We start from the raw sequence: 288,358 nt of genomic DNA, 5'->3' as shown, positions 1-288,358 counted from the left end.
CACAGTGGTTGAAAAACGTTGGTCTAGGCTGTCGCTCAGATTACAGCATGCTTGGCAAGAAAACTTGCAAGAAATAACTTGCAAGAAAAAAATGTGGGTCGTGCCCCATGAGTAGAAACCAAGAGATGTGATTGGGAAGTTGGCTAGGGCTTTAGTTTGCCTATATGCCTGCAAGCAAAAAGATTGAGTTATGATGACCCAAGAGGGGTGATCCTGGTGAAGGGACCATGATGGTAAATGTCAAATTAGTTTCACCTAGGTATTACCTCCTAGATAATACCCTACCAGGGTTATGGAATATTGTTCAATATCCAATGAGGGTGAATCACAATTAAGTTGTACAGGTAGCTGGATCAGGTTGGAACGACGCCATGGGGGTAGTAGTAATGTATTAAGTCTGATTATTAACCCTGTTTATACTGACCCCTTGTATAGTCTACATAAATATATATGTATCCTAATTATGTGGTCTCTCATTCGTGACTGTGAATAAATACTAAACCTGCAATGGGAGTTAAACTAACAGGACATTTTTCTGCCTAACACCAACAGCAGAACCACATTCTAATTTTTTTTCTTTATTAGGGGCAGATTACCCAAACACGCACTCATTCCATTGTCCAATGACATTGGGGTAAAACAAAGGGGAAGCACTAGGTTTGAGATCTGCATGCAACCTTGGTAATAACCTTTTGTTTTCTTCTCTGAACACTGAGCACTGTGGGCCCGATTCAGACCCTCTCGCTAGATGCGTACGCTCATTCTCAGTGTATGCAGATTCGGCTAAGTGACGGCAAGGCAGGCGAACGCACGGCAAGGCATAAGCACGCCCACTATGTCTTGGCGTGCGATCACTTTGTGTATGCAGACGCCCACCAGCCTGTCTTAAGATGCCCACTTGCGCACGTCATCTCCAGGAAGTGTATGTAACCATCAGTACATCGGGTACCATCGGGTGCATACGTAGCGCTTGAGGTTGACTATACCCTGCCGCAAGCACTGCGAGCACTTGGGTGTAAAAACCAGCCAGGTGATGTGTAATATGATGAAGCCTGTTAATTATGCACACCTCTGAATCGGCGTTGAGATGCTCAGGCACACCTGCGTTCGCACCTCCACTCCCCTGTTTCTAGTGGCCTGCCCCTGTTACCACCCACAAACGGCTTCTCCTGTCACTCACCCTGCTGGGCTGTCTATGCTCAGTGAGCAACCACTTCCCGATCTTTCGCAGTGGTTCGCGCATGCGCACTGCGATGCATGCGCACAATGCGAACCATCGGCAGCTACGAATGAACGCTTCTTAGCATCCGGGTCTGAAAATTAGGGATGTGCAGGCTCGGATAGGTTCGAGTTTGCACGTGGAGTTCGGATTTTTCCCTCCAAAAAAACGGAACTCAGAACGAGGCAAAACGTCATCTTACATGGACGAACATCATCATTCCTGGACAAAAGACCAGGAATGATGATGTTCGTCCATGTAAGATGACGTTTTGCCTCGTTCTGAGTTCCGTTTTTTTGGAGGGAAAAATCCGAACTCCACGTGCAAACTCGAACCTATCCGAGCCTGCACATCCCTAGTCTGAATCAGGTCCTGTGTATCTTAACTTTGGCAACAAAACAATGTACCCTGAGGTAAATTTTGACTACGAACTTTTAGCAGAGACAGCAGAGCTCTAAGCATCTTAATTGTGCAGCTTGGAAGTGGTCTATATTAAGCCCCAAAGAGAGTGGAACGATACCAAATTTAAAGACAATGGACCTGATTCAGAGCCACTTGCTAGATGCGATCGCTCGCCCCCAGCGTATGCAAATTCGGCTAAGTGATGCCATGGCATGTGGTCGCTCGGAAAGGCATAACAACGCAACTTTGTATTTGCGAGCGATCACTTTGTGTATGCAGACGGCTATTAGCGTATGTAGAGACACCCACTAGCGCACGTCATCTCCAGGAAGTGTATTAAAACATTGGTACATTGAGGACCATCGGAAGGGCTCGCAGAGCTTGTGGTTGCCTTACCTTACCGCAAGCACTGCGAGGATTTCAGTGTACAAAAAAAAGCTGGTGACATGCACAATGACGCTGTCTGTTAATTATTCGCACCTTAGAAACGGCGTTGCAACACACAGGCACACCTGTGTTCGTACCTCCACTCCCCCATTATTAGTGTCCTGCCCCTGTTACCACCCACAAACGGCCTCTCCTGTCTCTCATTACACTGGCCTGTCTTTCCTTAGTGAGCGAGCGAATTCCGATCGCTCTGAGTAGTTCACGCAGAACGAAGCGTACGCATGTGCGGTCGCTTAACATCGGCCGCTTGTGACTGGGTCTGAATGAGCTCCAATGTATGCTCTACAAAATGATGTCCCCTTGAACTAGGATTCCTTACATCTATGCAACAGCAATTGTATTTTTCAATTATTGTGTACACTGAAATATTTTAACTTTACTTGTATGTGATACTCCCCAAGGGGATACGGTTGATTTACTGCCACCCGAAATGCCAACCGTTGGAAGGCCGACCCGGGACTAAAGATAGGTGTAGAAATGCTGCTGCCTATCTTTAGCCCCACACCAAAATCTGCACGCCTGACATCCCAAATGAGGTGAGCCAGGTACAATTAGGTTGTAGCCACTGGTAGAGAGGGTTAGGTTTAGGCACACCGAGGGGGGCTTAGGGTTAGGCACCCCCTGGGGAGGTTTAGAGTTAGGCTTAGGGAAGGGGGGGTTAGGCACCCCTGGGGGGGAGGTTAGGGTTAGGGTTAGGCTAGGGGAAGGGGGGTTAGGGTTAGGCACCCCTGGGGTGGAGTTTAGGGTTAAGCACCCCCGGGTGGAGGTTAGGGTTAGGCACCCCCCAGGGAGGGTTAGGTTTAGGGTGTGGGGAGGGGGGGTTATGGTCAGGCACCACCAAGGGAGGCTTAGGGTTAGTGCGGGGGAGAGGGGTGGGTTAGGGTACTTACGTGCCCCTGTCAGGACGTCCTCCTGTTGGGCTTCCGGCGTCGGTATGAGAACCGGCGGCTATTCAGCCATCGGTGTTTAATACCGATTTCCTCCCCAAGTGCTTTTGAACATTTGGTTATCTGGACATCTGCTGCAACAGACAATGCATAGTGCGGTTAAAACCATTAAATGCCCTTATAGCTATTTGTGGTGTTGACCATAATAATATAACCACCAAACATACTGTGCCAAGAGGCTTAATATATTAATGTGTCTCCAAATAAACAAATAGTCTGGCAGCCGATGCTATAGCAAACTTAGCAATGTTAATTTTGGAACATATCGGTTTTTAGGTATTATGTATAATACTGTTTAGACATTGATATTGAAGATAAACATCCTGTTTTCAGTAGTGTGTAAATACACATTACAGGCCAACCCTACATTATCATCCTATGTATAGGATCAATTGTATTACCGAATCCAATTTGTAGTATTATTATATCTACCCTTTAGAAATAAATACATAATTCAAGAAAGGGATTCTAAGAGATTCAAATAAAACACACACATGTGCATGGACACTTCACATACATATAGAGATGTGACATTCCTTAAGTGGTTTCTTCTGTCCCAATGTGAATGATACTGTCTTATTTGATCACTCTCTCATATGTTCACATATAAGAAAAAAATACATTTTCATAGTGTAATACAGTCTTACACAAATCGTATTTTTGATGGGAATAAAATTGGACTCCTACCAATAAATGAGTCCATCCAAATTGGTAGACAGTAATGCAGTATATGGAGAGGGTTTCACCCTACCAGCTTCTTGACTAGAAAGGAACTACGTTGCCCCCAATGAATAACGGGGAAGGTGATATCCAATAGTGTAATAGTGTTCATTTATTAAAAAAATTCAAAACAACATGATATCCAATACATAAAATAGAAGAAGAAAACAAAGATAGACTTCTACCAGATAGTATAAACCAGGCATCCCCAGGTACAGCTCCTTTTCATCCAGGTATTAGAAGTCCACTTAATGTTCAAACCACCTCCTCGCCAAAGCATTCCGATCTATCAGGGTGTCTTTCTCAAGGCCTTTAAAAGTAGGCCGTTAAAACAACATACTGGGCATTATGTTAGGGGGTGGACTTTAATATAACTTCTAACAGATTTGAATTTAAAATAACAATTTAATCTCAAAGTATTGGTTAAGTCCATCTGGTTTCAGTGTTTTTAAGTTGTAAATCCACAATATATTGGTTTTTCCAATCATTTCTCCACAACTCTGTAGCACCAATTCGCCCTAACATGTTGTACAGGGCTGTAACTAGGGTGTGAGAGCAGTGCAGCTGCACTTGTTTCTGGCTACCAGGGTGTCTGTAATAGCACCCTGCAGCCTGGATCATTACTGCAGTGCTATCGGGAGATGCTCCAGACATGTACACTGCAGCTTGTACAGCTGCCTGGAGCGTCTTTAGGGTGCTCCGGGCAGTGCTGTGCTTCCCGTCACTGGCAGCTCCGCCCACTCAGTGGGATGTCATCTGACCAAGTGGTATGGCTGGCTAGTTACCACACTGCTGTTGTATACCTATAAAACTTTTAATATAGTCTGGTTAATCGCTGTGTTTAGATTTAAAGTGTTCTGGAATAGAATGAGCTAATGTGCTATTTTTTATATTATTGCAAATTATTGTTTTTAAAGCACTTCTGGTACCTCCAATGTAGTATAATCAGCATTTACATTCAATCAGGTACACAACATTGGTTATGTGGCAGGTTATAAATTATTTGATTTGGTGCTTGTCACGGCCAGCCGGCCGATTCTCCAGATACCTCAATCTGAGAATCGCCACCAGTGATTTATGGTTACCTCAGCACGTGCGGTTACTCTAACATGGTTCTGCCACCACCAATGAAGTTAACAGGAGTCGTTAGGTTCTCCCCTTAAATCTCAATATGCACATTCACTTACATATAGGTATGTAGCTTTGACCTTACAGGCTCGTGAATTCAACAAGAACACGGAGAATACACTGGATTAAGAATGTTTAATCCGAAAAATATGTCCAAGGTTATTGATTACAGAAAAAGGTAGTACAAATATGGACAATACAGATATATCACAAATAGGTTTCAGAAAATAAAAGGAATTAAAATGAAAAAGAACCCAGAGTCTTTACATCTAGACTCCGTCGTGAAGGAGACACAGGAGCATTGGATTCCGGCCAGTTGTCTGGACTCTCCTTGGGCACAAGAACACTTATCACTGAGGGAGATGCATAGTTATACTCTCACAGCTTCACTAGCCCCCACCTTTGGGTTTTTCACTCTTTCATTGCTGTACACTGGGCATTAAGAAATCGGCCACACCCTTCCATATTGTCTATAGGAAGTGGGGGTCTTGAAACAGTGTGAAGGGGTCTTTAGAAACCAATAAGCAGGTAACATACCCTACATCTCTGTCATCTCCCTCCTAAAGGATTTTATATCCCATGACCTGGCTTGACTAGGTCTGACCATCTGCATAAAGGATGTATCTCTCCCCAAACTTTATGGCCTGTAGAGATAAGAGATGGTTATCTAGATGCCTGGTTCCAGGAAGACAAATCTCCTCCAAGCTTTGTATTCCTACAGGTTAAATACAGGACACTGCCTAGAATCCATGTTGATACACACATTTATATATATATATTTACATGACATCATTCCTGGCGATTATTCTCGGGAATAAACACCACACCTCCCCCTGAAGATGGGCACAGGAGAGACAGTGATCCACCTATCACATTCTCTCCTGTGACCCCCACTACCATGTCTTCTCATGGCAGCGCAGCAGCTTCTAAATCCACCAAGGGGTCAGATTTCTGATCATTTTCATTTAGGTGACACATGGCTATTACACAAGCTTCCATGTTATGCCAAGCTATGAGCAAATTACTGTGGTGCACAGTCTGCCTCTTCCACCCATCCCCTTGTGCCAACATATTATTGATATCTTGGAGATGTGGTACTAGTAGCTGGGGACTTTCCCAGGCAGCCTGTAGCTTGGTCAGCAGCATAGGGCTCAGCACCAGGCCCTTTTGGCCTAACTCAAATGTACCCTCCCTCACGCTGCAGTCATACCAGAGCTTCTGTTTCTCCTGAGCAGCATTCAGATCGTTCTGCGCCATTCCCCTTAGGGACTGCAACTCCTCCCTGAACGTCACCATGTATGACACCATTGACATTTCAGGGGGAATCAATTTACCTTCCCACTCTTTCCTAACCAAATCTAAGTGGTTGCACACCCTGCACCTGCATAGGAGTCCAGAGGGTTCCTGCGGCACATCGCAGTATGGAAAGAGGAGATGCGGCAGGAACCTCTCCTGGTCTCTTCCCTGGGATTTCACAAATGTCCTAAGTCTTTGGTTTAGGGTGCTGGAGTGGGATTCAGACCGGTGGGAGTACTCGGCAATACCTAACATAGACACAACCTTCTCATCAACCTTAGGGGTAGACCATGCAGTCATAGCCTCCACCATGTCTGGTTGTGGGTGAAGGATATCTTCTTCTACCCTGTGCCTTGAGTACTGCACCTCACTCATGCCTTCTGGGCAGTCCTGGGCCTCCAGCTCATCTGACCTGGTCTGAATCACTGCTGGTTCAGGTAGGGAGTACTTCCCTTTATCACTCTGCCCTGGCTCCATCTCCTTACACAGTATCTGGGAGTGATCAATGTCAATCTCTAGCTCCCTGGGACCTACAACAGGAGAAGGAACTTTTGCAAACTCCATGTCAGTCATTGGAGACAACGTACAATCAGACATCACATTTTTAAACAGCTGGTTACCAGCCTGCATTTCTAATTCAAGGGGTAGGATGCTTAACTGTGTCAGCTGTGACTCTGACACACCCTCCTCCCTCACAGGATCATCTAATGCATTGCTATCCAGCATTCCAGTCAGGTCCTTATCCAACAGCCCAGTGGGGGGTGTATGGCTTAGGACTGGGTCAGTGGTGTGTGACAGGATCACAGGCTCAGCAGCAGGAAGTTTGAGGCTAAGGTTCTCTCTGTCATAGTTAATTGGGGCTAGAATCCTTTCCTCCCCCTCATGACCTGTCTTAGCACAGAGATACATCACATACTGGGAACTATATACTTTGGCCCTGATACCTGGACCATCAGTTGCCATACAAACATGGGTGGACTCTAACACATTACTGACCCTACCCGATTCCATCTTGAAAACTTCCTGTCTTCCTAGATCTGCTGGAATGAGGGTCTCTGTGTGAGGGTGGGGAGACTTTGGACACGCAATGTTACTGTCCTCTGTGACTGCTAGCAGACCACTGCTCATTCCTTCAGGGATTACTGCCCAGCTCCTCTGTGTTGCTTCCTCCTTGGTACTTACAATTATGGCAGGAGTCACATCAGACACACGTTTACACATTTCGTTACCATCAATCCCTGGTACTTGTAATTTTTCCAGATAATTTGCACCAGGGACTGGAGTAATTTCACCAGTACCATATACAGTGGGACACTCGGCTATGCCAATAACTGCACCTTGTTGCACAACCCTGACATTTCTCTCTGAAGATATTTCATTTTCCACAAAAATTATATCTGGTTTCCCTTCCTGGTATTCCTGGCTGATTCTAACATGTTTCCCTTCCTGACCTGCTCGGCTAACTCGTGCTCTTACAGATTCCAGGCTAGGGTCAGTGTCCTGTGCAGCTTTGATAACATCCCTCTGGACTACCTGGTCATTGTAAGGAGTTAGGGCAGCAGCTGCCCCGCCCTTTCCCAATTCAGTGTCTGAGACTGACCTGTGTACAGGGAGGGAGGGGGGATGAGGGGGATTAACCTCTTTTGAGCTGGTTTCCACACCTGCAAGGGTTAACTCACAGCCCCTCTGCGCTGCTGTGGGCCGGGTCATTACTGTAAATGAAGGGGTTACATTAGACTCATTGTTGCATACGGTATTCACTCCAACCCCTGATGATGGTACATTTGCAATATCATCTGTTAACAGTACATTACACAGTTTTTCATTAGGGTACACCGTCAGACCCAGTTCTGACTGACCGGACTCCGGCCTGTGGAACTGCAAAGGGCTATCTGCTAGAAAAGAACTTTGGCCCTGATTCAGAGCCGGACGCTCTGACCAGAGCGCTCGCTCTGAATCAGGGCCCACCTCCATTAATATGGAGAGTCCTCCTGGATGCTCGTATAGCTGTGGGTCACCACCCACAGCATATACAAGCGTGCAGGATGATGGTCGCGATGGTCTTGACCATCGCGACTATCGAAACTGCGAGCAAAAGCCTGTGGTTGAGTTTTTCAACCACAAGGCCAGGAGTGATTTTGACTCTATCAGAGCCAAAATCACTCCCACTGACATCACTAGTGATGTCAGTGGGGCCGGCTTCAGACGGTAGGCGTTCCCTTGGGAGCGCCTCCATCTGGCAGGCACGCCCCCGACATGCCCACCAAAGGGGGCGTGCTGTCAGTCAACATCGACAGCACGCCCCCTTTGATGAGACACTCCGAGCGAAGGAAAGTCTTTCGCTCGTCAGGTCTCGCGCATGCGCACGACAGAGCTCCCTCCGTTGTGCGCATGTGCAGTGCGGACCATGGACCCACTTGCGAGTGGACGGCCGCTTGCGAGTGGGTCTGAATGAGGGCCTTTGTACATCACTGATACAATCACATTCATTTGTACTCATGCTGGGTCGGTCAGTAGGGGTCACCTGGGGAAAAACTGGGTTAGATTGTACCTTTGCATCATTTACAACATAATTCTCAGTTACATATTTAGTTTGCATTTTCCCCAAATCACACCCCAACAGTACTGTAGCAGGTAAATTGTCCAGCACCCCAACATCCCGGATACCTCTCCCAGCTCCCCAGTCAAGATACACACGAGCCATAGGCACCTCTGGGTGCACCCCACCCACTCCCCGCACTGTAATAGTCTTCCCTGGAATAATATCCTCGGGATCCACTAAGGCTGGGTGGATGAGAGTCAGGTCTGAGCCAGAGTCTAATAGCCCAAGTGCAACTTGGTGTCCTACCTGGACTGCTTGTAGATTGTCCCGGGTGTGTCCTTGGGGCCCTTCCACACACAGGATGGCTGGCACAGGTTTCCCTGCTGGGCCACTCACAGGAGAGGGTGTTGATCTTTTCTTCTTGAGGCAATCAACACTGATGTGCCCAGCTCATTGCACGTAAAACACCTGCGGCCAGTTGCCAAAACAGGTTTTCCCCCCGCCCCCCCAAAAGGTGCAGCAACAGCTGGTTTTGCAGGGTACCGCGGGGGTGATCCTCCAGGTCATCTCTCTCTCCATGCCGCTTGTCCTGGCATCCCCCAGCTCTTCTTCACCACAGAAGCCCGAATGCTGGTGTACTTGTCTGCCAGGCTGGCAGCCTCCTGAGATGTTTTGGGATCCCGATCCAGGACCCACTCTTTGACCTCCGCTGGACAGTGCGAGGAACTGTTCCTGGAGAATAAGGTCCTTTAGTTGGTCAAAGTCCGTCACCTGCAATCCATCAACCCACTGATGCAACAGGGTTGACAATTGCACTAACAGTCCCGCATAGGTATCAGAGGGACTGCGCTTTGAGTCTCTGAACTTTTGTCGATAAGCCTCAGGGGTGATGTTGAAATGCTGTAACAAGGCTTTTTTAATCGCAGCATAATCACCATCCAGTTCCTGGGGAAGATCTGCAAACACCTCCAAAGCTTTTCCTCTTAGCCCAGGGGTTAAATAACTTGCCCATTCACTGGGGTCCAGTGCAAACTGTCGGCAAGCCTTTTCAAACCCCCTCAGGAACGTATCGAGGTCGCCATCCTTCTCCAATATAGGAAATTGATCGTGCCGGGGCTTTTTCCTACCCGGTTCACAGGTGGCATTCTGTCCGTGAAGTCTGGCCATCTCCAGCTGGAACACACGCTCAGCCTGGCGCTCCGCAGCCTCAGCCTCTCGGACTGCCTTCCGCTCGGCAGCTTCTGCTTCCCTGTCCGCAGACATTTGGAACTGCTGCATCAGCTGCAGAGTTGTGGCAGAGGCCCTGTCCTTCATATGCCTGGCAGCAGTTTGAAGGAAACTCTCTAGTGCAGACTCACTTGACCCAGCAGAGGTGTCCGACCCCCGCTGGGCATCTGCTGTAAGGTCCAGTACAGACTGTGCCTCTGCAGCAGGGTTGTCCAATGTCTGGCCACCTTCAGCAGCAAGTTTCTGATCCACCACTTGGAGTAGTTGGGCCAGTTGATCCGTGTTCTGGCCCTTCCAGGCAATGTTTCTCTCCATACACATGGCCACAAGGTCATCCCTTTTCTGTTGCAGATACTCTGTGGTCATTCTGGACCTCAAACTAATTGCCAAATAAAATAGAAAAGAAAAACAAGGGGGGAAAGGAACAGAAACTATTTGCTATGTATGTCCGTTTAAACTATAAACCTTGAGCGTAATTCTCCGGTGAATTTATGATGTAGTTTCTCTCAAGAATCACACACCATTAATTCACTTACGTTCTTGTGATAAAAACAAAAATTATCATCATCCCACCGCTTGCCACCAATTTGTCACGACCAGCCGGCCGATTCTCCAGATACCTCAATCTGAGAATCGCCACCAGTGACTTATGGTTACCTCAGCACGTGCGGTTACTCTAACATGGTTCTGCCACCACCAACAAAGTTAATGGGAGTCGTTAGGTTCTCCCCTTAAATATCAATATGCACATTCACTTACATATAGGTACGTAGCTTTGACCTCACAGGCTCGTGAATTCGACAAGAACACGGAGAATACACTGGATTACGAATGTTTAATCCGAAAAATATTTCCAAAGTTATTGATTACAGAAAAAGGTAGTACAAATATGGACAATACAGATATATCACAAATAGGTTTCAGAAAATAAAAGGAATTAAAATGAAAAAGAACCCAGAGTCTTTACATCTAGACTCCGTCGTGAAGGAGACACAGGAGCAGTGGATTCCGGCCAGTCGTCAGGACTCTCCTTGGGCACAAGAACCCTTATCACTGAGGGAGATGCATAGTTATACTCTCACAGCTTCACTAGCCCCCACCTTTGGGTTTTTCACTCTTTCATTGCTGTACACTGGGCATTAAGAAATTGGCCACACCCTTCCATATTGTCTATAGGAAGTGGGGGTCTTGAAACAGTGTGAAGGGGTCTTTAGAACCCAATAAGCAGGTAACATACCCTACATCTCTGTCATCTCCCTCCTAAAGGATTTTATATCCCATGACCTGGCTTGACTAGGTCTGACCATCTGCATTAAGGATGTATCTCTCCCCAAACTTTATGGCCTGTAGAGATAAGAGATGGTTATCTAGATGCCTGGTTCCAGGAAGACAAATCTCCTCCAAGCTTTGTATTCCTACAGGTTAAATACAGGACACTGCCTAGAATCCATGTTGATACACACATTTATATATATATATATATATATATTTACATGACATCATTCCTGGCGATTATTCTCGGGAATAACGCCACAGTGCTGTTTACCATGCACCTAAAAATTGTTAAACTTATCTGTATTGCTCCTAATTATTTTGCAGGCTATACTGTACATGTTCCGCGGCTGTGGGAACCTGTTATTTTTATTGGATTTTGTTGTCAATATACAACACACTTTTAATAATTTTATTCTGCAAGATAGGGGCCTTGTAATTCAGTATATGAAAGATGGAGAGAGCCATCCGGATGATGAAGCTTTAATAACTAACATCACCACTGCCAGAGTTTTTCTCAATAACACAATGACTGTTCGCAATATACTCCAACAGAAGAACCAGCAGCGGTTGTTCTAGAAGGCAATCTATACTATAATAGAAATAATATTATGACACAATCAGATTAAAAGCTTAGTGAATAACTGCATTTATCTCCCAGTTACCTAACTACCTAATGTTAGATAACTACCCAGTTACCTAACATAAATCAGGCCCTATGCACACTACTGACAAATGCCAAACATTTTTCCAACTCAACTCCATCAAAATGCACCACAGCAGCTCTGGACACAGCCAGTTTACGTTGATTGCTAAGGTATGGTTGTGCCATACCCAGGTACTCATCCATAACGTGTGAGGAACAAGAGTTGTAATGTTCACTACCCTCAAACTTGCAACTGAATGAAGTTAATGAATAATTACAATGTTGATTCACTGCCTGAGAATATGAGGGCTGTTCTTATCACCCTCTGCCAAAAACCCTGAACTAAAATAGCTGCTAAGCAAACTTTCCTATTTACCATAGAAAGCCCAAGAAAATTTTACACCAAAATGTGGCATGATAATACACCAACATACATCTCCATACTATATATGTATATATTATATATACATATTACCAACACACATTGACTTTGTTTACCATATTATATGATAAAATATACAAAAGAAAACCTTATCTTTCAACATATCATACCACATTTTTTTTAAATATAATTTTTTATATATATTTTTGAAAAATAAAATGTTGCACAAGACTACAATTAAGATCATATAAAACTCATTGATATGTGTTTTTAAAAAAAACACATTTGTCTTTTAGAACAAAATATATTCAATAAGGATAATAGAATTGCAAAATAAAAATGAAAAATGTAAATAAAAGAAGTAATAAAATTGGAGAAAAAAAATGGTGGTGAATGCTATGAAACATAAAGCTACGCGTTTCCTGGTATACTGATCACTTAATTTTTTTGTTGCAATACCATTTTTCTTTAGTTACAATCCTTATCGAACATTATTTATTCTGAAATTTATTATAAAGCAATATATGCTTAATAATATATCTTATTGTTCAAAAGAATACTTTTGTTCTCATATATGAGATTATTTTTTAGACCAATTAAGCTACTGCTATATTTAGCTAAATAGCAATACACAGATCCACCCATCTGAGGTAAAACCTCAGAGAAGGCTTCGACTACACTCACTCAAGGATTAAAATCATGTCCAATGTAATATATTTATTTTTTTATGTTTTTATTTAAGCATCACATCACATGCATCTAATACATCATTGCATATTTGAATAATAATAATAATAGAAAAAAATAATACCATATCTACAATTGCTCATAGTATTTTACATGTTGCAGACATATATTGGGTAAACAATCCATGACAATACATGGTCTAAACAGGAGTCAGTAGATCCCTTTTACCAGAGATTAAAGGGGCTGGGAGTCAAAAGGAGCCACAGCACCTCTAGCAGTATGGTTATAAAGTACTATTGTGGATCTCCAAGCAGCATTCTAGTCTTGAACCATTCTGTACTTTTGAGGGAATCTCTCATTCATATTTGAAAGTCTACTGGAAGGGTGGTGACATAGCTTTCCCATGAATCAAATTTTTTTTAATCCACTTTTTCTTTATCTAAAGTCGTTTCCAACAAGTCCATCTCAAATATATTAAAGTTTCCCTTTAAAAACAGTCAGTGAAGGTGGATGGGGAAGGATCCAAGATTGTAAAATGATTTTATGGACTGCTGCATTAATGACCAATAGTAATTTTCTACAGCCCTTGGTGACCCTCTGGTTGTCAGGAATAAATCCAAAAATCACTCATTCTGCTGTGAAAGGCATATCATTTACTAGATGCTACATCAAATAGCGTCTAATTTGTAGCCAAAAGCTATGTAACAATGGACATGTCCAAAAGCAATGAAGCAGGTCTGCTGTCGGTGTACAGTATGACAGCGGTAACATTCACTAGAGACTGACATACCAGCCAAATATTGTCTATGGGATGACTAATAAGCTCTGTAGAATATGTTTAAGAACATTTCTTGGCATTGTGCGGAACAACACAAACTTAATTGGCTTTTAAGTAAAAGTTCACATGTGAGTTCTGGGTAGTTGGGCATCCATTGCCTCATACCTGACTGAGTGTTAGAGTGATCCATAGTTGAATGTAAAATTGTATAATGTATAGAAATAGATTTCCTGATAGCCAGTGGAGACCTCAACAGCTGATCCAGAGTACTTGACCAATCTGTTTCCGAGAATACTGATATCACAGAACAAGCATAGTGTTGAATTTGAAATTGTGCTAGCGGGTATCGCTGAAGTATTGGGAATTTTTGCTTGGCTTTTGCAAATGTCATTGGTTTCTTAGATGTATAATCCAACACACAACAAATATCTCTAATTCCATCCTGAAAAAATGCAGTGGAGGAAAAGGTAGCTTCCCCATTCTGGAACTCACTGTTATCTAAAAATGGCAAGAAGGATGATTTATTAGCATTCAGGTTACTAGAGTGTCTAAAGACATGCCACACATGTAAACAGACCATAGTAAATGGTTGTCCAATGTTAATTCATCTTAAACAAAAGCTGAGTACAATGTATGAAATACATGAAGAGAACTGGCACAATTTAAAAAATGTAGTGCACATTGGTTTCCCTCTTCCAACCCTTTCCTGAGTTATGATTACACTTACCAACATCTTCTATAAGGACTCCCACTGCTCAACATTGCAGGAAGGAATCACCAATGGACAATGGTGTAATCATGGTGCAATATTGTCCAAAGCATGTATCCAACATCCAAATGATGAGTAACTCCAAGACTTACCCAAAAATAATTGACACAATACAATACCGGGCCAGATGGGATATTGTCTTAAACTGGCTGTGTCCAGAGCTGCTGTCTCTACTGTGGTTGGTAGAGCTGATGTATTTGTGTGCATTCACATTCTGGGCATGCATGTAAAATATGCCAAACTAACTTGCATAGTTTGTCATCAGCCCCAATGTCATATACACTGTGCCTATGAAATGTCAAGGATGCCTTTTGGAGTGACCTTCATTTGAAGTTAATTGTGTTTTATGCCAGGTCAGTGCCAAATGTGCCCCTTATCAAACTCCATCCACGATGTAACCTATCCAAACCTAGTGGTAGTAAATATGCTAATTTTTTAATGGTTACATGATCTTAACATTGATTTAAGTGGGTGAATTTTGTATACAATTTAGTGAAACTTAGTGTACTGAATCAAGTCTTTGAATTAAAATGAACCAGAACAGCTAATAGTGTAAATGTAAGTTAAACAATCTCTTGAATTGTACTTTGCAGTAACAAAGATTTTCATTTAAATACTTCAAGCTTATAGTAGAGACAAATACAGTTAACCTCACTGTAATTACTTTAATATATGTCTTCCCTACGTTTAATCTCTGTGCCAGAAAGATAATATGTGCTTTTTATTATAATTGTACAAATGTAATAACATGAACTGAACAAATAAGCATTGACTTTAAAATCATTGCTTCTGTTAGACAGGAACACATCAATATATTGTACATTCTCTACTGTAGAGGGTCAGTATACATTTTGGATAAAAATATATATTATTTTCATGGTTCACCTGCAAAAGTATGGTGATAGAGCAGGGATTAGTATTCTTTTGTGGCTTAGTGGTGACAATTTCCCTTTGTTTATCAATGAGCCAGAGCACTGAGGGTATCCATGTGTATAGAATGTGCTTGAAGTAGATGGCTGGGGCTGGCACAGTAGTCACTCTAATTTCTCTATGGGAACATTTAGGGAAACATACAGCTGTTTGCTAACTTTGCAAAACCAAACTCTGTTTCCTGAGTGAGACAATTATATTCCAATCCAGCAAACAGTTTTAAATGTACAGTTTACAGCACAATATGTTTCTTATTGGTAGTTAAAAATTCCAATATGGTTATAATGAACTCCATGTGTAAATGATCTCATTAGGGGTATATGCAGGACACATCTGAATAATATTTTTAGAGCATCTTTAATATGGAGATTATGCAATAACATTTGTTTAAATTAAACTTTGAAACACTAAAGTGTCTTGGGGAAGCTTTACATTCAATGAATTTGCATCAAGACTACATATGTTTTTTTTTTATATATGTAGGAAATTTAGGATGTGCCGTTTTCATAACATTAAAATAATTGCACTTCTACGGAAAATAGATAATTAGATGTGAATTCATTATCGATTTTGGTAACCAGACTTTATTATTATAGCTACAATATTGGGAAAATTTACAAACATACTTATAAAACAAGGCTGGGTGTGAACAAACAGACCAAGGGGGGAATTTATAAAGCAACAATTTGTGCAAGTTTCCGGTTTTTGGCATGATTTTGTGCAATTTTAAAATTCCCAGATTTAGTGAAGGAAAACTATTAAAAAATCACAAAGCCACAACCTGACACAAATTACCATCTCGATTTAATAGAAAGAAATACTAAATGCCAGATACAGTGACCTGCGGTTACACAAACTACAGGTTAGCCCACCTGGAGAAAAGGCCAAAAAAGAGGTGGTTTTCACTTTTCATATATAGACGAGATTGCAGAAATTTCTGCTATCTTGCCTGTCATCTTGTAAAGTACTAAAATGTAAAGAAAAACCTCCTACTCTTCCTGAATGTGCTGTGCTACTTAGCATTGGTTTTGGAACTCTAAGGGATAGCTTCAAATGATACCTGGCCTATACTATACAGGTTGAGTCTCCCATATCCAAAATGCTTGGGACCAGGGGTATTTTGGATATCGGAATATTCCGTATTTTGGAATAATTGCATATTATAATGAAATGTCTTGGAAATGGCACCCAGATATACACACAGAATGCATTTATGTGTTATATACACCTTATACACACAGCCTGCAGGTCATTTTAGACAATATTTTTTATAATTTTGTGCATCAAAAAAAGTTTATGTACATACATGAAATTCATTTATGTTTCATATACACCTTATGCACACAGCCTGAAGGTTATTTTATACAATCTTTTTAATAATTTGTGCCTTAGACAAAGTTTATGTACATTAAACCATCAAAAATCAAAGGTTTCATTATCTCAGTCATGCTGAAAATATTCCGTATTTCGGAATATTTGGATATGGGATACTCAACCTGTACTATATTATACTATGTAGTTGGTACTCATAAGTACATAATTAGTAGTAGTACAATATCCCATCTGGACACGGTATTGTAGTACCCTGGCTTGTGGATAACAGCTAATATGTGCTGCCTTAATAAATAAAACTAAATATAAGAATTACCCTCTACACCATGGAAAATATGGGGAAATCTTTAACATTAAAATGGTTCAAAGAGTAATATTATAAATTAAAAGGGTTCATACATTTATTTTTAATTAATAAGGAAGCAATATTATTATTTTTCATTTATAATGGAGGCACATATAATTTTTATAAAAAAAAGGGGCACCATTACAATTGTAATTAGTAAAGGGTACAGATAAAGATATTAATTAGAAAAGGAGCATACAGTTGATATTTTAATTAATTAAGGGGGAACAAATATTTTATAGATATTGGGGGCGTACCAGTCCCTTACAAATAATTTAATTAAATAAGGGGTCATAGATAACAGTTGTACGTATTAAGAGGACCTATACCATATATTATTTTTATGTATTATGAATTGTATTTATTAAGTTGTCACAGATTAGTTGCTAAAAGGTGTGGTAGCTTATATATTTTTTTTAACCTGGTATCCACTGGTCAGGAATATTGGAAATGGGTCAATGAAACTTATACCACTTTCACACTGCCATCAAATAACCATCATATGAACGCACAGCAACCCGGGTTACTAAACAGTGTGAAAGGGCCCAGTTGCAATAACCCGGGTCCAGTGCCCCGGCATTTCAACTCAGGTAGCGAGCAGAGTTCAACATGAGTTCAACCTGGCTCATGGTGCGGTGTGAACAGGTAACCCAGGTTTAGGCGACCCAGATCTCATTCACTACATAGGGAGAGCCGGCACTTGGAGATGAGATGATCTCCAAGTGCTGGCTAAGCAGCAATGGCAGTGACGTCATTGACCCGGCATTAGTGATGGCCTGGGCCGCCAGTCTGAAAGGGGTCTCATGCAGGTCGCACCCATGATCGACGCGTGCACAAATCCCATGTGCAACCTGCCATTAGCAATGTGAAAGGGGTATTAGAATTGGCCAAGGGATACCTAGAATTTCAGCAGTTTGCCTTGAACTGCAAGCGATTTAGGGATTTGTAAGCACTGCATAGTATCTGCCATTTACATTTTAATCCTGCAACCGCTGGATAATACATTCAACAGTTTGGAGATCAAAGTAACCAGCAATGTACAGTGATAATTGGTGATAAGAAATTGACTGGAAAAACACATCTCTTGAAAAATTCCCCACAAATACGGCATAGTTATAATGTTAGTTGCGGAATCGGTATGTCATACCACCGGCAGCAGGAGATCCCGACAGAGGTAATTATACCAGAAATTAAACACTTGGCCAAGGGGCATCTCCAACAAATAGCCTCAAAAGTGGTGAGAGGCCTAATAACAAGGGTAGATTTGATCTTAGAATGGAGGTGCCTGAGTTGTAGGAAACAGAAGAAAACCTTAGTGGGAATGCTGATTGTTCCTGAATCTGAGAAAACTGGGAGAACTTAGTGTCACTGGTGATATCATTGAGGTAAAAGATGTTTCTCTCTTTCCACAAATTGAATTGTGACCTGGTCATACCTGGGGGAATTCAGAATTGTGGAATAGTGGAATGAGAGGAGATGGTCTTTGGGCAAGCTTAAACTTTCTGTTAAGAAGGTCCCACAAGGAAAGCGAATGGGAGACTATCAGGTGGGAAACGATATTCTGGGGACAGCGAATCCTCGGAAGCCACAGGAGGGAAGAGAGAGTCGACAGACCCAGCTCATCAGCCTCAATATCCACCCAAACCTGCCCTGCATCAGGGTTACACCTTTGTACACATTGAGCACATATGAATACCACTTAAAGTCGGGGATGCTCAAGCCTCCACCCCGAGAGGGACACTGCAATAGCTTCAGTTTAACCTAAGGGTGTTTATTGGCCCAGATAAAATGAGAAGTTTGAAATTATACACATTTGAAAAAATAGGGGGGAAATATATCGGGATGTTTGAAAGAGATATAGGAGCCAAGGGAGTATGTTCATCTTCACAGAATTTATTCATCCTATCCAGGAGATAGGATGACTAGACCACGAGTGAAGGTCTGTTTTGATTTGGTTCCAGGTAGGTTTCCATTAGTATCATGTAGACCACAAGTATGGGGTCCTCTTGCAATATTGGAAATCAATGTAATGACAAGGGATCACAAAGACCCCTTTCATTATATTAAAATTGTTATAATATGGAAATAAAATACACTAATACATCAACTTTTTTTTATACCATTGTTCACTTTGTTAATAAAATATATATTTATTTGTAATTCATAGAAAATTGTAATTCATAGATTCTTCAACAACTGTAATTAGTGGGATGTTCATCTGTAATAGTAATCAATGGGAAATTTGAATCATATGTGAATTTTCTTAATTTGTTATCCACTGGCAATTTTTATAGTTGTAATCCAAGGGAAAGAAAAATAAAAAGACATAAGAGATGTTGCCAACTCTTAGCTAGAAGTCCCACTGATGAAAAACTAGGCAGGGAATGTCATTAGCAGTTAAGACAGTCCCATGCTAGTCACAATGTCATTGACTGATAGTAAGGGGCAGGGGTGTATCAACCCCTTGGCCAGGATGGCACTCACTAGGGGCAACAGATAAATAGAGGTGCTGCCCGGCAGAGCCACCCATGGCCAGGGAGTAAAATCACATAGTAGTGGCAGTACTTGGTGTGTGCCCTCCTTGGCAGTGCCTATCCCGGAGACTCGCACAGCAAGCAGGAGCCACTGTTACTGGTGCTGGTGTCCAGCACTGCACTGCCCTACAGTTAAAAAACTCAAAACAAACTGCAGCTCCCAGCAGCTCTTGCTGCCAGGAGCTCATGGTAGCAAAGCCTGTCGGGTGCTGTAGTTTATTTTGAGTTTGATCACTGTAGTGCATTGCGGTGCCAGACACCAGCACCAGTAACAGTGCATGTTCTGCAGCATTAACGCATCATCATATTGCATAGCCAAGCCCAGAGTGCAGGCAAGAAGCATTGGAGGCAGAGAACATATCTGTAAGGTAATGTGCACTGGAGAGGGGAGACAGAAACAGGTTGTTTTAGTAAAATTGGAGTAGGGAGAGAGAGTGAGTTGCCTGTGAGGGACTCAATTAAATAATTGCTCTCCCCTGCCTTGCAGTCACAACTCAATGCCGGTAGTGGTGGTGGACTGATGCTACCGGCCATGAGCATGGGGAGGGAGAACAGCAAGTACTGAAGGTGGCGACATCCCAGGTGGGAGCTGGAGCGCACACACAGTGTAAGGGGCACTACTGTGTGGCATAATGTTAATAAGGGTTTCTAGTGTGTGAAGTAATGTGTATAAGGGATACTTTTGTGTGGTGTAACGTGAATAAGGGACACAACTATGCAGTGTAATGTCAGTAAGGGGCACTACTGTATGGCATAATTTGAATTGAGGGTACGACTGAGTGGCCACTCCCTTCCCCAAAATACCACGACCCTAATTTTGGCAAGCACGCCTTCCTTATTTCAAATATTGGGGGCGTGTCAGTCCTTTACTTTGCCTGGGGCACTCGGACCCCTAGATACGCCCCTGGTAAGGGGAGTTCCAGTGCTTCTTGCATTGATCACACATCAGTAGAGGCTAGTTGAAGTTGTTAAATTATTGCTGACACTCATTTGTGCAGACAAGTATACGCTATGCAGCTTAGTCAGTAATGGGTTGATAATTAATTGATAGCAAAGCAAAAAAAACAAGTAACCTGAGAAGAAAGTCATAATGTTAGCATTGTGAATGACGACAGATGATTTATACTGATTTTAGAGTTAAGTTTAGGGCTAGGCTGCTGTTATGGTTAGTTTTAGAATTAGTTAATTAGCCTATAGAAAACTGCATTGTCAACATTCTGTCAATGTGCGCACTTTCTCAGTGTTGACATTTGACATGTAAAAATTCTGTCCATGTTGACATTCTGAATGATAACATTCAGAACATGTCGACATTCTGGTACTTTGGAATAGGGAAGATCCTTTTTTGAGGCACATTCTAGAAAGAGTCAATACCACTTCTTAAGTTCTTATATATTGCTTCAAATGTATTTATACATTTATTGCATTTGGTTCAAACACCCTACAGGTGGCAGGAAAAGCAATGTCTTGCATAAAGCATAAGGAAGAAGAATAGCATAAACTGGTTACATATTTTGTAGGTATGCTGCACGATTCTTAAGACTTGTTTATGCCAATTTTTCTCAAGTAGTGGCATTGCGTTCTCCTAGGGGTAAATTTACTAAGAATCGTGTTGGTCCAAGATTGCAATCTCGGGAATAAATTGCCATTTTTCCAAACAGAGGAATTTACTATGAAACAAACGGGGTATTTTTGGTATCTTTGATCATGACCGAATTTGAAGTTAAAATGCACCTGAATATACAACTAGAAATCAACACACTATCGTCTGAACAGGGCAGTGCTTTCCACAGACTGGATACAACACAGGAATTTACCAAAAATCATGGTGATAATAAAACTAAACACGATGTTAAATAGAACTTACAAATAGACCCCCTCCTGAGCAGCGTGTCTAGCAGAAACATGCACAGATCAGTGTGATCCATGTATGTTTCTGCCTTTTATTGTTAAATAAATTGTAAAATTTTTTTTTTTAAAATTACGTACCTCCCCCAAAGTATAATAAGCGCCGGGCTCCTGAGCCAGCCCTGGTTCTAAAAATATGGGGGGAAAAACACGTATGGTTCCCCTGTATTTAGGAACCAGCACTGGGCTCCCAGAGCCAGTCCTGGTTTTAATAATAGGGGGAAAATATTGCATGGGGTTCCCCTACTGGGTAATGGCACTGCGATTACGGACACACAAAGGAATCCATCGCAGAGTGAATGACAGATTGTCGGCATTTGGGGTGGTGACGAGGTGTGGTCTGAAAAATGAAAGCGCGTCTGTCCGTTTGAACGCCATTACATGGGCATGCATAAATTAGCCACTGCAAGTGCATGCGCAGCTCTGCATGTCAGAAGAGCTCCCAAGGCTACAGCAGGTCAGACCAGCCACAAGGGCAAGATGGCTGCCGATGTGCATCGATGTTACCAATATTTACATCGGTATGCATCATCACACACAGGTAGGAAGGTAGCAGGGGGGGCATCCTTATGCTCGGGCAATCTTTGCACACATTAGCATGTTTTTGCAGCTGCGTTGCAAACGAAATTGCAGTTGCGATCGCATTAGCGTCCATCTCTGAATCAGGCCCTAAGTCACAAGCCAAAATATATTGGCTTGTGACTTAGACACAGAGAGAATGGAATACAGGGGAAGCAATCGGGAAGCCGACTGCCTAAATACCAGCAGCCGGCTTCCCGACTGTCTTATCCCGGCATGGGTGAAATGCCGGGCATCTAGATGTAGACGCCCGCATTTCCCCCGACGCCGGGAGACCGGCGCCCGGCATCACGATCGTAGTGATGCTGGGTGCTGCGAGCGGACAGCTGCGGGGGGGAGGGTTAGGTTTAGGGCCCCTGGGGGGGACTTAGGGTTAGGCACCCCCCTGGAAGGGTTAGGGTTAGACTAGGGGGAGGGAGGGTTAGGGTTAGGCACTTAGAGGGGGGATTAGGGTTAGGCCCTTGGGGGGGAAGTTAGGGTTAGGCACTTGGGGGGGAAGTTAGGGTTTGGCACCCCTAAGGAGGGTTAGGGTTAGGGGGGTTAGGTTAGGTTAGTCTATACTTACCTATCCACGATCGGGATTTCCAGCGCTGTCGGGCTTCCGCTGCTTCGCACTCTGCTCCTGTCGGGCTGCGGTATATCATACCCATTCTGAATACAGCTGCTCTGATCTTACAGCTTCCCTTCACATCACTTTAAGGGCACTACTTGAGAAAAATTGGCATAAACAAGTCTAAAGAAGTGGGCATCATACAGTACCTGTGAAAAGCGTAACCAGTGTATTTTCTTCCATATGAACTATGCAAGGTGTTTTTCCTTGTCATCTGTTGGGTGTTTAAACCAACAGCAATGAACTTTTGAATACATTTGTAGCTATTTAAAATATGATATATGGTTTGATCTTCAAGAAAACCAAACATGCTCGAACTTTGGGGTTCAGAGTAAAATCGAGCCCCAACTTGCATCATATTTGGAGTACCGAGTAGAATTGAGTACTGGCTCGGGTCTGTTGTAAGTTCGGAACTCAGATTTATAAATGGAATCTCGGATTTGGATTGCATTTAAACAAGTCCAAACTACATGATTTTAGCTGTTTTTATTCATTTGAAAGAAATCCAAAACCAAACCGAATCCAAACCAAAATACTCGAGGGTGGTTTTGCCAAAACCCAAACCATAACATTTGAGGGTGTTTTTTCCAAAATCAAAACTGTGCACATCTCTAATTTAAAATAAGTAGTATTGACTCTTTCTATTGGTAGAACCTGCGCCAAAAAGGACTTTCCCTATTCCAAAGTCGCCACAAGAGGTTATGGAACCCTTTCCTTCCTTTGAAAAGGCCACTACCATTAGATTCATCTAACTCCTTCAGTGAGCGGGCACGGATCTTTTTCTTTGACAACCTGGTACTGACATTTTGAATGTTGATATTTTGTACCACACCTGTGTGCAATTTAACATACAGTTTGCCAGACTTACTTTTACTTTTTTTTTATAAACAGACTTATATGGACTTCTTTGGCTAAAAGAAGATTTCTAATTTTTTTTTTTATATGGGAATTTGGGGAAAATATACTAACAGAAAAATACCAAAATGACTAACATGTCAATATAATTTGATAACACAACGATTAAATAGGCCAAAAACTAGAATACCTCTAATATCCTTCTTGTGAAGCCAGAACCTCACAACAACCTATACATACAAGTATATTAGCTGTGCAAGATAACATAAATATAACAAGAGAATGTAAGAACTCTTGTAACCATGGTAAGAAATGACATCTCCATTTCTGTATAATAGCCATGCAGGGAAATGTATCTATAGAGTCTGTCCCCACCTGTGTTCTTTAAAACCTATTCATTTTCAGTCATCCTCTGGAGGCTGGTAGCTGCATGGAAAGAAACACTCACTCCCAATATGCTTTCTGTAACTTATTTATCATTTCAAGATAATTGGCTCATATGTTGTTGACATTTTGCAATATTTTGGGAATTGACCTGTGATTCTGAAGAGTGTAATAAAATGTGATTTAAATGAGTCTATTTTTAACTCTGCTTAGAAATGAGGTTGCTGAATTTGATGTTATAGGCAGATTTTCTTCCTGCAGTCTAAGCAGTGCTGTGATCTCCTTGTATGCAAGAGGTTTATTAACATGTTATGTTTTTTTTTTACATATTGATTCCTTGGAAGGTTAAAGAACAAGAGGAGTAATTTAATAGATGCTGATTAGAGGAAAAGGACATGATCCTAATTCAAAATGCTAAACTCCTTTTCAGTCAACAGAAGTCGGTTTATGGTAAATTTTAGTTTACAGTTACAGTGTACTGTACAGTAGCAGAAATATTTACCTCAGAGATGTACTGTACAGAATTAAATAATTTACTGTATGGAGTATATGGGTTGTATTGAACAGTATATTTCAGTTTAAGGATTTGGATGGAATTAACTTGACAGAGCCTGCTCCTCTTCTTATATATTTTTCCCTTTTCAGTTACCAACTGTAGTTGAAGCTGTTGTAGCTCTTTAGTTGTTTATATTTTAGTTATATCATAGTTGTTATAGTTACATCATGTTTTCTGTTTCCGTTACATAGCTGTTTTTGTATTTACAGGCTAGATGTATGCATTTTTCAGTCAGAGTTAAGTTGAGACATGGGGTCTAATGGACCCACGTAATTCACCACAACCTGGTGCCCACAGGTCACAACCCTCTATCTGCGCCATTAAGGTGACTTGCTGGGGAGTACGTTAGTGAGGTACTATGTGAGGTACAGAACCCTATTTTGGAGAATGGGCACAAGCACTGGTTTGGTAACAGGAAACGGGTAAATTTCTTGGTCACAGTCAAGGACACAGTCACAGAGTCAGGAGCAAGCAGGAACTGATATACTGTTATTCAGGCACAATTATAACAGTTGATAGAGCTAGGATAACAACCTTATAATCTGGTACAGGTTTGTGCAAAGAGCTGCTATTTATAGTCAGTCACCATGTGGAGCACCTGCTCCTAAGTGGAAGCTCCAGCAGACACCGAGTTTGGGTACAAAAAAGACAGAAGACCAGGGGCTAGAAGACACCTGTGGCCAAGGAGAAGACCTGGTACTCAGCGACAGGTGACGAAGGAAAATAAACGATACCTGCATGCAGGGCTGCCATCAGAATTGTGGGGCCCGGTACTGACAAAATAGGCAGCCCCCCCCGGGGGATGGGGCAGAGCTACACCGGGATGGGTGGGGAGTGTGGGGGGTGGGACATCAATTGGTAAATAAACCAGTTTATACATTCTCAAAGTTTTAGTTGTGGTTGTTAATATAACATGTTAGTCTATCATATAATATATGAAACTGCCTGCATGGAACGGTGGTCACTGTATAATACAAAGAATAGTTTGTTAGGAATTAAAAAAAAAAATTGCTGAGGTGTCATGAAGAATTGAAATCTGAGCTTTTAAGTCAAGAGTGCTCTTCTCTGCAGATGAGAATTTATTGAAGGGAAAAAACACAAGGGTGTAAGTTCCCAGAAAGGTTTCCTTTGGTATAACACTCTCCTACCCCAAAACTTCTAAAAAGCCTGAGAGCGGTTCTCCTTGTTGAGAATGGATGCTGAGAAATGGTCTTTTTCATTTCAGTTCTTTGGGTCTGCATGTTTGCGGATGAGAGCCATGATTGAAGCTACTACAGAAGAATATTTCTTAATAAATTGGTAGTAATAGTTCAAGAAGCCTATGAAGCATTGTGTGGTGTTTAGACCTGTCAGTTGTGGCCACATTTTCATACAATAACTTTCACTTTTTCAGGATCTATTTGCAGATAAGTACCGGTAAGCATATACCCCAGGAAGTGAAACCAGGTTTGCTCAAACATATATTTTTCAAGCTTACAATAGAGGTGACTTTCTCAGAGCTAAGTGAGGACTTGTTTGATATAATTTCAATGAGTTGAAATAGACTGAAAAAAGAATAGAATATCATCCAGATAGATTACCACAAATTGGAAAATATTATACTTTGTAGTGTTTCTCAAACCAAAAGACATCACTAAGTACTTATAGTGGCCATCAAGGGAGTTAAAAGTATTCACCCTCTCATCTGTTTTATTTGCATATGAAGTTATATTTTCCTCAGCAGTCCAGTTTAGTAAAAATGTTGGCCTCTTAATCTGAATGACAAGCTCAGATATTAAAGAGTGTGGATATTTGTTCTTGATGGATGTTGTTGAAGCCCCTATAATATTACAGAGATGGATTACCCCATCTTTTCTCTCAACAAATTAATAGATGGCCCTAGTAAAGGAGATTGATGGTCTAATGAAAGTTTTTTTTTTATATACTTCATCATAGCTCAAGCTTCAGGTAAATATAAGGAATAAACTCAACCCCTTTTTTAATTTTTCATGGAATCAGGTCTCTGGAAAATCCCATTTTCAGTTAGGTGATAGTTTTTCAGCTTGGCATTTGCAGAAACATCGAACTAAGCAACATATTGTGAAGGTATACCTTTCATTAGTTTAGAAGCGTAGGTCAGGAGTTTTTACCTTCTTAAAGCAGCTGACATGGCAAGTAGAGCAGTAAGCCTGAATTTCACCTATCTGCCAGTTTAGAGTAGGTTCATACAACTGCGACCAAGTTAATCTTAGTTTATGGCTGGGTACACTTGTAAAGATTTTCTGTCCAACCATCCAACTAGTTGATTGGTTGGAATGAAAATCTGGTAACGTATGGGAGTAACTGATGATCAGCAATTTGCTCCTAAATGCCAGAAAACAGATGATAATGGTCGTACAGACAAGTTTGTTAAATGTTTGATCTAAACAATTTGTTCAAACAACAGTTTTTGTCCATTTTCCGGTGTTTGGGAGCAAATTGCTGATTGTCATCTGCTTTCATACCTTACCAGATTTTCATTCCAACCAATCAACTAGTTGGATGGTTGGACAGAAAATATTTACGTGTGTATGCACCTTAAGAGAGATAATTGTTTTGGAAACTTGTGGATGGCAAAAACTTTGGAATGGCTTCTACTTGCAAGGTTGTAAGCCTGGCTTTCAACTGGATAGAGTCTTTGGTTATCTTCTTCCTATCAATTCATATGAGGAAAATGATCATAAGTAGACATTTTTATCTATGTTGTATTCAGGGACCATCAAAGCACTGTAGATAATACAATTCCCTTAGCTTTAAAAACTAGGCAGGTTTTTAGCTTGATGGCTCCTTTGGGGTGGTAAGGCTATTAAAGTGATACAACATTGGAAGGATTAAGAGGAAGGAAAGTGACAAAGAAAACCTGGTATATTCATCCCTATACTAACTAGGTTCTGAAGTTTCTCGGCTTGACAGGACAATTTGCTACTGTGTGGCCAGGAAAACCTCAAAAACAGGCAAAAGTGGTTCCTAAACCAATTATTTAATTTCTGTAACATTAATTTGGAGAAAACAAGTAGTTGAGCTCCTCTAGTGGAATGTAGGCCTTAAAAAGTAAGGCATCAATCTGAAAGTAGACCTACATGTTTCTTGCTTTTCCTGTACCCATTTGTCATAACAGTTATCCACCTTAATGCAAAGTACCATAAGATCATCCAGCATAGCAGGCAAATCTCTCAAGACATTCTCTTATCAGCAGATGTTGTCAAAATGCTATCAAGGCTTCAATGTTTCAATCTAAATCAGAAGTCAGGGCCTGAAACTGTACTGCATAATGGCCTATGGACATGGTGTCCTGGCATAGCTGCAAAAAGCTGGCAGCCACTGACCAGCTTCATCAAATGTCTTATGAAAGGCCTTCATGTAAGCTGAGCAGTTATGCAGAAATCCTTATCTGGCTCCCACAATTGAGTTACTCACACTAAGTTTTGTCCAAGTAGGAGATAAATAATAAACACCACTGACATTTTTTGGATCAATATTTCCTGAAAAAGAAACTCAAAGTTTACAGAACAATAATAAGGAAGTTATCTGCTGTGGTTCCCCTGCTTCCGATCACAATAGCAGATTTCTTTGGGTGCTGCTATATTGTGAGATTTGAGCTTGTTCCCATTAGCTTACACCATTTTAAGATGGCATTAGCCATTGTAGTCTACTGTCTACATATTGCATAATTTACCTCTGAACCCTCTGGATCCCTCCCCGGTAATAGCCACTCACACATGCACTGTCTGATGGTCGTGCATGCACTGTAGGCCGCCCGAGGTTCCGCAGAACAAAGTAAAGAGTCTGCTGAGTGGCCAGGGCCTGTTACAAGTGTCCTACTTGTACCCCCTGTTGCCGGGCCTGGGACTGGTAGGCAGTAAAGGGGTGATTCAGGGCTGCTCATAATTCAGTTTTAGAGACAGATCTTGCAATTTTTAGCATTCTGTATCCTTAAAGGCTGAGCATACACAACTAGGAGCAACTACGGCAGATTCTGAGTCACCCCTGCATTTGAATTTGTCACTATTGGTAACCTGGTGGTCTAATGAATGCAAATTTAGAACACACTTTGAGCTCTGCGCTCTCCCCGCTATGCGCTCGCAAGCGGGTCGATGGTGGCCCAGTGCGCATGCTCCGTCGTGCGCATGCGCAAGACCTGGATAGCGACGGGCAAACCGTCGCTCCATGTCTCGTACCAAAGGGGGTGTGCTGTCGATGTAGAGTGACAGCACGCCCCCTTTGGTGGGTGGGCCGGGGGCGTGGCTGCCCAGATGGAGGCGTTCCCATGGGAACGCCTACCGTCTGGGGCCGGCCCCACTGACATCACAAGTGATGTCAGTGGGAGTGCTTTCGACTCTGTTAGAGCCGAAAGCACTCTAGGGTTTGCGGCAACGAGACCCTACTACAAGGGTCTCGTCGCAAGCCCGATCGTCGCGATGGTCTTGACTGGCCGGTCATCCTCCTGGCCGCTCGCTATAGCTGTAGGTGGTCACCACTGCTATGCGAGCGGCCAGGAGGCCGCTCTACAAAAACAGAAGGCCGGCCCTGATTCTGAGCGAGCGCTCTGTCAGAGCGTCCGGCTCTGAATCAGGCCCTCAGTCCAGAGCCTGGGGAGACAGAAGAGGCAAGAGACGTCTGTTGCTAAGGAAGGAACCAGTAATCCGATAAACGATCAGGAAGGTAAGGTCTAGACCCCTCTGTGACACTGTTGCTCTTGTAATAGTTGCTCTAGAAATACATACAAAAGCTGTTGTTCTTGTAGTTACATAGCCGTTGATCATGCAGTTATCTAGTTGTTGCTTTTTGTTAATAAAGATGAACAATCTGTATTTTAGAGGGAAAACTTTTAACAAAATTCTCTCATCAATTATGAATTAATTACATGTCTGTTTTACTGTATGATGCATTCCTATTTTTGCAATGTTGCAGACTGTAAGAATACACAAGTGTGAGTTGTATATCATCTGATTTATAGGGCAGTATGATTTGTCAAGAAAAGATTGCATTTCTCTCTCTGCACTAGCAATTTATTCATGTGTAAATAATCCCAAGAAATTATTAATGATGAAAAAAAAAATAACAAATTCTGATATTGGAATATAACTAAAGCATGCAGACTGCTGGTATAAATCTTCCATGCTTCTGCACCTGTGATTTGTAGGGCTTTGCTGGTCTGGGGACAATTTCTTATGTCAGTTTGCTTTTTGATTTCAGGAACATGTCACATTTGCATGCTTGATATGTAATTAATCACAGTCTGATTACAAAAATTATCTATCATTTAAAAAATAAATTAGCATTAAATGACATGCTTTAAAGTTAATGCTAACTTTGATATTCAATGCATATTTTTTTAAACAGAGAGCTTCATGGAACTGTGTAATTTATCTCACCAATTAAGTCAAATTATATTATAATTAGTATATATCAGTTGTTTCAGAATGTTCTGACTTCATAAATAAAAATAAAGTATATACATGATTCATTTTTCATTGACAGAATATTTATAAGGAGTGTGCATTTTTATAGGGACAGACATAGGTTAGGCTGCAGGAGGTACAGGCTAGAGAGAAGAGTGAAAATACTTGTTTTTTCTTTTATTATTATTTTAGTTCATTTTTTTCTTTGGATGATCTATCTGTCCTATGTTACCGTTTTCCCAAAAAAGGAACTTTTTAACTGATAACCTTTAAATGAAGAAGCTTTTCCCCAAGAATATTCACTTCTAATGCACATCAAATGACAAAATCAGTAACAATATTGCATCAGATGCCCAAATGAAAGTATGTTGTTGGTTTCCATCCCCAAACTTAGCTAGTGACATTGGGCCTAATTCAGACCCGATTCAGACCCGATTCGAAAGTCACAGCTGCTACTGTTAAGCGTTCACCTCTTTAACCACCCCCATATTGAGTCCAGGTTTGGATACTACCGTTTGCTTTTAAAAAAAAGTCTTACCTTACATCTAAAATGTCTTACTTTACATCTAGTGACATTATCACTAACATCTTGCCCCTGTCAGCAACTTGCGTTCTATTACATTTGGGCCATTTTTCTATATTTTTTCTTTATACCAAAGATGAGTTTGTAGCCAATGATTTTCCTGATTCTATACCTTTGTGTATCCAAGATTGCAATTAGCAGTAGTTTTATTTCAAAAGGTCTACACCGATAGTCTTACTTCCCGCTTTCCAGGGGCTTGTACTTCAAACTGCTCAGGACCTATGCAAGTGGGTTGCTACAGTTGTGTCTGAGGAATAGGGTTCTAGCAGAACCTTTAGCTTACTGTACATTATGCCTCTATTTTGAGATCAAAACTTACTTTATCGGTGTTTAATGAAGCCAAAAATTTGTACCCCCGCCCCTAGCTGACCATGCAAGGGAAGATTATTAATTACTCTTCAATTCTTTATTTTGTCCCACAATTGACAGTTTGCTCCTGACTTGCAGGGTTGAATGTGATCTAATCTAGCATAACAGTATTCCCATTGTTTTGGTGTAAACACTAATAGGGGAATTCAATATGGAGCGAAAACTCAGTTTTTGCGTTAATATCGCACCTATGACGTCATTATCGCAGGTTTTAGTTTTACACTATATTCAATTTCAAAGACTTTTCGCAGGTTCGAAAATAACTTTTCGCCATTGAATAGGTGGCGAAAAAAAGTGCAGAATTGGGGTTTAGGGGTGCAGGCTTAAAAAAAATAGCCTGCACCCCTGGGAAGGACATTTTAAAAAGAACTGTGTCAAAAAAAATAAAAAAAAAAATAGGGACACCCCAAAAAAATAATTTAAAAATTGGGGTGAAAAAAAAAAGGGAAAAAAGTGTTTAAAATAGGGAAATAGGTTCAGGGCTATTCTGCAAGTATGCGGCAGGTGTATTCTAGAATAGGCTATTAGCGGCAGGTGCATAGTTGCAGAATTTTTAAAAACTTATTTTAGGGACATAAAAATATGCTAGTACCCATTTTCATGTACCCCAAATTTGATGGGACCACTTAAAAAAATGAAAAAAATAACCTAGGTGCTCTTCTGCAACACTTCTTCAATGTCGGGAAAAAAACACCTGCTGCGGCTATTTAAATCCCCGACTTTCATTTGCAGGCTAAAACGGGGGTACCCATAGTGATCCCCCATGTTTTTACAACTTTAGGGGGGTCCTACAATTTTTTCCAGGGAAATTTCATAGTTTATCGCAAATCCCACTTCGCCAGGTCCCGTTTTCGTAGATTTTATATTGAATACAGGGATAAAGCGGGCGCGCGCCCAATACTTTATCCCTGAAAAATCTCCGATGTGGAGCAAAAAGTCCAGCACGGACTTTTCGCTCCCATATTGAATACCCCTTTAAGTTTTCAGTGCCATTGATGGGAGTTTTTATTTTTGCTGGGTGTAGATGGATTCAGACTGATCATGCTAGGTTAGATTATATGATGGGACTACCCACTGTCCAATATGGAAATATGAGGCATGTCAGAATATAAAATGCACTGCATATTTTTCTTGTTGAGAGAAAAGACAGTTCTTGAATACTCCTTGGTTGGATCAATGCAGTCAATACTGTCATAAAACAACATACTCTGCATAAGAGTGACAGAAGGCATTTAATATGCTTGGTGGGTTTTTAAACACATGAGGCTCTGGACAGAATTAATAGTTTTAGTTTCTAGGTTTTTGCATATTTGCTTTTTCATGGGTCATATATTTAGGGGTGGAGTGTAGGAAAGTTTTAGGGCATGTCTATACCCTGTGGAGCTTTCTAGTTTCTCTTGCCTGTTGGACATCCCGTCCTCCCTCCCTACTGTAGTTATTGTCAGGTTTTTGGTTTGAATAGTAGCAGTGACTTTTTTGCTTTTTTTTTGCTCCTCCCAACACATGGGTTAGGCTTTGTTGGGGTCAGCAGCACACGGTCCAGGTCCAGGATTTGTGTTATTGGTAGAGGAATTGGATACCTTGAGTGGAATATGATGGGACAGCAGAAGGCCCCCATCTAGACCTCAGTGTTGAGTTCGCAGATGGTCAGTAGGGCTGTTCTTTCTTCACCACCATACATTCCCATTAAGCTGACCCATTCTCCCTGCCAATATTTTCCTCTTAGCCATTACTTAAATTAGTATACAACATGGCCAAAAGTTTTGAGAATGACACAAGTATTGGTTTTCACAAAGTTTGCTGCTTCCGTGTTTTTAGACCTTTTTGTCAAATGTTCCTATGGCATATTGAAGTAAAATTACAAGCATTTCATAAGTGTCAAAGGCTTTTATTGACAATTACATTAATTTTATGCAAAGAGTCTATATTTGCAGTATTGACTCTTCTTTTTCAAGACCTCTGCAATTCGCCCTGGCATGCTGTCAATCAACTTCTGGGCCACATACTGACTGATGGCCGCCCATTCTTGCCTAATCAATGCTTGGAGTTTGTCAGAATATGTGGGTTTTTGTTTGTCCACCCACCTCTTGAGGATTGACCACAAGTTCTCAATGGAATTAAGGTCTGGGGAGTTTCCTGGCCATGGTCCCAAAATTTTGATGTTTTGTTCCCCGAGCCACTTAGTTATCACTTTTGCCTTATGGCAAGGTGATCCATCATGCTGGAAAAGGCGTTGTTCATCACCAAACTGTTTTTGGATGGTTGGGAGAAGTTGCTCTTGGAGGATGTTTTGGTACCATTCTTTTTTCATGGCTCTGTTCTTAGGCAAAATTGTGAGTGAGCCCACTCTCTTGGCTGAGAAGCAACCCCACACATGAATGGTCTCAGGATGCTTTACTGTTGGCATGACACAGGACTGATGGTAGCGCTCACCTTTCCTTCCCTGAACAAGAGTTTTTCCAGATGCCCCAAACAATCTGAAAGGGGATTCATCAGAGAAAATAACTTTACACCCAGTCCTCAGCAGTCCAATCAGTGGTGTCACAAGGGGGGTGCCCCCCGCACCTGGTGTCACCCTCTAAGGGAGTGACACCAAAAGCAGCACACTCCCTCGCTGTCACACACAGCTGCCTGTACACTCCCCCTCTATCACACACAGCTGCCCACAGGGCCTCCAAAAGGGGGGTGGAGCACCCCAGTAGCCACTGCAACGTCCAGGGCAGCGGATCTGCCTGCTGTCCACCCACTCCCCCACCCACTTCCGCTGCCATCGCCCATCCCGGCCGCAGTAAGTAAAGGTTTTCTTTTATTTTTAAATAAAGCATGCGACGCATGATGTCATGGCGTCACACTGCGCCACCACCGCTGCTGGAAAGATTGAGACTGAGGAGCCCGCTGCCTGCCCACTACTTCGCCCGCCGCCACTGACGGCAGGCTGGAAGAGCGGAGCCCTCCAGAAGAAGGTAAGTGAAGTGAGACTGAGGGCTGGCTGGAGACAGAAGTGCGGGCTGGCAGTCTGAGGACTGAAGCAGGGCCTGGCTGGCTGGAGACCGAAGTGTGGGTGGCGGGCTGGCTGGCTGGGGACTGAAGTGTGGGCTGGCTGGCTGACTGGGGACAGAAGTGGGGGGCTGGCTGTCTTGGCACACAAGGGAAGGCTGGTTGGGGACAGAAGTGGGGGTGGCTGGCTGTCTGGGGACACAGAAGTGGGGGTGCTGGCACTCTAGGGACACAGAAGTGGGGGTAGGCTGTCTGGGGACACAAGGGGGGACTGGCAGTCTGGGGACACAGAAGTGGGGGAGGTTGGCTGTCTGGGGACACAGAAATGGGGGCAGGCTGTCTGGGGACAGAAGTGGGGGCTGGCTGTCTGGGGTCACAGAAGTGGGGGTGACTGCAGTCTGGGGACACAAGTGGTGGCTGGCTCAGGGGACACAGAAGGGGGCTAGCTGTCTGGGGACACAGAAGGGGGGCTGGCAGGCTGGGGACACAGAAGGGGGGCAGGCTGTCTGGGGACACAGAAGGGTGAGCAGGCTGTCTGGGGACACAGAAGGAGGGCTGGTTGGCTGGGGATACATGCTATTTTTTGTGGGGGAGCAATGTTTATCTCTGTGGGGAGCAATGTTTTTTTTATCTCTGTGGGGGAGCAATGTTATTTTTTCTATTGGGGGGGCATAGAAGTGGGGGCTGGCTGTCTGGGGACACAGAAGTGGGGGTGGCTGGCAGTTTGGGGACATGAGGGGGCTGGCTGGGGACATAAGGGGGGCTGGCTGCCTGGGGAGACAAGGGGGACTGGCTGGCTGGGGACCGAAGTGGGGGCTGGCTGTCTGGGGACACAGAAGGGGGGATGGCAGTGGACACATAAGGGGGGCAGGCTGTCGGGGGACACAGAAGGGGGGCCTGGCTGGCTGGGGATACAGAAGGGGGAGCAGGCTGGCTGGGGACACAGAAAGGGGGGCTGGTTGGCTGGGGATGCATGCTATTTTCTGTGTGGAGCAAATGTTTACCTCTGTGGTTTGCAATGTTCTTTAACTCTGTGGGGAGCAATGTTCTTTATCTCTGTGGGGAGCAATGTTTTTTTATCTCTGTGTGGGAGCAATGTTATTTTTTCTGTTGGGGATGTGTTTTTTTTCCCTGTGAGGACATGTAAAAGGAAAGGAGCTTTGTTGCCGGCAGGAACAGACGCCAGTGAACAGTGGGATTCCTGCGACTTCTCTCTGTGTTTCAGGGTCCGTGTGTTGTGTTACTGGGCCTTCTCTGTAGCCAGTTAGTGGTGCAGTTTCTGGGCTGCTGTGTCCAAAAAAAGTGGGGCAGTTTCTGGGCACTGCTAAAAAATCTATTTGTTTCCAAAAAGCAATTGGGCAGCTCTTAAAAATGCTGACCTGTCATGTTCCTATGAGTGGGTGGTTCTCACATGCTAGACACAACGCCAAAAAGGTGCAGTAATTCTCCCAACATGCTAGGGCCACTCCCTCTCCAGCAGAGCCGTAACTAGACTTTGTAGTGCCCTGTGCAAGAAAGAGCATTGGCACGCCCTCATTTTTCAAAGGGACATAATGCACCCAAAAAGGGCCACGGCTTCATGGGGAAGGGCCAGGGAAGAGATAGGGGAGGCCAGGAGATGCTGGGGATGAAATAAGAGGAAGCTACAAGCAAGAATGATAATAAACAGAAATTTGACAGGCCCAAACAGCGCCCCCTGACCTGTGGTGCCCTGTGCGATGGCACCGGCCACACTACCTTAGCTACGGCCCTGCTCTCCAGGGGATCCCTGGAAGGTTGCTGTACCAGGGCCCAAGATTTATCTTAGCAGCCCTGCATGCCCGCACACCCCACACACACTCGCTGCCGCCACCACAATCCTCCCCACACCCACCAGTCCACTCTCCACTATCACCCCCGTGAGTGAGAAGGTGTGGGCGGCATCAGCATTTTGGTCCAGTCCGTCAGACTGTCTTCCTCTCTTCTCTACTCAGAATGCAGGGTGTGATGTCATCACACCTGCTGGGTGCACTCGGCATTCTGGGAGTACTGTACTGGTAAAGGGGGAGAGAGCATAGAGCTGTGCATTTTGGTCCTGATTTTTAATTTTTTTTGGGGAAGTGGGGAAGAGGGGGGGTGTCACCATGAGTTACAGCACCCGGGTGACACCAAACCTAGTGACGCCTCTGAGTCCAATCCCTGTACCTTTTGAAGGAAATCAGTCTGTCCCTGATGTTTTTCCTGGAGAGAAGTGGCTTCTTTGCTGACGTTCTTGACACCAGGCCATCCTTCAAAAGTCTTCATCCTGTGTCATGCCAACAGTAAAGCATCCCCTTAGAGGGTGACACCAGGTGCGGGGGGCACCCCCCTTGTGACACCACTGATTGGACTGCTGAGGACTGGGTGTAAAGTTATTTTCTCTGATGAATCCCATTTCAGATTGTTTGGGGCATCTGGAAAAACTCTTGTTCAGGGAAGGAAAGGTGAGCGCTACCATCAGTCCTGTGTCATGCCAACAGTAAAACATCCTGAGACCATTCATGTGTGGGGTTGCTTCTCAGCCAAGGGAATCGGCTCACTCACAATCTTTCCTAAGCCATGAATAAAGAATGATGAACAATTGCTTTTCTAGGATGATGGAGCACCTTGCTATAAGACAAAAGTGATAACTAAGTGGCTCAGGGAACAAAACATTGAAATTTTGGGTCCATAGCCAGGAAACTCCCCAGACCTTAATCCCACTGAGTACTTGTGGTCAATCCTTAAGAGGCCGGTGGACAAACAAAAACCCACAAATTCTGACAAACTCCAAGCATTGATTAGGCAATAATGGGCGGCCATCAGTCAGTATGTGCCCAGAAGTTGATTGACCACATGCCAGGGCGAATATCAGAGGTCTTGAAAAAAAAAGGGTCAACACTGCAAATATTGACTCTTTGCATAAACTTAATGTAATTGTCAATAAAAGCCTTTGACACTTATGAAATGCTTGTAATTTTACTCCAGTATTCCATAGTAACATCTGACAAAAGGTCTAAAAACACTGAAGCAGCAAATTTTGAGAAAACCAATACTTGTGTCATTCTCAAAACTTTTGGCCATGGCTGTATATTATTTGTTAACTGTCTGGGAAGTGTGGGTTGACATCAGCCGACATGGAGTTTATATTTGTGCCTACCAGGGCCATGTGTGGAAGCCTTCTCTGTAGCTTCAGTGTGCTTCACGCTGACTCTGAGGTCCCTTCTTCTATAGGGACTGATGTGTGGCATTTCCCTGATTTTATCCCCATAGTCATGTGATTGCAGCTATCAGTGGAGGTGGGCACTGTTATGGCTGCAGATGTGTATTGAGCTCACTACCTAGCTTCAGTATACTGAGACTTCCTATCTGTTGTATCCTGTGTATGACCCAGCTTGTTGGAGACTTCTCTTAGCATAACCCCAGTGACCTATACGTGATATTCTGGCTCCATGAGCTCCACCTTATTCTATACTTTTCTGCCTGATCCCTGTGGCTTATCTGAGAGCTCCCACTGTGCTGACTCTAGCTGTGTTCTAATTTTTCTATGATTTAACCCTGTGGCTTATACAAGATCTCAAGTGTACCAGACCCTGGCTTGCTGATCTTCTTTGTGATTGCTACCTCTTATCTAGCACACCAGTAAACATAGCAGGGGACTGCAACCTGCATACTGGGTGAAGTACAATCTTCTCTTTCTCTAGTTGAGTTAATAGTGGCATGTTAGCACTGAGGGCCTGATTCAGACCTGCTCGCGAGCGCTGAGCGTTCGCAAGCGGGTCGATGGTGCCCTAGTGCACATGCACACGACGGAGGCTGCTCCGTCGTGCGCATGCGCGAGACCCAGCTAGCAACGGGGAAGCCGTCACTCCAGGTCTCGCACCAAAGGGGGCGTGTTGTCGATGTTGATTGACAGCACGCCCCCTTTGGTGGGCGTGCCAGGGGCGTGGCTGCCAGACGGAGGCGTTCCCATGGGAATGCCTACCGTCTGGGTCCGGCCCCACTGATAACACTAGTGATGTCAGTGGGAGTGATTTTGGCTCTGATAGAGCCAAAATCACTCCAGGGCTTGCGGTCTCCGAGACCCTACCGCAGGGTCTCGTCGCAAGCCCGATGGTCTCGATGGTCTTGACAATCGCGACCATATTTTTGCCCGCTCGCATATGCTGTGGGTGGTCACCCACAGCTATGCGAGCGGCCAGGAGGCCGCTCCAAGTTTAGGTAGGAGGGCCCTGATTCAGAGCGAGCGCTCTGGTCAGAGCGTCCGGCTCTGAATCAGGCCCTGAATCCATTAATAGTAACAGTTTTGTGACTAATACAAAGGCATTATATAACAATATTTACTGTTTTAGATTTATTTATTATTTCATGATTTCAGAATTTTGATATTCACAGCTGGATCTTTCTAGTATCTATAATTTAATTTACATGTGGAAGGGGACACACGGAAAACTGATTTTAATGCTAAAATTGCCACTGGAAGTAGCTGGCAATGCCCTGTCATTCTTCCAAAATGTCATTAATGTGATCTTTTTGGGATTTACTACATCAGGACATCATCATTTACTCAGATGACATCTTAATTTATTTAAATGGTCTTTTTATATTACCAGTATTTAATAATAATACTACTATACATGTTTTGACAATGACCTCTATGTTAAATACTGTAGCTTGTGAATAGCAGAGATCCTATTAAAGTCTTGGCCTCTGGTTGGACTGGACTTTACAATAGGATGCTCATAGTCTATTATCTTTCATTATCTGATTACAGTGAGTAATGCTCAATTTGAAATGTTTATTAATGAAGATAAAATGTTTTAAAAATTATTTAACATGCATCATAAATTGCAAGTTAAATATTTTGTGTGTTGACTAAGCCAAGCCATAAGTTCCTATAATGCAAATAAACTTAATTTGGATATGTATAATTGCGGTCTAAATGTATTATAAATATATACACATATACTGTGTATGTGTGCGCATATATATATATATATATATATATATATATATATATATATATACTAGGGGTGTGCACCGGCCACGTTTTGTGTTTTGGTTTGGATCTGGATCTTTCTTCGTGTTTTGGATCTGGATTGGTTTTGCCAAAACCACCCTTCCGTGTTTTGGGTTCTGGGTTTTGTGTTTTGGATCTGTATTTTTTTGAAAAAAAGCATAAAAACAGCTAAACTCACAGAATTTGTAGGTTTTTCTGATCCTATGCTATTATTAACCTCAATAACCTTAATTTCCACTCATTTCCAGTCTATTCTGAACACCTCACACCTCACAATAGTGTTTTTATGTCCAAAAGGTTGCACCGAGGTAGCTGGATGACTATGCTAAGCGACACGAGTGGGCGGCACAAACACGTGACCCATCTAGGTGTGATACTGCAGTGGCAGACAGGATGGCAGTTTGAAAAACTAGGCCCCAAACTGTACATAATGCAAAGAAAAAAAGAGGTGCAAGATGGAATTGTCCTTTGGCCCTCCCACCCACCCTTATGTTGTATAAACAGGACATGCACACTTTAACAAACCAATCATTTCAGCGCCAGGGTCTGCCACACAACTGTGGATGAAATGATTGGTTCGTTTGGGCCCCCACAAAACAAGCTGGCAATTAATGTGTCCCTGCACAAACTGGCTCTACGGAGGCAAGATGTCATCCTCATCCTCCTCATCCACCGATTCCTCACCCTCTTCAGTGTGTACATCCTCATCCTCACAAAGTATTAACTCGTCCCCACTTGAATCCACCACCACAGGTCCCTCTGTACGTTCTGGAGGCTGGTCTCCCTGGAAGAGCTGATAATTCATTTTGATGAACATCATCTTCTCCACATTCTGTGGAAGCAACCTCCTACGCCTTTTGCTGACAAGGTTTTGGCTGCACTAAACACTCTTTCGGAGTACACACTGGAGGGGGGGCAACTCAGGTAAAATAGAGCCAGTTTGTACAGGGGCCTCCAAATTGCCTCTTTTTCTTGCCAGTACAGGTACGGACTGTCTGACATGCCTACTTGGATGCTGTCACCGATGTAATCCTCCACCATTCTGTCAATGGTGACAGTATCATATGCAGTGACAGTAGACATGTCAGAAATTGTTGCCAGGTCCTTCAGTCCGGACCAGATGTCCAAACTTGGTCCTGCCTGCCCTGCATCACCGCCAGCGGGTTGCTTAGGATACCTAAGTTTTTTCCTGGCAGCCCCAGTTGCGGGAGAAAATGAAGAAGGAGCTGTTGACGTGTCACGTTCCGCTTCAGCTGACAGTGTGTTCACCAGCAGGTCTTTGCACCTCTGCAGGCTTGTGTCGGCCAGAAAGAGAGACACCACATAGGCTTTAAACCTAGGATCGAGCACGGTGGCCAAAATGTAGTGGTCTGATTTCAACAGATTGACCACCCTGGATCCTGGCAAAGCGAATGAAGGGCTTCATCCACAAGTCCCACATGCCGAGCGGAATCGCTCCGTCTTAGCTCCTCCTTCACTTTCTCCAGCTGCTTCTGCAAAAGCCTGATGAGGGGAATGACCTGACTCAAGCTGGCAGTGTCTGAACTGACTTCACGTGTGGCAAGTTCGAAGGGCTGGAGAACCTTGCACAACACGGAAATCATTCTCCACTGCGCTTGAGTCAGGTGCATACCCCCTCCTTTGCCTATGTCATAGGTGGATGTATAGGCTTGAATGGCCTTTTGCTGCTCCTCCATCCTCTGAAGCATATAGAGGGTTGAGTTCCACCGCGTCACAACCTCTTGCTTCAGGTGATGGCGGGGCAGGTTCAAGAGTGTTTGCTGGTGCTCCAGTCTTCGGCACGCAGTCGCTGAATGGTGAAAGTGGCCTGAAATTTTTCGGGCCACCCAAAGCGTCTCCTGCATGCCCCTGTCGCTTTTCAGAAAATTCTGCACCACCAAGTTTATTGTGTGAGCAAAACATGGGACGTGCTGGAATTTGCCCAGATGTAATGCCCGCACAATATTGGTGGCGTTGTCAGATATCACAAATCCCCAGGAGAGTCTAAGTGGGGTAAGCCACTGGGCGATGATTTCCCTCAGTTTCTCTAAGAGGTTGTCGGCGGTGTGCCTCTTACTGAAACCGGTGATACACAGACTAGCCTGCCTTGGAACGAGCTGGCGTTTCTGAGATGCTGCGACTGGTGACGCTGCTGCTGTTGCTGCGTAAGGTGATACATCTACCCAGTGGGCTGTCACAGTCATATAGTCCTTAGTCTGCCCTGTTCCACTTGTCCACATGTCCGTGGTTAAGTGGACATTGGGTACAACGGCATTTTTCAGGACACTGAGGACACTTTTTCTGATGTTTCTGTACAGTCTCGGTATCGCCTGCCTAGTGAAGTGGAATCTAGACGGGATTTGGAACCGGGGACACACTACCTCCAGCAATTGTCTAAATCCCACTGCACTAATGGCGGATACCGGATGCACGTCTAACACCAACATAGCAGTCAAGGCCTCAGTTATACGTTTTGCTTCAGGATGACTGCTGTCGTACTTCATCCTCCTCGCTAAGGACTGTTGGAGGGTCAATTGTTTAGTAAAAGTAGTGGTGTTCCTACTTCCTCTCTGGGATGATGAACGACTCCCAGCAGCAGCAACAGCAGTAGCGGCAGCAGGAGGCGTAGCAATGCAGGATCCTCCGGAGGAATCCCGGATAGGAGAGTTAGTCATGCCAGTGACATGGCCTGCAGGACTACTTCCGATCCTGACTAAGGAGGAAATTGACGAGGAGGGAGTTGACGGTGTGGTTTGCAGGCGCTTGGATACAACAGGACAACGGGATTTAGGTGTCTCTGGACTGCTTACGGTCTTAGCCAAAGTTTCTGAACTTGACAGTAACTTATTATGAACGCGCTGCAGGTGCCGTATAAGGGAGGATGTTCCTAGGTGGTTAACGTCCCTACCCCTACTTATTCCACCTTTACATAAGGTACATATGGCAAGACAGTTGTTGTCCGGATTTGGATAGAAATATTGCCAGACCAAAGAGGTGGAATGTTTGGTCTTCTGCCCAGGCATGACCGTGGGGGGCTTTTTCATCCCACGGACAACAACTGTCTCCCCCGGAGCCTTATTTAAACAAACCACATCACCATCAGAATCCTCCTCGCCAACTTCCTCCTCAGCGAGAGCTACACCAGTATCCTCATCCTGTTGTACTTCAACAGTGACATCTTCAATTTGCATATCAGCAAGTGGACTGTGGGTACTCCTTTCAGCACTTGCAGGGGGCGTGCAAATGGTGGAAAGAGCCACCTCTTCCCGTCCAGTGCTGGGAAGGTCAGGCATCGCAACCACCACCACACTTGGACTCTCCTTGGGGATTTGTGATATCTTCTTAGAAAGCACAGTTCTTCGCTGTGCTTTTGCCAGCTTAACTCTTTTGATTTTTTTAGTGGGAGGAGGGCTTCCATCGTCATGTGAAGCTGAACCACTAGTCATGAACATACTAGGGATCGACCTTAGCCGTTCCTTGCCACTCCGTGTCGTAAATGGCATATTGGCAAGTTTACGTTTCTCTTCAGATGATTTAAATGTTTTTTTCAAGGTCATTTTCCTGAACTTTGTCATTTGGGATTGTATGTGCCCTCTATTATGACACTGGCCATCGGCCTTGGCAGACGACGTTGATGGCATGTTATCGTCTATGTCATGACTAGTGGCAGCAGCTTCAGCACTAGGAGGAAGTGGTTCTTGATCTTTCTCTATTTTATTTTTATCGGAGAAAGTTTGGTCCTCCATTTATGTTATATCGATTTGATATATACGTGCGGCTAAACACAGAAAATATTTTTTTATTTTTGCTGGAGAGTAGTGTACTTTGTGGGTTACACCAGCCTTTAAGAAAAGAGCCAGCCGACTCTTTACTTATGGGACACAGGCGCACGCTTGGCGCTGCTCCTTTGTTAATGCACGTGCGGCTACTGCGCACACAATTCACAAACAAAGAAAATATATATTTTTTTGGTTTGGACTGGAGTGTACTTTGGGGGTTACAGCACCCTTTAACGGTCAAGCCAGCCGGCCCTTTACTTATGACACAGGCGCATGCTTGGCACTACTTTGTTGATGCACGTGCGGCTACTGCACACACAATTCACAAACACAGAAAATATATATTTTTTTGGTTTGGACTGGAGTGTACTTTGGGGGTTACAGCACCCTTTAACGGTCAAGCCAGCCGGCCCTTTACTTATGACACAGGCGTACGCTTGGCACTACTTTGTTGATGCACGTGCGGCTACTGCGCACACAATTCACAAACACAGAAAATATATATTTTTTTGGTTTGGACTGGAGTGTACTTTGGGGGTTACAGCACCCTTTAACGGTCAAGCCAGCCGGCCCTTTACTTATGACACAGGCGCACGCTTGGCACTACTTTGTTGATGCACGTGCGGCTACTGCGCACACAATTCACAAACACAGAAAATAATTTTTTTTTTTTGGTTTGGACTGGAGTGTACTTTGGGGGTTACAGCACCCTTTAACAGTCAAGCCAGCCGGCCCTTTACTTATGACACAGGCGCACGCTTGGCACTACTTTGTTGATGCACGTGCGGCTACTGCGCACACAATTCACAAACACAGAAAATAATTTTTTTTTTGGTTTGGACTGGAGTGTACTTTGGGGGTTACAGCACCCTTTAACGGTCAAGCCAGCCGGCCCTTTACTTATGACACAGGTGCACGCTTGGCACTACTTTGTTGATGCACGTACGGCTACTGCGCACACAATTCACAAACACAGAAAATAATTTTTTTTTTGGTTTGGACTGGAGTGTACTTTGGGGGTTACAGCACCCTTTAACGGTCAAGCCAGCCGGCCCTTTACTTATGACACAGGCGCACGCTTGGCACTACTTTGTTGATGCACGTGCGGCTACGGCGCACACAATTCACAAACACAGAAAATATATATTTTTTTGGTTTGGACTGGAGTGTACTTTAGGGGTTACAGCACCCTTTATCGGTCAAGCCAGCCGGCCCTTTACTTATGACACAGGCGCACGCTTGGCACTACTTTGTTGATGCACGTGCGGCTACTGCGCACACAATTCACAAACACAGAAAATAATTTTTTTTTTGGTTTGGACTGGAGTGTACTTTGGGGGTTACAGCACCCTTTAACGGTCAAGCCAGCCGGCCCTTTACTTATGACACAGGCGCACGCTTGGCACTACTTTGTTGATGCACGTGCGGCTACTGCGCACACAATTCACAAACACAGAAAATATTTTTTTTTTTGGTTTGGACTGGAGTGTACTTTGGGGGTTACAGCACCCTTTAACGGTCAAGCCAGCCGGCCCTTTACTTATGACACAGGCGCACGCTTGGCACTACTTTGTTGATGCACGTGCGGCTACTGCGCACACAATTCACAAACACAGAAAATAATTTTTTTTTTGGTTTGGACTGGAGTGTACTTTGGGGGGTTACAGCACCCTTTAACGGTCAAGCCAGCCGGCCCTTTACTTATGACACAGGCGCACGCTTGGCACTACTTTGTTGATGCACGTGCGGCTACTGCGCACACAATTCACAAACACAGAAAATAATTTTTTTTTGGTTTGGACTGGAGTGTACTTTGGGGGTTACAGCACCCTTTAACGGTCAAGCCAGCCGGCCCTTTACTTATGACACAGGCGCACGCTTGGCACTACTTTGTTGATGCACGTGCGGCTACTGCGCACACAATTCACAAACACACAAAAAATATTATTTTTTTAGCACTTGGGGAGAGCACCCCTGATGGACAGAGCACCCCCTGGACAACACTACAGCACCCCTTTAGGACTGGGACACTGCACAGGACTTTGGAGTGGACACAGCCCCTATGGTGAACTGACTGCACAACACAGTCCAGCCAGCCCCTATGGACTTTGAAGTAGTGGACACAGCCCCTATTAACAACAGCAGCACAGCACAACACAGCCAGCCCCTATGGACTTTGAAGTAGTGGACAACAGCAGCACAGCGCAGCGCAGCACAGCACAGCTCAACACTACTCTGCACTACACTACACTACACAGCCCAGCCAGCCCTAACTCCCACCCTCCCTCTTCACTGTCCACAGCCGACCGAGAAAATGGCGCCGACGCGGGTACCTTTAATAGGTTCCAAAACCTGCGAGACTCGGAAGGCGGGATGATGACGTTTTGCCTCGATTTCAGATCCGAGTCAGGCGGGAAAAGTCGAGCCTGACTCGGTTCTGCCTCGGATCGGGGGGGCTCGGGGGGATTCGGATTTCAGAAATCCGAACCCGCTCACCCCTAATATATACACACACACACACACACACTAGAGGCTTGTGAGAATGAATAGTAATATTCTGTACACAGTACGTGTACAGTAAATGTAACAGTGTTTAATATGTAAAGCTGCATACACACACAACGACTTTGTTACCAACGATTTTAGGAACGATTTTAGGAACGATTTTCTGTCAGATTATCTGTCAGATTTTGTAAAGTGTAATGAACGATTTTTTTGAACTACAAACGATTTTTGCATATTCCCTTAATGAAAATCGTTCAGTTGACAAGTCTGACTGAACTACTAACTACAAATGTGAACGCGCATGAACGATAATCATTCATCATTTGGCTCAGAAAGTGAATGATTTTTCAAACGATTATCGTTAAACGATATTGTTTAACGATAATCGTTCAAAAAATCGTGTGTGTATGCAGCTTTAGAAATTGTTATAATAACATTTTCATGAGGTTATCTACACTGCTTTCATTTCGGAAGCTGCTAATGAACATGGGTAACAACTTTCTTCAAGCTGGCAGGTTACCAAGAATGCTCATGTGATACACCTCAGTTGCAATGTATATCTTTTTTTGTTCTGGGAGCTGCAAACCTGCAGGAGCCTTCTTAATTCAATTTTCTGGGATGCAAAAATGTGACAGAAAGAAGACAGATTGGGTTACAGCAGGCAGAGGAGAAGCTCCCTGATCCTGAAGTGGTAGTTACCAGAAATGGCAGGTAAAAAATCATAGGGGCAACAGAGCCATTAGAAGGAGCGGCGTCATTGTGTATAGAGCGAAGGTGTCACAATCTGAGAGAAATCCTAAGTGAGAAGAAGTGGACAGACAAGTTGCAGGGAAGTGATGAGCTACAGAAGTTTGGAGAGCCACTATTTTTTTCTGCTGAGGCTGGATGCAGAGGGGAAGCTGTCCCTGTGACAAGCTGCTTGGTGAGAAAGTTCAAGATATTATATTACACTAGGGGTGTGCACCGGCCACTTTTCGTGTTTTGTGTTTTGGTTTTGGATCTGGATCTTTCTTCGTGTTTTGGATCTGGATTGGTTTTGCCAAAACCACCCTTGCGTGTTTTGGGTTCTGGGTTTTGTGTTTTGGATCTGTATTTTTTTGAAAAAAAGCATAAAAACAGCTAAAATCACAGAATTTGTAGGTTTTTCTGCTCCTATGCTATTATTAACCTCAATAACCTTAATTTCCACTCATTTCCAGTCTATTCTGAATACCTCACACCTCACAATAGTGTTTTTATGTCCAAAAGGTTGCACCGAGGTAGCTGGATGACTATGCTAAGCGACACAAGTGGGCGGCACAAACACGTGACCCATCTAGGCGTGAAACTGCAGTGGCAGACAGGATGGCATTGAAAAACTAGGCCCCAAACTGTACATAATGCAAAGAAAAAAAAGAGGTGCAAGATGGAATTGTCCTTGGGCCCTCCCACCCACCCTTATGTTGTATAAACAGGACATGCACACTTTAACAAACCAATCATTTCAGCGCCAGGGTCTGCCACACAACTGTGGCTGAAATGATTGGTTCGTTTGGGCCCCCACAAAACAAGCTGGCAATTTATCTGTCCCTGCACAAACTGGCTCTACGGAGGCAAGATGTCATCCTCATCCTCCTCATCCACCGATTCCTCACCCTCTTCAGTGTGTACATCCTCATCCTCACAGAGTATTAATTCGTCCCTGCTGGAACCACAGGTCCCTCTGTACGTTCTGGAGGCTGGTCTCCCTGGAAGAGTTGATAATTCATTTTATGAACATCATCTTCTCCACATTTTGTGGAAGCAACCTCCTACGCCTTTCGCTGACAAGGTTCCCGGCTGCACTAAACACTCTTTCGGAGTACACACTGGAGGGGGGGCAACTCAGGTAAAATAGAGCCAGTTTGTACAGGGACCTCCAAATTGCTTCTTTTTCCTGCCAGTACAGGTACGGACTGTCTGACATGCCTACTTGGATGCTGTCACCGATGTAATCCTTTAACAGACAGACGCACGCTTGTTGCTGCTGCTTTGAGGATTCAAGTGCGGCTACAGCCCACACAATTCACAAAGACAGAAAAAAAAAAGAATATTTTTATTGTTTGTGGAGCACACTTTGAGGGTTACACCACCCTTTAACAGACAGACGCACGCTTGTCGCTGCTGCTTTGAGGATGCAAGTGCGGCTACAGCCCACACAATTCACAAAGACAGAAAAAAGAAGAATATTTTAATTGTTTGTGTAGAACACTTTGAGGTGTCACCACCCTTTAACAGACAGACGCACGCTTGTCGCTGCTGCTTTAAGGATGCAGGTGCGGCTACAGCCCACACATTTCACAAAGACCCAAAAAAAAAGAACAATATTTTAATTGTTTGTGTAGAACACTTTGAGGTGTCACCACCGTTTAACAGACAGACGCACGCTTGTCGCTGCTGCTTTAAGGATGCAGGTGCGGCTACAGCCCACACAATTCACATAGACAGAAAAAAAAAGAACAATATTTTAATTGTTTGTGTAGCACACTTTGAGGGTGTCACCACCCTTTAACAGACAGACGCACGCTTGTCGCTGCTGCTTTGAGGATGCAAGTGTGGCTACATCGCACACAAGTCACAAACACATTAAAAAAATAGTTTTTTATTTTTTGGAACACTTTGAGAGTTACACCACCCTTTAACAGACAGACGCACGCTTGTTGCTGCTGCTTTAAGGATGCAGGTGCGGCTACAGCCCACACAATTCACAAAGACCGAAAAAAAAAGAACAATATTTTAATTGTTTGTGTAGAACACTTTGAGGGTGTCACCACCCTTTAACAGACAGACGCACGCTTGTCGCTGCTGCTTTAAGGATGCAGGTGCGGCTACACCCCACACAATTCACATAGACAGAAAAAAGAAGAATATTTTTATTGTTTGTGTAGCACACTTTGAGGGTGTCACCACCCTTTAACAGACAGACGCACGCTTGTCGCTGCTGCTTTAAGGATGCAGGTGCGGCTACATCGCACACAAGTCACAAACACATTAAAAAAATAGTTTTTTATTTTTTGGAGCACTTTGAGAGTTACACCACCCTTTAACAGACAGACGCACGCTTGTCGCTGCTGCTTTAAGGATGCAGGTGCGGCTACAGCCCACACATTTCACAAAGACCGAAAAAAAAAGAACAATATTTTAATTGTTTGTGTAGAACACTTTGAGGGTGTCACCACCCTTTAACAGACAGATGCACGCTTGTCGCTGCAGCTTTAAGGATGCAGGTGCGGCTACAGCCCACACATTTCACAAAGACCGAAAAAAAAAGAACAATATTTTAATTGTTTGTGTAGAACACTTTGAGGGTGTCACCACCCTTTAACAGACAGACGCACGCTTGTCGCTGCTGCTTTAAGGATGCAGGTGCGGCTACAGCCCACACATTTCACAAAGACCAAAAAAAAAAGAACAATATTTTAATTGTTTGTGTAGCACACTTTGAGGGTGTCACCACCCTTTAACAGACAGACGCATGCTTGTCGCTGCTGCTTTAAGGATGCAGGTGCGGCTACAGCCCACACATTTCACAAAGACCAAAAAAAAAAGAACAATATTTTAATTGTTTGTGTAGCACACTTTGAGGGTGTCACCACCCTTTAACAGACAGACGCACGCTTGTCGCTGCTGCTTTAAGGATGCAGGTGCGGCTACAGCCCACACAATTCACAAAGACAGAAAAAAAAAGAACAATATTTTAATTGTTTGTGTAGCACACTTTGAGGGTGTCACCACCCTTTAACAGACAGACGCACGCTTGTCGCTGCAGCTTTAAGGATGCAGGTGCGGCTACAGCCCACACATTTCACAAAGACCAAAAAAAAAGAACAATATTTTAATTGTTTGTGTAGCACACTTTGAGGGTGTCACCACCCTTTAACAGACAGACGCACGCTTGTCGCTGCTGCTTTGAGGATGCAGGTGGAATCTAGACGGGATTTGGAACCGAGGACACACTACCTCCATCAATTGTCTAAATCCCACTGCACTAATGTCGGATACCGGACGCACGTCTAACACCAACATAGCAGTCAAGGCCTCAGTTATACGTTTTGCTTCAGGATGACTGCTGTCGTACTTCATCCTCATCGCTAGGGACTGTTGGAGGGTCAATTGTTTAGTAAAAGTAGTGATGTTCCTACTTCCTCTCTGGGATGATGAACAACTCCCAGCAGCAGCAACAGCACTAGGAGGAAGTGGTTCTTGATCTTTCCCTATTTTATTTTTATCGGAGAAAGTTTGGTCCTCCATTTTTGTTATATTGATATATATACGTGCGGCTAAAGCGCACACAAACACAGAAAATATTATTTTATTTTTGCTGGAGAGTAGTGCACTTTGTGGGTTACACCACCCTTTAAGAAATGAGCCAGCCGGCTCTTTACTTATGGGACACAGGCGCACGCTTGGCGCTGCTCCTTTGTTGATGCACGTGCAGCCACAGTGCACACAATTCACAAACACAGAAAATTATTTTTTTTTTGGTTTGGACTGGAGTGTACTTTCGGGGGTTACAGCACCCTTAACGGTCAAGCCAGCCGGCCCTTTACTTATGACACAGGCGCACGCTTGGCACTACTTTGTTGATGCACGTGCGGCTACTGCGCACACAATTCACAAACACAGAAAATAATTTTTTTTTTGGTTTGGACTGGAGTGTACTTTCGGGGGTTACAGCACCCTTAACGGTCAAGCCAGCCGGCCCTTTACTTATGACACAGGCGCACGCTTGGCACTACTTTGTTGATGCACGTGCGGCTACTGCGCACACAATTCACAAACACAGAAAATAATTTTTTTTTTGGTTTGGACTGGAGTGTACTTTCGGGGGTTACAGCACCCTTAACGGTCAAGCCAGCCGGCCCTTTACTTATGACACAGGCGCACGCTTGGCACTACTTTGTTGATGCACGTGCGGCTACTGCGCACACAATTCACAAACACAGAAAATAATTTTTTTTTTGGTTTGGACTGGAGTGTACTTTCGGGGGTTACAGCACCCTTAACGGTCAAGCCAGCCGGCCCTTTACTTATGACACAGGCGCACGCTTGGCACTACTTTGTTGATGCACGTGCGGCTACTGCGCACACAATTCACAAACACAGAAAATAATTTTTTTTTGGTTTGGACTGGAGTGTACTTTCGGGGGTTACAGCACCCTTAACGGTCAAGCCAGCCGGCCCTTTACTTATGACACAGGCGCACGCTTGGCACTACTTTGTTGATGCACGTGCGGCTACTGCGCACACAATTCACAAACACAGAAAATAATTTTTTTTTTGGTTTGGACTGGAGTGTACTTTCGGGGGTTACAGCACCCTTAACGGTCAAGCCAGCCGGCCCTTTACTTATGACACAGGCGCACGCTTGGCACTACTTTGTTGATGCACGTGCGGCTACTGCGCACACAATTCACAAACACAGAAAATAATTTTTTTTTGGGTTTGGACTGGAGTGTACTTTCGGGGGTTACAGCACCCTTAACGGTCAAGCCAGCCGGCCCTTTACTTATGACACAGGCACACGCTTGGCACTACTTTGTTGATGCACGTGCGGCTACTGCGCACACAATTCACAAACACAGAAAATAATTTTTTTTTTGATTTGGACTGGAGTGTACTTTCGGGGGTTACAGCACCCTTAACGGTCAAGCCAGCCGGCCCTTTACTTATGACACAGGCGCACGCTTGGCACTACTTTGTTGATGCACGTGCGGCTACTGCGCACACAATTCACAAACACAGAAAATAATTTTTTTTTTGGTTTGGACTGGAGTGTACTTTCGGGGGTTACAGCACCCTTAACGGTCAAGCCAGCCGGCCCTTTACTTATGACACAGGCGCACGCTTGGCACTACTTTGTTGATGCACGTGCGGCTACTGCGCACACAATTCACAAACACAGAAAATAATTTTTTTTTTGGTTTGGACTGGAGTGTACTTTCGGGGGTTACAGCACCCTTAACGGTCAAGCCAGCCGGCCCTTTACTTATGACACAGGCGCACGCTTGGCACTACTTTGTTGATGCACGTGCGGCTACTGCGCACACAATTCACAAACACAGAAAATAATTTTTTTTTTGGTTTGGACTGGAGTGTACTTTCGGGGGTTACAGCACCCTTAACGGTCAAGCCAGCCGGCCCTTTACTTATGACACAGGCGCACGCTTGGCACTACTTTGTTGATGCACGTGCGGCTACTGCGCACACAATTCACAAACACAGAAAATATATTATTTTTTTAGCACTTGGGGGGAGCACCCCTGATGGACAGAGCACCCCCTGGACAACACTGCAGCACTCCTTTAGGACTGGGACACTGCACAGGACTTTGGAGTGGACACAGCCCCTATGGAGAACTGACTGCACAACACAGTCCAGCCAGCCCCTATGGACTTTGAAGTAGTGGACACAGCCCCTATTAACAACAGCAGCACAGCACAACACAGCCAGCCCCTATGGACTTTGAAGTAGTGGACAACAGCAGCACTACACTACACAGCCCTAACTCCCACCCTCCCTCTTCACTGTCCACAGCCGAGTGAGAAAATGGCGCCGACGTGGGTACCTTATATAGGATCCAAAACCCGCGAGACTCGGAAGGCGGGATGATGACGTTTTGCCTCGATTTCAGATCCGAGTCAGGCGGGAAAAGTCGAGCCTGATTCGGATCGGACTCGGATCGGGGGGGCTCGGGGGGGTTCGGATTTCAGAAATCCGAACCCGCTCACCCCTATATTACACGTGTCCAAACTCTACATAACCACCAACATTTCAGAGACACTAAATCTAATCCTAGCCAAGGATTACACTACTAAGTGACATATTACTCAAGTGACGCTGATACCTGTGATTGCAGCCATACCGTGGGAACCCTATACCAAAAGGGAGTTAATACTGAATCCACCTTGCACATTAAGTTTAGACAGAGCTGCAACTGTTCTTGGTACAGTGCAGGACTTTAAGCTTTATTCTTAAACTGGGTACACAACTACACGGGCAACGGGCCGCCGATATGTTGTAACCAGCCGCATCCTGCTGCATAGAGATATCAGTCGCATTGTCAGATTAAGATGCATGTAGGGCCGACTTGACGATGCGACCTACGACCAAATGGGAGTGTGCATGGCCCGATATAGTGAGTACACATTAAGCGACTTTGACGATATATCGACCCGATTAGTTGGATCAGGCAAAATATTGTCTAATGTGTGTACCCACCTTTATTATGCCCTCCAACGTTTACAGTGACCAACTAGGTCGCATCGAGCACTCTTAATCTTTGTATTGGAGAGGCTATTTCTTGCATAATTGCTAAATGTACTATTTTTGTGTAGGAATTAATTGTAATTTAATTGATACAGTGTAGGATATAACCTTAATTATTTATATAGTGAAATGATTAGGCCTTATACCAGATTACAGAATAAACCATGTTATCTCTCTCTCCATAGAAAGTAACCTGTCACACATTTGCACAGGGACTATTTCTTCCCCAAGTCCTAAAATGAACACTGCTAGCTACACAATCTGTACAAAAAGAAATAGTGTCTGTAAATGGTGCACTAAATAACTTTTATTGAAAAAATAGTTAAAATGTTGAAAGTAAATAACAAGTATCTTTAAAAATAAGCAGCAAAATATTTGTAATAAAAATAATAGACAGAGGGCCTGATTCAGTGATGTTTGCTAACTCGATGGCTAGTGTACATCTCCGAAGCCGCAGCATGATTGAGATGTTGTGGCATTTGGGGAGTGGAGCGGGGGTGTGGCTGGCCCCATTTTCCAGGAGGGACGAGGCCAGAGTTCCTGACCTAGCAAGTGATCAGGACCCGGTCAGGCTGCGGTAAGCTTCAGCTTCCGCAGCCTGGCCAAAGGAGCAACCATCGCAACCGATGATTGCAATAATTGCAATAATGATCCCAAGCCACGACCTCAGTCACAGTGCTGGGACTGCAGATGCAGCTAGGAGGTGTCTGTTTCCTACAGACACCTCCTGCTGCATTAGCATTTTAGAGGGACGGAATCGCACAGCCGCTTGCGTGCGTCTCTGCATTCTGTCCATCTCTGAATCAGGCCCAATGTATGTTACATGATGAAGAGATAATAATTCTTTTCTGATGTTATTATATCCTAGCTATGTATGTAAAGTCAGACAGGGCCCTGCTGGAATGCTTTGTTCCAAGACAAATGATTGATTATAGATTTCTGGTTTGTTCAAGATATTTTTTTCATAAACAGATATTAATACCACATTAAGCTGATCATGGGACATTTGCTTAAATTAGGTAGTATTGAAACTCCAGAAGGATTTTTTGCTAAATGTCCTCATGTGAATATTTCATTTTTTAAATTGGGGGTCCATAATTTACAAAACACTGGGGATAATCCATCCCACTCTATAGTGTGTTTCAAAAAAGACTCCATACATAAAGATATATTATTTGTGGCACACTCCTTTCAGCTTTGTATATATAAAACATTTTCAGGAAAAAATAATAGTTCTTTCTCTTGGATATCCTGTGTATTACCATCCATGTGGGCATAGAGGGGGAATATATTTTTGTGGTTAGCGCAGCGAGCCACCGTGCCCGAAGAGTGGCGAGCGGACACTTTGGCCCCCTGTTCTGATCCTTGCCCCTCCCCCTTTGGTCGCTGGTCACGTGGGTGTGACGTCAGAGGTCCTTTGCAGCTCCCACTTCTAGGCCTAACCGCTCTGTAATTCTTGCTGTGAAATAGTGGTGTAACTGAGAGTTGTTATAATATAATTCCCTGTCAATATCTGAATTAAAGTTCAGAAAAACTTGTACCTCTAAATGAACAATTTGCCCACTATTCAGAAGCTATGTGGGGTTCAAATTCTCATAACATTTTTAAATCCACTGTTCTAATAATAGATATGTCCTTTTCTTATCAGTTATTATTGTCAATATATTTTTCACAGTGTATTGTGTAGTCAAGTAGATCACACTTCTGCTCTGTCCCATTTGAGGTAGATTAGTTGATCCCCTACAGTATAGCCTGCTTTAAAGTTTAAATGCACTGTTTCATTGGGGATCTAGTCAAGGTTAACAGTAACAATGTCAGCATTCCTACTGTTGACACCACAATGTCAAAAGTAATGATATCAACATTGTTAAAATGTTGACAGGCAACTGGTCGATATTCTCAGGCTGCAGGCGTAAGAGTTAGGGTTAGGCTGCAAGAGGGAGTTTAGGGTTAGGCTGCGGGGGGTGGTTAGGGTTAGGCTGCGGGGTGGAGGTTAGGCTTAGGCTCCGAGGGGGGAGTTAGGGTTAGGCCGTGGGGGGAAGAGGTTAGGGTTAGGCTGTGGGGGGAGTTAGGACTAAGCTGCGGCGGTGGGGAGGTTTTAGGGTTAGGCTGTGGGGGGAGTTAGGATTAGGCAGCGGGGTGGGGAGGTTAGGGTTAGGCTGCAGGGGGGTTAGGGTTAGGCTGCAATGGAAGGTTAGGGTTAGGCTGCAGGGGGGACGTTAGGGTTAGACCCCGGGGGGAGTTAGGATTAGGCCGTGGAGGGGAGGTTAGGGTTAGGCGTTGAGGGGGGGAAGTTAGGGTTAGGCCGTGGGGGGAAGAGGTTAGGGTTAGGCTGTGGGGGGAGTTAGGATTAGGCTGCAGGGGGGGAGGTTAGGGTAGGGCTGCGGGGAGAGTAAAGGTTAGGCTGCAATGGAAGGTTAGGGTTAGGCTGCGGGGGGAGGTTAGGATAAGACTGTGGAGGGAGTTAGGATGAGGCTGTGGGGTGGGGAGGTTAGGGTTAGGCTGTGGGGGGGTTAGGCTGCAATGGAAGGTTAGGGTTAGGCTGCAGGGGGGAGGTAGATTAGGGTTAGGCCCCGGGGGGAGTTAGGGTTAGGCCGTGGGGGGAGGTTCGGGTTAGGCTGCGATGGGAGGTTAGGCTGCGATTGGAAGTAATGGTAAGGCTGCGATGGGAGATTAGGGTTATGCTGCGATGGGAGGTTAGGGTTAGGCTGCGATGGAAGGGTAGGGTTAGGCTGTGGGGGGGGCAGAGGTTAGGGATAGGCTGCGGGGAGGGTTTAGGGTTAGGCACTAGAGTAATTATTATGGTTAGGGACAGCAGAGAAATATTTATAGAAATGCCGGAGGATCGAGCCCTGACCCAAAAGTGATGGTCACATGATTGTCTGGACCTGGGAGACGCCGCTGGAAGGGGATGCAGTCAGGAAGTCGACAGTCGCAATGCCGACCGCTGGCGTCCAGACTGTCTTATCCCGACAGGGGACTAATGACAGGCGTCAAAATCCAGATGCCTGTCATTATCCCTACCCTGGGAGCCCCATGCCCGGCATACCAAACGAAGGTAAGCCGGGAGAGCCATGGGGGGAGGGTTAGGTTTTAGGGCTCCCGGGAGGACTCAGGGTTAGGCACCCCCCTGGGAGGTTAGGATTAGGCTAGGGGAAGGGGGGATTATGGTTAGGCACCCCCGGGGGAAGGTTAGGGTTAGGCACCCCCCTGGGAGATTTTGGTTTATGCTTGGTGGAAGGGGGGGTTAGGTTTAGGCACTTACTTGGGGTATTAGGGTTAGGCACTAGGGGGGAGGTTAGGTTTAGGCACCCCTAAGGGAGGGTTAGGGTTAGGGGGGGAGAAGGTTAGGGATAGGTTAAATTCTTACCTTGTCAGGATCTCCTCCGTCGGGCATCCACTGCAGGTATTTGAACCGCCGGGCATAGGTCCGGCGGTCATTCATACCGATTCCACTGGAAGCAGCAGTCATAGTATAGTCTAATAACACTACTGAACAGCCATTTTTATTTGACATTATACATATCAATTCCTGTGTAATTTTGTCCTTAGAGTCCAAATATACCATCAGACATAAAGGTTTTGCGATATTTTGAAAAATATAAATGAGAAAATTAAGTATTTAATTACAATAAGTGCTAAGCAAGACTCCCTACTGCCTGTGCTATGGGGTATACATTATGCCCAGACTCCTCATAATCTATGTTATCTGAATCCATTTCCTCATCTTCCTCCATGTGCAGAACCCTCCTCTTAGTGGTGGATGCCATGTTGCTTGCTGGCTCCTGTCCCAACCAGTGATGCATGTGATGCTATAAAAGGCTATTTTGACTGTATGCCACTGTGATTCCTGGCTAGGGAAGCAGATACAGGTGTGAATCAGAGGTATTAATGCTGCCAAAACATGGCTGAGGTACCAGGTAAAAGTGGATTGTGATATCCGTAGCACTCTACCACTGACAGATTGAAAATTGCCAGTGCAATACACTGAGAAGCTTATGCAGACATGAGACATAGTATGAGCATGCTGTCTCAGGGTCTACGTCTAGTTTGACTTGGTTATACAGTTGGAATATTTTGTTACAATTGAACATTTGTATGACCTCGCCATCAGGCAATGCATTAGGGTTCAAATGCCCCGTAAAAAAATGTGGCCTGCGCAGCCTTGGTGCTACCTGTATAACCTGCTCAGCCTGTTCAATATCTTGCCTCTGGGTCCTTTCAACCTGGTGGTAGAGGCTCAGATACCCCAGCCATGTGCTCTGGAGAGCTGTAGAAGTAAACTCTAACATTTTCTAACAGAAAGAAATTAATACAGCTGATTTGGCCCCTTTTATAGGCATCATAATTATGTGCACACTCAATTTAAGTTAAAACACATGCAAACACACTGCTGATGATGTGGTCTATTTGAAACTTCTATTTTGTCCGAGTTTGTCTAAATCCCGAATGTGTCTGCAAACCCAATTCTTGGTAAATTTCTTTGATGTATTGATTTTTATGGAAAGTACTCACGAGTTTGGCCGATGGTGTATTTGATCATATTTGTGTGAAAGCCTGTGTTTGGAGGTCCGATTGGATACAGCACTCCCGTGTTTGCCTTTAGTGAATTTCCATGTTTGAAAACATGGCCAAACACGTCCGAGAATGCAAACTCGACCAAACACAATTCTTAGTAAATTTACCCCCAAATACCTTAATTTGGTGCATTTTGTCAGTTTTCTTGTGTCTAGAGAGAGTGTTGAAGTACCTTTTTTGGTGTGTTTTTTTGAAGTCTTAGATTATACTAGGCACTATTTAGCAAATATTCCCTTCAATTTCTTTTTTTTAAATTACAATTTTACAACACTGCTTACAGCACACTACCCAATATTGAAAATTACAGAGCCCAAAACATTTCCTTATGATCATGCTCCAAAAACTCCTACATTATTTCTAGTGTTCCATTATATACAACATTTACCTGTTTTTATTATTTATTTGCTATATTCTATGTGTACATTTTTCAAATGCAACATAATAAATTAATGGAGAATCTGTAAACTCAATGGTTCCTTGTGTTCAGTAACTTAATAGTTTTTAAATATGAAGTTCCAGGATTATTTTGTATTTTTTACACCCCTGGGAAATGTTATATGAGAAGAGGCCAAAGAATGTGTGTTATATGACATAAGATGCCTGGGGCTAATTAATCAAGAGAGGAATGAACAATGCCAGGATCCCTTGTTTTCCTGCTTCTGTGTGACTGAGCCTTCTGCCAAATAATAAATGATGCTGCTTTAATGAGAATAGTACATTCTCTGTAAGTTATAAGTGCTGCTTCTTGTGTGTGATTGAATCATTTCAATGTAATATTTTATATGGTGCATCACTCAGTATCTGGGCTGGGTAATATAGTAGACAATACATTGTGGACATATAAAATATATCACATGCTTCTTTTCATAAAGAATGCTTAAGGTCAAAATAATTTCAGGTTTCAAGAAATGTTCTGACATTAAATATTTATTACTATCTGAAATTATGAAGAACTATCAAAACTACCAGAGACACCCAGTATCATGTTTGATATGCCACCTGTGTTACCTATGTTTTAGAATATATTAAACTACAAAATGCAAAATGTAGAATTTACAATAACCAATGCAATTAACATTATTGGGGCAGATTCATTTAGTCGCAGAGTGTAAATTTGTGCTTATTACAGTATGATAAATTGGGCCTGGAATCCACAGATTGGAGCGTGTAAAGCAGAATGATGGAAATAATGCACAGGAGTATAAACAGAGATTTGACGCTGCTAGTCACACAAATAGGCAGAATATTACATCACTGTTGACGCTGTAATCAGACATCAGCAAATACCTGTAACAGGATGCCTTTTGCACCATTTAGGTGTATTTTATACAGGAACCATATGAAAATGAAATGTAATGTTATTAAAACACGTCAATGCTCTCTTTCTGCTCTGAGTTATTGATGTTGGGTACATTTCTTAGACAGTAAAAACGTAGTCACCAAAATGTCGACAGGTACAATATTTAGACAATCAAAATGTTGACATGGACTATAATTAGACATTCAAAATGTAGACTGTCAAAAAGTCGACAGGTACACAATTTAGACATTGACATAATTTAGACATTTAATATATAGACAGGTTGAAATGTTAACGTTTCGATAGTTAAAATGTTAATACAGTTAAAATGTCTACAGTTAAAATATAGACAAATCAAAAGGTCGACAATTAAAATGTTGACACAGTTGAAATCTCAATATTCAAAATGTAAACATCAGTAAACAGTGAGCCTGTCATGTCAGACTGATTGCGATTAATACTAATATAATACTAATTGCAACAAAACTTAGTCTGATTGTAATTAGCATATGCCAGCATGTGTAGTTACAGTAATTACATTAATTGCTGGAGCTGTAATTGCCAAAGACGCTAATCCCCATGATGGCATTAGGGCATGCTAAAACTGGTTCAGGGCATGCTAAAACTGGTTTAGGGCATGCTGGCATGTACAGTTCCACAGCAGCATATATTAATTGCCACGTCCATAATCGCGACTGCAAATGCCCTTCTTTGTAGCACTCAATAAAAGACAAGAATACCAGTGCTAATCCTCTGCTTAAGGCCGACCTCATAAGCGACGGGTGCCGGCATCGGCAAGTGTGTACTCATTTGCCGATACAGGCAGCGATGAAGCATGGCCCTCGCTAACAATGTTACATCCACGTCTGATAGGCGATGTCGCTGACAATGCACTGGAGCTCTTAGTCAGCGACATAGCGGGTACACACTAGACGATGTACCCGTTATGTCATTTGATTATGCCGGAATCGGATGACATATCGTCTAGTGTGTACCCGGATGTAGCTGTGTTAATTAATGCATATATACCTATTTTTATTATGACTAAAGATTACTGTATGCGCAGTGACCTATATTTTAAATGTCAACATTTTGACTGTTTTGATTGGGTCAAAATGTTGACATGCTTATATTGTTTATGAAGGATAAACCACTGAACGTGCAGTTAACTATATTATTACTGACACCTCTTAGCTGCAATTCTAACGGATGTCGACCTTGTCCATGTCGATCTTTTGACCCTGTCGACCATTTGTACCTGTCGACCTTCTTACATATCGACTTTTAGTGTGTCGACCTTTTGTACCTGTCGACCTTTTGTACCTGTCGACCTATTGACTGTCTAACAACTGGGGTAGATCTAGACATTGTCTAACTAATTTTTGTCTATCTCTTATACCACACCCTTTATAAATGGAGTGCCGATCTACGGAATATGTGTGTGTGTGTGTATATATATATATATATATATATATATATATATAGTATCAGCCTGTTGTTTTAAATAAAGTTGTATGGTTGCAGAAAGATGAAAGTCGTGTTAATTTATTTTATTGAGGTACAATAAGAAACTGACCATAGCATTTTACATTTAATACAAAGCACATGCTACTTTTCGCTTATTACATTTTGGTTGTGAGAAAAAAAATTATCGAGTCCAAAATAATAAAACAACCTTATAGTGATTTTCATTATTAAAAAACTATTTTTACCATTATTAACAAACGTGTCTAAGCAAGATGAATGGCATTTACAGACATATATTAAATGAATACCATGTTAGAATGGGTGTGGTATAAGAGATAGACAAAAATTACAAATTAACACGACTTTCATCTTCCTGCAACCTTACAACTTTATTTAAAACAACAGGCTGATACTATATATATATATATATATATATATATATATATATACACACACACACATATTCCGTAGATCGGCACTCCATTTATAAAGTCCAGTAACCGGGGTGTTCTGATCCAATCGGCCCAAGCATAAGCAGAGACCGAATAAACAAATTCGTAAGAAGCAGGCAGCACTCCACGGATTTCAATAATAAGACTGAGAGGAATTCAGTAACTGCAGTTACTGAATTTCTCTCAGTCTCATTATTGAAATCCGTGGAGTGCTGCCTGCTTCTTATGAAGTTATAGATATATATATATATATCTATATCAGGGCCGGCTCCAGGGGTTGGAGCACCCTGTGCCGGCCCTTAATAATGCGTGCAATGAAATTTTGGGAGCATGGCCTAATTACCATTGGCCATGCCCCCTATGTGACGTTATATGGAGGCGTGCCCGCATGGCACGCCTCCAAATAACGTCAGGCTAGGGGGTAAAGCCCAGCACTCAGTCACTGGCTGGGCTTCCCCCAGCACTCTCCAGTCAGTGCGTGCGGCATCCAGTCACGCTCCAGGAGTCCGGCACCACTGCACAACTGTGGCTGTGGGGGTCCCCAACCTCCCGATTTGACCACTCGCGGGCCACTTCGGCCTGCGGGTGGAACAGCAGGACAGTACTGTCCCGCTGAAATTGGGATGCTGGGGAGGGGTGCGCCCTCTATGGGTGGCGCCCCTGTGCGACAGCACTGGTCGAACACCCCTAGAGCCGGCCCTGATATATATATATATATATATAGAGAGAGAGAGAGAGCGAGAGAGAGAGAGATTTATTTGATTGTCTAAATTTTGACTGTCAGCATTTATTTTTGCTCTTGTCGACCCTTTGACCATGACGACCTTTTGACCATGTCAACCGTTTGTCCATGTCGACCTTTTGGTTGTCAACCTTTTGACCCTGTGAAAATTATGACAATCAACAGTTTGGTGTCTAAGTTTTGCCTGTCTATGTTTTGACTGTCTAAGATTTGACTACATCTGAAGTTATTGAACTCTTTTACTTCCTGGACACCTGTGACAAATTTCAGCCACGGAAGGGACACCATTTTTTGTGAAACATCATTGTTCTTGTGGGGCACAAATAATGCTTTATTTTAGTGCCATTATTGTGTAATCTCCCCTCAGTGTGCACTGTGGTTCAAGATGTCTATGTAGTGATACACCTCCTGTTGCCCCAGAGTAGCTCTCCAGGGTGTGCACAATAGCTGAGAAGGGGTCCTCTGCAGGCTTTACAACAATATATTATGAATACAGGGATTCACTGTGATGCAGCAACAGTTCCTGATGAAATGATTTGGGCACCAGACCATCTCTTTCAGAACAATAAGAATATTGTTACAGTAATCTTCTCTCCTCCAGCACAAATATTTGGCACATACTTACCTACATTTTTATTATCCCCCCCTGGGATAGTCCCAAGGCAACCCTATCCGTTACATGGGGGAGAGGGTGCTGAATTATTGTCATCTAGGCCCTGCTCCTGCTGTTCAAAACCACAATTCATAGTATGCAAATAATGTCACCCAACCTCCGAGCTGCCCACCTCAAACGGGAAGTGGACAACTCCATGAAAATGGCCAACTCTGTCGGAAGGCCGAGAGAGCCCTCCCAAATTTAGACTATCCCGGATTTTCCAGGAAATTGACACATCTGTCTTTCTCAGTGCCAGATTATGGTCCACATGGGCCTGGAGCTGAAATTTATGAAGGGCCTATTGTGTGCCACCGCAGGGGAGATTGATAAGCACTGTGGTGATGTGACTAGTGATGTGGGGGCATGTTTCCTCCCCTTATAAGGGCATGTTTTTTAACTTATGTGGCACGTTTCCACCCCCCTTGTTATTATAACATACATGTGCATCTTTTCAGTGCCAGCGTAAGGTCCACATGGGCCTGGAGCTGAAACTTATGAAGGGCCTATTGTGTGCCACCGCAAGGGAGTTTGATAAGCGCTGTGGTGATGTGACTAGTGATGTGGGGGCATGCCTAGTGTGTGGGTGTGGTCTACACAGAATGTATCTCCATGGAAGCGATTGCAGATTGTTTTTTTTGTTGCGCTTATTGTGGCAACTTTTGTTACTGCAATTGTGGGTTGTAGTTGTGCAATTGTGGTGATTATAAGATGATGTGACTGTTGGTTGTCACTTTGGTTGTAGAGATTGCGGGTTGTTATTGTGGCAATTGTTGCGGCGATTGTGGTTGGTTGTTGCGGCGATTGTGGATTGTTTTTCTTGCGGCGAATGTAGCAACTTTTGATGCGGTGATTGTGGGTTGTTGTAGTTGTGGCAATTGTGGTGATTATAAACTGTTGGGATTAATGGTTATTACAGTGGTTGCGTCAACTATTGTTGTGGAGATTATAGGTTGTTGCTTTTGTTGTTGTAGAGATTGTAGGTTATTATTGTGGCAACTGTTGTGGCAACTGTTGTGGCGATTGTGGTTGGTTGTTGCTGCTATTGTGGATTGTTTTTGTAGTTGTGGCGAATGTAGAAACTGTTGATGCAGCGATTGTGGGTTGTAATTGTGGCAATTGTTGGTTGTTTTTGTAGAAGCGATTGATTTTTTTTGTTGCTGTGATTGAGGGTGGTTGCAGCGATTGCGGATTGTTTTTGTTGTTGTGGCGAAATGTAGCAACTGTTGATTTGGCTTATGTGGGTTGTTGTAATTGCTGCGATTGTGGGTTGTTTTTGTTGTAGCAATTATTTTTTTGTTGCTGTGATTGTGGGTGGTTGCGGCGATTGTGAATTGTTTTTGTTGTTGCGCCGATTGTGGAAACTTTTGTTGCGGCAATTGTGGGTTGTAGTTGTGGTGATTGTGGTGATTATAAGCTGTTGCGATTGTTGGTTGTTGCAGGGGTTGCATCAACTGTTGTTGTGGAGATTATAGGCTGCTGCTTTTGTTGTAGAGATTGCGTGTTGTTATTGTGGCGATTGTTTCAATTGTTGCGGCAATTGTGGATTGTTTTTCTTGCAGCGATTGTAGCAACTGTTGATGTGGCGATTGTGGGTTGTAGTCACAATTGACTTTTTGCTGTTGCTGTGAGTGTGGGTGGTTGCTACAGCTGTTGTGTTTTGCTTTTGTTGCAGCGAATGTAGCAACTGTTGAAGTGGCGATTGTGGGTTATTTTTGTTGTAGCAAGTTTTCTAATTTTGTTGTGATTGTGTGTGGTAGCTACGGCGATTGTGGATTGTTTTTGTTGTTGCGGCGATAGTGGCACCTTTTTTTTATTGTTGTGGATATTGTGGGTTGTTGTGGCAACTGTTTTGGTGAATGTTGCAAGGATTATTGGTGGTCGATACAGAATGTGGCAACTGTTATTGTAGCGATTGTGGCAAATATACACACACGTGTGTGTGTGTGTGTATATATATATATATATATACTACATTGAGCACGCAGTGTTAATTTTGAAAATTTAGACTAAAAGTAATCGTCGAGTACATTTTTTTGAGGACTAAATTGTGAAGATAATAAAAATACAAACTTTTTTTTTTTATAATCCTTTATTTGAAATGGTCAATCAAAATACAAATTAGGACAGAAAAAAAGGGGCCACAAAAGCCCAACACAGACCAAATTTTTAAAACAATAATAAACATAAAGAAAAAACTAATCAAAATATTTGATAGGAAAAAAAAGGAGCAAACAAGGGCAGGAGGCGGGGAAGTAAAGGGGGAGAACACGACACATCTGCATAAGAGTCAGTACATAACAAGCATCTAAAAATTATAAAATACAGCACCCTAGGGGGTAAAACAAAAAAGCTGGAGGGAAAACATCAGACGTTGCCCATTTTAATAACGAAAATTACGACAAAATCTGTGCTCAGGTTTAAATATGCGACTGAGACTAAAACTTTAATTTAAAATCCTTGTCAAAATTACCCCTGTGTGCGCGTTGACATTCATCTAATGAAATGTCGACATGATGAGAATATTGACAAAACATTCCTGGTTGTCTAGCAGTGACTTATCTAGTGGGCAGGTCCGGCGGCTCCAGCGGTGTTTCCAGCTTCAGGAGTGACCTCATGCTGACACGTTCTGCCAGTAAGTATCCCTAATCCTCTCCCTAGTGCCTAATAGTAACTTCCTCTCTCGTTGCCTATCCCTAACCTCCCGTTGCCGCACCCTAGTGGTCCATGTATCTTTCTGTATCTAGCTATCCATACACATACATACATACATTACATATCATATTATACTTACCTCTCCTCCTGTGGCAAGATGTTTGTTTCCTTTCCTTAGACTGTGAGGTTCGGCTAGTCCTGCTGCTCCTGTGGGAGACTGATGTCTTATGGCCAGAGACATCCCCTTTTATAGGCAAGGGATGGCATTCATCTATGACCCTTACTAATGTCATCATCCAATTGTGATGTCATAAGTGTGGCTGGTGGGCAAGGTTCCCCTTTATATGTGCAAGGTTCCCCCTTACATGGGCAAGGTTTCCCCCTTATATGGGCATGTTTCCTCCCCTTATAAGGGCATTTTTTTTTAACTTATGTGGCATATTTTTCCCCCCTTGTTATTATAACATACATGTGCATCTTTTCAGTGCCAGCATAAGGTCCACCTGGGCCTGGAGCTGAAACTTATGAAGGGCCTATTGTGTGCCACCGCAGGGGAGTTTGATAAGCGCTGTGGTGATGTGACTATGGATTTTGAAGGAGTGAACAGGACACACGGCATTATATACTTAAAATCACGCTAATATCTATTTGAAGGAATACTACACTATGGGCCTGATTCAGAGCCGCTCGTAAGCGGCCGCTCGTTCGCTCCGAGCGATGTTCGCACATCTGCGCATGCGTATGGGTTTTAGTACGCATGCGCGAACCAGTTAGTGTGGCCGAAAATCGTGTGCTCGCAAAATAGCGAATGCCTGCTAATTTGAGTGACAGGATGAGGCGTTTGTGGGTGGTAACAGGGGAAGGTGCTTGAAAACGGGGAGTGGAGATCCGAACGCAGGCGTGCCAAAAGGTCAAAACGGGCATTTTAAGGGTGTGCATAATTAACAAAGCAGCGTCATCGACCACATCAGTTGGGTGTCTTTTAGCCAGAACTGCTCGCATGATTGCGGTAGGAAAATGCAACTACATTAATAGCGAGCAGTTCATTCGCCTTTCGATGTACTCGATTAATCTAATAAATAGCGGAGACGACGTATGATGCGAGCGGCCAGGGGGCGTTTTTTACAAAAAAACGTCCGCATGTTTTGTTCGCTCGTTCAGACATAGAGGCGTCAACAGACCGCAAAGAGCGAACGGTCAATTTAAATAGCCAGCCCCTTTTTCTGGACGAGCAAGCGCAAATAGCATCCGGCTCTGAATCAGGCCCTATATTTGTGTTTTCATCTGGCTCTGGTCGAGCCCTTCCCATTAAGGTTTTCTGGCTATTTGGAACTCCTGGTCCACCCCACCACGTGGATTCCCTGTAAAGCACTACAGATAAGCCTAAAAGTTTTTTTTTTTGGTATGCACATTTTATATCTTGAGCACGTGCACTTCACTTAAAAATTACTACACCATCAGGCGCATGTTTTTTCCAACCCTCATTTCCAGATTACGTTACTCCTGATTGCTACTCGGGAACGTGGGAAGACTGCTGCCACCTTCACCAAAAGGATTAAAGTGTTACGTTGATAGCACCAAATGGATTTTAAACATTCACCAATAATTATTTTGCACTAAAACACAATGGACCTCATTCAGAGGTGGTCATTAGTTGCAAGCGGTCGTGCCGAATCTGGGCGGCCACTTGCATCCTGAACGGCCGCCTCCTTGTCGATCGTTAAACTGTGGGTTACCACTCACAGCTTAACGACCGACCAGGTTGATGGTCGCGATGGTGATCACCATCGCGACCATCGGGGCTTACGACCAGACCCTAAGGTTGGGTCTGGGCACTTGTAAGCCCCAGGGAGCTTTCTGCTCTGATGGAGCAGGAAGCTCCCCACTGACATCACTGATGATGACAGTGCGGCCGCCCACAAAATGGTAGGCGTTCGTAAAGGAACGCCTCTGTTTTGGAAACCACCCCCCTGGCCCGCCTACCAAATGGGGGCAGCTGTCGATCAACATTGACAGCCGCCCTTTTGGTAGCGAGCTCCGGAGTGACAGCGTTTCTCTGTCGCTACGGGGCTTGCGCATGCGCAGTGCGGCCACTGCGGGTGCGCACGCCAAACCATCAAGTCGATTACGAGCGCATCGGCGCTTGCGACCGACTCTGAATAAGGTCCAATATACTTTGAGACTTTAACCAGTGCACCGTTCTATAATCTCTTATATATATATATATATATATTGTGACACAGTTAGGTTAGGGGGTCCCTCTCCTGGGTAGAGGACTCCTTCCTTTCACACACAGCAGCTGGGAAACAGTACGCCAGACTGGATGCAAGTACAAGCTGGTCGGCGCCAGTCTTTATTGTGCAATGTCAGAAATAACACAAAGAAAACATAAACGTAAATCCTAGCCCTGTCGGGGCACTAACTTCACAGGTAGTTCCCTCACTACCAGAACCTGGCAGGGCCTAATGCCCTCACCAGCAACAAAAGCACAGCACAACACTTACAGTTAGGTTTTCAAGTGTCTCTGAGCAAACTCCCTGTCTGCTCTCCCAGGTGAGACAATCAGCCCTCAACACACTAGGCTTATATTGGCCACCCTCAGGTGGGAACCCAATCAAGCCTGTTACCAGGCTAAGAGAACCAAAACCTGGAGTGGCTGTGGGTGGAGCCCATCCTCTCCTCTCACCCACAACCCCCAGGTCCCAAACCGGCTTTTCAAAAAGCCGAGACTCAAGCCTGCTACACTGCAGACTTTCTCCTGGGGATTTTAAACACATAGGACAGGAATCTGGGATAAATGTCCCTGCCACAGACCACTTTACCAGTGATCCTATCACATATCCCCCCCCTTTGTTTGGACCTATGGGGCGGAACAACTGAAGCCCCCAAACAATGAACGCGTGACAACGCGTCTGCTTTAAATAACAGGCCCCCTGGCCTGTGTTCCACCGAAAATTTTAAAGTTTGTAATGCCCACTTTATGGCCAACGCCTCCTTCTCCACTGTGGCACCGGGTAGGCATCGAATTTTGAAACACTGTTCAACTTTCAGAAGTCATTGCAGAAACGCACACTCCCATCGGGCTTTGGAATCAACACAATGGGACTTGACCATTCACTATGTGATACTTCAATAACCCCTAACTCTAGCATATTTTTTATTTCTTTCGACACTGATGCTCTTGGTGCTTCTGGTAACCTATAGGGCTTTAGATTAACTTTAACCCCTGGGTCAGTGATGATGTCATGTTTAACGACCGAGGTTTTCCCAGGTACGTCAGAGAACAGCACCCTTTTTCTAACCAGAAACTCCTTGACCTCTCGTTGTTGAATTGCCGACAGGGTTTTTGCCACTGTCACTTCGGGAACTAAGGGCCCTGGACTTACTGGAGGGGCTCGGACGGCCGACAGTACCGTTCTATCTTTCCAGGGCTTTAACAGATTTATATGGTATATCTGTTCCGGCTTTCTTTTCCCCGGCTGGTAAACTTTGTAATTGACCTGTCCCACTCTTTCTAAGATTTCAAAGGGCCCTTGCCATTTAGCCAAAAGTTTATTTTCCACAGTGGGAACCAACACTAACACTCTGTCCCCAGGAGCAAAGCTGCGTAACCGAGCATTGCGGTTGTATACCCTCTGCTGTGCCTGTTGAGCCTGTTTCAGGTGCTCTCTCACTATCGGCACCTCTATAATAGGCAATGGAACTAGTGGTCCCTTAAAACGTGGTCTGGGAGCATGATACTGACACTTAGGGCAGGATGCGCAAAAGTCAGATACCTCTTTATGAAGCCCGGGCCAGAAAAACCTCTGCATTATTCGCTCAGTGGTTTTCTCTACCCCTAGATGACCTGCCGTTATACGACCATGGGCCAGATCAAACACTGTTCTTCTGTAGGCTTTGGGAACTATTAGTTGTTCCACAACATCTTCCCCCTTCTTAGTCACCTGATATAACCAATCCTGACACATTGCCATGTGGGGATAGGACAAAGGACTATCAGGGTCTATGGGTTTACCATCAACTACTTTTACATTCTCCCAGGCTTTTACCAAAGTAGGGTCATTCAACTGCTCCACGGCAAAGACCTCTCTTCTGACCTCTAAATCAGGCAGATGATCCACTGGACCAACAACACTTCCCACCTCAATGGGAGGCACATCAGTTGGCGGGCCACCGTCACGCTCCGCATTCTCTAGTTCGCCAACCATAGTAGGAAAAGGGAATAACTCTGACTCAGAAGAAACTCCCTCCTCCACTATATCGACAACCTTCTCAAGCGGACCGGGGTTGTTCACTTCTGGAACAAAATGGCTTTCCCACAATTTCCAGAAGTGAGCAAAGTCTCTCCCCAATATTGCATCGTACATCAGACCAGGCACCAAACCCACAGAAACTATAGCAGAGCCACATGGTGTCTCGATGTTCACCTCGGCAGTAACATAATATTGATTATCCCCATGTATGCAGGTCACATCAACAGTTTTCCCCTTAGGCCTCATGGGGTTCACCAGCTCAGCTTTTATAAGTGTCACCAAGCTACCAGAGTCTAACAGTGCCTCTACTCGGTTGCCATCTACAGTGAGTACACACATGTGCTTATCAGTCTCAGCCTGCCGGTCTGCCGTACAGGCTGTCTGTGCAAAGAAAGACCCCCTGCGGTAGACATGAGCAGTATCACATTGCATAGGTTCAGTTGTAAGTGAACAATTAGCGGAAATATGGCCGAAGTCACCACACCGGAAACACTGAATCATATTAATGTCTAGTCGTTTACGGGGCAAGAACCTTCCTGGCCTGGCAGGCCTGTCTCCAGGTTCTGCACCCTCAGTCTTAGGTACATCCCACTGCCCAGCACCCTTCTCCCCTGGAACAGTCTTACCAGTGTCTGTGGGAGTTCGCCGGTGCGCCATCGGGGCTTGGTGGGGCATACTACTCAGCTCCTCAGCCGCCACATACCTCTCCACTAGCTCGACCAACTGGTCTGTGGTCTTAGGGTCTGCATGGCTCACCCACTTGCGCAGAGTCGCGGGTAATGATCGCAGGTACCGGTCCATCACGACCCTTTCCACGATCTGTGGTCCCATCAGCGTCTCGGGCTGTAGCCATTTTGAGGACAGATGGACGAGGTCATGCATCTGTGAACGTGGAGGCTTGTCCATATGGAGCTCCCAGCGGTGGACCCGTTGGGCACGAACAAAGGTGGTGACTCCCAAGCGAGTTAGGATCTCCTGTTTTAGTTTTTTATAGTCCTTGGGATCAGCCAGGCATAAGTCGAAATATGCTTTTTGTGGCTCCCCAGACAAAAAAGGTGCCACCAGACTTGCCCACTGCTCCTGGGGCCAACTCTCCCTTTCGGCCATTCTTTCAAATGCGGCGAGATAGGCCTCCACATCATTGCCCGAAGTCATCTTTTGGAGGAAGTGACTGGCTCGTACGGAGTGAGTGGTGGTGGGAGGACCAGTATTAACATCTCTGGGCCGGGCGACCAGGTGCTGTACCACCTCTCTTATGGCCTGGCTATTTTCCGCTAAGGCCTGGCGGGTTTCCTCAATGGCGACCTGTTGAAGTCTCTTAGTCTCCTGCTGAGCTCTGGTAGATTCCTGCTGAGCTCTGGTAGATTCCTGCTGAAGTTGGTTCGTCTCCTGCTGAGCTGCTGTAGCTTGTAGCAAGGCCTTAATAATGTCCTCCATTTTGTCCTGGGGTGTAGGTTGGAAGCTGAACCTTGCCTCTCTGAGCATTGGCTGACGCCTCCTCTATGGGACTCCAAGGACACAGTGTTATTTCCACACTCACAAATTGGGTGTCTGTCAAACGGAAAGTTTTCCTCTCGCTGCAACTTCAGTGTGTGTGGGTGCCCGCATTCTCCACCATATTGTGACACAGTTAGGTTAGGGGGTCCCTCTCCTGGGTAGAGGACTCCTTCCTTTCACACACAGCAGCTGGGAAACAGTACGCCAGACTGGATGCAAGTACAAGCTGGTCGGCGCCAGTCTTTATTGTGCAATGTCAGAAATAACACAAAGAAAACATAAACGTAAATCCTAGCCCTGTCGGGGCACTAACTTCACAGGTAGTTCCCTCACTACCAGAACCTGGCAGGGCCTAATGCCCTCACCAGCAACCAAAGCACAGCACAACATTTACAGTTAGGTTTTCAAGTGTCTCTGAGCAACTCCCTGTCTGCTCTCCCAGGTGAGACAATCAGCCCTCAACACACTAGGCCAGAGGTTCCCAACCACGGTCCTCAAGGCACACTAACAGTCCAGGTTTTAAGGATAGCCCCACTTAAACACAGGTGTCTTAATTAGTACCTCAGTTATTTTGATTTAACCATCTGTGCTCAAGCATGGAAATCACTAAAACCAGGACTGTTAGTGTGCCTTGAGGACCGTGGTTGGGAAACACTGCACTAGGCTTATATTGGCCACCCTCAGGTGGGAACCCAATCAAGCCTGTTACCAGGCTAAGAGAACCAAAACCTGGAGTGGCTGTGGGTGGAGCCCTCCCTCTCCTCTCACCCACAACCCCCTGGTCCCAAACCGGCTTTTCAAAAAGCCGAGACTCAAGCCTGCTACACTGCAGACTTTCTCCTGGGGATTTTAAACACATAGGACAGGAATCTGGGATAAATGTCCCTGCCACAGACCACTTTACCAGTGATCCTATCACAATATATATATATATATATATATATTAGAGAGCTTCACAGGGACTTCCATATAATATAGAGTGCAATACACTGCCATATAATACAGAGGGCATGCCATATAATACATCGCAGTGAGTGCCATACAATACAGAGAGCATCGCAGTGAGTGCCGTATAATACAGAGAGCATCGCAGTGAGTGCCGTATAATGCAGAGAGCATTGCAGTGAGGGCCATATAATACAGAGAGCATCTCAGTGACCGCCGTATAAACAGAGAGCATCGCAGTGAGTGCCGCATAATACAGAGAGCATCTCAGTGACCACCGTATAAACAGAGAGCATCGCAGTGAGTGCCCTATAATACAGAGAGCATCGCAGTGTGTGCTGTATAATACAGAGAGCATTGCAATGAGGGCCATATAATACAGAGAGCATCTCAGTGACCACCATATAAACAGAGAGCATCTCAGTGACCGCCGTATAAACAGAGAGCATCGCAGTGTGTGCCTTATAATGCAGAGAGCATCGCAGTGTGTGCCTTATAATACAGAGAGCATCGCAGTGTGTGCCGTAAAATACAGAGAGCATCGCAATGTGTGTCGTATAATAGAGAGCACATCGCAGTGTGTGCCGTATAATACAGAGAGCATCGCAGTGAGGGCCATATAATACAGAGAGCATCTCAGTGACCACCATATAAACAGAGAGCATCGCAGTGTGTGCTGTACAATACAGAGAGCATTGCAGTGTGTGCCGTATAATACAGAGATCATTGCAGTGAGGGCCATATAATACAGAGAGCATCTCAGTGACCGCCGTATAAACAGAGAGCATCGCAGTGAGTGCCGCATAATACAGAGAGCATCTCAGTGACCACCGTATAAACAGAGAGCATCGCAGTGAGTGCCCTATAATACAGAGAGCATCGCAGTGTGTGCTGTATAATACAGAGAGCATTGCAATGAGGGCCATATAATACAGAGAGCATCTCAGTGACCACCATATAAACAGAAAGCATCTCAGTGACCGCCGTATAAACAGAGAGCATCGCAGTGTGTGCCTTATAATACAGAGAGCATCGCAGTGTGTGCCTTATAATACAGAGAGCATCGCAGTGTGTGCCGTAAAATACAGTGAGCATCGCAATGTGTGTCGTATAATAGAGAGCACATCGCAGTGTGTGCCGTATAATACAGAGAGCATCGCAGTGAGGGCCATATAATACAGAGAGCATCTCAGTGACCACCGTATAAACAGAGAGCATCGCAGTGTGTGCTGTACAATACAGAGAGCATTGCAGTGTGTGCCGTATAATACAGAGAGCATTGCAGTGAGGGCCACATAATACAGAGAGCATCTCAGTGCTCAGATTCTAACTCCCCTAAATCCTGGCCAGGATCCAACTGGACCACTTCACGTCCAGATGCACAATCAGACAGACACACAAACAAACAGATCAATGTATTCGCCAACAAGCAAACATATATATATATATATATATATATATATATTTCAGAGGGAATGTCAACGCCAGTTAAATGATGTCAGTACATATGAGTTGTTATCTGCAGATCCCACAAAAAATTACAAATTAAGCTACTATCTGTATTAAAAATGGGTTTGCAAGAGAATGCCATTAGTCAAGAGCTTTATCAAGCATTACAGGTTGAGTACCCCATTGTCCCTTTATACTATACGGTTCCCAAAATCCATAAAAGTATTGTGGATCCACCTGGCAGGCCAATAATCTCCGCCAGGGGATCATTATATCAACCCATAGCAATATATTTGGATTCATTATTAAATCCATGTATTCAACAATTGCATTCTTACTTGAAAGACTCCACTGATCTGTTACTTAAATTGCAGAATCTAGAATGTGTACCTGAGGGTTTAATATTATGTAGTGCTGATGTCACTAGCTTGTATACCATCATACCTCATGAGGAGGGTATACAAGCAGTGAGGATGTTGCTAAGTGACAATCCTCATTATACTGGACCACCAGTTGAATTTTTTATTACTCTTTTAAGATTAGTTTTGACTAGAAACTATTTCTATCATGATGGCAGATATTATATCCAGAAAGCCGGCTGTGCCATGGGGTCGGTGGTGGCTTCGGCATACGCCAATGCCTACATGTATAGTATAGAACAACAGTTACTGTACTCAGGGGGAATTTTGAAACCAAATGTTGTTTTATATTTGAGGTTTATAGACGATCTACTAATCTTATGGAAAGGATTAGAGGAGGAACTTATTTTCCTACTGGAGTCTTAAAGTCAATCTAGCAGTGTAGTCAACTTAACCTACACCACCAGTAGAGATGTTATTCAATTTTTAGATGTTTGCATTAAGTATCAGGGACAGCAGCTCACCACCTCCCTGTATAACAAGAAGACAGATGGTAATACTCTTTTACGTCATGAGAGCTTCCACCCTTTACCTTTACGGAGAGGGTTGCCGTATTCACAATTCCTGAGGGTGAGAAGAATCACCTCAGATGAAAATGTAGTAGAACAGGCATTGAATGAAATGTTGGAAAAATTTGTGAGTAGAAGTTATGAACGCAAACATCTTTTAAAATTGAAACACAAAGTATTGAGTATGCCTCGGGCAAATACTTTAATGCCCAAGGAAGAGAGGGCTACCGCATCGCCCATACAGAGAATACCATGGGTCAATAGGTACGGCCCGAATAGCCAAAGAGTCATTCAAATGGCTAAACATTGATGGCTGATAGTTAACAGTGACCCTGACTTATCTTTCCAAGATTTCAGATTACTTCCAAGTTATACTAGGAATCCCAATATCAGGGACAAGGTGGTAAAGCTTGATATTACTGGTTTCAAAGAAACTCAGAGTACACATTTTTTGAGTCAGAAAGTAGGATGTTATCGTTGTTTGGGTTGTGTCACTTGCCGATCTTTATTGATTGGTGACAGCTTTAGCCATCCTCATACGGGTAGACGCTATAGGATTAATCACTCTTTTACCTGTACAACCATGCATGTGGTGTACATGCTGAGTTGTCCCTGTGGTTTGGCCTATGTGGGCAAAACCCAGAGACATTTCAAAGAAAGAAAGGCGCTACAGCGTTGCGCCATAAGACAAGCTTTGGAGACCGGCCACAGCGAACAACCTGTGGCAAGACATTGTATTATAGCTAGACACAATGTAGCTAGCATACAATCGATTATCATTGATCATGTACCCTTTAATAAAAGTGGAGGTAATAGGGATAAGATTCTATTATAAAAAGAAAGTAGGTGGATATTCACCTTAAATACCTTGAGCCCAAAGGGGTTAAATGAAACCCTACCATTACAATGTTTCTTGTAAAACATAGTTTTTTGTAACATATCGACTTTTTTGTAAAACATCGATTTTCTGATATTAGCAATGGGTATAACCATCATTATGCATGTGCATCGGGTGTAGTAATTAATTAGTTAATATTGTTTAATATTCTGTACATCCACTAATTTAGAGTTTCAAGTTAACACTGTGGACATCTTCATGTTTTTTAATTACTTATGTCTGTTTTTATCTTTGCTTTCACAGGCGCTGGGGTTGCCTAGCAACTGATCCTAGTGTTCTCTGATGCTTTTCCTGGTTGTCCCTGCCTGATGACGTCATCGCGCCAAGTACACTGTATGGACAGCATGCAGCACGGTGCGGAGGATGGCGGGGACAGACAGGTGAGCATAGTTTGTGTTAATTGTATGTGTGTCAGTATGTATTTAAAGCAATTGTTGTGAACACTGGGCCTGAATCAGACCCGCTCGCGAGCGCAAGCGGGTCGATGGTGGCCCAGTGCGCATGAGCAAACCGTCGCTCCGGGTCTCATACCAAAGGGGGCGTGCTGTCGATGTTGAGTGAACGCCTATCGTCTGGGGCCAGCCCCACTGACATCACAAGTGATGTCAGTGGGAGAGCTTTCGGCTCTGTTAGAGCCGAAATCTCTCTGGGGCTTGCGGCAACGAGACCCTACCACAAGGGTCTCGTCACAAGTCTGATAGTCGCGATGGTCTTGACCATCGTGACCATCTTCCTGGCCGCTCTCTATAGCTGTGGGTGGTCACCCACAGCTATACGAGAGGCCAGGAGGCCGCTCTAAAAAACAAGAAGGCCGGCCCTGATTCAGAGCGAGCGCTTTGTCAGAGCATCCGGCTCTGAATCAGGGCCACTGTTTCATGTATGTATCCTTGATAAAGGGGTGCCGTCCCCGAAACGCCGGATTAAACTACCATTTTTAAGTGCATATTACCAGACTGCTGAGTGCCGCTTCATTGATCTACTTATCCGACGTTTCAGTCAATACAGACTTTTATCAAGAACACACATTAGATGATCAAACAACTTACCTATATAACAGGGGGTTACGGGTGATAAGTGCTACCTCCGTGTGCTGACCGCTGGGCGCATGATGTATGATGTCATCAGCCCGCATCCCTGGTTTGTATAGGCAGAACGGAGAAGAAACCTATATGTATACCATAAGATTGTGGTACATACATTTTTTCTAGTTTCAGAGGTCTGTTTTGTGTTTGTGTGTTTCTCAATGTGAGTCTTGTTTCTATAATATTTATTCTTTCATATAGTGGCTTAATACACATTATCTTGTATTCCTATTGCTGTCACACATATTGCAGATTGGCTGTTGTGCAAACAAGGTATGACATCTAGAGGGAAACCTAGCATCAGTACTCCAACAGATGGCAGTGGGTTTTAAACCTACAACTTCCTATAGGTGATATATTGAGCTTCAGCAACTCAGAAGCAGAGGGGTTATATTTTAAGGACACCTTCCTAGACACAGCAGGTTTAGATTCCATAGATGATCTTTACCAATCACTGCTAAAACTTAAGAAGAAGGAAGTAGATTACTACTTACATGGTGTCACCTTAACTGACTACCGTAAAGAACGCAAAATACCAAGAGGCTTTAGGATTAAAAATATCCCGACAATTGGCCGGAACAATGTAGAGTTTTGTAGACGATGGGTGGCAGTATGAAATAAATGTTCGTTAGATCTAATACTGTTAGTAATTGAAGAATCCAGCAGGGAACTAGGTAGTATTCGTGAAAGAATTGGCACTTTTGAGTCCACACACAAAACAGATCTAACCAGCGATTCTACACAGAATTGGCTGGAGAAGCTTAGCACACAAGTGTTAGAATACAAAAAAGAATTGATTAAATTCAAAAAAGAGAAATTGAACAGAGTCAACTTAGACTACCAGGAACAGAGAGTCTACACATGGGCTATGGGTAGAACTCCTATCACCAGATTCTCTAGATACAGACAAGGACCGTCCAGACGGCAACCAGATAGTGAGCTCTCCAGCGGGGCCTAGTCATCCCAAAGTGACCAGGAAACCATCACTAGTAATGTAACATTTCTATTTCTAGTCAAATACGAGTCCAGCTCAGGTTTTCCCGCTAGACGGATCCAAAAATGAGGGAAAAAGTAATCAATCCCAAGTTGGATTCTTGCGGGTTTGGGATTGTATATAAGTCCCTCCCTGTGGTGATCGGCGCCATTTTCTTGCTGAGTCCTGGGCTGTGCTGTGCTCCATCCAAGGGGCTGTGTTGTCCATCCAGGGGTGTGCAGGGGCACAGAGAGCCGCGCTGGGTGAAGGGGACATGGCCTAGTTGTGCTGGAGTAGTCATGCCTCCTTAAGATTCCATTTTAAAAATATAATAATTTTTGCACTGGGGAGAGGGGCGCAGTGAGCCCCTCAGCCCAGCTCAAGCCAGTGGGGCACGATCAGTGTGATCACTCCCCCCCACAGGCAGAGGAAACTGCTGCGGCGGCTGCCCAGCAGCAGTCTCTCACTGCAGCCCAGCACACAGCCAGCGTGTGCTGGGATTCTGTGAAGTAAGAGGGAGGGGTGGGGGTGGTAAAGCCACGGGCCCCTTCAGCAAGCCCGGGTAAATAGTACCTCCTCCCTCTTGGAGCCTCTGGTGGTGTGCTGTGTTCCATCCAGGGGGCTGTGTTGTCCAATCCATGGGTGCGCATAGGTGTTTTGTGCTCTGTCCAGGGGACTGTATTGCCAATCCAGGGGTGTGCAGGGGTGTGCTCTTCTCTGTCCAGTGGGCTGTGTTGCCCATCCAGGGGTGTGCTGTGCTCCATCCAGGGGGCTGTGTTGTCCATCAAGGGGTGTGCAGAGCTGTCCATCAAGGGGTGTTCTGTCCAGGGGTGTGCTGTCTATCCAGTGTGCTGTCCATCCTGTGCTGTCCATCCAGAGGTTGTAAAAAAATGTCAATAAAAGTAAAAAATTATTAAAAAAACAAGTTAAAAAAGTGAAAAAGTAGATAATATTTTGTGCTGTCCCCCCAGTGTATCCATATAAGTGACTGTGACGCTGCTGGCCGCACCCCAGTGTATGCTTCCATACTCCAGTGTATCCGTATAAGCACTGAGACGCTGCAGGCCATACCCCAGTGTATTTATATAAACACTGAGACGCTGCAGGCCGTACCCCAGTGTAATATTCATACAAGTACCGTGATGCTACAGTCCTAACTGCAGTGTAAAATTCATACACATATTGTGACGCTGTAGGTCATACCCCAGTGTAATATTCAATTTAATACAAGTATTGTGATACTGTAGCTCATAGCACAGTGCAGCAGCGGCTCCTGCCCATTTACCTAAGGTGGGCTGCCGTTGCTGTTGGCCTGGGTCACGGTGCCTGCTCAATGACTCTGGCATTGAGCATGTGCATGTGCGGCGGTGACGCATAACACCAGCTGTAGGGCTGTCTGAAAGCCGCTCTCTGCTGATCAGATCCAAAACACAAAGGAGATGCAGATCCAAAACCAAAACAAAAACCAGCAATTATGGCCCGGCGCACGTCTCTAGTTTAAAGTGTTAGGATATTATAATATTACTAGCAGAATTATACCGGAGTTAAACAGGTTGAAACAGAAGGCAACCACTCTATTAACTCTGCTCCTAATGGTCTACTCTCATCCAAATAATGTAAACTCTCTAACTCATCTGCTCAAACATTTGCTGTCTACAAAACCTGGACAATCCTAACAGACCTCCCTGCCTGGTCATTGGAATGGGATGTAGTTAGGATACCGCCAATATCCCGACATGGGGCTAAAGAAAGGCGTCGAAATACTGATGCCTATTATTAGCCCCACTACTAAATCCTGACACCCGGCTTACCGAATGAAGGTAACCCAGGTGTCTTAGCGTGTAGCTACGTGGGGGGGGCTTAGCGTTAGTGACCCCACGGGTAGACTTGGGGTTAGGCACCCCCCCTGGGAGGGTTGGGGTTAGGGTAGGGAAAGGGGGGGTTAGGGTTAAGCATCACTAGGGAGGGGTAGGAAATCCCCCCCGCACGAGGATTACGTTTAGGGTGTGGGAGGGGGGGTTAGGTTTAGGCACTAATGGGGGAAGTTTAGAGTTAGGCACTAAGGGGGGAGGTTATGGTTAGGAACCCCTAAGGGAGGGTTAGGGGGGGAAAGGGGAAGGTTAGACTACTTACCTGATGCTGTCGATGCTGATGATTCTGACCCGTCGGCCTGCCATTGTAGGTACTTGATCCAGCGGCTAAACAGCCATTGGCATTACATACCGATTCCATTGGAATGACTTATCACCTTGCTTTTTGTTGTTACTGATTACTTTTTTGCTTTTTAACATCTCTGACTGTAACCACATAATTTTGCCTATATACCTATACAATTCTCATCTGTATTGCCATCTGTTTTACATAACCCTCACATATATGCATGTTTAGCTCTGATTATTTTAGTATTGTATTCATAAACATCTCCTGATTAATCCCCTTATCAATACACTTTTGTAATTGTACATAGAATCTTACTTGCACTGTTTTATCCCTGCATTCTTCCCTATTTACCTTCACTGTCTCTGGGCCTGATTCAGCTTGGATCGCAGTTGCTATTACACACGCAACGAGCTGATTGTTGCATTCTGCAGATGCGTACCCATCGCAGTGCGCGTGTGCGAGCCGACCACTACGATGGAGACTGCAATCACAGTGACTACACAGACCCATCGCAGAGTGATTGACAGGAAGTGCCATTTTTGGGTGGTGATGGGGTGTGGTTGGCCGAAAGCAGGCGTGCCATTGCGTTTACACGCTGTTTCAGGGGTGTGAATAAATTAGCCACTGCGAAGCCATACGCAGTATGTCTCATAGCGTGCATGGCTGTTAGCAATTTCTGAGTAAGTCAGGGCTTCTGCAAGTGTGTGTATGGATCCAATGGTATTCAATTGTACCAATGGTTTAGCTATTCTGCTAAACATTACGGATGTGCGTATGGTAAAGTGGGCGTCCTTATGTGGTGCTGAGTGTGCATTGCGATCGCAGAGGTTTGGCTTGCTATCGTAGTTGAACTGCGTGTGTTTGTAATATTGCGATCCATAGTGAATCATGCCCTCTATACACTGTACACACTACTACTCTCCCAACAGCTTACCCTTGCATAGCAACATTGACTGTGCTCAACTTGTATTACCTTATGCAGTATTTGCTTCTTTTGGGGGGAGATGTACTAAGCTCTGGAATGTGACAACTTGGAGAGTGATAAACTACCAGCCACTCAGCTCCTAACTGTCATGTTACAGGCTGTGTTTTAAAAATGACAGGAGCTGGTTGTTGATAATTTATCACTCTCCAATTTATCAGTTTCCAGAGCTTTGTAAATATGTCCCTTTAACTTATCACTTTCTCCACTATTATTTAAGACAACAATGTGTCTTTGCTTCTGCCCAATATCCATCCTCACCACCTGGCCTTATTTACCTACCCAGTTGCGGCCCACCTCCACACACCTGTAACCCTGCCAATCTCATCCATATCTCCCCACTTCCATCTCTCCCTTTTTCCTGTGCCCTTTGGAATTCCAGAGTCATTCATAACAAACTAGCCGCTATACATGACCTCTTCATCTCTGACTATCTTAACCTTCTTGCTATCACTGAAGCCTGGCTTTATTCCACTGACACTGCATCCCCTGCTGCTTTCTCCTATGGGGTCTCTCCTTCACCCACTCCTACAGATCTGATGACTGCTCCAGTGGTGGAGTGGGCATTCTCCTATACACCAGCTGTACCTTTTGTGTTATCCCCGCTGAGCCCTCCCTTTCTTTCTCTTCCTTTGGAGCCCACTTTATCTGTCTATTCTACTCCATCCATCTCCATGTCGCCGTCATCTACCATCCCCCTGGCCCCACTTCCCAATTCCTTGACCACTTTGCTGCCTGGCTTCCACACTACCTCTCCTCTAACCTCCCCTCCCTGATCCTAGGCGACTTCAACATCTCCAATGACATCCCCACTAAGACTGCTTCCACAAAACTTCTTGCCATCTCCTCAACTTTTGGCCTTTCTCAATGGACCTCCTCCCCCACCCATGGCCTTGGCCTCTCCATTGACCTTGTCTTCTCCCATTTCTGCACTATCTGTGACCTCTCCAACTCTCCCTTCCCACTCTCTGACCACCATCTCCTCTCCTTCAATCTCTCCTCTTATCCTGCACCCCTCCTCATGGCCAAATCTACTGTCAGCAGATGCAATCTAAATGCTCGTGACCCTGCTAGTCTCTTCACTTGATACTCTCTTCCCCCCTCTATCCACTCTTGCTTGTCTGAACCAGACAATCTCCTTCTACAACCTCACCCTCACCTCTGCACTTGACTCTGGTGCCCCCACCCCTCCTGTCCCACTTCGCTGCTCCAAGCCCCAACCCTGGCACACCAAATTTACCCAGTTCCTTCAAAAATGTTCATGCACTGCTGAACGCCACTGAAGGAACTCTCACTCCTTAGTTGACTTCCTTCACTTCAAGTTCATCCTGTCTTCCTACTGCTCTTCCCTCTCTCTTGCCAAGCAATCTTTCTTCAAGTCTCTCATCTCTTGTCAGACCTGCAACTCAGTGCATCTTTGCCACATTCAATACATTCCTTCGCGCAACCCCTTCCCTCACTGCCACTGACTTTGCCTCCTTTTTCACCTCCAAAGTCAAGCCCATCCATCACAAAATCTCCTCCTCCAAATCACTCTTCTGCCACCCCTACCACCTCACCCTCCTCTCCTACAGCCACCTTCTCTTGTGCTCCTTCTGCCCCACCACTGGAAACAAAGTCCATTCCCTTATTTTTTCCTCTCCCTCCTCTACCTGCCCATTGAATCCTAACCCCTCTCACCTGCTTCATTCCCTCTCCCCTGCTGCCTGCTCCCACAATGCTCAACTTTTCGATCTATCCCTTTCCACTGTCATCTTCCCCTCATCCTTCAAACTTGCTCTTGTCTCACCCATTCCAAAAAACAACAACCTTGACCCATCCTCACTCTCTAATTACCACCCCATTTATCTTCTTCCTTTTACCCTAAAATACTTGAGTGGCTTGTCTGCAACCATCTCACCTGCTACCTCTCTGACACCTCTACCCTTAATACTCTCCAATATGGCTTCTGCCCTTTCCACTCCACTAAAACTGCCCTGGCCAAAGTCACCAACAATCTTCTCTTTCCCAAATCCAGGAGCTTCTCCCTCCTTATCCTCCTAGACCTCTTTGTGGCCATTCACACTGTGGATCACCCTCTCCTACTGCGCACCCAGACCATGGGCTGCTCTGACACTGTCCTTTCTTTCTGTGGGCATCCCCCAGGGTTCTGTCCTTGGCCCTCTACTCTTTCCTCTGAACACCTCCTGACTGGGTGAACTCATCCATTCCTTTGGCCTCTAATATCACCTCTATGCTGATGACACTCAACTCTACATCTTCTCTCCTCATCTCTCACTTTTCTGTCTCTCTCAGGTGTATAGTTGCCTCTCTGCCATTTCCTCCTGGATGTCAAAGAACTTTCTCAAACTCAACATGGCCAAAACTGAATTCATTGTCTTCCCTCCATCTAGAGTCTCCTCCTCTCTTGACCTCTCTATCATTGTCAATGACACCACTGTCTCCTCTGTTCCCTAACTCCACTACCTGGGAGTCATTCTTGACTCTTCCCTCTCCTTCACCCCCAACATTCAATCTATTGCCCTATCCTGTTGTTTTCAGTTCTGCAATATTGCTCGAATCAGACCCTTTCTCTCCCAGGCTGCAACCAAAACCATTGTCCACTCACTGATCATCTCTCTCCTTGACTACTGCAATCTTCTCCTCACTGGACTCCCCTGCTCCCATCTTGCTCCTCTCCAATCTGTTTAATGCTGCAGCTAGACTTATCTTCCTCTCCTGCCACTCCACATCTGCCTCCCCTCTCTGCAAAGTCCTTCACTGGCTCCCCTTCCCCTACAGAATCCTTTTTAAACTCCTAACTACCACATACAAGGCCCTCTCCAACTTGTCAGCTCCCTACATCTCAACCTCATCTCCATAAACACTGCCTCCTGCCCTCTACAATCGGCCAATGACTGCGACCTTTCCTCTCCTCTGGTTGCACATCTCACTCCAGAATTCAAGATTTCTTCCAATCTGCCCCCACCATTAGAACTATCTCCCTCATCCGTCAGACTATCCCCCAGCCTGCATTGCTTCAAGTGGGTGTTGAAAACCCACCTGTTTATAAACTGTCCACCACTTAAACAATGTGACCTCTTAACTCCCCTTACACTGGCTCATTCCTTATGGGGCCTTCCTCTCTCCTCATCGCTTATTTTTCTTGCACACCTGCTACACATACTCCTTGGGCTCTTTGCCTCTGGACCCTAATTATCTCTTTTTGTTTTTTTCAAAGGAACTAGACCTGTCATTTGCACCCACACTGACAGCTACAGGTTTCAGCTAACACTGTACTTTTCAATTGCACACATTGCATCAGTGGCTTGTCGAGATTTGTAGTGCTATTTGTACTGTACTATTATTACCCTGTATTTACTTATTGTTTTGCCCTCTGTATGGCACTGTGGAACACTTGTGGCGAACTCTAAATAAAGAAGTAGATGTATGAAGCAGTGAAAAGAGTGGAGAAGTGTGCCAGTGGAAAAGTTGCCCAAGGCAACCAATCAGTTTGAGGTTGAATTTATCAAGTACAGTCTAAAAAACAATAATGTAGGACCTGATTGGTTGTCATGGGTAACTTCTCCACTGGCACACTTCTCCACTCTATTCACTGCTTTTATACATCTACCCCCCAATGTAGTAATAATAATAATAATAATAATAATAATAGTAATAATCCATCACACACTGACTGTAATGCAGCACACATTCTTGGACACAGATTCCATGTAAAATAACCAGGGAGGTGCGGTGAGGTCAATGGATGGGCAGGCACTGGCCAGTATCAGAGCCATATTTAAACACACATACCGTATATGAACCTTCCCCACTTGCACAGATATTCCCCCTCACAGAGATCCCCCCACACACATTCCCCATAGCACAGATCCCCCTAACACATATCTCCCACTAGCACAGAAGATCCTCCCTAGCACAAAAGATTCCCCCCCCCCACACACACACACAGATCTCCCCCTACCAGCAGACTCTCAACACCTTTTTCTCCTTTGTGTCCAGTGGCGGGCTGGGCCGGGGGGCAGGGTGCCATGTGCCCCCCGGGCCGCAGCGTCATGCGGGCCGCGGGCAGTCTGTGTCACTGTGACACAGACTGCACCACGTGTGTAGCGCTGACCGGACGGAGTTCGGTCAGCGCTACACAAGTGACAAACACACAGCCGCCGGATCCGGCAGCTGTGTGTTTGTTGTAAGCAGCAGCCAATGAGAGTCTGTCAGACTCTCATTAGCTGCTGCTGCACCCACTGCAGGAGCCGCTCCATCTTCCGGCTCCCGCAGTGGGCAATGGGAGAGGCGTCATGATGTCATATGACATCTCTCCCATGATGCCCATGAAGGACATACGGAGGAGCGGATGGCGGCGGCGGGAGCGGGGATTCAGGTAAGTGTTTTTTTTTATTTTTTACTACGTGTGTCTACTGGGGGGAGGCTGGCACTACAAGGGGGAGACCACTACTGGGGGCACCACAAGGGGGGAACCACTACTGGAGGCACTGCAAGGGGGGGTACTACTACTAATGGGGGCAATACAAGGTGGGGACTACTACTACTGGGGGCACTACAAGGGACGGGACTACTGGTGGCACTACAAAGGGGGAACCACTACTGGACTGGGGCCACTACAAGAGGGAGGGGCTACTACTGGGGGCACTACAAGAGGGAGACCACTACTGGGGGTACTACAAGGGGGAGATCACTACTGGGGGCACTACAAGGGGGGCCACTACTGGGGATTATAACTGGAGGCACTTCAAGGGGGGGACTACAGCTGGGGGGACTACTACTGGGGGCACTACAAGGGGGGGACTAATATTACAAGGGGGGACTACTACTACTAGGGGCACTACAAGGGGAGGGGACAACTACTAGGGGCACTGCATAGGGGGGAGGGGACTACTACTAGGGGCACTACATAGGGGGGAGGGGACTACCACTGGGGCACTGCATCGAGGGACCACTGTTGGGGGCTCTATAAAAAGGGCAATACTGGGGGTACTGCATAGGGGGGAAACTACAACTGGGGCCACTATTTAAGGGGCACTGCATAAGGGTTACCGCTATTGGGGGCACTGCATGGGGTGTGGACTGCTACTGGGGGCACTATATAAGGAGCACTGCATAGGGGGTACCACTAATGGGGGCACTATATAAGGGGCTTACTACTGGGGGCACAAGGGGCACTGCACAGGGGGGACCAATACTGGGGGCACTGTATAAGCGGCACTGCATAGGGGGATCACTACTGGGGGCACTACTGGAGGCCTGTATAAGGGGATCCTCTCCTGGGGCACTGCATATGGGCACCATGACGGGGCTGTTCCTAATCTTTATTTTTACTTTACATTAATCCCATATCGAGCCGCCTCCTCCCTGGAACACTTGAGGGTGGGGAGGCGCCGTAGCACGCATGTTCTTCGGGCACCCTGGCTACACGCTACCCCTCTGCCAGGGCCGCCTGCATGCATTTGCCCCCAGGCTAAAAGTTGCCAGATAGCCCCTGTTTGTGTCTGTCTTCTCTGTCTGCATATTTCAATTTCCTTCCCTCCTCAGTGCTGCTGTTGAGCTCCGATGCCTGAGTACTTCCTGGACTGTTCACCTAATCGTCAGACGTGTCCATCAGAGCTCAAGGCGTTCCCCCTCACAGTGAGGCATGCCTCCATTAGCTCTTTTCTCTGTGGTTTATTGGCTGCTTCATTTCTCAGCCTCCAGCTCCAGGCAATGTCTGCGGTATCAGAGGTTAGGCTGAGCTCTTACTGCCTCATATCTAGTCTCTCCCTGTATTTCCTGGGAGTGCTGCAATTTTGGTGAGTTTTGCCTATAAAAACGATCAGATTTATACAAAGAAGATATTTATAAGTTATAAATATCTTCTATGTATTATTCTAATCATTTTTATAGTCAAAACTCTGCAGTCCCCTGCCTACCCTGACTGCAGCCCCTGAAAGTAACATACACCTCCTGAAATGAAGCAGACACACCCTGTAATGTAAAGACATAATGGCGCACATATCTACAGTAAATTGGATTTGCTATGTTTTGATGGCAGTTACATTGTGGACAGAGCAATGTCAATTGAATAATGCTGATGCAGTAGTATTCTATTTAAAGTATTTGGACCATGTCGGTAGTATAGCTTTTAACATGATGGTAACGCATTATGTTTTAAACTATAATGCTAACATGGTTAAAATGCTCAAATTAGCATTATTACCATGTTGCCATTATCCTTAGGCATTACACTGTCCACATTGCACCTATCGACATTCTAACTGTTGACAAATCAGTAAATTAGCACACTTCCTTGGGCACAAATCACCTGTAATTCATCAGACGACTTTGGGCACACAGTCACTCATATAGTCACTAGCAAGGGTGGCAGACATTTTCTTGTAGCACATGTCTTATTCTTCTCCACAGTGTTTTCTCTATAGTGGGCAGAGGGTGATGGTGCTAACATTGTGTTGGCCCACCTGGCGCAGCCTCATGGTGATTGGTAGACTAATCAGTCAGAAAGTATATAGTAACTTAGAGCATGCACATTCATATATATGTCATAGTGTGATTTGATATGTCATATTTGTATACAACATGCCTCTGATGTATTGCTAATTTTAGCACAAAAGCATATTCTTAAATAAACCTTTGCAGCAATGCTTCTACTTATTGAGACATATGCAGAGGTAATGTTAATGGACCAAGACTTGTTAAAATTATTCAGCACTTGATTACATTAACATTTACAGGCTCTTTTTGTCACATCTGAACCGATGAAACATAATTACAGGAATGGTCTAATTAGGTTTCAGATAATATATGCTTTTTTATATCTATAATATTAAAATTGTTTGTTAAAACTGTCAAAATCATTGCATAAAATGAATAATATGCAGACATTAAATGTGTTGTTACTGGAAATATGAAAGCATATATTAGTTGAGTTTATTCTTTGTGGTATTTGGTGTGCAGAGTACTGTAATTGTAGGGAGACAGTTATTAGAACGGTGGACTGAATTCCGCCGCTCTAAATACTGGTGCCTAAAGCCCGACATGGGACTTAAGATAGGCATCGAAATACCGGCGCCTATCTTAATCCCAACGCTGCAAGACAGACAGATGCCGGACCAACTGAGGTTAGTCCGGCACGTCTTAACGGTTAGCGGCGGGGGTAGGGTTAGGTTTAGGCATCCCTGGGGGAACTTAGGGTAAGGCACCCACCGGGGAGGGTTAGGCTAGGGGAAGGGGAGGCTAAGGTTAGGCGCCACTGGGGGGGAGGTTAGGGTTAGGCACCCCCCTGGGAGGGTTAAGTTTAGGGTACTGGAAGGGGGTTTAGGCTTAGGCACCCCGGGGGGATTTAGGGTTAGGCACCACCCAGGGAGTTTTAGGGTATAGGCACCATCAAGGGAGGGTATGGGTTAGGGGGGGAAGGGGGGGGTTAGAATACTTACCAGCCCCAGTCGGAATATCCTCCTGTCGGACTTGTGCAGTCGGGATTTGAACCGGGGGCTAAACAGCCTGTGTAACAGACATAACATACATCACACACATGAAATACAATATCTGATGGCCTGTACTGTAGGTTGTGTCAGGATTTCTCTAGTTTCCAGTGTTCGCAAAGGACATATACTAAATTGGACATAATTTGTTATGGCATATACATTCAACAAACATGATCCATACAGTTGCAAAGAAAATAAAAACAGTATATGAAAAACTGGAATTCAAATCTTTGTAAATGTGACAATAACTTTTTTCATCTTTATTTTAATTGGACACATAAACAATATAGCAAGATAGAAAACAAACTATTATACTAAGTTATTGTTAAGATGCAAATTGGTTGTGGGTTATTTAGTTAGCACTAGCTGGGATATCTGGCATTGCCCGAGTTAAAGAATGGGCATTGAAGTACATCTGCAGCCTTAATTTTTTACATTGTAGACCAACATTGGAGGCCATGGCATACAAAAATGTGCTTGGAGGAAATTAATAACTGTCAGTGCAAGTGTAGTGTGACAGTTGACTCACTGCTTTTCTGTTAGAAGTCTGTCTGCCCCCACTGGTACATATCAGCCTGTGCCTTCAGATTAGTGCAGTTTTATGCCGGGTACACACTAGACGATATGTCGTCTGATCTGGTGGTGCGGACGACATATCGGGCACATCGGCCAGTGTGTACCTGCTCTGTCGCTGACAATGTGCACTCCTGCACATAGTCAGCGACATCGCTCATCAGCGGCATGCTACCAAATGCAGCATGATCCCTGCTGCCGCTCCTGGCATCAGCAAGGATCCCGCCACATGCGACATTGGCGCTGGGTACACATTGCTAAGTGTGTACCCAGCATTAGGCACCTGAAGATATCCTGGGCGAACTAGCTTAAACCTAAAATTTTTAATCAAAGACTCCACAGCCTACTTAGTGGGCACCATGTAGACCTCCATGGCTCTAGCGTACTTCAAACATAGCCAAAATCCTAATCCAAACTACACCACAGCTACACCACAATGCCAAATTTAGTGGACAAAGCTACAAAACTCTGGCTGTGCATAAAGGACAAATACACTTTCTCGCTTATTATATAGATTATATTACATTTTGATCCATTACATAATTAAACCATACTTGATATATTACTTTAGATTTTAAGTTTATCTTATACTTGTGTGGTTTTTATGTTTCATTTGTACTTGTATATTTGCTACTCAACATGATTGCTTATTATGTTGAATATATGTTATTTACATTCTGACCAATGGCTTATCTATAATAGGGGCAGGGCCCACTCCACACACCCTGCACCCATTGCATTTACTTATCTGGCCATCAGCTGCTCTATTATTCTGATGATTTGTTTGCAAATATGGCACTGAAAATATTGTTGCAGATATTGTATCTTCTGAACATGCGTCGGCATCATTTCCTCAGATGGAGTGAACCCATGGAAAGTTGCACACAGCCCCCTTCATGTCTTAAAATTTTCCCGATGCTGACTATGCGGCTTAGCAGAATTTGTGGCAACTTATACTGTAAATGAACAATGAAGAAAACTGAAATGCTTATTTTACCCTCACTAAATAATATTCACTGGACTTTAAATAATAAGATTATTTTTAAATATTGTAATTATGGAAAATGCAAAATATTATAAGAGAAAAACAAATTAAACAATGTAAATTGCATAGGCTCTTTGTGACCTAATTTATGAAGTGTACTGGACGTACATCAGAAATTGTCTTGCTTTTGCACACTTGCATCTAGGGGGTCCACTCTGCACACTTTAATGTACAATCTGCGAGAACACTCTGCAAAGAAAGCTGGGTACGCACTAAACGATTGTGTACCCAGCGATGTTGCCCACGATCATAGCGCCGACAGGCCGACATATATCGGGCAGTCCGTACACATTGGGCGATCCGGGTGCCTGATCGTCCGATATGTCGCCCCCCCCGCATAGCACTACATGGGATCGTCAGCAGCATCGCCTGATCTTACTGCATGTTCAAAAGATCAGGCGACGAGGCTGATGACCACACAGTAGCAGGCACTATACGATGTAGTGCATACACACTACACATTTTTAATGATGTGTCAAATTGGTCAAATCATTAAAGATATTGTATAGTGTGTAGGGGCCTTAATTAATAGATTTGCAATGAAGTTGCAATTAAGTTGAAATTCACAAGTAGCACTGCTGCTTTGAGGTGTAAACATCAAATTCTAATTTTTCCTACTGCCAGTGAGTGGATATTTGGATTACATGTGTAACTTTTGTACTGTATTACACAGTAGGCAAAGTGTGCCTTGACTACTGTGGTTAGCAAGACACACCTTTTGCTCCTCCCAAATCCTTGCATTATTTAATTGTAAATTGCCACAAAGTGTACACGGCCCAGAATAGGTTAACACAGATACATCTCACAAAAACAATATAAGAGCATAAAAAACAATTTACAATGTCTGACCATAGCATAAGTACCATGGCCATCCCTGGGCATAGACGACATAGGCACTTGCCTAGGGCTATCTAACTTCAGAGGGGGTACACAACGGTGACCTGCAGGTGTGCAGCTAGGGGGTAAGTGAGGTGGGGTGCCTGTTGGGGGAGCCACAGATGAAAAGAAGGATGATGATCAGTCATCACCATTTAAATATGCGGCACTGTTCAGGTTCTGAGTGCAGAGAGGAGGGAGGTGGACCAGAGGATGAAATGGTGGAGCCAGAAGAAGGACACAGGTGGGCTGGGAGGAGAAGGGAGGTGAGTCGGCAAGATGAGGTAGATATGCCGGAGGAGGATGTGGAGGTGGAGCAGGATACAGCTAGGCCAGGAAGAGGAGGAAGGTGGGCCAGAGGAAGGAGAGGATGATTTGGGAGGAGGATAGAGGTATGCCTATGGACAAGCAAACTATCAGAGTTACTGAAGGGGAAAGGAGCAGTGGTGACCCCAGTGGTGGGGCTACAGTGCTACAGCGCAGTCCAAATAGGTAAGCCATGGAATGTGCTGCAGCCCCACCTCTGGAGCCACCACTGGAGAGGAACACCGGTGACATGGAAAAGGCAAGATTGAAAGGGAACCTGCCTGTGAGAGCTTACATGCTAAGGTGAAAGGTGGACAGTATCAAGTTATGAGGAGGGCTTGTAAGCTTTCATAAAAAGATTAAGTTTTCAGGGTATATTTAAAGCTTAAGAGACTGATAGAGTCTGACTATGCAAGCAAGTGAGTTTCAAAGGATTGGAACACCTTAAATGAAATGTTCAAAGTGATCATGAGAGGAAATGCAAACTTCTGCCCCTCTGCAAACCATCAAGGCCGTAGAGAGCCTTCCCTGGCCCCATTACTTTTGGGAGATATGGTTTAATTGTGGGAGGTATGGATATGCTCTCTTTGAAAAAATTAAAAAGAAACACTTTTTGCAGCAAAGCGGCACTTCTTGCTGGGAAAGCGGGCGCTGTTAGCTCCTCAGCCCGGCACAAATTCAGGGGGGCCATGATCAGTATGATTGCTCCCTCCTACAGGCAAAGGAGAGGAGACTGCTGCTGCTTAACGGCAGCAGTCTCCCTGTTCTCCCACTGTATTCCAGCACACAGATAAGAGGGAAGGGAGCAGCGTCACACCTGGGACCCTCCTACAAACCTGGGCAATTAATAACCGCTCACCCCTCTCTTGGCGCCCTTGCCAACCATTGCCATCTTGCTCCACAAGGGAGCTGTAGAAGGAGTCTATGTGCACATGTGCAAACTGTAGGTCACAGAGCCACCAAAGAGGATTTTATTCAGAGATATAATTACCATAGAAATAAATGGGAGCTCTCTGATTGGTCATAATGTGGCTTCTCCCACTCTTTGAAATATCAAAGGCTGGACTGCGCTGTTGGTGTATATATGTATCTTTAATTTACTGGTAGTGCTTGACTGAAATTAAAATATTGACCAAGGTTCCTCTCAATAAAAATTAAATGTTTAATAAAAAAACATGTATCAATTAACAACACATTAGTTACTTCACACACATGAATGTATCACAATAAAAATGCAAATAGCAAATATAGCTTATTATTACTGCCGCTTGTGATCTTACAATTCCTTAGATAATTGTGTCCAAAGGAGCCTTTATATGATAGTAAAAAAGGCAACAATCTTAAAAGTTCAGGAGATACAATCTCTATTCTGATCGCTAGCACAGTAAATAGTGGATGCTTAGGTGCTTTTACCCATTTGTAAATTATACGTATCCGAAGGTACAATCCTTGTTGTGGTAACTTAAATGGCTTTGTTTATACTATGCTTTGTTTACTGCATCTGAGTCTCAAACCAGCTGGTAAGACAGTGCAGTGCACTGGCCCGGCGACAGGGGGGGTACTATGGGTACTCCCATCTCGGGCCCCAAGGAACAGAGGGGACCCGAGGGGCCACGGCAAACCACTCGACAGACCCTGCACTGCAGAAAGGCACCAGGCTGTAGAGGCGGCTGCTGGGTCCATTGATGCTGGTGCCGACTGCCGCTTCCGCTGCACCTGTCACACTATGACAGGCAGCGGCAGTCTGCTACAGAAAGAAGTGCGGCTGAGCCTAGGAGAGGCTCTTTAGAGTCTTTACAAAGTCCCACTCCCTGCTGTTCCCCTCCTTCCCCTCCTTCCTCCCCTCACTGCTCCTCTGCTGCGCTGTACCAGTGCCTAGAAGGGCCTGGCCCTTGATGTCAGGCACTGGTCAAGAACATATTGGCGGGACTCCGGACATCGGCGAGACTCGCACTGCAGAGTGTCCATGCCGTGCTGTGTGTCCGTGCTGGGGGGCAGCCAGACAGCGGGACTCCATGGTGCAGCCAGCACCTGGTGGCTCTAGTGAGTGCACCCAGTACTAAGAAAGGGGGTTAGTCTGCCTTGTAAGGGGGGAGGGCAGTGGGTACTAAGTGTGCCTGGTAATGAAAAGATAGGGGGTGCTATGTGTACCCAGATGGGGAGAGGGGTTAAGTGTACCCAGGGGCTAAGTTTGCCTGGGATGGGTGCTAAGTGTGCCCAGTGAAAGGTGGAACATTAAGTGTGCCCAGTAAGGGAAGGGAGGGTTGTACCAAATGAGCCCAAGATGGGCGAGTTCTGTCCTGCACTGTCCCTTCTGTCCTGTTCCTGTCACCTCTGTGAAGAGGCTGCGGAGACGCGATGACGCGATCTCGCGGCCACACCCCCGGCCCGCACTGGCCACGCCCCGCAACAACATTACTATGCGGCCACGCCCCCCCACTGTAAGCTGACATTCAGCCCCCTCCCAGAAGGAGGGAGCTCAATGTCAGCAGGTATGTTCTATCCTTTCCCTATCACCTCTGTCCTGTCCCCTCTCTCCTGGTTCTTTCCCTGTCACTTCTATCATTTCCCTGTCACCTCTGTCCTGTCCCTGTCACTTCTATCCTTTCCCTGTCACCTCTGTCCTGGCCCTGTCACTTCTATCCTTTCCCTATCACCTCTGTCCTGTCCCCTCTCTCCTGGTTCTTTCCCTGTCACTTCTATCGTTTCCCTGTCACCTCTGTCCTGTCCCTGTCACTTCTATCCTTTCCCTGTCACCTCTGTCCTGGCCCTGTCACTTCTATAGTTTCCCTGTCACCTCTGTCCTGTCCCTGTCACTTCTATCCTTTCCCTGTCACCGCTGTCCTAGCCCTGTCCCTGTCACTTCTATCCTTTCCTTGTCATCTCTGTCATGTCCCTGTCACTTCTATCCTTTCCTTGTCATCTCTGTCCTGTCCCTGTCACTTCTATCCTTTCCCTGTCACCGCTGTCCTAGCCCTGTCCCTGTCACTTCTATCCTTTCCTTGTCATCTCTGTCATGTCCCTGTCACTTCTATCCTTTCCCTGTCACCTCTGTCCTGGCCCTGTCACTTCTATCCTTTCCCTGTCACCTCTGTCCTGGCTCTGTCCATGTCACTTCTATCCTTTCCTTGTCATCTCTGTCATGTCCCTGTAACTTCTATCCTTTCCTTGTCATCTCTGTCATGTCCCTGTCACTTCTATCCTTTCCCTGTCACCTCTGTCCTGGCCCTGTCACTTCTATCCTTTCCCTGTCACCTCTGTCCTGGCCCTGTCACTTCTATCCTTTCCCTGTCACTCTGTCCTGGCCCTGTCACTTCTATCCTTTCCCTGTCACTCTGTCCTGGCCCTGTCACTTTTATCCTTTCCCTGTCACCACTGTCCTGGCCCTGTCACTTCTATCCTTTCCCTGTCACTCTGTCCTGGCCCTGTCACTTCTATCCTTTCCCTGTCACCTCTGTCCTGTCCCTGTCACTTCTATAATTTTCCTGTCTCCTCTGTCCTGGCTCTGTCCATGTCACTTCTATCGTTTCCCTGTCACCTCTGTCCTGTCCATGTCACTTCTATCCTTTCCCTGTCACCTCTGTCCTGGCTCTGTCCATGTCACTTCTATCCTTTCCCTGTCACCTCTGTCCTGGCTCTGTCCCTTCTAACCTTTCCCTGTCACCTCTGTCCTGGCCCTGTCACTTCTATCCTTTCCCTGTCACCTCTGTCCTGGCCCTGTCACTTCTATCCTTTCCCTGTCACCTCTGTCATGTCCCTGTCACTTCTATCATTTCCCTGTCACCTCTGTCCTGTCCCTGTCACTTCTATCCTTTTCCTGTCACCTCTGTCCTGGCTCTGTCCATGTCACTTCTATCCTTTCCCTGTCACCGCTGTCCTGTCCATGTCACTTCTATCCTTTCCCTGTCACTTCTGTCCTGGCCCTGTCACTTCTATCCTTTCCCTGTCACCTCTGTCCTGTACCTGTCACTTCTATCCTTTACCTGTCACCTCTGTCCTGGCTCTGTCCCTGTCCCTTCTATCTTTTCCCTGTCACCTCTGTCCTGGCTCTGTCACTTCTATCCTTTCCCTGTCACCTCTGTCATGTCCCTGTCACTTCTATCCTTTCCCTGTCACCTCTGTCCTGGCTCTGTCCCTGTCACTTCTATCCTTTCCATGTCACCTCTGTCCTGGCCCTGTCACTTCTATCCTTTCTAGGGATGAGCGGGTATGGATTTCTGAAATCCGAACCCCCCCCCCGAGTCCCCCAATCTGAGTCGTATCCGAGTCAGACTCGACTTTTCCCGCCTGACTCGGATCTGAAATCGAGGCAAAACATCATCATCCCGCCTTCCGGATCTTGCGGGTTTTCGATTCTATAAAAGGTCCCCATGTCGGCGCCATTTCTCACTCCGGCTGTGGACAGTGAAGAGGGAGGATGGGCGCTATGGCTGGCTGGGCTGTGTTGTGCTGCTGTTGTCCGTAGGGGCTGTGACCACTCAGTCCATAGGGGCTGACTGGGCTGTGTTGTGCTGCTGTTGTCCATAGGGGCTGGCTGGGCTGTGTTGTGCTGCTGTCATAGGGGCTGGCTGGGCTGTGTTGTGCAGTCAGTTGCAGTCATAGGGGCTATGTCCACTCCAAAGTCTATAGGGGCTGGCTGGACTGTGTTGTGCAGTGTCCCATAAAGGCTGTAGTCCTAGAGGGGTGCTGTAGTTTTGTCCAGGGGGTGATCTGTGCATCAGGGGTGCTCCCCCTAAGTACACTCTCTGTGTTTGTGAATTGTGTGCGCAGTAGCCGCACGCGCATCAACAAAGTAACGCCAACCATGCGCCTGTGTCATAAGTAAAGGGCCAGCTGGCTTGACCGTTAAAGGGTGCTGTAACCCCCAAAATGCACTCCAAAAAAAATTAAAAAAAATATTTTTTTGTGTTTGTGAATTGTGTGCTCAGTAGCCGCACGCGCATCAACAAAGTAGCATCAAGCGTTCGCCTGTGTCATAAGTAAAGGGCCGGCTGCCTTGACCGTTAAAGGGTGCTGTAACCCCCAAAGTGCACTTCAAACAAAATAAAAAATAATTTTCTGTGTTTGTGAATTGTGTGCACTGTGACCGCACGTGCATCAACAAAGGAACAGCGCCAACCGTGCGCCTGTGTCCCATAAGTAAAGGGCCGGCTGGCTTGTCCATTAAAGGGTGCTGTAACCCCCAAAGTGCACTCCAAAAAAATATAAAAATATATTTTTTTGTGTTTGTGAATTGTGTGCGCAGTAGCCGCATGTGCATCAACAAAGTAGCGTCAAGCGTTCGCCTGTGTCATAAGTAAAGGGCCGGCTGCCTTTACCATTAAAGGGTGCTGTAACCCCCAAAGTGCACTCCAAACAAAATAAAAAATTATATTCTGTGTTTGTGAATTTTGTGCACTGTGGCTGCACATGCATCAACAAAGGAGCAGCACCAAGCGTGCGCCTGTGTCCCATAAGTCTGTTAATGGGTGGTGTAACCCCAAAAGTGCACTCCACAAAAAATAAACAATTATTTTTTTTCTGTGTTTGTGTGCGAAATGTATGCGCAGTAGCCGCACTTGCATCAACACAGCAGCAGCGCCAAGCGTGCGCCTGTGTCATAAGTCAAGGGCCGGTTTGGACACCTGGTCCGGACTGAAGGACGTGCCAACAATTTCAATTTCTGACATGTCTACTGTCACTGCATATGATACTGTCACCACTGACAGAATGGTGGAGGAATTATTTTCTGTGTTTGTGAATTGTGTGCACTGTGGCTGCACGTGTATCAACAAAGGAGCAGCACCAAGTGTGCACCTGTGTCATAAGTAAAAGGCCAGATGGCTTGTCTATTAAAGGGTGCTGTAACACCCAAAGTGCGCTCCACAAAAAATAAAAAATTCTTCTTTTTTTTTCTGTCTTTGTGAATTGTGTGGGCTGTAGCCGCACCTGCATCCTCAAAGCAGCAGCGACAAGCGTGCGTCTGTCTGTAAAGGGTGGTGTAACCCTCAAAGTGCGCTCGACAAAAAAAAAAAAATTCTTCTTTTTTTTCTGTCTTTGTGAATTGTGTATGCTGTAGCCGCACCTGCATCCTCAAAGCAGCAGCGACAAACGTGCATCTGTATGTTAAGGGGTGGTGTAACCCCCAGAGTGCACTCCAACCAAAATAAAATAATCTTCTTTTTTTCTGTGTTTGTGTGTGAAATGTATGCGCAGTAGCCGCACCTGCATCCTCAAAGCTGCAGCGACAAGCGTGCGTCTGTCTGTTAAAGGGTGGTGTAACCCTCAAAGTGCACTCCGCAAAAAATAAAAAATTCTTCTTTTTTTTCTGTCTTTGTGAATTGTGTGGGCTGTAGCTGCACCTGCATCCTCAAAGCAGCAGTGACAAGCGTGCATCTGTCTGTTAAAGGGTGGTGTAACCCTCAAAGTGCGCTCCACAAAAAATAAAAAATTATTATTTTTTCTGTCTTTGTAAATTGTGTGGGCTGTAGCCGCACCTGCATCCTCAAAGCAGCAGCGACAAGCATGCATCTGTCTGGTAAAGGGTGGTGTAACCCCCAAAGTGCACTCCAACCAAAATAAAATAATCTTCTTTTTTTCTGTGTTTGTGGGTGAAATGTATGCGCAGTAGCCACACCTGCATCCTCAAAGCAGCAGCGACAAGCGTGCATCTGTCTGTTAAAGGGTGGTGTAACCCTCAAAGTGCGCTAAACAAAAAATAAAATTTTCTTCTTTTTTTTCTGTCTTTGTGAATTGTGTGGGCTGTAGCCGCACCTGCATCCTCAAAGCAGCAGCGACAAGCGTGCGTCTGTCAGTTAAAGGGTGGTGTAACCCCTAAAGTGCGATCCAACCAAAATAAAATAATCTTTTTTTCTGTGTTTGTGTGTGAAATGTATGAGCAGTAGCCGCACCTGCATCCTCAAAGCAGTAGCGACAAGCGTGCGTCTGTCTGTTAAAGGGTGGTGTAACCCTCAAAGTGCGCTCCACAAAAAATAAAAAAATCCTTTTTTTTCTATATTTGTGAATTGTGTGGGCTGTAGCCGCACCTGCATCCTCAAAGCAGCAGCGACAAGCGTGCATCTGTCTATTAAAGGGTGGTGTAACCCCCTGTCACCTCTGTCCTGGTTGTGTCCCTGTCACCTCTGTCCTTTCTCTGTCACCTTTGTCCTGTTCCTGTCACTTTTATCCTTTCTCTGTCACCTCTGACCTGTTCCTGTCACTTTTATCCTTTCCCTGTCACCTTTGTCCTGTCCCTGTCCCTTCTATCCTTTCCCTGTCACCTCTGTCCTAGTCCTTTCCCTGTCCCTTCTGTACTTTCCCTGTCACCACTGTCCTGGCCCTGTCCCTTCTATCCTTTCCCTGTCACCTCTGTCCTGGTCCTTTCCCTGTCACCTCTTTCCTGGCCCTGTCCCTGTCACTTCTATCCTTTCTCTGTCACCGCTGTCCTGTCCCTGTCACTTCTATCCTTTCCCTGTCACCTGTCCTGTCCCTGTCACTTCTATCCTTTCCCTGTCACCTCTGTCCTGTCCCTGTCACTTCTATCCTGTCCATGTCACCTCTGTCCTGGCCTTGTCCCTGTCACTTCAAACCTTTTCCTGTCACCTCTGTCCTGAAATTTATGTGAGTCTTCTTATAAATACACCTTGCAGTGTGGGGCTTCAGGATTTTTAGCCCCAGGAGGATGGTGCTTTGGGTAGGGGGGCCACCAGCAACTTCATGTACTGGGCCCCAAGATTACTGTTGCTGGCCCTGGCAGTGTGCTGCTGGTTTGCTGTGTTAGCTCCGGCAATCCTGGGAAACCATGACGTTGATGTCTGAAGCGGCTACTCCTATGCCAGGTGCTTCCCTCCATACTTGCTTGTCTCGGCACTGATGGTAATAACCTAGGAAGACAGTCTTGGGTAGTCACAAGTGGTTTAACCCTTTTGACGCAGTTCGCTCTGTACTAGAAGCTTTTTCAAGGTGTGGACATGCCCTCTTAGAAAAAATAAAAATAAGAAACACTTTTTGCAGTGAAGCGGCATTTCTCACTGTGAAGGGGGGCGCTGTGAGACCCTCAGCCTGGCACAAATTCAGGGGGGCTACGATCAGTGTGATTCCTCCCCCCTACAGGCAAAGGAGAGGAGACTGCTGCTCAACGGTCAGCAGTCTCCCTGGTCTCCCACTGCAGTCCAGCACACAGGTAAGAGGGAGGGTGGCGGCATCAGACACAGGACCCTCCAACATGCCTTGGCAATTAATACCCACTCCCCCTCTTGTTGCCCTTGCCAACCATTGCCATCTTGCTCCACAAACCTATGTGCTGTAGGAGGAATCTATGTGCACATGTGCAAACTGAAGGTCACAGAGCCACCAAAGAGGATTTTGTTCAGAACTATCATTGACATAGACATAAGTGGGAGCTCTCTGATTGGTCATAATGTGGCTGCTCCCATTCTTTGTCCAATCAGAGTGCTCCTTTTCACTCATATGGCGGTGTCTATAAAAGGTCTATTATTAGCGTTTACAATGGTGTGTATATTGTGTTTATTGTACAGTAATATATTTTACAATTGTTTTGATGGCCCCTCTTAGAGATAACCACCATGTGTTGACTGGCTGGTAGGCACTATGATGGGGATCTTACAGTACATCAAGTACCTCTCCTGCTATAGTGCCACCAGCCCAGGCTGGGTAAGTCTAGTGCTGATTAGTGGAAAAGTGAGGGGGACCAAACGCTTTTTGTCTCCCCAATTTCAATTTAGTTAGACAGTCACCATTTTGGCAAAAACAAAAATGTTCATTTTAAATTCAGTCAGTAATGTATAATTTAAAAAATGCGCCTATGCTAATTAATCAAATGTTACTTGGTGCTTGTGTAAAGCAGTTACTGGGAGGCTTTATTAGTATATCAGATTATATTGTGTATTTTTAAAGTGAAATTAATATTTCTAAATGTTAGAGGTACTAGGATTCACTCACTAACATTGCATTTAGGTATACAAATTCCACTAAATTATGCAGTCATCCTGTAACTTGCACTAGATCAATAAAAACTAAAAGTTGACTGGTTGCTTTTGTTAAGTACAAATGTTGTACCTAATGCAAGCTTTGCTTCTTTGTATATGTTGACATCAGGAAACATTTAAAGACCATGGAAAGCATTTGCTCTGTCTTTTATTAATGTCATATGCAAAAAGTAAGCAGGTAAGCAAGTAAATGTGCTGTTGCATATATTTCTGCTTACATTGCTGTAATTGATCAAAGTAAGGCTCTGAGATGACTGCTGAACAACTCACAGAAATATGGCAATGTGTACATAATAACTTAAAAATTATTTTCTATATTGCGATGTTCAAGGAAAAATACTTTGTACACTTTGAGCTCGATTTATTATGCAACGCTTTTCAAAGCTGCTGCATCTTCAGCAGTTTCTTTTGTTGGATTTAAAAGGGCAATTATATAATTAATACAAATCCATTCATGTTTTGTATTGAATATAATTACCCCTTTAAATCCAGCATCTGAAACCTCTAAAGACATGGCAGCTTTGCAAAGCATAGTAAATCTTGCATAGTAAATCTTGACTTTCTACTGCAACAATTCAATACTGTTTAATTGTATATCAAGCCAACATGTTGCTTTTCTGTAAATTAGTAAATTACTTTTAACACAAAGACAAAATAGTTTTCAATATTGCACTCACTGAAGCCTTATTGATGTATTACGTTTCTGTGGTTTCTTGTATGTTTTTTACTACATAAAAGCAGCTGCTGCTACACTGAATATTTCCTACTAAAATTCTTACACATAATTCTTTTTGGGAGATGGGGGGATGGTGGCAATGTTTTGTGGGAATTTTTAGGATTCATTTGTGAGATTAGTGGAAGGTTTTGAAGATGATTAGTCCAGTTTAATTACATTGGTAGATTGTAGATTGTAAGCTTTCATCAACAGAAAACTCCTTCTTCTGGCACATTTCCACTTGGTGCCTGATCCATGCTTCTAAATGTCAGCGCTTATATTAAATGTCACTGCATAATTAATTACACAGTGTATAAGCCACCCAATAGAATTTCTATTTTTTGTTTAATTCATTCCTTATATGTAATCTGAGTAGTCATTTTCTACATTTTTTAGAGAATAGGCACATCAGTGATCTAAATTGATATAGAGCATCCATATTGAAGCACTTTTTACAAATAACTAATTCATTCATTCATTCATTAAACTGTCTTTGTGTTTAGGCCAGTGATTTTCAACCTTTTTTAACTCGCGGCACACTACACAAGATTTTAAAATTGCCAAGCACACTATCCGGCGATGCGGTATGCGCGGACTATGAAAAATCACACTACATTAGTTCCCACAGGAACAAAACACACTACATTGGCCCCCACAAGAATAAAAAACACACTACATTGGCCCCCACAAGAATAAAACAATCCCATTGGCTGGCCTAACAGAAAAAAAAACCACATTGCTCCCCACAAAAAAAAACAACCATACCACATTGCGCCCCACAGAATTGCTTCCCACAGAAAAAGAAACCTATGGCTGGCCCCACAGAAACAAAAAACAAACAAAACACATTGTTCCCCACTAAATAGGCAAATATATGGCTGGATAACATATGGCTGGTTCTCACTAAAAAAAATTACATGACTGGTTCCCACGAAAAAATAAACTATGGCTGGTACCCACGAAGAAGAAAAAAATGTCTGGTCCCCACAAAACCCACATTTCTTCCCCCCTTGTCACTCACACTGCAGCAGGATCGCGTGCGGGCGGGCTTCCAGGCAGGCTGCAGAGCCTGCCTGGACATAGCGCGGGCTGGCTGATTGGCGCAGGGCGTTGGCTGGCAGAGCGGGCTGGAGGGCAGTTGACAACGTGGCGTGCGTGACCTGTGATGTCACGCCGCCGCATCTTTGCAGGTCACTACCCGGTCGCGCCTGAGTCTCCCAGAGGAGCTCAGCGGCCCGGGATGCTGAAGTACAGTAAAATGTGCCCGGTGGCTCTGACAGCCCCGCGGCACACTTCACAACCGGCCACGGCACACTAATGTGCCGCGGCACACCGGTTGAAAACCGCTGGTTTAGGCTGTTTCATTTCAAGTACAGTATATGTATGTTTTGCAGTCATGTCTCTGTATTTATCAATCCATATCCCCTAAAAGATAATGATTGCCACAAAAACTCTGATTGGTGATAACAGGCACTTGCCCATTAATAGATACCATCAACTGTGATAGGAGTACCTATAGAAAAATCTAAGGCCTATCCCATCTCCAACATGCATGTGTAGTGGGAGCTGGGCCCCCTCCTATGGCTCTCACTGCTAGAGTGACAGGACAGAGCCTAGCAGGAGATGAGAACAACCCGCTGGGAGGTAAGTAGGCAGCCATGGGAGGGAGGGTGCGGGATGGAGCCAAGAAGGGGGAGAGCATGATAGAGCAGGCCAGGGTGGTGGAGCAGACTGAGGAGGTCATAGAGGGACAGAGTGGGGTTGGAGCAGTGAGTAGGTGGGGGCTGGCTGGGTAATAGATGAGGCTATATGGAGCCAGGGCAGAGGACTGGGCAGACTGTTGTGACCATTACTAGTTAAAATATATGTTTGTAAATATGATTGGAATTTACTTCTGTTAGTCACATATGTGGTCATCTTCCGGACTTACTAACAGGCCTCACGCCAAAATAAATGTGGCCTATATGTTTGGCCATCAAATGGTTGGTTGTAAACCAATTTGGCCAACAGTGTACGTAGGTAAATTGAGAAGTGCTCTTGCTTCATGTGTGGCCAGTCTTCCGCTTGTATTCTTTGTTGCTAATTATATCAGTAATCATATCTCTTTCAATAGCTGACAGGTTCTTTATTATAAAACTCAGAATAATAGTCATTGCAAGGTTTAAAGTATCCTTGCCCATGTAGAAAAGAGCATTTCTTCGGCAGTGGATTTTCAAGTGCACCATTGACCTCGAACGCACTTGGGTAACTGCATTTGCCTCCATAAACAAGCTTATTGCATTAAGTTGAGGCACCAATAGATGACTTTGTAGGTCACAGACAGTACTGTTCAAGGAAAGTAGACACATTTCTTTATGTAAATGTTCTTATGCAAGTCAATGTATGACAGTCTACGATTGATTATATCTGGTGATAGTGTGGTGTACAGCATGTCAGGTGCACATTGTCAAATTTAGAGCATCATAATTCAGAATGTATTATGACATCTCCAGTTGTAAATAATGACTGTATATACGCAGTATTACATTGTCAAAAACCAATATAGCCACAATGTACATTACACCACATGCATCTTTCCTATTTATTAGTTTATAAAACAAACGATAAAAGCTCCTGCAGTGCTGAACATGAAAGACATTATATCTATTACATATTTTAACATTTACAATACATGTAGACAATGGAATGTCAGACTTAAAACAAAATATTTCTCTGTTGTATTACTGTTTACTTTTGTGCTAATAACAATCATATTATCTGAACAATCTAAAATTTGCGTAATAATAGAGGAAATTGGGTGAAAACCTGACATATATGTAAACACATCAATGTGAAAAAGCACATACACTCTATTTAGAATATGCGCTGTTGCTGTTTCACAAACAGCTGCGTCATGTCGGCTTATTTTTTAATTACATAAAAACACAAAAGTCAAATTAAAATTACTTATTTGTCACAAGAAATAACATTAATCACATTTCTTTAACTGATGTATAAAAACACAAATCTGAAAGAGTATTTTGTTTTTCCCATAACTGTACACCATACATTTATTGCTTTACATTAGCTATATGATTTAAAATAACATTACATTTAATATTTAGATGCTACTAAATGGTAGGCATTTATTGGTAACATAGAGATATACCTTTTATGATACTGTAGGTGTTGCTAATTATCAGCAAATCCGTATAGTTACATTATGTTCCACTAAGTTACACAAACAACAGAACTATGAGGGACACATATACGGGGAAATTATGTAAATCATATATTAAAAACAATTATCATTCAATCCCTCAGAAATTCCATTGCTTGCTGTTTTCTTTGATAAATCTAATGCACTGTTTCTGCACCTGCAGCTGTGACACTTTGACAAATGACCACTTATTTATTACCTTTGTTAATTCTCCAGATATCTAATTACTTTTTTTAAGCCAAAACAATGCTGCAAGCTTTAATCATGCAAGAAAAATATGTTTATACCTCTTAATCAAAATAACAATTTGGGGCCAGCCTCCGATATTTTGCCTTCATACTTCTATTATTATGAAAGAACAGTCTCAAAATGTAAGATAAGTTTGTTTAAAAATGTGGGTGAATTTACACAAAATAAAATGTAATTTTAAAGTAATTTTTTAAGATATCACAGGAGAAAAAATACAATATTTGAAAATATATAAATTCATAAAGTGGGTCAAGTGACATACATCTGAAATAAGCATGAATTGATGAAGCATGAATGTGACAGTTTTTTTTATTGCAAATTCCCAAATCAGCACATTTATCCAATCAGTATTATGTAATATGATCATAAGTCTCACATTGAAATTAATTGTATTTTTTTAACCCCTTCACTGCTGAAGGCTTTATTTTACCACTTTGCTGAGGCCAATTTTCAACATTTGCACTCATTACATTCCTAAATCAGGATCACTGTATTTGTAAGCAGTACCCTCACAAATCATTTCTTGTAGTTTTTCAGATTTAGTTTTTTGCTTATGCTAACATGTCTAAAGAAAAATGGGTAAAAAATTTGGGGTTTTTTATTGAAATTTCATGAAAGTGAACAAAAGGCATGTGTTTTTTTTATAATATCACATTTATATACTTTATGGTTCTTGCTTCGGTATTTAATATTCAAAAATTGCAATCAACAGGATTCTATGAGTAGGTTTTTTACCAAAAAATCCTGCACTTGAAATGATAATGTATTTTTTTACTTCAAATTATTGTCTTCTCCAGTTAAACACAATTAATGTGTAGAAAGCCTACCTTTTTTAAACTTGGAAAACCTGTATATTGCATTTAATGAGGGGACCCTTTTTTATTTGACTCAAAATAGAGGAGAACTGGGCATTAGATCCCCTCCATGTGTGGATTTTTTTGTTGGTTTGTATGATGTTTAAGTAATTGTCTGGTGATCACCATACAATAACTAATAAGAAGTTACACCATTTGAAAATGAAGACTCCCCTTTCTCAAACAACGGTTCCCCCTGGTGTGTGTAAACCAGTATGGAGGAGTAGGACACAATATGCTCTCCAACATTATGGAAAACGACATTATTTCATAGCATTGGATAATATTGTCCAGTGATCACTGGTGATCACTACACAAATAACTGCTAAGAGGCTACATCATTAAATAGGGGACTCCTCTCATTGATATGTGGGTGTGTGCATTTGCAGGTATGAGAGGCCACATGTCCTTTGGCCGATATACAGAAAACGTGTTTTCTATAGTGCAAGGTAATATTGTCTGGGGATCACCAGACTATAACTACAAAGGAGCCACATAATTTCAAAGAGTACTCCTCTCTTTTAAATGTGGGTGCTATCATAGTTTCAGGGGCCAATATATGCGTGATAGGGCACATATTGCTCTTTTGTCCATATACACAGAAAAGGTGTTCTGTAGCACATGGTAACATTGTCTGTTGATCAGAGGTGATCACCAGCCAATAAGTACTAAGGTGGCCCATCATTTGAGACCATGGGCCTATCTACCATGGGCGGGGCACCGAGAGGGGGGAGTGGGTACTAATTACCCGGGCCTGGGCTTGCTGGAGGGTGCTGGCGGGTGCCCGGGACTGGTGCCACCCCTCTTCCCTCTTAACTCACAGCAGCCCAGCACATGCTGCTGTGTGCTGGGCTGCACTGGGAGACTGCTCGTGGCTGCTCGCGGCTGCAGTTACAGCGGTCTCCTATGCCAGTGGGGGGAGCGATCACACTGATCGTGCCCCCACTCTCTAGCTGAGGGGCTCCCCTGTCCCTGGACTCCATCATTTTTCTGAAGTGTAGAGGATTAATATTGTATGATTATTAGACTTTAACTTTAAATGGGGCACACAGCTTAAAAAAGTGGACTCTTCTCTTTCAAATGAGGGGGTCCATTTTTGTAGGTGCCTAGGCCTTGGTGACATAGGAGTCCCATCTTCCCTACTTTTATTCACTTTTAACTGACATTGGCACGCCTGCGAGTCGATCACAGTGACTGCAAAACCACTCCCTGGCTTTCTGCAAGTTCCCACAAGTCACCCAGACTGATTAAGGAGGGTCATTTTATTTTGTTTGCCCAGAACACTCTTCAAAGTGGATTATAAATTTGACTTATCCTCTGCAGCAAATTAGTTAAAGAAATAAAGACTTAATTGATAAGTAGTAGATACATGTCTTTGAGATAACAATACGAAAGCACGCTACTCTTGCCGTGCTACTAACTATGTGTTGAATAATTCCTTTGCATCCCGTTTGTGTAGGCATATTAGATAGATCATTGAACCATTCATTGATCAGAGCAAATAGCTGAGTTCTGTGGGATCTATTACTGTAGTTGCAGCATGACATTGCGCTAATCAAATTTTGCAGTGTAACAGGCTGGAGTGTTTCACATAAATTCAATAAACTATAGTCACTGTTAAGGTATATTTCAGAGCAATAACTTGTAGTCCAGGCTTGAGGAAATATAAGAATTTATTTTGCTGATTAAAATATAAGATTATTTTACAATCAGTACACTCAAAACATAGGTCATTATACCTCTAGCTTCAGCTAGTGTAATTTTTACTGAGAAACTCATTGTCTCTGTCTTGTTCATAGTCTGTTATTAAGCATCTAATTAATTATTCATTAGTGAGATACTTGCCAAGAATCCCAATACATATATGTGGTCAAAATAATATGCATTAATGTGCTAGGCTAATAATTTCATTAGCTGACAGTGATTGTCCATTATTTCTTCGGGACAACCCCTCCTTGATAATTGGCCTCTGGTCATTCATTTAGATAAGGACTGTCGATAGGTTGAGTTTCTGATCTATAGTGTGCCAAGTCCCTTCTGGCTTTTTCCAAGATGTTTTGCCAAACATGGTCTTTTTACAGTTTGTGGTCATCTTATCACATGGGACCAGGCCCATGCCTGGGTACAGAAAAGTTTAATATGCTAAGATATGTTAGGTTACTTATACTTTTTGGGTAACTTGTGAAGGACCACCTCTTGCAGAAGGCAGTTAATATATTAATAGTTATTACAGTGGCCATTTTATATTAGAATTATATTTTAAATAACTTTGACAAAAATATCAATATATTATAGTTTATTATTTCTTTCACACCCTTATAATTACTCAAATTAACTCAGAACTATTGGATAAGATTTCTATATAAGCTTTTTTCACCTTTATATTAATTAGCTGTTCAAGCCTTGCATTATAAAATTAATAGCTAGAAATTTCCAAGATTGGATTTCTGCTTTTTTTTTCTTCATTCCTATGTATTTTCTTGAAAGAAAGTCATCTGGCAGCCATTTTATGATTCTAAAGCTCACTTATTGCTAAAATATGCAGTTTCTATATTTAAGCTATGAAAGATCTAAACATTATTTTCTAACTTGCTCATATAACTCGTTATTACCTATTAATATATATATATTTATATATATATATATATATATATAATATAGACACACACACACATATATATATATATATATATATATATATATATATGTATATATATATACATTTAGCCTTAAAATATATTTTTGTATTAAATATTGTTATTGCTTTATATCTACTGGTCCGTAGATTATTAATGTGTTATCAAATATAATTATTATTACATAGTTATAATGAGAAAGCAGTATTATAGGTAAATGCACTAATTTCAGCTCTATCATCACATAAACATTTCCTCTAGTTTGCAAGTTTCCACAATTGTTTAAATCAATATCAGAAGGATTATATTTACAGTACAAATAAATAAATATGTTGTACAATTTTTAATTTCTACTGTCTTAAGTAAAAAAGTGTTTTTTGAAAAAACTAAATATTTTAAAATGTTTTCATATTTTTTTACAAAAATTTAATAAAAAAATGAATTAATTAATAAATGTAGGTCTCTTACTTAAATAACTGTTCCAGCTTTGCAAATCAAATGTCCTGACTGACTCATCAATGCCCAGCCCAAACCCCTGGACCTAGAAACATAAAAATTGGGCAGTATATTCCTTCCATGATGTAGATGCCCACTAATTTGACTCCTAAGGGGGTGAAAAGGGCTAAAATGTTTCCTCCCCCCAATGTCCCCCCAATGGTGCAATGTCCTGCCTGACTGTCTCATCATGGCTGTAGCACAATTCATATTCAAACACCAACTGTCATGCCATGTGCTGCCAAACATCACTTGGCAGTTGGTGTGGCTACATTATTTGAATAGTGAGGGAAGGAAATGTGTTCCTACTGAGGTGAGAGAGTAAAATATGTTACTACACAGGTGAGGGTGTGGAATGTCAAATGCGTTACTACAGGATAAAGAAGGGAATGTGTTACAACACGGGGCGAGAGAGGGCAATGTGTTACTACAAGGGTGAATGGGGTAATGTGTTACTACAGAGGTGAGGGAGGGGAATAAATGAGTGAGGGTAATGTGTTATTACAGGTGTGAGGGAGGGATTGTATTTCTACACAGGTGAGGGAGTGGAATGTCTAATGTGTTACAACACGGGCGAGGGAGGAAAAGGTTTTACTACAGAGGTGAGGGAAAGTAACGTCTTACTATAGCAGTGATGCATTACTATAGAGGTGAAGGATTTATTTGTTATTGGAATGGTGAGATGTATATATATAGTGAAACTGGGTACATGAGCTAATATATATATATAATCATTAGTTGCATGTATGTTCCTGATAAACTTGAGAACTGCAGAACTGATTTTGATCAGGTTTTTGCAAAAATGTTTCTTGCGAGCCTCCGCTACATAGGCTACTGTATCATGTTAATTAGCTACACAAACACACACACACACACACACACAGACACCATACATACGCAACTTTCAGTTCATTTTGGTGGAAATTTCACAATGCCTAGGAAAAAATCTTCACTTGGTCATGACAGTGCTGTGGGGAAAAGGGCACACACAACTTCTGTGATCGCCGACTTCTACCCAAGTGAAGCCAGGTGCAGGACTTTTGCTTTATGGTTGTATGGTGTTAAAGTGCCTTTCTCATCTGATCTATACTTGAGTTGTATCAAACTATTCCTAATCCTTTCTGTGGGATATTTTTCATACTTTTTTTTTCTCATTTGTCTTTCAATTCAATTTTTGTACTTGTCCACGTCCATTACCGATATACTTCCCCTTTATCTGCAGGTTTAATTATTATTATTATTTTTTATCCAGTAGAGGTTTAATAGCTTGTCTTTCTTTGTGGTGTAAATTGAATCTCTTATTTTTATGATTTAATTAAAATTTTTGAATATTTCAATTTCATCAGTGACTATCAGGACCTTTAATCTGAGTGGGATAAATAAACAGGTTTGTGTTCTTAAAAGGAGTCACAGAGGTAGATTTATTGTCCTCAAAGGGTAAATTAGCTTAATTCTCCATCATTGAAAGAAACATACTTTTGTATATTCAAAAATATCTCATATTGATTGATGTCAGTACATGGGGTAAACTTAAGACCCTTTGGGCACAATTTAGTAAAGGTTGATTTTAGGTCAGTAATGATTTTCGGTCGATTTTGCAATTTGGAGTTTTACTAAAGTCACAATTGATATCAAATTGACCTATAAATAGACTTCACAAAAAGTTAGAACAATCCAACCATCAATACTTTTACAAAGATGACTATAGAAACTGGGCATATACTAATGGACGGTTTTGAAATCAATCAAAATAGACCACAAAATATACTTTGACTTCTAAACCAGCTTTTATTGGGCCAAACTTCATTATGATGCCTATAAAAAAGGACACAAGTATGTGGTGCACTGTGGCTGTAGATAAAATGGAATTAGAAGGCTATGATCAGCTCTGCATTTTTCTGCGGTATGCACATCACCACTTGACTGAGTGGACCAAGGAGTCTGAATCAGTGGAACAACAACAGCTTATTGAGGTCCCGGAGAGCCGAAGGAGGCCTAGGTTCTTCCATGTGTGGTTAAATCTCAATGCATTGTCTGTTGATGAGGTCATACAGATGTTCCACCTCAATCACTCTAACATAATGCTGCTGTCCTCATCAAGACTCAAATTGAGCCAGGCACTGAATAGTCATGTGCTGTATCAGGCCTACACAAGCTGTTGTGTGCGCTGCATTTTTTTCGCTACTGGCTACTTTTAGTCAGTTTCTGGGAAAGTGCTAGGAATTTTGCAGACTACATTTAGCAGGCACCTCATACAGGTTGTGGAAGCCCTCATCTCCCTCTGTAAGTCCAACATCTGTTTTACCACCTAGGAGTCACAGTGGTATGAACTAAATGTAGCCTTCTATAGTCTCATAGGTATGTCTAATGTCCTGGGAGCTTTAGACTGGAGACACATAGGGCTAGAGACCACCAAGAAATAGGATGTTTATTTACATCAATAGGCACCATGCTTATTCTATGATTGTATAGGAGGAATGTGATGTAAAGCAATATGTTTTGAGTGTGCTATTTAGCTTTTCTGGTACTTGTCATGATACCTGCATCCTCAGTATGTCATCCATATATACAAAGTTTGAGTCAGACCAAATGCCCAAGGGATGGCTGCTGGGTAATTGAAGTATATAATATTGTTAATACTTCTATACTGAAATTAAATATGTTAATGGTATGTTTGTATGCGTTTTATGTCTACACAGGGGTTTTAGGCTATGGCTGTTCCTCCTGGCTTCTGACTCTATGTTCCCTGCATCTGATTAGCAGGTTGCCTGGTATGACACCCTGTAGCCAGAATCACTGCAGACATAGATCTGTGACTAATGCTGCATCTTTGGATGCAGTAGCTTTCATTTGTTAAGCCACCGGTGGGTGTCTCAGTACATATCCTGGAATGCTGTGACAGATATATATTTTCTCACAGCAGCTGCATACAAAGACACAGCAGAGAAAGCAAAAGCATACAACTCTCAAACAGGCTCATAATTCAAGCATCCATAGATTCACTTATATTCCGCCAAAATACTTAGGTGCTTTTGTTTTTTGTGGCATTTTTCTAAAGGTCTGGGTTGTAAAAATAATGGGGTAGGTTTTGGCCAATTGGAAAGCAAGATCTGGTTGGTTGATTTTATGTCGATTTGAGGTTGATATATGGTTAATTTTAGGTCAAAATTTACTAACTTTAGTACATCAAAATCAACCAACATCGACATCGATTTACACATAAAATCGACAGATAGTAAATGAGCTATTTGGATACATAAACGATGCTGGTCAGTTTTAGATTGACTAAAAATTAACCTTTAGTAAATTTTGCCCTTAAGGAGAAGTGAAACTTCCTCATCCTTTAGGGTTTCCATCCTTAAATGTAAAGTGTCATATGTAATGTGCAATACTATTGCATTTTTATTGTAGCATACTGTATTAATGTAAGGTGAATCTCTTTTGCATATGTTTAGATCTGACAAGGATTCTTTGGCTGGTTGGTGGTGTAATTTTTGGCAGATGGAATGCAACCAGGAAGTCACCGTTTCACTTCTGATTGTTTGGAATGCAATTGCATTGCATTGGTCTGGCTTCCAGTGCTGCTGCCTTGGCAGTAAAAAATGTTAGTGTTAGGATGACTTTTGGATGTTTTGCACATCAGTGCATAGTGGGAAAAGTACTTGAGAGATCATCAGGGAAGTGTTGAGCTGTCTGATTTGTAAACATGGGGACTTCCAGTGATTTAGAATGCACTATGCCTTCCACAGACCGATACCCGGAATTAGGGTTAATATCATGAACTACAGCGGTCTATATAAAGACCGCTGTAGTTCATTACCTCACACACCTTGAAAAAGAATACTTGGAGTAGCTGAAATGCGATGGTGATTTGGGGTATGCTGACATTAAGAATTGAACACTTCCCTGTCTGAATTACCTGCAGGACTGGAGGGTGCTATCCAGGAGCTCCTGCTTTGGACTGCTTGATGTGCAATTTCCTATCTGGTAGGAGGCTAAATTCAACTGTTTAAGTTTGCATTTTATGCTATTTTTATATTCTATATTGTAAATTTATTAAAATATAACATTTCCTTTAAAAAGAACATATGCTAGATGTAGTTTCTTGTTTTTTATATTTTTACCATATGTGAGATAAAATGTGGACTGTCCATGAACCATTTGGTCTCTCTGCATTGAGATTATCCTGCATTACAAGTTTATATATAGTAATAGCAATACCAAATGGTTGCTACCTGCATGGTAGTTTTACAAAGGTGTTTCCTTTGTCATTCTCCATATTTTAATTGCATGACACAATGGAATAGGATCTATTGGTGGAATACACATCGTTTGTGTGAGGAAGTGGTCACATGGTGCAGCACATCTCATGCAATTTTACCTTATGCAATACTCTTTTTTCTTTCCCTTTATGAACATCCATAATTTAGATGACAATTATCTGGAACTACCGTATTTATTGTGCTGAACAATGGTGTGTGCTTTGGACTGATCCAACATGTATATGTTTTTTATCTGATTGGTATTATATAGGTAAATAAATGTGTTCTGACTGAGTGACTTCTAAATAACACATTGTAGAATTCCTTTCCTTTTTCCAGATGCCTGTCTTCCAGGGATGAATCCCACCTGGCCTGGATTCATTACAGTACAAATTAGGGAGCTCAGTCAATTTGCTATGAATTTGAATTTAAAACGGTATTGAGAAACACAATGGGCCTATAGTCACTAAGATCCCTCCCTGGTTTTGAGATATTGACAATCTACACCTCCAGCATTTCTGCTGGGAAGAATCCCCGTTCAGTAGCCATATTGTACAACATAGAAAGCGTAGGGGCAACCACTTAATGAAAAGTCTTGTAAAAGAAGGTGGTGAAGCCATCTGAACCAGGAGCCTTCCCCACAGCTTGATTACTTTTACAATCTCTTATTCCAATAATGGGCTATTTCTACATGATAAAGAGGCAGGATCAAGTTGAGGGAGCTGTAGACCCTCTAGAAAGGAAATGTTAATGTCTTCTGTGGGTTGGGGTGTGTCACAATTGTCTCTAAGGTTATATAATTTCAAAAAGAAGGCAGCAAAGGCATTGGCTGCTGGATGTTGGAGCCTCTTACTCTTTAAAGAACAGATACAACTAATTTGGCTTTTAGCCAGACAGTTACAAGTAGTTAGCCTTGTTACTCAAAGTAAATCATATAATCCTTATCAATATCTCAGTACATGTGTGACATATCATAGAGGTCATGTTGAGCTAAGAGGGAACAGAACCTAGTGATCGATCCGTCAAGGGTGACCATGCGTAGGGAGCATAAAGTGAGGCGATGGTGACATCTCTGTCCTCTAGCTTGCCAATCAGAATTAAATACCTCTCAGCCTTATCTTCTACTTTAGAGCTTAGAGTAAAGGTAATGAAGCAAAATGGCCACCTCATTTCTCTTAAAAGTGTCACTCACATAATATGTTATTTTCAAGAATGGGGCGAAGCTACAGAGGAGAAATGCATCTCCTGAAATTCCACAGCTTTTGGCCATGAGCATTTAGAGAGGATTTAACCATAATTTTTAGTGGAGGTAAGAATGTGTGGGTATCAACAGTTTGGGAAACTGGTGCAGGGAACACAGACTGAAAATTACAATCATCAAAAGTTTTAACAGCATTGGATGGATCCTGGAGGACAAAGGAAGAAGGATAGAAATAGTGATAGAAGAAAGAAACAAATAGCCCAAAATCTGGGGTTGCACTGAAAATCTGGAAAATATCTAACATGCATGTGGGGACAGCCAATAACAAGCTCACCCATGCAGCAACAAACAGAACACAAGATAATCAATAACACTAATCAGTTAGGATCAGAACATAACTAAACATAGTAAATTGTAAAATATGAACACACCCAGTTCTAACTCATGCATTGCAATAATTATCACGTTATCAGTAGATAGCTACTCAGAGTACAGTAGGTGCAGTCCAGTACCAGGGCTTTCAAGACAGATCAACAGTATATTTAATAACAATGTATTAGAAATGTTCTGAAGGCACTAGGATAAAAAGAAAGACACGCATTAAAACTAAGCTAAACAGGAAACCCAGCAACAATAGAAAGGATATTACCAAGACTGATTAAAATTTAAAAGTCCAGTGGAAATACAGGCAGTCCAAAGTGAAACAGCAAACGCTTATGAGGTTTGGGACTAGCCCTGCTGGATTGATGCTTCAGAAGTAGGAGCGTTCAGAGTAACAGAGATATCCCATTCAGCCAGCATCTTAATACCAGCAACAACATTGGAGATGATATACGTGGAGCCATCATGGTGGGCAAGCAACTTGAAAGGAAATCCCCAGCAACAAGGAATGTTACTATCCCTTATTTCCCATGTGATGGAGTGAAAACACCTCCTTTTGGTCAAGATAGCAGCCAAGAGATCTTGAAAAATGTAAAATCCATCGAGTAGATCCATGGACTCTCATCAGGATTTCCTAACGGAAAGAACCATGCATCTGGAGTCATCTTCGAGGTCTGTCACCTTATTCCTGTAAATTGAGACCTCTGCCTGAAGGTCAGCATGAGCTGTAAATAGCAAATTGTGAGAAGAGATGAGTTCCTGCATCAGGGATTCTAGATGTTTGGTACAGCCTCAGTGACGAGTACATTAGTATCCAGGGAGAGGCCAAAGTCTGCAGGAGTGAAGGCACCCTGGATGGAAGTCATAGAACCAGAAATCCCTCTATCGCAAAGGACAGCTCTTACCTGGAGGGCTATCCTTTGCAATTTTCTAGTTACATATTATTACCAGCATGTGCCTGATAATGAGCAGTATGTATGGCTAGGCGGATGCAATGCTTAGTACATCCCACCCTTTGTGTAGGCACAGATAAGTTAGGCATAGATAGTACCTTATGCTGGGTACACACCTTTACAACGGATCAGTCAGCAGACCAATCCACTGTCTGAGTGGGCGATTTGTAAGCTATTACTATTGACACAATTACCAATCGAACACTTGATATGTCTGGCCTGACATCACAACTGGGTGGGCATTAAATTGGCCCACCCAGATGTGATGTCAGTGTCAGCGTTCTTGCAGCCAGTTTACGTGCAGTTGGTGCGCCACCAGTACACACAGCCAGAAGTAATGATATACTATAGCTGCAAGATATATCAGCATCAGCCATGCTGCATGGTCGACATAATACATCTGTGTACAACATCATTCACAGACATATTGTGTGTACACATCCACCGAAGTACTAACAATATATCATTCATGGATTGAACGATATATAAACTATAGATGAGCAGGTCCGGTTCTCAGACAACCAAACCCACCTGAACATAGTGGATCCGAGTAGGATCCGAATCAGGCTCGGGTTTTCCCGTCTGACTCCGAATCCAAAACAAGGCAAAACGCCATCCTCCCGCTGTCGGATTCTCGTGGATTTTGGATTGTATATAAGTTCCACCCCGCGGTGTTTGGCGCCATTTCATTGCCGAGTCCTGGGCTGTGCTCCGTCCAGGGGGGGGCTGTGTTGTCCATACCAGAGGTGTGCTGTGCTCTGTCCAGGGGGCTGTGTTGCCCATCCAGTGCTGTGTTGTGCTCTGTCCATGGGGCTGTGTCACCCATCCAGGAGTGTGCTGTGCTCCGTCCAGGGGGCTGTGTTGTCCAATCCAGGTGTGTGCTATGCTGTCCATCAAGGGTTGAGCTGTCTATCCAGTGTGCTGTCCAGGGGTGTGCTGTCCATCGTGTGTGCTGTCCATCGGGTGTGCTGTCCATCCAGGGGTGTGCTGTCCATCTGCAGGCTGTAAAAAAAAAAGTCAATAAAAGTTTAAAAAATGTTTTAAAAAAATTTAAAAAAAAGTTACAAATATTTTTTTTGTGCTGTACCCCAGTGTATCTATATATAATTACTGTAAGCTGTACCCCCCCCCACGGATATTCATATAAGCACTGTGATGCCGCTGGCCATACCCCAGTGTAATATTCATACACGTATTGTGACGCTGTTGGTCATTCATAAAGCAGTGTAATATTCATACAAGTATCTAAAAACTAGGTGCACCCTTCAGACAATCAGTAGAATGAACGCTGATTCAAATTATAAGTTCCAACAGCAGGATATGCTACCTGCTACAATACCAAACTATATGGAACAAAAGTGGAGCACTTAATTTGAAAAAGTACAAAAATTATTGAGATTAAATATATAAAGTTTAATAGCAAATGACATGTGCATCAATAATCACAACAGTGCAATAAGAGGCTCAGAATATCTACCAATAAACCAGATTAAATTTCACTGGAATTAGTGAGTATAACCTAATCAGTGTTCAGGTACACTAGAGTATAGTACGGAACTTCTCAGATAAGTCCCTCTCTTGTGATAGTGTCCACCAGTGAACTTTTCAATAGATAGATTAATTGGTTAATATATTCATACAAGTGTTGTGATGCTGTAGGTCATACCGCAGTGTCATATTCATACAAGTATTGTGACGCTACAGGTCATAACGCAATGTAATATTCATACAAGTATTGTGACACTGCCGGCTGTACCGCAGTGTAACATTCATACAAGTATTGTGATGCTGCCGGCCATACCGCAGTGTAATAGTCATACACTTATTGTGACGCTGTAGATCATACTGCAGTGTAATATTCATACACGTATTGTTACGCTGCAGGCCATACCCCAGTGTATCCATACAAATACTGTGACTCTGTAAGCTGTATCCCAGTGTATCCATAAAAGTACTGTGACGCTGCTGGTTATACCCCAGTGTATCCATATAAGCTCTGTGTGTTTACACAAATAGGTATGCTTGCAAAATACTCATGCCATTTTTCAACCTTGATTTGTATACCAAACTGGTGGGCTTGGCTTTCCTTGATCATAACAGCCATGTTTGGTCAAATGCAACTCAAGCACCAAATGAAGAGGCTATTTTGTGATGGTATCTGGAGATGTTCTCCCTCCTCCCCTCCCAGCCTTCCCATAGATAATCCCAGAAGCACAGTGATAAGAGATGTTTAGTAGCAGACTTTAAATCCTTCTGCCCCCTTCCTGTTCAGAGCTTCCGTTTTGTGTGCTGCCACATTAATGGTTCATCCACCCATTCAAGAATTGAAATGGGCAGGTGCAACACCTGCATTACTCCCATCGGTGAGAGGGCCCAAGGACAATTCCATCTTGCACCTCTTTTCTTTGCTTTATGCACTGTCTAGGGCATTGCTGACTGCCTTTTTATGTAGATGACAAACATTATTGTTAGAGTTTATTAAACTGCCATCCTGTTTGCCACTGCAGTGCCATTCTGTTTCCTAGATGTGCCATGTTAGTAATTGAACTGCCACAGCTGCTGAAATCTTCGACATGTAGTTGCTGAATGCCAAATATGTCCAGAATTTTTTATGGCCACAGACAGCATCTCCTGCATGCCCCTTTCATCTTTAAAAAATAATGCAGAACCACCAAAGAGCTCAACTGAGCAAGGACTGATGTGAATGATTTAACAATTTTTATGTAAATGCCTCCCCTCCATAAATTTGTTTTGGAATCCAAAACTTAAATTTACTGTGAATCAACCCTTCCATTCTCTGCCTTCAGCTACTATACATACATACTCAACTCCATCAGGCCTCTTGATTAATAAAAGCATTTGTTTCATGATATGCCACTTTGAAAATTGAACTGTCACAGCTGCTTAAAACTTTTATATGTGGTTGCTGAATGCTGAAAATGTCCTGAACTGTTTATGGAAACAGACCGCATTTCCTGCATGCGATTGTGTGCAAAACATGGGACATATTGTTCACCCATGCTTTTCCCTCCTACCTCATAAATTTGCTTCAGAATCAAAAAATTAAATTAAACTTACTACAAATCAACCCTTCCTTCCCTGCCTTCAACTGCATACATACTCCATCTCCCTCAGGCCTCTTGATTAATGAAAACATTTGTTAACTGATGTGCCATGTTGGAAGTTGCACTGCCACAGCCACTGAAATATTCTACATCCAGTTGATGAATCCCAAAAATGCCCAGAAATTGTTATGGCCACTTACAGCATTTCCTGTATGTCCCTTTAATTTTTCTTCAAAAAGTCTGAACCACCAAGTTGATTAATTGGGGAAAACATTGTAGATTTTCAAATTTACCCAGTTTTTTCATTGCCCCCCTACAACCTCAAAATGGTTACCCAAGGACCCTAGTGAATTGATAGGCTTTTATAAATAATGGTTCAGCTCAATAAATACCTGCCTCCTTTGAATGTAGGTCACTCTAAACAGAATAACTGGATAATGTAGATGGTGGGTGTCATGCGAGAGACCAGAAATATGAGCAGCAGTACAGAGCACCTTCCTGCCAGGATGTGTGCAATAAAGTGCAAATATGTTTAGTACAAAAATTAGTTGTGTATATTGGTCACATACATACATATTTACATGGTACATACCGTGTGTAAAGCAGGCTGAGGTAAACTGAGGCATGCCACCCATTGTTGACAAACAACTTCCAGCAGGCCTGGCAAACATCAAGGATGCTGGGAGTTGTAGTTCAACCAGAGAGCTACAAGCTGCTTTTCTCTGATGTAAACAGCAAGTCTTGGTCCCGTTATTCCTAACAACCTCCCTGAACACAAAATAAACATCTGTTTACAGTGTGTACTATTTAACAACACCTCCACAAGCAAGGCCACCACATTTCTATTAGATGTATAAAAAAACCTCCTCCAGATCAAAGATGTCTATATTGATCCTCTCTCATAAATTTTCTTCAGAATCAAAACATTAAAATAAATAAATTTACAAACTAATCAATCCTTCCGTCCTGTCCCTGTCTTCAGTCCATAAACATATTCCAACTCCCTCGGGCCTCTGACCTTGTTCTTGATTAATGAAAACATTCTTGGTTTTTAAACTTCATATGGGGTTGTATAGTTTATTAAACTGCCATCCTGTCTACCAGTTTAGTGCCACTCTGTGCCATGTTGGAAGCTGAACTGCCACATGTTAGTGCTGCCCAATGCTATTGCTTAGCTTAGTTAGCCAGCTAGCTCGATGCGACCTTTTGCCCTAAACTAGATTAAATCAATACTGTGAGCTGTGGGGTGGGCAAAATTGACTGGAAATAAATGTTATTGAGGTTAGTGATACTGTAGGAACAAAAACAGTCCCAAATTATGTGGTTTCAGCTGTTTTTATGATTTTTTTTAGAAAAAATACAGATCCAAAACCAAATCTAAAACACGCAAGGGCGGTTTTGGCAAAACCAAATCTAGATCCAAAACATGAAGGAGATACAGAACCAAAACCAAAACACGTGGGTCGACGCTTACAGTAGACACAGCAGCTCCACTGGATCTTCTCTTTTTCTAGCGATGACTCCATTGCCTTGTCCTTTTCAAACTGTAACAAAGAGAAGTCCTGTAGCATGTACACAGAAAAGTGACTTAAAGTGACAAATTTGTTAAGCAAAATAATCTGGCAACATTTATCAAAAGGCATAAGAGAACACAGTCCAGGAAGAAAGTATGTAGAAAATAACAATCAGCATACAAATGACAGAGGGCTTCACACAATCAAGAATAGCAAACAAGCGGATAATAATTACCAAAATGCAAATGACATTCAACAAGACATAAATTAGATGATAATAATATGCTGCAGTTACTTATCAATATTATGATTAGGGGTGTGCCACTTTTCGTGTTTTGGTTCTGGATCTTTCTACATGTTTTGGATCTGGATTGGTTTTGCCAAAACCACCTTTCCGTGTTTTGGGTTCTGGGTTTTGTGTTTTGGATCTGTATTTTTTTGGAAAAAAGCATAAAAACAGCTAAAATCACAGAATTCGTTTTTTTTTTTGGTTCGTATGCTATTATTAACCTCAATAACATAAATTTCAACTCATTTCCAGTCTATTCTGAACACCTCACACCTCACAATATTGTTTTTAGGCAAAAAGGTTGCACCGAGGTAGCTAATGACTATGCTAAGCGACACGAGTGGGCGGCACAAACACGTGGCCCATCTAGGAGTGGCACTGCAGTGGCAGACAGGATGGCAGTTTGAAAAACTAGGCCCCAAAGAGTACATACTTGGCGCTGCTACTTTGTTGATGCACGTGCGGCTAATGCACACACAAACATAGAATAAGAAAAAAAAGAAAATGTTTTCATTTTTTGGGGCACTTTGGAGGTTACACCACCATTCAACAGACCAGCCGTCCCTTGACTTAAGACACTTGCGCATGCTTGGCGCTGCTACTTTGTTGATGCACTTGCGGATAAGGCACACACAAACACAGGAATAGAAAAAAAATAAAATGTTTTCAATTTTTTGGGCACTTTTGGGGTTACACCAGCCGGCCCTTGATCTATGACAAAGGCGCACGCTTGGCGTTGCTACTTTGTTGATGCACGTGCGGCTGATGCGCACACAAACAGAAAAATAAACACTTTTAAAATGTTTTAATTTTTTTGGGAATTTTGGGGGTTACACCACCCTTCAACAGACCAGCCGGCCCTTGACTTATGACACAGGCGCACGCTTGCCACTGCTACTTTATTGATGTCCATGCGGCTAATGCGCACACAAACACAGACAAAAATATATATTTTTTTGCACTTGGGGGGAGCACCCCTGATGGACAGAGCACCCCCTGGACAACACTACAACACCCCTTTAGGACTACAGTGACACAGGAGCCACTGAAGCCCCCCTCTTCTGTGTGCACACAGCTCCTATGGACAACACAGCCTTTATGGGACAACAGCACTGCACAACACAGCAAAGCCTGCTCCTATGGACTTTGGACACAGCCCCTATGTACAACAGCAGCACCAGCACAGCAACCCCCCCCTCCCTCTTCACTGTCCACAGCCAGAGTGAAAAATGGCACCAACGTGGGGACCTTTTATAGAATCCAAAACCCGCGAGAATCCGACTGCAGGATGATGACGTTTTGCTTCGATTTCAGTTCCGAGCCAGGCAGGAAAACCCAAGCCTGACTCGGTTCCCGGCTCGGATCGGGTGGGCTCGGGAGGTTTCGGACTTCTAAAATCCGAACCCGCTCATGCCTAATTATGATGAATCACAGATAAACTATTTTTCTCTTAGCAATTGAACACACTGTTAACGTTAGCTGCTGCAGCACTTCTTTAGCTCTTACTAAATAGAAAATGAAATTGTTCAATTACTACAACACAGTATACTCTAAATATATGTAGGGACATTCACATAAGCACATATAATGAAATAGCAAAGTACGGTATATTAACTGACTAAAATGCCCCAAACTGATAAGTCATTTACTTGTATATACAGAGTTCTTTTGTTGGAGTACCACTGGGCCTAAGCTCCGGAAAATATTGCATTCCGGAGCTTGGTACAAATGGGGCATGTGGACAGAATGCAGAAAACTGCGGTTTTCTGAGTTTTGGTTCCATTTTAGCCCTAATTCATCTGGCCGTGAGTCTTTTGGCATATGTATAATTGAGACGTTATATATGTCTAACTCAGTCTTTGACAAATACAGTATATCAATGTTAGATTGCAGCTCACTTACAACAGGGACATCTCTCTTACTCAGCCGAACTCACTGTCAGCCTCCATGGATTTGTCTGCGGTCCTCAGTGCTCAGGGGCAAATGTAGGATTTCAAGAGGTGGGTTTCCAAATGCCTGATTTTAAAGCAAGTGTGGCCAGTCCATGAAGAGGGCATAATCAGCACTTAACCTGCTATAATATACATCATACGAAGTATAGTGTATGTAATAATTCTGACATATACAGGACCAGCGATCACAGTAAGCCATTATATGCAGAAGTAGGGCCATCCTGTCTGAGCTGTACAGTATGTTTATATTTCAGATGTGGTCTCCATTCTAGATTATTTGAGCAAGTTTGGGAACCTGGGGGTTGTGCTAATTATTTAATTTATGACACTGATGGGATCTTAAAACCATACAACTTTAGCATTATAAGCTATTTCCATTGTGGTCATCATGGTGTGGGCTGGTGAGCGGGGTTTCCAGGCAACCAGAACCCCCCTGCATATGCCTCTACCTATCTATCTACACTGGACTTAATTTATGAAGAGGCAGCTTCAAAAGCCACTGCTTCCTGGCAGTTTGGAGATGAACATTTAAAATTCCATTTGCAGTCAGTGTAAAGCCTGGCGTGCTTTACACTGACTGTGAGTGCCATTTTACATATTCATCTCTAAGCCGCCGCTTCATAAATAAAGGCCATTCTGTTTTTAACTGTTGTTGATGCAGCACCATTACTAAGCAATGTCAATTCTAGAACGGCCAAAGTGTCACTTCCAGGGGAGGGTACATTACTTGCTGGTTCTAGTACATGACTTATGCAGCATGGTGCACAAAAGGTAAGCTCTCTGTTTCTCTTTAAGGGGAAATGTATCAAATCTTTGAGAGAGATCAAGTGAAGTTGCCCATACAGTAGCAACCATTGAGCTTCTAGCTATCATTTATCTAACACAGTCTATAAAATTACTGTTAGATGCTGATAGGTTGCTTAGAGCAACATCTACACTTTATCTTTCTCTATGGTTTGATACAGCTACCTCTAGTCCTCCAGTTTTTATAGTCCTGATAATAGGGGGCTTTAGGGGGTATTCAATTAGTCTGCAAAAAGTCGGAATCGGCGATAATTTATTGCCTATTTCAATTATCCCCATATTCAATTTCAAAGACTTTTCGTAGCTTCGAAAAGTCTTTGAAAAAAAAACGGGATAACTTTTCACCATGTTTTACATGGCGAAAAAAAGTGTAGAATTGGGGTTTAGGGGTGCAGGCTTAAAAAAAATAGCCTGCACCCCTGGGAATGTCATTTAAAACTGTGTCAAAAAAGTTTAAATAAAAAATAGGGACAACCCAAAAAAAAGGAAATAAAAAATTTGGGGTAAAAAAAAAAGAAGTGGAAACAGTATTTAAAAACAGGGAAATAGGTTCAGGGGTATTCTGTAAGTATTCGGCTGGTGTATTCTAGAATAGGCTATTAGCGGCAGGTGCATTAGTGCAGAATTTAAAAAAAATGACTTTATTTAAAGGCTTAAAAATATGTTAGTACCCATTTCATGTACCCCAAATTTGATGGGACCACTTAAAAAAAGAATAAAAAACCCATAAGTGCTCTTCTGCATCACTTCTTCACTGCCGCTGTTATTTAAAAATCCTGACTTTTTCTGCAGGCAAAAACGGGGGTACCCATAATGATTCCCCATGTCTGGACATCTTTAGGGGAATTTTCCCGAAAATTCCCATTTTTTTTGTAGATCCCAATTCGCCGGGTCCCATTTTTGCTCATTTTAAATTGAATACAGGGATAAAGCAGGCACGCGCCCGATACTTTATCCCCAGAAAAGCCCAGATGAGAAGCGAAAAGTCCAGCATAATTGAATACGGGCCTTAGTCTCTATATTGCTGCCCATCCACTAGGCGATTTTGACAGGTGAATGCACGATAACGACATTGTTATCGTGCAATCGCTTGCAAGTCGTCCGCAAATCGGGCAGCGAAATGTTAAAAACGACCAGCGATGCGCGTGCCCACTGGTCGTTTGTAACATCTATCATCGCCCGAACATGACGGTCAACCTGACGACTGCCGTCAGGTTGCCATGTTCGGGGGTGATTGATCTGCATACACTGAATGTCTGAACGTTCAGTGTATGCACTTCACCCCTATTGGGACGACGGCATGATTATGATGTCTTAATCGGGCCATCGTCCCCGCATCTTGTAGCGGATGGGCAGGTTATGTCTGCATTTTTTTCAGTCCAATTTTATTGTAATGTTTTACTTGTTATCCTGTAATCAGACTACATTATGCATAATAAATATAAAGAACCATGTAAGTAATTGTTTCTACTAAATGACTTCCTTTTAGAGTATAGTCTTGTAGGAGAGTGCCCATAAATCAGGCTGTTATCATGACTGCACATGTGCCTTCCCTTTAATAGCACAATGCTCTAAAGATCTCTCTTTTCTGGGAAAGGCCATTAATAAAGAACTAACAAAAGTTGTATGTTTCTCCCTTTGGAAGATATTTTAGTTATTGATAATCTAGGAGGAAGAAAAATAATTCTCTTTATTGCCTTGTATTTATTCCAAATGGAAGTTTGCATTTTACATTCTTTTTAGTTTGGGTTCAAATCAATTAAATCATTGTTTCCCAATTCAGCAGACCGAAGTCAGTAATGAGGACCTCTGTCTGCTGTATGCACAATAGAAATTTACAGACAGAAAGCTATAGTTAAATAGTTGATAATGAAATATATAACATAGTTTTTGCTGTTATATTAGTCCTTTTATGACAGGAATGTCCATCTGACATATACAAAGACATTATTACCAATTGCACACTGCATCTGCTGTCAGAGTATATCTTTTTGTTAGAGGAATACATGATATAATTAAAATACATTAATTCTTAATTTAAAAACAGAAAAACTAACATACAGTATTCAAATGTATCTATTTTACCATCTACTTTACTCATGTGTGAATGTCAATATTGTAGGAAATACAAGCTCTAGGGATTCATTTACAAAGCACTTCTGATTGTGTTTAAAGCCTGATATTTAATAGGGCAATGCTTTTACTAGTAAGACGTGGCTAGTAAAAGCATTGCCCTTTTAAATATCAGGCATAAACATTATCAGAAGAGCCAGGTTTTACAACTCAACGCTTTGTAAATAACATCCCTAAAGTTCTATCTCCTTTCATCGTACATCTCAATCAGGTTTGATACAATATACTAAGCATATTTACATATACAAAACTAGATTCCCCTAAATGTAAACTGTCTTTTTTATCACCAGGACAACTTCTTCAATTCTCCTTTTTTCTCTAATAAAAATATGAAAAAGGGAGAAATAATGGGGATGGGGGAAGGGGGGGGGGGGTTCAATTAGCATTGTGAGGATGTTCCTCCCAAGTTAAGTGCCCAGAGCTATTCAATTCTTTATCAATCTTTATCAAGGTGTCAGCTTTATCATGGGACTTTGATAAAGACCTAAATAGTTGAAACGCATCGGTGGAACATGAGCATTTGTCCCAAACACCAGAGGACTATTTACTACATCTGGGACTTTTCACTTGGATCCTTGAGAGTTATCCAGAATATGCTAATATTCCAATTCTGCTGGTAGGAGTAACATACACTTTGTATAGTGCCGTGTTATTTTAAAGTATTGATGTTTTACATGTTTTGTTTTTGTAAGTGAGATTTGTAGCATGATGTAATTTTCATATTAGAAAAATGGTTTTACGCTAGAGACGTTTTTTCCGCCTCCTTTTCCTTACGTATTGCTGACACATAAGAGTGTGAAAAGGTGGTTTCCTAAATTTTATATATAAATATATATAATATATATATATATATATATATATATGGGTTGGGTATGTTATGCTGGTGCTCAGGGTCCTGGCGGTCAGAAACCCCACCGCAGGCATTCAACAGGGTGAGGATACTGACACTTGTAAGGATAACGCTAAACCTACCCCTAAACAGAACCTCTCCCTCCCCACAGCCTAAACCTAACCCCCCCACAGCCTAACCCTAACCCTCCTCCTAGTGCCTAACCCTAACTCCCCCCTAATGACTAGCCCTAACCCCTAAAAAATATTATGCGCCATAAAGGCGTCATCACGTATAAACACAATGCACATCAGTGCATGTTTACAATCCCCATGGTGATACATAGATTATACAGAGGTGCTGGAAAAAATATGTACAGTACAATATAAGAAATCACACCCAATCAATCAAAAGTATGCATTTAAATCCTTACTAACAGCAATGCAATATTTGCCATCAGGACATGCACATATATACAAAATATAACAATACAACCTACACAGAAATAATCATTCTGAAAAACAAGTTAGCAGTATCATCTCATTTAACCCCTTAGGCGAGATAACATCTAAAAAATGAATCCAAAATGCCTCATTCCTAAGCAGTAACTTGCTCCTATCCCCACCTCTCTTAAGAGGGGGTACGAGGTAAACCATATGGTGTCTAAGTCTGGCAAGATTATGACCAGCCTCAACAAAGTGGCGTGCTACAGGCTGATCGCTGGATCCACAGTTAAGGGCAGTGCGTATGGCAGATCTGCGAGTCCTAATCCTTTCCTTGAATTTCCTGGTGGTCTTACCGATATAGGTAAGACCACAAGGGCATATAATCTGATAAATAACAAATGATGTCTCACATGTAAGATGATATCTGATGTTTAATTTCTTACCAGAGTGGGGGTGGAAAAATACATCTCCTGTCAACAGGTGTTTGCACGTAACATAAGTAAATTTTTTGATGGCTTGTTGCCACAACCCGAAATATCTGTCTTATCTAATAAATCTCTAAGGTTTTTAGCACTGGAATAACATAGCATCAAAGAATAATTGGATAACTGTAGATCCCTGTCTATCTGTATTAACCTCCATACTTTTTAAGAAATACAATTGATTTGAGGGGATACAGTAACCAATGCAAATTTCTTATGAACATCAATTCGTTGTTTCTTGCATAAAAGCTCATTCTGATCAAACATCAAAACCTTCTGTTTCAATGGATTAACTGTTTGCGGTCATATCCCCTAATCACAAAACACTGAATAACGGTATCTATCTGTTCCTCAGCTTTCTCAAAAATATTATTTATCTTCCTAATATGTATTATCTGAGAGAAAGTGATACCATATTTCAGACTTTTGGGGTGACAGCTATTAGCATGGAGAAAGGTGTTGCGGGTCTGTCTCTTTCTGAAAGACCGTGGTATTAATGATGGAATCCTTTAAGCTGATATTAACATCAAGGAATTCTATTTCTTTCTGGTGCATCTTAAACGTAAACTTAACTGGACAATCAGTAAGATTATGTTTATCAAAAATAGACTGCAATTCCTCACATGGACAATCCCAAATCAGCAGCAGGTCATCAATGAATCTCTTGTAAACAATAATCCTAGATGAAATGCTACTATTCTTGAAGAATATATTTCTCTCAATGTCAAACAAATAAATATTTGCGTAGGTAGGTGCTACTGAAGATCCCATAGCACACCCCTTAAACCGCAAGAAATATTCCCCATCAAATAAAAATAAAGTTTTTGTCATAATTAATTCCATTAATTTCAAAAACGTCTCAACATATGAAATATCAAAAGTTCTGTTATTCAACAGCAGCCTCTTAACAGAAAGTAAACCTACATGGTGTGGAATTACAGTATAAAGACATGTGACATCCATTGTCCCAAGCCAAGCCCCTTCTGGTAATTCTCCAAGAGCCTATAAGTTGTTCAGTAGCAAAGAGGTGTCCACGAGGAAATTGGGGTGATCATGTATCAAGAGTTGCAAAACTGAATCGAGATAAATAGCTGCCGGTTGAAGTAATAAACCCAGAGCATGTGATTATAGGCTTTCCTTGGGAGGGGTGGACCTCCTTATGTATCTTGGGAAGGGTATATAATATGGGTGTGATGGGAAACTCTGGAAGCAAAATCTGATATACAGTCAGGTCCATAAATATTGGGACATTGACAGAATTTTCAAATTTTGGCCTCTATTCACCAACACAATGGTTTTGAAATGAAACAAACAAGATGTGCTTTAACTGCAGACTTTCAGATTTAATTTGACGGTAATTACATCCAAATTGAGTGAACGGTGTAGGAATTACAACAGTTTCAATATGTGCCTCCCACTTTTTAAGGGGCCAAAAGTAATGGGACTATCAACTCAAAAGCTATTTCATAGACAGGTGTGGGCTATTCCCTCATTATTTCATTATCAATTAAGCAGGTAAAAGGTCTGGAGTTGATTCTAGGTGTGACATTTGCATTTGGAATCAGTTGCTGTCAACTCTCAATATGAGATCCAAAGAGCTGTCACTATCAGTGAAGCAAGCCATCGTTAGGCTGAAAATCAAAACAAACCCATCAGAGAGATAGCAAAAACATTAGGTGTTGCAATATCAACTGTTTGGAACATTCTTAAAAAGAAAGAACGCACCGGAGAGCTCAGCAACACCAAAAGACCTGGAAGACCACGGAAAACAACTGTGGTGGATGACAAAAGAATTATTTCCCTGGTGAAGAAAAACCCCTTCACAACAATTGGCCAAATCAACAACACTCTCCAGGAGGTAGGTGTATATGTGTCAAAGTCAACAATCAGACCTGGAAGACCACGGAAAACAACTGTGGTGGATGACAAAATAATTATTTCCCTGCTGAAGAAAAACCCCTTCACAACAATTGGCCAAATCAAGAACACTCTCCAGGAGGTAGGTGTATATGTGTCAAAGTCAACAATCAAGAGAAGACTTCACAAGAGTGAATATAGAGGGTTCACCACAAGATGTAAACCATTGGTGAGCCACAAAAACAGGAAGACCAGATTAGAGTTTGCCAAACAACATCTAAAAAAGCCATTACAGTTCTGGAACAACATCCTATGGACAGATGAGACAAAGATCAACTTGTACCAGAGTGATGGGAAGAGAAGAGAAGGAAAGGAACTGCTCATGCTCCAAAACATACCACCTCATCAGTGAAGCATGGTGGTGGTAATGTCATGGCGTGGGCATGTATGGCTGCCAATGGAACTGGTTCCCTTGTATTTATTGATGATGTGACTGCTGACAAAAGCAGCAGAATGAATTCTGAAGTGTTTCTGGCAATATTATATGCTCATATTCAGTCAAATGCTTCAGAACTCATTGGACGGCGCTTCACAGTGCTGATGGACAATGACCCGAAGCATACTGCAAAAGCAACCAAAGAGTTTTTTAAGGCTAAAAAGTGGAATGTTATGCAATGGCCAAGTCAATCCCCTTACCTGAATCCGATTGAGCATGCATTTCATTTGATGAAAACAAAACTGAAGGGAAAATGCCCCAAGAACAAGCAGGAACTGAAGACATTTGCAGTAGAGGCCTGGCAGAGCATAACCAGGGATGAAACCCAGTGTCTGGTGATGTCTATGTGTTCCAGACTTCAGGCTGTAATTGCCTGCAAAGGATTTGCAACAAAGTATTAAAAAGTGAAAGTTAGATTTAGCATTGTTTAGTTTGTCCCATTACTTTTGGCCCCTTAAAAAGTGGGAGGCACATATAGAAACCGTTGTAATTCCTACACCGTTCACCTGATTTGGATGTAATTACCCTCAAATTATATCTGAAAGTCTGCAGTTAAATCACATCTTGTTTGTTTCATTTCAAAGCCATTGTGGTGGTGAATAGAGGCCAAAATTTTAAAATTCTGTCACTGTCCCAATATTTATGGACCTGACTGTAACTCTTCATTAATAATAGAAGCATCTTTAACCAAACATAACATTTCTCTTAGTTCCTTTAAGAATGTAATAGTGGGATCATCACTAAGTTTACAATAAACCCCAGGATCCTTGAGCTACCTAAGAATTTCATTTCTATAATCATTAAGATTTTGCAGCACGATTACACCCCCTTTGTCAGCTGTATGAATAATGAGCTGATCATTTTGTGCACAATGCTCTCTTCTCTTCCACAGACAAATAGGATGTGGTGATTTAACTTTTTTAATAATTTCAGTTGAATCTTGCATAAAGGTCTTAATAGAATGGTTGTTGGATAGGGGGTCAAAGGTGGATTTCTTTTGTAGCTTTTTCAATTTGTCAGAGATAACACTGGTCATTGATTGTTCTACGTGTACATTCTTAGTAAAATATTCTTTGAGTTTTAATTACGGTTAAATTGGTGCTTCTCCACTTGCCATCTCAAATCATCAAAATTATTGGAAGGAACGATAGATAGAAAGGACTCTTCACTCATACATATCATACTAATACATGAGTAGAAAGGTTAAAAATGATCTCTTGAGCTGTGTGGGTGGCTTTCTTCCCTGACCGCTGTCACATGTTTTGGCTCCCTCTCCGGTTTGATCATCTTTTAGTGCCCCTTTCATCCGAGTAACAGCTCCTAAAGGGGTTGATGGACCATGGCATCATCTTTATGTACCTTCTGTATCACTAGTGGTACTATTGCTATCGCCAGCTAGCCCTAACTCCTAACCCTAACCCTCCCCCTATCCTCAATCCTCAATACTTACCATCGGGATGTCAGTGGACAGGATCCTGGAGATGAGATTCTGACTGGTATTGAGATTCCAGCGCCAGCATTCTGAGCACCGGCTTATATATACATATATATAATGTTTAGAAAAGAAGGAACTCCAGAAACTTATCTTATCGAAAATACATTTTGGCCCAGGATATTATGTCATTGTTAATGAGAGGTTCAGGAACTGTGTTCCTGCTAAAAAATAGCTCTGGGTTTAGACTGCGGGGAGGGTGGGTTAGGTTTAGGGGTACTGCAGGATTATGGTACTTACCACAGTGTGTCTGTATCCTAACTCTGTCGGGATGCCGGCATTGGGATTCTGAGCAGCAGGATTCTGAGTGCCGGCATCAGGGGCGTATTAAGAGAGGAGGGGGACTGTGTTCATTCCCCATCCAGGGCCCCCTCTCTCTCCCTGGCAGCTGGCAGTGCAGTGACGAAGCAGTAGACTCTGGGCACTAGTCTATACCCAGAGTCTACTGCGCAGACCACCGGGAAAATGGCATGGCAGCATTTTTCCCAGCGATTTCCCTACTACGGCTGCCATGCCCATTTTTAGGGATTAAGTGCAGAGCTGCTACTGCCGTCGCGGGACTACGGAGAGGTAAGTATAAAAAATATGGGTGCAGGGTGTGCAGTGTCGGGCCTCCCCTGGACCCTAGGGCCTGTGTGCATCACACACCCTGCATCCATTATAGATACGCCCCTGGCCGGCATCCTGTACCCAACCTATCTGGTTTAATTGCCTATCCATAATTTGGGCCACATGGATTCAGATACTGGCTACCATACACCAGGATTTATAATGAATAGACATTGGTTTCCAATTGTAATATAATTTACTATACATGTGGACCTCTGCTATTGTACCTTCTTGTTCCCACTAAACTCATCCTAATTTTCTTTTTAAAGACTGCAGATAAAACCAATAAGTCATCTGCAATCTGTCACTTCTGGTTGGGAGCTTTGTAAAATCAAAGACATGTGCTTTGTTTAATGCAATTTTTGAGAGAACAATATCATATTGTTTACTTATGTTTACTGTTAGTTAGATACTGACGTAACTATGTAATTCAATTTCAAAGCACTTTCAATCTATATAATGCATTTAAAATATTAGTGAAGTTTTATCTCTACAAAAACTGTTTCTACCTTAAAAGTTTGAGAAAAAAGTAAAAAACAAAGTGTAAATTGATAATGTTTAGTTAACAATATTGCCAAAATGTGTAAATAACAAGATGATAAAAAATATGTCATTATATATAATTATAAAATAACTTATATTCTCATGAAAAATTTCTCAATAAAGTTATTTAGACTATCTGTTTTTAAACTTCAACTACAAAAAGAATGTTTTAAGCAACTCATATAATATAAATGTATAAAAATAATCTGAATTTTAAATATATGCAGCTACTAGCAAGTATCTTTCATTTAGATTTTTCAAAAAGTTCTTGAACTAAAATATGGTATGTTTAATAGTAGAATGTTTGGCTGCAATGACAGCAGGACAGGTAGTACATTACTAAGAGCAGTAATTTATTGTCATTGATGCTCCAATAAAGTAGTTGCCACTAGCATTGTAGTCCTCCTGATAGTAAATGTTTTTTGTGTGTTAACTGTTTTTATTGAAAAAATTAAATGCAATACATCTCTGTAGTAATAACAGGCATATTCAACATCGATTTCTTAAAGGGATGACAAAAACTCATTCATAATTATGTAAGCCCCTACAAACATATTGCAAAACAAAATTTAAATATAAGGGTACAAAGAAACCCATGGGAAAATAAAACAGACCAGGACAGAGGGGGTAAGGAGAGACAAAGGGTGAGGTAGGGAATGTGAGAGATCTATACTGGGTATGTATGGATTGTGAAAGATGGCCACTTCAAGCTCTAGCCCCACAAGAAGGACACATCACCACTTAAGGACAGGCATCACATGGAGAAAGATGCATAATATAATTTTTATAACTGTCTGACTCTTTAAATTCTACCATAACCAGGCAGGTATCACAGTATTCAGAGAAATTGTCTGGATTGAAGAGAAGTAAGTCTTCCATATTTCTGTAATAATCAATCCTCAAGTACCAGTCTTTAAAGGTAGGAGGGGATGAGGACTTCCAGGGTAAAGGTGTCACCAACTCAGTAGGTACTTAGGACTGGCGAAGACCCAGTACAGAGGTGCAGAATCTAACATGTTGGTGGTATTAATCAGGGACCCCCGCAAGAAGGTTTGGACTTAGCTGTGTCTGATGTGCAGGTCGCGACCCTCTGACTAAGTTCCCTAGTACAGATGTTGGTGTACACTGGAGTGGAAAGGAATGCTGGAGTATGGTTTAGGAGCCTATACTTTGGCACTGTCTAGTGTCCAGAGACTCAATCCCATAGAGAGGAGTACACGTTTGGCACACCTGCCCCTTTAAATTTTCATACCGGTCAGCACACATGCCCCCGGGGGAGCCATGGCCGTCTGCACACTGCCACCTGATGCCTGTAGTGGACAAAAGAAGACACAGCAGCAGGCGCTGGGGTCTCCCCCCCTGTTCTGGGTGCCTTGTTGCATCTCCAACAGATGCCAGAGATAGAGGGAAATATTTTGTGGAGAAGCGAGGGTTTCCTATACAACCTTTTCAAAATCTTGTATTGCGTCTCACCATGATGAGAACACAAGATGAGCTGGCATAAGTACAGTATTCAAAAAAGATTTTATGCCAATCATCTACTGATAATGTAAGATAAAGGTCTTTGCTCCACTTCTGAGTTAAATTTGGAGGTGTTTGGGAGACAACACTTAGTTTCTCAAATGGGGTAAGTTCTCTCCTGCACAACTGATATCTATTAGATGAGGAGAGGAAGTGTCTTGCATTGAGTTCTCCAGAACTTTGGATCCCTGATGAGGACACCAGCTGACTGACCCTGAAGATCCCGGCAATGGCCCAAGAAATCCTGCCATCTGTAACTCTGGGGAAAAGTTAGGGTTCTGCAAAAAGGATGTTAGGGGACCAAATTCAGGGGATATCTGAAGGGAGCGCCTAAATTTGTTCCAGCATTGAAGTGTAGGGGTTATAGTATGTTAAGTGGCCACTGGTAAGCGTGCCTGCCAAGGGGCTAGTTCAGACAGGGTAGGAAGACTTTGTTCCTCTATAGAAACCCACTGTTTAGAATATTTTGGTCTTATCCATTCGAACACCTGATTTAAAACAATGGCATGGTAATAGATTAAAATATATGGCAACTGAACACCACCATTATGTTTTTTGTCTGTAGAGAACATCAAGTTTCAAACATGGTATTCGCCCTGCCTAGATAAATTTTCAAATGGACGACTGCAAGATGTGGATCCATGATGGAGGGACTCGAATCTGAACTCTCTGGAGGATATAGAGAATTTTAGGGAGATAATTCATCTTGACCACATTTACTCGTCCCAGACAAGACAGTCCTTTGGCTTGCTAAGAGGAATAATCAGACCGTATCTTGGAAACAGTAAATGTTATGTCACAAACCAAAGGGTTTATTTTTCAGTAATGGTACATCACAGGTAATGTTTTACCAATTTCTATAGGTTTAGCAGACATCAAACTTGCGTATATAACTTAGTCTTTGCTGTTGAAAGTTTATTTGCAATTGAACAAAATCCAATTATTGGTTAAAGGTATTATCATTCAACTGCAACAAAGTTGTGACTAAACTCTATAGGAGTCATTTTTGGTAACTTACAGTATAGAAAAGTGACAGTCAATGGGTTTGAAAGAAATGGTGCATATTAGGGGTAACCTATATGTAACGGAAAATTGTTCCCTCATATTTTTACCTTTTTCCTACATTTCCTTTTGCTGGGGGGAGGAATGGGAGATATTTAATTCACAGTTATATCAAATATGCATTCTGTATGTGTTATTTTATTGTAGAAGTTGTTTAAGTTTTAGTTTTTGTATATTTGAAATAATAATCAGACCTACATTATATCCCATTGGCAACAGTGGACTAGATTTCACAACACTAAAATATTTTACAGAAATTCCAACTAAAAAAAACAGGTTTAGTTTCTTTAGGATTGAGCTTGTTCTTTATTGATCAGCGAGGGGACAATACATTGTAGACCTTAAGTTGATTTTGAAACTGCAGGTGTTAAAAGTCATGGGTTTCAGTTATTAAAATACAATTTATGTTCTTTTGTAAAATCTACAGTTGTCTAGTGTTATTTTATATCATCGTTATTGGGCTCTCTATGCTCTATATTAACAGGTGTATATGGAATTAGATTATATAATGACAGTGTGCATTATAGCACTAAATAGTAGCTGGATGTATACTTTATCATAGTAGGCTCTGAATTATTGGAAATTATGTTTTCCTATTAGTGTCTGTGTGAACTGATTCATAAATCCATTTTATATATTTTTTAACCTTGACTTTTAGCAATGCCTTAATTGTGAAGCTGTGTCCTTGGATATTGTAAAATAAATATATATTTTTTAATATAATTATCTATTTTATAATGTTTAGTGTGGTATTTTAGGAAACAGTTTATAATTTATTAATTGCTTGTAAAACCACCTTAACAGTGTCTTGTTAGCTAATGCACACTATAGGAGCAAGTATGATATACTTGTGCAATATTAAACAGAATAAAAAGCAACTGATAAAGAGATCTGAAAACATTAATGCATTTCCTGTTTTGGTTCAAAATGTTTATGTTCCACTAGGGGATAGCCATTCCATTCAGATTTATTCATTTTAATTTTCCTGCATTACAGTGTATTTTTCTTTGGTTTTTCTGTAGACACTGTTCACAGCAAAAATTATAAAACTAGTATTTATGTATTTAAATGTTTGTACAATTATATTATTCAGTTTCATCTCCAAGGTATGGATGCATTTATAGTATACATATTTAGCAAATATAAGGTTTATCAAGATAATAATACAAAAGAGTGTCCTTATATGAAGAAAATAACCCATAGACTGCACAACCATTTGAACACAGAGTACTACAAAGGCCAAGATGCATAATTATCTCCATTCCATTCAGGCCACTATTTGTTGGCTGCCTCTTACTGTATGGAACAGCCGTTCTGATTAGCATATTTATGAGAGCAGTGGCTAAAATAGCAATTAGTGCCACGACTGATAAATCTGTCCCTTAGTTTTTTCCAAAATAGGAATATCATGCTGCTTATGCAAGCCATTCTAAACATGCGGCAATAGAGAAGTACATTTCTATTCTGGCATCCTTTCTACCTACAATTTCACCTGCTTAGCATCTCATCCTTATCTGTACTTACTTCCAGATTAAATTATTGAAGTAAAAATCTTAAGTATTAAAATTCTCCTTATATTATTGCACTGCTCCATGCTTATTTTTTTTATAACTGTATGGCTGAGCAGCTCTTTAACTGCCAACCATAAATATGGCACTACTTCAGCATAGGCACAATGAGATGTTCCGGCAATGATTCTGCTGGAAATAAAGGACAGCCCATACAAGTGCTGAATAAGATAGTAAAAGAATACTCTGTTTTTTTCTAGCTCCCTTACAAAGTAGGCTCTGGTGAAGAATTCCTGTCCTCATCACTACAACAGGCAACAGGCACCCCTGTAGCTCCAGATAAATGGCCAAAAATCTCAAAAACAAATATATTTCTGTAATTTCATTGCAAACTTGCCTGAATGGCTCGTATTAGTAACTATAATGACAGTTAGTAAATATTACATATATTTGCTTGTTTCAAAGAAAAGTCTAATAAAAATATGACACCACCTTTATTCTAATAAACTGTCATTCACTATACCAGTCATTTGAGGTTTTGTGCCTGCTCTTTCCAACAAGGGTTTGCTCCCTCTACAGGATCCTCAACTGGGCAGGGGCTGGGTCCTCTCATGACTCTTGATATCCCCTTTTGCAGTTGCTTGATGCAAAAGTGTTCACCTGAGCATAGGTGGGCATAGTGAGTTCCTCACTGACTCAAGGGTTTCTTCTCTTCAGGTCTTGACTCACATTGGTCTTCACCTGGACAGTAAGAGGCTAGTTGTCAGATATTTTTCATGCTACTTGCCACCAGGACATCAACATAGTCTTTTCTTTTTGGTCTCTTCTTTCTGCCAGTGGCACCTCTTTTCCACTTCAGAGCTCTTTGGGAGGTCTTCACTCCTCCCTCACTGCTGATGGACTCATCTAGCTCTGCTCATGCTAGCATAAACCAGAGTGGGGGGGTGCAAGTTATGATACAGTGAGATGAAAATTGCTCACTGCTGAAGAATCTGCTTGGATACTTACAGAGACCTCTGATGGGCTCCCCCCAGTGACTCACCATTTCACTGACTTTGAATCTTCACAGATTCAATATATCTATGGGCAAAGACTTTAAACAACTTATCGGGCTAGATTCCAGCAACTTTGGCTTCCTTGTGGCAAGATCCTTCAACATTCAGGTAAGTGTTTCTCCCAGCTGGGCTCCTCTTCTCCAGGCCTATTCCAGCACTGGCAATCCCTCCATCCTGGAGATCTCCTGAGTTATGAGCTGGGCATCTCTCTTCACAATCCCTGACTGTCTTTCACTGTAGATGTTACTTTCGCTGTTTGCTACATTTGAGATGTACATAACTAAAGTATCGGTAAAGAATTGTGAGCACCATGTAATTTCTGAATGCTTTCAGTATAAAATACCTTCAAGGGTTGGCACTCCCAATATTAATTCAACTAAATTATTATCATGGTCCCAGTATTAATAAAAATAATTTTCCTGGCCCCTTATATGTAAAATTAATTATCATGGCTCCCATATAATAATTTTTTTTATCATGTCTCCATTTGAAAAAAAATAATTAGAATGGTACCCCATATTTATATTTTAATGTTGCTGGCACATGTTCGGTTAAATTCTGCAGCACATATAATCTAATTGCATTTCTGGATGCTAACAGTGAATGCTACTATAATGCAACTAAAGCTGTATCCTATCTTATGCATATATACGATCACACCACCCCCAGTCGTCCATCTGCAAAAGCATTGCTAGTCATGACATCACACGCATGTCACTGGAGGAAGCAAAGAATCAGGAGCCACTTCACAAACTACGGACTGGTGCCACTGGGACAAGTAATGACAAATGTGTCACTTCTTCAGCATCATGTTCTGGTTTGCGGCATCAGGAACAGCACCCTCTATGTGACACTTGAGAATGCATTGCTAGATTCATCCAGCCCTGCATCACTAACTTATGTGCTAGGTCTACACCAGGTGTACTTACAGTACATTAATATATATTTACTTCTAACCAGGTCATAAGAGCAATAAAAGTTTCTTAGGGGTCAATCCTATTCTGTGCAATGTGCTGTTGCAACAGCGTTAAAACACCGGCAATGGACCGGCACGTCGCACCCTTTGTAGCCTGATTCGACCCTGTTTTCACTAAATTTGGCGAATCCGGGCTGCCGTAAAGTGTGGCCACTGCCACGATAACTCGCACCCGCGAGATCAACGCTGCTAATAGGATGGACCCCTTAGTGTTTGTTTTGATTTGAAAAACATGTTTGCTGTTAAATTTGAATTCAACAAAAAAAGCTCAAAATATAAAAAAATATAAAATATATAAAAATATAAATATAATATATAAAATATAGCAGATATAATATTCCTTCTTGTGTATGAATGACAGTAGCAAAGAATGTATTTTATAATACACTCATAAAATCATATAATATACTCATGATCAATGAATAAAGCTCCTATCAGCTTCACAGGTGAAATCGCAGTCAGCCAATCAGAAACAGCTAGCTAGTGCAGTCATCATCATTTGCACCAGCCCTCAGGCACCACATGTGTTACGGCTATCAGACATATAGTATACGCATTTCTGTGTGGGAAGTTATACTGCCCCTTAGTTCCCCTCTCCCACCTCTACAGCTGTAAGCCAATGCAAGTGTCATATGTGAGCAAGGCCTTCTGTGGGCATGCACAGCACAAAGTTGTTGAATTTTATGCTATGGTAATGGTCATACTTCCAACTTAGAAGCAGGCCAAATGTGTTATGTTGGCCTTGTGTACACAGAACATGGAATAATGCAGGTGGTATTGTTAGTAATAGTGTACAAGTTGGCAGCTATTCTAACAATTGATTTAATTTTCAGAGCACCAGTAATTTGGGTCTGGCTACCCATTAAAAAGATTATGGACATCTGCAATATATTTATGAGCTCATCCTAACTGGATCTGATTTACTTGCAGGATACATAAACAGCATCCTACCAATGTTCTGGTGTCTATCACAGAGCCTTACATTTTCTGTTTATCCATACCGTGGTATATAAAAGTATTATCTAATCATACTAGACCTACCAATTTTTATGTTTGATATTTCCGCTGTATTTTACGTAGATGAAATGTAGTATAGCAGAGAGGAAATGTTTAGAATTGATGAATCAATTGGTTTATGCTATGCCTCACTTCCAAAGCATCATAGAACTTGTTTATTCTAGTGAAGAAATATTATTAAAGAAAGTCGTACATACTGTAAAAAAGACAGTTAGTGGGTTTAGCTGCAGGGTATGGGATAACAGAACATGAAAGCACTTTCTCTATGCAGCATTTATTCATATGGGTGACATATCAGATGATAACTGTTACTATAGTATCCCTAAAGAGATACATTAGGAAAAATGCTTGCAGTGTAGCTTCTGATAATAACTTGCATAATACTACAGAGTACATTGGAAGAATAGCTTTGCTTCTATTATTGAAATATTCAATACAAATTTTACTCATATAAATGTAAACCCTCCTCTTATTATGTATTCTAGCTGCTACAATTCCAAAAATGTCATGCAAGCATATATAACCGTAAGATACAAAGAAATATATATATTGCCAGGGCAGCTGAGTGATACTCAGCTCCCCAGCAATACTCGCTAGCAGCTGTAACTGGCTCTTACCACTTCACCGGCCAAATGGTTCACATGTGCAGTGGACTGGAAAAAAAACTTTGAAATGTGATTTCTAATATATTTACATTTGAAAAAAATACAGTACCTATCTCACACAGTAGGCTATCAGCATTATATACAGACATTATCAGCTGAGTGCACATATATACCCCTGTAGGCTGTGTCAGGTACACAGAGGTACAGTATGAGTGGTGTTAAAAAAGATGAGGTGTCAGGAACACTGGAAGTGAGTTCCATTCATATAGTGCACACTATATAGATGTGGGGTGTGGTAACAAAGATAGACAGTAAGTAGTTAGGCAATGTCTAGATTAGGGGAGGGGAACCTTTTTTCTTCCGAGGACCATTTTGATATATATAGCATTATTCGCGGGCCCAGTGCAGGCCATGCCCCCTCCATGTGATGTCACACAGGGCGGGGCCACAATTGCCGGTGATTACAGCAATGCCCGAAGGGGGGTGGTGTGACCATCTGAAGCATCCTAAAGACACTCTAGATGGCACTGCTGCAAAGATTCTGGCTGCGGGGTGCCATTCTAGGCATCCTGCTAGCCAGATGAGGCTAGCAGAAAAAAGCTCAGAGGGCCAGACCAAATGATTCCGGGGGCCTTAGACAGCCCCCGGGCCTGAGGTTCCCCATCCCTGGTCTAGATAGACATCAGATGTTAGACAGTGAATAGTTAGACAGGAACAAAAGTTCAACAGGGCCAAAAGTCAGACACACTAAGTTAGACATGTAAAAAGGTCGACAGGTACAAAAGGTTGACAGGGTCAAATGTTCAACATGAAAATGGTCGACACAAAAATATGTAGCACCTATACTCAATCAATGCCTTTTCCCTATAGATTGTAAGTTTGAAAGCAGAGCCCGCTAACCTCTGTGTTTGTTATTACCCAGTGTTGTTTTATTACTGTTTTTTCCCAATTGTAAAGTGCAACAGAATATGCTAGTGCTATATACTGTAAGTAAATGTTAGAAAATAAATTAATAAATAAAAAAAAGCCTTATGAATTGAATGGCTAATCCAGTGGTTCCCAAACTTTCTTTACTCAAGGCCCTCTAGAGTATCACCATTTTGTTCCTTAGGTCAAAAGTTTCCCTTAGGTTAAAAGTTTCTTATTGAGAAATTCTGCAATCATTATTAAATTGAGTAAATTGTGCTTATACGTCATCCTTAGGTATAGTTATCTGGTGGTGGACAGGGATGTGCTTCTGTTTGTCCAGATATATAATGATTGATAGCCACCAGCTCTGGTTTTCCTATCACATGGACCATCAAATATTTGATTTGGTCCTGGACCCACCAACCAGTGGCACCCCTGCTAGTGCCCTACGGCACCACAGTGTGCAACGGCACACAGTCTGTCCTAGTCTCCCTATAATACAACATACAGTACACTTTAGAAACAGTGATGAATACTTTTTATGCCAATTGTCATTGAACAGGCATATTGATTTAATACAGTTTGCCTCCATGAATAATTCATAAACTGTTAAATTCCTCCTTAAATGCATTGAAATGACTAAATTAGTCATTGGTTGACCTTAGACATATTAACACAAAGATATATGGCCATATGAAGTTCTGGGGATAATAACTGGAAGTTCATATTAAGGAGACATTTTTTTGAAAATACATAAAAAAAATTCTTCACTATCATTTCTGTGAAAATACATATGTATTTCTTAGCTCAACACTAGTCCTAGTTACTATGCTTGCTGTGCATATACCTTCTCTTCGCCATTCAGTAATTGCTAACAAATCTTGTATGTGACGATTGACGTCTCTCTCTGAAAAGTTAGGGATTTTGGAACTGAAGGCTGAGATCAACCCAGAAAATGTATCATAGAGGAGGGATGGCATCAAGTTTGGTAGAGTTTTTCTTATATTAAAACAATCACATGTCTTGAAACTGAAGCTGATGACAGCATAATACGATTTTCATTTTCTACTAATTCATCCTCTTTAAGGTGCTGTGGTGTATACAATGTTTATCTCCGGATGGAAAGCAGGGGAAAAGGATGTGTCTATAAATTAAAATAATAATTTAGCAGGGGAAAAGGATGTCTATAAATTAAAATAATAATTTAATGTCTACCGCAACATTTTATTAAGCCATTTAACCTTCATATAAGCCAACAATATCACACAGCAGTTGCTTCCTTGGGAAAAATAATTGCTCAGGCACTGGGTACAGTTATTAGGGAAAACCCAGCACTGCTATGGTTATTAGCATTACAATTGCTCCTTGGCTTAGCTTTATAGTATCTGAAACAATTAGGTGCTATAGAATATGCTAGTCTGTTTAGAATATAGATGCTGTACACTTGCTGGCAACATAATTTACTGACCAATTTCTAGTTTTATAATTGTAGTGAACAATTGTAATCTGTATAATTTGTTGGACTATGGCAACTATATATGCTATACAGATTGTGACTTTTAATATGCTGGAGAATTTGTGGCTTTGTAATATTATTTAACATAGTGGTGGTAGGAGGAAGGATTACATAACATTATGCAAACAGGGAGTGCTTGCAAAGAACCAAATTATGTCAGGATGGTTATCACATGCATGCCTACCTTCTTGGAGTGTACAAGAGAATCCCAAGAAGAATGCCAAATTTCTCCTGGTCTCCTGGAAAAATAGATCATCCTGCCAGATCCCACTCACCTCCCCAAGGAAGTGGGCAGCCCTGGGGTCTTGAAAATGCGGATACAGAAAAAATGGCAGTGGGGTCACCATTATTAGTCCGGGGGTGGGGGAATGATGGTGGTTAGAGGAGAGGGTACTGGTTAGTGTGTGAAGAGATGTGGCACACAACGGCAGGAGGAGGGCGTACTGGTTCTTGCCAACCCCGTCATGTTGAGATTAGAGCATGGCAAAGCTTCAATCTTCTGACCCCCTCACACCACTTTTCCAGCGCTTTTGAAAATAAAATAACAACCCTTACCTGCTTCTGGCTGGCAAGGCAGCAGTAAAGATGCACTGTCTTATGCAGCATGTTGTTCAAGCTCCACTGCTTTCTAGAGGAAAATGCAGGTTTTTATAGGCAGAGGGTTTTCAAATGCCAGATTAAATAAATAAAAAAAGAAGCAAAAAATGTATCACAATCAACTGACACCAGACACATTTTTGTGATTATATGTTAGAGTCCCTTGTCTATTTTTATGCATTTCTTTAAAGGCACCATGAAAGGCCTGTATATCTGTACAATACAGAAAGGGGGCAATTAAATTAGCTGTGATGACCGTGAAAGTTCAGAAAAACAGCCAGCACATCAAGTCCATCTACACTGCATATTTTTCCTCACACTCCAAAGTGGTGCACTTTTCAAAGTTCAATGTTTGGTTTAATTCTCAGAGCAGAAAATTGAATTGTCCCAAACTCTCTATTCTAAATAACAGAAATAAATAATAAAAAAATGGACATCTCCACCAGATTTTCCATCATAAGGTAATCTGCACCTCACATTTGCACTCAAACATCTCGCTGCCCACCAGTTCTTTCATCACATATACCTCTGCCACCAGCTCTTACTTCACATGCTGCACAGGTAGCACAGACGGTGTAATGGTTAACATTACTGTCTTACAGCACTGAGGTCGTGGGTGCGATTCCCACTATGGCCCTATCTGTGTGGAGTTTGTATATTCTCCCTGTGCTTGTGTAGGTTTCCTCCAGGTTCTCTGGTTTTTTCCCACACTCCAAAAATATAGTGGTAGGTTAATCGGCACCCAACAAAAATTAACCGTAGTGCGTGTGTGCGTATACACTGATGCGAATGGCCAGATTTCTCTGTAAAGCACTATGGAATGTGTGCACATTATAAATAATTGGTATTAATATGCCATTCTGCCCAGTAGCTCTTTCTCACATGACCTTTTACCTATCAGGTTTTCCCTTTCAAGCCCCTCTGCCAAAAAAGCGTATCCCATACATGCCCATCAACCCTCCAGATCTTTGCTCACCTGCACAACTAACCTACATGCCCCCACATGCCACATTTTTCCTTACATGCCTCCCACCTACCACATTTCTTTCTAAATATCCTTACATACCCACCACAGTTTTCCATTTATGCCCCCATTGCCCACCACATTTTTTCCTTACATTCCCCCCCACCTACCATTGCACCTTTTATTTACCGGATTCTCCATCTCTAATGCTCTGCCATCGCTACTTTCTTCTATCTTGCCAGTGAAGGTAACAGGGAGGAAGGTAACACAGCCCTCATTGGCATCAGCACCCCTCCTCTCCATCTTGCGTGCACAAGTATGCTGCTCACTGCCATACAGGTAAGAGAATGGTGCAGAGAAGTATCACCCCTGGCGTGGAGGTGGAGCCCCTGTCTGCTGTGAAAGCAGAGTCAGGATAGTGAAGTCTGGAACTCCCATTTTTTAAAAATACATAAAGGCAATTAGTAATTTACACAAATTTAAAAAGAACTGTTACAAAAATTATAGGGGGTACGTGGCCTAGTGCCTCCCCCGCAGACTCCATATATATGTCAGGAACCAAATCTGAGGGGCCTGCCCAAAGACACGCAATAATCATGGGGATGATCGGCCGCAATAGCTAGGCATTTGTGCTTTACTAATTCCATATTGACCACTCTAGCTGATTATCCTTAAATCATTAGTGTGTCTATTATTGTATATAAAGTTGTGGCCATTACTTTACTGATATCCCCTCCTGAAAGCGCTAATGGTTATTACCCACACCCCTGGTGTGATAAGTGTAGGTTAATAATATATGTTAATAATAAAATAAATATTGTAATGTACTGGTGCACTACATATCCCAGCTAGACCTATCAAGCCCACTTTGAATGGTTGCACTGGGATGTGCAGTGCATCTGTAAAAAAAATAATAGAAAAAGACACACACATGCACTGTGGGAAAGTCATTTTTTAAAATAGAGAAATCTCCAAATGTCCTCATTCGCCACTTTATTACTCAGATCCTTAGGAATGGGTCCGCTTTGATTTAGCCCTTTGTTTAATATGTGCACTTCTATATTGCTCACAGTTATCTCATTACAGCGGCATCACTGGGGTTGGTGACACCCAGTGCAGCCAATAGACTCCCTGCATGTGCCAGAGCATCTGAAAAAAGGCATGGCCTCAAGGGCAAGGGGAGTAGCATTGTGGCACATCCCCATTTCATTATGCTGGGGGCATGCCAAGCACTCCTGGAGATGCTGGGTTGCCCCCAGAGACTCTCCCCGCAGTGTTGGCTCCTCATGAGTGATTGGTAGCCTGGCGCTGCACAATAACATCACAGTACAGTGCCAGGCTCCCGGTCACTGATGTGAAGCTGGCATTTTGATGTCTCCCCATTGGAGAGTGACACCCAGTGTGGTCCATACCACCCTAGTGATGCCACTGCTCCATTAGGAGATGTAATACCAAAGACTACATCAGGGTTCATTCCAGAAGTTGAATACTGAGGGGTAAGAGTAATATCCTATGAATTCCAGGCATCGACAAAATTACAGGCTATTACATTTACCCCTTGGTCTATTTACATCAGAATCAGTTAGATCTGCTACACAAGATAAAAGCATTAATTTTGTGTTTATCAATTTAGCAATAGTAACAGTTTACTTTGGGAAATGTGATGCCAGTTGAATATTGTTGCTTTTTATGTGGTATTATTGCAGCCATTCGTTGGTTTTGCACCTAACTCTTAACAAATGATGTCTTGTTTGTAGTTGCTTCTGGTGTTTATCTTCACATCACTGAACATTTTAATATAATTTTAAGAATTATTTATTATTAATTTATTATTATTGTTTATTTGTTATCTGTCTGACTAACTGTGAAAATGTTTGGAGTAGGTGACTATAAATTCATGTTTTGTACTGTAAATGGAAGATGGCTAGTATCATTGTATACTGAGTGTAAAATTGTATCTGTCAGATGAAAGGGTTCCATACTAGTAACCTCTTTTATGCTTCATGCACTGTTCAAAACACAGAGAAAAAGCAATTGATGTTGAGATATTGTTTAAGGTTATGATATTATTATGTTTCAGGGAGTACGCCAAAAGTGTCCCCTATCACAGGCATTATTCATCTTGGCATAAGAGCCTTTGGCAAAAATGATTTGGAGATGCACATATTTTGTTTTCTTCCCGCTACCAATAACTGGGAAGTCTCTCCGGACCTCAGGAGTTGCCCAGTGGCATGCCTTGCTGTCATCCTCCTGCATCACTGTAATGATTCACATTTGATTTGCATATGATAATTTTTCAGCGTTTTTGTGTTCACATGCTATTTTTTCGAACTTATTTTTAATTTATTTTATAATGGACATATTTTTCCCTTTCAACTTTAGTAATCAGGTATTCTGACTTTTTTGGAGATGTGTACTCTCCCTTATATTATTGGAATTATTTCAGATCTAGATAACCACCTGTCCTGCTATCAGTTGTGGGTGATAGTACTTCCTATCCTCTTGGTGCTTGAAGGGCACTCAACATACTGACTTTGGTGACAGATGACCCATTGGTGGTCCTGCATCAATCTCTTGAATGAATGTATTATGTCCATTTCTCCATTTAATGCAGAAGATCATTGGTAAAATAATATTGATCTTTTCTATAATCAATATTATTTTGTCACATGTGCTGTTTGGGGTGAGATTAGTATTGTGCATGCTCAGTTAAAAAAGAAAAGACAGAAGAAAATCAAAACAGTAGACACCGGGGTAAAGGTAAGTTTATTGCTGCCGCAGCATTGTGGTATTTTGATTGATTCTATTAAAACATGAAGGGGTTAATGTAATTGTCTGTGTGATACATGCATATTGCTGGTGTTACATTCTATGTAATATTTGCAAAAGATATTAATAACTAGATGTTGCAGATCAAAAAATACTACCTGCATGACTCCCTTTCAAGTTTCAAATGCATTATATTAATGCAAAAATATAGACTATCCATGTTCAAAGGATAGACACGGATGCTGGTCCTCTAGAAAAGAGAAAATGTTATTTTAATGACCAGCTAGTTTAAGGTTTGTATGATTGTCTCTTTTTCAACAGGTTAACTATATACTGAACGAAGAACAGCTTGACCAAAAAGACATAGATTTGCTGAGGACAAATTGAGAAGGTAATTTTTAATACCTATGTATTGAGGACTTTTAGTGATACAGACTGTCGAAGCTGAATAATTGGCTGAGACAAGTTCGGTTTAAAATGTAATCGCAGCGACGCCATCTTGCAAATGGCCGCAAGACTCCATTTTAGAAATGAGATCGCAAGACGCCATTTTGCGAATGTCCGCCTAAGCGCCATTTTCGGTAAACTGACAGTATAGTACATGTGGCGATATTTATGTTAGCACTATGCGATCGCTTCTTTCATCATTTCTCATACACACAATCATACCCACAAGAGCGCTATTAACTAGTCGCATATTAGCGAATGCATAAGACTTTGAATGAAACCGCTGTAAAAGTAGCTTTATGCACACGCATCTGCTCCAAGTTAACTAGCGTCCTTATATCAAACGCTGAATACCCACACATTCCATATTCACACATAAGGTTCCATAAGCATCAAAATGTATAATTTAAGTCGGTTAAGTTAGTTTCAATGCTGAGAAATAAAGGTTTTTGATAACTAAGGTATTATACATGATAAGCAAATTGTGTTTGGTCTTGTTCTGATGCGTACGCTTTTTACAGCATTCCAGTATTATCGGTGGAGAGATCGCATCATGCAAACTCAAGTTATGGATCGCAGAACCTACAACAACAAAATGTTTAACTGTTGGAATGTACAGAAGGCGTTACTAGAAAGATTCCCCTGCTGTTAGAGGCAGGGAGAGTCTATTTGAACCAGCCTGTTAAATGTGCTGTAACATATGCTTCTCCTCTGGGAACCAATGACATCAGCAAGAAACTTCCCCTTTGTCCTGTTTTAGTCTGAGGGGGATAAATATGTGTGCCCATATACTGTTTTTTTAGTCCATGCTGAATGCTGTATGAACTGAGGGTCTCTATTCTGAGGTCTATCTCTGGGTCCGGAGGCGCAGCGTATGTATACTGTACTTGGGTCTGTAATATTTCCTTTTACACCTAAATTGTGTATGTATCAATTGCGTGTAACTGACTGTACTTTTACCTGAATAATACTTGTGCGTTGGAACCACAGATTCCACTCCTGTCTTTATTTGCGTTTAGACTGCGTACGCAAATTAGCGTTATTCTTAGAGGTTTATAGGAAGGATTTTAGAAGGTATAGGCAGGGGTATATAAAGGTTCTGATCCAGTTTCGTTAAGCCACTGCTCACATAACAGCAATTACGATAGTTCATTTCTGCTTGCACCTCCATGGGCTTTTAGCAGAAAGGTGTGAGAGGCACATTGCAATGAATCCGGTCTGGTGGAGCTTGAATCTAATTGAATCTGTCCCTCATTGTGTAGATCTAGTAGGACAACCAAATCTGCTTCCCATGAGGTCTCCTTGCATGTTGGATAATACATTTTAATCTGGACATTGTATCCAGTGATAGTAGCTTTGTATGCTGCTTGAAGATTAACATGTCTTAAAATGGCAAAAATAAAACTTCTCTAGTTACCTAAAGAAGCTTAAAGCTGTGAAAACTATATGCAACATCAATGCAACCCAATATAAAAGCACATGTCTTGACCAATAGCAGCTATTTCTCACAGAACACTTTATGCTCACTGGAACTCTGTTGCCCCCATGATTTATACAATGGTAGCACAAGTTTACATTAAGCTGGTGTAGACAAAGTTATATAATAGATGACACAGCAATATTAACGACTTTGCATACAGTATGACAGCACAGAAATTTACTACTGCCAGAAATAATACAAAGCCGCATAATGCAAGCACACAAAAGAATAGTCACAACAGAATGGAAGCAGTGGCAGCCAACTAACAACAATATGCCAGTTATAGGGTCAGCCTGTCTGCTATTACTATTGCTCTTACCATTCTGTTTCACTGACTTACTGGTTTCTGTCTGCTGTTTGCCTTGGCTCAGCTTGTAATCTGACTATTCTTTCTTGCTGTTAGTCCTGAACCTTGCTTGTTTTAAATGTTATGCTTCTTAGCTGCCATCCCTGCCTTCGGAATGGTATGAAATGTCGGCGAATGTTTAGCCACCGGTTCAAATCCCAACAGCGGCTGCCCAGCAGAATGAAAATCCTGACAAAGGCAGGTAAGTATGCTAACCTCCCCTGTCCCCCCTCCTAACTCTAACCCTCCCTTAGTGGTGCCTAACCCTAACCTCCCGCCTAGTGCCTAACCCTAACCTCCCCCAGGGAGTGCTAACCAAAACAGCCCCTTACTGCTCCCTAAACCTAACCCTCCAGGGGGGTGCCTAACCATAACCTCTCCCTGGGGGTGCCTAACCCTAACCACCCCCCCAAAACCTAGCGCTAACCCCGCTAACTGCTCTAAACATAACCCTCCCCCCCGCGGCTAACAGGACGGGTGCCCCGGACTTACATCATTTGGGCATGCGTCATCTTGGATTCTGGCATCGGGATTATGATAGGCATCAGTATTTCGACGCCTATCATAAATCCGTAGCTGGCATTCTGCTGTCGGGATTGTGACCGGCGACATCAATAACTACATCCCCTGGCAACATGTGGTCCCATTGATCATCTTATAAAGCACCTTTACCCAATCACTGATCCATAACAAATAACACAATAACAACAATGGGAGACATACAGCTGAAACTGGGAATAAACTCATGATACAGTAGTTTAGTTTTAGGATTAGTGAAAATATGGAGACTATTGTGGTTCCTACAGTATACCTAACTGTGACACTGCTCCTGAAGACACCCCCCTTCTGTCATGTGACCCATAAATTATTGGGTTTTTAGGGAACTTAGCATGAAATATTCTTTTTAGCCTTACTGCATGTACTTTCCTGCTAATTATTTGTATCCCTTCCAATGCGCTAAACATTGCAATAGTCCACCAACAAGAATGAAGAATCCTTTCAATTTCTGATTCTTCTTTTCAATTCATATTGACTGGAGTAGATTTAATTGTTTTATTTTCAATGGATTGGAATGGATTTAAGAGCTTACTTCAGCAATGAAACAGGAAAGAATCTCATATGGTTTCTTAAATTTGATATTTATGCCATTTTCCTTTAACTATCAAACATATTCTTTTGTAAGAAAATAGATTGTCGGAGAAAAGGCTGCACCTTCTCCAAAAACCTTCGGGGACATCTGAGGGGTAATTATAAGAAAAGGAACCCATAAACACAAAAGAAAAGTAATGGAGAATGAGTTATGTTATTGCAGGCATATTCTGCTACAATGAAGATATTCAGCCCAACGATCCTGCAGGTCAAAAATGATCTGAGATATTGCTCAATTCTTTATCAAGTGTTTGATTAGTCTGCTCATTCTGCCCATTAATCTGCAGGGAAGATGCTTGTAAGAACCATAAATGAACTTCCACGTTTTCACAAAAAAACACTCCAAAATATAGAGATACAATGTAAACCAGAACCAGAAATGAGGAATGCTGTGGAATCTAACTATTGAACAAACAACAAGCCATGACTTTGGCTGAAGAAAGATTTTTTCAAGGGTACGATAAAGCTCATTTTATTGAACCTATCGATAACCCAAGATGTGTATTTTTCGAAAGTGGTAACCCCACTATAAAGTCAATTGTTATCTGTGACCTGGGCCTATTCTGTACTGCCAATGACATTAAATGATGAGCAGGTCGACTTTTCCTTTGTTCCTAGCATAAATCTCACAACTCTTACCACCTAATTAACAGCATTTTTCTTTATAGAATGCCACCACACTTCCCTGGACAATAGCTTAATAGATCTGGTAATGTTCATAAGCCTGGCCACTTCACTGTCATACACCTCAATTGATACAGCCTGTCTAAGATTCTTGAGTACAAAGAGACAATTCATAGGAGTATCTACAGGAGATTGTTCTTGAGCCGTGAGTGAAAGCCAAGACGACTCTTGGGTTAAGGATGAGAAAACATAACTTTGAATGATGGAACATTCTCTAATAGTTCAGTAGGCTACTGCTAAATACAGGGCCTGATTCAGAGCCGCTCGTAAGCGGCCGCTCGTTCGCTATGAGCGATGTTCGCACAACTGCGCATGCGTATGGGTCTTAATGCGCATGCGCAAAGCAGTCATTGCGGTCGGAAATCGAGCGCTCGCAAAACAGCGAGGGGCTGCTAATTTGATTGACAGAATGTACCGTTTGTGAGTGGTAACAGGGGAAGGTGCTTGAAAACGGGGGAGTGGAGATCCGAACGCAGGCATGCCTAAAGGTAAAAAGGACGTTTAATGGGAGTGCATAATTAGTAAAGGAGCGTCATCGACCACGTCACTTGGTTGTCTTTTAGCCGGAACTGCTCGCAGTGATTGCGGTAGGAAAAACCTACCACAAGCACTGCGAGCAGTTCAGACGCCTTTCGATGTATCCGATTAATCTAATAAATACCGGAGATGACGTGTGATGCGAACGGCAAAGGGGCGTCTTTACAAATAGCGAGCGCATTTTTCATTCGCTCGCTCAGACATAGAGGCGTCAACAAACCGTAATGAGCGAGCGCTCAATTTAAATACCGGGCCCCTTTTTTGGAACGACCGTCCGCAAATAGCGTCCGGTTCTGAATCAGGCCCACTGTGTGAAAAACACCTGCTTCAGTATTACTATACCCTGCACATATTAAAATGTAATTGGGGAAACAAAAGAATCCACCTCACCTGTCTGGATTTTCTTATCATCAATATAAACATTGAAAGGATGCCTTATATACCCAATTCCTTGGAATTGCCAGCTTATTGGCTACCAACCTTCTGTTACTAATATTGCAATTCATTTTAGATGGAAACTATTTTTTTAAGAATGCACAGGGATGAATATTTCTACTCTGAGGCAATTCTGACTGTTATGAGTAAGCTATTTCTCTCTGTATTTTCCATAGCACAGAGGCTTTTAACATATAATAATAATGAAGCAAATACATTATTGACCATTCAATAGCTATTTATAATTAATAACTCTTTTATAAACCACTTACAAAGTACCAGTTTATCATATCTGTTCAAAATAATACAAGGATAATTATATATGTAGCAAGAAATATTGCATACCAGATGTAGCTTTATTTTGAAGTAAAACATTTTCACTTTAACTATCAATACTCAGTGTATTTAACAATCATTAACTGTATATATAAACAAGCTGCAATATATTACATAATTATTACATAATGCTATTGCTTCCAGAGAGAACCTATAAAAGCAAAAGTCCTGATGCCGAGAACCAGCCCTCAGGAATAACAGACAGAATAGGTCCACTCATGAAATCAGGACAACCCAGAGATGTGAGTCCAGGCCCAATATTACAGGTCCTCCACATAACTATAAGCAAAACTACCAACACACTGAAGGTGGAGAGAAGTCAGAAGAGTTGAAAGTGTGGCAGAAGGAAAGGGTACCAATTAACAATGGCCTTAACAGACTCATCATTACCCACCATACTATTTAAGGAACCACATGGATGATGACAACAATATCCCGATGTCCCAGGTCAGAGTGAATTGTTGGGAAGAACAGTTGGTCAAATTGTAGAGAAACAAGGTGGATTGGTGCAATAGAACCTGCATGAAGTAGTAGACCACAACTTGCTCAAGAGCTGCCATGCCAGAGTAAACCCAGAATGGAGGACCCCCATTCCAGTATGGCCAACAACAAACAACCAGATTTGTGTGCTACTGATTGTAAGGCAAACACTGAAAGGGTTGCTGACTCATCCATAGCAGAGAGGTTAGAGTCACCTGAAAAGAATCACATGGAATCTGCTGTGCAGAAGTGAAATATATTATTCCTGAGGAAAAATGTGTTGTAGTTCCTAGAAGAAGAATATGTTGTTATAGCTCCTAGTGATGTTCCTTAATTCTGAGATAACATTAAGATGTTCAGGAAAGAGGTAGAAAGGGAATCCTACCCATTACATATAGGCAATTATGTATCTAAAGGGAAACAGTTATCAGAAAATTGTAAAAAACTTAACTGTGTAGAGAATGTACTAAATAGAGCTGTTACATGTAAACTGATCATGATATCATGTTAATGAAATGTATACAGTGCACTATTAAAGGTCACCTCACCCATGTTTTTAGTGGGTAGTATGTGGTACCCCAGACCCTGGGTACCTACTCATGCTGAGGTGCCTTTGTAAATATGTATAAATGTATATATATGTATATATATATATACATACAGTAGTGTGCAAAAGTGTTAGGGAGGTGTGAAAGAAGCGGCAAAGTAAGAATGCTTTAAAAAATACAAGTGTTGATAGTTTATTTTTATTAATTAACAAAATGCAAAGTGAATGAATAGAAGAGAAGTCTAAATCAAATTAATATTTGGTGTGAACAACCTTTGCATTCAAAACAGCATCCATTCTTCTAGGTACACTTGCACAAAGTCAGGGATTTTGTATAATTATTGTCAGGTGTATGATTAACCAATCATACCAAAGTGGTGATAATGATCGTCATTTTCATACTTTATGTAGGTTGAAACACAGCCATTAACTGAAACAGAAACAGCTGTGTAGAAGGCTTAAAACTGGGTGAGGAACAGCCAAACTCCAAAGGTGAGGTTGTGGAAGACCATTTCATGTGACAGGTAGACCATGACATGATTGAGCACAGCAACAACACAAGGTAGTTATACTGCATTAGCAAGGTCTCTCCCAGGCAAAGATTTCAAAGCAGACTGGGGTTTCAATATGTGCTGTTCAAGCTCCTTTGAAGAAGCACAAAGAAACAGGCAATGTTGAGGACCGTAGATGCAGTGGTTGGCCAAGGAAACTTAGTGCATCAGATGAAAGACACATCATGCTTACTTCCCTTCAAAATCAGAAGATGTCCAGGAGTACCATCAGCTCAGAACTGGCAGAAACTAGTGAGACCCAGGTACACCCATCAACTGTTCAGAGAAGTCTGACCAGAAGTGATCTTTATGGAAGAATTGTGGCCAAAAAACCAAACCTCCGACATGGAAACAAGGTCAAGCAACTGAACTATGAATAAAAACATAGGAACTGGGATGCAGAAAAATGACAGCAGGTGCTCTGGACTGATGAGTCATAATGTGAATTATTTGGCTATAACAGAAGGCAGTTTGTTCGATGAAGGGCTGAAGATAATTAGAATAATGAATGTTTGCAGGTGACAGTGAAGCATGGTAGAGGTACCTTGCATGGCTGCATCTCAGTAAATGGAGTAAGGTATTTGGTCAGAATTAATTGTGTCCTCATCAGGAAGGCATCTGATTGGCTCCAAATTTATTCTGCAGCAGGGCAATGACCCCAAACATACAGCCAATGTCATTAAGAACTATCAGTGTAAAGAAGAACAAAGAGTCCTGGAAGTGATGATATGGCCCCCACAGAGCCATGATCTCAACATCATCGAGTCTGTCTGGGATTACATGATGAGATATAAGGATTAGAGATAGCCTACATCCACAGAAGATCTGTGATTAGTTCTCAAAGATGTTTGGAAGAACCTCCCTGCCGAGTTCCTTCAAAAACTGTGTGCAAGCGTATCTAGAAGAACTGATGCTGGCAAAGGGTGGTCACACCAAAATATTGATTTGATTTAGATTTCACTTCTGTTCATTCATTTTGCTTTTTGTTTAGTGATATATATATATATATATATATATATTTATGTTTTTTTTGTATGTAAAAAATAACCCTACCTACATGTTGACAGCATGGTATGAGGACACTGCAGGAAGAAAACCAGTGGTGCATGGGTCCAGCGGGAAGTTGGCCAGCATGCAACCAATGTAAAGGGCACCACTTGGACCTTTAGGAAGTCAGAGCAAGAGCCTCCTGAGGCAGCTGTTGGAGACAGAGAACTGCTGTGTGAAGTTTCACTGATGGACTGACTGGCATAGCTGTATCTCACCTGTGAAGGGCTCTGGAGAAGAGCAGCAGCAGGAGACAGGTTGCATCCAACAGTAATTTCTGGAGAAGTGGCAGAGTGGTAAGCTTTGCCATTGTTCAGGATAGACACCCTCATTGCTGGCAAAGAGTGGTGCCAGATAAAGAAGGTGGATCTTGCCAGACAGTGTGACAGCTAGGGCCAAATCAGAGGACATCAGAGCCCCATCATCAAGGGGAATTGGCCAGCTGAGTGAAAGCCTGCCCTGGGACTACCAGTGATTGGGAAGGCAGAATCAGGCATTTGTTCTTTCCCCTAAGATGGCCCCAGAGCAGAGGGGAGAGAGTGAGAGGAAGGACACTAACATCCCAATGCTGGCTGAGAGGAGTTCCCAGGGAGGATATACATGGGCAGATCTGTTGAAGCTGGGGAAGAGTAGGAAGACCCAAAGATGAGAGAAGGTTAGTTATACTGTGTCCAGTCATCAATCCTGCCATACTAACCCTACATGGCCCCTGCAATTTCCTCACACTTAACTGCCTTTAAGACACACACTCATAGAGAAAGAAAGGACATCCTTTTTGGAACAAAGGAGACTTCTGTGACTCTACACAGTTTCCAGTTCATCTAAGGATTATATAATTAAACAAGGAGGACTGAAATCATGTCATGCGGTTTTGCATATAAAGTAGAGAAAGATGTTGCAGACACTCTTACCCACTGCAAGTTGGCTGAACTTTCTACAGTATATCTAGTGAAGACAGTGCATAGTTAGTCATAGATGTAGCTTTCTATTAGGGAGCCTAGTAACTGTTAGCAACAGCCAGAGTTATTCCATCTCACTGGAACTTTTATTCAACTACCTCAGAGAGATTCCATCACTACTGGACAGCCCATTAACTCAGGCAATAGACATAACTATGAGTCACCAGGGAAGCAGTGAGGAGCTATAAATTAAACTGCAGGTAGGAGTAGTTTAGCAGATGCTAAAAAATCATTCAATTCAATAAATAAACCTGGGTAAATTATGAATTTAACTGTATGTGCACCAACAAAAGAACAATTGGCCAAAAGTGTGCATGCCTTGAGAAAGATTATCATAGTGTTTTTATTATTATTTTTATTATTATAATTATTATTATCCTTTATTTATATGGCGCCACAAGTGTTCTGCAGCACCTTACAAAGTCCATAAACAAATAAGTTGACCAGCAACTTAAAGAAAAATGCAATCTAGGACAAGTACATGGATAATATACATTACTACATTACATGTTATGACCATAACACCCAGATATGCAGCAGAGCGTAAGCAACCAAGTGTTGGGTGCCCTAGTGGGGAGTAAGAAGTAGATGAAAGTAAAGTAAGGGGAAGTACAAGAGGGTAGAGGGCCCTGCTCGTTAGAGCTTACATTCTAATGGGGGAGGGGCAGACAAACAGGTATGACACAGATGGGGTAGACAGGGAGGAAAGAGTATCTAGCAGCAAGTTATGATGAGAGCTGGAAGGCTTTGATGAAGTAGCGGGTCTTGAGAGCCCATTTGAAGGAGTGTAGAGAAGTGGAGAGTCTGATGGGGAGAGGGAGGTAGTTCCAAAGGTGGGGAGTTCCAAAGGTGGGGAGTGTGAGAACCTTGAATTGGGTTCTAAAAGGGAAGGGGAGCCAGTGGAGGGCTTGTAGGAGAGGGGAGGCAGATGTAGAGCATTTGGAGCAGAAGATGAGCCAAGAATCAGCATTGAGGACAGACTGGAGAGGAGAGAGATGGGAATTGGGGAGGCCAGATAGGAGGTGGTTACAGTAGTCCAATCTGGAGATGACCTGTGAGCATATGAGGGTTTTAGTAGCATCCTGGGTGAGAAAGGGTCTAATCTTGGAAAACATTTTGAGATGGAAATGACAGGACTGGGAGAGGTTCTGGATAAGTGGTTTGAAGAAGGGGGAGGAGTCCAGAATAACTCGAAGACAGTGCACTTTGGGGCTAGAGGAGATAGTTGTGCCATCAATTGATAAAGGAATAGTGGGAAGTGAGGTGATGTTGGAGGGTGGAAAAATGATCAGCTCAGTCTTAGACATATTAAGTTTAAGAAATTGCTGGGACATCCAGGAAGAGATGTCAGAGAAACAGTTAGAGATACGAGTGAGGAGAGAGGGTGATGGTCAGGGGAGGAAAGATAGATCTGAGTATCATCAGCATAGAGATGATAATGGAGGTCAAAAGAGCTGTTGAGTTCACCTAGAGAGAACATATAGAGGGAGAATAATAGAAGTCCAAGAACAAAACCTTGGGGAACACCTACTGTAAGAGGCTGTGGCAGGGAAGAGGAGTGATGAGACGAGACAGAGAAGGATTGGTCAGAGAGGTAGGAGGACAGCCAGGAGAGGGGAGTATCACATAGACCAAGGGAGTGAATGATTTGCAGCAGGAGAGGATGGTCCACAGTGTCAAAGGCAGCAGAGAGGTCAAGGAGAATGAGCAGAGAGTAGTTGCCCTTGGATTTGGCAGCAATGAGGTCATTGCTGACTTTTGTGAGGGCAGTTTCAGTGGAGTGGAATGAACTGAAGCCAGACTGAAAAGGGTCAAGGAGGGAGTGGGAGGAAAGAAAGGTGAAAAGGTGATTGTAAACAATATGCTCAAGGAGCTTGGAGGCAAAAGGGAGGAGAGAGATGGGATGGTAGTGGGAGAGAGTATTAGAATCAAGGGTAGGTTTTTTAAAAATGGAGACAAGGGCATGTTTTCATGCAAAAGGGACAATGCCAGTTGAGAGAGAGCTTGAGGAGGTGGGCAAGATGGGAAGAGGCACAAGGAGAGAGGTAGTGGAGGAGACATGAAGGGATAGGGTCAAGGGGGGAGGTGGAAGAGGGAGGACTGAATGAGGGCCATGACTTCCTCTCCAGATACAGGGGAGAAGGATGTCAGAGTTGGTAAAATGGATGGGGAGGGGTGATCCGGGAAAGGAGGTGTAGAGCTGGGTGACTGGTGGGATATGATGTTCTGATGTATGGAATCAATTTTTGATGTAAAGTAGGTAGCAAAGTCAAGTGCAGAGAGTGAGGAGTGGAGGCAAAGAGGGGGTGGACAGAGGAGGGAGTTGAAGGTGGTGAAGAGACGCTGGGGAATTGAGGACTGGGAGGAGATGAGGTTCTTGAAATATGACTGTTTAGAGAGGGAAAGGGCAGCACTGTATAATGAGAGCATAAATGTGAAATGGAGAAAATCAGCCTGAGAGCGTGATCTTCTCCACTGTCGCTCGGCAGCTTGTGAACAGGTATCTGGTACATTTGGAATGCCAGGGTTGAGGTGTGGATCTATGAGGGTGAGAAGTAATCGCCAGAGCAACAGAGTTTAGAGCAGAAGTAAGGGAGGCATTATACAGGGAAGCAGCTTGTTCAGGGCAGGAGAGAGAGAGGATAGGGGAGAGAAGTGACTCAAGCAGGGAGGAAAAGGAAACTGTGTCGATAGCCTCAATGTTACTCTTAGCGTTGGTGGCCTTATGAGGTAGAGGAGGGGAAGGAGAGAGGGATAGGCTAAAAGAGAGAAGGTGATGGTCAGAGGGGGAATGGGGAGTTGGAATAATCAGAAATATCACAACGGTGAGTGAAGACTAGATAAAGCGAATGCCCACATGGGAGGGTGAGGAGATCCATTTTATTTATTATGTTAGAGAAAGAAATGTAGGGTGTTAGGACAGACTGTTAGATTATAATGTAGGAAGATTAGAAAAGAAGATTACACTAGTTAATCAACAGTCACTTTCTTGATAGGGTAATGTGTAAAATTTGTTGTAAAAACAAACTTCATACTGAATGACATGTTTGTATGTACAGATATATCCTTCCTTGTCCATCCTCCGTGCGTTATCAGTAGCGTTACAAAGGGTGCATGAGAGCCTCCAGCTCCGGTGTAACTCGGCTGGCAACGGGCATCTTTTTCACCTCAAATGCATGTTATTCACAGTGTGATGCGAATAGGATGCACTAGCAGACTTTGTTGATTAAAATGATGGGCTAAATATAATAGAATGTGGGCGCCGGCTCACACTCTATTGCATGAGTAAACTCGCACGGGATTAGGTGCAACTAGAAGGGCTGGTTTATGCGACTGCTGCAACAACGTCAGAGGACACATCTGTATATGATCCGTGAATGCCAATCCGATTTGCCTTCACAGTACCAGTTCTGAAGAGCCTGTTAAATAAACTGTCATAACTTTTGAATGGCATGCATTATCCAAATGTATTTGTAAAAAGCAATATTTGGAATTAATGTTTTAAGGAAACTGTTTGAGTGTATTTAATGACCAAGTTTATCTGAGAGATCATATTCACTTCTTGAATAAAGAAAATTTTATCTGAAAAAGGGACTTGATCATTGTATCTAAGGACGATTCTCTTTAGCTCCATGGTGGAACAAAAGGGAAAAGGTAGACTAAACTAAAACTGAGGAATTCACCCTAACCTGGTACAATAGAAACATATACACCATCCGCCTCTATGACACCTGTTGGGGTATCACACAAGCTCCCTTCAGTTTTCCCATACTTATTGAATCTGGAATTTGACTTTATTAGCCAAATTTCCCTGGGAACTGACTGCTGTGTGTGCTCTGCATCCTATCCAAGGAATCAGCAAAGTCCCACGTATGTATTTGCTGCACAGCACTTCCTCACAATGAGGCAACGTTCTAGCTGATGTATGGATAAATGGTTCATTTTAGCTATTGTGTGAGAGGGATATACTATATTCATGATTAGCCAGCATCTGTGAGCACATGAAAGGATGTCTGCTCTCCCAAAATGGCGGTTTAAGTTACCAGAGAACTAAATAGCAATACTCTAACACTGCCCCTGCTCCTACCTGGCATATGCATCTTTACAACAAATGACAACTTTTTATCAGGCCCTGAAATAACAAATAAAACTGTGTTTTGACCTTTTAAAAGTCATGAATGCCTTAATAACTACTCTGATGGATTGGCCTTTTTTTGTCACAGTATAATAGGTGTTGCAATGGGAGAAAATTACTTGATACATCTATAATAATTTGCAAAACCTAGGAACTTTTGTAAAACCTTGAGTTTATTGGTAGTCAAACCAATGATAGCCTGAACCCATTGGGTGAGATTATACAACACAGAAATTTCTCCTAATAGATTGAAAGGAGATTGTAGATAAGTACTCTTCTAACAAACTACACCCAGCATAGATAATTTGCGAGTGGGCCGACTCTATCCATATGTTTAGTTTAATGAGGGCCCACTTGCACCGTCCTACACTTGGCATAAATTATATGTCTGGACTCTTCCGTCCAACTCTGCGTTGCCTGCTATTCCATCAACATACCCTCTCTGCACTTGGAAGAACACCATGTTACACCATGAACACCATGTTACACCATTTAGTCACAAGTGGAGATTACCCAGTATGTACTTGGAAATTCCCTGATAAATACGATCAAGGGTTGGAACCCCAACACACTCAGAATGAATGCAACTAAAAACCTCAATACACCATTATAGATGTTTTCCTCCCAATTACATGTACAGTATTAGCCTGTTTTTTTTGGCCTCCTGGAACTAAAAGCCTCAATGAGTCTTCACAGTGCATGCATCGGCACCTGTGTATGCATAGGAGACCGAGCAATGCTAAATAGTTTATATTCTTATGGATACTGGTGATTTGATAGTGTAAGTGACAATTTAATGTGCATAAATGTATATATAAAAAAGCCTCATGGATGCAAATGTAAATGTAATTTATCTAGAAGCTATAAGAATGTGTTGTTGTGCAAGGGAGACAATTCCCCAGAGTGGGTGCAGCCCCCCAAAAATCGGTTACCCTGGAATGGGAGCAAGTCATATGTGTATAAGTGTACATGCGAGTTGCAGATATTATGGAGAACTGAGGGCTCAAATTGGTTTGTTTAGAACTTTTGATGTTTATAGAAGTAGGAAATGGTAGGAATTTTTTCACACTTCTAACAATAAAAATAATGGAATGTATTTCTATGACATTTACTGCAGACATATTCTACTTGGATTTTTTTTACATGCCTTTATTTTATTTTCACTAATTATAAATAACATGCAGAATATTACATGAGATGTATTTGCATAAAGTCTTGTTTGATGGATTATGACTTCTCATGAGCAAATATTATTATGAATCATTTTTATTTTTAGTAAACATCCTTTGACCCCATTTATCTGAATTTCACTGAGGATTTTGACTTTTAGTGCTCATTCATTTATGTCCTAAAGCAGCATTTATTATAAGCAATTGTTGGTGGATAGCAACAGCATACACTAGTAAATCCTTTCATTGAAACACGAAACGATAAATGTTTATGAGATGTTTAGAAATCCTGTTTATCAACGCCAGGCTTCTGGTCTCTTCATAATGCTGCTCAGTGCTGACTGGAGCTGTCATTGTCCATCTTTAATTATGCATGAAACTACAACATGCAGACAATAATTGATTTTGATTATTTCATTGTTTTACACCAAGCTTTATCATCTTACAATAAACCTGGGTGGGATAGAAAACCTTTTTATTACCATGTTTAAGATATTATAACATTTTATATTTTTATTCTACAAAGATCTTCCTTTGCTCAAAAGAATAAGGATAAGTCTCCTGCTGCGGAAGATAAGCAGCTTGTTCTTTTGAGTTTGTTATTAAAATCAACAAGGCAACTGAACACCTATAGTGTTTTTTGTAGGTGCTAATGTTCTCTGGTGATATACATTTCAGGTCAGCTCCCACAATAGTAATGATTGCAACATTCATACCGCTATAGATATCATAAACGTCACCAGTGTTTATAATGAAAGCACATAGAGTCCTGTGCTCATAAATTGCATTTAAATGTTTCTAAAACCCAAATAGTAAAGTGCTTACACATCAGCCTAAACATTAAAAAGTATTTTTTGCATAAAAACATACAAAGATATGGGCTTTTCTTTAATTGTAATTCCACTTTGTTCCTTCATGAGATGTATCACACAATGCAGCAGAGCTCTGGTGTGTTGCAGTTAATTGCAATCTTTGCATTTCCTTCTTCATTATGTCACCCAGAAGTTTTTACTACTCTAATACAGTGTTTCCCAACCTCAGTCCTCAAGGCATACCAACAGTCCAGGTATAAGTGATATCCATGTTTCAGCACAGATGGCTAAATCAAAATAACTGAGGTACTAATTAAGACACCTGTGCTCAAGTATAGCTATCCTCAAAACCAGAACTGTTAGTGTACCTTGAGGACCGTGGTTGGGCACCCCTGCTCTAATACATAGGTTCTTAAACTTGGTCCTCAGGACACCAAACAGTACATGTTTTCCAGGTCTCCTCACAGAATCGCAAGTGAAATAATTATTTCCACCCGTGGATCTTTTAAAATGTGTCAGTGAGTAATGAATACACCTGCGGGGTGACCTGTGTGGGGTCCTGAGGACCGACTTTGAGAACCGCAGCTCTAATATACCTTAACTTAAACTATAGGGATAAAGACTTGGACATATATGTTAGGATCATGGGCGTTTCCAGAGAGGAGGTGGCCCGTGTGCAGTCTCCGACACGGGCACCCTCCTCTCCGCCTGGCGGCCGGCAACGCACTGAGCTGTGCACGGCCAGCGCCAAAGTTATAGACTCTGGGCACTAGAGTGTGCCCAGAGTCTATAAAGAATGCACAGGTCACTGGGAAAATGGCCGTGGCGGCCATTCTCCCTGTACTGCGCACGCGCAAACGATGGGAAAATGGCCGCCGTGGCCATTTTCCAGTCGTCTTACAGCGCTGGACCCCTGCACCGACATGGGACTTCGGAGAGGTAAGTAATATTATGCGTGCAGGGTGTGCGGTGCGTGGCCCCCCTGGACCCAGGGGCCTGTGTTCCCCGCACACCCTGCACCCATTATAGATACGACTATGGTTTGGATGAAAGAGGTCACAGCCATATTTATTGATTGAATTTTAATTGCATAATTAATTATGGTGGCAGAAAAAGCTGTGCTACCTTGGCCACAGGCAAATGAGATATATGGTTCAGTTTACATGAAATACGAACACACTCGAACTTAGGGCTTCCGAGTCTAATTGAGTCCCAGCTCGGGTCATTTTTGTGGTTCCGAGTAGAACCGAGTCATGGTTCAGGATCTGTTGCAAGTTCAGAACTCGGATTTAAAAAACAAATTTCAGTTTTGATTTGCATGTAAACAGGTCCAAATTACGTAATTTTAGCTGTTTTTATCAATTTTAAAGAAAACCAAATCTGTATCTATAGCAAAACACTTGAGAGTGGTTTTGCAAAAAACAAAACCTTAACATTTGAGGGTGGTTTTGCCAAAACCTAAAACAAAACATTTAGTGCCTAGATCGCATTGGAAATGTGATCTTTAATAAATGGACCCCAGAGAGAGGATGAACAGATACAGAGTTAGAGCACATTAATAGGCATAGCACTGATAACACTCTAATCAACTATCCCCTCAGGAAGGAGACTAAAGGCCCCCATACATCAGCAATTGATTGCAGCAATCGTGCAATTTGCAATTGATTGTGTATAAAAATCTTTCCCTTTTTCAATCGATTGTGGCAATTCTGCTATGTGCAATCGATTGAAAAAGGGAAAGAATTTTATACACAATCGATTGCAAATTGCACGATTGCTGCAATCAATTGCTGATGTATGGGGGCCTTTATTTAACTGAAAAGGGGTTTAAAGCTTTTGTTGTGCAGCATTTGGATAGAGTCAAGGCGTATCAACAGCTGACTAGTCTGACAGGAGTGGGAGACTTCATGCCTGTACATACCTGCCATTTATTGAAACTTATAGTATATGAGATGCTTGTATTCCTAGTCTGGGGGGTAAATTTACTAAGATGGGAGTTCTATTAAGAAGTGATGTTGCCCATAGCAACCAATCAGATTCTTCTAGAAGGTGCAAGATAAATGAAAAGTAGAATCTGATTGGTTGCAATGGGCAACATCACTTCTTAATAGAACTCCCATCTTAGTAAATATACCCCTTGGCATCTAATGATTTTCCACTACTGAATTGAACTGCTTGCAGCATATACTTAATTCACTTAAGGTATCTTAACCTATCACCTCAAGGAAATAATGCTGCTACACAGCTGTTACTTGGCATTGGAAGCAGGCCCTTACCACCCGCTAAACGCTGTATTACTATAGTAAGAATATCAAAAAAGGCAGACTAAACTACTTGATCATATAACCTGCTATATTATTGCCTAATTGGAGAGTTAGAACCCAGGTTCTTTAACAAAATGTGCACCAATGACAATATGGCCATGGGTAATGAACAGAAGGTACTTACATGCAATATTATATGTTATAGTTAAGCCACGGGGTTATGTAACCAGCTTGTATGTGTGCTGTGTAAGTGTGACTGTAGCTGCAGGTTATCCGGAGACATCTAGAGTATATATTTATCTAATAACTATATTTAAAGCTTAGAAGCTCCTTTGTGGGCATGAAGAAAATGGATACATATGCATCAAATAAAGGTTATACAGTTAAAGTAAATGCTAAAAGAAAAATTGTTACTAACTGTATGTTATATCCAGAGCCGGCCCTAGACAATTTGGTGCCCTAGGCAAAATTTGGGCTGGTGTTCCCTAGCAGATAATCCCACCACCAATCTAAGGCCCCCATTTATCAAAGAAGCATAACCCCTTTAGTGCTCGCTAAAGGGGTTATACCTTTTTTTCTGGATTTAACAAACAGCAGTAATAAAAGATTACCGCTGTTTGTCAAGCATCGCTCGTGCTATCTTTTCTGGCTTCAGCGAAACCTTCTAGGCACTGCCGGGTCCCCGTGTTATGCACATGACGGACCATTACGCATAACACCGGAGCCCCGTCACTGGCAGCGTTAGGCTGCCAGCAGCCCATCGGAGGACCTCGCCGAGGTAGAGGACTTTACGGGACCTCGCTGGAGGGGTAAGTATTGGTAAATACCAGTACATTTTTTGTTTGTATCACATTCATACTAAACGAAATATTGTGCTGGTGCTTACCATCGTTGATAAATGGGGTTTTATACATGGACACCAAAAATATCACAGTAACATATATATATATATATATATATATATATATATATATACACACAGTCAGGTGCATAAATATTGGGACATTGACAGAATTTTCATATTTTGGCCTCTACTCACCACCACAATGGCTTTGAAATGAAACAAACAAGATGTGCTTTAACTGCAGACTTTCAGATTTAATTTGAGGGTACTTACATACAAATCAGGTGAACGGTGTAGGAATTACAACTGTTTCTATATGTGCCTCCCACTTTTTAAGGGGCCAAAAGTAATGGGACTATCAACTCAAAAGCTATTTCATGGACAGGTGTGGGCTATTCCCTTATTATTTCATTATCAATTAAGCAGGTAAAAGGTCTGGAATTGATTCTAGGTGTGATATTTCCATTTGGAAACGGTTGCTGTCGACTATCAATATGAGATCCAAAGAGCTGTCACTATCAGTGAAGCAAGCCATCATTAGGCTGAAAAATCAAAACAAACCCATCAGAGAGATAGCAAAAACATTAGGTGTGGCCAAATCAACTGTTTGGAACATACTTAAAAAGAAAGAACGCACCGGAGAGCTCAGCAACACCAAAAGACCCGGAAGACCTAGGAAAACAACTGTGGTGGATGACAGAAGAATTATTTCCCTGGTGAAGAAAAACCCCTTCACAACAGTTGGTCAAATCAAGAACACTCTCCAGGAGGTAGGTGTATATGTGTCAAAGTCAACAATCAAGAGAAGACTTCACAAGAGTGAATATAGAGGGTTCACCACAAGATGTAAACCATTGGTGAGCCTCAAAAACAGGAAGACCAGATTAGAGTTTGCCAAACAACATCTAAAAAAGCCATTACAGTTCTGGAACAACATCCTATGGACAGATGAGACAAAGATCAACTTGTACCAGAGTGATGGGAAGAGAAGAGTATGGAAAAGGAAAGGAACTGCTCATGATCCAAAACATACCACCTCATCAGTGAAGCATGGTGGTGGTAGTGTCATGGCGTGGGCATGTATGGCTGCCAATGGAACTGGTTCCCTTGTATTTATTGATGATGTGAATGCTGACAAAAGCAGCAGAATGAATTCTGAAGTGTTTCGGGCAATATTATATGCTCATAGTCAGTCAAATGCTTCAGAACTCATTGGACGGCGCTTCAGAGTGCAGATTGACAATGACCCGAAGCATACTGCAAAAGCAACCAAAGAGTTTTTTACATTTTTGCATTTCACTTGATGAAGAGAAAACTGAAGGAAAAATTCCCCAAGAACAAGCAGGAACTGAAGACATTTGCAGTAGAGGCCTGGCAGAGCATCACCAGGGATGACACCCAGCGTCTGGTGATGTCTATGCATTCCAGACTTCAGGCTGTAATTGCCTGCAAAGGATTTGCAACAAAGTATTAAAAAGTGAAAGTTTGATTTAGGATTGTTTAGTTTGTCCCATTACTTTTGGCCCCTTAAAAAGTGGGAGGCACATATAGAAACCGTTGTAATTCCTACACCGTTCACCTGATTTAGATGTAATTACCCTCAAATGAAATCTGAAAGTCTGCAGTTAAAACATCTTGTTTGTTTAATTTCAAAGCCATTGCAGTGGTGAATAGAGGCCAAAATATGAAAACTCTGTCAATGTCCCAATATTTATGCACCTAACTGTGTGTATATATATATATATATATATATATATATATATTGACAGAGGCTGGTGCCACAAAATATAAATGGCAAAGGTGCACATCCAGAGACCAAAGCTGACCCCTTTACACAAATGCAGAAGTGTAGCACTCCATGGACTTCAAGGAAATGACCACAGGACAAGGCTTAATTTTGCCAACATTAAGCCTTGTCCTGTGGTCATTTCCTTGAAGTCCATGGAGTACTGCCATTCTTCTGAATTTGATATATATCTAAAGACATAGAGATATATATATCTATTATATGGATAGATATATATACATGACACAGCTCCTATAAGTCAAATGCAGCCCCCCTTTCTGCCCACAGGGCCTACCTGACTGAGAATGTTGCAGTTACTTTTCGATGCAGCTAATGCTGCAGGTAATGCCTGGTCCGATTGCTGGGTGCTGAGCGCTGGACAGTAGCGGGCGGCGGCTAATCTGAAAGCAGAGCTGTGACTGATCTCACAGCTCTGCTATGCAAAGGTCCACAGGAGGAGTAGCAGTGGCTGGGCATGCACAGCATGCCCTCCTGCGGCCATCTTGACTCCTTCTGTAGCCAGAATGAGCTTCTGCACAGAAGTTCATTCTGACCTAGCTCACAGTCAGTCATACCCCTTTGAGACATACAACCCGGGAAATTTCCTCCTCAGACCCGGGAATTTTTCCTGTGCAAATTCCCAGGTATTTGGTCGAGATCCCCCTTTCACACTACAGAGTCTACACGGGAAATTCCCATGTAGACCCCTTTTAGACAAGAGCAGGGTTTTTTAGTTTTTAATATTACATGCCTCTCCTCTGCCCTTCCTAGCCTGTCCCCTCTCCAGCTGCCGCTGATGATGTCATCATCATGCAGCCGACCAATCACTACCGCCATTTTATTTTATTATTATTAAATTTATATCTGCCCTGGTGGTCCAGCGGGAGTGCGGGCAGCCCTCTGTGGCAGAAACCCACCAGTGGGTGTCCCCAGCATCCGGCTGGGGTTCTCTGTACACAGCCACCAGCACCGGGGGTGGTGAGCAGCAGCGCTGAGCATCCTATAGGATGCTCTGCGCTGCCAACTCAAAGCAGCAGCACTGAACGTCCGTGCTGCCAACTCAAAGCAGCAGCGCTGAGCGTCCTATAGGACGCACTGCGCTGCCAACTCAATGTAAAATCTGCTTCGTGCAGCCCGGAAGTAGTAAATTCCCAGATAGCACCATTCAGACATAAGCAGGGTAATTTCCCGGGAAATTCCCTGGTCAATTGAAGGGTCGGCTACCCGGGAACGTGTTCCCGGGTAGGTACCTTTCAGACATACACGGCAACCCGGCATTCTCGGTTTGTCTGAAAGGGGTTTCAGTGAGTCACCTGACCATCTGACTGCTGCGCTGCCCGATCGGAGCTGAGCTCCTATCGCGGCAGCAATGGGAGAGGGGGAAAGTAGGGGGGGGGCAGCTTCAGAGCCACGGAATGCCCCTAGGCATTCCAGTCGCCTTAGGCATTTGCTTAGAATGCCTATGCCTAGGGCCGGCTCTGGTTATACCTAAGAGAAAGCAGGAAAGATCTTGATAAATAAATCATTCTGTACTTTCAAAGTATGTCATTACTGTTGTCCTATGCTGCCAATGTTGCAATCGAAAAATGAGGTGAGAAAGCACTAATTACATAAGGCAATTATGGTTTAATTAGTATCGGCATATTCTATGCTTCTACACCAACAATGGGGAGGTTCATAAGCGCTATCCCACTCTTCAGATCTCAATAAGAGGCCTTCTACACCAAATTATAATTCTCCTAGTTCCTCAGGTTCTGACACTAGGGCATACTTCACTGTCTGTGGGTTTTTCTGAATAGTTAAAACATAGAGATCATACACCATGGATAGCACTCACCAAAAATCAGTAAGTGCTGTTCCTTGAAAGGTTTTTTTTTTATCCCACTCTATCCTTTCAACCAGGTTAAGTTCTTCACACAGATATCCAACATATAGAGAGATACTCACCTAGAGGCCCACTTGGTTCATGCACATAAAGGTTTCTTTGTGATGAGACCATACGTGGATGATATCTTTTTCCCACAAACGTAATTATGCTTTCTTGATACAAAAAGTTATTTTAATCCATAAAAAACATCACAGACAGAAAAAAAGCAACAAGCAATGTTTTGAAAGATTGATGGGCATAGGCCTTCAAAATGAAAAAAAAAAAAAAACACACTACATATTCCCGGGAATGTAAGGTGTTATTCGCCAGATGGAAGATGGAAAAACTGGCCAGATGGAAATCATCCTTCAGTAAAACAGGAACACTGCACCATAAGCCACCATCAACATGTTTCAGACCAGAAGCCCTTTCTCAGGATCTGGCTTAGTTCAAACAGGAAGTTCCTTTTATACCCCTCCCTAATTTTCCAATTATCTATCAATTAGCATTAAATCCTCTAAAAAAAATAACATATCACATGTTATCTAAAAAGCTCCACATCATATCACATGTTATCTAAAAAGCTCCACATCATATCACATGTTATCTAAAAAGCTCCACATCATATCACATGTTAGCTAAAAAGCTCCACATCATATCACATGTTAGCTAAAAAACTACACATCAAATCCATGTATAACTATATACCTTCAATCCTACAGGGTGTACAATATTGTATATAGGTTTGGTTCTCCTAGGAGGGCTTCTGAGCTGCAGTCCCAGGGCATGAGTTACTTCCCACCCTTTTTTCTTTCTTGAGTATATTAGATACTTACCTTGGAGACATCCCAGGGCTGCTTCAAGGATAATGAGTAAAATAAAGGCTTGGGTGGAGACACTAAGAAAGCTTAATATTAGTAAATGCCTATAACTGGTGCATGTTTTAACACCAACTACCCTACACCCAGTTACAAATTGGAGGCACCTATAAGTAACCAATGGGAGAATGCTATTTACTAACCCTTCAACAACTGGTTACATAAACAATTCTTTGGGGTCTATTTACTAAGCCTTGGATGGGAATAAAGTGAACAGAGATAAAGTCCCAACCAATCAGCTCCTAACTGTAATTTTTCAAACACAGCCTGTGACATGGCAGTTAGGAGCTTATTGGTTGGGACTTGTTCTAAGGAACGCTGAAATGTGATAAAAAAGCATAAATATAGAGGTCCTTTAAAAGAAACCTAAGAATGAGGGACTGATGAACACGCCCACTAATGAGATGATTGAAGGAGCGCTGGTTATATACTACACTAAAGACTATCACAGATCAACTTGAAAAAGGCTAACTTAGGCTGAAACGCGTTGTTGACACACGTACACCACGCTAAGATCCACTCTACCAGGAAGTGTCCAGACTTTGACAGCAGATTGCCGACACACCATCCACATGTGAGCGCTGTTCACCCCCGGCACACGGACATAGTGGAGGGGAACAGAGATCAGAGACAACCGTTGGTAGCCGCATCTAGCGAGTACTAAAACCATCGGCCAACGGTAAGGACAGTGGTGCGGGACGCCGCCCCTGTCTCTCTTTTTTTTATAGCAGTCACATGCAATACTGTAATTCTACCATACCATTAGTGGGGGAACGTATGATCATTTATACGGTAGGGAAGCCCTGATTAAGGGTATACCCACACACCCCACATATATGGGACATACTCTGCATTGCTACAGATGCCAATATCACTCCTAATACAGGTTGTCACATACATTGGTTAAAAGGGAGACGTAGGCACTTGGTACTATACGGAAAGGGACCCCCTAAAAGGATCACCTTATGTTACCTGCAACTCATATATAGGTGACTGTTTGGAGACAGTCTCCCAAGATTGGGGACTGGTGTTTGACACAATAGACGTGGGCAATCGCTGACTGTCTATCACGCAAGGCACTTAGGAGCCTTTTTTGTTCAGAAATCAGAGCCAGTGTTTAGGAACATTGCTCTATTTTTCTGGCTATCTGTTTGTTCTTAATCAATTTTATTTTTATAAGTGCACAGGAGCACTTGGACTTCATAATTAAGATACAATTTTTAAACTAATCAATAAATACCATTATTATTACAACGTATACAGTTTAAATCCATTTTGTACTTCTCTATAACACTATATATCATTCTTTCCACACCTCATATATCTGAATTAGTATAGAGAGGTTAGCGCTGGACACAATTATTATTTTATCAGATTATATATCCTCTTTGAGTTTGGACAACTCTCTGTCCAGCTGCTTCCAAAGCCATTGTAATAAGCCAAAGCCATACACTGCAGCGCTGGTGTGCCTATTCTATAATATCTGAGTAATGATGTTTAAAAATAAAACAAAATAAGCAAATATATTTGTCCCTTTATGTTTTTGATAAAGTGTTTCAGGTAGGCAATAGATGCAGTGGTGCACAACCGTACAGTAAGATTTTCATTTAAAATCAAATTGCATATTAGAAAAGCTTTAATATATCATGTCTACATTTTTTTTTCGGAATTATTTATCAAATAATCTATTTTTATATTGCGGTAAAACTCAAATGAAATGACCTTCAGATATTTTCTAGATTTTTTTCTCTAGACACTTCTCTTTAATTATGCAACACATATCCATGAACATTTAAGCAATACATCCATTCTTAATGAACATTCTCAAGCCTAGATTGTTATTTACAAATTAGCAGTACTCAGTTTTATTATGTGCAGATTCAGCACTTTTATAAAATGTACCACTCATTCTCCGTGAACGCTAATGTATTTTGCTTACCATTACGATAAAAATAATCTTCTTAGGCTCACTGAACAGACTATATCTTCCACAAGATGTTTGCATGTAAGAAGCTCTCTAGATGTGTAAAGTGAAATAAAATGTCTACTGACACAGATTCATTTTAACAAAATGTATTCATATACGGTATATTTTAAAAGTATTTCTACTGCATGATCTACTCATTGCATTGTTTGACAGTTAGATTATATCATTATATTAGATATAATACACTTTCCCAAATCAAAATATTGATACAAATACTGCTTCCGTCCTTTATCAGTCTTGTTAATTTGTCTATGAGTAAATGTATGCTTGCTCTGGCTGGTGATTCTAAAATAAATAAATAAATAAATAAAAATAAACACATTAGTTTGTTTCATAGAGCAGATGGCGTTACAAGACACCAGTTGGCTAGAGTTCGGTGTGTACAATTAGGTTAGGCTATTAATGTGATCATATGAAGTTGTAAGGAACTGCTTTGAAATAATTCCTCAGTATCATACTAACAGGACATTCACTTTTACAAATTCATTTGGGGCATTAAATTAGTTATACATGTGACCTAAATCATAAAACATATATTCTGTTTAAATTCAGCTAATGTTGAAAATAAAATGCCATACATTTGCTATTACCAATGGGAAATCCTGGATGAAAAAATACTAGCTTTCTCTTAAGCATGAGGATTGTCCCACAAGACTGTTAAACTTAATAAATGTACAAACATACCATGGCACTGTAATGTTTAATTTATAAACAGAAAATTGTGTGTTTATATTAACACATATATTCAATCAACGTGCAATATATTGTACATATCACATAATAAACACAAATGTTACAACTTAATGAGAATGCAGTAACAGCCAACTTTACACAAGACTTAAGCTGCCCACACATTAGACCAACTTACATCCAACCAGCCAACTAGTTGATTGGTTGGAATGAAAATCTGGTAAGGAATGAAAGCAAATGATAATCAGAAATTTGCTCCCAAACGCCAGAAAATGGACAAAAACTGTTGTGTGAACAAATTGTTTAGATCAAACATCTAACAAACTTGTCTGACGACCATTTTTATCTGTTTACTGGCATTTAGGAGCAAATTGCTGATCATCATTTACTCCCATACGTTACCAGATTTTCATTCCAACCAATCAACTAGTTGGCTGGTTGGAAAGATAATCTGTAGATGTGTGGCCAGCCTTACAGTATCCAGTGAATAGTGGGCCAGAATGTAGCATTATTTCCTAACCAAATTAAAAAAATCTGTCAAGTATGATCTAGAAATCAGGAAACAGAGGGGACTTTGTCAATCCATAAAAGTTACATCATATTTTTTTTGTCTATGAAATACAATAAATTACTTATAGGAATCTATTTGAACTGATATTATACCTAAAATAACCTTTCAGTTCCAGTAGTAAAAGCCTGAAAACTTAGAAAAAAATAGCCCCTGCTACACAAGAAAGTTAAGCTCAAGGTACTTAGGTATGTGAACCACCCTTGGGTTGTACAATATCTGTAATGGGTCTGTTATGAAATGTCAACACTGATTATTTCGACACTCAAAATGCCAACACCATAATGTCAACAAGTACAAAATATAGACAGTAAAAATATCGACAGGTACAACACTTCAACAATTAAAATGTGGTCATGGTGCTAAATGTTAACCGGTACAAAATGTCAACAATCAAAATGTCGACAGTTGAACATTATGTTAGTATTTACTGATTAATTAATTAATCTAAATTAATATAAAATTAAATGGAAGGGGTAGGTGCTAGGATAACATGGGTTTGTTCTGGACTTTAAGAGATAGGTGCTAGGTCCAAATAAGTTGTGTATGATAGAGTGGTGATAGGTGGTCTGGATAGCAAGTCGTAAGTGCTAGGATCACTAAAGGTGGTCTGGTTATCAAGGGGTGGGTCAGGGCCACATTTAGACAGGAGGGATCCCTTGTGCAGATGTCCCAAAGGAGAAAAAAGCCTGGCACCAGTGCGGGCGCAGGTTGTGAGAGACTCTAGCATTGTGCCATAGTCCTGTACGCATTTCTCCAGCATAGTCTTTGGAAACATGGCTCTGGTGCCATATTCTGTTGAGTACTCCAGAAATATGGCATGAGTGCCATCTCAAAGGGATGAGTGCTAGGGTAAGTCATTTTTTTGACTTCCACTGTAGTTAACTTAACTACATCAGGAGGATAATGCAAGCAACCAACAAAGTGAATTTGTTCATCTCTTTACTGGAACACAAAATAAATATACCAGTTATGTCTAATAAATAAATTATTGTGACCATTTTAATGGCAGGCAATTAATGCAATGTATGACATGAATTTAATGCAGGCTGGTAGCAAGAGCAACAATTGCTATTGAAAAAGCTAAAAAATATATAATTTTATATAATTAAAGGAAAATTATCACTTAAATTATAATCTTCATAACCTACAAATAGAACAGGAAATTGCACCTGTACTAACATTATATCCAACTGTCAACATTTTACACCTGTCAACATTTTGATTGTCAATATATTCATTGTCATCATTGTGATTGTCGACATTCTGTACCTATCGACTTTTTCTGTCTTTTGACATTTTGGTTGTTGACATTTCAACTGTATCATCACTTTGAATGTTGACATAATGCTGTCAACCTTTTGACTGTCAACATTGGAATTGTTGGCATTGTCATTGCATACCTCTGTAATGAGAGGATACTTATATCTTCCAGTGATGGAAGCCTGGTGGCTATGTGCTTACACCCCTGTAGTGGGGTTCTTTTGTGTTATTGCCACTACACAGTGATTATAAGAAATGTAGTTTATTTCATGATATTCAGAATTACGTGGAAAAAGCAGTTCCTACATTATAAGGATAATAAATATAGGCAATAAACAAAGAGTGGTTTTTAACTAATCTAGCAGTCTTAAGAATTATTTGGCTTCTGGATATTTTATATGGATTTTTTGCAATAAGTCAGAGGACTAAATAGAAAATAGAGAAATGTGTTTTTTTCGGTGGGAAGCTTGTCACCTAGCAACAGTTGGTGGGTTAGGTGCAAGCCTTCTGACTACATTGAGAGGGTAAAGTGAAAGGAACGTCACTTACCTTCTCACACAGGCCGGGGGAGTGGGAAGCGCTGGTGCTGCCACCGCGCACATCACTTGCACTGTCTAGGCAGGTCGCGTGCACACGCTGGTCACACAAGCGCTAGGCCCCGTCCCTGAATCAGATTTTTCCTCAGTGTGGAAGATGGAGAACACAGTGTCTGTGTCCAGGGCCGTAGCTAGGGTAGTGGGGCCGGTGCCATGGCACAGGGCACCACAGGTCAGGGGATGCTGTTTGGGCCTGTCAAATTTCAGTTTATTATCATTCTTGCTTGTAGCTTCCTCTTATTTCATCCCCAGCATCTCCTGGCCTCTCCTATCTCTTCCCTGGCCTTTCCCCATGAATCCATGGCCCTTTTTTGGGTACATTATATCCCTTTGAAAAATGAGGGGGGCACCAATGCTGTTTCTGGCACAGGGCACCAAAAAGTCTAGTTACGGCTCTGTCTGTGTCTGTCACAGACACCTTGGTGCTGTCTCCATTCCACAGTCTAAGAGTGATACAGCCCTTTTAGGGCTTGTCTCAAGCAGCAGGCTCCTCTTCTGAGGAGGAGATATTGTTTAAAAGAAGAAAGTAAATAAACCCTGTCAGGTCCAAAGACAGCAGGGATACCTCTGAGGAGGAGGTAGTCAGTCAGGTTGTGGAGCCTCCTTCCTCTTCCCCATTTTCTCACAGAGTGGTGAGAAACTGCACTTCTAAAAAGTACATTCTCTCACCACTTTTATAGCCTTAATTGACAGCTGCCATTATAGCAAAAAGCAAAATTTTTAAACAAAACAGAAAAAAAATAACGCCGCGCTCAGTTTTACAGATATTATACATGGCAGTGGCAAATGCAGGACTTTGATAGGGGGATTTCTAAATCCTTGGTTACCAAACTAGTGAAAAAACATCTAGCCACAAATATATATATATATATATATACATATATATATATATATATATATATATATATATATATATATACATACATAGAAACAGCTTACACAGGATTTAGGCTCACTACAGTAAAATATACCACTCAGTCTGTGACGGGTTAGACACACACAGACAGACACACTCACACACCTCTATCACTAAAAAACATGAATGCAGCAGGCAAATAAATACAGCTAGCATGATTTATTAAAGACCCCCTTCCCCAGTGTGCCCCTTATACAGTGTCCCCAGTAGTGGTCTCCCTATGCAGTGCCCCTTATAAAGGGCCCTCAATAGTGCCCCTTATGCAGTGCCCCTTATACAGTGTCCCCAGTAGTGCCCCATATGCAGTGCCTCTCTATGTAGTGCCCCCAGTAGTTGCCCCCCTATGCAGTGCCTCTAGTACAGTGTCCCCAGTAATGGTCCTCCTATGCAGTGCACCTTATACAGTGGCCCCAGTAGTGGCCCATATACAGTTCCCCTCTATCTAGTGCCCCCAGTAGTGGTCCCCCTATGCAGTGCCCCCAGTAGTGGTCCCCCTATGCAGTGCACCCAGTCAGGCCTGCCAAGAGCTATGCCTGGGTCTGGGTAAAATGGGGTGTGGCCTAATCACGGGAGGCATGGTCATTCCTCCCTAGGTAAAACAAAAGAAAAGTTGTGCATGCAGTGAACCCCCTCAGCCCAGTGCATAACCAGTGGGGGGCACGACCAGCTTGATCGCTCCCCCCACAGGCATAGGAGGCTGCTGTGGCTGCTTCTTAGCAGCCACGAACAGTCTCCCAGTGCAGCCCAGCACACAGCAGCATGTGCTGGGCTGCTGTGATGTAAGAGGGGGGGAGCGGAGCCGGACCCGGGCACCCCCAGCATACCCGGGCCTGGGTAATTACTACACGCTCCCCCCCTCTCAGCGCCCCTGCTCCCAGTAGTGCCCCTTATACGGTGGCCCCAGTAGTGGTCTGCCCTATGCAGTGCCCCTTCCATATATATCACAAGACACACACAATATACTTACCTGAACCTCGATTCTGCGCCCGCCACAGTCCGCTCCTCTGTCGTCCCGCTCGGCATTATGGGAGAGACATCATGACGTCTCTCCCATCACCCACTTCGGGAGCTGAAAGGCGGAGCTCATGAGTGAGCACCAGCCTGGCTCACTCTCATTGGCTGCTAAAACAAACACACCGCTGCCGGGTAGTACGAATGTACTAGCTGGCGGTGGTGTGCTTGTTACTGTGTAGTGCAGACTGCACTCACTGCGGTCCGCACTAACCAACGGTGCTTTGCCACTGATCGGCGGGCAGTGTATTTACGGTACTAGTTGGGTGTCGCTCACAATCCAACTCCTTTATAGATGTGTCCCTCTGTATCTGGGAGGTGAGTACATTTAACTGCAATGTAATGGTGTGCTGGGCATATATACTAGTGTAGGGACCTGCAGAAAAAAAGGGGTCCCTTGCCGCTGGGCTGCAGGCTTAAATGCTTTGATCAAATCATGACAAAATCCCCTTGGTTTTATTTTGCTACACACACATAGATTTGCAGTATATTATTGTTAGCACCGATAGCAAAAGTTTTTCTGTTTTGTGTACATTTATGGCATTAATAGTGCAACGCTACTGGTACCATGTATAATATGGGTAAAACCGAGCGTGGGCACATTTCCCTTCTGTTTTATTTTAAAATTTTGCCTTGTGCTATCATGGAAGCTTTCAATTAAGGCTATAAAAGGCCTAGTTGAGTGTGGCTCTATTTTTCCTACAAAAGCCAGCCCATAATATCAGCAAGTTCATATACGACAATTTCCTTAGCTTGATTACAGAAACAGTTTTTGGTAACTGACAGTCTAAAATTACAATAGAGTACATATTATTTGAAATTTCATGATCAAACTCAGTGCATTACAGAATACAACATAGTTGTAGAATAGGGAAATGCAAATAATTTTTCATGTTCAACATACATTTTGTCTGTTTCATATTTCTAAATATCATGTCTCTATAGACTGCTAATATAAGATATCACTCTTGCCAATCTGCTTGCAGTCTCCTGTATTTATTAAGTAATTTATAGTCTTATTTTTTTTTGTAGCTCTATTTATTTTTTTATCATGTCACATTATTTTGTTATCAGCGGAATATCTGATGACTCTTCCTATACAGAGGTAAAAAGTACACTCTTAGCAGAATACCATACATTAGAGATGGCTAGCTTGCAGTCATATCACCAGTGACTGCTCATTTCCTGCCGGATATTATATACCATTTCTTTGCAAAACTAAACAATGTGAGGTACTTACAATTTAAATTATGGGGACTTGCCTTTCACTTGATGAAGGCTAATTTGCATTTCCATTTGTTATGAAGTATTCTAATATAAGGAATTGTTAAAGGAAAACTATCATAAAGACACTTTTTAATGTATTGTTTAAAACAATTTTTTTTTAAAAAATCTATCTAATAATTTATTTTGTTTCTTCTATTTTTTTGTTATTCTTATGCCTTTTTTGCAGATTTTGCCTTGAAATAGTGATCTATTGCTTGATAGGGTATATCAGCAAATATTAGATCACTATTACAAGTGAGTTATAATATGTTTCTATCTAATCCTCCTACATTTTTACGTTAAAAAGAAAAAATGTAAAAGTGAATTATGTAAATAAATTAGATTTAAAAAATACCCTCCGAACCCGAATTCCAATCACAAAACACTACTGTTTGAGTTTTCCTTTCACAAAAACATACAATTAAATGAAAAAAAAAACAAATACTGTATACTACAAAGTTTGTCAAAAATGACTACTCATGCATTATAGAACCCCACATATAAAGTTTGTCATTTATAAGTCACATCAGAGTTATATACCAAAGTACAAAATACTGTATATGTCTAGACAACTCCTTAGTGACTTTTTTTCTCTTATATTTCATGGAATGGGGTGCATTTTCCCAGATATTATTTTCTCCAAGCCAAAAAAAGATGGAAAGACTAGAATCTTATAATTTTTACTCATCATTGTAAAACAGTGCCTAGGACACAGTGTGTTAATACCTACAGTATTAATTCCTATAAAATTAAATACATTTTGCCTAGTGAATAAACTTGGTTATTCCAATCTTATATATTGCAAATCCAATTTAAGAGAATAAAGTAGTTTTCCGCACTAGTCACTCTCTTATTCTATTTGTTTATAAGAGGTGTGTGGAGGATATTAATCTTTATACAATATGGGTTATAGATTGTTATACCCGTTAATCAAATCCTACCAAATTGTAGGAGTGCTACCAATACCCCTCCAATAATAGCTTTAATGAACAGTAAGTAGAAAGAAGAGGGGATTATTACTCAGTGCACCTATCCTCCACTAACAGACAAGTGGTTATTGCCAAAGATATTGAATAAAAAATAAAATATAACTTTTATTGTAAATCTATATAAAATAATTAGCAAAATATTAAAATTGAATAGACAAACAGTGTAAGTGTTATTAAAAATTTTTTCCATATTGGAAAAAATGTGCCCTCACGTAATCAGCAAATTGTCGGTATTATAATTATTAAACTGTTAATTTTATAATATTTATTCTTAATTGTATAATAAAGTGATTATTAATACCTCTTTGTGGATGTGTTTATATCTATTAATACAGTGTTTTAAATTACCTCAGATGGCTTATGTATATAACTGTTACTAAATTGCCATTTATGCAACACACTGTATCTACACCCCACTTAAAAATTCTGCATATGCCCCTGCCACCATATAAAAGCAGCAGATAGCCAGGCAGATTCATCGGTCCACTCCAGACACACTAATGTCGGTGTCAGACACAATCTGTGTCAGTCTGTGCCTTGTATCATTGACCAGGTGAGTGCACTGCTGACTGCCAATAGGAGAGAGCCCAGGGAATAGGATGGGAGGATGGGGAGATTACAATATGACATGATCATAATGTTAAAATGATACTTACTGTCCCAAGTATAAGATAATAATTTAACAGGTGACCAATAAACAATAATATCTTCTTGTTTGTCATAAATGAAGACACAGGATCATAGCCAAAAACATAATCCTAGTCAAACTACACCACCATGCCAAATTTGGTGTAGCTGAGTACAAAACTTTGGTCATCCATAAAGGACAAACAGACAGACAAACACACACACACACACACACACACACTTTCTAGCTTATTATATAGATAGTATAAATGGCAAGTACAATTATTATCACTTAAAATTTGTAAGACTGATGTCATCACCAATTTTCACTAGGAATACTTAAGTACTGAATTATATGGAATATCATATCATCATACCTGCTGTAAATTCTAAATATATTAGTGGTCACCCTGTGTTTCTAGTTTTAAGAGAATGTTATGTCTCAAAACTTTTATTATCACTAGAGTCTACTCTAGGACTTAGCATATGGCTTCCCCTCTCTTTTAGTAGGTAACGAGCAAATTCAATGTTATAATACATATAGGACATGCACTATTTAAATAAAGTCATATCAGGTTTAGGTACGTTGTTTGATTTAATAAAAATTAGCACATATTTTCCAATATTATCAAATGAAAAGTGCTTATGAACTACAGAATTTAAATATAAAAAAAGTAAATTTTATAAAAATATTTAGGTTGAATGGTGAATGAAGTTGGCACTGTAAAGCTCAAGGCTGATTTGTGCAGCTAGGTTTCTCCTCAATCTGATGCAAATCCATTTTTCCACAGTATAGAAAAACTTAATTTCAATTTAAATGCCAGTGGAATCTTATTCAGAGCTTCAGATACTTCACAGCAGATTTACTAAATCCATTGAAAAATCAATAAATCCAAGGAAAGCTTCTTTTCAGCTCAGATTTTCAAAATCCTTCTGACTTTTCAACTTTTTAGTAGTAACACTGTGAAATATTCCAGCAGCAGCTTTAGATGAAGTGTCTTGGATCTGAGTAAATTAGACTACCTCAAATATACTGGGGAGCACCTGTGTAAGAAAATATTTTTATATATTCTAAGTTTATTCAATTATTAACCTATTTTGGCCCGGTACCTTCATTGGTTGAAATTTTTTCAGCTTTCTTGAGGGAAGGTTAATTTTGTCCCAATAAAGAAAAATCTGATTGCAGAATTTTTTTATGTGTAATGAATTCTGAGTAACAGGCCAATAGATTAATTCATTTTGGAAAAAAACTACTTATACAAGAAAACATGAATTTATTCAAATAAACTCCTAACAACAGTATAGATTACAGTAGCATTAGCATTAACAGTATGTTATCAGTAGTAAATTTAAGGTAAGTATTCATTTATGGGCTGCATATTTTTCAAAACATTTTTGATACAAACTCACATTGCACTTTTTGCAAATAAAAGGAGTCTTGCTATTGGCAGACTGACACGCAGCTTGAGGTCAAAGTTTCAGAGACCTAACTTCTTTATCAAGAGTCTTGAGCACCGTCCAGCCTTGTGTTTGTTTATTATAATTATTATTATTATTATAATTTATTTATATGGCGCCACAAGTGTTCCGCAGCGCCTTACAAAGTACATAAACAAATTGTAGACAAGTAACTTACAGAATACAATACAATACAGGACATGGATAATATATATTGCTACATTAGCGACCATATCACCCAGATAAGCAACAGAGCATAAGCAACCAAGTGTTAGGTGCCCTAGTGGTGAGTAAGAAGTAAATGACACTATAGTAAGAAGAAGCACAAGAGGGTAGATGGCCCTGCTCGTGAGAGCTTACATTCTAAAAAGGTGGGGGAAGACAAACTAGGTTGACACAGATGGGGTAGATGGGGATGAAGGAGCATGTAGCAAGGAGTTAGAATGATAGCTGGAAGGCTTTGATGAAGTAGTGGGTCTTGAGAGCCCGTTTGAAGGATTGCAAACAGGTGGAGAGTCTGATGGGGAGTGGGAGAGAGTTCCAGAGGTGGGGAGCAGTGCGGGCAAAATCTTGGATGCGGGAGTGGGAGGAAGTGATCAGCTGGCATGAAAGGCAGCGTGCATTAGTTGAACGAAGAGGGCAGAGAGGAGCGTGAAGGGAGATGAGATCACAGATGTATATGGGAGAAGATTGGGTGAGGGCTTGTGAGTGAGCGTGAGAACCTTAAATTGGGTTCTAAATGGGAAGGGGAGCCAGTGGAGGGCTTGTAGGAGAGGGGAGGCAGATGTAGAGCATTTGGAGAGGAAGATAAGCCGTGCAGCAGCATTAAGGATAGACTGGAGAGGAGAGAGATGGGATTTGGGGAGGCCAGATAGGAGGAGGTTACAATAGTCCAAACTGGAGATGACCAGTGAGTGTATGAGTGTTTTAGTAGCATCCTGGGTGAGATAGGGTCTGATCTTAGAAATATTTTTGAGATGGAAACATCAGGACTGTGAAAGGTTCTGCATATGTGGTTTGAAGGAGAGGGATGAGTCCAGGATAACTCCAAGACAGCGAGCCTTAGGACTAGATGAGATAGTTATTCCATCAATTGATAAAGAAATAGTGGAAAGGGAGGTGATGTGGGAGGGTGGGAAGACGATCAGCTCTGTCTTAGACATATCAAGGTTAAGAAATCGCTGGGACATCCAGGAAGAGATAGCAGAGAGACAGTTGGAGATACGAGTCAGAAGAGAGGGGGAGAGATCAGGGGAGGAAAGGTAGATTTGAGTATCATCAGCATAGAAATGATAATGGAGGTCAAAAGAGCTGATGAGTTTACCTAGAGAGGAAGTATAGAGGGAGAATAGGAGAGGACCAAGAACAGAACCTTGGGGAACACCTACTGTAAGAGGCTGTGGGGGGGAAGAGGAGTCATGAGAGGAAACTGAGAAAGATCGGTCAGAGAGGTAGGATGACAGCCCGGAGAGGGCAGTTTCACATAGACTAAGGGTGTGAAGGATATTCAGCAGGAGAGGGTGGTCCACAGTGTCAAAAGCAGCAGAGAGATCAAGGAGAATGAGAAGAGAGTAGTGGTCTTGGAATTTGGCAGCAAGGAGGTCATTGCTGACTTTTGTGAGGGCAGTTTCAGTGGAGTGGAGAGAATGGAAGCCAGACTGAAAAGGGTCAAGGAGGGAGTGGGAGGAAAGAAAAGTGGTAAGGCGGTTGTAGACAATCCGCTCAAGGAGTTTGGAGGCAAAAGGGAGGAGAGAGATGGGTCGGTAGTTAGAAAGTAGGTTAGGATCAAGGGTAGATTTTTTAAGAATGGCGGAGACAAGGGCATGCTTGAATGCAGAAGGAACAGTGCCTGATGAGAAGGAGAGGTTAATGAGGTGGGCAAGATGGGAGCAGACAGAGAGACCATTATTATTATAAACCATTATTCAGGAAGGGCACCGGGACAACTACCTTCAGCTGTATGAGTGCTGGGCATTTTAGAAAGTGTATATATATATATATATATATATATATATAGCATCCAAGTGGATGGCACTCCCATAGAGCAATCAAAAAGTCCCGGGTGCCCTCCGTGAGAAGGCAAAAGTCCTCCACATATACACACCAGATCGGCGGCACTCCGGTATAAATAAAGCAAATATGCAGGATATTATTCCAACGTTTCGATGCTTTATTGCATCTTTGTCAAGGTACAAAATGTATAACAAACAACACACTTACATATACCCCTCACCACACCACGTGCATGGCTACGGCTTCCGGGTCCAGCTAAGGAGCGCCCACTTGTGACGTCATCAGCACGACCCCCGTTGCCTGGCAACAGTACTAAAAACAAAAATGAACATAGCAGCAAATCACAAAGAGGAATGAACAGATGTAATCCCCAAATCGTATAGACATATTATTCACAGATGCCCCCCCAAAAAATTGAGCTAATAATGAATACAAATAATAAACACTAAACTTTTTCCATAATAGCCTCGCAAAACGATCAAAATACACTCAATTGCCAAATAGATGCAAAATGCAACAGGGAAAAAAAGTAACTACCTTGTTTACAAAAAACAATGTAATCCTAGATTTTCATTCAATCCTTTTGGTTGCAATGTGCCAAGTCTATGAATCCAGCGTGCCTCACACTGGAGCAGTTTACGCGATCGGTTACCACCATGAATAGATAGTGGAATGTGGTCTATAATAATATACCTGAGAGCTGATAAATTATGACCCACCTCCAAAAAATGCCGTGCCACCGGCTGGTCACTGGTGCCAGTTGAAAGGGCAGCCCTAATGGCCAACCGGTGTAGGGCCATTCGCTCCCTAAGGGTCCGATCCATTTTGCCCACATAGTTGAGACCGCATGGACAGGTGATCATAAATACCACAAACTTAGTGGTGCAGCCCACCCGGTGACGGATAGAGTACCTTTTACCACTGTGTGGGTGAAGAAAACTGTCTCCAGTACTCAAATATCTGCAGGTAAGACAATTCAGACATTTAAAACATCCATTTTTAGTTTTTAAAAAATGATCCTCTTCTTTGGCCCTTAATTGTCCTATATCTGTCTTAACCACCCAGTCACGTATGTTCTTACCCCTGGTGTAGCAAGGCATAAGGGATGTTTCTGCTAGATTAAGATCACTATCCTTTTTTATTATGGGCCAATGTTTTTTAGAGATGATATTAATCTCCTTACTTAAAGTATTATAATGATTCACCCATGGTAATCTCTCCGACCGTTGTGCTTTATCACTAGGGTGCAATAGATGTTCACGGGGTAATGACATAGCACGAGCTTTCGCTCAATCCAGTAAATCTCGTTTATATCCCCGTTTCAAAAACTTTACATTCATCCCATCAATATTTTCAGAGGCCATCTCAGTACTGCTACAAATACGACGAGCACGTAAAAACTGTGAAAATGGAAGACCATACTTAGATGATCTAGGATGAAAACTATTAGTGAGTAAGGTCGTATTTCTATCAGTAGTTTTACTGAACAGTGACGTATTTAATTTGGACCCACATTTGATGATCTCAACATCAAGAAAAGTTACCTTTAATTCATCAATATTGTATGTTAATTAATTGGACTCCCTGAATGGTTGTGTTAGTCCATTAATTCCTCAAACAGTTCTTTTGAACCGGACCATATAATAAAGATGTCATCTATATACCTGGTGTAAAATTTTACATAGCTTGACATCTCAGAAGAAAAAAATATGTCACGTTCTGCATGTATCATGTACGCATTGGCGTACGATGGGGCCACATTCTACCCCATCGCACACCCACTGCGCTGCAAATAAATTTTCCCATCAAAAATGAAATAGTTGTGGTTAAGAACTATTTCCAGCAATTTGGTAACAACTGATGTAACCGGCCCCTTATACAGAGGATTACCATCAATCAAACTGTATACTGCACTAATACCTTCATCATTAGGGATGATAGTGTAAAGATTTGAAACATCTATGCTACACAAGTAGCATTCCTGTGGAATATCACCCAGTTGTATTTATTTATTAAGAAAAGATGTAGTGTCTAACAAATGATCCGGATGTCCCGTGACACACGGTTGTAAAAGTGTGTCTAAGAATACAGATGTTGGTTGAAATAGAGATCCCCGGGCCGAAATGATTGGACGCCCAGAAGGATTGTCCAAGCATTTGTGCACTTTTGGTAAAGTGTACAATATAGGAGTAATAGGATACTGGGGCAATAGAGCATCACAATTCTTGTGAAATGATGCCCTCCACTGTAGATATCAATGAGGACATGATTCTACACAGGACAATCTAACCACAAGTGATTCAGATGAGTAGGATTTTACAAGTGGGAAGGCTCCAAGGGCCCCTTTAGGGGTGAGAACATGCCAGCACCTTATCGATCAAGGAGACGTTTTACGAGGCGTGGACAACAGTGGTCGCGGAAGAAGACGACGGGGACATCCCCCGCTCTTGAAGAGAAAATAATATTCAATATATCAAAACGGCATCTGACGGACACTGAATATCAGGTACTATCTAAGGGTTTATCGTATGTCCCCACAGTTTCTTTTGATAATATGGATTGGGAGATTGAGAAATACAAACTCCACAGACAATTGAAACTGCATGAATTTTTTAGGGGATCTAAGGCAAAACCAATAATTGGTAAAGCATGTGATGTGCCCACTACAGTGTCTAAATTGACTATGAAATCTTTGTTTGATCCTATGTCTAATAACCATTCTATTAAAACCTTCATTAATATGGTTGATAAAGATGTTAATATGTTGAATAGAAATGCACCTAGATGTTCCAGCAATTTGAGTAGGGAGGAATTTAAAGCGCTGAAATCTTTGTCTTCATATTCTGATGTTGTTATGCGACCCGCAGATAAGGGCGGGTCGATTGTTATTCAAGACCTTGACAAGTATACTGCTGAAGTGATGAGACAACTCAGTAATGAGTTGGTATACATGCGTCTTGATGTGGATCCCACTGCAAATTATAAAGGAATTTTACAGGAATGTTTGGAGGGGGCGGTACTGGAGGGCATCATTTCACAAGAATTGTGTGATGCTCTATTGCCCCAGTATCCTATTACTCCTATATTGTACACTTTACCAAAAGTGCACAAATGCTTGGACAATCCTCCTGGGTGTCCAATCATTTCGGCCAGGGGATCTCTATTTCAACCAACATCTGTATTCTTAGACACACTTTTACAACCGTGTGTCACGGGACATCCGGATCATTTGTTAGACACTACATCTTTTCTTAATAAATTAATACAACTGGGTGATATTCCACAGGAATGCTACTTGTGTAGCATAGATGTTTAAAATTTTTACACTATCATCCCTAATGATGAAGGTATTTGTGCAGTATACAGTTTGATTGATGGTAATCCTCTGTATAAGGGGCCGGTTACATCATTTGTTACCAAATTGCTGGAAATAGTTCTTAACCACAACTATTTCATTTTTGATGGGAAAATTTATTTGCAGCGCAGTGGGTGTGCGATGGGGTCGAATGTGGCCCCATCATACGCCAATGCGTACATGATACATGCAGAACATGACATATTTTTTTCTTCTGAGATGTCAAGCTATGTAAAATTTTACACCAGGTATATAGATGACATCTTTATTATATGGTCCGGTTCAAAAGAACTGTTTGAGGAATTAATGGACAAACACAACCATTCAGGGAGTCCAATTAGATTAACATACAATATTGATGAATTAAAGGTAACTTTTCTTGATGTTGAGATCGTCAAATGTGGGTCCAAATTAAATACGTCACTGTTCAGTAAAACTACTGATAGAAATACGACCTTACACGCTAATAGTTTTCATCCTAGATCATCTAAGTATGGTCTTCCATTTTCACAGTTTTTACGTGCTCGTCGTATTTGTAGCAGTACTGAGATGGCCTCTGAAAATATTGATGGGATGATTGTAAAGTTTTTGAAACGGGGATATAAATGAGATTTACTGGATAGAGTGAAAGCTCATGCTATGTCATTACCCCGTGAACATCTATTGCACCCTAGTGATAAAGCACAATGGTCGGAGAGATTACCATGGGTGAATCATTATAATACTTTAAGTAAGGAGATTAATATCATCTCTAAAAAACATTGGCCCATAATAAAAAAGGATAGTAATCTTAATCTAGCAGAAACATCCCTTATGCCTTGCTACACCAGGGGTAAGAACATACGTGACTGGGTGGTTAAGACAGATATAGGACAATTAAGGGCCAAAGAAGAGGATCATTTTTTAAAAACTAAAAATGGATGTTTTAAATGTCTGAATTGTCTTACCTGCAGATATTTGAGTACTGGGGACAGTTTTCTTCACCCACACAGTGGTAAAAGGTACTCTATCCGTCACCGGGTGGGCTGCACCACTAAGTTTGTGGTATATATGATCACCTGTCCATGCAGTCTCAACTATGTGGACAAAACGGATCGGACCCTTAGAGAGCAAATGGCCCTACACCAGTCGGCCATTAGGGCTGCCCTTTCAACTGGCACCAGTGACCAGCCGGTGGCACGGCATTTTTTGGAGGTGGGTCATAATTTATCAGCTCTCAGGTATATTATTATAGACCACATTCCGCTATCTATTCGTGGTGGTAACCGATCGCGTAAACTGCTCCAGTGTGAGGCACGCTGGATTCATAGACTTGGCACATTGCAACCAAAAGGATTCAATGAAAATCTAGGATTACATTGTTTTTTTGTAAACAAGGTAGTTACTTTTTTTCCCTGTTGCATTTTGCATCTATTTGGCAATTGAGTGTATTTTGATCATTTTGCGAGGCTATTATGGAAAAAGTTTAGTGTTTATTATTTGTATTCATTATTAGCTCAATTTTTTGGGGGGGCATCTGTGAATAATATGTCTATACGATTTGGGGATTACATCTGTTCATTCCTCTTTGTGATTTGCTGCTATGTTTATTTTTGTTTTTAGTAATGTTGCCGGGCAACGGGGGTTGTGCTGATGACGTCACAAGTGGGTGCTCCTTAGCCGGACCCGGAAGCCGTAGTGACGCACGTGGTGTGGTGAGGGGTATATGTAAGTGTGTTGTTTGTTATACATTTTGTACCTTGACAAAGATGCAATAAAGCATCGAAACGTTGGAATAATATCCTGCATATTTGCTTTATTTATACCGGAGTGCCGCCTATCTGGTGTGTGTATATATATATATATTCAAAAAATAGGGTAGTACACCGCGCTGAGTCCTGAAACAGTTAATGTGATTCCAAAGTAATATCAGTCCATCAAAAGTCGCACTCCCCAAACGTATAGGGTGGCTGCTCCTACTCCCATATACTGCTGCCCAAGCAGCGTCAAAATCTGTAAAACAAAAAAGGGTGGAGAAAAGAGCGCCTCCTAGTGCATTAAATATGTAAATGATGTAACCATCACCAAAGATAATCACCCTCTGTGTAGATGGGGGTGTACCTTATATAGTGGAATTCACCACTTATTCAACAGCAAGAACAATCACAATGATTCCTTATTTGTCCAACTTCTGGAAACCCTCAGGCTTTTCCCTCCATATAGACCAAAGTGAATTTGCAGTAATCTTATTCGCGTATAGCCGGACTAGTGCCAGCACTAGTCCGGCTATACGCGAATAAGATTACTGCAGATTCACTTTGGTCTATATGGAGGGAAAAGCCTGAGGGTTTCCAGAAGTTGGACAAATAAGGAATCATTGTGATTGTTCTTGCTGTTGAATAAGTGGTGAATTCCACTATATAAGGTACACCCCCATCTACACAGAGGGTGATAATCTTTGGGGATGGTTACATCATTTACATATTTAATGCACTAGGAGGCGCTCTTTTCTCCACCCTTTTTTGTTTTATATATATATATATATATAAAATTATATATATAAAAATATAAAAACAGCGAAAACGGCGGCTCTCAGGGAATTTGCAAAAAAAGACAATAGACACCAAAGGTTCAGTCTAGTCGACATTTCAATGCACGAAGCATTTTCATCAGGACACAAAAGCATACAAAAAACACTCACCTTAAGTAAGTGCTCCCCATCACCAACAGTTCCGTGGGCTTCCTATCCACTTCTGGCTAGAGAAACGCCGGAGAGGCACGTAGTAATGAAATCACCAAAAAGTGCATCCATCACCAAGACAACAGCTATAAACACATGGTCATAATACAATAAATGTAAACAACAATGATGCTGTAACTCACAGCAACCATAGTGTCATAAGATACATAAATATATCACAGTAAGAGCATATATTAATTAGATGCTATAGCACAAAGTCAAATAAAAACCGATTGAAAGGACATGGAGCTAATACATTGCCGTAATTGCAATAACAATTATAAGAAACAATGAAAGCTATTAGTTTTATTTAGCCCCCTTGGGATCAAACTGTCCAGCAAGAAGATCCATTTTGCCTCCCTTTGCAGGAGAATCCTGGATCTGTTGGCAGTGGCATATGATCGATGATCATGTGTCGCATAGCAGTCAATGAATGACCAACACCGGCAAAATGTTTGGCCACAAGTAGATCACCAGTCCCGGAGAGAATGGCAGCATTGCTGGTGATGGAGTGCACTTATTTAAGGTGAGTGTTTTTTGTATGCTTTGTGTCCTGATGAAAATGCTTTGTGCATTGAAACGTCAACTTGACTGAACCTTTGGTGTCTATTGTCTTTTTTTTGCAAATTCCCTGAGTGCTGCCGTGTTCGCTGTTTACATGTGGCACACTTGCTGTGTGTTTGGGTCGGAAGGCAACAGGGTAAGATACCATCATGATAGAGAGATAAATTTCATTTTACAGCATTCATTATTCTAGGAAAAAGTTATTCACCCAGGCCAAAAATTAATTATGTTTTATGTTTTCATTAATTTTGTCTTTGTTTTTATTTTATTTGAACTGTATGGTATATGTGTTTATTTATTTGTAATTGACATATTCGAGATTTATTTTCAGTTTATTTTCTGTATATCTTGTACCTTTATTTCACTAAAAAAGTCAAAGAAAACTTTCAAAAATAAGCCTTTTATTAAAACAATAATGTTCACCAGAGACTGATGCCTAATAGATGTAACATATAGAACCTGATTCACAGCTGCGTTTATTTGTGGCCAGCCGTCTGAGACTTTATGCAAATGCCAGAACAGAGCCACAATGGAGCCGGTGGGGGCAGGGGGTGGAGACTGAGGTGACCCGGGTCCGTTATAAAAATATATATTTATATATGTGTGACAATAATGTAACTGATGTAGAGTGCCGAATGTGCTTATATAATTGGTGTAAATCAAAACAAGCCCTGTGCTTCAGCTAAATAACTATTTAAAGTGTCACAAGATTCTAAAAACCTAGAAACTTTTATTGCTCCAACCATATGGCAGAGAAACAATTTATATGTTCTTGCGTAAAGTCAAAAATGTGCATAGAGTATATTAAATAGTCATAATTACATAATTGAAGGACAAAATAAAATTACCCAAAATACCCATACCTAGACCATGTAGGGGTCACATGTAGTAAAAATGTAGCATGTGATATGCACCCACTCACTGGAGCATGGCATAGCATCCAGCAGCTGGGATTAAAGTAGTCACTACTGTATTAGGATGGCGGGACAGTCCCATAATATATTCATTTTTTATCAGGATGTATATAGACGCTAAAATGTAACACACAATAATTAAAGTGCTACAACTTTATTTTGTACATCTCTCATGTAAATAACACATAAACAATCTATTTTCTGTCATAGAGATAGATGTATGAAGGACTTAATCTTGACATAACATCAGGTTATCTTAAACACACACATACCGCAGCACATATCCTAACCCACTGCTCCATGCTCCTTCCTCACTATCTACCCCATCTGTGTCGACCCTGTCTGTCTGCCCTTCCCCTTTAGAATGTAAGCTCTAACGAGCAGGGCCCTCATCCCTCACGTGCTTCTCCTCCCCCTAGTTATAGTATAATTTACTCCTAACTCCCCACAATGACACCTAACACCTGGTTGCTCATGTCCTGCTGCTTGTTATGCAGCTATATTTATAAACCCTTATCCTTGTCCTACATTGTTTTGTATTACTATTAACTGTTTTTCTTGTGTGCTCATTTATGTACTGTGTAAGGCGCTGCGGAACCTTTGTGGCGCCATTTAAATAAAGGATAATAATAATAATAATAATAATAATAATAATAATAAAACAGTGTTTTATTAGAAACAGGAGAAATGGCATACTCTGTCCCAAATGTAATGTTCAGCATGAGACAGTATGCAAAATGAACGTAGACATATAATGAAAATAAAAGCAGAAATACATAAAATTGTTAGTAATTAAAATGGCTTATCTGGTTAGAAAAAAGGTAAATTTATGAAATACAAGACCAAAGAGCTTCCAATGTGTTTCATCTGGGTATCAGACTTCTTCAATGAATGACAGCTCCTGTGGGGTAGCTCAGTATATATACCCTACTAACAAGGACAAACTAGCATCAATTAGAGTTTATCACTTCCGGTTGTCGTTTTCATATAGTGTATACTAAAAGAGACAGGACCACACCCAAGGATATCAGTTAATAAGCAACTGGAGATAAGCTGATAAAGTTTGTCTTCCATTTGAAAAGCAGCTCATAATGACTAAGAAGACTGCTATATATATATACTAGCTGATGTGCCTGATTTCACTTGGGCAAACCTTAGATATTTACTGTTTCCATTTCCATCTCATCACTCCATTACATTAAATCATTAAACCTTCACAACAAATGTAATACGTCCCTCCCTTTCTGTAGGACATAACCCTTCCTCACCTTTGTACTAACACATTGCACTCCCTCACCTCTTCAGTAACACATTATCCTCACATTTTACTCCCTCACCAGTGTAGAAACACAATCCCTCCCTCGTACCTGTAGTAACACATTACCCTCACAAACCCCTGCAGTAGCATTCTCCTTCCTCACCTCTGTAGTAACACATTGCCATTCCTCACCCATGTTGTAACACATTCCCTTCCCTCACCCCATAGTAACACATTTGATATTCCCATCCCTCACCTGTAGTAACACATTCCCCGCCCATACCTGAGTAGTTACACATTCCCATCTCTCACCTCTGTTGTTACACATTCCCTTTCCTCACCTCTATAGTAACACATTCCCCTCTCACTGCTGTTTTAACATATTTCCCTCCATAACCTATGTAGTAACACATTTTCCTCTCTTACCTCTGGAGTACCACATTCCTTCCCTCACACCTGTACTAGCACATTACCCTCTCTTACCTGTGGCTTCATAACTCATGTCAGGATTATATGGCTCATGGTGTCCCCAGAGGTGTGGCTGCAGCACAGTCCAATATTCAAATAGTGGAGCCACATCAACTGCCAGTGGTAGCATTTGGGGTAGCAATTGGAGTGGCTCCTCTATTTGACTATTGAACCGTGCAGCAGCCATGATAAATCAGTCAGTCAGGACATTGCACAGGGGGAGGAAACATTACATTCTTTTTCACCCCCTTAGGAGTAAAATTTTTTAGAAAATCATTGCTTAGTGGTTGCTTATACAGATGTGTCCACATACACCTTTCTGAAAACTGTGCCATGGCTCTCAATTTGGCATGACATCAATTCTCATATATTGTCGTGCCGTGCTATCTGCGGTGCAGCAAAGGTGCAATTCATGCTTTCACCACTGGGTGGCCAGTGTATCATGTAATGTAGCACTTAATAGTGTTCAACCTATGTAGCAAAGATACAGTAGTGTTCTCCTTTGGATTTTAATAGAGGGCAAACAAGGAGTTTTGAGGAGTGTTTATGTTAAGGTGCAATATGCATTTGAATCTAAATCACTGTACTAGCTGCTGAAACACTGTACTAGCATCAAAAAAACTCACTAGGAAACTATCATCAGTTCCTCAAGAGACTGATTCTATACTTCCCATCCACCAGTATTGTGGCGTAGTGGTAAAGTCACTGCACATCACACTTGGCAGTTAGGGTTTGAATCCCAGTGTAAACATTTTTTTTTTTGCTCCAAAAATAAATTTATATAATTCAATAATATAATAATATCAATAATATTATTGTAATAACTATAAAACTTTTTAGAATAATATCATATTTCATCTAGAGGCTGTGGGGATCTGAGTCAGTGAGAACGGCATGTGTGTGTAGTGATCTTTTAGTGTAGAAATTTCCCCCTGAAAATATGGCTAGATATTTCATATATAGTACTGGTTCTAGATATACATTATAATTCAAAAACTGGCCATCAGTAATTTACAGTATGTTAATGTCCTTTTTCAGATTAACCCATTGCTTGTCTCAACACAGAGGGGGGAGGAGGAATTAATTTGTAAAGGTTGCACTTTTTCCACAGACAACAAATCAAGTTTTCATTAGCCCTCCCCCTGTGTTTTGTGTTGTTGCTACTCATTAATGTTGCCCTTTTTGTATTGAGACACTTTTGTACTTTTGGCCCATCCCTTCCTCCCAAAATAGTACTCATTTTCCATGGTTATATTGTACATTATTTGACCAGTAATGTAGCTAGAAGAAGTATACACAGTATGTCAATTGGGCTCTCTCTCTCTCTCTCTCTCTCTCTCTCTCTCATGTGTGCCGACCCTCGTGTTTTGGGTTTGGATTTTTTCTTAAAATATCATAAAAACAGTTAAAATCACATAAAATGGGCCTGTTTTTGTTCCTACAGTATTATTAACCTCAATAACATTTATTTCCAGTAATTTCCAATCAATTTTGACCACCTCACAATATTATTTTTTCATCTAGTTAAGGCCAAAAGGTTGCATCCAGCTAGCTGGCTGACTACGCTAAGTGATACAGTGGATGGCACTAACATGTGGTAGTTCAGCTTCCAATTTCCAACATGGATACAGTGTGTTATACAGTGTGGGTTGGATACACCAATAGTGCTCTTACTATGACAACAGTGTCGGCAGAGCAGGGTTGCTGACGGTGTCCTCAGTACATGGAATGGCAGTGCTGCGGTGCTGGCAGTGTCCTCAGTGTAGGGTACTGGCGATGTCGGCAGTGCCAGTGGTGTCTTTAGTGCAGGTTTGCTGGTTGTGTCGGCAGTGCAGGGGATGCTGACTGTATAGTCAGTACATGGAATGGCAGTGCAAGTGTGCGTGAGGCTTCGATTGTACTAGGTTGTACTCGATTGTACCGATGGTTTTACAGTCTTGCTAAACATTACAGATGTGTAAGGTAAGGTGGGCATCCTTATGTAGTGCTGAATATGGCATAGCGATCACAGTGGATTAGCATACTATCACAGTTGAACTGCGTGCGTCACAAGGGGGTGCGGGCCGCACCCGGGTGTCACCCGCCAAGGGGTGACACCAAGATGCAGACTCAACCTCAGTGGCAGGTGCTGGGTGCTGCACTGTAGTATTAAGTGCAGCACTCAGCTCCTGACACTGTGCACAGGGCATTACGCTCCTCCTGAACCCCCCCTCCTGGGCCCCCCAGTAAAAAGCATGGGATTCAGGACTATGGGGTTTGGGATGTGAGTCCAGGCCCCCTTCCCACATGGTCACGCCCTTTCTATTAGGCCACACCCCTTTTTGCCTGAGCATGGCACCCCTCCCCGCTCCAGGTGACACCGCAGGGAGGGATGCCACTGCCTTAGCCCATTCTAATTTACAGCAAAAAACCCATCACATGGGGATAACCTGACAGACATAATTCGAGAGCCAGCAATGATTGCACCTGAAGTAAAGTAATCTTACCAGACACCAAAGCCCTAGAACATGCTGGTTTAAAATAGGAACAATTAGTCCCAATATCATTACCCAGTGCACATATATTCTTCAGCATAATATTTTTTTATTAACATAACAATAAAAAATATCCATACAAGAGACAACAGTAAGTAGCAAATGTACAAATAAGAAAAATACTGTAAATGCGCTTATCTATCCTGTGAACGTCTTGCCTGGACTCCTTGACTAGACCATGCAGTCCCTAGAAGCTGTGAATGTGTTAGTATTGATTGGCAAGCACATGTGCACTGAAGAGTGCAAGACAAGTGGACCAGAACACTGGCTGCCGCCCGGGCAGCCCCACAAAGGAACTGATCTACAGTTTAAATAAATTGACTCATCCTCTGTTCCCTCTCTGTTTATTTTATTATTGTTTTCCTGTTACTTTTGTTTTCTTTAGTTGTGTTCTCTCGTTTTCTGTAGTGCAGTCAGGCAACCGTTAGCTGACAGGTCTATTACTGCAGAGTCACAAGACAAAAGTTATGGGCTGTGTGCTGTGGCAACAGGTTGCATGCACCCCTACCGTCATAGAATAAAATAAGTTGGAGGGTTTCAGGGGAATGCCCAGTATCTTTGTTCTTTCACTGAGCATTCTGGTCATTTAAACATTGGTTGATGGGACTCCAGGCAACTGGCAACCCCTCTAAGTGCACCCTTGACATGCTGTCACCATACATTCTTAAGCAAATACCACATATAAGAATATATTTATCTCATTGTCCATGCCATCAAACAAATGTAACATGCAAATAAGGCAGTAGAAGAAAAAAACATTGCAAGCTGTTAATAAAAAAGTGTCTCAATGAGATTCAATATAGTGTCAGTCAGGCATTTAAAATCTCCAACATTTTCTGACCAGGAAATCCATGGTGTTCTAAAGTAATGAAGCACTAAGTTAACTTAGCATATCATGCAAGGGAAACGCTGTGCCCGTTGCATCAAACCGATTCCACTGCATATTAGAAGTATCTCTTTGATATGACTGTGAGACACTTTAATTATATACTACCTGATCATAACATTGTTATAGTTCTCTAGATAGAAAATTTGAGAATTCTAGTTTATTCAAGAGCTTATCTGACCCAACAAACTAGCAATGAGATGCAGCATACTGTAAGTCCAAAGTCCATAAGGAACAGTATAGTATAGTTATAAAAAAACTATTTTTGTGTCTATTGATAGCTACCTTAATGCAGAAAACAATAAGGTAGTAGACACTCTTAAAACAAGTATTTGCAGAAAAATAATGCTCTGCGTGCAAAACATATTAGACATACAACGGCAGAGTATAAACCATATATTTCATATGATTGGAAGAGGCATGAGTTACTTTACTTGCTTTTCAATGGCACATGTCCCTTCTGGAGAAATAAATCAAAAGCAGTTGTGATCAGAGGGTTAAAATAATGTTTTCTGCATGAACACCTGATAGAAAAAGCTGTCTTTAACCAGACTCTGAACGAGGCCTCATAGAGGTAAAGAAGAGTTATCACATTGCTGGATACTAAATACATTATTGCAGTAATTAGAACAAATAATACATTCTGAGTAGAAATGAGCAGTTCGGTTTTTCTTGGATATGCACACAAAGAGGGTGAATCAGCTTTGGACGGAATTGCAAAGCTGCACGCAGACAGCTTTGCAATTCCGTCCTTGCTAATATGCAAATGCAGCAGGAGGTGTGTGACCAAGGTCACAGGCTGGGATCACTATCACCTCAGCTTACTCAGGCTTGCCGGCTTATGAGGCCAGGAAACTGCATCCGTTGACGCAGTCCCTGGCCATGTCACTCCCGGAAAATGGGGCGGACACGCCCCTGTTTACGGGAGCGCCGCCCCCCCCAGCACAGCCTCTCTTAAATGCCTCTGTCTGTCAATCAGGTAGAGGCATTGAAGGGACTGCATGCGATTACGCAGGACCCATTCTGCACACTCACAGAATGGGTCCTGTGCACATGCAGATTCCCGATAATCAGGAATCTGGGTTCAGCATTGCACTGGCATGTAATGCTGAACATGGAGTGGATACATACTAAGCATTCTGAGACATATAGACAATATGACTATACCAGTTGTAACCAGTAGGGTTAATGGTAGTTGTTTTGTGACTCTTGTACCACATTCATCTGCTTATGTAAGCTTTGCAGATAATTTTTTTGTTAGAACAAGTCTATATTGCTGTAAGATGTTGTCATTCAAATCTGTCCAGGGTATTTAGTGACATGCGCAGATAGGTTGTTATTGAGGGTAAAGATTTCAATAAGGTTGATCACAAGACACTTTGGCCATAGCATATTTCAGTAAGGTAAACACCCCAAATGATTGATGCAATACTGCCCCCTATTGCTAATACAAGTAATAATAAAAGTATGTGTTCTGGGGAAACACCTCCCATAATTTCAAGGGGATAAAAGGAATATTCATACGATACATGTTAGCCATTTGGGACTGGAGCCAATATGGATGGATGGTATCCAGTATCCACATTCTTCAATCTGGGTGTCTTATTAAGACAAAGGAGGTTCCCCAAGGATAGTTGAAGTTGATACATTGAATATAAACCTTAGCGAAGTACAACTTTTATATATTAAGAGGGTTGTATTAAGAGAGGAGCATTGGACAAGGGTCCCCTCCTCTCTTCCCGGCAACTGGTAGTGCAGCAGTAGACTCTGGGCGGCACTAGTCGACTAGCATTGTGCCAGAGTCTACTATGCTTACACAGGTCATTAGAGAAATGGCACTGCAGGCATTTCCCTGGCGATTTCCCTACTGCACATGTACACAATGAAAATGTCTGCCATGCCATTTTGCCTATGATTTGGACAGCACTGCTACCACTGACTCTGTAGAGGTAAGTATTGAATAAATGGGTGCAGGGTGTGTGGTGTGGGGACCCTTGGACCCAGGGGCCTGAGTGCTCTGCCCACCCTGCACCCATTATAGATACACCCCTGATCTTAAGTGTATATAAACCTTATGTGCTTATACCTATTTATACCTGTTATAAGTTGTTATATATCTATTGTTTATTATAAACTGTTGATTCTGTGTGTCTTTACTCAACTACAACCCATTTTCAATGACAAAAGGTAAGAACCCAATGTTGACAAAGTTTCAACTTATTACACCAGTTATAACCAGTCTTGGGGACTGACCATAGTTAGAGAAATATATATAGAATTAAGCATCCTTTTATTTTGTTGGAAATCAACTAAGACATAAAACTTGGAAGAAGTACAGTATGTGCTTAGCAGAAGATTGACTTTGAAGTTTTGGTTGTCGACATTGTGTCAATGGGTTCCCTATCAAATTGATTGAATGAAGGACTTTACAGAACATATTGGACACTGAAAATAAGCAATGTATATTATCATATTGATTGCGTGTTGTTTTTCTTATTTGTTAACAGTTATTTTGTGCACACATAGGGGTCAATCCAATTAGCCATAATGATCTCGCGCCTGCGACTTATGTCGACAACAGCAGCACTTTACGGCAGCCCAAACAGAGCAGGCCACAAGATGTGGTGCAGTTACTGGTGTTTTAACACTGTGGCAACAGCAACTCGCCACCTTTGCGTATAATGAGATTGACCCCATTTTCTGCAGTGCTTTACAGAGAAACTTTCACTAATTCACATCAGTCCACAGTGGAGCTTTCTTTTCTATATTTACTATCACATGGAAAGACAGACATACAGTATAAAGTAGAGTTAATATTTGGTCAGAAGCCAGTTAACCTATGTACAGTATGTTTTTGGAGTGTGGGAGGAACCTGGAGGAAACCCACACAAACATGGGAAGGACAGTCAAACTCCACACTGATGGGCCATGACTGGGAATTTAACTCATGACCTCAGTATTGTGAGGCAGTGATGTTAATCTGTACTCCATCTGTGCTGCACTAAATAAACCATATTTTCGCTCTTTATAATCCCTAGTCACAGTGACCTCGTTACCTACTGACACTGAATGACAACTGTCAATAAAAGTGCCTTGTACTACAGCAGAGTAGACTGGCATACTTTTTGAGAATATTTGACATTTTTTAGATGGCAAATTGCATTGTTAAAACATATTTTCTTTGTATGGTTCGTATGCTCATTTACTGTATTAATTTTTTATGGTCTATAGAGATTTTTCTGATAGTTATATGTAATGTAATTACTGTTCAAAAATAATTTCCACTTTAATAAATACAAAATATGTTTATTAATTAATCAATTGTAAAGACATAGTTATGTTATATGATTATGATTTAGGAGATTGATGCATAAGCAAACCTATTGTAACTATTCTTTTAGATGTTAAAAAGCAACTGCATAGTGTTAAGTCTTCACTTTCCATGAATGTTATTAAAACCTTTATTAAAAAACAGATGCATTTCCCTCACCAAATTAAAAAAAAAAGTATTGATTTACCTGGAAGGAACTCCAGCACACCACAAAACATTGTATCTAATATTAAACTGCTTCTGGTAATATTTACCCTGCTTTTTATGAAATGGACAGTTAATATTCCCTCTGCCTCAACCCTCGTTTTGACATTTACTCTAATCTACTGTACACAAGAATAAAATCAATATGTAATCTCTTCCGCTTTATTTGTAAAGCAGTGACAATGCAGGAAGGGGGATATTAAGAAGCAATCATTTTTGTAAGCATCAGATGTAAGCAGAATTGGAACAAGTTTTGGATAACTTTTATTGCAATTTTTATGGATTACTAAACATAAGCTATGGAGAGATTGGCCATATGGTTGTTTCATAGCAAGACAAACTGCATTATACAATCATAAATATCAAAATAAGGAAACAAAAACTGATCAAGTGATTAAAATTTGTTTTATATATAGAGTTTATAAGACAAATTTAATGTCTCAGCTGTTACTAAAGTCAAACAAATTCTATGAATGATTATTAGTGGTAGTTTTTAGGATATTGCTATACAGTACTTAGTAACAATTTGGGAATGGTGAAATTGTACAGTACAATTAAATTATCACTGCCTGATTATCATCGCACTCTCTGAGTTTATGTTTTTAAATGCATTTGGCCAGTTATTCATTATGTGCTGCTCTTATGAGTGGTATTGACCATTATACAGATGCCCAACCTGGACAAGACTAAAAAATAAATAAATAATATAATCTTTAAGGGAATAGGAAAAGGGATTTACACATTTAGGACCATAGTCATAAAGTGTAGCCAATGCTCTGTTATCATGCAACTAACTGACCTTCTATACTGTCTTAGGCAAACACAGAATACACGCATATTCCACGCATGTTCCTCTCTCAAAGGTCTTCATTGCACACTCATCTTTTTCTGTTTATATCTATTTGCACTACTCTATCAAATGTCTATGCTTCTCTCTCACCACTTTCTAATTCTCTATCTTTTAGGTCCTCTCTCAACTGCTTGTCTATGACACTCTCACAAGAAACATAGCTGATGCACTCCGCAGGACTTGAAATCATGTTTTGTGGACTCTGTAAGTTGATCATAATAGATGGCATCCTCTCTGTCCACGTCCGGGCCATAGCCAGTACCCTTCAACCTTGGAATGTTTATAATGGGAGAACCACAGTTTTAGTGCCTGATTATTGTGATTAACACTCTAATCTAGCTGTTGCTGGTATCTTATTCCAATCAGCAATTCCTGGGCTTCTCAAACTATTACAGATACTTTATTAAAAGTTTCTCTAAAATAGCCCAACCTTTGATTATGCTACAGTATCTTGAAAGAATTTTCATATGTATCGTCAGAAAGTCAACATAATCAACTTATCTGGGGATAAAGAAATAGTGCAACCATGTGCATATTTTTCCAAATGTCTAACTGGATCTCAGAAAATTGCTCAACTGGGGATAGGGAGTTGTTAGCTATTGTTTTGACTTTGAATGAGTGGATCTGCTTGAATGTACAATTCATCCTGTTGCTATATTGACAGATTATCGAAATTTGGAGTTTGTCACATCAGCTAAATAATTAAAAGTGCTAGAAGACAAATAGGCTTTATTTTTACTTGATTTAATTTTGAAGCTATAGTCACTTACAGACTAGATTAAAAAAATACAAAGGCAAATGCCTGGTCTTGATAATATGATGAAATTAAAGACCTATCACAAAGTTCTCTACCTATTGTGTTACAGAATAAAGTATGGCTGCTGTTTCTTCACAGGATATCTGGAAATACAGTTCTATAGCTAAACACCATCGTTGAAGAGCTATCAAGGAAAAATGTATTGCTAAAGTACTGTAGCTGAAGTTCTGAAAGATAAAATGAAGTCTCACCTGTATGTTGCATATGATATCTTTAAAAAGTTTCACAGTTTACCTAACACTGGACATCTGCCACAGTTTGTTCAACAATATGTAATAAATGGTCTTGTGTGCCCGGAAGAAGTCTTCTAAAATGCCACCATGTGGTTTGCATATCATCTGCCTGTACCTTCTGGTCCCTTAAGGGAACATTTCTATAGATCTCTTTAGAGGTCTTCTGGTTTCTAAAGGTTTTACCACCATATTATTATTCATGGAAATATATTCTAAAATGGCATATTGTAACTCTAAGATTTCTACTGCTCTTCAGACAGCTGGTAGCTTTTCATTGTTTTAGATAGGAGCCCACAATTCTCTATTTGATTTTGGAAGGCATTCTGTGAAATTTTGCAAATAAAACTGAAGTTGTTGTCAGGATACCAGCCACAAACAAATAGTCAAACAGAAAGCATTAATCAATAATTGAAATAGTATCTGAGAATCTATAGTAATTATCAGCAATTTGGGCTATATATGATCCAGTGTTGGCCTGGGGTCAGTGAGTTGTGTCAGTGTAGAAATAGAACATATGTAATTTGATAAAATTGCTTATAGAAGTTATGCGGTTGTTCTAGCATTTGATATGCTTGCCTAAAGAGGTGTGATTTCAGGGATTTCTTGAAGGTTTGGAGGCTAGAAGAAAGTTTTAATGTCAAAGGAAAGGCATTCCAATGAGTGGTTTAGCCTTAATGAAGTCTTGAAACTGTGAATGGGAGCAGGTAATGACTGAGGATCATGTACAGAGCAGAGGGGTCATGCTCTAAGATATTTGGTGAAGAGTGAAGAGATGTATGTTGTTGTAATTTGGTTGAAATCCTTATATGTAATCAGAAGTATTTTATATAAAATTTAACAAAATACAGACAACCCATATAGGGATTGATAGAGCTTGGAAGTAGCAGAAAAATATTTAGCAAGGTAGTTCAGTATAGCTGCTGTATTCAAAGTAGATTGTAGAGATAAAAGTCTATTTAGATAAAGAACACTGAGGAGACTATTACAATAATCAATGAGAGAAATAATGCACGCATAAATTATAATTATTGCACTGCCTTGTGAGAGATATGTGCATATCCTGGATATGTTTCTAAGATGTAAGCAACAGGTTGAATGTGGACAGCAAAGGACAGTTCAGAGTCCAGGATGACACCTAAGCAGCGAATTGGAGGGATAGGGTTTATTGTTGTGTTGTAAACAGAAATAGAGATGTCAGGTTGTAATTACTTTTGGCCAGTGAAAATATTATTAATATTTATTTTTGAAATATTGAGTTTAATACGACACCCAAGATGAAATGGTAAAAAGTGATTCAGTAACACGGCCAACATGGATTGTGACAGATCTGGAGAGAATAGATAGATTTGTGTATCATCTGCATACAGATGATACTGAAATCCAAAAGAGCTGATTACCTTTCAAAAAGAGGTGGTATAGATAAAGAAAAGCAGAGGACCTAGAACTGAGCCTTGTGGTACAAATGGTAAAGGAAGTGGAGAGAAGGTGAACCCAGAGAGGCAACCACTGAAAGAGTGCTTAACAGTATGAAAAACAGCTGAGAGATTAAGGAGAATTAGGAGTGAGTAATTGTCTTTAGACTTTGCAGTGCAGTCTCTGTGCAGTGTTGAGAACAAAAGCCAGAGTGAATTGGGTCCAATAAGTTGTGTGAGTCAACAAAGTTTGCAAGGCAGGTGTAGTAGTTAAGAGGGTCCTGCTTGTGAGAACTTACATTCTAAAGGGGGACAGATAGATAGGGGTCACACTGATGGGGTAGATAGTTAGGAAAAAGCATGGAGCAATGGCTTAGAATGAGAGCTTGAAAGCTTTGATGAAAGGTAGGTCTTGGGAGCTCGCTTGAAGATTAGTAGAGAGGTGGAGAATCTGATAGAGAGCTGGGGTGCAGCACAGGCTTGGGGATGGGAGTGGGAGAAAGTAATCAGTTGGCAAATGAGGCGGCATGTATTTGTTGAGCAAAGTTGGCAGGCAGGAGTGTGAAGGGAGATAAGGTCAGATATGTAAATAGGAGGGGATTGAGTGAGGGCTTTCTAAGTGAGAGTGAGACTTAAATTGGGTTCTGAAGGGAAAGGGGAGCCAGTGGACAGCGTTTAGCATAGTGGATGCAGATGTAGTGTGTTTGGAGAGGAAAATCAGTTGAGTAGCAGCATTGAGGACAGATTGGAGTGAAGAGAGATGGGAGGCATGGTGGCCAGAAAGTAGGAGGTTACAGTAGTCATATCTGTAGTTGACCAGTGAGTGGATGAGGGTCTTAGTTACCTCCAGGGTGAGAAAGGGTCTGATCCTGAAGATATTTCTGCGATGGAGATGGAGGGTCTATGAGAGGTATTGGATGTGTGGTTTGAAGAAGAGGGACAATAACTCCAAGACAGTGCACTTGTGGGCTAGAGGAGATGGTTGTGCCATCAATAGATAATGAATTATGGAAAGTAAGGTTATTCTGGGGGCAAGGGGAGGATATGATCAGCTCAGCCATAGCCATGTTAAGTTTAAGAAAGCACTGAGACATCCACGAAGAAATAACAGAGAGACAGTTGGAGATACGAGTGAGGAGAGAGGAGAAGTCAGAGGAGGAGAATATGAGTGTCATCAGCATAGAGATAATATTGAAGTCCAAAAGAGCTGATGAGCTCACCTAAGGAGGACATATAGAAGGAGAATAGGAGGTCCAGGAACAGAACTTTGGAGGACACCTACCAGTCGTAAAAATAGGGGGGAATATGGTCATGAGAGGAGATGGAGAAAGAACAGTCTGAGAGGTAAGAAGACAGCCAGGAGAGGGCAGTGTCAAAAGTAGCAGAGAGGTTGAGGAGAATAAGCTGAGAGTAGTGGTCCATGGATTTGGCAACAAGAAGGTCATTACTGACTTTCATGAGGGCAGTTTCTGTAGAGGGACAGAGTTAAGAGGAGAGATGAGAATGAGGTTATTAGGGTTTCTGTATCAAGGAAGTGAGATTGTTTTAGAGCAGGGGTGATTAGGAGAGTGTGGGCTTTTGAATTAGGAAGGTTGTCAGCAGGTGGTGAGCAAGATGGAGATTTAGGCCCTCATTCAGAGGTGGTCGCAAAAAGCGATCGCTCTCTCTGAATGAGGGCAGCCGCTTGTTTGTTTAAGTGCGGCCTCCTGGTCACTAGCTAAGCTGTGAGTTACCACCCACAGCTTAGCGACTGACCAGGGTGATGGTCGCGATGGTCAAGACCATCGCGACCATCAGGGCTTGCGACGAGACCCTAAGGTTGGGTCTTGGCAGCCGCAAGCCCCAGGGAGCTTCCTGCTCTGATCGAGCAGGAAGTTCCCCACTGACATCACTGCTGATGTCAGTGCGGCTGCCCACAAAATGGCAAGCGTTTCATCAGGAACGCCTCCGTTTGTGTAGCCACCCCCCTGCCCCACCTACAAAACGGTGTAGTAAGCTCCGGAGCGAGAGAGTTTCTCTCTCGCTCTGGGGCTTGCGCACGCACAGTATGGCCGCTGCGCATGTGCCGGGCCTTAACATTGACCTGGTTGCAAGTGCTCATCGCTTGCGAGCGGGTCTGAATTATACTCTTAGTCTTGTATGGGTGGAGGAGAGGAGAGGTGACTGGAAGAGAAGGGAGGGTGCAGGGCTTAGTGGTGGGGTAGCAGGACCATGGTGGAAGAGAAGTGATTAATAATGGAGTAATGGGACATGTAGGGGAGAGTATTAAAGATTGAATGAATAGTGACAGAGAAGGGAAGAGAGGGGGAGGAGAAGGTGAAGGAGACTAGGGCGGGAGGAAAGAGGTGAGGACATGGTAGAAGAGAGAATTATGTAGCTGCTGATTGAGTTGGGGAGTTGAAGAAAATATGACATGGTTTAGATGAGGGAATTGGGGGAGGTAAAATAGCAATAGTAGTGACGAGCACGAGATACAGGAACAGTGCAGTTAAAACATCTTTTAAATGCTGATTTTTAGGTTTAGCTAATTTTCTGTCCAAATGTATCCCTCATCACAATGAAATGACAGCTGTGATTTACATATTTGATGTAATTTTGTACAGCTCCATTAATTCAACAGGATGAAAGTACTCAGAACAGAAACTATAACTGTTGACTTCTGTCGTTATTCCCAGATTATATTACATAGTTGGCAAATTTCTTATGACTCCAACAAGACTTGTGCCCTTGCCCATACTTCACCATGTGGGATAAGAGCACCCTAGCTTTCTGTTGAGGGGACAGAGATTCATTATGACAAATTGTAGAAGTATTGTGCCTGATAGTTGCATCAAGAACAGCCTGATCTTGAGGCTTCCAAACACTATGAAAGCAATTCTGATCTACAATGTATACTTATTTTAAAAGAGCAGTTAGTATGTGCACTTAAAGCTCATCAACCTAAGGAACCACTGCATCTTCATGACATTCCAGACTTACTGTACCTTTACTGTATTACTGTTGCTGACATCTTTAAATGATGGGGTATTGAACACTTAATAGCTTGCAGACTCTTCTTCCAACTGGTTTTAAATTGATTACTTACCTAACCTCACTAATACACTAGTCATTTCCAAACACTTCATTCTACATGGCATACCACAACATCGTATCATAGATGCAATTTGTGAGCAGGAGTTCAAAAAGTTTGCAAATGCTTTGGACTTTAGGCACATCACCAGCAGCCCCTTGTTATAACAATTGCCAAGCTAAAAGAGCAGTACACTCAGCTAAACATTTCAAAGAAAATATTCAAGTGATCATACTAATTTGTAGCACTACTCAAATTGTGAGATGCATCAAGAGATGTTGTTCCATCAGCAGCTCAATGGTTGTTATCTAAATGTACCAAAACAGTAATTTCTACAAAGCACCAGTTACAACAGAGAGTTAACAGAGAAACACAAGTACAATATTTAAGTGCAAAGCACACATACTTGTTCAACTTAACCCTGATCAGTCTGTCCAGATATTAACCCTAATTGGGAATGACCAACAGCTATGTGGGCAAAGCCAATGACATCAGTTATGAACAGTGAAGGCACCACTTGCTAAATGTGCCTGAGCCTCTTTCTTCTACTTCAATTTTGCTATAACTACAGATGAATCTACAATAAGTGAAGAACCCCAAGCCATACCTTAAGTGTTGGGAGTATTCTTTGATCCTAATATAATCTTAGATTACTCATCAGAACAACTTTCAGCAGATAAAAAAAATCCATCATCACAAGATTTGACAGGGTATTAAAAAAGTTTCAGAAATTTGTGATTTGGGCACTTACACCTGGCCATCAACCCCCTTAATCACATCCTTCCATATTACTGTCCCATTTACTTGTTGTTCCTTTGCGTTCTTCCCATGTTATTGAAGGGAGGGATGTAGATGTCTCTCCTGCATGAGCTCACAGGAACTGGCATCACGGGCACTAGTGGGAGAGGTCAGAGTTCATGCATACTTACCTACTCTCCCAATTTTTGTGAGAGGCTCCTGAATTTTCAGCTAGCCCTCTGCACCCCTGTAAGAGTATTTGAATGTCCCGCATCCCGACCACTTCCTAGTTAATTGGGCAGGAGGGGGAGATAATTGCCGTATGGAGGGGGTGGAGCTAAATTACACGAAAATGCGTAATTTAGCCCTGCCCTTATTGCAGCCCCATGACTCGCGGCAGTTTGCAGTGATGGGGACAGGGCCTAATGACATAGGAACCTGGCCCCACCCCCCGAAGTGTCTAGCTGTGTCTCCTCTCTGGGCATCTCCCAGAGTGGAGATATTAAAAGTTGGTTATTGAGTAAACATATGCTGTATTTCTCTTTCACATTGTGTAACTGGAATCCAGATTTTCTGCAAACTAAAGGGAGATTTTGAAAAAAAGATAACGATTTGTAGGATAGATGAGAGAAAAAATCAGAAGTATGTTTAACTTGCTTTTTAAAGAAAATATATAAATATTTGAGGGATTGCTGCTTTAAGTCTGCCAGTCTTCAGTAATAAGCAGGACAAACTGCTAGAAACAGATGGTTGCTATAGAAACCTATTGAAGCTGGGTCTCTTGCTAACATGCTATGTTGATGCTGGGCAATGATATTGAAAACTGAAAATAATACAATTAAAGCATACTAGTACTATACTGTGTGCTCATGTTGCAGGAAGCTTGGATTATCAATTAGAAGAGAATTTTAGTTTCATTTGTCAAGCTCATTCCATACTATAAATGTTCCACCTATCAGAGTGGTAGATTATCATTGTTTGGGTGCTGTGTTCTGGAAATTCACAGAAATAAATAAATATTGGCTTGAAAAATTAAACACTCAAATGAGCAATACAAGAGGAATTTAATTAACTTCAAAAAACAAAAAAATACATAAAGTTCAGCAGGACTATGAGCAGAGATGGGTCTATTTATGGTTGAGTAATACCAACCCAAGAAATGACAGACAAGGTTACCACAAATATCGAAGATAACATCCCAAATTTAGAGAAATGGAGGGGTCTAGTACGTCTACAGTATGAGTGAGACAGAGTCACAAGCTTCTACCTCTACCAGATCCACGACATACAGACCTCCAACAAGAGGAATAGGGGGCAAGGCAGAACCACAGGCAACATAACAAAACTGCCACACCATTAACGGAATTAGTATTTAATTGATCTACTAATCTACTCACGGACACAAAATCTAAAGTTTTATCTAAAGGTTTATCATTTATTCCAACAAAACCTATGGTTCCGTTTCAGTGGAAGGTACTGTAGATACACTACGGTTAAAAGAACATTTTGGGAGATCCACTACTAATCAACCATCAAGCTCAATTTCAAATATCCCAAATCAATTAAAGCAAATAGCACCAAAATTCAAATTTGACCCTATTACCCAAAATGCTTCTATTAAAACCTATACTAGGCTACTGGAAAGTGAAGGCTTGAAATCACAACAGAGCGGTCCTATGTATCGTAATCTTACATCAGTTGAAAGCATGACATAAAGGTCTTTGGCCAAATGGACTGACATTGTGATCAGTTCAGCGGACATGGATCGATTCCCCCTGAGATACATCAAGCTTTATTAGTGGAATATCCTATAACTCTCCTCTTGTATACATCACTGAAGATCCACAAAAGTTTGTCGGGTCCGCCAGGCCGATCCATAATCTTGGCAAAATGTTCATTGTATCAATTTATATCGATTTACTTGGATTCGGTGTTCATTACAGAAAATTCCTTCTTACTTAAAGGAAACAAGAGCCCTGTTGCTTACTGTAACTGAAATGGGTCATATGCAAGATAACATGTTCCCATGTAGTGCAGATGGGATGAGCCTCTACACCTGTATTCAACATGATATGGGTGTGGAGGCAGTCAACAGACTGATCATTTGTAATCCCTTTTACATAGGTCCACTTGTTGATTTTTTCTTAAAATTGCTATGGTTTGTTTTAACTAGAAACTATTTTTTGTAAGATGGTAGGTTCTACCTACAAAGGTCTGGGTTTGCGATGGGGTCCTCTGTGACCTCATTGTATGCCAATGCTTTTATGTATAGTGTCGAATAGTCCCTATTTTTTGGCAGTGGAGTATTGGTAAAGGAAGTTGCGCTTTATTTGAGATACATAGATGACTTACTAATTTTTGGCAGGGCACGGAAGCTGCATTAATAAAATTATTGGAACAACACAATCAGTCTGACAGTGTTGTGAAATTAACATATAAATTAGTGCGACTAATATACAATATGTAGATGTCAACATATCTCTAGACAAGGCTAAACTGTCGACCTCACTGTATACAAAAAGTACAGATATGAACACCCTATTGAGGCATGAGAGTTTCCACCCATTATTCCTGCATAAAGGCCTCCCATACTCGCAGTTTTTAAGCACTAAGCAGATCACTCTGGATCTTAATATGGTGGAACAACCGCTAAATTAGAAGCTGGAGAAATTCATCGATAGAGGATACAATAGACATGAATTAGAAAAAGTTAAATGTATGGTTTTAAATACCCCATGAGCAGGAACTTTAATGCCTAAAAAGCAAATACATGCATTTCGTGGGTGAATAAATTCACCACTAACAGTAATTCAATTACTCGTAAGGCCAAATAGTGGTGGCCCATTCTAAGTATGGATGCTGACTTACCTGATTTATACCAAAAGAAACTGCTCCCAAGTTTTACTAGGGGTAGTAAATATTATTGATTCAGTGGTTAAACTAGATATCACAGGCTTAGGTAGATCTAAACCCTCACATTTTTGAGCCAAAAAAAAGGATGTTTTAGGTGCTTAGGTTATGCAACGATGCATGCCCACAGATGCTCACTGTGCACGGCGCCACCTGATGATGTCATGGAGATTGCAACGCCAGTTCCCTGCGGTCTCAAGCAGGTGAGTAGTGTTGTGTTTTAATTAGATGTTTGGGGAGGTTATAAATGTTGTTTTTGCAGTATGTAATTTGTAGTATTGTAGTATTGTCCCTGAAGATGAGGGTGAGCCCCAAAACATCTGAATAAAGGATGCTTTTTTAATCTGCATAACAAGTCTGTAGAGTGCCACCTGTAACTTTTATCTGCATATTGAGTGTTCATACATCCTAGGAGGGCACCGCAGCAAGATAGCAGTTTGCCTAATAGGAGTGCCGAGCTATTTGTGCTATTTGTGTTAATATATATATATATATATATATATATATATACACAACACACAGTATTTATACAGTATATATTATAATGACATATACAGTATATTCCACATGACACTGGCAAGACAATGGCAAAGGTAAAACACACAGCATTCTTGTTCAACTCCAAACAGCAGAACATTTAAAATCCTGTGACTCTCTCTCTTTCTTGTCATAGACCAGCTAGCTATACAATGACCACTAACTGGCATCTGTCACACCCACCCACAGGAAGGGGACATGACCTTGTGAAAAGGCCATGTCTACTTTAATCTGGGAGCCTACACTGGCATTTTGGTGGCACCCACTGGAAGGGTGACACCTGTGTGCGGTACTCACCCCCCTTGTGATTCCTCTGTCAATTAACACTATAAATCCAGGAGCAGAGCTTCCTTTGCCACATACAGGGGTATCTTTAGAGAGGAGGGGGCCTGTATGCATTCCCTGTCTGGGGCCCCTTTCTCTCTTCCTGGCGACCGGTAGCCGACTGACTTGGCTGGCCAGCCACAGGAGCATTAGTAGACTCTGGGCACTGTAGTGTACCCGGAGTCTACTGCGCATGCGCAAAATGTACAATGCTGACACCCGGTGCGGGACCCCGGAGAGGTAAGTTTTAAATAATATGGGTGCAGGGTATGCGGTGCGGGCCTCCCCATGATTCGCCAAGTATGGGGCACTGATTTTGCAGAGAGAGAGAGCCCACTATACTTTCTAGAGTGGGCACCTGCATTTTTATGTAGTACCCCTGGTCTGTGTTCCACTGAGAATTGAAATGGCTGAAGAGCCAAAAACCAATGGGTCACCTTAGCATTAGCCTCCCTGGTGTGCACCCAACAGAGGGACACGTGATCTATTACCAGTGGCTCATTTGAGGACCAAGCATTCTTTTTCAATGTGGCATACTTCCATTCACTGGGCAACAGTTTCTACTGAGATAGGGAACAGGTTTTTCTTCACTTTTTTCACTTGGGACATTATGGCCCCTAAACCCCACGCTACAGGCATCTATTTCTAAAATTATCCTCTAATTCAAGTCAGGTGCTTGTAGCACCAGAGAGGAGCAAAGTTCCTATCATAAATCAAGCAGGCTGCTTCAGCCTCCTCAGTCCATGCCAGCTAATCAGGACAAATCCTCCATAACATTTCTGATAACAGGGCCACCCAAGTGTCAGAATGACTGACAAATTGCCTGTAATGCCCAAATAGCTCCTAGTGGGTCCATAGCTGACTCTTTTTGATTGGCTTTGGCCAATTCTGTGCTGCCTCTGTTTTGTCCATCTGTGTTTTTACCTGGTCTTAACCCACAGTATACCCCAAGTATTGGGCTTCCTGCATACCCACACAGAGTTGTCCGGGTTAAGCCATTAGCAGATAAGGTCACTGTACAGCCTTGATATTTGGGATATGGGATTCCCAATCCTGGGTATGGTTGAAAATATCATCCATTAGGAGCTATACGGTCACAAAAGCTTGTCCATGCCCCACTGTAAAGTAGCCAAAGCTCCATGTAAACTAAATGGGAGGATCTTGTATTGCAATAATCTCTCTGGAGTAGATAAGGAGGTCTTGGCTCTAGCTGAGGAAGTAAGTGGGATCTGCCAGTAACCTTTTGTAAGGTCATGGGTAGTTAAATAATGATTGTTGGCCAGATTCTTGACTAACTCATCAACTCAAGGCTTGGGATAGCTACCAAACCGGGAGACCTCACTTATTTGGCAAAAGATTACAGAAATGTATGCTTCTATCGGGTTTGTACATATAATTGGGCTGCATTTTTTGCACTTACATTTTTACTGTAATCCATCTCACCTCAGGGATGCAATAAGGTTTTACGTTAACGTATACGCCAAGAGGAGTGATGATGTTCTATCAGAGTGGTATGCCCAGTAAGGAACTTGTACAATTGCATCTACATTAATACATGTTATGTAGATACAATATTTATCAGGTGACAAAAATATATTTAAAAAATCGACCATGTAATCAATTGTAAATGCTAATGATGTGACTTAACACAGACTCAACGTTATAAAAAATGAGGATGATAAGCATATAATTTAGAGAATATAATTATCCAGACAGTTGCAATATATATATATTTGCATAAATGAAATGTTTAATGTTCTGGTTACTTAAAAGTAAAGATAAAGTATAGATAGAAAATACCCATTTCTTAGGTGCCAGATTTCTACTTTTCAATGTTTGTTTTTTTGGGTTATGGTTAGGGAGTTACTGGAGGGTAAGGGTTAGGCACTAGGAGAGATGATTAGGATTAGGCACTTAGCTCAACATTTAGGGTTAGGCACTAGGAGGGTCAGTTATAGATAGGCACTTTCCTTAATGGTTAGGGTTAGTCTCTAGGAGGGACGGTTAGGGTTAGGCAGCAAGGGGAGGGTTAATAAAAAAAACCTTCACAACATCCAGCTAAGTGAAGAACACGCTCCAGGAGGTGGGCGTATAATTATCCAAGTCTACCATAAAGAGAAGGCTTCACAACAAAACAGACAGTTCACCACAAGTTTTAAACCAATCATAAGCCTCAAGAATAGAAAAGACAGATTAGACTCAAAACAAATCTACCCACACATGCATTCTATATTTTCACATATACACATCCATACAGAAATAATTATTTTCTCTAATAGATTGCCATCCACTATGTATCTATAGATTATTAATCTCGCCGGAAGTGCAAGAGAACATGTATCCCTTAATTATACATACAGTACATCATATATCCCCCTATACACACACATGTATACTTCTCACACTACTATCAGCCATGTGCTTTCTTTATCTCACATTCTTATGCACACGTACACAGAGAAGAGCAAAATTATATAACACCTGCCTACACCCTTCTATATATATATATATGTATATGAATAGATGATGCCCTTATCTTGTGCTGTGATGTACAGAGATTGCTGCACCTCAAGTGGAACCCCTGTTAGTGGGAACCTGACAAATTAGATACAACAAACAATACTTAAAGGGCGCAATGAATATCCAGATGTAAATAGTCAATTTATAAATTAATGTCCAGTTTTAGTCCTTTTCGATAAATCTCTTTTTAATATAGGAATTGTTGTCCAAAATCATCCTTTTAGATAGACCTCTTCACTTTAAAAACCTTCAAACACGGTTGATAGTAGATTCCATAGGCTCCCAATGATAATTTTTCTAAAAAAGACCCACTCACCGAAAAAACACCCAAAGAGATTGCCCAATGGCCTACTATTAGGTATTGTAGATAATATATTTATTAAAACAATTAACTGTCCAAATGACATAAAATAAATCCATAAATTGCTTACACAGTTTAAGATTAAGCAGTGGAAGATAACATTTAGTTGTCCTGCTATTTCCCCTTATAGGGTAAAACTTCACGGCAGGTTTCTCCCTTCTGACATATTAAAGAATCACAACCCAACACGTTTCATCCGCTAGGACTTCCTCAGGGGTATATATATCCAAATTGTATGTCATCCAGTATAGCACTGCTGAAATATTATCTTTGTGAAGGACCAAAATAATTTATGTGTATGATCCAATCGACACCTGACATGTTGTTGTCCCTAAGAAGGACCAAAAAAATTAAATGTATGATCCAATCGACACCTGACAAAATGTTGTCCCTAAGAAGGACTTATTCAACTGATCTCCAACTGTGGTATCTGTACAGTGTACAGTGTGATCCTGGGATCAGAGTGTACCACAGTTGGAGATCAGTTGAATAAGTCCTTCTTAGGCGAGAATTAGAATTAGTCATTAGTGGTCATTATACATTGGAATTAGGCGAGAAATATTATATGTGATTCAGACAATACAGTATATGCTGTTAGAATATCAACACTGTACTGAAATTAACAGCTACAAGAAAGCAGCCACAATAAAAGACTCAAAGTTGCAATATTGTATGGAATATTTGTATCCCTTTCAGAATTGAAGTGGCTAACCAGAAAGATACCTGTGAGGTTAACACGTTATATAAAATTAACTGAACACGTGTGAAATATTAATTCCTTCTCCTCATGCTCAAGGAGGATTAATACTCCTTTAATTAAATGATGAACTATTATAAATAATACATGCGGTATTATTATTATTATCCTTTATTTATATGGTGCCACAAGTGTTCCGCAGCGCCTTACATCGTACATAGAACTAATAGGTGAACAAGAAACAAGTAACTTACAGTACATTACAGTGCAGGACAAGGACACAATTTATATACATTGCTGAAATAGTGATTAAAGCACTCACAATAAGCTGCCGGGAGTTGGCAGTCCCGTGTTACGTGCCCTAATGGGGAGTAGAGAGTGGAAGAAAATGTAAAGATAAGCACATGAGTGAAGAGGTCCCTGCTCGTGAGAGCTTACATTCTAAGAGGAGGGGCAGACAGTCAGGCGTGACACAGAAGGGGAAGATAGGAAGGAAAGAGCATGAGGTGGGTTAGGATGAATGCTGAAAGGCCTTGATGAAGTAGTGGGTCTTGAGAGCCCGTTTGAAGATTTGTAGAGAGGTGGAGAGTCTGATAGGGAGAGGGAGAGCATTCGAAAGGTAGGGAGCAGCACGGGCAAATCTCGGATGCGGGAGTGGGAGGAAGTATAAAAGAATTCATAATTATAAATAATAAGACACCAGCTAACAGTTTTTTTTTAAAAACACATCTTTATTTTCTTGTACACTCTATTTTTTATGTTTATTTCACTTGCTTCTCATGTGCATCTGTATTGGATCAGAAATTATTTTTTATGTAGTAATTTATTAAAAGTTAAGTTTTAGAATATATTTGCTATATTACCTGAGTGCAGAAATAAGAGACTTCTTTCTCTTCTTCCCCTTTTCCTATTTATTAGATTTAGGCTTACAATTTGTCTCTGGTAGCACCCCCTGTCCTAGGCTTAACTAATAAGAATAAGATATTAATAAGAATATACAAGTGATGCACCTTCCTTTGAAGGGAAGGGTAATTCAAAAACCACAAAGATATATATTCATACACCTGTGTAGTGGACACACTTTGGATTAGTAAACAAACACACAACCACAGTGACAAAGATGTTTGCAGTCACCCTTCCACCTACTCCATCTACCTACTACAACTCTCCCTAATCTAATGGCATCCTACTGGTGTCCTAATGGCATATTTTGAAGAGCAACTAAAGCCCACAACCCTCTCCATACTCTCTTCTGTGTGAAATGACACATGATCATGAGGGAGGGACTGTTATATAGAATCCAAAACACAAGATACTTGAGAATTCCCGAAAATCTTATGATTTCCCTCGTTTTGAGATCTGAACTTGATGGGACTCTGTTTTCCTTTGAAACCACAAGATCTCTGCAAAACAAACTGCTCACCTCTAATAGAAAGCAGACTTAATTGTGGATTCCTACTGTTTTGAGATTTTAAGAATTATATTTAGTTCTTTATTTTTATGACCAAAGGTGCCGGTACTGTATTTAACAAAAAGGTGGCGATACTCACCTAATGTTAAGAGTTGATATAAAATATATAGTACCTCAAACACTCTGGATAAGTGTGAGGATACTTATTTTATTTATATTTGAAATGATTCCACTTCCTGTTTCTGGAACTAGTTATAAGAATGAAAAATTAGACCAAAATAGCTACCGGTACTGCGTACACCTGAGTACTACCACACAAATAGCACAGGTTATATCTATCCATTTAGAAACACAGGATATTGTATTTTGTAGTAGAGGGTTACTGTACTGTATTAAGATTTTAAATATTTGGTATATATTATTTATGATAGATAACTTAATTTTATAATGTTATGTTGATTTTTAGTTTTTTTTAGATTGCGCTTAAAGCTCTATTTTAAAGTTGCAGATATTTATTTTTTACAGAATATAGCTGTAGTGGCCTTTAATGTTTAACTTGACAAAACATAATATATTAACTTTATGTTTTCTGACCAAACATAACAAGTCCTTTTTTAAAGCCATATCTGTAAACCATCGTGGATTCAGGTGGTCAAAAGAAGATCTTTCAATTCTGAAATTGTATGTGGACTTGCTGCAAGCGGATCAGAGGGATGGCCTAATTTATCTTTATCACACTTTTCAGGAACGTTGTGTAAGGCAATACAAACTGCTGTACTGAACACTTGCAAGAACATGCCATGAAAACCTCTGTACAGCATTGAGATTACAAAATATTGCATTTGGTTAAATGTTATGGTGTAAAATGCAGAATTCAGAGTATAGCCTAGTGAAATCCATTCTTGTATGAGACAACTGGGAAAAAAAGATAAATTCTAGGAAGGTATAAAAAAGGCAATGTACTGTAGCATTAGGGCTTGACAGTCTATATTTCCTTTTTGGTTGGCTGCTTTGCATATATAGCAGTCTACTGACAACAGGTTTGTGTCTCCCAAATACACATGGATTTTAGTAATGCCATTTGACATCTTCTGGGTTCTTTAGATTTCCAATATTCAACATTTTCTGTATATACTTAAGCTGTGAACAGCCCAGTGGTGCATAATAATGGCAAGGAAAACAGCTATTAAAGCAGAATGCTTTTATTGTGATTGATGGTAAATATAAAAGAAAAATACACTTCTTTTCAATGACAATTCTGTTCCAAAATATGGGCAGAAATAGCAATAAGAAATTACAGGAATGATTGTTGCTCAGGAAAAAATACATTTTGAATAAATATATGGACACAGTTTTGACAAGAAATGTAATTGAATTTTTTAAGTTTTTTTTTAGATTTATTAGTTTGATGTTTCCATTCTGCTATTACTTTTTCTGATCAATTCCTGTGTGAAATAGTTCTGATATAATGCAGAAATCCATGTATATACAGTATTTCTGCATGTATTTGTGTCTTTATATTAGCATGCTGACATAAAGCTCTTTTTTTAACAATACTAGGAAATGAAATGTGACATTTTATTACAGGATAGGCTTTTCACAATTTGTATACAGTATATAACATAAGAACTCTGAATACAGATCTTATTAGCATGAATGTATATAAATTGGATTCATATTTCTTGCATAAAATGTTAAATAACTTTGTATCTGTGTTCCATCCCTAATGCCTGAAAGTAATGACAAAAATCTTTACAGAGAAATACATTTTTTAATGCCATAAAAATGTTAGATTAGGGGCTGGATTCAAATGGCCGAGGTTAATTTTCGCTCTAACAGAAATCTGCATAAAATTTCCTGATCGCGGGTGCTGCGAACGTTATAACACATAGCTTCAGGAACTTATCCCGGATCTTATATAATAAACACAAGAAGACACACAAAAGTCATTTACTGCAATAAATGGGATTGTTGGTCAAAATGTTTTTGGGAGGATAATGGTCTGTAGGAATACTCTGTCAATAGTATTCAGGACCTTTGACTAAAAGGGCATTCGCTAATAAAAATGACAAAATTCAGATGCTGCTTTGCCTTTGAATACTTTTACCTCTTTTTGCCTAGTAAAGTTACTTTATTGAATGCTTTAGCTTTATGTAATTTATAAACAGAACTGAATGGGAAGGCGGTGGCAATATAGCAGCACCCGGCAGGCGTCATTGGAGGAGAGACCTACAGGAGTCAGCAGGGCGGTCACCAAGGAGACCAGTAGGGGGTGCTGGCCAAACCACTCAGACCACCGAAGAGGCCTTCTTCCCCTGCGTTGAGTGACACCATTGCCATATGTGACAAGAGTAACTTCAAATCACTCTATGAATATTACATTTTGAGATAATGAAAATAAGACAGAGATTTTTAAGGTTAGTTTTGGTTAATTTTACCTCTGATTTCTAAAAGTCATTATTGATATTGAACTTAAACTTATCCAAGATGGCCAGAACTGCCTGAATCCATCCATCTTGGATCCTGTTTTTGCCTATAAATAGAGTGGAGCTTTCCTTGATGAGTATAGAGAATATAAAGGGAAACAAACAAGGTGATTTATGTGTAGGTGGGGTGCAGCTATTGTTTACACGTCAGGGGTGTCCCTTGAACCCACACCCTAGTCACTTTTCTCATCCCAATATAGTATCAGTGAGGAGCTCTGTGTGTTCACACAATTGTTTATTTTTCTTGAAGCTTTTGTTGAGTATTTTGTTTGCACAACTACAGCTGTCTGAACCTCTATCTCATGACATATCTCTTAACTGCATGTATACCAACCTAGTTTATTAATTACTAACTGCTTGTCTGATTATGTACCTGCTTGTGTACCAATATGGCTAATGTCTGACTACTTGCCTGCGTACCAATCTGGCTAATGTCTGATTATGTACCTGCTTGTGTACCAATCTACTGTAGGTAATGTCTGACTACGTACCTGCTTCTGTACCAATCTGGCTAATGTCTGACTACTTGCCTGTGTACCAATCTGGCTAATGTCTGATTATGTACCTGCTTGTGTACCAATCTACTGTAGGTAATGTCTGACTACGTACCTGCTTCTGTACCAATCTGGCTAATGTCTGATTATGTACCTGCTTGTATACCAATCTACTGTAGGTAATGTCTGACTACGTACCTGCTTGTGTACCAATCTGGCTAATGTCTGATTATGTACCTGCTTGTGTACCAATCTACTGTAGGTAATGTCTGACTACGTACCTGCTTCTGTACCAATCTGGCTAATGTCTGATTATGTACCTGCTTGTGTACCAATCTACTGTAGGTAATGTCTGACTACGTACCTGCTTGTGTACCAATCTGGCTAATGTCTGATTATGTACCTGCTTGTGTACCAATCTACTGTAGGTAATGTCTGACTACGTACCTGCTTCTGTACCAATCTGGCTAATGTCTGACTCCTTGCCTGTTTACCAATCTGGCTAATCTCTGATTATGTACCTGCTTGTGTACCAATCTGGCTAATGTCTGATTATGTACCTACTTGTGTACTAATCTACTGTAGGTAATGTCTGACTACGTACCTGCTTCTGTACCAATCTGGCTAATCTCTGATTATGTACCTGCTTGTGTACCAATCTGGCTAATGTCTGATTATGTACCTACTTGTGTACTAATCTACTGTAGGTAATGTCTGACTACGTACCTGCTTCTGTACCAATCTGGCTAATCTCTGATTATGTACCTGCTTGTGTACCAATCTGGCTAATGTCTGATTATGTACCTACTTGTGTACTAATCTACTGTAGGTAATGTCTGACTACGTACCTGCTTCTGTACCAATCTGGGTAACGTCTGACTACCTGTCTGTGTACAACAAAAGAGGAGGATGATGAAATATCCTGAAGTGATGCACTAGACTAATGTTTTTAAAACATAACTTTTATTAGATAAATAATAAGATTCTGATATCTTCAGATTATAACAAAATAAACAGCGAAAATAGGTTAAAATACAGGTAGAATATGTGAAGAAGTGTGGAAGGTATGTGATTTAAGATTTTGTTCTTACAAGAACATTAAAAAACAGCGCTCCTATAAATATTCACGCAGTTCGTGTTGTTCTTGATAATATTTGTGGTGTGTATATATAGTGTTATTTATATATATTTATATATATATATATATATATATATATATAGTGTTCCCACACTTTAATACAGCACCTCAAAAATCAAAATAATAATCCCTGTTATTAGTATTCATGATATCCTGGTTATTAGTATACCTCATATACTTAAAAAGGTTCTGTCCGTCTGACAGTATCCTATACAGCCTCTCATAGAATTACTATAAAGACATCATATCGTATCTTTGACATATACCTTTAATCAGGTTTATTGTTATATACCTGAATATTGTTCATTCAGTATCCACCACAGTAATTCTTTTTTCAAAGTGCTTTTATTAGGATCACTTATATATCAATAAATATTATAGTGCTTCTATTATCTCTTGGTGAACCTCACATCATGATAGGTATCACCGAGTAATATAATAATAAATTGTTAAAAATCCCTCTATTATATGTTCATGTGGATTTGCCAAAATGCTCCTAAAAGGGGATATATGACACATACAGCTATTCAGTGTCTCCTACAAAATGCATCCTTATCAAAATGTTTATATTCTCATATATGATGTGATATAGCTCTCTGCTCAGAGTGGAGCTGGCTCACACTAACATGAGGGATCTATCTAGGTTCAAAGTCTATTGTTGTACACCTGGATACTATACAGTACCCCCACAGTAATTCTTAGGCAGTGCTATTATGGTCAATAAAATATTAGAGAACTGGTGGCACTTTTATTATTCCTAGATGATCCTAATATCAAGATGGGTATAACCAAATAATACATAAAATATTATTTCCAGTATCATTCTTTTATATACTTGTGTGAATTTGTCAGAGTGCTTCTGGGAAGAGTATGCAAATCAGTCAGTTGTTTAATCACATGCTGTTGCGCGCTCATATATTGTGTGGCTCTCCACTCAAAGTGGAGCTGGCTCACACTAACAGAAGAAATCTGTCCAGGTTCACAGTACAAAAAAGTTCAATAAACAGGATTATAACAACACATAGTCATATTGGTGAATAGTAGGCAGCGCCGCGTGACCGACGCAGCGTTTCGCTATGAAGCTTTATCAAGGTAAAGCTTCATAGCGAAATGCTGTCTGACTACCTGTCTGTGTTCCAATCTGGCTAATATCTGACTACCTGCTTGTGTACCAATCTGGGTAATGTCTGACTACCGGCCTGTGTGCCAATGTAGCTAATGTCTGACTACCTGCTTATGTACCAATCTGGGTAATGTTTGACTACATACCTGCTTGTGTACCAATCTGGCTAATGTCTGACTACCTGTCTGTGGCCCTGATTCAGAGCCGGACATTCTGACAGAGCGCTAGCTCTGAATCAGGGCCGTCCCTCTTACTTTTTGGAGTGGCCTCCTGGCTGCTCGTATAGCTGTGGGTGACCACCCACAGCTATAGCAAGTGGCCAAAATGATGGTCGCGATGGTCAAGACCATCACGACCATTGGACATGCGATGAGACTCTTGTGGTAGGGTCTCGTTGCCGCAAGCCCTGGAGTGCTTTTGGCTCTATCAGAGCCAAAAGCACTTCCACTGACATCACTAGTGATGTCAGTGGGGCTGGCCCCAGACGGTAGGCGTTCCCATGGGAACGCCACGTCTGGGCAGCCACGCCCCCAGCACGCCCACCAAAGGGGGCGTGCTGTCAATCACCATCGACAGCACGCCCCCTTTGGTGCGAGACCCATAACGACGGCTTGGCCGTCGTTATTCGGGTCTCGCGCATGCGCACGACAGAGCTACCTCCGTCGTGCGCATGCGCACTTGGGCAACATCGACCCGCTTGTGAGTGCTCAGCGCTCGCGAGCGAGTCTGAATCAGGCCCTGTGTTCCAATCTGGCTAATGTCTGACTACCTGTCTGTGTTCCAATCTGGCTAATGTCTGACTACCTGCTTGTGTTCCAATCTGGGTAATGTCTGACTACCAGCTTGTGTTCCAATCTGGCTAATGTCTGACTATCTGTCTGTGTTCCAATCTGGCTAATGTCTGACTACCTGTCTGTGCTCCCATCTGGGTAATGTCTGACTAAGTGTCTGTGTTCCAATCTGGCTAATGTCTGACTAAGTGTCTGTGTTCCAATCTGGATAATGTCTGACTACCTGTCTGTGTTCCAATCTGGCTAATGTCTGACTACCTGCTTGTGTTCCAATCTGGCTAATGTCTGACTACCTGCTTGTGTTCCAATCTGGGTAATGTCTGACTACCTGTCTGTGTTCCAATTTGGCTAATGTCTGACTACCTGCTTGTTTTCCAGCTATATATCTATATTTGAGATACTTGCAAGGTAATCAGTATACATACCCTTCTTGTAATTATCTCTATCAAACATTGGACTTCAGCTAATACACTGATATCATGACAGGGAATTATTATTTAAAGCATATTTAGAACAAAGAGGAAATCAAATTGTGAGATTTTGGAGAGATCCTATGCCTGAGGCCTCTGTCATTACAGAGATGGCTATCGTCTCAACCTCTCTAATTAGCCATGGCAGAAGAATTTTTAAATTAATTTTTATGATACAAAGGAACTTGTCATATGTTGTTTGTATAGGAAAAACTATGTATCAAAGGGTTCCTGTCAGCTGTGACATAGAATTTACCATTAGACAAGCCCAATGGAAGCACTATGGTGTAAAGGTGTGTGGCACATAGTTGGAATCTCTAGCAACAAATTTACGCTGTTCTAATACTTCTTGGGAAACAAATGTTTTAAAAAAATAATATGTAGATTTCTCCCTTAAAGCTTTATAATGTTGAGATAGTAGAAAAAGTACAATATGCAGTAAATATAGTCTTCAATGATATATATATATATATATATATATATATATCATCAGTATTGTGCCAAAGTCCATATTGATTGATTCCGTGCTGCTACTTCCTGACTCACAAGAGGGGAAAAAGGGGGGTATGGAAACCGCAGGGGGCCTAGGACTTTGACTTGCCTACGTAAAGTCTCAATGATATTTCCATACCCCCACTTCAACATTTCCACTTCACCCACTATATACAGTCAGGTACATAAATATTAGGACATTGACAGAATTTTCATATTTTGGCCTCTATTCACCACCACAATGGCTTTGAAATGAAACAAACAGGATGTGCTTTAACTGCAGACTTTCAGATTTAATTTGAGGGTAATTACATCCAAATCAGGTGAACGGTGTAGGAATTACAACGGTTTCTATATGTGCCTCCCACTTTTTAAGGGACCAAAAGTAATGGGACAAACTCAACAATCCTAAATCTAACTTTCACTTTTTAATACTTTGTTGCAAATCCTTTGCAGGCAATTACAGCCTGAAGTCTGGAATGCATAGACATCACCAGACGCTGGGTTTCATCACTGGTGATGCTCTGACACGCCTCTACTGCAAATGTCTTCAGCTCCTGCTTGTTCTTGGGGCATTTTCCCTTCAGTTTTGTCTTCATCAAGTGAAATGCATGCTCAATCAGATTCAGGTCAGGGGATTGACTTGGCCAATGGTTTACATCTTGTTGTGAGCCCTCTATATTCACTCTTGTGAAGTCTTCTCTTGATTGTTGACTTTGACACATATACACCTAACTCCTGAAGAGTGTTCTTGATTTGGCCAACTGTTGTGAAGGGGTTTTTCGTCACCAGGGAAATAATTCTTCTGTCATCCACCACAGTTGTTTTCCGTGGTCTTCTGGGTCTTTTGGTGTTGCTGAGCTCTCTGGTGCGTTCTTTCTTTTTAAGAATGTTCCAAACAGTTGATTTGGCCACACCTAATGTTTTTGCTATCTCTCTGAAGGGTTTGTTTTGATTTTTCAGCTTAATGATGGCTTGCTTCACTGATAGTGACAGCTCTTTGGATCTCAAATTGAGAGTCGACAGCAACTGATTCCAAATGCAAATGTCACACCTAGAATCAACTCCAGACCTTTTACCTGCTTAATTGATAATGAAATAACAAGAGAATAGCCCACACCTGTCCATGAAATAGCTTTTGAGTTGATAGTCCCATTACCTTTGGCCCCTTAAAAAGTGGGGGGCACATATAGAAACCGTTATAATTCCTACACCATTCACCTGATTTGGATGTACCGTAATTACCCTCAAATTAAATCTGAAAGTCTGCAGTTAAAGCACATCTTGTTTGTTTCATTTCAAAGCCATTGTGGTGGTGAATAGAGGCCAAAATCTGAAAATTCTGTCAATGTCCCAATATTTATGGACCTCACTGTATATATATATATATATATATATATATATATATATATATATCTTTCGCGGTCATCTGTGAAAACAGGATGTCCATTAAAGATGATATTTTGCCTGGTTCTGAAATCCAAACTTTCCAAACTTGGCAGGAAGATCACATACTGTGTGTATATACGGTGTACAGTGTTTAAAACAACAGGGTGTGAATCATTTGTGCAGTAGAGCTACAGTGAGAAGTACAGTTGTGCAATTTTTATTTAGTGTGCTGACTTTGGATTACTATTTGATTCTTAGATAAATTTCTCTATTATCTTTTTTGTTAAACACTTTCAATAATACAGTAAACTAAATTGATGGGCCTAATCATGTAAGAAAATTAATTCAGGGGACTGGAGTCAACAGATTCTTTAAAAAGTAAAATAAAATGCAACTAATCAATATATAAAAGCACTTGTTTATTTAATATTCTTCATACACTCTCCATGGTCATTTGTGCCCCATTTTCTCCCATTGACTCTCACTCTATAACCTATATAATGTAAGCTCTCACTAGCAGGGTCCATTTCTACCATATATGTCATGTACACACTGGTCTACCTTGTATGGTTTAGTTATGTCTTAAACTAAATTCTGGAATCGTGACTTCTGCTCACACTTCATTACATTCATGCTTTATTTCTTGTGTTCATGTGTTATTGCTATTATATTTATGTTTATTCTTACTGTGCTTAATTGTGCTCATGGTTTATTTCTTGGGTTATCATATTCATCTTGAAATTACATTATGCTTGTCTTTAGTATGTGTATCCTAATTGATATTTTTTGACTGCACTCATTGTGGAATCTATAGCATCTTTATAAATAAACAATGATGATGATTTTGTATAAAATTTGTGTAGTTTTGGTAAAAAACACATAAAATTTGCTTTAGAGTCTGGCAAAAAATAAAAAACAACAAAAATCACTGACCTATCCAAAATGGGCCTTATTAAGAGTCAGTCTAAAACCTATGTAGTGAGAGGGGTTGTCTCTCACCTCAATTGTCCACATTCTGGTGGAATTAGCTCCCTCCAAGGGAGGCTAGAATGAAACCTGTGTATTCTGCATTAACAGTGGAGGTGTGGAATTCCAGGTTGTAACATTTACACAGACACAGTTGGAAAAATCACTGGAGCACAGGAAGGATTTAAAACTCCCTCATACCTGATGCTCCTTGCTCCTGATGCCGGACAAACTGGCCAGGCGATAGGCTGGGGGTGGTGGTTAGTATTATGGTGCCAGGTCCTGGAGGGTCCACAGACATTAGCACAAGGAGTGCTGAAACATTTACTTTTATGTTGTTTGCTTATTTTCTGTAATGTGCCTGTGTGTGTCCAAGCCTATGCTCACGTATGCTAAGGTGCAGTGTCTGCTACCATTAAAAAGACACTGCTTTACCAAGTACATGCCTGTGTAGAGTCCTCATTTCAAGTACCCATGTTGCATGTGGTGGCCCGTACAGGGACCTCTGCACTGGTGTGTTGCAGCAAAATTGCTAGATGCCTACGGCATAGCAAAGGATCTGAAAAGGCAAAACGTTCGGTATATGTGAGTATGGTTGGCGAACCAGAAAAAATGCAGTAATATTAAGGACACTGTAACTTGCTATGTATTGTGCAAAAGGTGTTTATGTGTACTGAGAAAAAAAGTTACTTTGCTTTGTTTTTACTGAGGTGCTTGAGATTAGTATCTTCACCAGCTAGGATGCTGTCTAATTAAGTTCACCTGTTGACTGAACAAGAACAAGACACACATATACTGAGGTCTAATTAAGCACTGCAGTGCTGGAAGAGAAAAAGCCATTTTTGTCTGTGTTTAACTCCTGCATTGGTGGAGAAAAAAAAGCAATGTTTTCTTTTTCTGTGTTAAATGTGAATTACAATTACTTTGCACGATGGTACCCCTGGATTCCAGACCCCCATTAATGTGGGAAACAGTGTTACTGAATGGCAGAGAACTCCCAGCTATCATAGACTCAGGGAGCGAGCTAACCCTGATCTCAGAGGCTGTCCTGCCCAGGCCGGTGGAAAAGGTGCCAGGGTTAGTTGAAGTACTCTGCGTTCATGGGTCCACAGAAAACTTCTCCTGAGTACGAGTGAGCCTCACCATAAAGGGCACACTTATGAAGTGGTCGCCGCGGTTGGTCCTAAGCTCCCCTATCCTATGATATTGGGGCACCATTTCCCAAGATTTGCTGAGCTCTTAAAGCAACCATAGAGACAACGCCAATGCAAAGTCTCCAAGCCCCTACTTCTGATAATGGAGAAGTGTGGAAAAGCATGGCCAGTCCTCTTTGGAGAGGGAACCTCTGCGCAAATAATGTCTGAGGAAATGTCAGCAACACTTTGCCCGGTTACCTCCAGACAAAGATATTTTCAGATGTGTCGTGCCCATTACAGATGTTGCCATGGATGTGCTGGAAACCAAAACCCCTCAGGTTCCTAGAGGCCACTCTAGTTCACCTGGCCCTACAGAAGTTCCACTCGCAGACACCTTGACAGCAAAACAGCAAAAAGGAGCTAAAGCCTTAGTTTGCAATAATCCGGATGTGTTTTTTCCTGCTAGGGCGCACTGCCTTAATAGAGCACAAGATAAATACACCTAGAGGAGTGGGCATAAAGCAGCGACTGTATCATATTCCTAAGGCACAGTGACCAGCTATCCAGCAAGATGAAAGTCCAGTCCCTGTACTTCTCGCTAGACTGCTTGGATGTTGCAATGGCTCTTGGAGGGATACGTTGTTCACGGAGTGGCGGGGAAAAGTACAACCCAGCATCTGTAAGAAACTAAGACTGTATGTCCCTGTGCCAGAGAATGCCACATTCAGGGAAAATAAAGGATATACGCCTGAGAAGGGTGAAATGAAGTACCAGCTGGCTAGTTGACACAGAAACATGGATATCTTCTCTAGAGGATGTACAGATGTGTCCACATACACCTTTCCTAAAATCGAGCCATATCACTAAATGTGCCATGCATTTGAATCTGTGTATTATTCACGCCTTGGGATTTTTCTTAATTTTTTCTACTTTAATCTGATACTTTATAAAGTTTCTATGAATACTTTTGCAGGAAAAAAAATGTGGGATCAATCTAATTGCTATCGTCGTGGTGCATCTTAGCCGTGACGGCATCTTGTGCCTAATGAAGAAAAAAAGGAAAGGTGTATGAGGACACATCTGTAAGATGTAAGATCTGTAAGGGTTGGACTGGCCCACAGGGGTACAGGGGAAAGCCCGGTGGGCCCCACTGCCTGAGGTCCCACCTCCTCCTTTAGGGATCAGGTTCCAGACTGTGCACTTGAATTATACATACTGTATGTTACTTTACACTGCACTGGAATATGGTGTATTTTCTTCAATGCATTGAAGTTATTAATCTTTGTGGAGGCTGGTCACAACCCCTCTGAATGCTGGCCATATCCCTAAGTATGGGCCCCTATAACTGCATTTCCCTGGTGGGCCCTTCATGCCCCAGTCCGAAACTGAAGATGACTGAAGGGTGTCTGCCCCCACAAAGGACTACCCACAGCTATAGCGAGCGGCCAAAATGATGGTCGCGATGGTCAAGAACATCGCGACCATCGGGCTTGCAACAAGACCCTTGTGGTAGGGTCTCATCTGCCGCAAGCCCTGGAGTGCAATTGGCTCTATCAGAGCCAAAAGCACTCCCACTGACATCACTAGTGATGTCAGTGGGGCCGGCCCCAGACGGTAGGCGTTCCCATGGGAACGCCTCCGTCTGGGCAGCCACGCCCCCGGCACGCCCACCAAAGGGGACGTGCTGTCAATCATCATCGACAGCATGCCCCTTTGGTGCAAGACCCATAATGACGGCTTGACCATTATTATTCGGGTCTCGAGCAAGCGCACGACGGAGCCGCCTCTGTCGTGCGCATGCGCACCTGGGCAACATTAACCCGCTTGCGAGCGCTCAGTACTTGCGAGCGGGTCTGAATCAGGCCCTTAGTGTGAACTGTTTTTTTTTTTTAAATATTGTAAGCATACTGTAGTGACCACAACCCATTATGCCATAAGAGATCTTAGGTTATCCTCATTTTATTCCATAATTTCAAAATATGGGTAGCCACCGGCTAAAGAGAACACAAAAAGAGTAACCAGTACCTAATATCAAGCATTTGGATAGAGACTTAAATCTATCAAAATGTATCTGATTGCATATGAATGAATGTAACAATACAGTGATGCTATCTGAGTGATGAAAGCCCTTCCCATTTTAACCCTATATTTAAAAGCATTGAAAATGGCAAGAAAATTTTTTTTTATACTTTTTTTAAATAAATTTTCAGCTAATTGTGAATCTTTGATCTTCTAAAACAGCAGAAATGTAATGTTGCTTGAGAGCATCACTAAAGGGATACAAATTTAAACACTACAGCATAACTATAATATAAAATGCATATTCCTTAAGAGCAACATTGCCAAGTAAAGGGTTTAAAACAGAACCATACTATTACCTAGCATCTTAATACACTGCCCACCACAGTACATAGTCATCACATAACCACTGTAGCCACACAACATCTTACATTTTTTTTTTTATCATTTAGCTAGGAGATGGATGTAACAGATCACATAGTCACAAATGCTTCAAAGGAAGCTAAACATGGAGAGTCTGTAAAAACTGTGAGGACCATCAAATGCTATGTAAAGATTGCTCCCATATTGACAGCTAAACATTATTCTGCTAGCAATATATGAAAAAAGGATATACATTATAGTAAAATTCTAAGTAATGAATGACCCTTAACCAAAGGTGGAATCAGGAGCATGGCCAAATTAAGGTTTGTGGGGGATGGAGCCATAAGTTAATGCGCTGAGTGCAACATGATAAGAATTCTTACTATCTCCTGACTGACTTGCGAGGTTCCATTCCAGTTGCACTGGTGTTTGATACAGACCAGTGATGTGCGGTCAGGTGAGGAAGAGCCTTTCCCATCATACATAGGTATACTTCACAGTTTTTACTATAAAAATTCTAAGAAAAATGTAAGGAAAATATTATAAATATCTTCTTTGTATTATACTAATAATTTTTATAGTGAAAACTCTGGAGTAAAATGTGTATGGTAGGTGAGGCACTGCCTCCCCTGTCTACCTTTTCTGCACATCTCTGATGAAAACACACCAAATTTCCAGCACTATATACTGCTGCATCTTTGTATAATGCCCACATGAATCCTCGGGTTCATATATGTATCTGTATATCTGGCTCTGATACTAGCCAGTGCCTCCCCAGCTATTTACCTCACCGCACGTCACTGATGCAAACTGCTGTCCAGGCTCCATCTCTGCTCGATGAGAAATGTGGGGTTCAACTGTTACATTTTGAAAAACAAACCACTGCAAAGGACACTTTTTGTGACGATTTGCCTAAGTATTATGCACTTATTCAAAGGCAATGTGAAATGCCTGTATACCTACACAATACATAAATGTTCTATTTATAAAGCTATGAAAACATCTTTCTCGTCTCTCACCTCTAATATAAGGGGTTTTTACAGCTTTGTTAGACTTCATTTTTTATCTAATATAGATTCCCAATACTCCGATATGGGGAATGCGATCTGCCAGCAATTTATTAGACTGTGGTAATCTCAGTTTACTGTAGTTTTAGATAAAATCATAATTTCAGTACTCGTTAGACGAGAAAAGCAGAAAAGTGTTATTTCTTTCTGCTTTCCCCCTATTTCTGCATGTAGTTCCTTTCCCTTTTAGTGTTTACAGTGGGCATAGTCTAGTAAAAATATAAAAAAATTCTGTTAAGTTCCCTAAATCACCTGCTTTCAATATTCTTCTCTTCAGGGCTTATGCTGGGTACACACTAGCCGATATATCGGCCAATATATCGTACCCCCGTCGGCAAGTGTGTTCTGATGATATGTCTGTGAACAATGTCGTTCACAGACATATCACATTGGCTGAGCTGCACAGCCAATCAACAGATATGCCTGCAGACACATCTGTCCATCGGCAAGGCAGCCGAGAGGGGGGGGAGCCGCGAGCCTGTACTACTTACCTGGGTCCGGCACAGCTCCCCATCCACAGCAGCCCAGCACATACTGCTGTGTGCTGTGCTGCACTGGGAGACTGTCCGAGGCTGCTAAAGCAGCAGCCCGAGGAGTCTCCTATGCTAAAGGGGGGAGCGATCATGCTGATCGTGCCCCCATTGGCTGTGCACCAGCCTGAGGGGCACACAGCACCCCCTCCCCAGCACCGCAAATGTTTTCTTACTCTAAGTGGGCGTGGCCACGCCTGCTGCAATTAGGCCACACCCCCGGCCGCCAGGACCCACTGCAGCATGCAGATGATGGTCGAGTGTGTATGAACGACCTCGATCTGCAAATATATCTGTCAGGTGTGTACCCACCTTAAGGTTCCTGTAGGAAAAATGCTTGAGGGCATCAGTCAGTGGAACCCAAGAGAATTTCCTGCCTTGTATGTAAATAAAGGATGGCAACATACAAGATTTAATCATCACGGTATAAGAGATATTGATTACTTGATTTAGTGATTGCAGGTACACAAACTAGTTGGAGCAACATGCAAGATCTAGTCATCATAGTATACACAAGCTAGTGAATAAGCTATTTTATGGGCTCTAAACTACTATGTTTGTGTTTTCAGACTAGTTTGTGCGAATGTTGATAAATTACAGTGATACTTCAGAAAGTATTGAGCAGTATGATGTCATATATTATGTTAAGTATCGCTGTACACAATGCACTACTGATATATTGGGCCCAAACTGTCCCACTCCTGTCTGCCATCTTTCTCTACCATGCCCACCTGCCTGATTGCATTTCCTGACATGCATCTGTGGTAACCTTGACTTAATATGGTAAGTAAAGAGTTTACCTTGTGTGTTGTGGTTCAATCTTCACTGGAATTACGGAGAGGTGAGAGTAATGGAAGCACATGAAGGGGTGACGAGGCAGCTTGTGGTTTTTATTTTGTGAACACAGGTTTATTAGAGAGTCGGCAGGGCACTTGCATAAATAACACACCTCACTCAATGAGGCAGCCTTCGGATTGCAGTATCAGTGGGAAAAACATCAATAATGAGATTACACATAAAAAAAACAATGGCATTTGCACGGCACCATACGAATTGGTGTAATAATACTTCGGCAGTATGACCGTACAATGTAAGACAACTTTTACGTTACTATTCACAGTTAAATTCAGTATTAAGCATACATTCTTATCTCAAACTTTTGCACACTGCAAGAAAACAATTCAGCAATGATGACAGTTCTAACTAACAATTTCAATGTCCACATGACCTTAAACACAAAACACTGTATTCCTACCCGTCTTTGCTGCTGCAGCTGGTGGAGCTCTTATAGATCAGTTTAAGTTGACCATGGTACTAGTCCCACTTAGTGAAACGTTTGTTAGTATTAAATCTGGGAGGGAAGAATCGCCAATGTGTATATGGAAGTCCTGTACGCAGTACAGCAATTCAGTCACTGAATGTTAATTCCACTTTTCTCTCTATAGGCACATTCAATTCTCAGGCAACCAGAAGGTTATTCAATATTCCTAGACAACTGTTACTGTAAAAAGTGTCCCGCAGTTCCATCCCAGGTTGATGGGCTATATTGTCTCCTTTAAGTAGTGTATTCCAGCTTTCAAGTATCAAAGAATAACTGTGCTGTGAAATAGGACAGTCTTTGTTTGATCTGGAAAACATGCAGGGTAAATAGTAGTAAGCTTGGTCAGTGAAGCAGATAACTCGTATATAATGAAAGTGAAAGTAACACTGAGGTTCTGCTATTTGCCACAACGTATGAGAAAGTCCACTAATACTGAGTGTCAGTGCAGCTCTGCCTGTGGTGCAATAAGTTCTCCACTCACCACTCCACTCCTGTAGTTACCTCTGGTGCAAGGCTATGTAACTTTTCCACTGCTGGAGCTGTATGTCTATACTGCAGTTAATCGGTGGCCATCTTGTGGTTGGCAGCATGGCAACTCAAAGCAAGTGTTGCTGTTGGCCTGTGGCCATCTTGTGGCTGGCAGGAAAAGTTATAAATCACAATAGGACAGTGCCTTCTCTTACAAGTAGTATGACTGAAATGAGGGTGCTTTGGGGTTACCCTATGATGGCTGCTACTGTGGTATGGGGCAGGGAGGATGATTACCCTGTACTGTGTGTTGCCACTGTGGCCACGTACCTCCACGAGCAGCTCTTGCTGCTGCGGTGGGCACCTTAATGGTGTGCTGCACAGTGCTGCCCTGGGTCCCAACTTCCCACTGCTGTGGCTCACCTGACCCGGTCTATCTTCCGCGGGTCCCGGCGTCCGCGCTCACGGCTCGGCTGCTCCACACTACACTAGAGCTTTGCAGCTTGGCGGTCTCTGCCCATTGTCCTCGCGCTGCATGCCACACTTCTCCTCAGCTCCTGGCGCGCACTCTATAACTGACCCTCTTCTTTGTGGGCACCTGGCCACACCCACCGCTTGAGAGACAGGACAGGCTCATCCAATCAGCGCCCGCTGTCCCCATGCTTCACACGTGCTGGGGAAATATGTATTAACTCCTTCCTGGCCCAAGGTGTATTAACCTCTCACAGTCCTAGGGGTGTCCGTTTCACGGGTATCACACATCTGCATCTCTATCAACCAGCTTTTCCTTCATGTACCCATTTGCCCACCATCTTTAACTTTTGTTGTTTCCCTTACATACCTCCTGCATACCAGCTTTTACATTACATGCCCCTCTGCCACCAGTTTTCCATTACATGCCATCCTGCCTACCATCTTTCCCTCACATGCTGCTATGCCCTGTCCACCTTGTGTACCTCCCACTGCTCTTATATTTACCAGAATCCCACCATTGCTGCTCAGGAACCACCTATTTGCATACTGTGCTGTACTATTGCCGCAGCTGTGGTCACATGTTATAAATGAGTGAGTCATAGACAGAGCAGCAGAAAAGAACCAACTGCTTATACATTATCCCTGCCTGGTGCCATGATCTTGTGCCCCTGTGTATACTATATGAGGAGCTTCTCATGTGTAGAGGCCCTGAAGTGACTACCACATTGGTAATTTGGCACTGATTAGAAGGACACTGAAGTGAAAAACCGTATTGTATAAAAATAAGCAATACAAGTATTCAAATGTAGGCATGCAATGAATATAGGAGGCAAATAATGAAAGCCAACAGGTATTGTCTGACAATAAAAGACAGAAAATGGGGAGAAATATAATACAGCTGGGACCTGTAAGAGGTACCCGCACGCTGTGAACAAACAATAAGGTACTATCTGGTTGCTGGGGACCTAGTAACCAAACCATATTGAACCCAGAATAAAGGAACTCAATCTGGAGAGCATACTAGCCCAGCTGCAATCAGCTCTTATGCTAGGGGGCAATAACCAGAGGCCTGGCCACAGATGGAGATTCTGTGACTCCATAGGACTGGTGCAATCTCCAATGGTACGACTGATGGTATGACTTAATATAAACAGTGATGAATTAGCGCAGTAGTGGGTGGGTTCCTCTGTATGAATATCATCGTCTGCAGCATTAGCATAAAGATGCAGTCACGGCTGCAATAGCGTGCACCTGTGAATCAAGCCCATTATAACCAGTGTATGCATCAGATAAGGAGAGTGACAGGCTACCAGCCAACCAAGATTCTGAACATATCAAGCCTACTGGGCAACCACAGGACCAAACAATTGTAAGTTTCTCTTTCAGCCTGTTTCCATTGTAATATTATATAAATAGAAAGTGAGCATTTGGGAACTTTAACAAAAATAATGACCTATTTGTTAGAAGGAGTAATGCTATTTTTCTGTCATACTAAGCAGACACTTATACTGCAATATTATTTGTTTTATTCATAAATCCTATTGAGATTGTAGTCCCACTTTGGAAATGTTTTCTATTCATCCAGACAAATCAAATATTTTGTTACCTATATTTCTTATAATTACTTTCAAATCAATATCTCTTCATAAGTCAGACAGCTAATTCTCCTTTGTAGAGGACACTTTAATCAACATTCATCTCTGAGTTATACTGTACATTACTTAATATGTGTTAGCTACAAAATATTTTCATTAGGAAGGAATTCACCAGTATGTGACCAAATTTATATAGATGTAATCAAGTATAACACTTTATTTAATGATTCAAATGTATTTTTTTATAGTATCATGAACAAAAAGTGTATTCTGTGCTAGTACATATGTGTCCTGTAATTGATGTCACAAATAAAAGGTGCAGTTAAATATAAAAGTTTGGGCTCCCCTAAACGAAGTGTATGTTTCACTGAAACTCTACATGAAAAAGATACAGCAACCTCTGCAGGGGATGTAGTCCGGAAGCCGACGGTCTAAATGCCGACCGCCGGCTTCCAGAGACTGTAATTCCAACTAAGGATGAATGACAGGCATCTAAATCTAGATGCCTGTCATTTGACCGTCGTTGGGAGACCGGCGCCCGGCATCCCGATCGAGCGGATGCTGGGCGCCGCAGCGGACAGCCACAGCAGGGAGAGGGTTAGGTCTAGGGCTCCCGGGGGGGGACTTAGGGTTAGGCACCCCCCTGGGAGGTTAGGGTCAGGCTAGGGAAAGGGGGGTTAGAGTTAGGCACCCCCGGGGGACTTAGGTTTAGGCAGCGGGGAAGGGGGGCTTAGGTTTAGGCACTCAGAAGGGGAGTTAGGGTTTGGCACAGGGGGTGGAGGTTAGGGTTAGGCACCCTAAAGGAGGGTTAGGGTTAGGGGGTAGAAGTAGAATAGTTTATACTTTAGGACGATCGGGATTTCCTCCTTTGTTGGGCAGCCGCTGTCGGGATTTGAACCATGCGGCCGGCGGTAATACATATCACACCCCTCTGCAGAATGCAAAGTTAAACATGAATTGTTAAACCGTGAATGTGGCATGCAAAATGTTTGTAGACTCTGCCAGTCAGTCATCTATTCTTGCTTTATGAATGTAAAATGTAGCTCCTACAAGTAGTTATTGGTTTTTATATGTATATTTTGGATGTCTTGTTGAAATATCCAAAATTTAGCATTAGTGTCTTAAGGTACTTGTGTATCTTAGCTTCTAGTATGCTTTTAGGATACTGTAGTTGAATCCATCTTTTCTTCTACAAGGAAAATATTTCCTCTGTGACTGGCTGCCTTAAATGATTCAAGGTGAGAAATGTGTATTTATTTTACCAGCAACCAAACAGAGAAGAGGAGTATAACACACTGGTAGAATTCGCCAAGGTCCACAGCAAAGAGGTTTAGGGTTTGCAGACCTCCTTATACAGGTTGCAGTCACCAGAGTCAGTTCCTAGCATGGCAAGTCTGGTCTGGTAACAGAACAGACATGCCAAAACCAAAAGGATGAGACAGAGAGTTGGCCAGGTCACAAGCCTCAGTCAAAATATAATGCACAGTACTTAGCCAAGGTATGAGACAATGAGAATGTCAAGAAGCAAACTTTGGTATATCCAGTAATCAGGAATAATAATCCATAAGAATGCTGCAAACTAGGGCCCTAATTCTGAGTTGCACGCACAGGCCAATGTCTTACGCAGTGGAGTGATATTTTTATACTGTGCATGTGTCTGAACTTGCAAACAATATTGTATTTACTGATTGCCATTCAACGTTAAAAAAAGTAAAAATGTTTATATTCACTATTATAATTATTGTAGATTTTTAAGGTGCTCTGTAAAAGGGGACAGTAAGGATGAACATCGCCTGCATAAAACAGGGGCATACAAAATAGACAAAACATGCTCCTTAAATACACTATATGTGAACCCGCATGAATTTGCTTGAGGCTGTTTGCACTTGTGCAACTGGCTTCAATATTATTAGACAGGTCAGGGGCCGCCAAGGGGGGGGGGGGGGGGGGTTGGTACAAATTACATGGGCCCAGGCTTGCTGAACTAACCCAAAAATGGTTAAACCATCGTGAACATGGTAAAATCTAACTGACATTCTTAAATTTAGCTTTATTCCTTTAATCTGTCAGATTTAGGAAATTGTGGTAAATTTTCTAATTTTTGTTCCAATTCTTAGAATTTGTTAAACCACCTATTAAAGCGTCTCTACCAGGCATAAATTTTTGTTTTCATTTTTATATATATTGTGGATGATATGCTTCATATCCGCTATTAGTGAAAATCTAAATCAAATGTGTAGGTGAATAATCAATTATTCCAAATATCTCAGGAGAATTCTTAAGCAGCGTAAAGGATTTAGAACATGAGATCCATCTCTTTAGGTATTGCAATGTCAGAAGGCAGCAAGGGGTCATAAATGGAAATCAATCAGGGAATACCAGGGATGAAGACTGACAGTGTCAATGCTCACAAGGAAAGCAAAACCCAAAGTTTTAAACTTGATTCTCTGGTGAGTAGCATGTGATATTAGGGAAGTAGATATAGGACTGACAGGTGATGGCTAATCCGATGAGGATGCAAACAGATCCTGAACTAAGCTAAACATCTCACCTGAAACCCATATTAACTAGGCTTGTTAGATCGAAGAGTGACAATAAATCACTCACTTATATATGTTTGCTCAGCCTGATGAATTGGAATAATCTGAGTGTCCAGCTCTTATGATCGGTAACATGTAGGGCTATGACAACACAATATGAAGGTCTTGATGACCAGTTTTTATACGAATAGATATCATTATCATATGTTGGTTATGATTTTAGGTTGTTCCAGACCAGTAAACACAACATCTTGTTTTCAGTTTGCATGAATTTAACAAATTGGTCATACAAATCACTGCTGATCCAACTGTTTACCTGTAAGAAAATAGACTATTTTTTATTTTACTTACACAAGAGAAAATCCTGCACTAAGTATATAAGATATTGTTAACTAAGTGTTTAGACAAATAGAAGATTTGTCGATTGATTGGTATACTGTATACAGTATATAGAAATATGTATTCCTTATTAATTACCTTTAATTTGACAGTGGTGCGACCTTCTGGCTCAGTACATATATTAGGACAAAAAGAAAAAAAGAAGTCAGTAAGTCAGTTGTAAAGTTGCTCTCTAATCTCTGAAAATATAACATTAAGACCATTTTTTATTGGGTATGTCTTAAAAAATATTAAACTGGTAACATCAAATTTGATAGCAAAGTCACAGATAATTACTGGGGTTCATTAAAAACTCCAAAATTGAAGCAGGCAAAATATAAAAAATAGTAGAAGAAAAGTGTATAAAGAATGAAAAGTGATTAAAACTGCTGAGCACTGCTATTGGTGTCCTTATAATTATGTATTGCATGTACCTATAATTAGGTAGCAATGGTCACTGTATACTTCATTTACTATAGACCATGGATTTGCAAAGTCCCTTATTTTTCATAAATAATATTTTCTATAATTATTATCCTGTGGGACTATCCTCTCTAGGTCTCTTATTATTTCTCATACAGTCAATCTAACTGGGAATTTAATGTAAGACCATGGACCTATATGTTAAATATATGCCTCAAGATCAATGCTTCCTTGGAATATATAGAAACACTGCTGATGCTGCCTAATCTTTGATTGTATATAAATACAAATTCACTACCACATGTGGATTAATATCATCCAGATATTAGTACTATATATTTGGATTGTATGTGCATAATTGTCCATACACAGTGAACTCTCCTATCAAGCATCTACTTTGTGAGGAGTTGGTTAAACACTATATGCTACAAATCGACACAAATCATGTTCCATTACTAGAATGTATCTGATATGTATCAGCTTGTAACTGTTAATGCTGTGCAGCAGCTTTATTCAGAGTCCATAGTTAGATAGTTCAAATCTAACATAGATACAGTCATATCAGTAGCTGTAATTATTACACTAAGGAATGAAAAAAAAATAATTTTTTCTTGCCAAGGTTTTAAGATCGGTTTGAGAGTACTCGCAGGTCCTATTTTTGCATTTGATCTACGCTAGAGCTGAATTGGCTCCAGTTTTCAAATTAAGTACCTTACTAGTTTCTGCAAAACAACCGATACCACGTAGCGAAGATATACCTGTACCATCATTCAGTTCTTTGTGCGTAGTTGAATGTGATGATGTGGAAATGTTAATTTCATCCAGTGCAAGTGACAACACAGATGAAAGTGAGTTGAAGAAAGTTCCTCTACTCCAAACAAATTTTCTCAAAAGGAACTAAATGATTTCATTTGTGACTTGAATTTATGGAAAAAAGGAGCTGAGCTTTTAGCATCCAGACTTCAAGAAAAGCACTGTCTTGAACTGGATGTTACTATAACGTCGTATCGAAATAGAGAGCAAACCATACTGCCGTTCTTTAGCCAAGATAACAATCTTGTGTATTGCAAAAATATTCCGGAACTTCTCCAGATGATGGGCTTACCAGAATATCGAGCAGAAGACTGGCGGCTCTTTTTGGATAGTTCTAAAAGGAGCTTAAAATGTGTATTACTGCACAATTGGAATAAATTTGCATCGATTCCTATCGGTCATTCAACAAAACTTAAAGAATAGTATGAAAATATCAAATTAGTCTTAGAAAAAATTGCTTATTCTCAGAATCAGTAGTCTGTTTGCGTTGATTTAAAAATCGTAAACTTTTTCTTTGGCAGCAAAGTGGATATACTAAGTATCCTTGTCACATATGCTTATGGGATTGTCGTTCAAAACAAAAGCACTGGCAGCAAATCGTATGGCCTCCAAGAGAAGTTATAACTGTAGGAGAAGCCAACATCATTGATGAGCCCTTAATTGACAGGAAAAAAATCATACTGCCGCCTCTCTATATCAAACTGGGTTTAATGAAAACATTTGTAAAAGCATTGGACAAGTCAGGCAATTATTTCACGTATATTTGTCGAACATTTCCATCTCTTAGTATTGAAGAATTAAAAGCAGGAATTTTTGATGGCCCACAGATCCAGAAACTGGCGAAGGATCCAAATTTTACCACATCTATGACTGAAACCGAATCTGAAGCATGGCTGAGTTATGTGTCTGTCATTCAAAAAATTTTAGGCAATCACAAGGCAGACAACAATCATGAATTAGTCCACAACATGCTAAAATGTTTTGAGAAAGTAGGTGCCAACATGAGTATTAAAGTAAATTTTTGTACAGCCATTTAGATCACTTCCCATCCAATCTAGGGGATTTAAGGAAAGAACAGGGTGAACGGTTCCACCAGAATATTCAGGTAATGGATGAAAGATTTCAAGGAATGTGGGATCGTCACATGATGGCCGATTACTGTTGGAGTCTGTAGAGGAACTGCCCGCAACAAGAATACAAAAGAAAATCCTACCAAAAATGGTTCTTATAGCTTCCTAACACTTATGTGTGTAATTATCCTGTGTCTTTTTATAACATTTTATGAATTAAATGTAATCAGAATAAGAAAAAATATCTTTAACTATTTTTAACATTGTTTAATATAATTTTTCATAAATATTAAAGACATATGCATATCTCAAAAACTAGAGCCAATTGAAAAATAAGCATGTCATATTCATGATCAGGAGCATAAAATTAATTGAAATCGACTGTTAAATCCCTGGCAACAGATGGACTGTTCCCCAGTGTTATTAATGGTATTAGCCTGATACATTCATTAACTGTGTATTTAGTACAGCATATTATGATGTCAAAATTATTACCACAATAGATATATGTAACCAGGTGTTTCCTGCATATGTTCAATAGATAGAGTAGTCATAATATTAATACATGGGAATGCACTTAACAATTATAAATGTACAGTAAGTATGCTGTTGAAGACTGTTCATTGCCTGAAATACCGGGTTAATTATATTGCAGATACTACATATGATAAGGGTGCATACACTCAGCTGCTCCTTTTATACTCTGATCAGAGATAACACGATTACATATGTACCATCAATTAAGAGAGTGCATCCAAACAGCCACTCTCTAGTACAGTGTATCCCCATTAAATTAGTACCACGAGCACGTTACCAAGTGCTTTCTAAATATAGTTGGTTGGTAAAGTAGTGATCAGATCAGTATACAAGGATGCACCTGATAGTTATAGATATAAATGTGCTACTAATTAATAGTTTTATCCAAGTTACCAGGACAAGTATAAAGTATTCAGTATGTATAATAGGAGCACGTTCGCCCAGTTGCTCCCTCTGTGTATTAATGCTGAGGCAATCTGCCCCTTGGAGCTCCAATCACACATATGAAATAATCTGTATATTGTATATAATCAGAGCGCATCCACGCAGCTGCTACCTCTGTGCATGAAGTGCAGAAGCAATCTGCCCCTTGGAGCTCCGGTCACATGTAATATTAATATAATGGCACTCTCAGTGAGCAGTGCATACATTCAGCCACTCCCTTTCACATTAAGCACTGATCAATTAGTAATAAGGATGATGTATGCACGTAAAGTCACCTTTTCAATAATATTGCATTCCTCAGTCAGACTGACCGCTAGCAAGTTAATAGCATTATATGATAAGCACATATAGCCAACTTCTCTTAATACAGATAATTGTTAATGAGCTCTGGTAACATTTCTTCTCATTAGTGGATTCGATTTGTCACACTTAAACATACATTCAGCCACTCTTATTAAATTGAACAGAATAAGCAGCACCAAAACATGGTAAGTATTTCTAACACCATATCATGAGGCTAATATATATCGGACCATTGATTTAAAATACTATTGTATGCATATTATGCAATAAGCGGACTGCAGTTCATCAGCAAAGCCAACGCACGTTTCGCTGTTGCTTTAGCTATAGCCTTGAGAAAGCATTGATCTTGAGGCATATATTTAACTAAAAGCTCCATGGTCTAATATTAAATTCACAGTTGGATTAACTGTATGAGAAATAATAAGAGACCTAGAGAGGATTTTATACAGAGATAGTCCCACAGGATAATAATTATAGAAAATATTATTTACGGAAAAAATAAGGGACATTGAAAATCCATTATCTAAATGAAGTATACAGTGACCATTGAGACCATATTATAGATACGTACAATACATAATTACACTATAAGGATATAGCAGTACTCAGCAGTTTTAATCACTTTTCATTCTTTATACACTTTTCCTCTACTATACTTTATATTTTGCTTGCTTCAATCTTGGAGGTTTTAATGAACCCCAGTAATTATCTGTGTCTCTGCTATCAGATTTGATGTTACCAGTCTAATATTTTTTAAGACATGCCTAATAAAGAATGGTTTTAATGTTAAAATGTTGGAGATTAGAGTGCACCTTTACAACTGACTTCTTTTCTTCTTTTTGTCCTAATGTTTTCTATTTCAGTTGGCATAAAAATACTATAAAAATGGATAGCACATTGCAACCAAATTCATGTAGTGTTAGATTGAATTAGTTGTTTCAATACCCACTAGACCCAAAATTTCAGCCTGGAAGATAAGCAGTTGTTTAAAATATTGTTTTAAATCCAAAGATTATAGAGATCACACACTTCAGACATTTTAAGTACAAGAACCTTTATGGATCATTTTTTATTTTGTTACCCATACACAAAGGGCAATCATATTTAAATAAAAAAAATACAAAATATATTTGTTATTAGGCTGTAAAATTGTGTTACTGAGGAGAAATAGACAAATATTTTACATAATTACTTTCTACAGTTTCAGTGATTGTTTCAAATAAAGATATTTTTTTCCCTAAAATTCTATTGATTTCCTGGGGCATGCTGCAAAAAATATAACCCTATTTATTATATTTAAATGGTAGTGGTCTAGGCGTAAATGCACTGATCTATGGACCAAGCATCTGGAACTTAATCATGCTATTTGGTTTAAAGAAACATGGTCCATCTCTAACTATAGAACTTTTTTTTTTTACTGTTATTGCCTATATATTGCCTTTAAAATACAATATATATACAATATATATTTACTTTACTGTCTATGTAAATAAAGCCATAATTGCCACAAATAAACAATATGGAGATCGCTAAGGTACCTAAAGTTGTTCAAAAATTATACTCAGTATATAACATATCAATAAGAAAAATGTTAAATACAGGTATGTTCTCCTCATTAAAGTGTACAGTACCCCAGTCATGAGGATGTTAAATATACTACGTAAGTGTAGTTTTAGTAAATTTTGGATGAACCAAAGTAAAACCAAGAAGCCTTCCAGGTCCCTCTTCCAGCTAATAAAGTTATTTAAGAATAGTTTAAAGATTACGATTGGTAAACGTGAGCTCTATTTTTACCACAATTAAAGCTGCAGTTATAGTCTGCAGAGTATTCTTCTAGGCATTGCACCATGGGGTTGAATATAATACATAAATATACGTATTACACAATTTTGCTGAGCTAAGTAAATAGTTATCATCCTTTTAGCAAATGTATTGATTATCCTTGCCACAGTATGTAATTGTCATGCCAGATCATTCAATAATCTGTAAGAAAGATACTTATTTGTGCAGTAGTTTATGGTCAGTCTTTTATTTGTTATAAACTGGTTATGGACCTCATATGGTTAAGTGGTTGGTTTTTTATTATATGTAATTGCTGTGTAACGGTTTAGGTCAAATGAAGGTTAAGTTGCACCTTGATGGAACAGAGAAATAATGCAGCATTACCTGCTTAGTGATATTATTCTCCCTTCCCTGGCATATCCCTAGAGTTTGGAAGATAAGAGTCTTGCAGCAAAATGTTCAAAGGCTCCTGAGTTCACAGTCAGAATGCTCCTGAGGGAGTTTGTGTAAGAAACTTTCTTTTATGAAAAATCTATAAAAAAAGTTTACAAAGTTAGAGTCAAACCCTTGGGTTAGGTAACTTTAAATAAAATCTAAAATAAAGGCAATCATATATGTTTGCAACTCAAAAACAATCCATTTTAATTTTAAACTTAAAATATATGTAAAATAGAACAACCTAGTCTAGCATATTATTGTCTTTTATTTTTAAGGCTTTACAAAGTTTCTGCAGCTCCATAAAAAGGGCTAAACATAAAATGAGAGTAACAGAGCATAAGTACAATACACAACTGCTATACATAGCATAATTACATAGAAAATGAACAAAACATTGATATCACTCATTAGGTGTTTCTGAATACCTGGAACCCAACCTTGATGAATCAGACAAACCTTCACAACAATCCCAATTTTGGTGTAACAGCCCAAATTTTTGGGCACTGCCAGCCATCCCAACTACAGACTGTAGTGCCGCACATTGGGGGGAGGTTGGGAGTCCCCCTCTCACCCACTGCTTTGCTTAGCAGAGCAAGCAATGAATAGATGAGTAGGCATCAGCATCAATTCACTGGAAAGAGGGACTGGGCAATGACCATTAGCTCATGGAAAGCTGGGCATGCCCCCAGCATGACAAAAATGGTAGGCGTGGCTCGCAGGTATGGAGATTTCTGCAAGGCCTCTCCCCCATTTTGGATGCACATTTTAGGCATGAGAGAAAGTCACAATCATCAGTTCATTAAAGTTGGGAGGCATAAAAAGAAACAGCTTTGTCTTGGTCTATTTTGGTGATCAAAATAACTCAACAACTAGGCAACATAGCTGATTCTGGTCTGCTTGTTATTATTTTACATGATTTTCAAGATTTTGACAAATAATCTGTATGAACTGCATATTAATCCAAGACTCCATGAGATGGTACCTGCCCCTCCAGCCATATTTTTTCAAGTCCAACATCAGCCAGGACAACTTCCTCCTTAATGCAGATTTTTTTTTCCCCCAGAGCTGAACTGGAGTGATGGTTTTCTGCCTTGGATGGTCAAAGACTATTCTTTAAGGGGGTGGCTGGAAGTGCCAGAGCGGATGTGCCTTCACCCCCTCCTGGGATTTAGATAATGACTCCACCCCTCCTCACAACTGATAGCTGAAGTTTGTTTGTTCTGTGATGGAGTTAGGACATATACCAGTGAACCTCTGGCCCTCATTCAGAGGTGGTCGGAGGATGCAAGCGGTCGCTCAGAAACTGGGCGGCCGCTTGCATCCTGACCAGCCGCCTCTGTTTCGGTCGTTAGGCTGTGGGTTAACACCCACAGCTCTAATGACTGCTAGGGTGATGGTCACGATGGTCATTGACCATCGTGACCATCGGGGCTTACGATGAGACCCTAGAGTAGGGTCTCACTTGTCGTAAGCCCCGGAGAGCTTCTGGCTCTGTCAGAGCCGGAAGCTCTCCACTGACATCACTAGTCTCCCCCAAACTAGTCTCCCATGGGAACGCCTCTGTTTGGGCTGCCACCCCTCCAGCCCGCCTTCCAAATGGGGCGAGCTGTCAATCAACATCGACAGCTCGCTCCCTTTGGAAAGAGACCCGCTACGGCCGGCGCTGTCGGTCGTAGCTGGTCTCACGCATGCGCACGAAGGAGCCGGCTCCCTCGTGCGCATGCGAACTTGACAAACATCGAGGCAGCCGTGCGGTCGTAGACCGTATGGCCGCCTCTGAATAAAGCCCTCTATGTGGTATGTAATCCTGCTATGTTGTGATACTGCTATGCTGTGATGCTACTATGTTGATATTACTATGTTACAATACTACAATGCTGCAGTACTGCTAAGCTAATGCTGTAATACTGCATTGTTACTGCTGAAACATAACTGAACTGCTGTGACTACTTCATAAAGTTCCAGAGTGTTTATTTACAACTGTGCCAAAACTCAACTTGAAATATCCTGATTTATCAAAATGGGAACACCTGCAACATTTGAAAAAAAAAATAACAATGTTGGATATGCTTATGTAGAACAGTAGAACACGATGTTCTTTATTTTAAATAGAATTTAAAAATCCAATAGAAACACTTCACTATTAAATTGCTATTAAAATTATATTCTATAAGAAATTAAATCAAGCTTTATGTCCTTTTTTCAATTTTGGAACATGCAATTAATGTTTTATTATTTATTTTTTTAACTGTGGAACAAATTGAATTCAGAATTATTTTTTCCCGAATGTTTGACAAGATGTTTGAAGTCATAGATTTAGCTCTTCAATTCCACAAACCACTTCTATAGCCACATTAGATTTTTTATAATTGAGCTGTTGTGTTGACTTTAATGGGCCTTAAACTTGTTCCACTAGGATAACATTGATTTTAGTCCTAAAATCATCAATCTCTGGAACTGTACTAAGAGCAAAAAAAGTCTCAGATGAAATCCCTTAACAAGCTTTGTCTTAAGAGGTTTATGCTTACTGTCTCTTTCTAGTCATTTGTCTTGTACTTACTTTTAGTTATGTTTTTTTCAACAATTCTGCACAATTGTGCCTCTAATAGTGTACACATTTCAGCACTTATATAATGGGTCCATAATGGGTCCGGCCTGGGCTTAATTTTTTCTGCTACTCACATGTTTAAGTTATTTTTAAACTGATTGCAGCATATGCCATATTCTTTTCAATTTCACATCTTATTTATGAGTTGCTTTTTATCTATATATTACTGTATGCACTGGCTGGAGCTGCATCCAAGCTCAAAACGCCGTAACTGTAAATGTACTGTGACAGACTAGAAGTCAATGGGGGATAGTTTTGTGAAAATTTCAAAAAGCATTTCTGTTCCTAGAAAGATTTATTTTTTTCAATCAAATATGTGTACTGTAACCAATCCTATGTTTTATCGTAATGGTTGGTACTGCATACGAGCCAAAATAATCTTATCTTACATATCTTGTAGTTTATTGACAGGTCCATATTAAATGCCGATATGCACAAATTTAAATAACTGTAAGCCACTATGTGAGCTATTAGATGACCTCTAAACCCGTTTTTCCTAGAGAAAATTACAATAGCATTCAGAAATATGTTTACGACTGCAATAGAAACTAAAAATATTTAAGGAACAAATTTTACTGTTGAAAGACATTTCATTGAGTATCTCTGTGTTCTGTCCTTTTCCTATAGTTAGATAGTGAAATAACCCTTTTGTGCCCACTACTATTTCCTTTTGCTGGTACATATATATATATATATATATATATATATATATATATATAGATTAATGATGGACCGGCACTCACAGTTAACGAGTTGTAATGACCGGGGTGCTGGAGCCAGGAAACAACAGGCAGAGGCAGGCTGAATCTTGATATACATACGTAAGGCAGCACTCCACGGATTTATCACACAGCATAAATAAGCCGAATACCAGGCTATAACGTAGCAACGTTTCAGATTTATTTCAAATCTTTCGTCAAGCTAAATATACGAACAAAGTCTTACCTTAAATACTTTAAACACCCAAGTGAAAAGCAGCACAAGGCGGGCCTCCTTCCCCCTCCATCGGCGTGCGGCGTGACATCACACGCCCCGCGTCCATCGTCAGGTCAGCTGTATGCCTGTTGTCATGGAGATGTGAAACCCATCATCAATTGTTACTATAGATACATATAAACAAACTTGCCTACAGCGCTAAAAATAACAAACAAGGGAACATACGTCTAAAGCTATTCTCATATGAAAGAATGCAAAAACCTCAATGTAATGGGAACACTATCGCTGATAGATAACTGCGATACTAGTAATACATCAGGTATCCACTAAACACAATACAAATATGATTGGAACACATAGATATGACAGAAAGTATCAACGTTTACATAAAGCAAGATAAATTTAATTGTTCGTTGAGGCCTGCCGGGGATACCGTATTCAACCGGTGTATCCACATTGCTTCCAATCTCAAAAGGTTTTTTGCCCGATCACCACCCCTTACTGATGGTAGAATTTGATCTATGAGTTTGTACCTAAGGGTCGCTAAACTATGTTTGGCCGCCACAAAATGTTTTGCAACCGGTTGATCACTTTCTCTTCCCTCCAACGCTAATCTAATGGAGGACCTGTGTTGTGCCGCTCGTTCTCTAAAGGTACAGGTGGTTTTACCCACATAGGCTAGCCCACAAGGGCATTTGATGAGATAGATAACATATCTACTCATACAGGATAAAACCTGATGAATAGCGATTTTGGTTCCTAGATGTGGATGGGTAAAGAAAGAACCCACTTCTAGATAGCGGCATGTCGTGCAACCTATACATCGGTAGGACCCCAGTTTTTTAGACATAAAATGGGTGGGTTGGCTTACTTGATTGGTGACGTCATTTTTCACCAACCAATCCTTCATATTTTTGCCTCTTTTGAAGCAAGAGAGGATGCGAGTATTGTGTAAAGAAGGGATGCGTTTATCGGATTGTATTAATGGCCAAAATCTCTTAGAGGTATGAATTACAATATTATTGGTGTTTGAAAAATGAGAAATTAATGGAAATATTTTTTTGGTGGAAGATTTCTTCCGTTTAAATAAGCATTCATCTCTAGTCAAATGCTTGGGCAACGGGCAAACAGCCTTTGTCAAAACCTAGAAATTTCAGACACAGACGGGACAAAACACCCCAACAAATCACTGATGATTCATCTACCAATTATAGCCAGACGTCTAGTGACAGTGATGGTACCTCCGGACCTCTTTTAAATAGGCCCCCTTTAGGGGTTACTACCCGCACCTATGGTGCGGAAGGAAGAGAACGAGGACTCGTAGAGGTGGCCAGAGGCAGAGGCAGAGCAAAAAGGACAACCAGACTCAAAACTTAGTGATTAATTTGTCATCTTATACATTGACACAGGCCGACATTTCTTTATTAAACAAAGGACTATCTTTTGTCCCGTCAAATAACTTTGACGAGTTTGAATGGAAAAAGGACATTTGGAGACACAACAGGAGCTTGAGATTGAAAGAGTATTTCGATAATAATCCAGCTAATCCGGGTGATGATTCCAACCTCCATCCTGTCAAACCTCCTTCTTCATTTGACCCTCCTTCGTCTAACACATTGATAAAGAATTATATTAGAATTTTAGACCATGAGGTCACTAAGTCGGCTAAAATGTCCAAGTGGGCTCATCCGAATTTGTCAAAAGAAGAATTTACAGCATTAAAAAATCTGAGTAAATTAGACTCGGTAGTATTTCGTGCTGCCGATAAAGGAGGGGCTATAGTCCTCCAGGACAAAAATAAATACAAACAAGAACTTTATAATCAATTGAGAGATGATGCTACGTATACAAAACTATCTACAGACCCTACGGCAGAATACAAATTGGAGATTGACTCAATTCTAGCACAAGCTTGCGAAAACGGGATTATAGACAAAACAACTAAGAAAGCATTAAGTGTGGAATTTCCTCTTGTTCCCTTACTGTACTCACTACCGAAGGTCCATAAAAATTTGGACAACCCGCCGGGGCGTCCTATCATCTCGGCGAGGTCTTCTATGTTTTCCTCCATCGCTAAATATTTAGATTTCTTTTTACAGCCTTTGGTTCAACTACAGGAGACCTTTTTGAAGGACACAACTGATTTTCTCTTGAAACTACAAAGTTTAAAAAACTTACCAGATAATTATCTATTGTGTTGCATTGACGTTATTAGTCTCTACACTATGATACCACATGATAAGGGACTTTGAGCTGTCCGCACTTTTTTGTCGAATAACCCTTTGTATAGGGGACCACAACTGAATTTTTTCATGTCCTTATTAGAGAAAACTCTTTCCCGTAATTTTTTCTATTTTGATGGGTGTTTCTATTTGCAAAGACGGGGCTGTGCCATGGGCTCGAATGTGGCTCCGGCCTTTGCGAATATTTACATGTTCGAGATAGAGAAAAAGTTATTTTTAACAAATCCTAGATTTAAATCGAAAATGCTTTTTTTCACCCGTTACATAGACGATATTTTCGTTCTATGGGCGGGTACTAGTAATGAGTTTAATCTAGCCATGGAGGAAGTGAATTTGGTGGATGACACCATCAAATTCACCTTTAGTTGTGATCCTGTGACAGTCAATTATTTAGATGTGAAAATATGTAAAACCAGCCAAGGTCTGTCGACTGATTTATATACAAAGTCTTCGGATAGAAATACCTTGTTGCATGCCTCTAGTTGTCATCCACCTGCCCTCAAAAGGGGTCTTCCCTTCTCACAATTCCTGAGGGTAAGACGTATTACGAGTAGGGATGAGGATGTTAAGATCCAGATGGACTTAATGTTTAATAAATTTTTAATGAGGGGTTACCCTATGAAAGATCTTGTCTTGGCCAAACAGAAAGCTCTATCTTTGACTAGAGATGAATGCTTATTTAAACGGAAGAAATCTTCCACCAAAAAAATATTTCCATTAATTTCTCATTTTTCAAACACCAATAATATTGTAAATCATACCTCTAAGAGATTTTGGCCATTAATACAATCCGATAAACGCATCCCTTCTTTACACAATACTCGCATCCTCTCTTGCTTCAAAAGAGGCAAAAATATGAAGGATTGGTTGGTGAAAAATGACGTCACCAATCAAGTAAGCCAACCCACCCATTTTATGTCTAAAAAACCGGGGTCCTACCGATGTATAGGTTGCACGACATGCCGCTATCTAGAAGTGGGTTCTTTCTTTACCCATCCACATCTAGGAACCAAAATCGCTATTCATCAGGTTTTATCCTGTATGAGTAGATATGTTATCTATCTCATCAAATGCCCTTGTGGGCTAGCCTATGTGGGTAAAACCACCTGTACCTTTAGAGAATGAGCGGCACAACACAGGTCCTCCATTAGATTAGCGTTGGAGGGAAGAGAAAGTGATCAACCGGTTGCGAAACATTTTGTGGCGGCCAAACATAGTTTAGCGACCCTTAGGTACAAACTCATAGATCAAATTCTACCATCAGTAAGGGGTGGTGATCGGGCAAAAAACCTTTTGAGATTGGAAGCAATGTGGATACACCGGTTGAATACGGTATCCCCGGCAGGCCTCAACGAACAATTAAATTTATCTTGCTTTATGTAAACGTTGATACTTTCTGTCATATCTATGTGTTCCAATCATATTTGTATTGTGTTTAGTGGATACCTGATGTATTACTAGTATCGCAGTTATCTATCAGCGATAGTGTTCCCATTACATTGAGGTTTTTGCATTCTTTCATATGAGAATAGCTTTAGACGTATGTTCCCTTGTTTGTTATTTTTAGCGCTGTAGGCAAGTTTGTTTATATGTATCTATAGTAACAATTGGTGATGGGTTTCACATCTCCATGACAACAGGCATACAGCTGACCTGACGTTGGACGCGGGGCGTGTGATGTCACGCCGCACGCCGACGGAGGGGGAAGGAGGCCCGCCTTGTGCTGCTTTTCACTTGGGTGTTTAAAGTATTTAAGGTAAGACTTTGTTCGTATATTTAGCTTGACGAAAGATTTGAAATAAATCTGAAACGTTGCTACGTTATAGCCTGGTATTCGGCTTGTTTATGCTGTGTGATAAATCCGTGGAGTGCTGCCTTACGTATGTATATATATATATATATATATATATATGTATATATATATATATGTAAGTACCAGTAAAGCTTTCAATACTACTCAACAATTTGAAGTAGCACAGGTTGAGGGTCTCTTTCTGTATAACAGAAAGCTGATATCAGTCTGGAGTGGTTTAAACCACAAAGATTCATATATGGGCTCCAGGAACCATTCTACAGCAATCATGTGACCATGCAGAACTGAACAAAGTAAATACTGGAACAGGTTTTAACTTTTAACCAATATTAATGTAAGTGACCAGCACCATGGCTAATAAGTAAATATATTTTGCAGAATCTCCAGTCCACTCTGCATCACTGGCACAGAATGGGTCAAAAAATAAAGACAATTCAGCATTGTGTATAATATTTTCAATATTTTGAATTAAAATACAATAAATGTGCAGATCACCTAACAAAGTGAATACAATGAGAAAATAATGCATGTTTCCTGAGTACCTTGCTTACTTCCTCAGCAGTGAGAAGTTCACAAAGTACGTCAAAAGCAAACATTGTGAACGTTTTTAGTTTTTTAGTATGCAGTTGCCCTTGAAGGGACAATTTACTTCCTCTTGAACAGTGAACCATATCTGGATCTGCATAACGGCTCTAGACTCATATCTTAAACAAACACACAAAGAAATCCTACTGGCAGTAAGTAATAAATCTTTAGAAATTGAAGATTATTTATAATCGAGTATATTATATTCAGAAAGGTGTTGCTAAGGTGTGCATATCACCTATTTTTTAATCAACAACCTTTTATAACAGTATTACAGAATAAAATTTGTTTTCTTATTTATGTACTTGAATAGTAAAAATCACAAACAGGTGAGTCTATCTATCTATCTATCTATCTATCTATCTATCTATCTATCTATCTATCTATCACCTTGGGAAAGATTTATGTATACCCTGTACTATATACATTTTTATTTATTGCAAACTACTTGTAATAACCTTGAAGATAAACACAAAGACAAACACAATGAAGGATAACACTTCTACCTGCATCATTTTCACTTTATTAGTTGAGAAGCACAGTAAATGTTTTTTTCTACTGCAGGACACTGAGAAACATTACACACTATGGGCCTGAACTGGAAGCAGCGGCATTGTCAGATGCAGTGGATCAATGTGCATGCGTCTGAGTCACCCCATGCATGCATCCTAATTTTGTTTGTACAGAGTTGCAATACAAAGTTAGATGCACAGTAGCAGCAATATATGGGGCCTTCCCAGGTAGTGACAGGGAAGTAACCAGAGGGATGTTTAAACAGATGCATGTGGATGTTGCATCTTATGGAAGTAGGCAGGGTTGTTGCAGGCATGCCACTGAAAGTTGTTGTGTACAGAGATACTCAACTGCTCTCATAGGATGCCATACTCAGACAGATAAACTGCACCTACTATTAGGCTGCTGCAAGCTTTGAAATACCAAGACACTCGCGCACGCAGGGGGGGTTTCCGAGTACCCAGAAACCACCCCCGACCAACCAAATTCTTTTTTCAGAGGCCATAACCAGGGTGGCCACACTGAGCGGAGAATGCTCTTGGGCGGACACGGCCTCTGGAGCAATTTCTATTTGCCGGGTGCCTGCCGCTATGTATATCAGCGGCGCACCTGGCTGTCCTGGCTGCTGTGAGGGTTTTGTATAGATCCCCTTCTGTTGATACATCTACAGAAGGGGATCTATCCATGACCCTGCTTTGAGCCTTTGAGCTCCGCCTCCTCCGGCTCCCGCATGGTGCGCTGGCTCTATGGAGAGACGACATGTCTTCTCTCCAGTGACAACTGCCACAGCGCATACAAGGGAGGGATCGAGGAGCTGATCAGCGCAGTGAGATGTGGGAGGGTGGCACGGCACTGAGAGGCTAACTGCAGAATCATGTCAGGTCAGTTTCTTTGTTTTTAGTGTTGGCTGGGTAGGTGGTGTGTGTGTGATTTACAGTATGTGTGATATATGTATGTGTTGCTCTGTGTGTGATGTGTGTGTGAGTGTGATGAATGTGTGTGACATTGATGTCCCAGGGAAGAAGGGGGGTGGGGGGAGGGTGTTTGTGATGTGTATGTGTGTGTGTGTGTGTGAAACATAGGAGTCCCAGGGAAGGTGGGGGGGGGCTGTTTGGTGCCACCAAGATTATATACAATAAAGCTATATCTACACAGACATTACTGGTGCCAGTGTGTTCAAATTGACCAGGTGGGTGCTGTGCATCTAAAGTCCCAGGAGGGGAGGAGGAGGGGAATATAGTAACATGAAATACTAACAGCTCTGGAGTCTTTTTTTTTTCATTTGTAAATAAACTCTATAACTATTCCATTTCCCTTTTTATTTGTTCAATGTGAATATTTAATTGGTATAAATGACAAGGGAACATGTATGTATGCTGTGTGTGTGTAAGTATGTTGTGTGTGTATGTATACTGTGTGTATGTCTCACACACACACACACACACCAATCTCTCTCTATATAAAATAATCTCTCTCTCTCTCTCTAAAATTTGGAAACCCCCCCTTAAAAATCCTGCGTTTGCCCCTGCAAGTGGTATTTCAGTGTCTACAGATGCTGATAGTGGGTGTTTCAATCCTTGCACATTCAGACATGGATGCACACCAGGGAAGGTCTTTAAAGCAGCATAAGCATAAAGTCACAGAAGCGTCTGTGGCAAAAAATGCAAGGACATCCACGGCTGCGCACGACTCAGAATCAGCACAATTTGGCATTGGTATAGAAGAAATTTGGTACACGATGGAGTCTTCTCAAAATGTATTATGCTTGTCCATGCAGAGCAAGCAAACCCAAAAATGCAAGCTAATTGTAATACAGGTCTTATATACCAGACTTGTTTAAAACATATGCCAATCAAAGTTTTGATATACACCCATCATGACAGTCTTTTAATCTCATGATTTATGACTACAATATTAAATATAAATATTTACAATAATTCCATAAATGTATACTTCTCTATTTCTTCTGAAAAGTCCCTAACTGCAAACTATTATATGACTTATGATTTGTTAACTGCTGGTGTCTGTTTCCAAATATATCTATATAGCTATAGAAATTAAATAAAAAAGCATTTATTTCTTCAATTTAAAATTACAGTGTTATATTCTATGATTATTCAGCTTCCATATTGTATTCAATTTTCCATATTATTCCTCTCTCTGCCGATCCTATACACAAATCAAAAGGTTCTTAATTTAATTACTAAGGAGGCTTAGGATAACATACAACAAAGAAAAGTGTAAATGCATGCGGGACCAGATGAAAATCTGATACTTATTGCATCAGATGGGGGTGTCTGTAATTGTTATATGAACCTTTAGTGTGACTAACAGAGTAACAATACAGGTAATTGATTAATCTTCAACATTTTCAACATTCCTTCCTCCCTCCCTCATTTCTTGCTTCCTGGCTCTCATATGAAATCACATCAGTAAGATTTTCCTATGTTTTCTGCAGTCGGTATACACAACTTGTTGTGTTTCCAGATCTATAATTAAGGCAGTAATTTCTTTCTTCACTTTTAGCCATCAGAATCCCTTAATACAGTACATTGTACACAAATTATTGCTCCACACTTGAAGCCGATGAATACTGCCTAAAATAATTATGCTAAACATAATATATTGTATTATTACAGAAAAAAAGGTTAGCAACAGTTGATCTTAACCATCCAAAAGGTCCCACCCTTCTCCAGCACCTACATTTTTCAAGTTTTTCTGTAATTCCTGAACCTTATTCAAATGCCGAATAATTTCTGACTCATTGGGCGAGATGTGCTAAACAGAAAAATGTGGTAAAACCCCAGAAAATGCTGTTTTTTGGGGTTTTGCTACATTTCCCATATGTACTAAGCACCGGAATGTGATGCATTATGGTGCTTCATCCCGGTGGGTAACAGATCCCTCCCATCTCTCCTCCATGGCGTGCATCCTTCTGTGCATGCGCAGAAGGATGCCAGAGAGACTTTTGGGTGTTAAACCCAGAAGTCACTCTATCCGAGGGCTTTGCAAAGGACAGCTCTTAGTGGGAGAGCTGTTCATTGTGATTTTATTCACATTTCTAGTTACATACCATGGTAATCAACCATGGTATGTACCCAATAAGAGGCGGAATGTACTGCATTGTGAATGCAATGCTTTGTACATCCTGCCCATTGTCATCTATATATGCACCACATTTTTGACCTACACACATGTACCACCTTCAGCTGCCAACAATTAGGCCAGTGCCATTCTATTCTTTAAAGCCACCTTCCAAATTTGGGCAGCTTCTTCCACTGTTTGATTAATAGAGACAAACAATTTTCCTACCGCTTAATCCATTAAAAAAAATCTATATTTCTGAAATCACCTTTTCTACCAAGAAGATAGTTGATAATTAATAAAGTACTACAGCAGTATGCTCCCCATCTTAGAAACTAAAGGATATATCCCCTTTTTTTGCTTCCCTTTGCTACAATGTTTCAGGTATGTTAGATCAGTGGGTACCAGGTCATGTTAAACAGGGATGTTTCTTGGGTATTGATCTAAGTTGTCAGTAACACTCACAAAGAGAACTACATAGAAGAGTATGCATTGTCTTCTAGCTCCTGAAAAAAAATCCATGAATAGGCCAATTTTCAACATACCCAATACATACCCTTAGACAATGGTATGCCTGTTACTTTAGTATACTGTAAATGAGTCCTATATGCCATAAAGAAAGCTGTATTGTTTTCTGTTTTATCAGTACAAGTCGCATTGTCAAAAGTAGAACTATCCTTTTGTAGTTGAACCAAGTTATTATTCCCAACCAAAGGCCTCACATAGTCTATTGAATACCAACAGGATCTTAGATTTGTTATGAACAGGTACTAGGCATCTTAATTGCAAAGGTTTCTTCTGTACAATTAGAATAACCCAACTTTTGTCCTTTAAAATGTAATGTTCTAACTGTACCTTCTTTATCCATATAAATAATGACCTCCTATACATTGTTTATTATCTAGATTCATGCAAAAGTCAGAACTCCCTGTGGCAGCTTTCACTTGCAAAGCAGAGGCAGAAATTAAACTAGCTGCTGATACATTAAGATAAGGGAAATACACTATAGACTATTTTATGTGATTCCCATTCATGTTCTAATGGAAAGATGATTCTCTATGTATTATATCTGTGGTGTTGATAAAGTGAGCTAGCATAGGTATGCCTGCCTCTACACTCACATGTAGGTGATTACAAATCCAACTGTTACTTTTATTAAGTGTTATTTTTAAATCCTACTATGCATTTCTATCATTGAACTTCCTGTCAAATAATCTATGATCTTTCCTGTGTAAGTCTTTACATACACATAGTTTTCCTGGTATGCCTTTTAATTTGTATCATTGGTCATATCATCCTTATTCATTGAAATGTGCAAACTTTCATCAAAGGTCATGACAATCAGAATATCCTATCCAATGATGTAACCTCAAATTCCCAAAACTGGCTTTGGACCCAGCTAAATATTTCTGTTCATGATGATCTTCACATTACTCTTTAGATTTATTTTTCTCTTCAGAGATACTGTGCTTGCAAGTGGACCAGTTTTATTATGATTGGTTCAACCACTCACTTTGTTGCAAGGAGGTACCTGTAAAAACTACTTACTTGATGCTTTTACTGGTGAAGCAAAGTAGTTGTGTTTTGAAAAATGTCCTCCAATTGAGCTGTCTCACGAGATTTTAAAATTTTACGATATATAGTGTAACTCCATGTTGCCTTCTCAATTCCTTAAACAGCAGTCAGAGTTGTCAGCAATACTTGATAGAGTCCTTCCCATCTTACTGTTAGCAAGCCTTATCTAAGAAAATTTCAGACCATAACATCATCCCCAGGTTGTAGATTGTGACAAGCAATTTCCACAGGTATTGGTTGTGTACCAATAACAGCAGCATGCATTTTTGTGAGCTGGTTATTTAGTGAGATGTGATCATTTACAGTTAAGTAAATGTTCTTACTAAGTTCATCTGTGGGTTCAATAATAACATTGGGTAGCTTTCCAAACAGTAGTTCATAGTAGTAAATATTTAACTTTCCTCTAGAGATTATCTGTAAACTAGTTTCTCTGCATATTTCAGTTAGTTTGTTCTTAATTGTCCCATTGTAACTTTTGACCTTTCTGCTCGAATGCGGATGATGTGGTGTATGTAACTGTTGTTTTATCTCAAAAAGTTGACACATCTTTTAAAAACTAGTCCAGTAAAATGTGTGCCTTAGTCAGATGATATTACATAAGATATACCACACTTACAAACAACTTCCTGTGTGAGTTTCTTAGCAATAATTGATGCTATTGGATCAGCAACAGCATACCCTACGACCCACCCTGAAAACAAGTCTATACATACCAAAACATACTAAAGCAATCTAACCTTTGAATGCTGAATGAAATTAATTAGTATTATTTGGAAATGATCTTATATTTGGGAAGATGTTAAAGTATTGTTTTAATTGGCCTTCTTGCTTTTTTCTGCAAGCATATAATATAGGAAGCACATTATCTGGTTGCAACTGAAGCAAACATAGAAGCATACCAGTACGTTTGAATAAGACTAATCATAGCCATCATGCCTGCATGGGTCAGTCCATGGGACATCTATGCTAATGTCAGCAAGAGTGATTTTTGGTGACAGGCTTACCTTCAGAGCTTTGCCATAAGTCTTTATTGTCTTGTCTACACTGTACATTTTCCCAATTAGTCCTTACCAGTGAATCACAAGCTTTTGGATTTTGATTAATGCTTGTTCTCTTATTATACATATATTATGAGTAAACTTACAAACATTTTCCTTTACAATTTTTCTTTGAGATGCAGCAATGTCAGCTCTGTGATTATCTTTAGTAATTTCATCATGCCTGATAATTTGAGTTTGACATTCAATTACCTCAATCTGAGAAAGGAATTGCAGTGACTATGTAGACCCATCTCAGATTGATTGACAGGAGGGTGGTGATGGGGGGGAGCAGCGAAACACAATTGTGCCAGTGCATTTGAATGGCGTTGCATAGGCGTGCCTAAATTAGCAATGGCATGCCATACGCAGCTTGGGCTTTCACTGCATGCCATGAGCTTAGCAATTTCTGAGTAAGGTCAAACTTTGTGGAAGTGTGCATAAGGCTGCAATTGTACTCGATGTTACTGATGGTTTTGCAGTCTTGCTAAGTATTACGGATGTGTGTAAGCTAAAGTGGGCGTTCTTATGTTAGGCTGCATAAGGTATTGTGATTGCAATCATTAGCATATCTTCACAGTGAGACTGCATGTGTAATTACTATTGTGATCACAATAGCAATCCTTACTGAATCAGGCCCATAGTACATATCTGGTTTAATTCTGATCTGGTCCATGGGAGTTGACCATTTTAGTACTACTCTTCTCTTTATGTGGTACTATTTCATTGTTTGTATTTCTCTCTAAGTGATATTGAACTATATTTTCATTATCATCAGAATATGTTGTGTCATACAATTGAGATTTAGGATTAAATCGTAATTCTCTTTTCTCTATTCAATCTTACTTAGGTGCAATTGGTTTCCTTTTATTAGCTAATGTCACTAATGCTGGAAGAATAGTTTCTATTGAGTCCAGACTCTCTGGGTCTATTGTCTTAACAGGCATTGTCTGTGCTACATAGGCTGGAGGAGGAACATAATAATGATGTTTCTAACCATAAGGTATATGCCTTTCACTCATCAGGCTTTTTTCTCTAATTTATCTCTTAATTCTTTTCATTTATCTATATTAAAAGTTAATTTCTATGGTATACAGTATCAGAATATTTTGAATGCCAACTCCTAAGAAATTTCACAGTCACACTTCCATACTACTGATACATCACACTTACTGGCCTGCCATGTGGGTCGCTCACTTTAGAAATTCTTTACCATCTAAGAATTTTCCTTGTCCCATTGTAAAAGGCGTATCTTTATTTTTATAGTCCAGCCTTCAGTATCAAATGCAATAGTAATAGGGTCTCTCCCCAAGGAAAATACCCCCCTTATTGGAAAACCATATAATCTTGTTAGGTTGAATGACCCTTTACATACACAACTGTTCCACACTCCCTGACACTATCCAGTATATGGGAGTTTAATTGTTGCCTCTCCCTTGCTACGGCCTCTATCCAGCCACAGTTAATCCGCATACCCCATCTGTAAGACCTAATTCCTTATTTATTGTATTTGTGAATTGTTCCTTGATCTCAGTTGTGATCACCATAAAATATTATGGAAAAATGTGGTACATGATGGAGTCTTCTCAAGATTTATTATGCATGTCCATGCAGAGCAAGCAAAACCAAAAATGCAAGCTAATTCTAATATAGGTCATTAGTCTTATCTACCAAATTTGTTTTAAAACATGCCACTTAAAGTTTTGATATAGACCCATCATGACAGTCTTTTAATCTCATGATTTATGACTACAATATTAAAAATATTAATAAAATATGAATGCATACTTCTCTATTTCTTCTGAAAAATTCCTAACCAAAATTTATCACATACCTTAAAATTCGTTAACTGCTGGCATCTGTTTCCAAATATATCTTGGAAACTAAATAAAAAGAATTTATTTGTTCAATTTAAAACTTAAGTGTTAAAGCTATGATCATTCAGCTTCCATTTTGTATTCAATTATCCATTTCATCCTTTTGATAGCAAATTTAAAAAAGGAGACACTTGCTTCAGAATCATAACAATGCATTTTAGTTCCCTGAGTGAGACAGCACCAGTCCACACCCCACACCCCTCCTCATTCACAGACACAAAATATCTCCTTGCCTGTGACAAGAGTATTCTTCATAATAAACTGACAAATAAATTAGTAGTCTGCTTGCTTTGCCCTGAGCAGACCAGGTGGCATACTTATGTCTTATTCTAAGGAAGAATTTGAAGTTGGGGTACATATAAGTATAAATACTATGCACAGGGAAACAAGTTCTTAATATGTGTGCTACAGCTCAGACTATATACAACACTAGGACAGTATTACAAGCCTTGAGGTATTATACAAGTGAACCTGCTAATAAAGGGAATTAAAAGAGAATTCTGGTGGTACATAAAGGGCATGATGAGGACTCTCATCGCACATAATGGGCATGTGGAGGGGACTGATGGCATGTAAGGGGCTATGAGTAGGGGACAAATTTTGAATTGCAGATAGTGTTGTAAATTTATCTATAGTTGGTAATTCTAACTTTCAGTGTGAAAAGTCCAGTATTTTCTACATGTAGAAGCAAGGAGGGTTTGGATCATTGACCCAGTGTACCTGCCAGACTACTCTTATTTAGAATTTTTAATTATAGCTAGGTAATCACAGTTTAGAGGTGCTACCACCTTCAACAAGACTAATCATATTGAAGAGGAGGATGAGAATTGCAGTGCAATTCTCCTCCTCAATATTTGTAGGAACAGGCAGTATTTTCATTGAATGCAAAAAATATATATATATATATATATATATATATTTACTTTATTTGCATTGCAACATTGTTATTTCCAAGAGCAATATGGTCATTTTAGCCTTCTTTGACTTTAAGTTATCATGAAAGTGATTGTAAGTTTATATTATGAGTTGCTTTTTTTGTATGTGAAGCATTTTAATACATTTCTCAGGTGTAGGATGAGCGTTTATATACAGTATATTCTTTTTGCAGAGTGCAAATGGCCATACAGAGCATGCAATTCAACTAAAAATATGGTCCCTCTGCCCATTTATCATTTAAAAAAAAAATTACATTCACAAAAACTCTGTGTGCACTTGGGGCCTGATTCTGAATTAGATACAGAAGCGCATGCAGCAGTATCTGTTAGCTCTCTTGTGGCTGCAACATTATGCAAATGCCAACACAAACGCCTTGCATTGTGTGTATCTGTGTGGCCAAATGTGCAAGGACTGAGACGCCCACTCTTAGGGGTATATTTACTAAAGTGAGAGTTTTCAGAAATGGAGATGTTGCCCATAGCAACCAATCAGGTTTTACTTAACATTTAGCTAGCACATTCTAGAAGATAATAGCTAGAATCTGATTGGTTGCTATGGGCAACATCTCCTTTTCTAAAAACTCTCACTTTAGTAGATGTACCCCTTAGTGTCTGTGTATGCTGTAATACGGATTGGTGCATCCTTATACTCCACCATCAGTCGCACTATCTAAACTTGCACCTATTTCAGGTGCAGGATCTACATCTGACTATGGCCTCCTATACCCGCAGCCATGCATCTGTGTATGCAGTCATTAGCAGTGACACACCCACAATACTCCCATAATACCCCCACTGAACTGAACATGTTTGCCTGCACTACTAGCCAGCACACAGTCACTGCCCAGGAATGCCCATCACTTTTCCAAAAAACATTTCTAATAACGTCTGTCTGCTTTACTACAATGCCTGTGCATACTCTCTGTGTAATGCATGCACGTACAAGTTTCTACAAATTTTCATACATGCGCAGTTACAAAAAAATTGCACATCTATGTGAACACCAGCATTGCATGCATATTAATGGCTCTGAATCAAGCCCTTAATGTACTTGTCCTCCTATGTCTTTACTTCCAAAATTATACATTTGTTCATTCATCCTGTTAATCTGTGCTTTCCTTACTCTCCATCCTAATTCTGAAGACATTCTAAATGTATTTTTATGGAAGCAGTGTATTTGAAATACATAAAAATAGTATTCCCATTATACAGTGCATCCGGAAAGTATTCACAGCGCTTCACTTTTTCCACATTTTGGTATGCTACAGCCTTATTCCAAAATGGAGCAAATTAATTTTTTGTCCTCAAAATTCCATACACAATACCCCATAATGACAACCTATAAAAAGTTTTTTGAGATTTTTGCAAATTTAATAAAAAAAAACTACTAAGAAATCACATGTACATAAGTATTCACAGCTTTTACCATGAAGCTCAAAATTAAGCTCAGGTGAATCCTGTTTCCACTGATCATCCTTGAGATGTTCCTACAGGTTAATTGGAGTCCACCTGTGGTAAATTCAGTTGATTGTAAATGATTTTTAAAGGCATACACCTGTCTATATAAGGTCCCACACTTGACAGTGCATGTCAGAGCACAAACCAAGCATGAAGTCCAAGGAATTGTCTGTAGACCTCTGAGACAGGATTGTCTTGAGGCACAAATCTGGGGAAGGGTACAGAAAAATATCTGCTGCTTTGAAGGTTCCAATGAGCACAGTGGCCTTCATCATCTGTAAATGAAGGAAGTTCAGAACCACCAGGACTCTTCCTAGAGTTGGCCGGCCATCTAAACTGAGCGATCAAGGGAGAAGGTCCCTAGTCAGGGAGGTGACCACGAACCTGATGGTCACTCTGTTAGAGCTACAGCATTCCTCTGTGGAGAGAGGAGAACCTTCCAGTAGCGTGGCTAGATGGAAGCCACTCCTTAGTAAAAAGCACATGGCAACCCACCTGGAGTTTGCCAAAATGCACCTGAAGAACTCTCAGACCATTCTCTGGTCTGATGAGACAAAGATTGAACTCTTTAGCGTGAATGCCAGACATTATGTTTGGAGGCAACCAGGCACTGCTTATCACCAGGCCAATACCATCCCTACAGTGCAGCATGTGGTGGCAGGATCATGCTGTGGGGATGTTTTTCAGCAGCAGAAACTGGGAGACTAGTCAGGATAGAGGACAAGATGAGAGACATCCTGGATGAAAACCTGCTCCAGTGCGCTCTTGACCTCAGACTGGGGCAACGGTTTATCTTTCAGCAAGACAATGACCCTAAGCACACAGCCAAGATATCAAAGGAGTTGCTTCAGGACAACTCTGTGAAAGTCCTTGAGTGGCCCAGGCAGAGCCCAGACTTGATTCCGATTGAACATCTCTGGAGAGATCTGAAAATGGCTGTGCACCGACGCTTTCCATCCAACCTGATTGAGCTTGAGAGGTGCTGCAAAGAGGAATGGGTGAAACTGCCCAAAGATAGGTGTGCCAAGCTTGTGACATCATATTCAGAAAGACTTGAGTCTGTAATTGCTGCCAAAGGTGCATCAACAAAGTATTGAGCAAAGGCTGTGAATACTTATGTATATGTAAATTGTTAGGGGTTTTTTTTAAGTTCAATTTACAAAAATCTCAATAAAACTTTTTACAAGTTGTCATTATGGGGTATTGAGTGTAGAATTTTGAAGACAAAAATTCATTTATTCCATTTTGGAATAAGGCTGTAACATGACAAAATGTGGAAAAACTGCAGCGCTGTGAATACTTTCCGGATGCACTGTATATATCACAACAGGGATTATAATGCTCCAAGCTTTGCCTAAACAGCCTCCTTTGCTATGTGTGCAAGCCACTATGTACTCTTTAATGGAGACTTTGTTCACTGATCTAATGACCTGCATGCCAGCAGTTTTTTTTTAAATATCAATAATGACAATTAAAAATATAGCATGACTATAACAGCAACTTAATACCATTGGACAATGTACTCTTTGACAAGTCACCTGATTGCTACACTGTTCTGTTGCAAAAATATCATAGTTATTAGTAGCAGTTCATTCTCCACTATTTAAGTTTTTACTGACATGATGCATCTGTGCAGCTTCCAATAGCAACCAAACCACAAAACTTTTGTTCGATCTGAGAGTGAGTTTAAATTAAACAGCAAGTTAAAGGAAGATCCTGCTTACAATAGCTTATTACACATTTCAATGCTTGTGCTGAAACCCTACATGTGTTGAGTACTTCATTTACTGCTACTACTGATTCAGGCAACTAGGTTTGTTTACCCTCTTTTCTAATGTAGGATCTCAGTGGCAAGGACCCTTATCATTGTAATTGCCATACATGGTGAGTAAGCACAATAGTACAATATGTTGTATGTCTTTGAGTGTTGCTCACCTTTATTGTAATTTCAGGTCACCCATACTCATAGTCAGACATTGCAATATTAATGCGTATCCCAGCATACAAGAATTAAGCAAACAAGGTCCAAATAACAGGCAAATGGTCAGGTGCACAGCAAGGCAATAAGACAGATCCAGGGGTGATCCAGAAACAAGTCCCATTTCCAGTGCATAGTAGGGAATATTAGCATACAATGGTATTGCAAAGCAGGGTCAGTAAATATGCCAAATTGATACATGATTTATCCAATATGGAAGCAGACAGGATAATAGTCATAAAGTAAGTAATTTCTCTTTGAAATGTCCACAGAGTGTGCACTAGGGCATGATCACAGAACAATCACCTAGCATTGATTGCAGATACTTCCACACAATGCCTGTAAACCTATTTCAGATTATGTGTAATGGTCCATATTCATAGTTATATGTAAAACTGATGGTTTGCATACAACTATGATGGTGGGAGGACTGCACATGCGCAGGACCTATTCTGTGTATGTGCAGAACAGGTCCTGTGTCATCATACACAATGCCCCATTAGCTGTAGCCTGATTGACAGGCTGTGGTTATTTGGGGATGGCCATGGGGTCTATTTTAAAAATGGCAGTGTGTTACCCCTGTATGTATGTGTGCCGAGGCCAGGTTCTGTGTCTTCCTGTCTTCGGCAGAGGATTTCCAGCAACCATAATAGTGATCCAATGCTTTGTCTTCTAATACAGCACTCGGATCTGAGATGCCAAAAGGCAGTGTGTTTTTTCTTCAGATGCCTCCTGCAGCATTACAATATTGCTGCTTCCAACTCCGAATCCCCGCCTATATCCCAGAACATCTGAGAGCCATATCATCAAGCCAATTTATCAAAGTAAGTGGCACAAATTCTGATTGAGCACTAAGGTAGTGCAAGACATATCGTTGACTGGTGACAAGTACAATACGAGCAGAATTCACAGAATTGTTTCTTGAAGTAAATAAGACTGATCATATTTCTAGATTGAGTGTAATATATTATAATTTACATTTATGTCCCATTAAGAAAAATAATGCCCCTCCCAAAACAACTTAAGATTTTCATGTCTAATGGTGTCAATACTCAGCTCCTGGTCTTTACTGTCAATTGACATCCATTTGGACAATTCATGTGCACACAAACACTGTACAGTAAAGACTATTGTCTCCTTAATCTAATGACTTACTTAAAATATATGTGAGGCTCAAAGAACCATCATGTTGGAAAAAAATGGAAAACCCACAATTAGTTAAGTAAGTTGTCTAAAATGATAGGAGACATGACCTTGAAGTGGCAGTAATCCTGCAAATAGTTACAGAAAGTGTCACACAGTGGTACAACCTAAAAGCAAATGGGTCATGCACTAGCATATGTGGGCACGGGGGTCACATAAATGTATATATTTTCAAAAAGGTTGCATTGCACAGTACTGTATGTCCACATTTTTTTTCAGTTTGTCATCGTACTAAAAGGATTATGGTAATAAAATAAAGCTTAGAAAAAAAAACAGGACAGTAGAACAGTCATCACACATGAATATAAAGAACTATCTTAAATATAAAATGAATTGGTCTGCTTGGTTGTCTGGTTATGCATTCGGACAATCCTGCACCGATTGGGATGAAACCAAAGTGAAGTGGTCCATTTGGATCCTGGCCAGGTTTTAGGGGGTAAGGGTCCCAGTCAAACCTCCTATTGGTGTGCGCCAGGTAGAACTTTGGGCCTGATTCAGAGCTGGATGCACTGAAAGAGCGCTCGCTCTGAATCAGGACTTTTTTTTTGTGCGGCCTCTTGGCCGCTCGCATAGCTGTGGGTTACCACCCACAGCTATTGCGAGCGGCCAGGATGATGGTCGTGATGGTCAAGACCATCGCGACCATTGGGGCTTGTGACGAGACCCATGTGGTAGGGTCTCGGTGGCCGCAAGCCCCAGAGAGCTTCCGGCTCTAATACAGCCGGAAGCTCTCCCACTGACATCACTGGTGATGTCAGTGGGGCCGCCCATAAATGGCAGGCATTCGCTTGGGAATGCCTCTGTTTGTGAAGCCACCCCACCGCCATGCCTACAAAACGGGGTGAGCTGTCGATCAACATCAACAGCCGACCCTTTTGTAGTGAGCCACTGAGTGAGAAGATTTCTCTCTCGCTCCGGGGCTTGCGCACCCGCAGTGCGGCCACTGCGCAAGCTCAGAGCCCACCATCAACCCGCCTGCGAGCGATCAAGCACTTGCGAGTGGGTCTGAATCAGGCCCTTTGTCCCAGTGAGCCTTTTCTGGGCCTTCCACTGGATGGATTTGGATGACATCACATAATTTGGTTGAAAACTTCAGCAGAGTGGTAACTTTGGATCCCAGAAGACATACTAGGGGGTTGAGGTCCCGGCCAGACCTCCCATCGGTGTATGCTGGGCAGAACTTTGACACAGGGAGCCTGTTCTGGGTCTTCCACTTGATGGGTTTAGATGAAAACTTCACAGAGAGGTGGCGATTGGTCTGGGATGTGTCACAACTCCTGAATTGTTATGGATGCAGCCCGTATTGTGGAGTTGGCTAGACCTAAGCCTGAGGCGCAGAGTCTAATGTGCCAGCGGTATTCATCAGGGATCCTTGCAAGAAGGTATGGGCTTGGCTGCATCCGACACACAGGTCGCGCCCCTCAGGATAGGTTTCCTTATACAGGTGCTGATAAACTCTGGATGAAGCGGAGAAGATGTATAGCTTAGTCGACAGGCCGGGTCATAACCAAACAGACTTAGACAGTACCAGGGAGCAGGCGTAAACAGGTCACAGGGAATAGCCAAAGTCAAAACCAGATATCAGATGCAGTGCCAGGGGTCAGGTGAAATCAGGGTCACAAACGAAGCCAAGGTCAGGAACAGGTAACGGAATATCATAGAAATGCTGGAGTATGGTAAAAGGGCCTGATAGCAGTGGTGGTTTTCTGCACAAAGGAGCCACAGGAAATCTAGGAAGCAACACTTTGCTCAGGCACCAGTGGGAGTTCTTACAGGGGATATGACTCTGCTGCAAGTCCCTGATAGGCTGCTGAGGTCAGCTGAGGCAGGAGCACTCTCACTGGAAGAAAGCTATCAGCTGACATAGTGCATGATGGTGATGTCACTGCATGGTTCCCGAACAAGGTCAGGCAGAAATCCTGACCTGCAGCAAATGGCAAGGTAAGTCACACAATTTGTGCAGAGTGTGACAGGATGCCTAATGGAGTGTTTGGGGTCCTGGACAGACCTCACGACAGAGTGTGCCGGCCAGTACTTTGACCCTGTGAGCCTGTTCTGGGCCTTCCACTGGATAGATTTAGACATCACATAATAAAACTTGATAACTTGAATATTTAAACCCGGGCAATGCCATGTACTTCAGCTAGCATATAATATATTGATTAATTATAGATTTATTTCTAAATCTAGAGGACTCATTGGTAAAAGAACAGTGGCATTTCATTTCTTTCAAGGTTTTTGCCAGTTTGAACTATCAAAACAGTCCAACTTTAGTTATTTCCCAAGGCGTCCATATCCTGGCTTTTAGATTCATATGTCACTTCAAAACAGCCATATTAACTAGCTACACCAAGCTGTACATATCATGTGTATGTTCAACTTAATTGCTTATTTTATGTTCTGATTCATTATGGTCTAAGCACATTTTTGGTATTGTGCAACAGAACAAAAAATAACCACAATTTATCAAGAATATACTACTGATGCAGCTGCTCCAGCAGTACCACCGCCTAGGCATAAGAGATAACTTTCTATGCTAGTCTGGGGGGATACAGTATGCATGATGTGCTGTTTTACCTTATGAGCAGCAGCACTAAAAGCCCAGTTTTGACCTTTCAGTTCCATTTAATATAAAAATATGCAAAGAAATGTATTTACCACATACTGACATTAGAAAAACTGTTTTATTCAAAGTATAATTTTCGTATATATATTCTTCTATTCTTCATGTCTTACGTTACTGCTATCATGAGATGACGATTAGCACCAGTGGCGGATTTTACCTAGGAGTTGCAAGGCTGCAACCCCCCCAAGTAAAATCCACCACCTCAGTGTAGTCTATGACGGCACTGGCTACACTGTGACTGACAGTGACTTACCATTGGAAGCTCTGCCTGCCAGTCACATACACAACAGGCAGTCTCAGAGGCAGGTGTCTCCTCCCCCTGGGACTGCCAGTCCGGGCTGCTGTTAGCAGAGAGCTGCTTCCAGTATGAAGCCCCTTCTTTGTATTTCAACCAGCCCTACCCAGCAGCCGACGCAGCCCCTAGTAGATGGTGATATGAGCATGCACGGCTGCTCATCGCTAGTGTGCATGTGCCGGTCCTGGCGCCTGTCTGATCTATTACGCAGGTGCCAGAACCTGACTAGGTGGTGAGTATCTATCTTCCAGTCCCCCTCTCCCTTGCAGCAGTGGCAGGCCCCTTTGTCCATGAGGGCAGGAGCCGCTGCTGATTAGCACAAGTATTGTAGCGGTACATGTACAATTATAATACTTGTTACATGCACTGTGCATCTATGGCTCAGCACCAGGAATAGCAGTGCTATCACGATGGTAGCTCTCACCAACAATAGCACTTCTTGTGCCAGCAGGGAGCTTTTCATATAAAGGACAAAGCCTTATCGTTTTTAAAACCAACTGTCTGTCGGCTATAGCCTTTTCGCCATATGATAAATATGCCACTCCATCCACTGATTGGATCATTTTAATTTTCATGAGGCACAGTGTATTAGGAGATAAGTGTAGACTATGAGAAGCTGTGACCTGTCCATTTATGTGTGTGTGTGAGAGCATGGTTGCATGTAACAGGCAGTCATGATGAAAACATGAGAACAGAGATAGCATGAAGAGGAAGATGTAGAGTTCCCAATATCCCAGAGCAATGATGTGAGTCTCCTATTACATTGCTGCAAGAAGATTGTGTTGTCAAATGTGGCATTTACTGAAATACATTTCATACAGTATATCCAACTTGTTTATGCCATGATCTTAGATATAACCGTGATTCATGACAAATAGGGGAAATTAGTGAGATTTTTTTTTTCAAAGCCTATTTGTGAAACTAAAAGCTCTCATGTTTACTTTCTTTATATTTTAGGCTATTTATTATATTGAAATAGTCATGTATACGAGCAATTTGCTGGGATGACTAAATACTAACCTACTCTTAAATACAGTCATTGAAATTTCAGACATTAGTGGAAGCTAACAATGGAGCTCAGGCAGGTCATAAGCTAGAAAGGCATTAATCAGGGTTCATACAAAGGTTTTATTTTCATGCATCTGCTTTGGAAATGGTGCCATCTGTAAAGCATGCTGTTTTCTTGGATCTACTATATTAAATTCCATGTGGCTTTTGTTATACTAAATCTATTTGTATGGTACTAAAAAGTAATTATAGCCATTCAGAAACACTCCTTGCTTTAAATTATCTGCTGTGTGTAGGATTGGTGTGCAGAAAGTCCACCGTTCATTTTGCAGCACTTGTGTGACAGTCATACAGACAGAAAGCATTATTACACCGTTTTGCAGGACACTAATCACTAATCACCAGAGGACAATAAACTGTTATAAAATACATTTTCTTATATCCATTATTTTATATGAAAAAATATAAATAGAAGTTTTTATTTTGATTTGAAAAATAATTGCTTTGAATTGTATTTTTTTTTTAGCTAGCTTATAATTTACATCTGGTTATACTCTATAATAACCAGAAAGCTGAGATGGCAAGTTTTAGGAAAATGTGTTCAGACAGTCTGAAAGCTAAACTATACTTCAATATGCTTACATGAATGGACTAGACACGGCAAAAAACAAGAGGTGCTCGGTCTACTGTACAGCTGCTCTGCCAGATACCTGTAGGGGGAATGGGTGATGCATTTTATAATAAATTTGGTTTCACCTCTTCTCAGTGACATTTCCTCCACCTCAGTCATGTTCATAATTTAGCAAAGTGTATCTTGGCTTGATTCTGGAAACCCAGTTAGACTCACAAAATGACGGATAATGTATAACACACACATACCAGATAATAAAGGCACATTCATTGGATGGCTTTGATTTAGTAAATAAAGGATAAAGAAAGTTATCTTTCTTCGGCATAGATAAAGTTGCTTAGAAACCAGTAACTAGTAAATATAAATAATGTGACAAAGCAATTATTCAGTTTTGGTACAAAAGATTTGTACAGTAACACAATGATACAGCTTTCAATAATGACATTTTGTAATAAGATTTAATGGAAAATGATAGAATCAGTGGTGATAATAATGACAATAGTTACCAATGACAGTGATAACCAGTTAGAATACTGCACTTTGTGGCTGGTAGCAGTACCATAATAAATGATTACTCCTTGCAGATAACCACTCACATGTAGAGCCAGGGCTGGTTCTAGGGGCAGGCGACCCGTGCAATCGCACGGGGCGCTCCACATCTGACCCTCAGCTAGCTGGCAATAATAACACAAAGCTGGAGTGGCTGCTGCGCAGCAACTCTAACAGCTCCCCGATCCCTGTATTGCACAACATCACGTTGAGCAGCCGCACAGAGGATCCTGGCCGGGTGCCAGCTGAGAGTGGGACTGGGAGAGACGCCACCACCGGCTAGGCATGGGGCTCACTCACTGCATGCCCGCCCACCTCACTGCCTGACAGAATATACCAAATTGCTCCCCACAGAATATACCACATTGCTCTCCACAGAATATACCACATTGCTCCCCACAGAATATACCACATTGCTCCCCCACAGAATATACCACATTGCTCCCCCACAGAATATACCACATTGCTCCCCACAGAATATACCACATTGCTCCCCCACAGAATATACCACATTGCTCTCCACAGAATATACCACATTGCTCCCCCACAGAATATACCACATTGCTCCCCCCAGAATATACCACATTGCTCCCCCACAGAATATACCACATTGCTCCCCACAGAATATACCACATTGCTCCCCACAGAATATACCACATTGCTCCCCCACAGAATATACCACATTGCGCCCCCACAGAATACACCACATTGCTCCCCACAGAATACACCACATTGCTCCCCACAGAATACACCACATTGCTCCCCACAGAATATACCACATTGCTCCCACACAGAATATACCACATTGCTCCCCCACAGAATATACCACATTGCTCCCCACAGAATATACCACATTGCTCCCCCACAGAATATACCACATTGCGCCCCCACAGAATACACCACATTGCTCACCACAGAATACACCACATTGGTCCCCACAGAATATACCACATTGCTCCCCCACAGAATATACCACATTGCTCCCCCACAGAATATACCACATTGCTCCCCACAGAATATACCACATTGCTCCCCACAGAATACACCACATTGCACCCCACAGAATATACCACATTGCTCCCCACATAATATACCACATTGCTCCCCCACAGAATATACCACATTGCTGCCCCCACAGAATATACCACATTGCTCCCCCACAGAAGAAAGCACGTTGTTCCCCACAGAAAAAGAGCACATTGTTTTCCACAGAAGAAAATAAAACTACACTTACCTTCCATCTCATTGGCTGGCCGCTGGGGCTGAGCAGTGCCTCAGCGTGCTGGCAGGCATGTGGGTGGAAGGATAATATGGATGGGTGGGCAGTCAGTTTTTGGTTTTGCTGTCCCTAATCCTATGGTTATGTTAATGTCATTTAGTCATAAGATCGTCTCTGCATTTGAGGCCATGTCCCTTATGATGAGACCACACCCCCCTTCCTTTTTATTGTGTTCTACCTGATGGAGGGGGGGCACATTTTGTCTGTTCACACTGGGAGCCTCAGCCCCTAGAAATGGCCCTATGTACAGCTTTGGCATGAGTGAGCAGTATTTACATTTGGGCTTACATGTACAGTACACATGATAAAATCGTAAAAATATCTTTAATAAGACATGATAAAATGGAAAAACACAATAAGAATTCAACTCTGTACATGAACCTGTGTGGTAAACAATCTTTAAATATAAGCCATACTGCTTATTGCAACAAGCTTCCCAGAGAGATTAATTAGTTGGGTGTGGTATAAGAGATAGACAGTAATTAGATAGACAATGTCTAGATAGACATCAGATGTTAGACAGTCAATAGTTAGAAAGGGACAAAAGGTTGACAGGGACAAAAGTCAGACACACTAAAGTTTGACATGTAAATAGGTCGACATGTACAAAAGGTCGACAGGGTAAAAAGTTCGACATGAAAATGGTCGACACAAAATTGGTTGAAATTTTTTTTTTTAGCCCTAATCTTCACCCTAACCCTCCCTCCTGGTGCCTAACCCTAACCATCTGGGTAAGTGCCTAATCCTGACCATGGGGGTAAGTGCCTAACCCTAAACCTCTAGTAAGTGCTTAAATGTGTCAACCATTTTCGTGTTGACAATTTTCATGTTGAACTTATGACCCTGCTGACCTTTTGTACCTGTCAACCTTTTTACATGTCAAACTTTAGTGTGTCTGACTTTTGTCCCTGTCGACCTTTTGTCTCTGTCTAACTGTTGACTGTCTAACATCTGGTGTCCATCTAGACATTGTTTATCTAATTACTGTCGATCTATAGTCTGGAACCCTAATTGGTTACTCCATAGATGGCTAGTTAGTGTGGTTTCATTACTGACCTTGGTTAGCTTGGATATCAAATGGGAGGAGACACAAGTGCAGTGGAGTCTGCAATCTGAAATCCAGGCTCAGAGTGATATCGATCTACAGAACTAACTTCTATTGTAGAGTTGGATTGTGAACTATGGGCCTGATTCAGCAAGGATCACTATTCCACTAGAACGCACGCACCGCAGTTGCTATTATTAGTGGTAAAATGCAAATGTTTGCAATCGCATTGCGATCACAGCTTACCATAAGGACGCCCACTTCTCCTTACACACATCTGTATACTTGGGCAACATAGCAAAATAATCGGTAACATCAAGTAACATCGGACCCATATGCACAGTTAAGGCAGGTCAGACCTCACTTAGGAATTGCTAACTTCAGGTCATGCTATGAGGCTTCAGGCTGCGTATTGTATTGCAGTGTATAATTTATGCACGCCCCTGCAATGCCGTCCCAATGCACTGGCACCACCCCCACGTCACCACCCACAATCGGCTCTTCCTGTCAATCACTGTGCTCGGGGTCTGCGTTGCCTCTGCAAATGTATTTTCCATCGCAATAGCTAGTTTGCGCACGCGCAGTGCAATACATATGCATGCACAATGTGAATTAATTGACCAATTGCGCATGTCTTTGCAACTGCGATCCTTGCTGAATCAGGCCCTATGTGAGCACCCAACCTTGAGGCTTCTTTGATGTGCTACTTTTTGTGTAGTTGATGAACTGAGCGTGTTTTTAATATTTTGTAAAAAATCAGGAACTTTGATAAACTTGTGCTTCCGCTTTTTTTTTTTTTTTTCTTCATTTACAGAATTGCCCTTGGGGAGGGATTAAAGAGAGAAGCAGCACTTTGTTGTGTTGAGAGTTGAATATGGACACACTGCTAAAGGAAACAGGTTACACACTTGGGGCTCTATTTATCAATCTTTGTTTTACTAAAACAATGTGAAAAAGGGTGTTTTCACACCCTTTTCGCATTATTTTAGTTTCACTGAAAAGTATTAGAGGGCAGTTGGAGTAGTTTGCATGAAAAACTACTCCAATCCCTTTAATTCGCATTCCTTTAGCAAGCAGATTGCATTCCCCATACTTGTAATGGGAAATGTGGTCTGCCTGAAATTTACTAAGGGGGAATTGTGAAAAACTACCTGGTTGGAGCTCTGCTATAGTATCGCCACCTAGAGAGCAGAGCCGTGAGCTGGCACCCTGTGATCAGCTTTGTAATCTAAATAGACCACAAGCTGATTACTGTTAAAAAAAATTGTTAAAAAAACCCCAAAAACCTTAGACACTTACCTGCAGTCAGGGGTCCTCTGATCGGTGATCAGTGAGCTTTCTCCTCCGGTCAGCTGGTCACCAGGGCTCATGCACTGTGACCTCGGTCAGTTTATAACACAACTGATCAGCGTCATAGACCAGGAGCTCCAGCGACCAGAGGAGAGAGCTCACTGCTTACCGAGGTGTGTCAGCTGGGGAAGAGGGGGGGTCAGGGCAGCCGTGGGGGAGGGTGGGCCTTAGTACTAGCCGGCAGTCGCACATGCGTGGAGGCACTGTCACTGTATTTTTTGTGAAATAGTGCCAAAGGGCAGGGACATTGGCACCTGCAGTTTCACTGTAAAAAAACAATAGTTTCATTCTATTTTCCCCACTATTAAAAACTTGCACCCACCGGCCAGGGGTGCAGGGAAGAGCCCTGGGCTTCAGTATGAGCCCGGGGTGTTCAGGAGAGGGAGGAACCCTTTATTGGGGGGTCCCCACCTTCCCAGAGATCCACAGCTTGGGCTGACCAGCTTGGGGTGATAATACTTTGGTGGTGGTGACCTGGTGAAAGGGTCCCCTGGCTGTGGCATTACACCCCGGCTGGAATTGAGTCCGGTGCTGGTTTTAAAAATAGGGGAACTCCATGCATTTCCTCCCCTATGTTTAGCACCAGGACTGGCTCAGAAGCCCAGTGCTGGTTCTTAAAATACGGTGTAACCCTACTTGTTTTATTCCCCGTTATTTAAGAAACAGGACTGGCTTAGGAGCCCGAGGCTGTTTATGCTTTTTGGGGGGGAACTCTACATAATTTTTTTGTACATTTAACCCTATATTTCTGGTATAAACACACAAGCAGCCTGCACATATCTCACTGATATGTGCAGCCTACTTGTTCGGGAGAGTTTGACTGCGGTCAGACTCAGGGAACTCGTGTGAGAAATCTTGATCACATATTTCATCAGAAACCATGATCTTAGCAAATCACGATTCTTGGTAAATTTGAGTGTTTCAGAAGGCTAAAATCACCCGAGTTTCAGCGAGGCTAATTGAGTTTCTACTCGCCAAAACTCGACCAGACACAGTTCTTAGCAAGTATACCCCTTAGCATGACAAACAATGTTTAACATAACACATGATGGCCACTTTTACTCTCGGAGTCCGGAGGGTATAAATGCAATGAGCAGGAAGCGACTGTATTATATTTTTCATGGTCATTGTTCTTGGCCAGTGGAGGCAGATTTTTCAATGCTAGGTGAGTAATTCTAGCTTCCACTTTAGAGACACTTCAGAAATGTTTGGATGCTGCTGTTACCTAAGTACTATTATTATTATTACACAATCCTTCTTGTGATTTTTTTCTGAACTTTATAAAAGGTATTGGCAAAGCTCTTTTGAGTCAGTTTGTATTTTGTCATGGGAAGTGCTGTATGGGTCGTTTGGGATTTACTTATGAGATGTATTGAAACCTTCTGGGTTAATATGTCTCACTGTATTTCAAAGAATAATTAATACAGTAGAATATTATGTTTAAAATGTTATATTAATGATTATTCTCTTGGTATTTGAGCCTTGGCAAAATACTTAGAGGCATATTTATTACAATCTGCATTGATCAATGTTTTTAGCATAAATTCACAAAGTGAAAATAAATATTTTTCACGTGATAAGTGCCTGTCCTGATGAAAAACTGGAAGCACTGTGATAGCGTCTGGGTTGCACTGCACATGCATCAAGGTACATTACCGTAGTGCTCGCAGTGAGTGTTTATTCACAGTGTGATTGACTTTCAGGAAGTGTTTGTGGTGGTAATGGGGAGTGTTGGCTAAAATCACCATTTACTGGGCATATTTCCCCCTAGTTGGCACCCTAAATTTTTCCTTGAGCATGTTTATGGTGTAAACACATCCTGTTATATTTTGTGTGTATTCCTTGGAATAATTCAATTAATTGTATAGTACTAGCAACATAATATCTGTGAATTAGAAAAATATGTTCTAACAATAGCCATGTCTTTTTTAATGTCAATCACTTTCACATCACATTACCATACAGGTCAACAGGTTAACTTTTTTCTTGGTACATAACCGTAATCTATGATCATATCACATATTTCCACTTAACCTCTTTCTCTTCTTCCCGAAAAAAGTCACATTACCAGCTAGGTTATGGTTGTATCATGTTATGATGCATTATACTGTACAATAGGCTAAATTGTTCTAATACCATTTATATAAAAATGTGTGTGTAATGTGTATATTTATATATATATATATATATATATATACAGAGAGAGAGAGAGAGAGAGAAATAAAAGTAATGAAAATAATAATGATAAAAAACAAACACTGCAGCCTGAGCATCATACAGTGGACAGAAATCCAGTGAATATAGTTATACATTATCAGCACAGGCCAGGATGCTCCCATAGGGGGTATATATAGATTATAAAAGCCGTGTCTTGTGTACTGTAATTCAGAGGACTGAGTCTGTGCACCCTGTGCGGGAGGACATCAGTAGAGATATTCTATCACAAGAAGACAGGCTGTAGGTTTAGTACTAGTTCTCAGCATGCTGTTCAGTAACATGAAAAAAGAAGACTCTCCCATGGGTATATACTATTTCCTGTTTTTTTTCTGTAATTATTGAGCTGATCACTATAAAATGAGTTTTTAGAATGTCTCTTAGAAACATTTCTATTCTTGATTCAGATATCAATGATGTGAGATGTGTACAATAGATTTTCTATATACTAGACATCAATACAGTAGGTTTGTTTTGTACATGTCTCAGCAATGGAACATCGTATATACTGTGTGTCATACCCCAAAAGGCATATTGTATCAGTTAGAGTGTTGTGCGGGATGGTGTCTTCCAAACCTACCAGACTTGAATGAGACTCTTGGTTCTCTTTCTTGGTTCAGAGAGGTAAGGAGGGGGTACAGGCATATATGGGCACCAGTTTGGTTTCAAATAAGAATTGCAATTTATTAAACAGATAAAATCACACTTTAAATGAAATTAAGGTTTTATTATCTGGGAAAGGCAGAATACTCTTTGCATCGGAGATAACAGTAAACTTGAGAAACTGTGGGATTCAACTGGGTTAGTACAACAAGCACATACAGTTACCGAATTGTCATACTATTGTTCACAATCAAGACTTTTAAGAACAACAAAGATTGCAATGATACATCAGACATACGCAAAACACTTCTCTATCTAAGTAAGGTTTACCGCAAGCATGTAGTAAATTGTTAATAATAAGGTTCAGCTCTTTCTTTACAGCTGGTGCACTTTCTGTTGCCTGGGTTATTTTAAATTGGGAAAAATGTTCCATTAAGTTAGCTGTTAGGAATATAATCTGTGTCACAATAAATTCTCCTATTTTGCAGGAATTATTCACAGGAACTTTTATTCATGGTTGAGGAATTAATGATGCATAGTCTTTCCTGCCGCAGGGATGCAGGGTTACTTAATAGTTTTGCACCACGGCACTGTAATTTGGTAAATAGGAGGTTATTCAATAGCCATGCTGCTCTTTACACAGCCAGAGACTAGGGGGTAAATTGACTATGATGGGAGTTCTATTTATAAGTGATGTTGCCCATAGCAACCAACCAGCCGGGAAAATCTATGGTTGCCAACCATCAGTTTCCAATGTCCATCTTTACGCTAGAGAGAGGCCTTGGTATACCATTCTTGAAGGGGCAGGTCTTACAAAGACACTTGTGAAAGAGTGGTGATTGGTATGGCACATGTGTAGAGACTAGGGATGAGCGGGTTCGGATTTACTCGGTTCTTATCGCCACTTTACCGCAAGTTCGGATTAGTTCGGATTTATTTTATTTGCTATCCAAAACACGTGATAGCCGATAGCCAATAAAATGTCGCTTTGAGAACTGAGTAAATCCGAGTAAATCCGAGTAAATCCAAACCAGCTCATCCCTAGTAGAGACAGCTTAATGGGTAGGTTATTGCTTTGAATACTGGTGCATTGAGGGGAGTGCAGTGTTCATTTTGTCAACAAAAATTTTGAAAAGTATTCGTAGACGACAGTTTATTCCAAGATTAAATTGTAACGACAATGAAAATTTAAAATACTCAATAATGAAAATGATGTTGAAATCTTTGTTCATTATGCCCTGACAAATAACAAGAAACAAAATAGCTGGATCTGTTGTGTTCGGATGCTTCAGCTCTTTCTTTTCTTCCTTCCTTCCCAAGTCTTCCTCGGCCTCCCCCCACCTGATGAGCTGACTGCAAGTCAGATCTCGTGAGACCACTGAGAGTTGTAGTATCTGGGTAATGGGTATACCCAGGAAACGCTGCGGGACCCAGGCATCACCCATGCCCTTGTGAGTTGTGACACGGGATTCGGGTCTTGGAGGTGTCTATGGAGACTGGACAGTGGAGAGCAAAGCACTGTGTGCCGCTGACACCACCAGAGCTCTCTGAGCTGGAGGGAGGGCACCAGCTGGACACAGTGAACGGATCACTCTGCGTACTATACCACTAATACCATACCAAGGGTAAGGAGGAGATGCCATTATCACTATTATTACTGTGTCACTTGGTGCATAATTATAAATAATATTTGGGTGCTTTTGGTACAGCCCACTGCCAGCCTATTTATGGATTATTGGGGCATAGTGTGGCATATAATGTGAACTGGGGGGAACATACACAATGTGGAATTTCATGTGAATTGGGAGACATGCACAATGTGGCATATAATGTGAAATGAGGGCATGTACAATTTGGCACATCATGTGAATGGGGGGACATGCACAATGTGGCATATAATGTGAAATGGGGGGACATGCACAACATGACATACAGTATATTGTGAAATGGGGGGCTAACTTTTCAAGGTAATTTTAGAGAAATGTTGTTCAGCAAAATCCATTACAGTATCATTAAACTGCAAAAGTTATGACTAAAACATTGACTAAAATTAGACTAAAATGTAAACTTAGAACCACTGACTTGACTAAAACAAAGCAAAAGAAGACTAACATGTGACTTTTAACCAAATACAATTTTAAGTAAGCAACTAAGACTAAAACTATAGTGAAAATCCTTGTCAAAATTAACACTGGAGGAGTGAGTATCATACAAAGGATGCAGGTGAGGGTGAGACTGCACACCTTGAACATATATATATATATATATATATATATAATTGGAGGTGCTACCTGTGGAGACAATTGATATTTGGTTCATTTTTGGGGCATAGGTCCCCATGGATTGCTTTGGTTGATCTGTTTCAGGGCACCACATTATAACACATTTTTCCTTTATAACACATTTTAGCCCTTCACTGTTTGTTTATTATATATGTACTTCACTTTAAATTTTCATTCTTTATATGCAGCTTGGCTGCTCTTAACTATCTCTTTTACACTGCTCTTTTCTTACTATGGCGGTGCCCTAGGGCGGCTTAGCTGGGCCAGTTTGGGGGAGTCCTGCGCTCTGGATTTGAATCCTAGTATGTTAGGGACCTACCCGACAGAGGTTACCCTGATGCGGTGGGTAGGCCCATTACCTTGGCCAAGATTATGCCAAAAACTTCTATTCATTGCAAAAATGTATTTATTTATATACAATCAGTTAATTTGGAGTTGAGCACCTGTACTTCTTTTTTTTGTGCATATATCAATTGTCTCCACAGGTAGCACCTCCAATTATATATATATATATATATATGTTCAAGGTGTGCAATCTGAGGCCCACTTCCTATATACACTCTCTGATACTGCAGGCATTGCTTCCACTGCTTCTGTCTGCCGTACAAGAATTGCACCACCGGTTTCTAGGCAACCTGGATGCTGGACGACATCACACGTTACTGGGAACACTGGGTGATCCTCAATTGATCTGATTGTTTCTTTTTCCTTTGATAATCCTGGCAGCATCCTCATGGCCTTACTGGCGATAGCATCTCCGTATGTGCCCTTCTGGTTCCTGTTGCCAGAGTCAGCATTTCCTGTGAATTCTCCCAGCTTTTCTGCATTGTCTGTGTGTTCTCCTGCCACACTACAGGCTCTAAGGCGCATCTCACCACCAGATCTCCAGCCCAACTATCGGCTCTCAAAGCCGCATCTCACCACCCGCTCTCCAGCCACACTATTGGCTCTCAAAACCGCATCTCACCACCGGCTTTCCAGCCACACTTCTGGCTCTCAAAGCCACATACCACCACTGGCTCTCCAGCCACTCTACCTGCTCCTAGCCACATTTCACCACTGGCTCTCCAGCCACACTACCATCTCTTAAAGCTGCATCTCACCACCAGCTCTCCAGCTACAGTATCAGCTCTCAAAGCCGCATCTCACCACCGGCTCTCCATCCACACTTCTGGCTCAAAACTGCATCACACCACCAGTTCTCGAGCCACACTACCGGCTCTCAGCTGCATCTCTGGATATCAAAGCCACACCTCATTAACTGGCTCTCAAGCCACACCACTGGCTCTCAAGCCACACTACCGGCTCTCAGCTGCATCTCTGGCTCTCAAAGCCGCATCTCATCCCCGGCTCTCAAGCCACACCAACAGCTCTCAAGACACAATAACTGGCACTTAGCCACATCTCTGGCTCTCAAAGCCACATCACACCACCGGGTCTCTAGCCACACTCCCGCCACTCAGCCGCATCTCCGGCTCTCAAAGCCACATCTCATCACCGGCTCACAAGCCACATTACCGGCATTCAGCCACATCTCCAGCCACTTCCTAACCTTCTGATGGACTAACTGTGCTTTAGTCACTGGCTCTTTAGTTGTCACAATTTACTCTGGTCCTCCTAGGGGATCTGTGTAAACTGCTACTACCCCGTGTGTAAGTCCAGGCGGCTGCCTAAGTACCGGTTAACGTAATATGTTCTAAGGGAACAGTGGGCAGTTGTTAGTGGTGGAAGACCTCATCCACTGGGTTCTAGGGTTTTACACGGGGTACGCTAGGTAACCGTAACACCCAGCATTATTGCCGTGCCGGTTGCCAGTCTGAAAGGGTTCTCAGGTGGGTCGCACCCAGGATGGACTCATGCACAAATCCTGGGTGCAACCCACCATTTGCAATCTGAAAAGGGTATTAGAGTGTTCAGGTAAAATTAGAACCACACACATCCCCTCTACCCCAACAGACCTTTATATGCCTGTTTTTTTTACCTCATTTAAGGAAAATGTTTGGAACATTTGTGCACAGGTCTAATACAAGTTATTTGCTGTGAATTATTCTATGAGGCCGATTCAATTAGCCCCAGAAACGACTTCTGGCAGCTTTCCACACAGCCTATGGAGGCACGAGCAGAATCAGCCTACTGTAACTGGCTGCAATAGCAGTTCATGTGTAATTGAATCCAGCCCTAAGTGCAATACAGATGGCTGCAAGGTTCCAGTGCTCTAACCATTTCTCCATCACCTGGCTGTATTGTAATTACCAGTAATGTGCATAGCCACACATAGCCAATAATTGAATACCCCTCTGTGTCACAAACCACCACAAAATAAAAAATAAATAAATAAATATATATATATATATATATATATATATATAGACAGCAAGAATAGGCGGCACTGCAGGTCTTATTGAGCGCTGAATTTATTTTGTCAACGTTTCAGGGCTTAACACCCCTTTGTCAAGGATACATAAAAATAATGTACCAAGATTCTTACCTTAAATAGCTCACCCGTGCATGTGTGTGTGGCTCAAAGAGACCCGCGCTTCCGCACGTTGCAGGGCGCGTCCCCCACCGATGACGTGTACTGTATCCGGATTCCCCGGTTGCCTAGGAGACCCGGATGCCACGTTCACCAGCCACAACTGTATCAAAGTGAAATAAAAATTAAGGAGCATACCGCCACCAATGGACATAACAATGTTTAACTAGAAACATACATGAGCTCATATATAAATGTATATATAAAAATATGTACAATGTGCAATGTTGAACCGGGAATATATGAGAGAAAGGATGGCACTACACCGTACAGCAATAAGAGCTGCTTTACAAGGCAAAACCACAGATCAGCCTGTAGCGCGTCATTTGTCAGAACAGAAACATTCATTGGCAACATTCAAACATAAGATCATAGATCATGTCCCTGCCACCCCAAGAGGGGGAGACAGGGAGAGAAAATTATTGCGACTTGAAGCCAAGTGGATAATGGAATTGGACACTATTGCATCATAAGGTCTAAACGATAAGATCTGTTGGAATACATTTTGAACTACACCTTTCGATATGCAACCAACAATATTGCTTTCCCTAACTAGTTTTCCGCAGCATATAATTATTATCTAACTGTTGTTTGCAGCGGACTGTAGTACTTCAGTGTGAGATTGTTTCCCCATTTAGAAATACTTATTTGCTCTATCTCCTGGTCGCTATATATTCCCGGTTCAACATTGCACATTGTACATATTTTTATATATACATTTATATATGAGCTCATGTATGTTTCTAGTTAAACATTGTTATGTCCATTGGTGGCGGTATGCTCCTTAATTTTTATTTCACTTTGATACAGTTGTGGCTGGTGAACGTGGCATCCGGGTCTCCTAGGCAACCGGGGAATCTGGATACAGTACATGTCATCGGTGGGGGATGCGCCCTGCAACGTGCAGAAGTGCGGGTCTCCTCGAGCCACAAACACATGCATGGGTGAGCTATTTAAGGTAAGAATCTTGGTTCATTATTTTTATGTGTCCTTGACAAAGGGGCGTTAAGCCCTGAAACGTTGGCAAAATAAAGTCAAAGCTCAATAAGACCTGCAGTGCCGCCTATTCTTGCTGTCTATATCCACCATTGAGGAGGGCACGCAGGCAGTATAATCAGTGGAAACGGGAGTGCCGGACCGATTGGACCTATATATATATACATATATATATATATATATATATATATATATATATATATACAGTCAGGTGCATAAATATTGGGGACATTGACAGAATTTTCATATTTTGGCCGCTATTCACCATCACAATGGCTTTGAAATGAAACAAACAAGATGTGCTTTAACTGCAGACTTTCAGATTTAATTTGAGGGTAATTACATCGAAATCAGGTAAATGGTGTAGGAATTACAATTTTTATATGTGCCTCCCACTTTTTAAGGGGCCAAAAGTAATGGGACAAACTAAACAATCCTAAAGCTAACTTTCACTTTTTAATACTTTTTGCAAATCCTTTGCAGGCAATTACAGCCTGAAGTCTGGAACGCATAGACATCACCAGATGCTGGGTTTCATCCCTGGTGATGCTCTGCCAGGCCTCTACTGCAAATGTCTTCAGTTCCTGCTTGTTCTTGGGGCATTTTCCCTTCAGTTTTGTCTTCATCAAGTGAAATGCATGCTCAATTGGATTCAGGTCAGGGGATTGACTTGGCCTTTGCATAACATTCCACTTTTTAGCCTTAAAAAACTCTTTGGTTGCTTTTGCAGTATGCTTCGGGTCATTGTCCATCTGCACTGTGAAGCGCCGTCCAATGAGTTCTGAAGCATTTGACTGAATATGAGCATATAATATTGCCCGAAACACTTCAGAATTCATTCTGCTGATTTTGTCAGCAGTCACATCATCAATAAATACAAGGGAACCAGTTCCATTGGCAGCCATACATGCCCACGCCATGACACTACCACCACCATGCTTCACTGATGAGGTGGTATGTTTTGGATCATGAGCAGTTCCTTTCCTTCTCCATACTCTTCTCTTCCCATAACTCTGGTACAAGTTGATCTTTGTCTCATCTGTCCATAGGATGTTGTTCCAGAACTGTAATGGCTTTTTTAGATGTTGTTTGGCAAACTCTAATCTGGTCTTCCTGTTTTTGAGGCTCACCAATGGTTTACATCTTGTGATGAACCCTCTATATTCACTCTTGTGAAGACTTCTCTTGATTGTTGACTTTGACACATATACACCTACCTCCTGGAGAGTGTTCTTGATTTCACCAACTGTTGTTAAGGGGTTTTTCTTCACCAGTGAAATAATTCTTCTGTCATCCACCACAGTTGTTTTCCATGGTCTTCCGGGTCTTTAGGTGTTGCTGAGCTCTCCGGTGCATTCTTTCTTTTTAAGAATGTTCCAAATAGTTGATTTGGCCACACCTAATGTTTTTACTATCTCTCTGATGGGTTTGTTTTGATTTTTCAGCCTAATGATGGCTTGCTTCACTGATATTGACAGCTCTTTGGATCTCATATTGAGAGTCGACAGTAACTGATTCCAAATGCAAATGTCACACCTAGAATCAACTCCAGACCTTTTACCAACTTAACTTATAATGAAATAACAAGGGAATAGCCCACACCTGTCCATGAAATAGCTTTTGAGTTGAAGTTCCATTACTTTTGGCCCCTTAAAAAGTGGGAGGCACATATAGAAACCATTGTAATTCCTACACCATTCACCTGATTTGGATGTAATTATCCTCAAATGAAATCTGAAAGTCTGCAGCTAAAGCACATCTTGTTTGTTTCATTTCAAAGCCATTGTGGTGGTGAATAGAGGACAAAATATGAAAATTCTGTCAATGTCCCAATATTTATGCACCTGACTGTATGCATATATATATATATATATATATATATATATAATAAGCGAAATAGGGCACTCACCATTCAGTAGAAAGTTATTTCATTACTCACAGATAACATAACAAAGTCGACGTTTCGGTCCCAGAGGACCTTTGTCAAGACAGATTTGACACCATACAGATACCACCAAGAAGACCCATAACCCAGTAGTCCTACAGCTGCCTTGAAATAGCTCATGATGTAGCCGAAACACAACTGTTAGAGATGTGTGCTAGATTTCTTGCAAGAGGGTACTTACCATCAGTAGTTGACAGGTGCTTGATAAAAGCACAACAGCGGCATCTACATATTACTACTAAGAAAACCGTTGACCATAAAAGAATGATATATCCACCCACTTACAATTTGGCAGCCATGGCAACCAACAAAGCCATAAAACGTCATTGGCCTATTATAGCTACCGACCCGGCTCTTAAGAGTATTAGTAAACAACCACCTATGATGGCATTCCGCCGTGGTCCGAACCTACGTCAACTACTCATGCGGCCTACTAAACAGCCTAAGGAGCTGCAGCAACATTGGCTGTCAACTCGCCGTCCTGGTTGCTATAGATGCGCAGATTGCATCACCTGTCGTTCAAGGACAACTGGGACTCACTTTCCCCATCCACATAGTGGGAAGAGTATAGCGATTCACCACAGGCTATATTGCACTCTGGACTCTGTTGTGTATATTTTGATGTGTCCATGCAGTCTCTATTACGTTGGCATGACAGCAAGACCATTTAGGGATCGCATGACTTACCACCGTTCTACTATCAGGGCTGCTCTGCAATCCAATATTTTGGACAAGCCAGTGGCCAAACATTTTGCGGCTATGGGCCACTCTGCGGCTACTCTGAAATGTATGCTGATTGACTATGTTCCACAGCCAATCCGTGGTGGAGATAGGGAGTTACTCCTGAAGAAATGCGAGGCTAGATGGATATACAAGTTGGACACTGTGGCCCCAAAAGGCCTGAATGAATACCATCCTTTTAATATTTTTTTGCGGTGAAGTACTCAATTTAATACTATTTTTCTATCTTTGCATTTGCAGTGAGGCGTACAATAAGAGAGTGAGACACTTATTATTAATTTTCATTTTTTTATTTTTATGTACATTTATATTTATATAGATTTCAGGTTGACCCTATAAACATCATGGGTCGACAGATATTACTATATAATTACTATTGTTGATTGCTATGCACACGACCCCATGGGGTATGCATTTTATACCTTTTTTGTATATTTGTATGTGTATGTTTTGTATATATAGTCATGTGTTTATATCAGGGGTTCTCAAACTCGGTCCTCAGGACCCCACACAAGTCACGTTTTGCAGGTCACCCAGCAGGTGCACAGGTATAATCATTACTCATTGACACATTTTAAAAGGTCCACAGGTGGAGCTAAGTATTTCACTTGATTCAGTGTGGAGACATGGAAAACATGCACTGTTTGGGGTCCTGAGGACTGAGTTTGAGAACCTGTGGTTTATATGTTATGTGTCATGTCTATGTCTAGGGGCATGTCCTTTCCTCCTGGTGCTGATTGATCTAGCCACCTTAGACAGCTGTTTGATAATGTGTTGGCATTTGTTTAGTCTGCCCACGTTGGTGGCTGTGTGACCAGCATATGACATTCACTCCAATGTGTCTGTTGGAGTAAGGTCTGCGTCAAACTCTCTGTTTATGTTTGTGCACTTGTCAGCGCTGACAGCAGAGTGTAGCAGCACAGCCTAGCAACCACTTGTGTACGCTGACTTGGGCGGCCACGTCATTTCCGGTTGTGATGCGTTCCACCGCGTGGAACACATGACACTTCCGGTTTGCGCTGCCGTGGCTGTTTATGACTTTTCTATTGAATTTGGGGGCTGTCGCTCCCTCTGTATAGGCGCTATGTATGCTCGGCAAGTGATGAGTGGTCACATTATTTACACCTTTGCTGGTGCACTGTATATTTGCTTTGACTTCTGGCGTTTTGCCGGGGGTGGAGTTTGTCTAATTGGTGTGGCTATTTCAAGGCAGCTGTAGGACTACTGGGTTATGGGTCTTCTTGGTGGTATCTGTATGGTGGCAAATCTGTCTTGAAAAAGGTCCTTTGGGACCGAAACGTTGACTTTGTTATGTTATCCGTGAGTAATTAAATAACTTTCAACTGAATGGTGAGTGCCCTATTTCGTTTATTGTATTCTGGACTTTATTGTCTCTAAATGGAGCACCCTGGATTACACACTCCGTTAAGTGAGTGCAGCCTAGTGGATTGATTATATATATATATATATATATATATATATATATAAACCAGTAATGGGCTCATCAGGGGCCACATGGATTGAGTATTTTAATCCGCCCCCTTGTCTCATTTTAAAGGTGGGAGCCATGTAGCCTATTGCAGTAGCAAACAGCCCTACTTCTTCTCCGGTGGTCCCTCCATAGCACATGGCAGGAAAACCAAAACCCTATACACAGCTCATCTTTTCCTCCATTCTCATCTACATACTGTACAACTTCCCTACAATGCTCTGGTGAATGTTAAATATAAATAATTTATTTTCAAATTACCATTGGCCTTCCTAAATGTAGTGTTTCTTGTGGAAACTGGACTATTTTCTATGGAAACATTATAGAGAATGGTATTTTTGTGAAAAACATAAACCAGAATGTGGCTTCTTTACACCTTGCTTTCAGACATCTTTATTTGTTCAAGAAATTTCATAGATTTAAAAAAAAAAAAATAAAGTGTCAAATTTTACATTATTTAATGTCTTTTATCAACTAACGGTAATAAAATGCAGTTACCAGGTCTAACAGACTCTGCTGTTATTAGCGAACAGTTTTTTTATTGCATTTATTTCTATCTTCTATATTGAACTTGGTAAGCGCATTGGAAAAGCCTATGGTGAGCTCACAATAACATAATGTCAGTGGGTACAGTACCTGATCTTAAACTATTTGAAACAAGTACTAATTGAAAAGGTGACTTCTTGTTTGTTTTTTATTTCTATTAATGGAGCACGACCATGACTTTTAAGAATATTCCTCAAAGTTTACAGATTATGGGCAAAGTTTCCTAAGCGGCGATGCGGCGGGTTCTAAACCGTGGTTTCTAAATGACATCAAAACCACCGCTAAGTAATTTTACCCAAAGTTCTGTCCCATTCTATTCTATAATGTGTTTTGACGGTGGTTTTGCAGTAGTTTTTGCCTTAGTAAATCTGCGGATAGCAAAACCTCGGCCAAACCGCCACCAAACTGCCAGGGTTTAGAACCCGGCACTAAGTAAACTTTGCCCTATGTGTTCCTAAATGCAGTAATATCAATTGTACTTATTATATCACAGAACAACTGAAGTACTGTATTCTTAATTATGAATGCTGTCAGTTATTGTTACCCTCAATTGTGCTTAAATGTTAAGTTATAATATTCTGCATCTGCTATTTATTTTTTTAAATCTCTTTATTTAACAATCAGAGTATAAACCAAAACAGAATAACAGAGATAAATAACATGTGTAGAAATAAAAAGATAATGGAGAGCTGGTATGCTAAATGAAGCAATTATGAAGCAATTGCTGACTTATATACTCTTATCTGATTGAATCTTATGCATGGCTGTAAAGGTTTTATGAGTGAAGCAGAGGCTAGAAGTACAGAATAGAGAGGGAAAGGGAGTTATCTTGAAGGCAGGAAATGGGCTGAGAGGTAAAAAAAAAGTAGGGGATGAGAAATGGGTGGCTACATGGCCATAATGGAGAAGAAATAGTGGGTAAGGAGGGGTAATATAAGGGGTGAAGGTGAAGAGCAGATGAAATAGTAGTGGGTGGAGAATCGAGTGTGCCAGGGGACCAGCTCCAGCACAGGTAGAGTTCAGGCAGGGTCCATCAGACTACATGGTGCCTGGAGGAATGAAGTTATACTTTGAATACCAAGAAACCCAAATAATGTGGTATTTGTCTATAGTGATATTTTGGAGGCTGGTGATGTACTCCATTTTGGAAATGAACCAAATGCGATTCACCATCTCCTCATACCTTGGTACAGTAGGTTATTTACAACTGCATGCTATTTGGTCTTTCACAAGTAATATGAAAGATTACTTTGTTTACCTATTTACTATGTTGATGGACTGGGGTGCATAGGAATAAGTTAAGTGATGACAATATGTGGGTAGGTCAAAAAGTGAGGAAATGATAGAGGTAACTGACACCCAAAGGGGTGGTAGTTTCAGGAATGTACACCAAGTGTAGAAGAAGGTGCCTATGTGACCACAATCACTCCAACACATATTGGAAGTATTGGGGCACAGTCGCTGTAGTTTTTCTGGTACTAAGTATCGCCTAGTGGACACTTTGTGAGAGTTTTCTTTGATTGAAACACTGATGTAGCATTTGGAAATTGTTTCTCTGATATTGTCCAATGTTTCAGGTCCCAGGAGGAAATCTAGGGCTAAAATGGAAAGATATAAATCAGATATATCAGCAGGATGGTACATACAATATCATTCTATGGATGAAAGCTGTTGAGGAGGCAGTGTGAAGGAGGAAGTATGGACAAATTGTCAAATTTGAAGGTACTGTACTGGTAAAATTTGTCTTGTGGAATGTGTTTTTTTCTTCAAAGGTCATAAAGGGGGGCGGCGCAAATTCCCCAGTTATGTGATGGAAAGAAGTGACATCTGACATACACCAAAGAGAGGAGATAGGACATAGACACATGTTGCCCCAGAAAAGAGAGGGGATGGTTCCAGATGGGCATCAAGGGAGACAGGTATTCTGACAGGTTTAGCATCCTATTGGTGGTAACCCAAGTGGAAAGTGTGGAGGCCAATGTTGGGAGTAATTAGGCAGTTAAAGTCCTATGTTTGTGTGGAAGCCAAGGAGAAACAAGAATTGGTTCTTGCCATGTAAATAATTATCTAGGTCTACCCATCATTTTGTGTGCAACTAATAGTGCCACTCTTTAATGTGACTTAGATGAGTGTCTACGGTATAAAGGGAGACCAATGCCACCAAAAGAAGTGGGATGGGAAAGGATACTCCTTTGAATTCTTGGGTTTCTGTCATTCCAGATAAATCTACCACACAGAATTTGGAGTGATGCAAGTGCTTGGATAGGTACTGGGAGAGGAAGTGTCTGGAAAAGCTAGAGTAACCTTGGAAGAATGTTAATTTATATAACATTAATGCGACCTATCCTAGAGATGTGATGTTTGCACTGATGGGTCACATCATTTTCAATCTGTGTGAATAGAGGAGGATAGTTGGCTTTATACAGTTGGTCATAAGAATTAGTCAAAGTGACTTCTAAGTATTTCAAGGAGCAGGTGCACCACTGGAATACAAAGTTCAATTCGAGGAGTTGTTTTAAGGCTATTGACCTCATATCCTGATATTTCCCCAAATTTAAATAGTTCACTAATTGGGTTAGTCAGGAATGTAAGGGTTCTAGTGAGGATGAGGAGTACATGGTCCATGAAGAGAGATATCTTATACTGAAAAGAGTCTACATCAACACCCAAAATATCCTGGATAGCTTTGATCGATTTTGCAAGTGGTCCAATGACTAGAGCAAATATGAGGGGTGAGATAGTACATCATTATCGAGTGCTGTGTGACACTGAAGAAATCAACCTCCAAACCTCCCACTCGGATTGTGGTGGAGGGATTATGGTATAAAGTCTGGATAAAATTTACCTCAGATACCAAAGGTGGCCTTCTCTGCAGAGACTCAACATAATGAATAATATCGATAGTGCGTCTAATGTTGTCAAGCATTTGTCTGTATGGGACTAAGCCCATTTGATCAGGGTGTATGAGACTTGGGAGGACTGTATTTAATCTGTTTGGAAACATTTTGGCAAACAGTTTTAAATCAGTATTGAGCAGATAAATTGGATGGTTATTAGCGCAAAAAGAGGGGTTTTTCCCTGCTGATCTTGACTTTAGTAGTGACGAGTGGAAAAATTCACCCTCAAGGATATTAAACATTTTGGACTAATGTGGCATGAGTGTTAATTGAAATGTTTTAACATATGACATGGGGAAGCCTTCTGGCCCAGGGGCCTTTGAGAGTTTTTGGGACTACATTGCTTTGCAGATATCTTTGTCTGTGATGGGAATGCTTAACTGAGCGCAATCAATATGAGGGCGTATTCTTTTATTTTGAGGTGTAAATTGGTTGCAATGGGAAAACATTTGCAAATATTATACTGTTTACCATAGTAAGTTTTGAGGATATAGTTGATTTTAGATGGGTTACATTGTAGAGTATCTGTAGAGTACTGAATTGCAGGTATAGCATGCAAAGCTTTCTGAGCCTTAAGTTTGTTTGAAAGCTTGGTGTCAGTTTTGTTACCTTTTTCCAAACTGTATTGGTCAAGTCAGCAAAGTGATTTTTCAGTCATTTTAGAAATTATATTATAGAGTTAATTTCTGTCTGTACATAGCTGTCTATAAAACTTTTATTAGAGTTGTGCTTATGAGAGGATTCCAAAGCCTGAATACTGTCTGTGAGGTCATTCTTTTGTCATTCTTTATCTCTCTTATTATGAGGTGTAACTAATTATATATCCTCTAAAAACAGATCTATATGCTTCCCATACCAAACGAGAGCAGGAAGAGTCCTGAATGTTGTTAGGGAAATAATCAGTGACAGACAATTTCATTTTTGCTTGGAATAATAGGACCTTTAACAGGGTCTCGTTCAATCTTCAGGTTGGCCATACAATTGGAGAATCCAAGAGGTTAAATGAGGATGTGACCACTGCATGATGAGACCAAATATTGGGTTTGATTGCAGAGTGAAAAAATATAATGCATTGAATAAATAATAACAAAATATTTAAAAATATGAAAATAAACTGAAGATACATTCCAATGGAAAGAGATTCCTGGATTATGTCCTGTTAAAAAGTTCTAATCCAAATGGCATTCAATGATAGACACTACAGACATTGGCCTCAAATAGTAGAATCCGGAATAATGTCCAGCTCTGAAGATAATTAATATTACCATCCTTGGGAAGCACAGTCACATCCTAATAATTAGGCAATGATGCCTGCAGATAGTATGGAGTCGGAGTGGTGCTGCTGGAGATCGATGGATAGTGCAGGTCCAGAAGTCCACAGTGAGGTTCCAAGATAGGTAATGATGAATAACGGTAGGGTGCTAGATGCATTGCACTGTGGAGAGCCCATAGCTTCCTCAATAGCATAAATTATTGTGTT

This window comes from Taudactylus pleione, unplaced genomic scaffold (genome assembly GCF_031769625.1).
Source record: "Taudactylus pleione unplaced genomic scaffold, aTauple2 ptg000041l, whole genome shotgun sequence".
NCBI classification, from domain to species: Eukaryota; Metazoa; Chordata; class Amphibia; order Anura; family Myobatrachidae; genus Taudactylus; species Taudactylus pleione.
This window is presented reverse-complemented; position numbering follows the sequence as displayed.